This window comes from Microtus oregoni, unplaced genomic scaffold (genome assembly GCF_018167655.1).
Source record: "Microtus oregoni isolate MIOR12 unplaced genomic scaffold, Mior012 000012F_ref0000307, whole genome shotgun sequence".
In the NCBI taxonomy this organism is placed as follows: Eukaryota; Metazoa; Chordata; class Mammalia; order Rodentia; family Cricetidae; genus Microtus; species Microtus oregoni.
This window is the reverse complement of record NW_024543071.1, coordinates 49,842,846-50,063,237: the sequence shown is the minus strand read 5'-3', so window position 1 is coordinate 50,063,237 and position 220,392 is coordinate 49,842,846. Positions and strand designations below refer to the sequence as shown.

At 43.2% G+C, this 220,392-nt stretch overlaps 6 protein-coding genes and 1 pseudogene across 14 annotated transcripts; 4 read left to right on the top strand and 3 right to left on the bottom strand.

Annotated features, from left to right (window-relative positions):
* Positions 1 to 10,574: 10,574 nt before the first annotated feature.
* On the top strand, positions 10,575 to 56,012 carry Atl3 (atlastin GTPase 3). Of its 2 annotated transcripts, none has more exons than XM_041660783.1 (13): positions 10,575 to 10,752; positions 24,687 to 24,901; positions 25,106 to 25,249; positions 30,402 to 30,506; positions 31,634 to 31,684; positions 34,599 to 34,655; positions 35,229 to 35,321; positions 36,568 to 36,706; positions 45,484 to 45,611; positions 46,639 to 46,695; positions 47,721 to 47,792; positions 49,488 to 49,919; positions 51,261 to 56,012. In XM_041660783.1, the coding sequence occupies exons 1-13, from the start codon at positions 10,707 to 10,709 to the stop codon at positions 51,345 to 51,347; spliced, it is 1,626 nt and encodes a 541-aa protein (XP_041516717.1). In that variant the 5' UTR covers positions 10,575 to 10,706; the 3' UTR covers positions 51,348 to 56,012. The 2 variants fall into 2 exon arrangements, with proteins under 2 accessions (XP_041516717.1, XP_041516718.1); XM_041660784.1 differs by lacking the exon at positions 10,575 to 10,752 and adding an exon at positions 23,750 to 23,815.
* An 8,754-nt stretch (positions 56,013 to 64,766) lies between these two features.
* Positions 64,767 to 65,467, top strand: LOC121454770 (annotated as a pseudogene).
* Positions 65,468 to 69,267: 3,800 nt separating this feature from the next.
* LOC121454197 (phospholipase A and acyltransferase 3) lies at positions 69,268 to 96,852 on the top strand. Of its 5 annotated transcripts, none has more exons than XM_041661426.1 (5): positions 69,268 to 69,426; positions 69,804 to 69,868; positions 84,072 to 84,174; positions 89,214 to 89,482; positions 96,589 to 96,851. In XM_041661426.1, exons 2-5 carry the CDS (start codon positions 69,854 to 69,856, stop codon positions 96,688 to 96,690), a joined length of 489 nt encoding a protein of 162 aa, XP_041517360.1. In that variant the 5' UTR covers positions 69,268 to 69,426; positions 69,804 to 69,853; the 3' UTR covers positions 96,691 to 96,851. The 5 variants fall into 5 exon arrangements, with proteins under 5 accessions (XP_041517360.1, XP_041517363.1, XP_041517362.1 ...); XM_041661429.1 differs by lacking the exon at positions 69,268 to 69,426 and adding an exon at positions 69,456 to 69,508; XM_041661428.1 differs by lacking the exon at positions 69,268 to 69,426 and adding an exon at positions 69,503 to 69,608.
* A 13,369-nt stretch (positions 96,853 to 110,221) lies between these two features.
* Positions 110,222 to 138,031, bottom strand: Lgals12 (galectin 12). 4 transcript variants are annotated; one of them, XM_041661369.1, is made up of 10 exons: positions 137,985 to 138,031; positions 122,383 to 122,553; positions 119,749 to 119,837; positions 119,402 to 119,615; positions 116,751 to 116,870; positions 116,155 to 116,193; positions 115,401 to 115,427; positions 114,821 to 114,909; positions 113,192 to 113,342; positions 110,222 to 112,618 (listed from the first exon to the last, which is right to left on the bottom strand). In XM_041661369.1, the coding sequence occupies exons 2-10, from the start codon at positions 122,449 to 122,451 to the stop codon at positions 112,472 to 112,474; spliced, it is 945 nt and encodes a 314-aa protein (XP_041517303.1). In that variant the 5' UTR covers positions 122,452 to 122,553; positions 137,985 to 138,031; the 3' UTR covers positions 110,222 to 112,471. The 4 variants fall into 4 exon arrangements, with proteins under 4 accessions (XP_041517303.1, XP_041517304.1, XP_041517305.1 ...); XM_041661370.1 differs by lacking the exon at positions 137,985 to 138,031 and adding an exon at positions 122,755 to 122,879; XM_041661371.1 differs by lacking the exon at positions 137,985 to 138,031 and having other exon boundaries at positions 110,222 to 112,632; positions 122,383 to 122,878.
* On the top strand, positions 130,812 to 158,911 carry Plaat5 (phospholipase A and acyltransferase 5). Its single transcript, XM_041661373.1, has 7 exons — positions 130,812 to 131,089; positions 131,540 to 131,633; positions 132,627 to 132,735; positions 150,424 to 150,532; positions 154,058 to 154,320; positions 155,355 to 155,555; positions 157,874 to 158,911. Exons 1-6 carry the CDS (start codon positions 130,942 to 130,944, stop codon positions 155,445 to 155,447), a joined length of 816 nt encoding a protein of 271 aa, XP_041517307.1. The 5' UTR covers positions 130,812 to 130,941; the 3' UTR covers positions 155,448 to 155,555; positions 157,874 to 158,911.
* Positions 134,801 to 135,410, bottom strand: LOC121454155 (60S ribosomal protein L17). The gene has a single exon (XM_041661374.1). It carries the CDS (start codon positions 135,376 to 135,378, stop codon positions 134,824 to 134,826), a length of 555 nt encoding a protein of 184 aa, XP_041517308.1. The 5' UTR covers positions 135,379 to 135,410; the 3' UTR covers positions 134,801 to 134,823.
* A 10,313-nt stretch (positions 158,912 to 169,224) lies between the features above and the next one.
* LOC121454521 (solute carrier family 22 member 19-like) lies at positions 169,225 to 193,887 on the bottom strand. Its single transcript, XM_041661916.1, is given in 12 exon segments — positions 169,225 to 169,282; positions 170,181 to 170,384; positions 171,588 to 171,696; positions 173,338 to 173,552; positions 174,304 to 174,438; positions 177,002 to 177,044; positions 180,676 to 180,690; positions 181,017 to 181,040; positions 183,204 to 183,395; positions 183,497 to 183,651; positions 192,380 to 192,483; positions 193,486 to 193,887. Coding segments are annotated over 12 exon segments (1,656 nt in total).
* Positions 193,888 to 220,392: the final 26,505 nt, after the last annotated feature.

Here is a 220,392-nt window from a genome sequence, read left to right as displayed (position 1 = left end):
ACCAGTAGAAATCTAGAACAAACTGTGCAAACTGTGGACCTCATCTGTCCTACACAGTATTTTAAGGTCAAATAAATCCCATACAGCATCCTGGTTGTTGCAATGCTCTGAAAACCACCCAGAATATTTCCCAAAATAACTGTGGAAAATATTTTACTCGGGCACTCAACAACATCAGTTAATAATGCAGCAAACTGCCGGGCAGTGGTGGCTTACTCCTTTAATCTGAGCAGTCTGGAGATAGAGGCAGGAGGATCTCTGAGTTCGAAGCCAGTCCCCTAGTCTACAGAGAGAGTTCCAGGGCAGCCAGGACTACAGAAAAAAAGAAAAAAGAAAAGTAAAAGAAAATGTGTTCATAAGATCCTGCTGTAGGTAAGACTGTAGGGCATTTTCTTAACTAGTGATTGATGGGGGACCACTCATTGTGGGTGGGGCCATCCCTGCGTGGGAGGTCTTAAGTTCTATAAGAGTGCAGTCTGAGCAATATACGGGAGCAAGCCAATGAGCAGCATCTCTTCATAGTCTCTGTGTCAGTTCCTGCCACCAGGTTCCGACCCTGCTGGAGTTTCTGTCCTGACGTCCTTAGATGGTAAACATTGATAAGGAAGTATAAGCAGAATAAACCCTTTTCTCCTCAACTTGCTTTTTGGTCATGGTGTTTTTTTTCACAGCGATAGAAATCCTAAGACAAACTGGTACCAGTGTAGTGGGGTATTGCTGTGACAGCCCTGACCATATTTTTTGGGAGGACTGTTTAAGGACTTTGGAACTTTGGGCTAGAAAAGTCATTGAGTGTTGAGAGCTCAGTGGGCTCTTCTGAACGAGCTTGGAAGATAAGAATGTTGAAAGCAGTACAGATGATGGAGGCCTGGCTTGTGAAGTGTCAGACAGAAGCAAAGACTTAACCAGGCTTTGTGTGTGAAGAATCTGTGGTGTCAAGTCAGCTGGAGTTGAAGAATTGTCTGTGGTTAACGAGAGACCAGAATCACTAAAATATAACTTTGGCTTCGCTGGAACAATGGGTCAAAGTAATCAGATGTGATTAAGCATATCACTGAGGTGAAGCCTTCTGGGAAGTGTTTCCTTAGGATCAGCACACAGAAAGCTGTGCTCCAGAAACAGCCAAGGTTTGTACCTCAGGCTGGCAGCTGATCTTGGTAGTATGAGTCACCCAGGTGGTACTGATTTTGAAGGCATGAAGGGGTCATGGTGAGCAGCTGAGGCTTGGCACTGTGTGGAATGCTGGAGTCCCTGAAGAGAGAGAGCCCAGGAGAGGTTATTGGTGAAAGTTTAGCTTGGTTTCCGGAGAAGATTCCAGCATTTTGGAGACGCCAGTACCGTGGGATAGCCACCAAGAACAGCAGCAGGCAATTTGCCCTGGTTCTTCCCCTGATGAAGTATAAAAGTACTTATTTTTTATGTTACAGAAGCCCACATTGAGAGACTTAACATTTGTGAAATAGGAGATTTTGGAGTTTTACAGAGAATTTGGATTAAAAAAAAGACTGAATTTGTAAGGTTGTGGGATTTTTTTAAGTTAGTAAAATGTTTTCTACTATGATGTTTATTTCATTGTGTGACCTGGGGATAAACAAGAAAAGTTGTGACTTTACAGTGATTTGTTTATGTGTCAGGTTGATAAAGGGTCAATTGTGCTGGATAGTTTTATGTCCTAAAATACCGGGTGTGGTGGTGATATCTGCAATCCCAGCATTCTGTCTGCCATCCCAGCATTCTGGAGGTTAAAGTAGAGGTTAGGAAGGGAAATTGAGGCCTTATCTTTGGGCTAACAGGAATTCAGTAAAACTTTTAGGTGGGAAATGACTCAGAATAAATTATTACACACACACACACACACACTTTTTTTGAGACAAGGTTTCTCTAAGAAATGTTCTAGGGCTAGAGAGATGGCTCAGTGGTTAAGAGCACTGACTGTTCTTCCAGAGGACCCAGGTTCAATTCCCAGCACCCACATGGCAGCTCACAACTGTCTGAAGATCCAGTTGCAGGGGATCTGACTCCTTCACACCAATGCACATAAAATAAAGTTAAATAAACCATAAAAATATTTTTTAAAAAAGAAATGTTCTACCACAGAGCCATGTCTCAGCTTTGTTGTGAGCTAGGCCTTGCTATAAGGCTCAGGCTGGGCCTGAAGGCTCTGCGCTACTGTCTCTCTCCAGCTCCCAAGTAGTAGAATTACAGGCCCACACTATCTTGCCCAGCTCAGAGACCTAAATTTTTTTTCATGTGTATGTGTGTAGTTTTGTGAGTTCATGTGTAATGCCACATGCAGGCTGTAGCCTGTAGAGATCAGAGAAGGGAACTGGATCCTCTGAAAATTTGTAGTGGGTAGTTTTGAGCAAATGTGCTCTTAACCACTGAGCCATCCCCGCAGCCCAATAAAAAATTTTAAAGTGAGCATGCGGTATTTGTCTTTTCTGTGACTGATTTATTTTACTTAACATAATGACTGTCAGTTCCTAAATGTTGCTGCAAATCACAGGATTTCCTTCTTTATTCCAGAATTATATCTTATTGTACACATATATAACATTTTCTGTATCAATTCATTCACTGATAGACATGTTAGCTGTATCCTAGCTATTGTGTATAATGGAAAGCCAGGAGTGCTGACATACTCCTACAATCCCAGCACTCAAGAGGCTAAGACAGAGAATTTGAGGCCAGCCTCAACAATATCGTGAGACCCCATCTCAAACAATCAGAACAAACCAAAACACGGGCATCTTTTTCCATCAGATGGATAGCTTTCCAGCAGTTGTATAACCAATACTGGGGTTGCAGGATCATACTGTCGTTCTGCTTGGAGTATTTTGAAGTACTTCTTATTGTTTTACATATGGCTGCAAAAAGTTGTGCCTCTACTAAGAGAGTACAAGTTCCCCCTTCTCCTGATCTTCCCTTTTTGTTTCTTTCTGGTATTAGGGATTGATACCAGTGCCTCTCACATGCTAGACGGTTCCTCTACTAATACACTATTTCCACACCCCCTTTATTTTATTTAAATTTTTATTTTTCGAAGACAGGGTTCCTCTATGTAGTACTGGTTGTCCTGGAACTCAACTCTCTAGACTAGGCTGGCCTTGAACTCAGATATCTGCCTACCTCTGTCTCTCAAATCCTGGGTTTAAAGCCATGTGCCACCACTGCCCAGCTCCACAGTCCCCACTCCCACCCATTTTGCATTTTTTAAGACAGGATTTCTCTTTGTAGCCCTCTCTGGCTATACTGGAACTAGCTGTGTAGGCCAGGCTGGTTTCAAACTCAGAGATCTGCCTGCCTCTGCCTCCTGAGTGCTGGGATTAAAGGTGTGCACCACCCCTGCCCAAATACAACCCTTTTTGAATTTCAATTTTTTTGTGTGTTGAAACAAAGTCTTACTATGTTGCTTAAGTTGGCTTCAAATGTTTTGTTCTCCTGCCTCAGCCTCCTGAATAGCAGGAATTACAGGTCTGTGCCACCAGGCATGTTATAAACATCTACCTGTCATTCATATAAGCATATATATGTATATGAAAAACTATGAGCCAGGTGATAATCCCAGCACGTGGAGGCAGAGGCAGGTGACCCTCTAGGAGTTCAAGGCAAGCCTGATTTACATAGAGTTCCAGGACAGTCAAGGCTTCAAGACAGGGCTACAACCCTGTTTCTAATTCCTTCCTCCCCAAAACTGCCCCTCCAAAAACAAAAAAATAGAACTATGAATAGGCCTGAGTCCTGGAGTTGATTCCCAGAACTAAACACACACACACACACACACACACACACACACACACACACTCATGAGTTGTTTAAGGGTAGGGATGTGTTGAGAGAATGGCGTCATCAGGAAGTTTTACTCTTGTGGGAACACTGGAGAGTGTATTTTCAGAAAACTCAATGGGATGGTCCATGTGGGTCCTTATGACTCTGTGCAATCAAATGATTTCAGTGAACACAAGACATACAAAGCTGCTTCTGGTGTCACATGCACACTGCTTTCATTTTATAAGTAGGAGCAGGAAACTCTGAGATGTTAAATAAACTATAGTAAGTAGCATGATGCGTGCCATGAGCAGGCGTTATTAGTTACACTAGGATGTACAATCTCTTCTTGTGACTGACAGTTCAGTAGGGTTGCCCAGAATTAGCATAATCACATGAGAGGATATGTACTACAATGCCCAAATCACTAAATAACAGTTTTTTTTCTGCTGTCATTGATCAAAATGTCATTATGTGGTACATGACTATATTGTAATTTCTATTATTACTAACCTCGTCCACATTGCTACACACAGATAGGTAACCTTGGTTAAAAATCTTCTATTAAGCATCAATAAGTATGGCAACTCTATATCTACATCTACCTTTAAAAGAGAATTTTCTTTTTTCTTTGTTTTTTCTTTTCTTTTTTCTTTTTGCTCTTTTGGTTTAAATATGTAGACCAGGCTGGCCTCGAACTCACAGAAATCCTCCTGCCTCTGCCTCCCGAGTGCTGGGATTAAAGGTGTGTGCCATCACCGCCCAGTTGAGGCAGGATTACTCTCAACATTCCTCATCCTTTGCCAGCTACCAGCTACTCTGACCAGCTGCTCTATGAGCTTCTCCTATCTCTGACTCCCATAAACCCACAGAAGTGCTGGGATTACAGACATGAGCTACTGAATGCAATTTGTTTTATGTGAGTCCCTGGCTTTCATTTGAACTCAGGTGGTCAAACTCACCTACTTCTTTATAAAGAGATGCAGTCTTTCTCTTGACTGGCCTCAAATCATCTTCCTGCTTTAGCTTCCTCTGTATTTTTTTTTTTTTTTTATTTTTCGAGACAGGGTTTCTCTGTAGCTTTTGGTTCCTGTCCTGGAACTAGCTCTTTTAGACCAGGCTGGCCTCGAACTCACAGAGATCCGCCTGCCTCTGCCTCCCGAGTGCTGGGACTTCCTCTGTGTTTGTGACTAGAGTTTTTTTTTTCTTTTTCTTTTATTGCTGGGGCTAATTCAGCTTTAGAACACACCATGGAGTGGAGTTGACTATTGTAACCAGATCATCTCTCTATTTGTTTAGTTTTTGACACAAGGTCTCAGCCTTCATAGTCTTCTGGAACTCAGAGGTCCACCTGCCTCTGCCTCCTGAGTTCTGAGATTAAAGGCATATGCTACCTAATGTGCTGTGGAATAATCCTTCTGTACACTGTGTGAATATATGTTGCTCTGATTGGTTTAATAAACAAGCTGACTTGTCAATAGGAACAGGATAAAGTTAGACAGGAAAGCCAAATTGAAAAAGATGGGATGAGGAAGGGTAGAGTCAGAAGAGTCCCCAGCCAGTTGCAGAACGAGTCGGACACACAAAATGGGATAGAGGGAAAAGCCATGAGCCTTGGGGCAGCACGCAGATGAGTAGAAATGGGTTAAATTGTAAGGGTTAGTAACAAGCCTGAATCATCGGCTGAGCATTTATAATTGATGTAAGCCTCAGGGTGTTTATTTGGGAGCTACTGGCAGAACAGAAACTTCTACACTGTGCCCAACACTCATCAATCTATTTTATAAACAAGAAAATTAAGGTGCCAATATCTTATTTTGTGATGTTGGGAATCAAACCCAGGGCCTGCTACATGTTAAACATGTGCTCTACCACTAAGCTATCTCTTGAACCCAGATAGGCATTTTATTTTTGTGTTGATGGAATACAAACTAGGGCTTTGAGCATGCTAGGCAAGTGTTTTCCCACAGAGTTCCACCCCAAACCCAGGTGGGGATTTTAAATAATTTCCAGGCAGGCATTATTCTATCCTTTTGGAGTTGCTTAGCCATTGGTCCTGTAAGTGGGTGATAAGAGGCCAAATGGCGTCACTGTACCATCAGTAGGAAATGATGCTTAGCTGTTTACCCACAAGGCTGCGAGTCTGTGGAAGACAGGAATGTGTCTTATACAGCATTACTGCCTCTCACTGTGCCTAAAACATAACAAATGTACTATTTTGGGAAAGCTTTGGAATCTTGAGTCATAGTGGATGTTATTTTGGATAACAATTTTGCTATTTGTATGCTTAATAACATAAATGCCTTAAGTATTTATGACTTTGTTTGGCTTTTCCAGCACAAATATAATCACCAGTTCTGGACTAACCATATAGCAGTCATCAGGGACAAACACATCTCGTTTAATCTAAAACTCTGTGGGTATTAGAATTAGCTTGTAGCTGATGAAACAGATTCAGAGAGGTTGATTCACCCGAGTTTGCACAGCTAGTGAGTATTAGTGTTAAATTTTAATGCCAGTCAGTCTGGCCCCAGACCCAATGGCTTTAACCACTCAAAAGCTTAAGCACTCAAAAATGTCTATATATCACCTGTCACCTTCTAGAAAACCACAAGGAAAGGTCAACCTCCAGTCATAGTAGGTGATTCACTTCTAAAGGCAGGCTGCAATGAGATTCAATATTTGGTATTTTGAACTTGAGCTGCCCCCCCCCCCCCCCCCGTAGTTCTGGCTGTCCTGGAACTTGATATGTAGACAAGACTGGCCTTGAGTTCACATATATCCACCTGCCTCTGCTTCCCAAGTGCTTGGATTAAAGGCCTATACCACTAGGCCCAGCGATGTTTGTTTCAATGTTTTGTCTTTAATGTAAATTCCAAAAGGAGAATTTTGTTTGTTTTGAACAAAATAGCTACAACATTAGTACTTAAAACAGGTAGTAAGTAGAAACAGAAAAGATTGTATTAATGAATGAATAAAGAAGGTATGTTATACCACCTGCTCATAAACTTTCTTCTTCTTTTAATATTACATACCTAATTCTGCTATGGAACACAACACTCTGTTTGATTTTAACAGCTGCCAATAAAAATGCACTGAAATCCATCCTGTTGGGAAGTGAGCAATAAGTGCAGTGTCAGCTCTGCCCAAATGTGACTTCACTGAGGCCAACATGAGTACATCAGCTTTCCTCATATTTGGAAGGTTTTGACTTTTGAAACATGGTATAAATTGTAGACAGATTTCAGGATTCTAAGTCACATCTTAGAAACCAACTTCTACCAAGGGAAAGCATGTCTGATAGTGGTTTTCCCAGGACAGCCAGGGCTACACAGAGAAACCCTGTTCCAAAAAAACCAAGGGGAAGGGCTGGAGAGATGGCTCAGTGGTTATGAGCACTGCCTGCTTTTCCAAAGGTCCTGAGTTCAATTCCCAGCAACCACATGGTGGCTCACAATCATCTGTAATGAGATCTGGTGCCCTTTTCTGGCCTGCAGGTGTACATGCAGAGAGAATACTGTATGGATAATAAATAAATAAATCTTTAAAAAAAAACCCAAGGGGAACAAAAAGTAAACCACGAAGAAGGCACTGGTAGAAATGTAGTATAGGAGTTAGCAAGATGGCTTGGTAGTTAAAAGCACTTACTCTGTCTGCTGGGCAACTCAGCTTTGATCCCCAAACCCACATTAAAAAAAGCTATAGTGGCTTTCTCAGCATTCCTACAGCAAGAGGAGAGTTAAGCTAGGGCAGTCTTCTGGAAGCTTTCAGAGGCAGTGAGCTCCAGAAAGGAGAGACCCTCAGAAATAAGGTGGAGGCTGGAAAGACAGCTCAGCAGTTAGAGAGCATGCTGTTCTTGCAGAGGACCCAAGTTTGGTTCCCAGCACCCATGTCAGGTGGCTTACAAACACCTACAACTCCAACTCCAGGGTACCTGTTGGAAGAGGCCGCTTGTTGGTTCCCAGCTGCCCAGCCCCGAAAATAATCACACAGAAACTGTATTAATTAAATCACTGCTTGGCCCATTAGCTCTAGCTTCTTATTGGCTCTTACATATTAATTTAACCCATTTCTATTAATCTGTGTATCACCATAAGGCTGTGGCTTACCAAGAAAAGCTCCCGTGTCTATCTCTAGCAGGGCTACATGGCTTCTCTCTGACTCTGCCTCCTTTCTCCCAGCATTCAGTTCTGTCTTCTCTGCCTACCTAAGTTCCGTCCTATCAACAGGCCAAGGCAGTTTCTTTATTCATGAATGGTATTCACAGCATACAGAGGGGAATCCCACATCAGGTACCCAATACCTCTGGCCTCTATGGGCCCTCACACTCATGTGCACATACAGGCATATAATAATTACAAACAAATCTTAATGTAGGAGAGAATCAACTTCTGAAAAGTTGTCATCTGACTTACATGTGCACTGTAGCACATGTGTGCCTACAATTACACACATACACGATCATTAAAAGAAGACAGCTTAGGAAAGGTAAATGGAGAATGATAGCATGTGTGGATAATTTTATATTCTTTCACAATAATGCTTGCAATTTTGACCCAGTTATTGACCTCTGGCTCTTCTATCTGACATGTAACATAATGGATTTGTGTCATGTCCTGTAGGTCCTGTCTTCTGAACTAATCTCTTCCCCTGATGCAAGCTTGCTTCTACTTTCTTGCTGGCCCAGGTTGGCCTATGCTGTGTGACTTTTTTCTTGGGAGATGGAAAGAAAGGCCTATTCATCCTGAGGGGAGGGGCGCTGACAGACCAAGGAAAGAATTCCATCCAAGTTCAGCTTGGTGAACCATTGAGTTTATTGGGGCTACTTATAGGTGCATGGGTGACTGACTCAAAGGCAGTTACATCACCAGGAAGTCTCTTGGGCAATTTATGGGCAACTATATAAATTAAGAGTCTCATCTGTAGCATGGATGACTCACTAAGACCTGCACCATTGAGGAGCTCCTTGGGCCACTTATGGGCAGCTACAGTAAAGGAAGAGTCCCTCTTTCTGGTCAACTTTCCATCTCCTGTACAGCCTGGGGAGCAATGGGGTCTCTGAGGAGCTCATGAAGGCTCCTGAATATGTACCTCCCCGTCATGAGGGAATATTAATAGGCCTGGTCCCGCCGGGCGGTGGTGGCACACGCCTTTAATCCCAGCACTTGGGAGGCAGAGGCAGGCGGATCTCTATGAGTTCGAGGCCAGCCTGGTCTACAAGAGTTAGTTCCAGGACAGGAACCAAAAGCTACGGAGAAACCCTGTCTCGAAAATCAAAAATAATAATAATAATAATAATAATAGGCCTGGTCCCATGAGTCTCCTGTGGGTGATCACAGCTGCTGATTCAGGACAGCAATGGTCATGTCTGTCTTAGAAGAAACAACTACACAGCAGCCTAGAAGGCCTAATCTGGGTTTAAATCTAAAAGCTGGAAGGGAACATCCCAGTCTTGAGAGTTGGGGTGGGTGGGGGATCAAAAAGTACAGGGTAAAGAACTGTAAACGGGACTTCTTTAGGTAGGCTAAGGCAGACTTCATCACCTCTGGCTTAATTATATAGGAAGCGAAAATAGCCAACTATCTAGAGGTAGTTGGAGAGAAGTTCTGGGTAGGCAGAAGGAAGAAAGTAGAAATATTTGCTGAACAAAAGACAATGGTGAGGACAGGTGGTGGTGGCTGGGGAGAAGATGGACATCTACCTCCATCTGTTAGGATTTGTTAGAACTCAGAAAACAGTATTCTTCAATTGCAGCAGATTGTATTTTCCTTCCTTCCTTCCTTTCTTTCTGAGATGGGTTCTTTGTGTAACAGCTCTGGCTGTCCAGAAACTTGCTTTGTAGACCAGACTGATCTTGAACTCACAGAGATCCAGCTCCGCTACCTCCCGAGTGCTAGGATTACAGGCCACCACTGCCGGGCATAGGCAAATTGTATTTTCACAATCACAAGTCAAGCATGAATTAAAGCATTAAGCATTTTCCAACAAGATCGTTTTACAAAGCAACTTTGAAACAAGGTCCTATAAGCCTAAAGTTCATAAAAGGTGGGTCATGGCTTAGAACTGAGAAACTCTAGCAGACTTTCTAGCTAATTTTTTTTTTTTTTGAAAAAAATTCATTCCGTAGTCCTGGCAGGTACTTCATCCACCTCCCCTGATCTCCTGAGATCTGAGATTACCAGTGTGCCACACGGAGACTAATTTAGTAAGTCTTATTTCAGTATTGCTGATGATTCACTAAAGACTTGTCGAGGACAGGAACTGGGGGTGATGATGATACTGATAGTAATGAAGTCACGATGGTCTGTCCTTGTGAAGTCAAAATCATCAAAGACTCACGTCATCCCAGGTTGTGGCCTTCTTACACCACCAGTAGTCCTGGACAGCGAGGAACACCAAACCCCATCACACTGGCCGGGGTGAGGGCTCCCGGCGGGAACCGGGAGCCGAAGCCCGGCCCTGGTTTCCGCCTTAGCGGTAGGGTCTCCTGAGAGCCCTGCTCATGCCCCTCCATTTACAAGGCCTGCTGGGAGTTGTAGTTCAGCGGTAAGACGACCCGCTCGGCCCCGCCCCCTGCCCCGTTTCCTCGTCGCCCCATATGAGGGCGAAGACTCGGGACAGCGGGGCCGGGCCCAGAGAACTCCGGACTACAATTCCCGATGGACCCCAGATTCCAGTACGCTATCACAGGTACCCGCGTCGTGATCCGCGCACGGACGCATGCGCACCGAACTGTGGCGGGACTCGGCCGCGTGCGCTTTCCCGCCCTCGCCACGCCCTGCGCCGTCCGTCGGGCTTTTCTGCCCCAGCTGTAGGCTCTCGCTCCTCCCTCTCGTCGCTCCCGGAGTCCAGGCCCCGCCTGTTTCTCTCCCCCAGGGCCTCCTCCGTCCGCTCCCGTCCCTTGCGCCTTTGCTACTTCTGCTGAAGGCGGAGGCTCCATGTTGTCCCCTCAGCGAACGGCAGCGGCGTCGTCGAGAGGAGCAGGTGAGGCGTCCACTTTTCCCTGGACCCGCTCCGTGATCACCCACGCCGCCTCCCAGTGCTCCGGCTCCGAGGTGACAACCCGTCCCTGCCGCCGTCTTTCCTCGTGCGGCGACGGGGGCTGCTCCGCGGGGTGCCTCCGCTCCGAGTTCGGGGCGCGGGGCTCCTGGAGCGGGCGGTGGCCTCATGCGGGGCACCCCGGTGCTCTGGCCCGTCGAGCTCCGCCCTGTGCACGGCAGGGCGTGCCGGGCGGCGGCGTTCTCCGTTGCCGGGAAGCCCGAGCCCGGAGCCTGTCAGTCTTAACGGGCGGGGATCGGCGCCACGGTGGATGCTTTATTGTTCAGTCTTAAAGTTTTGGACTGCTGCAGTGTGGCCTTGGAGTTGAAACGTTCCCCCCCCCCCCCCTCGGAACGACCTTGAGGCCATGACAAGCATTAGTAAAGTTGGTTTTCCACCCGCGCTAATCTCCACGTTAGAACTGGCCTAAATTGGTTGTTTTGTTTTGCAAGTTTTTTGAGTTAAGTTTGGGTTTTCCTTTGGCTTTTCCGAAGACGTAAAACGAGGTAGTAAAAGTACTCAATGAAAGCCAGATAGTCTCACCAAAACTATAGGGATGCGATTTCGCCTGTCACTTTGCCTGGCACTATTCTTGTTTGATGGGTACACTCCTGAAATGATTGCAAGTTTCAATTGCGAAACCTAAGGGGGGGGGGGGATGTGTGTGGCAAGAGTCAATAGTTTTGTTTGCAGATTCTTTTAGCAAATCTCTTGTCTTCAAATTTGAACATGAAGTGGGATGTTTTGTGAAAGGTGAAGGAAAACTAACGGACTAAAAACGACATGGTTTGAAGTTTTGCTTTGGAGAAGTAGACTTCAAAACTCTGGACTTGTTATCAGTGCCAGGTATTTAGCCTCCTTACAAAGCGGAAAGTCAATTTTTGTACGGCTTTAACATGAGTGAAAGAACGTTTTATTTGCAGTGGTTAGAACAATAAGAAAACCAGGTAGGTTTAATTGTGTGGCAGAGTTAATTTTAGTGCTTAGTTATTAAGGTCTATTTTGTTTTGTGACACTAGGGATTGAACTCAGGTCCTTGCACTTTTGTGTTTTTTTGTGAGCTTAATCCTAGTTCCTAGTGCTGTTCAAAATGGGGTTTTAAAAATTGTTGGTTTTTTTGAGTTGGCATAATCCGTGCCTGTAAACCTAGCCCTTGAGAGTTGGAGGCAGACTGAGGAGTCAGCATCATGCTTGGCTACATAGTGAATTGAATTTGAAGGTCAGTCTGGGTTACACAAGACCTTTCCTCAAACTTCCACCCCCCCAAAAATAAAAATAATAAAACATGGTTTTCTAAATAAAAATTATAATTACTAATTCAAACAAAATAATGAAGCTGGTTCTGATGGTACATACCTATGATTTAACACTCTGGAGGTTGAGGCAGGAGAATTTCGAGTTGGAGGTTTTGTCTCAATCAATCAAACAAATAATAGAGAGTCATATGACAGAAATATGATGTTCAGCCCTGCCTGGGACCCATTCTGCTTGTACAAGGAGAGAACTGATTCTACATGTTGTTCTCTGACCTCCATATATGCACTGTACATGTGAACACACATTAAATAAGTAAATGAAATAATAAAAAAGAATTTAGCCGTAATAATCAGCATGTCTGTTAATCTTTTGTCGTTTATTTTGAGACAGTACCTCATGTAACCAGTTGAGGCTGACCTTAAACTTTTTTTTTTTTGAGACAGTTTCTCTGTGTAACAACTCTGGCTGACCTGGAACTTGCTTTGTAGACCAGGGTAGCCTCAAACTCACAGAGATCTGCCTGCTTCTGCCTCCTTGCTGGTATTCAAGGCATGTGCCGCTACCGCCTGGCAGCCGACCTTAAACTTTTTTTTTTTAACTTTTTTTTTATTGAGAAAAGGAGAAAAAAAAAAACAAGTTTCCTCCTCCTCCCAGCCTCCCATTTCCCTCCCCCTCCTCCCACCCTTCTTCCCCCCCACTCCTCTCCCCCTCCCTCTCCAGTCCAAAGAGCAGTCAGGGTTCCCTGCCCTGTGGTAAGTCCTAGGTCCTCCCCCCTCCATCCATTTCTAGGAAGGTGAACATCCAAACTGGCTAGGCTCCCACCCCAAGGCCAGCTGGACTGTTACTGAAAAAGCATGGGATAAAACTGGACTCTCTGAACATGGCGAACAATGAGGGATGATGAGAACCCAAGGACAATGGCACGAGGTTTTGAACCGACCTTAAACTTTCTGCTTCTACCTCATGTGATTTCAGACATGTCCCATTGCAACATTGTTAAAAGTTCTTTGTGGTCTCGTGTATTCATGTTCAGAAGTGGTAACACAACTGCAGTTTAAAATTTGAATTTTAACTTGGTGGTGGTGGCGTTTAATCCCAGCACTAGGGAGGCAGAGGCAGGCGGATCTCTGTGAATTTGAGGCCAGCCTGGTCTACAAGAGCTATTTCCAGGACAGGCTCCAAAGCTACAGAGAAACCCTGTCTTGAAAAACCAACCAACCAACCCACCAACTCACCAAACAAACAGATAAAAATCAAAGAAATAAATAAGGCTTTGAATTTTAAAAGTTTTCCTGGCTGTTTTAAAAACTCTAGGAGCATATTTAATGCTTAGGGAGGATAATTAATTTAAAACAAATACCAGTTGTTTTAGAATTGTGGTTTTATATTATCTAGAGACTTAAAGCCTGCATATGCTTGGGTTAAAGAGTTTGAGGCCAGCCTGGTCTACAGATCAAGTTCCAGGCCAGCCAGGGCTACACAGAGAAACTCTGTCTCTCAAAAAACCAAAATCAAAAATAAAAGGCAGAGGAAAACAACAAAAAGACCAAGCCAGACTAAAACAAAACAAGAAACATTATTTAACTATATTTTGATACTAATTAAAACCTTCAGGTTAAATTTCCTGTGTTTGGGAAAGAAGCAAGTATAATCACTATTGAATTAATCCTGTTAAGAAAGTTGTTTTTTCCCCTGGGGCTACAGAGATGATGGCTCAGTAGCTAAGAGGAATTACCACTTTTGCAGAGGACACATTTGGTTCCCAGCACCACATCCAGTCTGTATTCTTCACAACTGTTTGTACATTTTCCTTCAGGGCTTTGATCAATCACCACCTTCTTGTCTCCCTAGGTTCCTGCATGGATGTTCTGCCCATAAACTTGGGAAGGCACACATATATGCACATAAAACATTCTTAGCTGGGGTTTTTTTGAGAAAGATTTTTTTGTTGTTGGTTTTTTATTTTTATTTTATTTTATTTTATTTTTTGTAACAGCCCAGGCTGTCCTGGACTTGCTTTGTAGTCCAGGCTGGTCTCAAACTCAGAGATCTGCCTGCCTCTGCCTCCCAAGTGCTGTGATTAAAGGTGTGTACCACCTCCCGACTACCTGAATCTTTTTTTTTAATTAAAAATGATTATTATTATTATTGCATGTGTGTGCATGATGGATGTGTATGGGTGTTTTTGCCATGGCCTCTGTGTGGACGTCAGAGGACAACTTTGTACATTCAGTTCTCTTCTTCTGGGTTCCTGTGATGGAACTCAGGTCAGCAGACTTTTGAAGAATCAGCTTTACGTGCTGAGCCCTTTTGGCTGCCTAGTTTCTGAATCCTAAATGCTGGTTAGTTGTCATAAATCCATAAACACTGACTTTCCTGTCCATAGATAAAATAGTTTTGTTTAGCATCTTGTGCTGAAAGCACAAATATTATCTATAGTGAATGAATTGGAAAAAAATTTCCTCCTAAACCCTTTAATTAGAATATACATTTTCCCCAGTATTCTTCTTGCTTGATGTCTTAGTCAGGGTTTCTTTTGCTGCAACAAGACGTCTTGACCAAAGAACAAGCTGGGGAGGAAAGAGTTTATTTGACTTATACTTCAGCATTGCTGTTCATCACTGAAGGAAGTCAGTGATAGGACCTCAGACTGGGCAGGATCCTGAAGATAGGAGCTGATGCACAGGGCATGGGGGGGCGTTGCTTACTGGTTTGTTAGACGTGGCTTGCTCAGCTTGCTTTCTTATAGAACCCAGGACCACCAGCCCAGGGATGGCACTCCCCCATTGATCACTAATTGAGAAAATGCCTTACAGCTGGATCTTCTGGCGGTATTTCCTTAACTGAGACTCCTTCCCTAGCTTGTGCCAAGTTGACACACAACCAGCCAGCACAGTTGGGTTTGAGTAGTTTCACACAACCTTTTCTGTGTATCTGCTGGCACATTTACTGCCTTATGTTATAGTGCGTGGTAGAAGCACTGAAAGAACTGCGTCAAGTAGTTACAGAGTTAGGAGAGGGCTTTAAACTTAGCATACTTCCCTTGTCTGTGATGTTTTCTCTGCTTTGTGAGTCAGGAACTCTAAGGACTGCCAGCAAAGGCAAGGCGTGGAAATGGTATGCCTCCTTCAGTGTGTTGCTCTTCCCTTTAGAGAATGTTATTTCAGAAGAGGACTGGAAAACTCAGGTCATAACTCTACCATGAGTCATATAGTCTGCTCAGTAAAATGTGTCTGTAACTTTGGTTCCTGTGCTTTTCAGAAGTCTCTGTACAGTGAGGATGAGGACTGAGGATGGTTCTAGTCCAGTAGTTCTTTTATTTTCAGTTGTTTATTTTTTCTTAAAAATTTATTTATTAAGTATGCAGTATTCTGTCTGCAGGCCAGAAGAAACAACCTCATTGAATTACAGATGGCTATGAGCCACCATATGGTTGCTGGGAATTGAACTCAGGACCTCTGGAAGAACAGCCAGTGCTCTTAACCACTGAGCCATCTCTCCAGCCCTGTTTATTTACTTTTAAGTTTTTTTCTTCTTAAGATTTTGCCTGTATGTATGCATGTGCATCGTGTGCATGCCTGGTGCCTGCAGAGATGAGAAGAATGTGGGATTCCCCTCTGTATGCTGTAAATATCATTGGTTAATAAAGGAACTGCTTTGGGCCTATAGCAGAGGTATAGGGGAACAGAGCTAAGTACGGGCGCGACGGAGGAGGAGTTAGGGAGAAGCCATGTAAGCCACAGCCACATTGATACAGATTAATAGAAATGGGTTAAATTAATATGTAAGAGTTAGCCAATAAGAAGTTAGAGCTAATGGGACAAACAGCGACTTAAATAATATAGTTTCTGTGTGATTATTTTGGGGGCTAAGTGGCTGTGAACTATCTAGCGGTTTCCCTACAATGGAAGAAGGACTCAGATACCCTGGAAATGGAGTTATTGACAGTTGTGAGCTACTGTATGGGTCCTGGGAGCCAAACCACTGTCTTCTGCAAGATCAAAAAGGATCTTTTATGTTTTGTGTTATTTTTGTTTTTCAAGACAGGGTTTCTCTGTAATTTTGGAGCCTGTTTTGGAACTCAATCTAGACCTGACTGGCCTCAAACTCAACAGAGATCTACCTGCCTCTGCCTCCCAATTGCTGGGATTAAAGGCATGCGCCACCACTGCTGGCTCAGCAAGGGTCTTAACTGCTAAAGCCATTTTTCCAGTTCCTTAGTGGTTCTTAACAGAAGATGACTTTTTGCTACCGTGTGTCTTTTTGTTTGTTAGTTTGTTTGCTTGGTTTTTTGAGACAGGGTTTCTCTGTAGTTTTGGAACCAGTCCTCGAACTCTCTCTGTCTATCAGGCTGGCCTTGAACTCACCTGCCTGATTCTGCTACCCGAGTGCTGGTATTAAAGGTGTGCACCACCACGGCCCTGCTGTGTCCATGTATCTTTTTTTTTTTTTTTTTTTTTTTTTGGTTTTTCAAGACAGGGTTTCTCTGTGGCTTTGGAGCCTGTCCTGGAACTAGCTCTTGTAGACCAGGCTGGTCTCGAACTCACAGAGATCCGCCTGTCTCTGCCTCCCGAGTGCTGGGATTAAAGGCGTGCGCCACCACTGCCCGGCTCTCCATGTATCTTTTAAAAATGTCTATATGTCAATCCTTCTGGTACTACTGATACCATGAGTATGTAGTGGGTACAGACCAAGGATGCTGCTAAATATCACATAGTCCATAGAACCCCTTCCCTCTACAAATGGTTAACTGGTCACTAATGTCAGTAGTGCCAAGGTTGCCAAATCTTAATCTGTATTATTTAATTAATTCATTAAATTAAGATTTTTTTTGAAGTAGCAAACTGCTTTCTATTAACCAGTTTCATTGAATACATTACTATTCAGATGACGTTCTTTTTTTGTTGTTTGTTTTGTTTTTAGAGACAGAGTTTCTCTATGTAACAGTCCTGTCTGTCCTGGAACTCAGTTTGTAGACCAGGCCTCGAATTCAGAGATCCACCTGCCTTTGTCTCCCAAGTGCTGGGATTAAAGATGTGTGCCACCACTACCTGGCTTCAGGTATTAAGTATTTATGCTATTAAGTATTTGAGAATCACTTCAATTTACCTGCTATGGGGCTGAGCATGTACCATAGTTGGTAGAATTCTTGTCTAGCATGAATGGAGCCCTGATTTGTGTCCCAGAATCCCATAAAATTGGGCCAGTGACTCCAATATTCAGGAAGTGGATACAGGGGAATCAGAAGTTCAAGGTCAGCCTGGGCTACATTTTTTTTTCTTTTTTGTGGTTGGAGGGCTCACCACGTGAGGAACGATTTAAATTTATTTTATGTGCATTGGTGTCAGATACCCTGGAATTGAAGTTACAGACAGTTGTGAGTTGCCATGTGGGTGCTGGGAATTGAACTTAGGTCCTCTGGAAGTGCAGCTACTGCTCTTAACTTCTGAGTCATCTCTACAGTTCTGCTCCATGATATTCTGTCTCAGACAGACCAAAAAACCTTACTGGTTGTATGTGTGTATCTTCTGTGTATTTGTGGTGCTTGAGGTCAAATCCAGAGCCCTACTACTGAGCCTAGTCCTCCCAGTAATGTTCTTATAGTTGAGCTTACTAGGTTTTATGTATCCTTTTGTAAGATTGAAAAGCTAGCCATGATTAGTAATCAACCCATGTTATGCTTTTTAAACTGTGCCATACTGTTTGCTGTTGTTGTTTTAGAGACAAGGCTCTCTATTATGTACCTCTGGTTGTCCTGGAACTCGCTATGTAGACAGGCTGGCTTTGAGCTCACAGAGATCCACTTGAGGTGTTTGCCACTAGGCCCAGTGCCATATTTTTTTTTTTTTTTTTGTTGGTTTGGGTATTGAATCCAGGGCCTTGTTCATCCTAAGCGTGTGCTACAAAACTGAGCTACATTTCTTGGCTTCCCAGCCCTTCTACCCCATTTTGAAACAGGGTATTACTATGTAGTCTGGACTGGTCTGGAACTCGCTGTGTACTGGAACTTGCTGTGTAGATCAGGCTGACCTCAAATTCACAGAGATCCGCCTATTTCTGCCTCCCAAGTGCTTGAATTAAAGGCGTGAGCCACCACCCCCCTGGCTATTTAAATTACTTTTTCATTTAGTGTGAGTGGTTGTCATTTTAGTGCAGAGAATATATGAATGTGGTTTACTAGAGAGATTGTTTGAATAGGCCTATTAAACCTCTTGGTGAGTGTGGATTAGATGTATTGTGCCAAAAGTCAGTAGTTCATAAGTAATTAGGAAAAAGGTGGTAGTGTCCACATAAATTGTTAAACTGCTTTGTCATTACTCAAGATTTTCAGCGTGATAAATGACTGGTAGCTATCATGAGCAATTTGCAGCAGTAATTAGACAACACTGATAACTGTTTCTGTTGTCATGAAGCATATAGGTGATGTGAGCTCACTAAACCTCGATATATAGACTGAAGTCTTCTGTGGATATGGATATAACTATAGGTAGGCCAGATTTTTGTATATTTTAAAAGTCTCAGCCGGAAAGTGGTGGCGCATGCCTTTAATCCCAGCACTTGGGAGGCAGAGGCAGGCGGAGCTCTGTGAGTTTGAGGCCAGCCTGGTCTACAAGAGCTAGTTCCAGGCCAGCTCCAAAACTACAGAAAACCCTGTCTCGAAAAACTAAAAAAAAAATTCTCACATCTGTTGTCTACATTTGTGTAAGTGCTTATAATCTTACATTATATATTGTCTCAGTATGTAGATGTGTACTTTGTAAATAGCTGCTTCTTTAAAGGGAGAGGAGTTTATCCCTGAGATTAAATGTCATCACCAAGAATTTGAGATTCTTGAGAGGTAAGCCAGGTGTGGTGGCTCATGCCTATAGTCTCAACATGTAGGAGGCTAAAGCAGGAGGATTGCCATGAGTTCTTGGCTAGCTTGAGCTAAGGTGTGAGGCTCTTGTCTCTATACACACATTTACACACGCCCACGCGCCAAAAAAAAACCAAAAACCAAAAACAAAAAACAGTGGTTGGATTTTAGAGCTAAACAAGTAGTGCATATAGAGGTGTTGAAATGAAATGGTTTATTCATTGCAGAACCGGGGCCAAAATTCTAGTGCTTCCTTATTGTTATGGTAGGCTTTTCTTCTTTGCTCACTGCCTCATTAGAGTGACAACCTTTGCCTTTAATCCCAGCACTAATTCCAGCATTCTGGAGGCTGAAGCAGAAAGATTGAGAGTTTGAGGTGAGCCTGGACAAGACCCTGTAAAAATAAAAAGCTGAAATAAAAATACCTCCAAATAACCTTTGCTGAAGCAGAAACTTCAGTTTTAGAAAGGAGACTTGATACTATATTGCATATAGGGAGATAAAGCAGGGAAAATGCAGAGGACCTGGGGGAGAGATGGAGTAATTGAGAGGACCCATTTTGAAATACTAAGTGTAGATTTGTAAAATTACCATGGGGGATTTTGAAAGGAGACTGGAGGCAAACCTGCCAAATCACACAGGCTAAGTGGCAGAACTGGAATAAGGACTTGTCTCCTGACTTTTCAGGTCAGTGTGTTTCCACGTAACTGTTTTGTATGAGTTGAACATCTAGTGACTCTGTACTGAGCTTTTTGTACATGTCTCCTCAGTGTAGGCTAGAGAGTCGGGGAGTTAGAACGTCAAAATACAGGGTAGAAAAAGTTTAAAAATTGAGTATGGAGTTGAAATTATAAAATAAAGAACTCATTAAGCTGGCCACTTTGGTTGTCCTGTAAATGTAGTACTTGGGAGGCAGAGGGATTAGGAGTTCAAGGTCAACCTTGACTGCCTTGTGATTTTGAGACCTGTCCCTCTCAGAAAAGTTTGTTGAGAGAGTAAGAACCACAAGAAGTTACAGAAAAGCATTGATATAAATACAGTCACTAAGGGTGAGGAAAGAAAAGAACTTCTGCAGGGAGCTGCCAAAGGACCTGAGAGGGTACTAGGATGTGTCTTGAATAGAAGCTTTAATTTGCCTTTCTTTTTTACCCTCTACAAGAGAGGAGGGTGAGACAGGCTCTTAATATAGCCTAGGCTTGCCTCAAATTTTCAGTTCTCCCTTGTTCTAGGCAATAGTTCCCAATCTGGTTGCTGTATCTTTTATTTGTAAGGCTCTCGTGTTGTTCAGGGTACCTTTTGTCTTCCTTTGTTTTTGAAGTTGGCCTAACATGCTTGATTCCTTGCCTCTGTCTTTTGGGTTTTGGAATTTGCAGGTGTGTGTTAACCATCTCTTGGCTGGTAACTCTTAATTATAGTATGACAATATTGTAATGAATGGAGTAATACTTTGTGCATATCTCAATGGAAACAACAACGTGGGAAGGGAAACTGTTTATTGAGCACCTTATATTGAGCCTTTAGATTTTTTTTTTTAATTATTTTTTAAGACAGGGTTTCTCTGTATAACCCAGGATGTCCTGGGCTCTATAGACCAGCTGGCTTAGAACTCACAGAGATCTTCCTGCTTCTGCCCCAAAGGCAAACACTACCACTATCCAGAAGATTGTTTTGTTTTTGTTTTTGAGATAGCATCTCCCTATATAGGCCATACTGAATTTGAATTGTTACTGTAGCCTAGTTTGGGTTTGAATCCACAGTTCTTCTGACTCTTCCTCTGTTCAGCTAGGTATTAGGTTTACAAATGGAGACTGGAGTGGCTTTATGTTTTCTAGAGTTATATTGAGACAAAGTCATAGGTTTTGTTTATGCCACAGTTTTTTTTTTTGTTTGTTTGTTTTTTTCAAGACAGGGTTTCTCTGTAGTTTTGGAGCCTGTCCTGGAACTAGCTCTTGTAGACCAGGCTGGCCTCGAACTCACAGAGATCCTCCTGCCTTTGCCTCCCGAGTGCTGGGATTAAAGGCGTGCGCCACCACCACCTGGCTGTGCCACAATTTTTTGTTGGCTGCTGCTTGTGGGGTTTGATCTGAGAACTTGAAGGATATAGCATTGAACAAAATACAAAAATTCCTGCCTTCATAGAACTTATGTTTTGGAGTGGATAAAGCCAAAATTCATGCCTTGCTCTGTCTTGATGCTAAAGCCTAATTTTATTTATTTTATCATACTATGTAAAGAAGGGCAGGTAAGATCACTCTCAGGTGAAAGTGCTTGCTGCTAAGCCTGTTATCTTGAGTTAAGTCCTTGGGACCTACCTGGTGGAAAGAGAACTAAGCCTTACAAGTTTTCTTCTCACGTCTACACATGAACCCAAGCACCAGTGCAAGCACATATGTACATGCACACATACACACACAAATAATAAATGAAACAGAAAATTAAAACTACTCAAGAGGGTGGGGTGGCGATCCAGACAAGGTGAGGTGAGTGTTGAAGTCTGAGTAAAGAGCAAGAAGGATTTCAGGCCATGGGATAAATGGCTGCATAGGTCATCTACTTGAAATTGTGGGATTAAGGTAGGACAAGATAGGACTTGAGCCCGAGCTTCTTCCCTGTAGAAATACCAGTGAGAATAAATTTTTCAAGCAAGACAGTATGGGGAATAGTGGAAGGTTTTGACTTACAGGATGGAAACAGTTTTGAGCTGTCAGTCCATCGATGTTTGATTTTGTATTTTTGTGTTGCTAGGGTTGGAACACGGGGCTTTGTGCATACCAGGCAGGCCTCCGCACTGAGCTGCATCCTTATACCTTGCAATTTTGATAGTGTTTAAGGTGGCTGTCTTCATGACATATTCTCGTTCATATTCTCTCTCTCTCTCTCTCTCTCTCTCTCTCTCTCTCTCTCTCGCGCGCGCGCGCGTGCGCGTTCTTTTCAGGACAGGGTTTCTATGTGTAGCCAGGGTTTCTTTGTGTAACCTTGACTGTCCTAGAACTAGGTCTCTAGACCAGGCTGTCCTCAAACTCACAGAGACCTACCTGCCTCTGCCTTCTGAGTGCTGAAACTAAAGGCTTGCACCACCACTGCCTGGCTAGTTTTTGTTTTTTCAAAATAGGGTTTCTCTGTGTAGCCCTGATTGTCCTGGAACTCACTGGCCAGGCTGGTCTTGAATTTAGAGATATGATTGCTTCTTCCTCCTGAGTGCTGGGATTAAAGGTGTATGCCATTACTTCTGGCTATGATGTTCTTAATATGTAAAGAAGTACAGGAGTTGAGCCCCAAGGGATGAGGTAATGATGTAGTCAAAGGAGCAGTCAGAGACAAAGACTAGGCTAGGTTGAAAAGGGAAAAGACATGCTTGTAAGGGACAAGACCCTAAGGTTTCATGTTTTATTTTTTCCCAATGTCCTCTAGGAAACATTTTTTTTCTCTCTGTTCAGTGCTATACACCCTAAATTCCCTAGAGAAATATATACACCACTGCTGAGATACACCCAGACCCTAATGTTTTGCTTAAGGAGTCCAATATAAATCAGCAAAGACCCTTTATCTGGGATGAGTGAAAATGACGTTTTTGCTTGGGAAATCAGTAATAAACCCTCTTGTCTTTAGGGAAGCAGGATGATGATAGTATGGTAAAAAATAGTGTGCCTAATATGTAGAAATTTATTTGTTGGTGATGCATACATTTCAAAATAATTTTTTCATTTTTCATGGCCCAAATCAGACACTGTTAGTGAACAAGGTCCCTTTCAGCCAAGTTGTTTGTTAATGACTGCTTATATTCCTGATGAAGGGACATGCAGCATTACCCCAGCTCCCACACTAATATAACCTGTTTTCCTTTACTCTTGCTTAATGTGTTGTAGAAACCAAGAGAGGAACAGATGAGTAACAGCTTTCCTTTTCTTCCCTATGTCCTTACCCTACAGTGTCTAGCTATTCTTGAAGTGCAGTTCTTGTGATTAACCTTTTTGTCATTGGATTATTTCATCTTGCCTGTAGCCTGTACTTATCTTTTATGCCTTTTGGCTGATAGTCCCACCAGCATCCTTAGGATCACCGCTTTAGACTGTGTTATACTGCATACCATCCACTCATTTGAGAATTACTGTGTTTGCCATGTGTCATTCTCATTGTTCAATCAAGCTATAATAGAATAATAGATGAAAGTTCCAGTGTATATACTTAGTAATAAGATCTTGGGCCGGGCGATGGTGGCGCACGCCTTTAATCCCAGCACTTGGGAGGCAGAGGCAGGCGGATCTCTGTGAGTTCGAGGCCAGCCTGGACCACAAGAGCTAGTTCCAGGACAGGCTCCAAAACCACAGAGAAACCCTGTCTCGAAAAACCAAAAAAAAAAAAAAAAAAAAAAAGATCTTGGGAGACTCTTGTTTTGGTTACTTGGTTTGGTTGTATGTGAAAGTTGCTATGTTACTAAGTGAAACAAGATAGACATCTTTCTCTCCCATAAAAGTGAACTGGCAGGGCACTTCTGCATGAAGCTCAGCCCTGCCTCGCTTGTTGTGCCAGTGCTTTAGGGTGTTGCCTTCCTGTGACTCACTTCCATTTCTCCAGTCAGAAGGGGAAAATGCTTAATCTGAAAGTTGCTTGGTTTTTTTTTTTTCAGTCATAGTCTATTGATCAAAACTTTCATGTGTAACATGATCACAAATTGGTTTGGAAATGTGTTTCTTTTGGGTGGTTAATGTCCTGCTAAAACTTACATAGGGGAAGGGCATGAATTAGACAACAATGACACGTTAAAATTCCATCTCATAAACAGTCTCTGTCTACCCCTTTTCCTAGTTGCTCAAGCACAAACCAAGGCACAATTCTGTCAAAGTACATACACCCTGGGGAACCAGTGAGTTTTTTGGGCTTCCCCACAGAACACAGGTGAGGGATTTCTTACAGGGGTGTGAGCGCTCCTCCTTCTGATAGGTCATAACTGGAGAGCCTTTACCCAGAGTGTTAGTGCAAATTAGGCAGAATTGCATAATAGGTATCTTAGGGTTATTGTTTTTGTTGTTTTTAATAATTTATTGTTTTTATTTTATGTATATTGGTATTTTGCCTGTATGTATGTCTGTGTGAGGGTATTGGACCCCCTGAAACAGGAGTTATAGACAGTTGTGAACTACTATGTGGGTGCTGGGAACTGAACCTGGATCCTCTGGAAGAACAGCCAGTGCTGAGCCATCTCTCCAGCCGGTTATTGTTTCTATAATGAAACACTATGACCAAAGCAACTTAGGAGGAAAAGGTTTATTTGGCGTAAGCTTGCATGTCATAGCTTATCATCAAAGTCAGGGCAGAAACTCAAGCAGAGTAAGAACCTGGAGGCAGAGCTGATGCATTAACCATGGAGGAATACCCATGCTTGCTTCCTTGCTTGCTTGCTTCCTTTTCCTTTTTTTTTTTTTTTTTTTTTTTTTGTATTTCGAGACAGGGTTTCTTTGCAGCTTTGGAGCCTGACCTGGAACTAGCTCTTGTAGACCAGGCTGGCCTTGAACTCACAAAGATCTGCCTGCCTCTGCCTCCTGGGATTAAAGGTGTGTGCCACCACCTCCCAACTCTGGAACCTTTTAATTAAAAAAATGTTATATTCATTTGTGTGTGTGTATATTTATTAGTGTTAATGGAGTTCTATTAGTATCCCTGTATACTCCAGCTTCATGGTTATTATATATGTGTCTTGTTAAAGCTTTTGTTCTCTTCATGGTGTGTGTGTATAACTTAATTTCTTTTGGTCTCTAAATGAGCACAGGTGATGCCATGGAAAGTGGACAACCTGGTCCAGTGCAGGTTGTTTTGGTTCACAAAGAGCAACATTCCTTTGAGCTAGAAGAGAGAGCCTTGGCCAGCATCCTCCTGCAGGACCACATCCGAGATCTTGATGTGGTGGTAGTATCAGTGGCTGGTGCCTTTAGAAAGGGCAAATCCTTCATTCTGGACTTTATGCTACGATACCTGTATTCTCAGGTAAGAAAGAATTAGCTTATTTCAAAGTACAAAGTGAGCAAAATAAGCTCATGAGCTAAAATTGCTTAAGATTTGGTGAGGGGTCTGGGTATGTAGTCTAATGGTAAAGTGCTTGCCTAGCATGTGTGAGGAGGCCCTGTATTTTATCCCCAGTGCCTCAGAAAGCAAAACCAAAATGTGAAGAACATTTTGTTTTTCCTGTAGAAAGAAGGTGGTCATTCAAATTGGTTGGGTGACCCAGAAGAACCACTGACAGGATTTTCATGGCGAGGAGGCTCTGACCCAGAAACCACTGGGATTCAGATTTGGAGTGAAGTTTTCACAGTGGAGAAGCCAGGTGGGAAAAAGGTAAGGATGTTAAAAATAAAAAGGAGAGAAAGAAAGAAAGAAAGAAAGGAAGAAAGAAAGAAAAAGACTTAGATGTTAATAACAGAATAACCAGATGAGAACTTACGTTTATTTTTTCTTGAGATAGGATGTGGGTGCATACTGCCATGCTTGGTTGGCTCTAGATGAGAACTTTAACATTTTCTGTGTTAATCCAATTAGAGAATAATTTTGATCCTTTTATTGCTTTTCTATAGAGCTTTTGACAGTAGATCCTACAGTTTACTCATCTAGATCCTTTACTAAGTAGAAAGCTTGATTTAGGGAGGTGTCAGTATATATTTTATAATAAAAATGTTTGCTTTGTAAAACATTACTCACTCAAACCTCCTTTCCATCTTTAATTCCTTTAATGAGAAAGGCACTCTGCTGTTAAAAAAAAGTATTGAAAACAAAAGAAAACAGTGGTTAGAGCTGTATGTGCTATTGGTACCTATAGTCTCAGCACTGGGGGTAAGGTGGGATGGCAACCACTTAGAGGCCAGCCTGGGCTTCTTAAAATGTACATAAAAGAGCAAGGCATGGTGACTTATGCCATGCAGTGTAATCCCTACACTCGAGAGGCTGAGGTAGGAAGATTGGCACACATTTGAGGCTAATATGGGCTATAAAGTGTGGGACACACAAAAGCAACAAGAAAGTGATTTGGAAGTTTACTGTGCTTCTGTGTGCTGTGAGACCATTTCTCTCAGTTGATGAGTACACATGGAGCTTCTGTTCTTCAGAGAGCTTCCAATATGTCCCCTTCTTTCCTCTTTAGTCTCATTTTTCTAACTAGCAGACATGTGTGACAGTAAACTTTTGTTCAATTGGGATATCAAACTGATTCAGAATTCATCCTCATTCAGTAGTTTTTAGTGTATACATAAAGCTAAACAGTTATCAGCCCCATCTGACTCCAGAACATTTCATTACTTCAAAGGAGCCTCTGGTATTGGTAACAGTCACTCTCCATTTCCAACTCCTTCCAGCTCCTTGTCTCTACTAATTCACTATTGCCTGAGCTGTTAGGAAGCACAGCTGGATGGAGAACTAGGTGTGTTTGCATTCCACCTTCCTTTCTCTCCTTTTCTGTCTTCTCTCTTCCCTGCCTTCCTTTTCTGGTATTGGGGATTGAACATAGTGTTGTGTGTATGTCAGGCAAATGTTCTAGCTCCCAGTTACATCTCTAGCATCTCTATGAAGCTGTCTGTTCTGAGCATATGATACAAGTGAAATGATGTTTTTTGGGTCTGCCCTTATCCATTCAGCTTAATTCTCTTAGAGTATTCAATAGTTCTTTATTACCTTTCATGGCTGAACAATATTCCATTGTATGAAAATAGCATTCTTTTTTTAATTCATTGGTTGTGAATATTTGGGCTGCTTATACCTATTTATTTATTTATTTATTTATTATGCATACAATATTCTGTCTGTGTGTACGTCTGCAGGCCAGAAGAGGGCACCAGACCTCATTACAGATGGTTGTGAGCCACCATGTGGTTGCCGGGAATTGAACTCAGGACCTCTGGAAGAGCAGACACTGCTCTTAACCACTGAGCCATCTCTCCAGCCCCCGCTTATACCTTTTGTATATTATAAATAATGCTGCCTATACATGCCCGTAATCTTAGTACTTGGGAGGCTGAGACATGAGTTTCAGGGTAGCTTGGGTTACATTGTGAGATCCTATCTAGATTAACTTCTCCTCTCACAATAAACAAAATACCCAGAGTTGGAGAGTTGGCTCAGTGGCTCAAGAGCATTTGTTGCTGCTCTTTTAGAGGACCTGGGTTCAATTCCCAGCCCCCACATGGTATTTTACAATCGTCTGTAATTATAATCCCAATGCCTTCTTTCAACCTTAGTGGATACAACATATGTGGTGCACAGATATACATGCAAACAAAATAGTCATATACACAAAACAATAAAATAAACACATCTAAAAACTTATAAAAATACTACCTGCTGCCCGGCGGTGGTGGCGAACGCCTTTAATCCCTGCACTTGGGAGGCAGGGGCAGGCAGATCTCTGAGTTCGAGGCCAGCCTGGTCTACAAGAGCTAGCTCCAGGACAGGCTCCAAAGCTACAGAGAAACCCTGTCTCATATAAATAAATAAGTAAATAAATAAATAAAACCTACTTTAAACATCTATGTGCAAGTTTTTCTAAGATTGAAGCTCTTGTATATATCCATATGTTTGCTTTTTGTGTCTTTGACAAATACCTGAGATACACAACTTAAGGGAGGAAAGGTTTATTTTGGTCACAGCTTCAGAAATTGTAATCCTCAGCTGTTCATTGCTGTGGACCTGAGGCTAAGCTGAGCATGTCAGGAGGCTTGTGATGAGGCAGGGTTGACTATCATGGTGGGAAGCACGTGGAAGAGCAAAGCACACACGTGGACAGGAAGCTGGAGACAGACAGGAGGGGCCAGGACGAGCATTTGCCTCAGAGTTGTGTCCTGAGTCACCTACTTCCTCATTCAGTATGAACTCATCAGTGCGTCACCATTAATGGGGTGAGTGCCCTCACAGTGAAGTCACCTCTTAATGTTAGATTCAGCACCCGAGGACCAAGTCGTCAGCAAGAGCTTCTTGGGGAAAATGCTGTGTGTGTTTCAGTGTCACATGTCAACTCTGTGACTAACATGGTTATTTTTTAACTTACTTTATTATTTTTTTAATGTATTGATATTTCTGCATGCATTTATTTCTGTATACCATGTGCATGCAGTGCCTACAGGAGCCAGAAGAGGGCATTAGATCTCCTGAACCAGTGTTTTGGACAGTTGTGAGCCCTATATGTGGATGCTGGGAATATCAAACTCAGGTCCTCTGAAAGGGCAGCTAGTGCCCCTAACCACTGAACCACCTCCAATCCCTGTGACTAACTTTAAAAAAAGATGCCTAATAAACTTCTAACCAACCTGTGTGCATAACTAACAATACAGGAGGCGCTAGTTTCTATTTCTTTCCAGCCCCTGATACTAATTTTTCTTCCTTTTGCATGAGATCATATTTAGTCAAAACTGGCTTCCAATTTGATACCTTATCCTCCTGATTCCTGGGATTACAGGTGTGCACCAATATGCTTGGCTTATTTGTCCTTTATATGTGTAGTAACTTATTTGATGACCTTGTAACCCCCACTACCTTTGTCTTGAGACCTCTCTCTCTCTTTGTGTGTGTGTATTCCTGTGTTGGTGAATATATATTTATGTGTGTTTGTGTACAAACATATATTGAGGCCAGAGGAGAGCCTTAGCCTTTGGTGTCATCCTTAGGAATGTTATTTTTCTCTTCTGAGACAGTGTCTCATTGGCATGGAGTTTACCAATTAGGCTAGACTGTTGGCTAGTGGGCTGCAGGGATCCTGTCTCTTCTTCCCTAGTGTTGGAATTATAAGTGCACACCATGAAGTACAGGATTTTCATATGGGTTCTGAGGAGTATAAACTCATTTTACAAGATGAGCACTTAACTGACTGGAACCATCTCCTCTCTAGCTCCGCGCGCGCGTGTGCATATGTCTGTGTGTGTGTGTGTGTGTTTAATATCCAGAATAGTATGTATGAAGTAGTAAGTCATCGTGGTTTTGTATTACCTATTATAATTTGTATTTTACTAACGACTAATGGTATTGAACATTTTTCAGGTACTTAATAGCCATTTGTACTTCTTTGGAGTAATATCTATTCAAATCAAATCCAAAGTTTACAAAATTTTTTATTTTATGTGTGTGGGTGTTTTGCCCATGTGTATGTCTGTACCATGTATATAAATGATATTCATGAAGGTCAGAAGGGGACTGGAATTATAGACAGTTGTTAGCAACCATATCGAACCTGGGTCCTCTGGAAGAGTAGCAAGTGCGCTTGACTACTGAATCATCTCTCTAGTCCCTGATTTACTTATCATTATAAATTAGCTTACAAAGTAGTGGGTTTCCTTACCCTTCCACTTTCAAATCATGTGTTTTCTAGTAACCCCATCTTTCTCTCTCTTTCTCTGTGTTTTTTTTTAATTTTTATTTATTTATTTTTTTTTTTGACACAGGGTTTCTCTGTGTAACAGCCTTGGCTGTCCTGGAACTCTCTAGACCAGGCTGACCTTGAACTCAGAGATCTGCCAGCCTCTGCCTCTCAAGTGCTGGGATTAAAGGTATTCACCATCCACTCCTGGTTTAATCCCATCTCTATTAAAGCCTCCCTTTTTTCTTTTTGGCTTTTACACATTCATCCACATAAATAAGGCTTACCTAAAAAATTAGAAACTGGGATCTGCATATGAAAGAAAACATGGTGTTTGTTTTTCTGAGCCTGAGTCACCTTGCTTAAGATACTATTTTTCATTCCTATATATTTTATTGGGAGTTGCATTTTTCTTTAAGGCTGTAAAATTCTTTCATTTACATGTGCTGTATTTTTCATTTACTCATCTGGGGTGAATTTCTTACTGAGAAATGAATTGATTTCATTTTGTTACTGTGAATAGAGAAGCAATGGACATGAATTATCACACATCTGTGGTAGCATAGGCTTTTGGTATGATTGTGAGTAGTATTAGCTAGATCATATTTGTTTTATTTTTAATTTTTAAGCCACTGCTTTTCATAGTGGTTATTCCAGTTTACATTCCCAATAAACAAATATTTTATAATTTAATTAAAAATGTTAAAACATGAAATGCCTGGTGAATAGTGAGAAGTGGCTGGCTATGACACTGACATTTTTCTTTGGTGGGATAATTTTATCTTTATGTTGCTGCATGTACGTGTGTTTTGTAGCATTTCACCAGGTCAGAGCAGATACTGACACCTAGCAAGGCACCTAATTGCATTTTTCTGATAGAACCTACAAGCAGGGGTTGGGTAGCTCATGTAAATGTTACTTAAAAATTTTTTTCTTTTTGATTTTTTTAAGATGGTATCTCATTCTATAACCCATGCTGGCCTCTAACTCCTTATGTTGTCCAGACTGATCTTGAACATAATGACCATCCTCTTGTTTCAGCTTCTCAAGTGCTGGGATTATAGGGTGGGATATCAGGTAACTGTGTACTTTTATTCTTTGCATTCTCTTTTTCTTCATTTTAATTTTTTTTTTGCTTTTCCTTTCCTTTTCAAGGTTGCAGTTGTTCTGATGGATACCCAGGGGGCATTTGACAGCCAATCAACTGTGAAAGATTGTGCTACGATCTTTGCTCTAAGCACCATGACTAGTTCTGTTCAGGTAAGCTCCCCTCCTCTGCTCCCTTTCTTTGCCCATCTTCCCCTTTCCCTTCCGCCCTCCCTTCTTTTGGGGATTGAACCTAGGACCTTGACAATGCTGGGTCAACCTTGACAATACCTTGACTATTCTACACTAGCTCTCTAGTCTGTCAGTTATTTTCTCTTGACACAGTTCTTGTGGTTGTATATGAGAGTTCTTTTTAGATTGTGTTCTAGTTTGCTCTTCTGCGATTGTGATAAACCACTCTGATTAAAATCAACTTGGGGAAGAAAAGGTTTATTTGGGTTACACTTCTAGGTCACGATCCATCATTGAGAGAAGACAGCAGGAGCTCAAGGCAGGAATTTGGAGATCTGGAGACAGGATCTAAAGAGAATGCTGCTTATTGGCTTTTTCCTGCTCATGCTTAGCTAGTTTTATATGTATAATTTCAGACCTACCTAACTAGGAGTGGTACCACCTGCTGTGGGCTGGACCCTCCCATATGAGTCACTAATCAAGAGAATCCCTTCCTGGCTCAGCAGTTAAGAGCACTGGCTACTCCTCTAGAGGACCCAAGTTCAATTCCCAGCACCTACTTGGAAGCTCATAACTGTGTGTAACTCCAGTTCCAAGGGATCCATGGCACTAGGCATACATGTGGTGCATATACCTGTACAAAGTACCATACAAATTAAAAAATAAATCTCGAAAAGAAAGGAAGAAAATCTCTTCTAATCATGGCCATAGGACAGTCTGTTTGAGGAAGTTAATCAGTTGAGGTTTCTGATTTCTCAGGTGACTTCAGGATTGTGTCAAGTTGTTAAAATTTAAGCAACATAAGCTACATGCATAACTTAAACTTTTAAGCTCAAAATGAGTTTTTTATAAGTATATACAAAGCATTTCAAGAAAAATCTCAAACCTCTTAACCTGTTTTAAACTATAAAGAAGGAAGTTTTGGATTTTAGTCTTATATTCTTATTTTTCCTAAAAGACTGATAATACTGCTGTATATAAAAATAGCCCTCATATGCTTAAATGCAAATCTTGAGTTGTACAAAGCTCCATCCATCCAGTATTCTAAGCTAATTGGGGACTTGTTTGAAGTAAGCCAGTATGCTATCAATCTGGATTTTGTTTTCTAGATTTACAATTTGTCCCAGAACATTCAGGAAGATGATCTTCAGCAGCTACAGGTAATAAGAAAGGGTAATGGGAATAGTGGCTGAAAGATAAAGTATCAAGTGTTTTTTATCCTGTGGAATCTACACATGAAAGCAGAAGGGGGGACTGTCTGAAGACAGGAAAGAGACCAGGGAGGAGGAGGGATGTGAGAAAATAGCAGTGGGTGGGTGGGTGGTGCTGGAAAGAGGCTCAGTCACTGAAGCTCCTGCTGTGCAAGCATGAGGACCTGAGTTTGAAACCCCAGCACTCACATAAAATGAACAGCTTGGGGTGGTGGCTCATGCCTTTTATCACAGCACTCAAGAGGTAGAAGCAAGTGGATCTCTAAGCTTGAGGCCAGGCTGGTCTACACAGTGAGTTCCAGCATGGTGGTCTGCTAACCCCAGTGTTGGAGAGGGAGATAGGACAATATCTAGAGTTCACTGGCCAGTAGTCTAGACAACTGCGTAGTTCCAGGTTCTGTGAGAGATTGTGTTTCATAAACTAAGGTTGAATGGTATAGAAGAAACCTGACATCCTCTGGTCTCCCATACACATGCCCTAGCATGCATACACACCTCACAAACACACACGCATATATACACACATGAGCATGTACATATGCATATAACACACATATTATACACACAGCAAAAACATATACGTATAAAAACAGAAGAAACAAAAGCAAACGGCTGTATGTATTCCTCATAATTTTCTTTGTTTTTTGTTTTTTGAGTATTGTTTTTTGAGATAGAATTTCTCTATGTATCCCTGGCTGGCCTGGAACTCACAGAGATCCACCTGCCTAAACCTCCAAAAGAGCTGGGATTAAGGCCATGTGCCACTACAGCCACCCTTTAATATCATGATTATCATTTTAAAGAATTAAGAATAAGCTGGGCGGTGGTGGCATACGCCTTTAATTCCAGCACTCAAGAGGCAGAGGCAGGTGGATTTCTGATTTTGAGGCCAGCCTGGTCTACAGAGCAAGTTTTAGGGCAGCCAAGGCTGTTACACAGAGAAACTCTGTCACAAACAAACAAATGGATCTAGTGAGATCTGGTGAGATGACTCAGTAGAAGTGTTAAATCCCTAGAACCCACATGTTGGTAAGAGAAAACCAACTCCTTAAAGTTGTCCTCTACCTCTGCATGTGCGTGTGTGTGTGTGTGTGTGTGTGTGTGTGCACAAATAAATAAATACAAAAAAGTTAAATGTACCTGTCTTTCTTTGTCTTCCTTGTCTCGAGACTGGATGGTCTTGGACTTCTGATTTTCCTGCTTCTACCCTCCCAAGTGCTGTGATTAGAGTGGAACTAGCTCTTGTAGACCAGGCTGGCCTCGAACTCAGAGAGATCCACCTGTCTCTGCCTCCCAAATGCTGGGATTAAAGGCGTACGCCACCACCATCTGGCTACCTTCACAAGTCTGTGAGAGAGACATGAATGAACAGGCATAGTGGTTCATTCATTCTACTTTGAAGACTACTGTCAAAATACTCTGCAAACTCAATGGTATATTTTCTACAGAATTGCTAAAAATAAAAAGTGTTGAGTGGGGATGGGCCAGTGAGATGGTTCACTGGGTAAAGGTGCTTGCATGTAGGCCTGATGTCACAAGTTCAATCCCTGAATCCCACAGGGTAGAAACAGAGAACCAATTCTACAAAATTGTCCTTTGATCCACATAAAAGGGGTCACACACACACACACAAAATGAATACGTTAAATAAGGGAGGCTGGAGATGTAGTTAAGTGGAAAAACAACTGCGTATCATGTGTATACCTTAGGTCAATATCCAACAACACTCCATTACAAAGTTTGATGTTAAAGTCTAGATTTTAAAAAAATGTATGTATGTATGTGCATGTGTGTTTACATGCCATGGTACACACGTGTAACTTAATTTGGGAGTCCATATTCACGTTCCTCCTTGTTAAGACAGAATCTATCTTGTTATTTTTGCTGCTGTATCTTAAGCTAACTGGCCTGTGAGCTTTGAGTCTTTGTTCTGACTCTCCATCCCATTTTGCTGTACGAGTGCTGGGATTATAGATGCAAACTACCACATCTGACTTTTTGTGTGGGTTCTGGGGCTTGAATTTAGGTTAGAGTCCTCAGACTTTTACCCACTGAATGATTTTCTCGGACTAAACTTTTGTTAAGATTGCATACACTACTCTTGTATTTCTCTGGTAGAGGGTGGGACCCAGGGTCAGATTTCTAAACATTTCTTTAGTTGTCAGTCCCAGCTTTTCATTTCTCAGCTGTTTAAGAGTTCTGCTAAGAGAATGTTTTATTTCTTGGGCCTTTTTGCTTCCTCACATTTGTTAGCAGGACATGAAATGCTGGAACTGGACATTTGTTCTGTTTCTTTTTGCCCTTCGTGTTATGACAAGTTCTTTGTACTGTCACATTCTTTCATGTTCTCTTTGTCCTGTGAATTTGACAGTTAAGCTTCATTTTATTATACTTAACTGTGGCTTCTTGAAGAAACAGATAAATATATGCAGGAATCCTAATCTGCGTGAATTCATTGCCATTTTAATGGTGTAGATATTTACTATACTAACAGGACTTTTGCTGTTGGAGATAACAGTGCACAAAATGGTAATGCCCCTGCACTGTGGTCGGAGTGCTCATGGTGATTTAAGGCTAAATTAATATTTACAATTTTTTAGATTTATGTGTATAAGTGTTTTTGCCTACATGTATGAATGTGCCTGGTGCCCATGGAGGTCAGAAGAATGTTATATCCCCTGGAACTGGAGTTATAAATGATTGTGAGCCTCTATATGGGTGCTAGGAATCAAACCCAGGTCCTCTGAAAGAACAAGTGCTCTTAACTACTGAACCGTCTTACCAGCTCCCAAATATTTTTGCAAAAGAATACTATAAAACTATTTTAAAGTAGTTTCAAGCCACTAACTCTTCTTTTCTAAAGCTCTTCACAGAATATGGACGTCTGGCAATGGATGAAATTTTCCAAAAACCCTTCCAGGTAAAGCACTATAGAGTCACAGTTTAGTTCACAGTTCAGCAGATGTGCCTGTTTTTATTTTTTTTTTTTAGGGTTCTGGGTTGAGGTTTTATTTTTGCTTACTTTTGAGTCCTAAACGTTCATTCACAAGCTCAGTAGTACAGAGCTAGCCTAGATGTTCAAGGTCCTGCATTTGGTTACCAGTACCATAAGCAGGGGGAAAGTTCTTGGTTTAAGTTTCTGTTCACGAGTCCAGCAATGGTGGTGCACGCCTTTAATCCCAGCACTTGGAAGACAGAGGAACTATGAATTCAAGGACAGCCTGGTCTACAGAGTGAAGTCTAGGACAGTCAGGGATACACAGAGAAACCCAGACTCAAAAAAAGCCTGTTTTTAATATAACCTATAAACTACAGTTTGTTTTGCTGGTTTTTTTTTTTTTTTAAGACTGACTTAGCTAAGGCTGGTCTCCTTCAGCATGCCCTTTAAAGAAGATTCTGCTAATCTTTCTGCTAAAGTATTACAGTAATAACTAATTAATCTTGAATATGCACTTGTACAGGGTTATAATTCTGTTCTTTTCTGCCATAATAGACTCTGATGTTTTTGGTTCGAGACTGGAGTTTTCCTTATGAATATAGCTATGGACTGCAAGGAGGAATGGCATTTTTGGATAAGCGTTTACAGGTAAGTGGGAGATCTGAATAATTACCTAAAAGTAGTAACTTACTCATTTGCTTTTGACTGTTGGAGGGAGCGGGCCGCTTGTTTGTCCCGGCCACCCGGCTAGCTTACACTCAAAATAACCACACAGAAACTGTATTAATTAAAACACTGCTTGTCCATTAGCTCTAACTTCTTATTGGCTAACTCTTAAATATTAGTTTAACCCATTTCCATTAATCTGTGTATCGCTTCGTGCCAGTGGCTTACCAGAGATTCTAACTGGTGTCCATCTCAGGCAGAGGATCCATGACTTCTCGCACTCTATCCTTCTTCTCAGCATTCAGTTCTGCCTTCTCTGCCTACCTAAGTTCTGCCCTTTCAGGCCCAAAAATGCAGTTTCTTTATTCATTAACCAATGAAAACAACACATGAACAGAAGATCCCCTACACCATTTGACTATTATATTTAAAGCATATTATTGAAAGTGATACTCTGTAAAATGTTTATAGTTATTATAAGCCAGTATATATTTTGTTTAAAATTTTAAAATTGCATATATATATTTGTATGTGTGATAGAGAGGAGAGCACTGCAGTATTCATGTGAAGGTCAGAGGACAGCTTGTGGCAGTTAGTTCTCTCTTCACCTGTGGGTCTCAGGGACCAAGCTTAGGTCAGCAGACTTGGTGACAAGTACCTTTCCCTGCTGAGCCATCTTTCTGTCCCCAGTATTTTTTTCATGGTAAAGTTGAAGGGCCTGGGCATATGATATATAGGCACTGTAGAGGAACTCTGAGCAAAAGGCCATTATAATTATAATTTCCAGTTGTTATTTGGATCAGGTTCTATTTGTGCCTTTAGAATGTCATGTTTATAATTATAGTTCTGTTCTTATTCATTATTATTTGCTTTGGCATATGTACATATATATATAAACCAGCCTAGCCTGTTCCTAAAACCGAAGCACAGGAGACTTTTGTCAGTCACTGCTAGCTTATTGGATCCTCCTTCTGGCCAACAAGGCTTCTCTTCTTCTTGAATGTTGTGCAATGCCCTTTAAAATCAAGTCTTTAGTAACTGTTCTCTGTTAGCTATGGGAACAAAGTGCACGGTCATGCACTTACTGCTTTTGGGGTTCTGGCTCTTCCCATTAGTCACTCTGATCTGTCAGTCAGGAAGTTTTCTTTCCTTTGTCTTTATGCTAGTGGCTGCTAGTGACAAATACCAAATTATTTTTAGCTGGTAAACTGTTGATTTTCCTTGGCAGGTGAAGGAACATCAACATGAAGAAATTCAGAACGTTCGAAATCATATTCACTCATGTTTCTCGGATGTTACCTGTTTTCTCTTACCACATCCAGGGCTCCAGGTGGCCACAAGCCCTGACTTTGATGGGAAATTGAAAGGTGTGTTACATGCATTGTTACTGTACATATGATTTGATTTTTGGAATTCCATAATGAACAGTGTCAATTATAAATTAAGTCAAATGGATGGTTATGAGAACAAATGTGGTTTCATAGAGAGAGTAGCATTAGTCTAACTCAGATTTTGCTCCTGACTTACTGTGACCATCAGAAGGATTTTGCCTGTTTCACAAACTGGAAATAAGATGATGTTCTTCAGGGATCTTTCCAAGAGATATATTATGGTTCCCACCTTACAGGAGATCAAAGTGCTGAATAAAGGAAGACAAAGTCAAGACATCCAGTATTTTTCAGGTACAATTATCTTCCTCAGGAAAAGTACACGATAGACAGCTAGGTTACTGTTTTGTTTTTTTTTTTTTTTTTTTTTTTTTTTTTTTTTTTTTTTTTTTTTTTTTTTTTGGTTTTTCGAGACAGGGTTTCTCTGTGGTTTTGGAGCCTGTCCTGGAACTAGCTCTTGTAGACCAGGCTGGTCTCGAACTCACAGAGATCCGCCTGCCTCTGCCTCCCGAGTGCTGGGATTAAAGGCGTGCGCCACCACCGCCCGGCTAGGTTACTGTTTAAACTTACTTGTGTTTGTAGCAAAAGCTGATGCTGGGTCATGGGCTAACGTCAGAATTGCTGAGTTGTTGGGGGGTTAGAGAACCAGGATGCTTGGGTACCATTATCTTATTTTGTTCCTTATTCCTGGAGGCCTTGAGTCACCTGATGGCTGGCCCACAGTTTATACTTGCTAAGCAGTTTATTTATTGGCTGATCAGAGTCTCTTAATTTTCCCTAAAACTCTGATAATAGTAGCTGCCAGCTTTACAGTCCCTTTGTGTTCCCAGTGTTGTGCCAAGTGCTTTCAAACTAAGTTCACAGTAATTCCATGAAGTTACATCATTTCTTTTATCTCAAGCTGGTGAAAACAAGGAAAGTTAAGCAACTCACTCAAAGTTCTCAGCTAAAAGCAGTGGGGCAGAGGTTCACGTCCTGATTCTGGTGCCTTAAAGCCCGTACCATGGGAATAGTCGTTCATTGTTGTTTGAAGGAAGTCTTTAGAGAATATTTACTTGTTGAGTTACCAGGGCAACTTTCCTTTTAAAAGTAGTCTCAGTGTATATGAAATACATAGTTTTCATTTTTTTATTTAGTTAATTTAAGAAGAAGAATATATTTGTCTGTCAAAATGTACAGACATAAGGCTAAAGAGATGTCAGTAGTTTAGAGTGCTCTTTGGTTCTATCGTCTGTCCGTGTCCCCCCTACCCTGCATCAAATAGTTCACAACTGTCTGTAACTTCAGTTTCAGGGGATCTTCTGCCTTCTTCTGACCTGTCTGGGTACTGGCATGGACATAGTACACATAACATATGTACATGCAGCCACACACACATAAACTAAAAATGGATACTTAACATTTTTTCTTAGATTTATTCTGTGTGTATGAGTATTTTGCCTGCTTGTATGTTTGTGCACCATGTGTGTGTCTGATGCCTGCAGAGCTCAGAAAAGTGTTCTGGATCCTCTGGAACTGGAGTTATTGATTGTTGTGTGCCTCCATGTGGATTTTGAGACCTGAACCTGGATCCTCTGCAAGGGCAACAAGTATGCCTAACGACTAAGCCATTTCTCCAGCGTGCGTGCATGAGTGGTGATAACATATTTGTGTGTGTGTGTGTGTATGCACATGCAAATAGTGATAACATATATATTTTTTCCTCTTTATTTTTTGAAAGGGCAGGATCTCATGTAGCCCAGGCTGGTATCAAACTCGGTAGCCAAGAGTAACTTTGAACTTTTCTTCCTGCCTTTGCCTTCTGACTGCTGAGATTAAGATATACACCGCTGTGCCCAGCTGGAAATGTTCTTTCAGCGTTATGGTGCTTCATGGTTATCTGGATTTTTATAAAATCTAAGCTGTTGGATTTTTGTTTGTTGTTATTTAGCCCTGCCTTACCTGGGAGTTGATATGTAGACCACCCTAGCTTTGAACTTGGAGCAATTCCCCTGTTTCCACTCCTTGAATGGTGTGATTCCAGATGTGTTCTACCACACCTAGTTGAGGAGGATGGATCAGAGTGACTTTGTGCCTTGTCTCATGGGGAGCTCAGGTTACCAGGTAACATAGAAAAATAGGCATAGAAAAATGGCCTTTCCTATCTTAAGGCATTTTAATATTTCAAAGCCTTCAGTTTTGAAACTCAGTTTCATTTTAAAATTTTTATTTAGAAAGACCGTTTTTAAAAGTTGTGTGACTGTGACTTGAAGGTGTGTTGTTACTGGGATGCACAATGTTTGCATTCCTGTGCTTGCCTTTAACAAGGTACTACAAGCTGGGCCGCTCAAGACAACAGAGATGTGTTCCTTTACAGTTCAGGAAGCTAGACATGTGGAGTGGTGGCTGCTTCCTTGCAGGGGCTCTGAGGAGAACCTCTGCCATGCCTTTTTCCTGGCCCTTGGGAGGTGATGGCAATCCTTGGCACTCTTTGACAATGGTTGTGCCTCTGATTTTTTTGTTGTCGTATGGCTGTCTTCCTACCAGCCCATCAGTAAATTTAAGGCCCCCTCAGAGCCATATTAAGTCCTTATTTTAGTGAATCACATTTGCTGGGACACCTTCCAAGTAAGGTCACATTCTGAGATTACAGATGGATGTGTGTTTGGGGAGGAGGCACTGTTTTTTTTTTTTCATGCTTTCTTATTGTGTATATTCAATAAAACAACCAATACAAACACACTTATGGTTGTGTACAAATCCTTGCCAGTACATAAAGATAAACCAGAGTTTGTGTATATAAAATACACACAATAATCATGAAATTACTTGTATATTTGTGGAGTGCTAATTTAAACGATTAAACTATGAACTGTATTTATCAGATGGGTGAAGAGATTAAGGTTTTCAAATGATAATGCTGCTAGCACTTTTCTTACATGTTACATGTTTCTACCTAATATATTTGCTACTGGTGGAGAAGACATAACCTCACTTGGAGAGACCTATTTTTGTATAATGGTAGATTTGGACTTCACTGGGGTATTTTGTCAAGTACTGGACTAAAAATGACTTCATCTTCTCCATACTGTATTTGAACCTTCTTCATTTTTAACTAAGCCGCAGCTCAGCTATGGTACATAGCATTTTGTTACTCTTCTCTCTAATAAGGAGAACTTAAGATCCAAAAAGTGCTTTCTTTCTCAGGAGGGAGAGAAATGTTTACTCCATTGTCTACACATAGAGTTTGCTGATGGTTTAGTCACTAAACAGGAAGTATGTGGTTTCACACTGTTTATGTTTATGAAACAGGGAGCAAATTTAGTGTAAGCAATCAATCTCCAGTCTCATGACTAGGAACCATTTGGTTCCCTCATTCAAGATAGAACCATATTTTTAAAAATTATTTTTAGAGATAGGGTCTCACTTAGCTTTCCTCTGGAATTTACTGTGGTAGACCAGGCTGGTCATGTACTCACAGAGATATGCCTGTCTCTGTTTCTGAAATGCTGGAATTAAAGGTGTGCACCACCACAAATAGCCTCAAAATAGAATTATAAAATAAAATAGGGTTTAATTAATTAATTAATTAATTTTTTACATATGAGAAGGCAAGTCCAAGAAGGGCTAGAGGTATGTAGCTCACTTATAGGGTCCTCCCTGGCATGTATAAAGCACTGAGTGTGATCCTCAGCATAGAACAAAAACCAAAAAGCAACCAAACACAAAATTGAGACCAAACCCAGACACAGACCCTAATCTGCAAACTCCCAAACCTAAATTATTGACAATATGTGAGTCATTACAGCAATCAGAATAGCAGAAATATGTTAGCATGTTATAGTTTCTTTTTTTCTTTCCTCGAGACAGGGTTTCTCTGTAGACCAGGCAGGCCCTGAACTCACAAAGGTCTGCCTTTCTCTGCCTCCCACGTGCTGGGATTAAAGGTGTATACCACTACCACTTGACTGTGTTATAGTTTTAATGCATAGTAATTTGGTGATATCAAAATTTTAATTTTTTTTCTTGTCTCTAGTGTTCTGCTTTTAAGAGTTTATCCAAAGAAATTTTCCAAATGGGTAAAAATTGTGTTCAAAGATACATATTTGGTAGGGATAACTTCAAATCAAATGTGTACTTACAAGGAATTAGTTGATTTATGACATGTTATACACAGAGTATTTAAGTTTAGTCAAGTCCAGTCATTAGCCAGGTGTGTTTTGGTGGTGCACACCTGTAGTTCCAGCACCAGGAAGGCAGAGGTAGGAGCATCCAACTTGAGACCAACCTGGGATGCAAAGGGAGACCTTGTCTCAAAGCAGTTATTAAAAATAATGAGGTAGATATTTGGATCTATGTACATAAAGAGGAGTCGGGGATAAATTATTAAATGTAAGAAGATTAAAGAATAGCATATGAAATCTGATTCAAAAAATTAAGTTGTACTGTATTGGTTGACATAGGGTCTTGCTTGTTTTGTAGTCATTGCTAGCTTCAAACTGGCTATATAACTAACCTTGAACTGCTCTTCTCCTGTTTTATCCATCCCAGAGCTAGGATTACAGACTAGTATCATCTTACCTAGTTTACAAGTACTTTAAAAAATGAAAACACTTGCCAGGTGGTGGTGCACGCTGTTAATCCCAGCACTCGGAGAGGCAGAGACAGGAGGATCTCTGAGTTTGAGGCCAGCCTGCTCTACAGAGTGAGTTCCAGGATAGGCAGGGCTATACAGAGAAACCCTGTGTATCGTAAACACTTAAAAGTATAATTTTCCTTTTTTACCTCAATTTTAAAATTTGTTAATAGTTTGTGTCTGTTTAAAGAGCTACAGTGTAGTCAGATACTATATACCTTTTCACTCAGCAATGACCTTTGTACAAAATGGTCCCAGAGATTATAGAGCCCATGAGTGTCATGTCTGCCTGATACAGATTTGTACATATGCATTAGACAATGTTAGCACAGTGAGGAACTTACCTGATGACATAGTTCTTAGATTTTATCCCTGTTGCTAAGCAATACTATACTGTTAGATTAAGTGACTATACTTTAGATTTATAGGTGGATAGTTCGTAATTTTAGATAAGTCAGAGAATAGCTTTGTGGAGGTCTCTTCTACGCTTAGGTGGGATCCAGGGATTAAACTCAGGTCGTGAGACTTGCATAGCCAAAAGCCTTTTATTCACTGAGGCATGTTGTACCCATTTCTTGGAGACATTGTCTTACTATGTCCTTGGATGGCCTAGAACTGGTTATATAGCCCTAGCTGACCTTGAATTCAGTTGTTTACCTCAGCTTTCTAGTGCTGGGATTTCCAGCATATACCTCTAAGCCTGCCTTTATTGAGCAGCTTCTGTGAAGAATAAGTGCTAACCTGAAAAAAGATGACTTATAAATATTTGGCTAGGACTGACCTGAAAGTCACACAATTTTTAAAAATTTTTTGGAGACACAGAGTCCAAGCTGGCCTCTAACATTCTAGGTAGCCAGGGATGGCCTTACCTCCCAAGTTCTAGTGTTGTAGCTGTGTGCCGCCATATCTGGCACCACACGTGGTGGACTTCATTGTGATTGTAAGTAGAACCCATGTGGGGGTGACTCAGAAGGGAAAGGCACCTGCTGCCAAGTATCATGATTGTAGTAATCTCAGGTCAAATAGGAACTTAGCTGTGGTGTCATAGAAGCTAAGCTGCTGTGTCTTTTGGTAGAGGGTCAACTGCTATTTTGAGGCATTGTTTCATCATATGGAGGATGACTATGTCATTAGCATAAAGAAAACTATTCCCTGGAGCGGGGAGATCGCTACAGAAGCTATTTATGTATTTCCTTAACCAGACACTAGGGCTTAGTCTTTTTTGACATCATGAGTGACTGGACCGACTGTCTTGAGACAGTTCTTTTATGATTTGAAAGCTGTTATTTTGGAGTTGCCTTAATAGGCATAAGTAGTCTGAGATCTTTAAATCTTGGTGTCTGCATCCTTTTGGTTCCATGAAATAAGTAATCTTGGTTTTTGAAATAGTCCTTCAGTATAATGAAAGATGAAACCATAACATGGTTAAAAATAGATAATATGTTATCACGTTTAAAAAGAGGATCAGAGAGATAGCTCAGGAAATAAAGGCCTTCAAGCCTAGACTCATGGGGTAGAATGAGAATGACTACCACAAGTTGTCTTCTGACTTACACACAAACAGGTATGCACTTGTATGCACACACACATTTTTTAAAAAAAATTCCCCAAAGAATTAAAAGGTATTTAATGAAATGTCATTTTTTGTAAGGTTCTATAGTTTAACATATGTAAGCAAGTAAGTTTCTGTAGAACAGTATAGTGTGTCCACTGCTTTATACTTTTTTCAGAATAGGATTTCAAGTACAGATTTTTAGATTTTTTTTTTGATTTTTAGATTTTTTATTTTTACTTTTATGTGTTTACATGTTTTGCTTGCACATATGTCTGTGCATTATATGAGTGCAGTTCCTGCAGAGGCTAGAAGAGGATGTTGGATCCTCTGGAACTGGAGAAGAGGAGCCAGTTCTCTTAGCTGTTGAGCCCTCTCTAACCCCTTAAGTATGAGCTTAATGATTCATCCTACCTTTTTATTTCTTAAAACTTAATGGGTTTATTTTTCATATTGTAATTAGGTTTATTGATGTGGGGTGTCCTTCTCTGTATGTGTTGCTTTTATTGGTTGGTGAATAAAGCTGTTTTGGCTAATGGCTTAGCAGAGTAAAGCCAGGCTGAAAATCTGAACAGGATAGGGAGAGAAGGCAAAGTCGAGGAGACACCATGTAACTGCCGAAGGAGAAAGATGTGAGAACATTACCTGTAAGCCACAGCATGGTGGTGATACATAGATCAATAGAAATGTGTTAATTTAAGATGTAAGAGCTAGGAATACGCATGAGCCATTGGCCAAACAGTATTGTAATTAATATAGTTTTGTGTAATTATTTGGGTCTGGGTAGCTGGGAAACGAAAGTGCAGTCTCTGTCAACAATTTATGGAGTGCTGAATAGTATCTTGATAATGGGCAAAACTTTATTTTCATTTGACTGTTGGAACCTCATAAAGATATTAGATTATATAAATGATATTTCTGATAATTAATTCTCCTACATCTTCATAGTCAGATCTGTTTATTCTTACTTTGAGGAAAGGGCACCTCTGCTTGATAAATCCCCTGAACCTGCTTTGAGAACCTTGTGCAACCTACAAAGAGTCAGTTTTCTGACATAATAGCCTTTTTACATTAAGGTGGCCTGGGAGCTTCTGATGAGATACTTAGAAGTAAATAGCAGAAGGTGCTCTTTGAGTGTAGTTGTTTTTTTTTTTTTTTTTTTTTTTTTGAGATGGTGTTTCTCTGTGTAGCCCTGGTGGTCCTGGAACTAGCTCTATAGACCAGGTTGGCCTTGAACTCAGAGATCCACCTGCTTCTGCCACAGTAGTGCTGGGATTAAAGGCGTGTGCCACCACCATCCAGCAACTTTTTCGGGGGAGACAATTTATAGCTCATTTAAGTCTCATATTCATTATGTAGCCCAAGCTGGCCTTAAGCCCCCGATCCTCTTCCACCTGCTTCTGCTGGGATTCTAGGTGTGAGTCACAGCACAGGCAATAATAGCTGCATCTTTTAAGACAAAATCTTAGCAAAAATGAGGCAAAGGAATAAATAATGACTTCCTGTTTATTTTAAGGGATAGTGTGGGGTGCAGAAAGGGCATGGGGCAAATGTAGTATTTATTTTGTTTTTGAACCTTATTTAATTCTTTGTTTTGTTTTTGTTTTTTGATATAGGGTTTCTCTGTGTATCCCTGGCTGTTCTGGAACTCACTCTGTAGACCAGGCTGGCCTGGAATTCACAGAGCTCTGCCTGCCTCTGCCTCTTGTGTGCTGGGATTAAAGGTGTACAGCACCACCACCTGGTTCCTTTTTTAATTCTTTAAGAAGTTATGCTTTCTTGGGAGGCAAAAGCAAGAGGATTGCAGTTTGAAACCAGACTTCCTTGGTTCATAGTCAGGATTCTGTCCCTCAGGCCAAGAAATTTCTTAAAAATCGAGGGAATAGACCAAATATCCCAGAATTGAAACCCAAGATAAGGATTTTTTTTCTCTTATACCTTTGGCTGTCTTGAAACTCACTCTGTAAACCAGGCTGACCTTGAACTCACAAGTGTTGGGTTTAAAGGTATGCATCAGCATTGCCTGGCTAGATAAGGATATTCTCCTTTTTCTGTTCTGAACTGGAAAGGACTTACATGTGACAGGAAGAGAGAGCACAAAAGTAAGTGCACTAGGACAGTAGCCTGGCCCCAGCCAAGGATAGCAAACATAGTCTTCACCTGTAATGGAGGCTGCAATCACACAACACTGTTGACTAGTGGTCCAGGTGTATAGTAGCTCTTATATCTTAATCTTAATCATATATATATATATATATATATATATATATATATATATCTTATATCTTAAGTTAGCCCATTTCTATTAATCGATATATTGCCACGAGGCTGTGGCTTACAAGTAAGGTTTCTGGTGTCTTTCTCCTTTGGTGCTACATGGCTTCTGCCTGCGTTCAGTTTCATTTTTCTGCGTACCTATATTCTACCCTGCCATAATAGGTCAAAGCAGCTTCTTTATTAACCAATGGTAATAAAACATACTCATAGCATACAGAGGGGAATCCCACATTATTCACCCCCTTTCTGCAAGGGTTTTGTTTTGTACTCATTTTGGCTTCTTGTTTCTTTCTTTTATGATTTTGTATATAGATATTGCAAGTGAATTCAAAGAGCAGTTGCAGGCACTGATACCATATGTACTAAACCCATCTAAGTTAATGGAAAAGGAGATCAATGGCTCAAAAGTCACTTGCCGAGGACTGTTGGAATATTTTAAGGTAAATAGAAATTTTAGTTCTAAATTTAGGATTTTTTTGTTTTGTTTTGTAAAATTGATTTTGATATTAGTAGTTTTCTTGGGGAGATGGTCAGAGGCATTTTACTACGTTAGTGTCCTTCGAGGAGAGGGCCACTGGGTGGCAGTATGGGCATAAGAACCAAATGATATTCTTTTTTTTTTATTTAAAATTTTTTTTTATTGAGAAAAGAAAAAAAACATAAACAAAAAACAAGTTTCCACCTCCTCCCAGCCTCCCATTTCCCTCCCCCTCCTCCCACCCTTCTCCCCCTCCCCCCACTCCTCTCCCCCTCCCTCTCCTGTCCACAGAGCAGTCCGGGTTCTCTGCCCTGTGGTAAGTCCTAGGTCCTCCCCCCTCCGTCCATATCTAGGAAGGTGAACATCCAAACTGGCTAGGCTCCCACAAAGCCAGCACATTAAGTAGGATCAAAACCCCATGCCATTGTCCTTGGCGTCTCATCAGCCCTTATTGTTCGCCATGTTCAGAGAGTCCGGTTTTATCCCATGCTTTTTCGGTCACAGTCCAGCTGGCCTTGGTGAGCTCCCAGTAGATCAGCTCCACTGTCTCAGTGGGTGGGTGCACGCCTCATGGTCCCGACTTCTTTGCTCCCAAATGATATTCTTTGTACTCTCTTAGTCATTACTGTGTCTTCAAGGAAGATGGTGTGAACAGGAGGTGGTTAGGAGATTGCTGTGAGTAGGCGATGCATGTAAGTGGGATGCAGCTATCTCCAGGTGATGGTCTCTGCCCACAGGTCCTGGTGAGACCATTGTGCATGGGGGCCTGATTGGAATCCTGGCCTTGGTAGGCTTGTACTGCTTGAGAGAATTTTCAGATAACTAAAAATGCTAACATGCACTCAGAAGTGTGTCGTGCTTCTGCTAATTCTTGATTGTTGATCTAGGGGTTTTAGGAAAATGCAGTTGTGTGGTCTCACCATTTTAAAACATGAGCAAAATACTTTAGAATTGTGTTTTTGTGATTACTTCTATGTTTCTATTTTAAGGCATATATTAAAATTTACCAAGGAGAAGATCTGCCTCACCCCAAATCCATGCTTCAGGTAATAAATTCTTTGGTATACTAAATGACTTGTTTTAATTGCTGGAATTGACCCCGATAAGGCATAACTCAGTGTTGAAGACCAAAGTGAGACTACTCCTTTTCTTTTGTAGCCTGACCTTGACTTCTAAGAGCACATTTTGCAGCAAGTGTGGGTATCCTCTGCTTCAGCTGTGTTCTCTTTAGAGCAGTTAATGCATTTGGGGCTGCTCTCCTTTCATGGCAGACTTGGGGAACACTGCTTTGCTATACCCAGCTGAAGCATAGTTGCTGTGTTGGACAAGTAGCTTCAAGTCATTGGTGTTTTACTTTAGTAGAACTTCTGGCTTTTGTCCTTGGGATTCATTGGTCATTTGCTTAAAACAGAAATAGCTTCTTGCTCTGATACTGAATATGTGGGTATTTATTGTTAAATACTCATTTCTTTAGTAGGAAAATGGTTTCACCAAATTGTTGGACCTTGTGATTGATAGTCTAATGAAAAATTTCCCCTTGTGTGTTTTGGTTTTTTGAGACACGGTTTCTCTGTAGCTTTGGAGCCTGTCCTGGAGCTAGTTCTTGTAGACCAGGCTGGCCTCGAACTCACAGAGATCCACCTGCCTCTGCCTCCTGAGTGCTGGGATTAAAGGCTAGCACTACCGCCGCCTGGCTCCCTTGTTTTTTTAATCTCTTTTCGAGGCTCTTGGGATTAAACCCAGGTGCCTTATACCTTATAGGTTAGGTAAGTGCTCTACCACCGAGCTTCATCTCCAGTTCAAAGTATGCCACTGTTAGAAATTGAAGTAAAGGAAATGATATATTCTTGGGTTTTAGAGGTTTGGTTTATGCTAAAGATTGTCAGGATAGATGTTTTGGCACAAAAATTGACTAAAGTCTGTTATATGGAAAGTTGAGTTATATGGAAATGTAAATAATGACAGGTTGCTAAAAAAGGAAGAATGGGAATAGGAAGAGAGATGTTTTTGCTTTGTTTCTGGGAAAATGTTTCAAGAAGTATTTATAGTTCATACTTTTCTTTCTTAAAAGGCTACTGCTGAAGCCAATAATTTGGCAGCTGCAGCCTCTGCCAAAGACATTTATTACAGCAACATGGAGGAGGTATGTTGGTAACACCTTTTCCCCTGGAGTGTCTATCTCCTGAGCATGACTGTTAACCTCAGAGGCCCAAACTTTATCCTACTCAATGTATCCCTTTTGCTTGAGATAAGGTTTTATGTAATAGGCTGGCCTGAAAATCACTGTGTAGTGAAGGCTGCTTTAAATGTGTGATTGTACTGCCTTTACCTTACTAATGCTATGGCACAGCAATGTGCCTTAAAGGTTTGTCTTCACTTATGATCTTGTGAATGTATGCCACAAATGTGAGAGTATTCGTGGAAGATGGTGTTGGATCCTCTGAAGCTAAAGTTTCAGGTGGTTGTGAATGGCTTAACATAAGTGTTGGAAATGTAATCTGATTGTCTGGGAAAGCCCTCTTTTAACTACTGAGCTCTCTCTCCAGTCCCTGCCTAATGTGTCTTAAGATGTTGAGACACAAAGCTATTTTTCAGGTCATCCTGGTAATTGGGATGTTCTAATTATTACTTTTTTTAATTTAATTTTTCTTTTATTTTGAAATAGAAGAGTCTTTCTATGTAATTGGAATCTTCTAGTTATTTTTGTTTTTCTGAGATGGGTCTTGATATGTAGTTCAGGTTGGTCTCAAACTCATGACAATCCTCTCGTGACAAGACTCCTAAGGCTTGGATTGTAAATGTGTGCCATCACGATTGTTATTTCTTTTCTGTTAAGATTTATTATTTATTAATGTGTATGTTTGTATCTGTAGATAGCTGAGTAGGCCAGAGGTGGGTATTAGATCCCCTGAGCTCTAGTTATAGGTTGTGAGCTTTCTCATGTGAGTGCTGGGAACTGAACTCTTGATTGTATGCAAGAGCAGCAGGAGTTCTTAACTGCTGAGCCGTCTCTCCAGCCTCCCAGTGTCTGGTTATTAACCATTTCTGACCAAGCTTTCTCAAGAGTATCTTTGTTCTTTCTGATTAGTATTAACGCTGTTTTTGTTTTTGTTTTAAAATTGGCTATCATATTTTTATGCGAGGCTTGCTATGTATCTCTGGCCTGGAGTTTGTTATGTAGACCAGCTCCAGCTCCATCTCTTGCCTCTGCGTCCTGAGTGTTGGGATTATAAATGTATATTAGTATGTTTGGCTTTGGCCTTGGCTATTTGTCTTTTCTGACTTAAAAAAAATTTTGCATTGGTGTTTTTGCCTGCTTGTATGTTTGTGTGAGAGTGTTGGGTCCCCTGGAACTAGAGTTACAGACACTTACGAGCTGCCATGTGGGTGTAGGAATTGAACCTAGGTCCTCTGGAAGAGCAGTCAATGCTCTTAACCACTGAGCCATCTCTCCAGCCCCTTTTTTGACTTCTTATTGAAGGAGAATCTCGTGTAATCAAGGTGGGCCACAAGCTCTTTAGTAGCTGAGGATGACCTTGAACTTTCTGATCCTCCTGTAGCTACCTCTGGAGTGTTGGAATAATACATGTGCACCACCATACTGATATTTATGGTATTGAGATTGAACCCCCAGGGTCTGTGCATACAGATACTAGGCAAATACTCAAATACTCTACAATGTGATTTATGTCCTCAGTCTCCCTTGAATATTTTCTGAAGTTAACTTTCAAGCTTTTTTTTCTAAAGCCTTAAGAGCATTCTAGTCTTTACTGTGTCTTTTTACTTTTTTTATTTGGCATGTACAAGACTTTTCATCATGTGTTTTTGTCATTTTTAGGTTTGTGGGGGAGAGAAACCTTATTTGTCTCCAGACATTTTAGAAGAGAAGCACCAAGAATTCAAACAACTTGCTCTGGACCACTTTAAGAAGACCAAAAAGATGGGCGGGAAGGATTTCAGCTTCCGATACCAGCAGGAGCTTGAGGAGGAAATCAAGGAACTGTATGAGAATTTCTGCAAGCACAATGGCAGCAAGAACGTCTTCAGCACCTTCCGAACCCCTGCAGTTCTGTTCACAGGCATAGCAGCATTGTACATAGCCTCGGGCTTCACTGGCTTCATTGGGCTTGAGGTTGTGGCCCAGCTGTTCAACTGTATGGTTGGACTGCTGTTGATAGCACTCCTTACCTGGGGGTACATCAGGTATTCTGGTCAGTATCGTGAGCTGGGTGGAGCTATTGACTCTGGTGCAGCATATGTGTTAGAGCAGGTGAGTGATGCTGGCTGAAGCTGGGGGTCTGTGGTGATTGTTCTGATGTTGTAAAGTTTGGAAGAATTTCATAGTGAAAAAGGGTTAATCCCATTTTCTAATGGGTGGGCTTTATATTTAATTCTTTTTTAGTATATTAATATTTAGTCCTGATATTTTGTTTTAATGCCTAAAAATAACCCTTTAATGCAAAAAAAAGAGTCTTTGATCTACTTTGTTCCTCCTAGGGCAGTTTTATTTTTATTTTTAATTGTTTTGGTTAACATATAAAATAGTGGGGTTCTTTATGGCATCTTCATATATACCATCATTTATGTCTCCAAAATGCAAATATTTTGGGGGCCGGGTTTGAGACAGGGTTTTTTGTGTAACAGCTCTGGCTGTCTGTAGTGATCTACAGACTAGCCTTGAACTCACAGAGATCCACCTGCCTCTGCCTCCAGAGTGCTGGATTTAAAGGTGTGTGCCACCATTACTCAGCTGCAAATGGTTTTTGAGATTGATGTAATCTCTAGGGTTTTTTATTTTTAAAGTCTTTAAAGTTTATTTAAATTTGTTAATATTATGTGTGTTGTGTTGCATATGATATGTGAATGTGGGTGTATGAGACCCAGAGCACAGGATGTGGAGGTCAGAGGACAACTTTGCAGAGTCAATTTTTGCCATTCACCTTTATATGGGTTCTGGGAATTAACTCAGGTAGTTAAGGTTGAGCAGCAAGTATTTACCTGATGAGCCATCTTGCTAGTCCATTTAGGGTTTTGGTTTTTTGTTTGTTTGAGATAGTTTTATGTTGCCTAGGCTGGTTTCAGACTTCATAACGTAGAAGAGAATGAACTGATTCTGCACCTCTAAAGAGATCTTAAGTGCTACAACTGCTAAGGGTATATGCATATCCTATATGCTACACCTGGCCGAGCTCCAGTTTCCATACATTATTTTTGAGACAGGGTCTTTCCATAGTCTAGGCTGGCCTCGGGCTCCCTGTGTTATGCAGAATTGCCTAAAACATACACTTTCAACCTTGTGAGTGCTGAGATTGTGTTGCAGGTGTGCACCACTGCAGCCAGTCATTTTGTGTGTTTTTAGTACGGTTTGTTTCTTTCTTTGGCATAAACAGACCAGTTAGGTCAACAGTATTAAGCTGGGGAAGCCTCCGCCTCAGCAGAGGAGCAGATGCTCCACTGGCTCTTAGGATCAGCTGTGGCCATGTTTCCTCTCACCACTGCGGTCTCATTCACCGCTGTGAGGAAAGCTGTTAGAAGTTATCACCTAGGACTTAGTTTTTTATGCTGTGTTGTAGTTTATTAACTAATAGATTAACTAAATGGACTTTTGCAGGCTTCTTCTCATATTGGCAATTCTACTCAGGCTGCAGTGAGGGATGCCATCGTTGGGAGGCCACCTACAGATAAAAAAGCTCAATAGCAAGACCCAACAAGAGCCCAGTCAGCCGCTGGATTTCTGCTAATGCCACCATGGGTCCAGTTCCAGAGGAATGGCCGAACTGAGAGCATCCTGGAAGAGCTGAGACAGGGCACTGTAATAAATGAACCGACCTCTCCTGTGGTTTCCCGTTCCACTTGTCTTGGAAGCAGTTCTTTTTCTTGCTGTTACAAGCCCAAGGCTACTCTCTTCTCTGCTTTGTGCACTTTAAGGGGTGGGGGTGGGGGCGCAGCTTTTAAGTCTCTGATGTGCCACATAGTGCCTTTTAAGACAATGCCTCTGCAGCCGTGAAGACTGAGGAATGGAGGACAGCCTCAGGAAATGCGGTTTTGGATCGAGTTCTCTTTTGGATTTTAGTTTTGTACCTTTGAAAATTTATTTTTCAAATGTTTACAGAACTTGAAAAAGGCTCAGAACTAAAGGCCAACTGAAATAATACTTATTACACTTAAACAATTTCTCCCAGTACTGGTGATTGAACCTAGTGCCTGACATGCTAGACAATTGCCCTAGCCTGGAGCTGTCCCCTAGCCTGCTTGACTGTGTAGTTTCAGGTCTTTAAATTACTTTGTTTCCAGGTTGGCTGTGAGCTTCCCATCTTCTTCCTCCCTCTCTAGCTTTTTTGAGTAGCTTGAATATAGACCTGTGCTACCATCCATCCTTCAGAAACCTTATTTATATGAATTATCTTTGCTATGCAACATGGAAAAAATTAAATCATTTAATAATCTGTGTTGGAGAATATAAGGTCTTTTATATAGGCTGGCAGTTTTGTTGAACTTGCTTTTTTACTTTTATTCCTATAGCTTCTTCCTAGAAAAGAGGTAAACAGTCCTTTAAAAGCCAGTGGTTCATAATAAAAGGTATGAGTGAGATACTTCATGGTAAAATTGTAGTTTGAATTTGTCTTGGTCAGATTCACTGCATATTTATGTATGTATGTGTTACTTTTAAAAATAGTTGTTTTTAGTGGAGAAAAGACATTACCAAATATTACTTCTTTTAATTAATGTTCAGTTACATATTGCTTAGTGGTAATACCAAATAATCTGATCTAAAGTTTTTACTTTAGATCAAACTTTAGTTTAAAACTGTAGTCAAACTTTTTATTTTATTTTTTTGGTGGTGGAGGTGGTGTCTGACTGTGTTGCACTGACTGGCCTGGAGTTTTTAATACAGACCAGGCTAGCCTTGAACTCATAGAGATCCTTGTGCCTCTGTGTGCCACTGTGCTTGACCCCAAACTGCTTTTTATTCTGTGAACTCTCTAATGTTCATAATATCAAAGCTAAACTGTTAATGACTGACTTAAGGATAGTTGCTCAGACTCTAAAATTTCCTTTTTTACTTTTACCTCGATTATGTGATAAAGTTTTATCTTTTAGTTTTTTTCCCTTTGATTTTGTAGTGGTGAATTACTGTGGATTTAAGCCTTAAAACATGCCTACAGGTATAGAAATTGTAATTTTTTTTAAAGGTAATTTGAAAGTTTGTTTTGGGAAGGAGATAGAATGGTTTTGGCCAAAGCTAGTGTAAATTTATGTACATGAAATATGAATGGAAGGTAGAAAAAAAGGTAGAAAAAAAAGTCTTGTATTTAATTTCCATATCAGAATTTTCTTCTAAGTTTTCTAATCAAACATTTAACAAATCCTAAATTAATATTAAGCATTTTACATATTTTTCTATTATCTTGTCCTGAAGTTCATAGTAATTTTTCCTTTCGCTGTGCCATCTGGGAACAAGCTTGTTTTGAAACTGTTACTGCTTGTGAGTGATGGCTGACCTTGGAAGGGGTTGGAAGTTCAGTCCTGCAGCGTGCAGGGTTTTCAGGTAGTGTCCCCTGTGTGAAAGCTTGTACTGAGTGATGGGTTCCCAGTGCTGAGATTGGGTCTTGTTATATAGTCCAGGTTAGCCTATAACTTTCTTTGTAGTTTAGTCTGGCCTTGTACCTAAGGTCTGCTATCGCAGCTTTTCTGAGTACTGAGCTTATAGGCGTGTCCCCATGCCCATCTCTGTTCTACGCTTTTTGTTTGTTTTGATTTTTTTTTTTTTTTGAGACAGGATTGCTCTGTGTAGTTTTGGAGCCTGTCCCTGGAACTAGCTCTGGCCTCTAACTCACAGAGATCCACCTTCCTCTGCCTCCTGAGTGCAGGGATTAAAAGCGTGCACCACCACCACCCGGCTGCCCAGCTCTACTCTAAATGGTGAGAAAAGATGATATGAGAAAGATTTGCTGTAATACTTCTATATTACATCTGTGTATGAGTTTAAGGTGAATGTTCCGTTAATTAACTTACTCTGCTTCTGGAACATGTTTATGAAGTTTTCTTTGAGCCGGGCGGTGGTGGCACACGACTTTAATCCCAGCACGTGGGAGGCAGAGGGAGGTGGATCTCTGTGAGTCTGAGCAACCTGGTCTACAAGAGCTAGTTCCAGGACAGGCTCCAAAGCTACAGAGAAACCCTGTCTCAAAAACCAAAAAAAAAAAAAGTTTTCTTTGAGGGTTCTTAGCTGTTTTCCTTGGCCTCTTTTCTAACTTTAAATTGTTGACTTTCTATCACAGTTTTTCAATACAAAATGTCTTTAATGAATGGCTAGAAATAGTCCTGAGGATATTCATAACTGGTGAAGGATTCTGTTAGCACCTCCAGCCTTTTGTTTGTGGGTCAGGGACATGGTATAGGAATCAGACTAGTGTCCCCTGGTCAGACCATGCTTTCTGTGTGTGTGGTGTTAATTTCTGCACTCCTGTCAATATGTGGAACACATTCCTATGAACATAATGGAGATTTTCATTAAAAATAACTCACTTTAGAAGAAACTAAATGTTGCCAAGATATCCTTGGTTTTGTTTTGGGGGCCCCAGGGCTGTGTGTATGGCAGGCATTTGCTCTATCCACCGAGTCAAACACTTCAGTCTGCCTCTTACCATCAAATGGATAGAATCGCGCCTTTGATTCTTCTGCTGAGAAGTCTCTCTCATGATTTATCGCTTGCTGATAAATGTCATACATCCCTTTTGAAGAGTACCAAAAATCTGTTTCATGGATGCTTGTAACTTCTCTTTTATTTCTTTTCTTCTTCTCTCCCTCCACTCTTCTCTTTTCCTTTTTCTGTGCAGCTCCAGCCAGATGTTTATGTTTGATACTTGCTTTATCCTGGGTCAAGTTGCTGTGAATGTTTGTGTTTAATTTGCTTTCTCTCACTTGCTTAAGGCAGACAAGTGCATAGGCACAAGCGTTGTGTTTTCTTTGCAGTTTCTTTAGGAGGTCACACACTGGTACCTAGGATATGTAAATGAGATAAAAATTCGGTAGGTTAATTTCAGCCTAAACCCCCAACCCCAAAAAATTTCCCACCAAAAAATAACAGGGAAGTATCAAAAGATCTATTTTGTTGGTGCCTTTTTTTGAAATGTAATGATGAGTTGGTTTTTCCATCACGTGAATACTTTTTTTTTTGTCAGGAACAAGGCCATAAGCAAGCCTCATCTAGCAAAATATTCCCTGTCCAGTGTGGTTGGTTGTAGTGGGATACAGTTGTTTTCCTCAGGAACTGACTGTAGCTCTATCTTGGACACTGGTTTCATCTACCTTTTCATGCTTTAGATTAATCTGTGGGGTGTATTGAAAGAAGCAGACTCTGCTTTGTATCTAGGGATTGTTGCCGTGGTTTTGTCTGTACCCTGAGATCCATCTCTTACAAATACCAGTAAGTGACTGGTGGGTGGGGGGATAAATGAGGGAGAATAAACTGATCTAGGAATGGGAGTACCCAGACAGGAAGTGCCCTTTGCATTTCGAGCAGATGCCTGAGGTCTGCTGCCAGGTCTGCTCATCGAGAGTTTACTATGTTTAGAATGATCAGGGTGCCTTAATTAGAGGACTGTCCAAACTTTTTAAAGCTGTCATAGTGCCTTCTCTTATATACCTGCCCTCATGCGCTAACAGGTGATTAGGATTTTTTTAAACAAATGTTGATAGTATTCCCTCTCATACTCTGAAGAAGCCAAGTTGGGCACTGCAACTTGAATCCCTTAATTTTTTGTTGTTTTGTTTTGAGAAAGGGGCTCAATATATATCCCTGGTTGTTCTGGAACTTACTGTATAGACCAGGCTGGCCTTGAGCTCACAGAGATGAGTCTGTCTCCTTTCGAATCCTGAAATCTTTTATATACAGAAAACCCTGAGGTACTAATATCAGTAATGAACAAAGGATGGGATTGTAAGTATGAAAGTAGTCATTGTGCACCCCACAGCAGGAGCATCACAAGGTAGCCCTTATCAACAGACAGGCTTCCTATGGGAAAGAATTTCATGTGCCAGAGTGCAAGTTTAATGTTCAGACCAAGGGAAGGTCACATTGATGCCCAAACCTCTTTAGTTCAGGTCATCAAAGGTGTTATGGATGTAAGCCTTAAAAGAGTTTAATCTTGAACATACACAAGGTATCCTGAATTTTACTTTAAAAATGAATTGTTATAAGAACTTTTGCTAGATCCTTGCCTTTGAATGGCTTTAAAACAATACAGATTTCTGAAATGCAGTGGGAAGCAATGATGCTGTTCTGTGTTAAAGGCACATTTCCGTTTCTTTTCTGGGTTGTACATTCATTTAATGGATTAAAGAGCACAATGCCATGTTACCTGTGTTTGTTGTCACTATTCTTTCTTGTGGAAGACCCGTAGGACAGAAGGGGCTTGGCAAGGGGAATTGGTGACCTGGTCAGAGGTGGGGCGATGGCAGGTCAGCTCACTTAGCCCTCCCTCCACAGTGATTCTTAGTTAGCAGTGAGCTGGAAAGGCTATTTCAGCTGCTTGAAAATCAGCAGTGTGTAGTCTTGAGGTTTACAGTATCTTCTAGTTGGCTGCTTGGAGCCAGAGCCAACTGTAGTTAAATAGAATCTCACAGTGGGGTGGATAGAGGGAGATCTGTGTTGAAATATTTTCTCTCCACTGATGACCAGGGAGGCAGTGGGGAAGTAGTACTAAGTTTCTTCAGTCCTGAGAAAGGTCACTATGTAGCCGTGGCTGGTCTGGAGCTCAGTATGTAGTCTGGACTGGCTTTGAACTTACATATCCACCAGCCTCTGCCTTAAGTAAGACCTTAAGAGTGCTGGGATAAGAGTATGCCACTACACTGGACTCACCCCCCTTTCCAAGACAGGATTTCTCTGTGTAGCCCTGGCTGTCCTGGAATTCCCTCTGTAGACCAGGCTGTCCTCAAACTCACAAAGATCTGCCTGTCTCTGCCTCCTGAATGCTGAACTTAAAAAGTATGCTCCACCATCTCCTGGGTTTTCCCTCCCTCCCTCTGTTCCCTTTGAGACAAACTCTCATATTGCCTTTCAACATAGTCATAATACATGATGAACAATGCCTAGAGGAGGTGTGAGACGCCAGGAAAAAAGGCAGAGGACCCTTTACCTCAAATGCATTTTGTTCCCTGGATTGTTCTTAGGCATGATTTCATACTGCCTGTGACAAACATTTGCAATCAATTTTTAAGACATGTTTGTTCCTGTTGGATGGAACATAGCTGTGGAGCCCAGTCTGATGAAAGGATATGCTAAGTGCTGTCCTCAGTGTACCCTGAATCTGGATATGGCCTTCTACTTTGTTTTTGTGCTTTCCCACATGCCAGACAGTTGTTTTTAAATTGGTCTATCCTGAGAAGTTCTAGGAAAGGGCTACTCTGTTAATAGTATGTGCTTACTGGCGTTTATTTATTTACATGTTTTTCTGAACCCAAATGACTTCCTTGGATCACTGCTTTGTTATGTTCATGTACACTGAAATTGAAGTAGTCTGCAGTGTTAGACTGTAGTTCTCACCATTAAGGTACTCAAATCCTGGCTTTTGAAGACAGGTTGGCATAGGTCAATGAAGGTCAACAGTTACCCAGGTTGGCCTTAAATTTAATATGTTTCTGAGGATAAGCTTGATTCTGCTTTGACCTGCCTTGTGCTGGGAATTTGTGTTGGGAATGGAATGAGGATGTCAGATTTTCTAGAAGTGTACTATTGTAATAGAAGAAAAGACAGTACAGAGGTTCCTCCATCTTATATTTGTGGAATTCATTTTGTTTAGCTAGAATTTGAACTTGATAAAGAATCTATGGAAGATAACCCAACTTCATTCTAGGAATCTCAGGTCAAAATGCCCTAGCTAACTTAGCTTCTGGCAAATTGCCTGCTTGTGCAAAACCTCCCTGTTAGCTGCTAAGGGAGATGCCATGATGTGGTTTCTGCCTTTAAAAATCCCTAGCTCTAAATACTGCATTGGGTCCTTAATACTTGTGTAGTCCCTGCTGGCTGAAATAAAGACTTTCAATTTGATATAAACTTTGTCTGAGTGGTCATCTCTAATGGGCTCCTTATAACATGGAGTCCCCCAGCAAGATCTCCAGAGACTGGATCCTGACACTTTAGGGCCCTTGGGATCCCAAGATTGGTGAAGAGCACACCAGCTAGAGGGGACTCCTAGAGGGTGTGCAGCTTGAGATGTTCTAGGGCCCAGGAAAATCCTCTCTGACCATGTTTTGTTGCTGAGAAGAGACACCATCCATGGCAACTCTTATGAAACATTTAGTTGGGATGCCTTACAGTTACAGAGGTCCGCTACCATCATGGTGGTCTGCGGGCAGACATGGTGCTGGAGAAGGAACTGAGAGTTCTACATCTTGTTTCCTACCCCTGGCCCACAGAGTTTCTCTTTGTAACAGCCCTGGCTGTGGCTGACCTAGAATTTGTACTGTAGACCAGGCTGACTTCAAGCTCACAGAGGTCCATCTGCCTCTGCCTCCTAAGTGCTGGCATTAACGGTGTGCATGACTACCACCACCTGGCTGAGTTCTACATCTGGCAATAGGAAGTGATCTGTGTCCCTGGGCGTAACCTGAGCACAGGAGACCTCAAAGCCCACCCCCACAGTTACACACAAAGCCATACCTCCTAATAGTGACACTTCCTATATGGACAGAGATACCCAGGAGAGTCATGCTTACCTCTCCAACTCTGGGAAGCAGAACTAAGTAGCATGTAGCTGTGCCCTTAGGCCCGTGGCTGTGCTCTCAAGCCTACAGGCCATGGCTGGGAGAAACCTCTTTGTACCATGGCCCATGAGAGATCGTGGGATCCCGCGATGAAGTGTATGACTATGCTCTCAAGTCCAAAGGCAGCATGGAGGTCATATACCTATGTGCATCCTGCAGGTCATATACCTAGGCTACAACCTAGAGGAAAATAAACAGATGCTTTCCCATGACATTTCAGCCACCCTGCAAACCTCCACTCCCACACCAAAACAACAACAACAACAAAGTACAGGAATTCTGGGGGGCAGTTGAATACTGCCAGTTATGGAGAGTGGGATTTGGCCAACCTCTACTATGCCAACACTGGGAGCACGCAGACTTTGAACTGAGACTGAGGCCTAGAAAAAGGCTCTGGAGTCTGCTCTCTGGCCCTGGTCCTCCAAGACATTACTAAGCCATTCCACTTGTAAGTGCATTGCCTAGGGGGTCCTCACACAAACCCTGGGATCCTGGAAAAGGCTGGTGGCTTATCTCTCCAAGAAACTTGTCTATGTCTGTCACAGCCAGATGGCCATATAAGGGCCATAGCTGCTACTGCCCTGCAGGTAAAAGAAGCTGAGTAACTAGAGCAGGAAGTGTTACTGACAACCCCATACTCTGTTGAGACCCTCTTGAGGAGGGCACCCAAGAGATGGATGTCTAAAACCTGGGTGGCTCAATACCAAGCCTTGCTTCTGGATCAACTTTGTGTTTGGTCCCACAAGACATCAATCTTCAACCCTGCCAGACTTCTTTCAGACAACAACCCTATGGGTCCTCTACATGACTTTCTTGAGGTAACTGACCTGATCCAATCAATCAGGCCTAATTTGACTGATGGTGGTGATACCAGATGACGTATTCTTCACAGATGGTAGTAGTTTCACCCAAGATGGGATCAGTTATGCAGGGGGCAGAGGTGGTGACCTAAGATGAGACAATCTGGGCAGTCTGTATGCAGGAGAACTTCAGCTCAGCGAGATGCACTTTTATCTTTGAATCAAGCACTCCACTGGGGAAAGACAAGGCTATCACCATGTACATTGATAGCCAATATGCATTCGTCACAGCCTGTGTCCATGGGGCTCTATATAGGGAAAGAGGATTGCTAAACTCAGCAGGAAAATAAGTCAAATAAAGAATAAATCTTAGCCCTATTAGAAGCTATCTGGTTACCCAAGAGGATGGCCATTGGCTATTGCAAAGGGCCCTAAGAAGGGGATTCCCCAGAAGCGAGAGTTGACAGAGCAGCTGATTTGGCTACTTGGGAAGTGACCCTAGAACTCCCCAATTCTTTTTATTTTTTTCTTTTTGTTTTTTCTAGACAGGGTTTCTCTGTAGCTTTGTAACTTGTCCTTGAACTAGCTCTTGTAGACCAGGCTGGCCTCGAACTTACAGAGATCCGCCTGCCTCTGCCTCCCCAGTGCTGGGATTAAAGGCGTGTGCCACCACTGCCCAGCAGAACTCTCCAATTCTTGCTAGCCCTGCTAGAGTTCATCTTACTGGACAGCCTGAGACACCCCAGGTGAGATTGTGCAACCAAACTGGACACACAGATAAATAAGGATGGTGAATGTTGCTGGATGGCAGGCCCATCTTTCTCATGAGTCTCATGAGGCAACTGGTTACAGAGTTCCATTAAACCACCCATCTAGGAGCCACAAAAAGGACCGAATTTCTCAGACCTAGGTATTATGTTCCAAATTTGGAAAGCCCAAATTAAATGCATCACTTTTAGGTGTGCCAGCTGTGCTCAGTTAAACCCCAAAGATGGAAGAAAGATCCCACAGAGGATCCGAGTCTGGGGGACATTGGGAGTTGTGCTTTATTGAAATCAGGTCTACTGTTTGTGCTATAATCATTTGCTGGTGTTTATAGGCAACTCCTGAGGATGGGTGAAGGCCTATCTGACCAGAATAGAGAATGACCCAATAGTTACTAAGAAACTTTTCAGGAAATAATTCCTAGGTTTGGGCTGCCCCTAGCTTTGGGGTTTCACAATGGCCTGGCCTTCATGGCTAAAGTGTCTCAAAATCTGACAAAGGTATTAAATATTAACTGGAGATTGCATTGTGCATTTAGGTCACAGAGCTCAGGTCAGATAGAAAGAACAAATAGAGCTCGTAAGGAGTCTTTGATCAAATTGGTCCTGGAAACTGGTGAAAAAGTGGCTCAACCTCTTCCCTTTGCCCTGCTCAGGGACTGATGTGCTCCTTACAGGGAGGGGCTTACTCCTTTTGAAATGGTGTTTGGGAGATCATCTCCCATCCTCCCCAACACATTCCCTGGCAGAAATGCCTAATCACTCCGATTCCAAGTCCCTGCAAGCTTAGCAGGAATTTGACAGGCCATCGACCCAATGGTGAAGGGAATCCTGCCATCTCCCATCTCCAAACTAGTTCTAACCCGGAGACTAAATGAGCCTGCCCTACTCAAAACCACACCCCCATTCTATGTGTATTTGTCTGTGCTATATTCCAGGTAGATGCCTATAATGGGGATTAGAGGAGGGGCCATAGTGGTCTAGATTCAATGTTAACAAAGGTTGAACTTGCCCCTTTCTGGTTCCCAACCTAGTAGAGGCGGGATTAGTTGGTACAACTGCCATTGGCACCTCGACCTTGGTTGTCAGAAACCAAAACTTTAGAAACCTCAGTTTCCAGGTAGATTTAGGCCTAGGCCATTTGGAAAATTCTATTTCCAGGCTGGAGAGCCAAGCTGACTCCTTTGCAGAACTAAAGGGGGCAAGACATTTTTTATGAAACAAGAAAGACTCTGCATAGCTTAGGAGAAACTTCCTGTTTCTATGTCAACTAGTCAGTGGTAACTAGGGAATACCTTACCATGGTCAGGGAAAACCTTAAAGAAAGGGAAGAAAGGACACATAGAGCAAATAATTAGTATGAGTCTCTGCTTACCTGGTCCTCATGGCTGACCACCTTAATGTCAGCAATAGCCAACCATTGATTCTTATCCCGATCAGGCTAATGATGGGACTCTGCATCCTCAACTGCATGGCTAACTACATCAAACAGAGAATAAGCTCAGATAAACTACTGGTCCTTTGGACCAATTATGCCCTCCTAGAACAAGAGGAGTCAACTCCTTGACTCATGCCCATAAAACCAGTGACAATGTGACAGAGCAAGACAGTGAAAAGCTCCCTCCATCTTGCATTCTTGCTTAGGCCAATTTACGTTTAACTAGAATTTGGGCTCCTTGATGGAGAATGCCCTGAAAAAAATTACACAACTCTATTTTAGGAATCTGAGATCAGGATGCCCCAACTAACTTAGCTTCTGTTAGACTGTCCATTTCTGCACCTGCCCCCCACTAACCAATTAGCTTCTGTTAGACTGCTTGCTTGCATAAAACCTCCACCTGCAGCTATTAGATGTGGTAACCGATGTGGTTTTTGCCTTTAAAAACCACTTCCTCTAAATACTTGGTGGGTCTTGAATAACTGAGAGTAGTTCCAGCTGGAATAAAGACTTTCACTTGGTTGTATACTGTGTCTGAAAGGTCATCTTTGGAGGGCTCCCTGATAACACTCTACCAACTGAGCTATGATTTTTCTTTTAGAGGTTTATTTATTTAATGTATATGAGTGCTTTTTCTTCATGCCCATGTGCACACCAAAAGAGGGCATTGGATTCTGTTATAGACAGTTGTGAGCTGCTATGTGTGTGCTGGGAATTGAACTCAGGACTCCTGGATGAACAGCCAGTGTTTTTAACCACAGAGCCATCTCCATGATTTTTTTTTTTTTTTTTTGGTTTTTCGAGACAGGGTTTCTCTGTGGTTTTGGAGCCTGTCCTGGAACTAGCTCTTGTAGACCAGGCTGGTCTCGAACTCACAGAGATCCTCCTGCCTCTGCCTCCCGAGTGCTGGGATTAAAGGCGTGCGCCACCACCGCCCGGCTCCATGATTCTAGCCAAGAAAGATTTGTTCTATACTTTGGAGTCCACTGGGTGGGCTCAGCCCTCATTCTACCTTCCATCCCTGATTACTGATTGTGTCAGTGTTATTCTAGGAGGTTCTTCACAGGTTGGCGGGGGAGGAACAGAAAGGGGTGGAGTAAAAACAAAGATCCAATACTTGCAGGCTATTACTGTTGCCCTTATCATTAGGACCAATTTAAGGAGTGTGGGCCCAGTTGTGGCTTCTCTTCAATGCTGACACTTGCTTTAGCTTACCTGGTAGCTGCTTCTAAGACAAGTCCAGCTTCAATGGGTGCCCAAGTGTAAAACCCACACTAGGCACTGGGGAAAAACCTCCACAGGGCTCTTATCACTGTGCAACACATTATCTGCTGTGGCAGATGGTTTTTCCGTGTGCCTTTGGGGAGGCGAGCAGTCTCAAATGGCTCTAGCCTTATGTCATCCCACTTAAATGTCACCAGAGGAAAGAGTCTTTAATTTTTATTAAAACTCCTATCTATTAAAAACATGTTTATCTCCATTCCAGAGAAGGCTTTTGGATGGTATGGCTGGAATCATGCCCTTTGTAGTCAGCGCTGGCCCAGGGGCTAAGGCTCAGGAAAGTCAGACCTAGGTCACAGATGATAATCTGCAGGCTGCTCCTACCAGAGTCGCCAAAGGAAAGACTGTCGGCCAGCCCAATGCAAGAACCCACTTCACTCCCGAGTTACCCTCACTCAGCAGATTGAGACACTTAAGCCTGGTACACTGCCTAGGGGAAAGGTTCTGGAATGCTCTTTTGAGGGCAGAGATGTTTATGCTCCACATCGATGCAGGAGGTGTGCTTCAGGGCATTTCACCCAGGATTGATCCTCTGGTCTCTACAGCAGTACTTTGGGGGTCTCAGAAGGAGGGGGTTTGGAAGAACACTTCATTTCACTGTTGTCTTTCATGAAATCCTGACAAACTTAGAACTGGCATATTCACCAAGCGTTACCACAGCAACCTGGACACATGTGGTAACCCTGTATTCAGTTGGCTAAAGGATCCATTCCCTGGGGAGAAGGCCTGCTCTGGCTGGCTGTTAAGCAACATGTTCCCTTGTGTTATCCAGGAGCCTCTGCTCTCTGGTCCTTGTGTAGAGCAAATAGGCATCACAGCCAGCCCCTGCTTACCATTTAACTGCTAGCTCACCCCTGCGCCATCCTACAGTGGCCTCTTCTCCACCTGCTCAGTTCCTCATGGGGTCTGTGCATCCTCTTCAAAGCTTTCCTCTTTCCACTCAGGCATAGTGAAAAGACGGCAAATTCTTTAAAAGTAATTTTGCTACCCTCTTTTCCAGAAGCAGAATGGGTTTGTAGAAAAGACTGGAAACTGCAGGCAAGGGACATATTGAGTCTTGTCTACTTTGTCAGGCGCTACGGTTTAAATGTTCCCCAGAGTTTGTGTGCTGGAAACTGAGTTCCCAGTGCTAGACATCGACGGCATTTAAAAGATGGGACTGTTGGGAGATGACTGGGCAGAGCCCTCACGGATGGACCAAACCCTTTGTCATTAGTATGTAGTGGGAGGAGAGGCTCCATCAAGAAAGCATCCTGGTTCTGTGATCTATGCAGTGTAATGTTGTGCAGTGCTGTTATCATGTCTTGGTGCAGCTCAAGGACCTCACCAGATGCCAAGCAGTCTCCAGAGTTGTGAGCCAAATAGACCTTTCCCGTATTTGTTGCCCAGTTTCGACATGTTGAGGGCCATCTAGTGACAGTGACAGCACCAAATAACAGCGTCTTGCTGAATATTACAGAATGGGGTGAAAAGTAAAAATTCGAAGCTCTCTGACTAGACTATTGCCATTCAATTTGTTTTGTGTCTGGTACAGTATTAGGAAAGATGGGCACTGGAGATTACAGCTGGGCCCATGTAGAAGCAGAGCGTGAGGAAAAGCAGAAGCCAACAGGGGCTTCCAAAAATGCTCCTGAGTTGGGGAAAAAGCTCAGTGATAGGGCTATAGCTTGCCTAATGCTGCCTTCTACTCCCAGAACTACTACTGCACAAAGTATCTTCCATCTTTGGTTTATTTGTTTTATTTATTTTATTACAGCTGAGAGAGAGAGAGAGAGAGAGAGAGAGAGAGAGAGAGAGAGAGAGAGCACGCGCTAGCGTGAGCATGTGCATAAAAAAGAACTCACATGCCATGGTGCATATGTGCCGGTGAGAACTTGCAGGAGTTCACTTCTCCCTCACCGTCCGAGTCCTGGGATCTAACGCAGATTGAAACTAAGGTGGCAAATATTTTTTACCTGATGAGCCATCCTCTTACCAGCCACATCCTGGGTTAAGATGACCTTACGGTCACTAGCCCAATATGCTCAGCAGTGCGTTGGTTGAGGAACAGAGCACATAAAACAATGGCGTTTATTAATGCTGACTCTCCTTATCAAGAAGCCGGTGAGTATCCTGTGATGTGAATGATCGTGTGCCTCTCGTGTGACTCACACATCCTGATCGAGGACTTACCACGTGGCAGACAGTGCTCGGCAGGTTAATGAGCTCTTCCTTAAGAAATATATTCTTATACATTGCCTAATAGCATCAGCGACCGTTTTATAGATGAACAGAATGAGGCTCAGAGGGAGCTACACACTGCATTCTCTTAAAGTAGCAAGGGCAAGGCTAGGGTTTGGTCTGACGAGCCTCACTTCAAAGGCTCAGTTTTGGTGAGGCCCTCACTTCTTCCTGCGACTAGCACCACACCGACAGTCAGAAACATAATCTCCATCTCTGAGCTCACCTGTATCTATTCCACCCTCATCCTGTACAACCACGAGGTGACGGCCATGGAGGATAATATTAATGTCCTCATTAAAGCAGCTGGTACCAATGTTGAACCTTTCTGGTCTGGCTTGTTTACAAAGTCCCTGACCAATATCAACACTGGAGCCTCATCTGCAACATAGGGGCTGGTGGGCCTGCTCCAGCAGCTGGAGCCTCACCAGCAGGTCCTGCCCTCTCTATTGCTGCTGCCCCAGCCGAGGAGAAGGAAGGGGAAGCAGAGAAGGAAGAATCTGAGGAGTCTGATGACGACATGGGCTTTGGTCTTTTTGATTAAATCTCTTTTGTTAACATGTCCAATAAAAGGTTGAACCCGCTTAAAAAAGAAGAGTACATTTTACTTCTGTGGAGTCCAGGCCCATCACAGAGCAAGGGGCTCTGCTTGGCCATCCATTCACTCGTAAAATACTATGTGCCATTGGGAATATATATGCAGACATCTGGGAACACATGACTTAGAGTTAAATGTCTTTTCTGCTAGACCTACGATTTCTGTTGCCCCTGCCACTCCCATTTGTACTCTATGTTGACCAGGCTGGGCTGGAACTTTCAGGTTCTAGTGATCTTCTGCCTCAGGTTGCAGCTGTATGCTACCAAACCCTTGCCTTTGGCTGGCTTTAAGTTTCACATTGATCTGTAGGGAGAAGCAATGAAACAACTCTACTCTCTGGTCCTGGCTGGCTTTCAGAAATAAACGGGCATGAAATAAATGAACAGGAGAAAAGGCATATAGATTTCTCGGACTCAAGTTTTGTGTATCATAGGAGTTTGCATGGAGAAATGAAGGTTTATGGATTTGTGGAGTTTTGTGAATCATAGGAGTTTGTATGGAGAAATGAAGATTTATGGATTTGTGGAGTGTCCATGAGGCCTGAAGTATCACTCCCAGAAAGAAATAGGAAGTGTGAAGAAGAGGAGGAAGGAGAGGAGACAAGGACCTCAAGAAACATCTAGGGAAGACTCAGTTATTCCTATACTGTAGACAAAGAAATGCTTAAATTCAGTAGGAAGACTGAAAAGGCGAGTTATTACTATCTTTTGGGGTGGTGTTGGGAATGGAATCCAGGGCGTCTGGGTGATGGCTTCTTTCTGATACAGTGAGGGAAGCTGTCATATGGGAATTTCACTTCCTGCTTTGTTACTGTTTATTTTGTTTTTGAGACAAGGTCTCACTACGTGACCCTGACTGGCCTTGAACTCACAGAGAGTTCATACCTCTACCTCCTGAGTGCTGGATTTAAAGGCACTATCACTATCCGGGCCTCATCTTCTGCTTTTAAGAAACAGAAAAGAGCCGGGTGGTGGTGGCGCATGCCTTTAATCCCAGCACTCAGGAGGCAGAGGCAGGCGGATCTCTGTGAGTTCGAGGCCAGCCTGGTCTAGAAGAGCTAGTTCCAGGACAGGAACCAAAAGCTACAGAGAAACCCTGTCTCGAAAATCAAAAAAGAAAAGAAAAGAAAAGAAACAGAAAAGAGCATTATAAGAAGTTAACAGTCATATTGTGTAGCAGCAGGGACCTCTTGTTCATCCCAGCTGCTCAGCTGCTTAGCCCCAAAATAATCACACAGAAACTGTATTAATTAAATCACTGCTTGGCCAATTAGCTCTAACTTCGTATTGGCTAACTCTTACATCTTAATTTAACCCATTTCTATTAATCTGTGTGTCACCATGAGGTCGCAGCCTACCAGCAAAGTTCTAGCACATCTATCTCCCAACTCTGCCCTTCTTCCTCCCAGCATTCAGTTCCGTCTTCTCCACCTACCTAAGTTCTGTCTTATCAACTAGGCCAAGGCAGTTTCTTTATTCATTAATGCTAATCACAGCTCACAGAGGGGACTCCCACATCACCTTCCCTTTTCTGTTTAAATAAAAAGGAAGGCTTTAACTTGAACATAGTAAAATTACATATTACAAAACAGGTATCAAGCAAGAATTTCAGTTACAATATTTATATCTACTTTATCTTTTATCATAACTAAGAAAAGCTATAGCTGGGCTGGAGAGATGGCTCAAAGGTTAAGAGCACTGACTGCTCTTCCAGAGGTCTTGAGTTCAATTCCCAGCAACCACATGGTGGCTCACAGCCATCTATAATGAGATCTGGTGCCCTCTTCTGGCATGCAAGCAAACATGGAAGAAATGTTGTATACATAATAAATAAATCTTTAAAAAAAAAAGAAAAGCTATAGCTATAACTATAAATTCTTCAACTCCATCAAAGACTCCAGAAAGATATAATATTACCTAAGTAAACAGGAAGTACATTGTAAGCAACTTCCAAAACTCTAGAATTGACAGAGACATCTTGCTACCTGGACAGTCACCCAAGAGTTAGCCAATAAGAAGTTATAGCTAATGGGCTAAGCAGTGATTTAGTTAATACAGTTTCTGTGTGATTATTTCGGGGCTAAGCTAGCCAGGCGGCCAGGATGAACAAGCGGCCCCTCCTCCTACAATATTGGTCCAAAATGTTTATTTTGCTTTTTCATCTGTGCTAGGGTGATGCACTATATTAAACACTATGGTTTTATTCACATAGCTTTGATTACAGAAACTAATAAAGTATCTCTGAACACTGAAAAGGAAACCAAAAAGCTTACACATTTCAAGTTCCTCTATCAAAATGTCAGAGGGTGTACTTTTTTAATTTTAATTTTAAAAACTGTTTTAAGATTTATTTTTGTTTATTATTATTGTTAATAATAAACAAAATTTATTTTGTTTATTATTATTGTTAATAATAATCTTATTATTAAGATTTGTTTTAAGATTTATTTATTTATCCAAGACTTAGTAGGTTCCAAGACCTTAGCATAACTGAGAGAAGTGCTGTTCAGACTGCAAAACTGAGCAGGTAGACAGCACCACCTACCAAAACTACAACAAAGGCCCAGTTCATCGGAGCCCATAGTTCTGGGAAAGTCTCTAAATGCACTAACCTTGCTTTTTGGCTTCTGTAGTTCCGTTTCTGGCTAGCTGTTCTTGTTAACTGAGGTATGCCAACTCAGGACATGGTTTTTGTATTTAAAAGCTCACCCTGAGAAAGGCTTAGTGCTACACTGGGATCCTGAACACCCAACGTGATCACTGCCCAGCTAATAAAGACTTTTTATTGGCTTAAACCCATGTCTGAGCAGTTGTCTCTGGTGAATACCCCACAACAATGAGTATGTGTTTTGTATACATGTGTATCACGTGTGTGCCTGGTGCGCAATGATATCAGAAGAAGGTATCAAATGCCCTGGAACTGGAGTTATCTGTGGTTGTGAGCCACTATGTGGGTGCTGGGAACCAAACCCAGGACCTCTGCAAGAGCAGCAAGTGCCTTTAACCCCTGAGCTATCTCTTCAGCTCCATATTACTGATGTTGTTGTTGTTATTGTTGTTGTATTTTCAATATTTGAGGCAAGGTTTCTCTATGTTCCCCTTAGAACTCACTATGTAGAGCAGGCTAGTCTCCTGCACACAGAGACAGGCCTACCTCTGCTCCCTGAGTGCAGGAACCAAAGGCATGAACCACTAGGTCCAGTTATTTATTATTATTATTATTATTTTTAAATATTTTTATGCTTTATTTAACTTTATTTTATGTGCATTGGTGTGAAGGTGTCAGATCCCCTGCAACTGGATCTTCAGACAGTTGTGAGCTGCCATGTGGATGCTGGGAATTGAACCCGGGTCCTCTGGAAGAGCAGTCAGTGCTCTTAACCACTGAGCCATATCTCCAGCCTTATTATTATTATTATTACTATTATTATTATTATTATTTTGGAGACAAGGTCTCACTGTTGCCCAGGCTAACTTGGAACTCATGACAGTTCTCCTTCCTCGGCTTCCCAAATGCTAGGATTACAGACGTGTCCCACTCTCGAGTGGAAGACATAAATAACCCTTCTGTATGATTCGTGTACAAAGATAACAAGTAATGTGACATGTTCTTACATATTAGGCACGGATAGAGGAGTGTGTGAAGGCTGTTAGGGGCAGGGGGATCTGGGGCAGAGGAGCAGAGTGGCCAGGCATGAAGCAGGAGGGAGGCATTTAAGTGAACCCCAGAGGACGCAGCAGGCTGGCCCTTGGCGATGCTCTCATTAGCCTGTCACTGGAGGTGGGCGGGGAGACATGGCGGGGCCAGGACTCTGCAGCCATTAAACCGATCCTGATTGCGCTGGCCTCGCTTGCACGCTCGTGACCTGAGGAGGGTGGAGCGCTTCTTTTGGGACCTAAGCAAAGGTGAGAAAGCCCAGGTGCCTCTGCGGGTCCCCGCGAGCTGTCTGGGAGCAGGAGAACGGCTGCGCGGGCATAAACAAGTCAGGCGAGTAGCTGCCACCCACCTGGCACCCGCCGGGGCAGAGAAAAGCAGCCAGGGACGCGCGAATGCCCGGCCAGAACAAGTGCCAGAGTCCAGGGATCGGGTGAGCCGCCTGGCCTCTGGCGAGGGGTTTGTCCGTTCAAGGGCAAGTGCAGAGCAAAGCAGAGGTGGGCGAGAAAGTTGGAAGAGTTTGGGGGTTGTTCCTAGAGGGCCCTGCGAGAAGCCTCCTGCTCCTGAGGGCTTGGGGACCTTGCTTCTTGTTAGAGGCATAATAAGCTCTGCTCCCTCTGTGCCTTAGACATCCACACCGCTGCTGAGCTGAAGCTGAGCCCCACACCAGTGAAGAAGATGCCAACGCCCATAGTAAGTATGGGGGTGGAGGTGGGGGGTGGAGGGGGCGAGGGGGGGCAGGGATGAGGTAGTGTTTTTATAATGACTCTTGTCTTCTCGGGGTCTGATTTGCTGTTTTGAAGAGGATCTTTGTAGTGAAAGCCCCACTTCTCTCTGCTGCTGGGATCAGGTATCAGCTGTTGAGTGATGGCAGCAGTTGCTGAAGTGGGCAGGTTGGAGAGCCACCCTGCTTGAAACAGGCTCAATAGAAGGCAGAAGAGGTAGGCACGTTGGAGGTTTGGTCTTTCTATCAAATCAGGAACCGTGAGCAGATTCCTGGGCTGGAAAGTCCGGAGGCTAAACCCTCTTGGCAGTGGGCTTTTCTCTCCTCAGCTGACTCATTTCATGACCATCCCTGCCGCCAGCAGATTCCAGCTCTTGTTTCTCCTTCGTTCCCTTTTCCCTCCATTCCCCTTCCCCTTTCTTTCTGATTTTTTGTTTATTTATTTATTTTGTTTGTTGTTTATTTGTTGAGACAAGGCCTTAGGTAAGTCAAGCTGGTGTCAAACTTGTAGTGAGGACAAGCTTGGATTTCTGATTCCCCTGCCTCCGCTTCTTAAGTGCTGGAATTGTAGGTGTGTACCCCAAACTCGGTTTTTTGAAACTCTCCTGCATGCCAGGCAAGCTCTCTACCTACTGAGACCCATCCCAGCCCCAGCATCTTTCTTGAGATCTTTACTGGGCAAATGTCTTCTTCACTTTAACAAGGGCTTTACTGACTTGGTTCAGACTGTAGGTTTTTGAAGACAACCCAGTTGGGATTGTGTTCTAGTTCAGTACTTGTTGTGGATTTTAATCAAGCTCGAATTCATTCTGTTCCCTTGCGTGAAATATCATTTAAAAGTTAGTAGGTCCCAGAACAGTCACACGAGTCTGGTTCCAGGCTGCGCTTTCAGGTGTTAAGACCCAAGACCACAGCACCATAAACTACAGCTGAGACATTAGGAACGCACGTGTGCTTCTGTTGTGTGGGTTTGAGTTAACTTACGCACATACACAAACTGTTTTTAAACTTATGTGTTTTGGGGGCATGCATCGGCCTTGGCTAACGTGTGGAGGTCAGAGAACAGCTTGCAGGAATTAGTTTTCTTGTTCACTATTGGGGTCCTGGGATGTGGACTTAGGTCATCAGGCCTGGCAGCAATCTCCTTTCCTTGAGGAGCCATCTCACCGTCCCTGCATTTTTATTTAATTAAGAGAATAAGGAATAAATATTTACCAACTGGAGGCTTGCATAGAAGTTATTAAATCTTCCTGATGATCCTTCTCCTCTCAGGCTGAGCAGGGAAACTCATCATTCTTTTCCCTGCACTCAGCTCAATATTTGTAGTTATCCCATCAGCAGGGCTGTGAAGCCGGGCGTGGTGGCACACACCCACAATCCCACCACTTGGGAGCTTGATGCAAGAGGGTGCAGAGTTGGAGGCAAGCCTGGGCTATGTAGGGAGTCCTGACTCAAACAAAATAAGACAGGTCTCAGTGGTTAAGTGCACCGGGTGCTTTTCCAGAGGATGTGGATTCAATTCCCAGCGCACACACACGGTAGCCAGCCGCCGTCTGTAACTCCAGTACCATGTGGTCTGACACCCTTTGCTGGCATCTAAGAGCACTTGTACACATATGATGCATAGACAAATGTGCAGTCAAAGCACACATTTACATAAGATAAAAATAAAGGAAAAAAGTTTAAAAAACAAAACCCAAACCCGAACTAAAAATGCAGACTGTGGCTAGAGACCAAGGCAGCTACCTCGGCAGGGCTTGGGGGAAGAGGGCGGCATGAGGGTTCAGCCCAGGCCTCTCCCTGCCCTAAACTTTCTAGCCAGGTAGGAAGTTTGGATGAAAGATGCTTTCATCTTCTACCACTGTTTTGCTGAACTTTGGGTGTGTTTCCAGGAAGTGAGTACTCAAACGCAAACTGAAACCGAAGTCCTGTGATGTGAATGTACCTTCCAGTGCTGAGCCCAGAGCCCTGAACGGCCTGCTTCCTTTCTTATCTTGTTTTGCTTTTCTGAGACGGAGTATCTATGTAGTTCTGGCTGTCCCAGAATCCACTGTGTAGACCAGGATGATCTCAGAACTGAAAGAGATCCGCAGGTCTCTGCCTACCAGGCACTGGGAGTAAAGGCAAGGGCCACTAAGCTAGGCCTGACCCTTTTCTGATCTGAACTTGACATCTGGGGGAATCTGTGGAGTTAGGGTTAGGGTGCAAAGAAAGGGAGGGAAGAGGATGCTTCTCAAGTGTCGTGGGGGCTTCTGTTCCTGCAGAGTTGCATCTTCACCCCCGGAGTTGGGAGGGACTGGAGGAATAGACAGTGTCCCCTCCCCAGGCCATCAGCCTCTGATGAGACCCTGTAAGTGCCAGGCTGGATGCTGGTGGAGTAGATCCAGTCCTCACCCCTCAGCATGCTGGGCCGGTCTAGATAATAGGATACACTTGGAAACTGGTCACACATTCCCCTAGCTCAGCCGTTCATTACAGTCATTCTGTCTAAGAGAGCTAGCGAACTGGGCATGGTCACACACACACACACACACACACACACACACACACACACACTCTCGTAATTCTACCACTGGGGAGGTGGTATGTAGAGTTGGAGGCCAGGCTGGTCAATACAACAAGACCCCCCCCCATCTCAAAAATAAATAAAATCCACTACCACCAGCACTATCATCAACAACAAAAAAAAAAACAAACTACCACCAACAATGAGAAATCAAATCCAAAACCCGAACAGAAAAAAAAAAAGACTGGGCTGGGATCGTGGAGGAGGGAACAGCTTCTTCTGCAGGCTGTGAGGGAGGAGGCCCTGAGGTTTCCTCTGCTACCCACTTATCTAGTACTTGACCTTGAAGTTGGTTTCAGTTTAGAGGAGAGCTCCTACGCTCCTGTGGAAGCCGGGGCTCTACAATAAGAGAGACTGATAGGCCTTCCCCGTGGCCCCCGCCCCCAGCTCTTTTATGTTTTCATATCCTATTTTATCAATGGATACTTGAATCCAGGTAGATCTGTGGTAGAATCCTGCTATGGCTTCTGGACAGTCTCTGATGCCTTGGGTAAGTTCATTCCCAGCTTGGAAACTCTTTTTTTTCTCATCTATAAAATGAGGCCGCTACCTGGATTCCAGGTAACCTGTGAAGGCCCCAGTAGGGTTTGATGGGGGTGTATGAGTTGGGGGTAGGGCAGTTTGGAAGGCACAAAGGGGCCAGGTTTACCCTGGAGGAGAATAGGCCTGGGGTTTGGTGCTGGAGAGCCTGGGTGGGCAGGATGCTTGGGGCATTTGGGCTTCTGAGCCTGGACGCCTGCTGGAGTTGCCACTGGCACTCTCTGACTGACTAGGAGGCTTGGGCAGGGGCATGAGGGAAGGGTAACGTGTTAGGCCAGATCTGTCTTATCTACCTTTTTTCTGGACCCAAGGCTAGGAAGCCAGGGCTGCCAGGCTCTTCCTACTTCCTCTGCACCCCCTCCCCTCCCCCACCTAGCCTGTAGCACAGGCTCTCTAGCATTTTCCTTGTAGGTTTAAGTGGTTTTACGGCGTTCAGCCACTATCACAGTTATTTCTTACACAAGCAGTACTGGGTAGGTATTAACAGTCCTGGTTAACCAGAGAGTTCCCAGAGATTAAGTCCAGAAGTTTGAACGGTTTCTAAGGGTGCCTGGTGTTTTTCTGGGGTTCCAGTCATCTCAGATCAGCCCCCAGGTCTCACAGATTTTCTTTTCTCAAAACCTTTGTATGGAAACTCCCCCAACTTCTCATGAAAAGTCCATTCTTGGCAAGACTCAGGCTTTGTTTGTTTGTGTTCCACAAGCTCCCAGACCTTTAACTCGACATCAAAAGTGAAAGACACCGTCAGGTATTTTCACATTCACTGGGGCATGTGGTTTCCCGGAACAGGGAGAATTCTCTCAGGCTGGAGTTCACAAGAGCCACGGTGCCCTCGCTGTATCTGGATGAAAACAGATTAACAGCACCCACCCATTACAGCAGCAGAAGCTGCTGATTCCAGAACACTCCCTCTGTGCTGAGTCGTGATCATAAAACAGCGTGCATATGTTCATGTATGCTGCGTGCATCGGGAGGCAGAGGCCAGTCTTGGGTGCTGTCCCTCTTTCATTTTTAGTTTATTTTTTTACTTTATGTATATGGGTGTTCTGACTGCTTATATGTCTGCATGCTATGTGCATGCTATGTGCATGCAGTGCCCACAAAAGTCAGAGGAGAGCCCCTGATTCCCTGGGACTTGAGTTACAATGGTTGTGAGCCGCCATGTGGGTTCTGGGAATCAAACCCATGTCTTCTGAAAGAGCAACCAGTGCTCTTAATACTGAGGCATTTCTCTAGCCTCTATCTTTTTTGGGGGGAGGGGCAGATTTCTTGCTTGCCTGGAAATCCCAAGTAGGCTTTCCTGGCTGGCTATATGTTATAATTGCTTGCGTGGAGATCAGAGAAGTGCATTTAGGAATTAGTTCTCACTTTTGCCTTTTTGAGGCAGGGTCTCTCTTGGTTCTGCCACTATGCAGTGTAGCTGGGCCATGAGCTTCGGGCATGTTCTCCCTCTCTGCCCCCTCCTTGCTGCAGGAGTGCTGGGCTTCACTGTACGCCACCCTTTCTGGCTTTTTGGTTTCGAGGGACGACACCCAGGTGAACTTGGGTTATTTGTACAGCAAGTGCTTTTACTCATTCCAATGTGGCTTTCTGTTTCAGCAAGGTCTCTCTGTAGCTTTGGTTGGCCTGGAACTTACCCTGTAGACTAGACTTGAACTCAGAGGAGTGGCTCAAAGGTGTGTGCTGCCACCAAACCTGACACCTGGCCCCTGGCTTTTTTTTTTTTTTTTTTTTTTTATTAAACTGGGTTTTTGGAATCAAGCCAAACTTTGTATTTGTGCGGCAAACGCTTTTTCTATTGAGCTATTTCCTTCTCCACCCAGTGTTTTATAGTTACTGGCTTATTTAGTCTGAATCAGATGCCATATATAACTGTCTTCATTTTTTGGCCGAGGAGAGTAAGGCCCAGGGAGAGTTTGGATAAACTTGTCCAGTGCTCTACAGTAAGCATTTGAGCCATGGTTTGAAGCACAAAGTCCTAAGCATAATCACTGTGCCGTTCCTGAAAATTAAACTTAGCTTGAGTTAAACAGAGCCATCAGTAGTCAGGCATAGTGGGCCTCGCCCGTAATCTAGCACCCGGGAAGCTAAGGTTCTTAAATGCTGTGCACATTTAAATGGTCGTTGGTTGGTTGAGTGGGGAAAAATAAATGGAAGTGTGAGTAAATAACACAAAAGAATAAATGAATTGTTGGTGAAAACAATCCCTCCTGACAGTTTAAACCCAGTTGTTAGATATCCAGGAGGGTTTCCAGCTTTTCAATTTCTAAACAGTTCAAAGCAAGCAGTTTACTTCACATTGGTCCAGAAACGATGGTTTTTGTCCTTGGAACAGTATTGCTGATGTAGCCTTTTATTACACTGGCCACACTATAAGTAAATATTTAAAATCTTACATTTATTTTATCTCGCATCTCCCACCTCTCTCTGAGCCTGTGTGCTGTGGCACACGTGTGGAAACCAGACAACCTATGGGAGCTATTCTTTCCTTCTATAATGGGGTCTGGGGACTGAACTCAGGCCATCAGATTTGCATGGCAAGTGTTGTTGACTCATCTTTCCAGATTATAATCCACTGATTTTTGTCAAGTTTCAAGGTGGTATAATTGTAGCATCAAGAAGGTGAGGCAGGAGGATTACTATGAGTTTGAGGCTAGCCTGAGTTATATAGTAAATCTGTGATCATCTTGAACTACAAAGTGAGATCATGTCTCAACAAACAAAACAAAACAAAACAAAACAAAAAGATAGGGACTGGAGAGACTGTTGAGATGCTAAGAGCACTTGCTGTTCTTGCAGAAGACTCAGGTTCCAGCACCCATATAGAAGCTCACAATTGCCTGTAATTCCAGTTGAAGGGAATCCAATGCCCTCTTCTGGCATCTGAAATGTATACGGTACATAGGCAAAACGTGGATATCTATAAAAAATATAAAAAATAAAAATAAAGAAAAGCATTTAACCCTCCTATCAAACAAAACCAAAACCAAAACATAGGTACATATTTATTTAAACTTTTTTGTTTGTTTGTTTCAAGACAGGGTTTCTCTGTGTAGCCCTGGCTGCCTGGAATTCGCTCTGTAGACCAGGCTGGCTTTGAACTCACAGAGATCCACCTGCCTGCCTCTGCTTCCCAAGTGCTGGGATTAAAGGCATACAACATCACTACCCAACTATTAAAACAATTTTAAAAGCTAGAAAATCAATAAAAATTAATACTCCTAATTAAGACAATTTCATGAGGGTTTGGTAACAGACGGTGTCTCCATTTTCCAATTTAAAAAATGAATATTCAACATGTGAGCATTTCTTCTCACTTAAATTTTCTTTTTTAAATACTGGGATTGGAGATATGGCATAGTCAGCAAAGCTCTTGCTGTGTGTGCTGGACGTCTAAATTCAGATCCTCAGCATCCATATAAAAAGCGGGGCCCGTGGTACATGTTTGCAGTCCCAGCGCTAGGGGTGGGGTAGGGTGGGGAGAGAAGAACCTTTGGAGCTCAAGGGCCTGCCAGCCTAGCTATACCAGTGAGTTTCAGGGTCAGTGAGAGGCCTTGTCTCAAAATAAGGTGGATTTGCCTGAGGATGACTTCTGATGTTGGCATCTGGCCTTTGTATACACATGCAGACACACACACATATAGATACACACACCACACACAATACACCACACAGACACACATACACACATGAACACACACATGAACACACAGGCACATGAACACTCACAGACACACATGCAACACACACGTGTTTTCTCACACTCAACTCTTTAAAAATTTTATTTTTAAAATAATTCATAGTAAAAATATTCAAAGAATCAAGTAATAAAGTGTGAATCCCCAGATGTCTATCAGTCACTGTAGGGAGTAACCAATAGTTTGGCATATTTTCCCCAGATCATGCATAATATATAATGCATTTTAATTCCAGGTACATAAAAATGTACATTTAAGCAGTAATAGAATAGTAGTCTTTTAGTGGGAGGTGGTGCTTCTGGCAATCAAACCCAGGACTTTGGCATGCTAAGCAAGTGCCCTTCCCCTGAGTGGCATCCTCGACCCTGTCATATCTTCCAACTTATTTTTTGATGAGAGGGGCATTTTTGAGATTGGGTCTCATGAAGCCCAAGCTGGCCTCCGAATTTACTGAGGCTGATCTTAAACTTCTGTTCCTCTGGCCTTCCCTCCCAGATGCAGGGATTACAGGCAGGCACCACTGCACTGGGTTTTATGGGGTGCTGAGGAATGAACCCATGGCTTTGTACATGCCAGACTGGTGCCCTACCAGCTAAGCCACATCCCCAGCCTTCAACTTGCCTTTTAAAAAAATGTAGCTCTGGCTGTCCTAGAACTCAGTACATAGATCAGATTTGCCTCAAACTCACAGAGATCCACCTGCCTCTGCCTCCCAAATACTGGGATTAAAGGCGTGCACCATCGTGTCTGGCTTTGGCTTGCTTTTTTGAAAGAAATTTTTATTATTGTTTCTATACCTGTCTATGTAAATCTATATTGTTCTCTTCAGTGATCTGATGTACATATATATAGGATATGTTTAATTTGGTCCTTATACAGTAGTTGGGGTTGTTTTTCAAAATGAATTTCAGAGGCCAGAATTCCTCAATTCGCTGGCTAAGGAAAACGGCTGCTCTACAGCCCTCTTTTGTGGGAAATAAAAGTGCTTTGTTCTGAAATCCTGTGGGCGCATAGTCTCAGCTTTGTTACTGTCCCTGCCTGTGCTGTGCAGGGTGCTGTGATGGCTAAGGGTTTCCTGAGCCCCATTCTGGAAAAGGCAGCCTTGTTCCTGCATCTGAGAGGACTTTCTGATAATCCAATCCATGTTCCCTATGCAGAATACAACAGCATTCAGTTGGGCTCCTGGGATCCCTGTGGGTCCTTTTATAGCAGAGATTTGCTGATTCCACTGAGTGAAAATAAAAACCACAGTCCATTTGGTGGTCCAGTTATAGTTTTAAATTTCCCATGTAGTTCTCTGTTCTTCCATTTTCCTTTTATCAAGGGGTCTCAGGGGTTTCAGTAATACAGAAAGTGATGCTCCTAGGTCTACCAGAAGTTTACAGGTTGGTCCCCAATCGAGAAAGTTATCATAGGTTTCTGGGGGCCTAAATTGAAAGAGCTATGTCCCCACTCCCAGTTCTTCCAGAGTCAGGACTGTTTATCTATGGCTGAGGAGGCCAACCCATTTCCACCGAGGTCATTCATTTTTCCAGTGTCCCAATTCCTGGCAGGACTTTTGTAAGGGCACTTTCTTTTTCTTGTAGGTGGCTTATTCAGGGCTGGAAGTGCCAGGAGCCTGCAGTGCTGCCACAGTGGCACGATTCATTTTCACTAGAGAATCTTCCTTGTTGTCTCTATTGTCAAATACTTTTGGGGCTATTTGCAATGATTCTGACCAATTCTTTCCTACAAACCCATCCATCTTTTGCTTTTTTCTCATGTACATCTGAGGCCAACTGAATTACAAAGGTCAGGTTAATTGCCTTGAGGTTTCCTGAGTCCTCCCTACCTGGAGAAGTATATATAGTGGGCATGCCTCCAGATGCTTCTTCTAAGCCCTGTTTTATATCGACTTCTGTAGACAGACTAGTAGGTTTGTGAGCTGCCAACCTCAGGTCCTCCAGAGGAATCTGGTGGTACTCAGGGTGACCTCCTGTCTCCTTCTGTCCCATAATCCCAGTCTGGTCTCCGGAACAGAACTTTGTCAGTAGCTGCTGTTCTCAGATCATTATCAAGACTGCTTAATTGGTCAGCTCCTTAGCTGCTTCTGCTAGGTAGGATTTGCTCTCTCTCCCTTTGCGAAGAGAGTGCCGAGAATTTGTTGGCAGTCATTCATCCTAGGTGAGGAGATGGTTTTAAAAAAAACCAACACAGAATTAATCAGGGAAATCAGAGAATTAGGGTCTTTGCTGATAGGAGGATTCTGGTTTCCAGTTGTAAGGATCCGTTGTAGCAAATGAAATGGAACATATAGGTATCATCCTTCAGGTGCCTGGCAGAGAGGAAGGACAGGGACTGGAGTCCTTCTGTTTCACACACAGAAATGGAAACTGAAGTCACCTGTTGGCCAAGGGGAGGAAGCTGAATCTGGAGTTGCTTCTGCTTGGGGATAGGAGTGGAAACGAGCTGTAGGCTGGTCAGGGCCAGGAAACTGAATCTAGCTATCCATTGGGACCTCCCGGACAGATATGGGAGGGCAAAGGACCAAAGGTGGCTCCATGGAGCAGCTGGAACAGAGGGAGTAGATGAGTAGGGTGAGTGCTGGAGAGGCTGAGGTGAGGGAGAAGCAGGAGGAGGTAATAGGCTCAGGAGAGGTGGGGGCAGTAGAGATAAAGGGGAGGCATGGGGCAAGGACAGGGTCCTCCTGAGAGGCCTGTAGGACAGGATTTTTGGAGGGCTTTTTGTCCACAGACAGGGGTTTCTAGAGAGTCTTCTTTGCTATGACTAGGGCTTGGCCACTTTGCCCGTTCGGAACATACAAACCTTCGTCCATAGGGGCAGATTGGATGTTGCCTCTGCCCAGGGTAGACTATACATAATCTGGTCTGGGTGGCCAGGAACACTGCCCAAGCTACCTGGGAGCTGAAGGTGCTTCTGGGGGCCATCCAACACTGAAAGTGAGCAACGGCAGCTCACAGAAGGATCAGAGGCAGTCCTTGGTGATAGATAATCATAATCCTGCTTAGTTATAGGAGGGTACATTTTGTCAAAGTTCCTCAAAACTTTTTTCTTTTTTTGTCTTTTTGAGACAGAACTTTTAACTGTATAGTCCTAGCAATTGTAGACCAGGCTAGCCTTGAACTCACAGAGATCCGCCTGCCTCTGCCTCCCAAGTGCTGGAATTAAAGGCATTTGCAACCACTGCCCAGCCAGAACATCTTATCTTACCAGGCTAGAGTCTGTCTCTGAGGTGTGAGTCAAACTTCACAGGGTGGGGAGTATACCAAATTCCAGAAACAGGTTAAAAACATGGTTAACTTGAATTTTGCAGAAAACAGAAATGAACTTATTTTGACCTTATAACAAAATAGTCTTTTAACTTTAAGATGGAATCAAGCTGGTCCATCAGATTGGCGTTTTTTTCTTCTGTACAAGGTTAGAAAACAAACACTTTAGGTTATTTTTAAGAGATTTATTTCATTTTTAAGTGTGTCTGTGTGTGCATATATGTGTCTGTGTCTGTGTGTCTTTGTGGCAGGAGTGCAGATGCCTGAGGAGGCCAGGGTTACAGGTGACTGTGAACTGCCTGATTTGCATACTCGGAACCAAACTTGGGCGACCTGCAAGAACTCCTTACCAGTGCTGGGACTGTAAACACACATTGATGACCACGGCTGACTTTTCATGTGGATTCTAGAGAGGATCAAATGGATGTCAAACAAAGCAAGCACTTTGCTTACTGAGCTATCTTTCAGTCCACAACACTTTCAATTAGCAGGCCACCCTTTCTCTGTTGCGAGTCCTCTGTTGACGAAGCCTTCACAAAGCCTTCTGAAGTTGCAGGTCAGAGCCCAGAAGAGGGTCAGATCCTGGAGCTGGAGTTACAGGCACTTGGGAGCAGCCTTATGCGGGTGCTGCTCGCTGGAACTGGGTTGTTAGCAGGAGCAGTGGCTGCTCTTAACCACCCAGTCACTCTAGCTCTTTATTGCTTCCTCTGGCTTCAGTTTGCTTTTGGAACAGGGTCTCCCTCAGTAGACCAGGCTGACCTTGAACTCACAGAGGTCCTCCTGACTCTACTGTCCAAGTACTGGTATTAAAGGTGTGTGGCGCTACACTCAGCTAACTTTTACTTTTAAATTTAAAAATTAATGTGTAATTTAACCAGGAAATAATATGGGAAAGGTAATAACTTCAGCTAAAACAGAATGAAGAGGGCCAGCTGCAGTGATGCGCACCAGAAATTCTATCTCTTGGGAGGTGGGTGTAGGAAACCAATACAAGGTTGTCCTCTGCTACATAGCAAGTTCAGGCAAGCCTGGGCTAAGTGAGACCCTGCCTCAAAACCCCAAATTTATTATATAATTCACCTTTTAAAGTGTGTACCTCCATTTTGATAAGCACAAGTGAACCCTTGCTCTAATGGAAGACAGAGCAGATCCACTCACAGCCTTAAGTCAAGGAAGAAAGAGATGCAGAACTGGTCGAAGCGTGGAGGATAAGGACTGCTGGTGCTCAGTCCTAATGGGATAGCTACGTCCCTCACAGGACCAGGAAATACTGAGGCAGAGGGGTGGAAAGACAGAAAAAGCCAGAGGATGGGGAAGAGTGTTTCGGGGCACTGTCTTCTGAATAGGACTTGGCCACTGCATCATGCATGTCTTGATCATACAGTAGCTGTGAACCCTTGTATGGCACCTGCACAAAATGGAGACATGAAAATGGGAAATAACAGGGCTGCAGAGATGGCTCAGCCCTTAAGAGCACTGGCTGTTCTTCCAGAGGACCTGGGTTCAATTCCCAGCACCCACATGGCAGCTCACAATCTGATACTCCCCTCTGGTCTACAAGCATACACGCAGACAAAGCACCTTCATACATAAAAAATAAATCTAAAATAAATAAATTACATATATATCTATATAATAGGAAATGACTAGCTGGGGCTATAAAGGGGGTCCTCTGGGAAGAGGAGGGAGGGGACAAGAGAGGGTAGTGGGGGTGGGGAATGTGATTACACTACATTGTATACAAGGAAGAAACTAAAAAGGTCAGGAAACTGCAGAAGAGCACAGTTTAATAACCTAATATCCCCATGTTCCTTTCCTATGGTGCCTGTCCTCACCCAGCCCCTTAGGACTGCTGACCAGTTTCCTGTCCTATATTTATGCCTACTTTGGAATGTCATATAAAGAAATTTGTACAGTGTATAGTTTTGGAGATATGACCTTTAACTCATTATTTTGTAAATAACTGAATATTTTGCAGGCTGGACTGTTACATTTTAAATGCATTTTTGTTATTGCAGTAAGGTGTGGAGGGGAGTAGGGAGAGTGAAGAAGGAGGTTTGAGACAGAGTCTCATTATGTGGTCCAGGTTAGCTTAGAAGTCATTTAAAAACTATTTACTTATTTTACGTGTATGGGTATTTTTGGCTGCATGTATGTCTGTGTACCATGTGGGTGCCTGGTGCCTGAGAGAGGGCAGAAAAGGGTTTAGGTCTCCCTGGACTGGAGTTAGACAGTTGTAAGTCACCTTGTGGGTGCTGGGAATTTTATCTGGATCCTCTGGAAGAGCAGTCAGTGTTCTTAACTGCTGAGCCATTCCTTCACCCTAGTCTGGAATTCTTGATATTCTTGCCTTAACATTGCACCTTGAGCCGGAGTTCAGTAAGTAATATTTGTAGCAAGAGCACTAAGAAGACAAAGCTAATGAGAAGACCTTTTAGGTTCACAGTTTTTTTTTTTTATTTTTTTATTTTTCAAGATGGGGTTTCTCTATAGCTTTGGTGCCTGTCCTGGAACTAGCTCTTCTAGACCAGGCTGGCCTCAAACTCACAGAGATCCGCCTGCCTCTGCCTCCCAAGTCCTGGGATTAAAGGCGTGCGCCACCATCACCCGGCTTAGGTTTACAGTTATTAAAGAGTGTCTTTTTATTTGTTCTTTAATAATTAATTGCATACATGTACACAATGTATCTTGATCATAATCCGCCTCTGACTTCACCTGGCCATTCCAGCGTAACCCCTTCTCACCTTCATGTTCCTTCTCTCTGCCTCTTCTGTCTCTCTTCTCTGGTTTTGGTAACCCGCTGAATCCAACTAGTGTTACCTGCTGGAATACTGACTGGTCTGGTCTCTTGCTCTTGTGTAAGTCTCATACAGGTGACCATAGCTGCAGTGATCCTGGGTGCTACAGCCATGTCACGTCCAGAAGACATCAGCACTCTTCTCCATCCTCTGGTTCTTCTGCCAATTTTCCTGAACCTTGGGTGGGTCGGTCGGTGGTGACGTAGATGTCCCATCAGAGCTGAGCACTCAATAGCTGCTTATTCTCAGCACTTTGCCAAGTTATGAGTCTCTGCATTGACTTTTGCCTGCAGCAGAAGGAGCCTCTATGTGTATAAACACAAGTATTTGGAAGGAAGTTTGACGGTGTGTCTGTCCATTTATCAAAACAATGGTAGTGGATCCCCTACTAGAGCCTGTGACCTGAGCAATGTACTTTTGATCAGATTTCCAGTATCGTGCATATTATAGGTTTCTTTCTTAGATTTATTTTTATGTGTATTCGTGTTTTACATGGATGTATGTGTTGTAAGGAGAAGCCTGCTTGTTCATCCCAGCCTCCTGTCTAGCTTAGCCCCGAAATAACCACACAGAAATTGTATTCATTAAAATACTGCTTGGCCCATTAGCTCTAGTTTCTTATTGGCTAGTTTTTATATCTTAATTTAACCCATTTCTAGTAATCTATGTATCTACATGTGGCAGTGGCTTACCAGGTAAAATTCTAACCAGCATCCATCTCAGGCGGAGGATCCATGGCTTCTCTCCTTCACTCTGCTTTCTTCCTCCCAGCATTCAGTTCTGTTTTCCCCACCTACCTAAGTTCTGCCCTATCAAAAGGCCAAGGCAGTTTCTTTATTCATTTACCAATGAAAGCAATACACAAACAGAAGGACCTCCTACACCATGTATGCATGTGTAACACCTTCATCAGTATCTGTGGAGGTCAGAAGAGGACATAGTATACCCTGGCAACTGGAGTTACAGATGGTTGTGAGCCACCATGTGGGTACTGGGAACCTAACCCCGGGTCCTCTGCGAGAGCAGTAAGCACTCTTAACTGCCGAGACATCTCTCCAGCCCCCATTTTGCAGTTTTTAATCATGGCATATGTGGGTGGGTGTGGGGGATGGTATCTTTCCTGCAGGCCTGGATCATGGCCTTGTGAGGCAAGCCAGCATCATACTTGCAGGGCCTGCATCCACATGGGCCTGCCTACTGGAACTGATTGATGGGACATAGGGGCTGTACCTCCTTAACTGAGCCTGCCCTGCTCTCAAGGTTTCACGTCATCACTAATAGTCGTGTTCTTGGTTTTGCAGCCAGAACCAAAGCCTGGAGACCTGATTGAGATTTTCCGTCCTATATACAGCCATTGGGCCGTCTATGTCGGTGATGGATATGTGATCCACCTGGCTCCCCCAAGTAAGAACACCAGGGTCTTTATTGTGCTGGACCTAGGGACTGGGAAAGGATGTGTGGAGCTGTGGGTAACAGGTTGTTCCTGGGTGCTCCTTGATTAACCATTTGTTTCTAAGTTCATGTGAGGGCAATCTGATGTGTCAGGATGGGTTCTGAGCTTTTCCTTAGACCCCAGGGTGTCAGCCCCTCAAGGCCTGTGAATAGGCAGGCCCTGCCCCTGAGGACCTACAACTGCCAGGCTCTGCCCACAGAACACTCTAAGGGCTGTAAAAGCTGGAACCAGTGCCTCCGATGTAGGTTGCCAAGGTCAGCCCTACAGGGTAAAAAGCACAATCTCAGGACTGGAAATGTCTCCACCCTGACAACCTCCATCCCCGCAAAAAAGCCTTTATAAACCCTGTCTTCTGTTCAGTTCTCTGCTGCTTCTTGCAGGAGCAAAGCGGCCACCCTCCTGGGTTTTTCCTTCCCAATAAGTCTCTTGCATGAGGTTTGTTGTGCGTTGTGACTTTGTGGTATTCCTTGGCTTCTGACTGCCAGAATACTTTCCCCTCAGAGCTGTGACACTTCCACTGGGGAAGCCTTCTCCTCAGAGCTGTGACACTTCCACTGGGGAAGCCTTCTCCTCAGAGCTGTGACACTTCCACTGGGGAAGCCTTCTCCTCAGAGCTGTGATACTTCCACTGGGGGAGCCTCCTCCCTCAGAGCTGTAACACCTCCACTGGGGGAAATCTCCTCCCTCAGAGCTGTGATACTTCCACTGGGGAAGCCTTTCCCCTTTGGTGCTGTACCACACAGGGGTCTTTGTAGAGAGGCTGAGGTGTTTTCCTTCTTTATAATTTTTTATTGAATTTGTTCTTAGACAGTTTCATCATGTACAAAGTGCATCCTGACTAACACCCCACCCTCTCAGGCCCCATCCTCATCACTCTTCCCTACAAATCCCTTTCCCACATGTATGCCTTTTTTGTTGAGACCCATTGGTTTAACAGGGTCCTCTGTGTGACCCTGTAACATGAGGGGCTGCTTGTTGGGGTTTCTGTCCTGCTCAGTTCCTACAGACTGTAAATCCCAAAGAAAATCACACAGAGGTCTATATTAATGATAGACTGATTGGCCCATTTGCTCAGGCTTCATATTAGCTCTTTTAACATATATTAGCCCATTATTCTTATCTATATTAGCCACATGGTTTGGTACCTTTTTCAGCGGGGTAGGTCACATCTTCCTTCTTCCATGTCTGGGCAGCACTGGGGAGGAATGGGCTTCCTCCTTCCCAGAATACTCCTATTCTCATTGACCCACCTCTACTTCCTGTCTGGTTGTCCCACCTATACTTCCTGCCTGGCTACTGGCCAATCAGCATTTATTTAAAATGTAATTGACAGAATACAGAATTGTCCCACACCATGACCCTTGGTTTGGAACTATCTGATGGAGCCTGGTGGGTTTATCAGGTACACAACAGAATACAAGATGGCCCTGCCCCTAGATCCACCAATAGTCAATAGTTCAGCAGGGAGGGTAGAGACCTGTGAGTCCTTCCCCAATCCATGGGTGACTGTTGATAGGCCCAGTCTTATTTCAGATCTGCTGTAGACAGCTATACATAACTGTTTTCTAGTTTTTATTTTTTAAAGACAGGGTCTCATGGATGGGTGAGTGTAGTAGTGCACTCCTTTAATACCAGCCCTCAGGAGGCAGAGGCAGAGAGATCTCTGTTGGGGGATATTCAATCAGAGTTTGCATTTGCATTAAATAAAATTAATTTTGGGTCAGGAGGCTGAGTTAGCAACTAGTTGATAGAAAATGATCAGACAGCATCAGAGAGCATCTGGAAGAGATAGATGCACTGGAAGGAGTAGGGAGGGATTTGGAGTGGCATGACTGTTTTGTTTGGTGGAGCAGAATGTTGCACACTCTTTGGGAGACACCCACAGGAGAGAAGGTAAGCTGGTTGCCACTCAACCTTCTGAGCTAGCAGGTTTTCGCCCCAGCCTTTGAATCTCAAAACTTTTTAATAAATAGAATGATAGAGATTTAGTGAAAGCTACTGTTAGTGGCAGAGCTGGTGCCTACAGAAACAGAATTCCTGCCAGGCTGCAGTCTGAGCAACCAGGCCAGAGAAACGGGCCAGTAACTGTGGATTCACAATTGCTGGCTGAAATAGCAGTAGATTAAGGCACAGCTACTGTGGTGAAGTTAAAACAGCAGATCTCTGTGTATGAGTTCAAGGCCTGTTCTACATAGAGTGTTCCAGGACAGGTAGAGAGAGCTACATGGATCCTGTTTCAAAACAAAACAAAAGATAGGGTCTCACTGTGTCATCCTACATGGTCTAGAATTCCTTATGTTAATCCCTCCAAAGAGTAAAGATAATTACCCAAATTCTTTGATCAAATTAAGCAAATTTTGGGGGCTGGAGAGATGGCTCAGTGGTTAAGAGCATTGCCTGCTCTTCCAAAGGTCCTGAGTTCAATTCCCAGCAACCACATGGTGGCTCACAACCATCTGTAAAGAGGTCTGGTGCCCTCTTCTGGCCTTCAGGCATACAGACAGAATATTGTATACATAATAAATAAATAAATAAATAAATAAATAAATATTTAAAAAAAATTAAGCAAATTTTGTTTTCTGCCAGATAGGGTCATCGCCCTAAAGTTGGATTTGAGAAAATAGCATTGAACACAGGAGACAGTGGCGTTTATATAACCCCCAAAGCTGCAAGGCTTTTAAGGGTTGGGAGCTTTCAAGAGGGATTTGGTTATGAAAGAAGTTGACAGAACATTTTTAAAAAATTATTTTTATTTATTTATTTGTTTTTTCTAGACAGGGTTTCTCTTTAGCTTTGGAGCTTGTCCTGTGACTAGTTTTTTTAGAAATTGATTTTATTGAGCTCTACATTTTTCTCTGCTCCCCTCCCTGCCTCTCTCCTCCCTTTCAACCCTTCCCCATGGTCCCCATGCTCCCAATTTACTCAGGAGATCTTATCTTTTACTACTTCCAATGTGGATTAGATCCATATATGTCTTAGAGTCCTCATTGTTATCTAAGTTCTCTGGGGTTGAGATTTGTAGGCTGGTTTTCTTTGCTTTACGTTTAAAAACCACTTATGAGTGAGTACATATGATAATTCTCTTTCTGGGTCTGGGTTACCTCACTCAAAATGATGTTTTCTAGATCCATCCACTTTTGGCTGAACATTTTAATGTTATTTGGCAGAATATCTTATCTTCTTAGGATGGAGTCAGAATGTAGGGTGTAGACCATGTCAAATTCCAGAAAATGAATCAATACATGGTCAAACCCAAGTTTTACAGAAAACAGGAATGAACTTATTTTGACCTTGTACTAAAATGACTTCTGATCTTAAAATGGAGTTAGGCTGGTTCATCATGTATGTAAACGAGGCTGCCCTTGAACTCATAAAGGTCTGCCTGCCTGTCTCATAAGTTTTGGGTTCAAGGGAGTATCTCACCACGCCCAGTTCAAGTGTTTTATATATTGGAAGAGTTCAGCCTATTCTGTGGCTGAACTTCATGGAAGAAATATTACTTGGCCTCTGCTCTTTTCCTTTCTGCCATTGCTTGATGCTCTCCCAGTGTCTCATTTAAAGACTGGTCCTGTCCTGGTTACTGAGGTTCTGTTTCTTTACCCAGAGGGCCCTGTTCCTGACAGGGAACCAGTCTTGGGATGCTCCATGGGGTCCTGGATCTACTTCTTCAGGCTATAGCTCCTTTCCAGCCATCATACCCAGTGCATGCTCATTCCCCAGGGTATAGGCCATTGGGTTAAGAGACCCAGGCTCTGTGATATGTCAGCTGCCCCTGACTGCCTCAGCCTGGTTCTACAGAACCCAAGTTCCTCCTCTTCGAGTCACTCCATTATTGTCTCTTCTCACCTGTGGACTTTGGCTGCCACATCCTCTGGGTCTCTTTGGGGGAGCAGCTGGAGAGTTTTGGTCCCTTTTTTTCCTGGAAAGGTGGGAATCTAGAAGACCAATGGGATAGCAGTGACTGCGGATTTATTTCCTTGCCACTCAGGCCCAAATAACCACACAAAACTATATTAATTACAACACTGTTTGGCCTATTAATTCAGGCTTCTTTTTAACTAACTCTTACATCTTAAATTAACCCATTTCTATTAATTTGTGTATCACCACGAGGCTGTTGACTACTGATAAGGTTCTGGCCATGTCTTTCTCCTTCGGCAGCTACATGACATCTCTTTGATGCCTTCTCTCTCTATATATCTATCTCTGTTCAGATTTCTTTTTTTTTTTTTTTTTGGTTTTTCGAGACAGGGTTTCTCTGGGGCTTTGGAGCCTGTCCTGGAACTAGCTCTGTAGACCAGGCTGGTCTCAAACTCACAGAGATCCGCCTGCCTCTGCCTCCCGAGTGCTCTCTATTCAGATTTCCTGCCTGGTTTTACTCTGCTAAGCCATTGACCAAAACAGATTCTTTATTAACCAATGGTAATATTCACAGTATGCAGAGGGTAATCCCACATCAACCAACTTCTCTTCTTGAGGCCATGAGCCTGGTGAGGTCAAGGAATTGTAGCCCAGATGAAATCAATAGGTTATATGCTCTTTTCCCAGGAAGATGAGGAGGTCCTAGCACATTGTTGTAGAGTCAAGAACTGGTTACAATGCCAAGGACCAGCTTCTCTTGGCTAAAGAAACACTCCAGTAGCCAGGGTGATGATGATGCATGTCCATCATCCCAGTAGCCAGGGGTGATGGTATATGCCCATCATCCCAGCATATGGATTGCAGAGGAAGGAAGTTGTTGAGAGTTTGACACCAGGTTGGACTACATAACATGGTAGTTCCAGGTTAGACCAGCCTGGATTATAGAGTGAGCCATTATCTTATCCCTCAACTGACCACCACCCTTACTAGCCCTGTACCACTAAAGCATCACAGTAAATTGTGGCATAAATTGTGTCCATCCTGCTCATTCTTTGTGGATGGTGCTAAGCCTGGATGCCCATCTGCGGACTAGCACTGAATAACTCCTCTGTTCTTTGTGAATCCACAGGTGAAATTGCAGGAGCTGGGGCAGCCAGCATCATGTCTGCTTTGACTGACAAGGCCATAGTGAAGAAAGAACTGCTTTGTGATGTGGCCGGGAAGGACAAGTACCGGGTCAACAACAAACATGACGGTGAATATACCCCACTGCCTGCATACAAGATCGTTAAGCGTGCTGAGGAGCAGGTGGGACAGGAGGTGCTCTACAAGCTGACCAGTGAGAACTGTGAGCACTTTGTGAACGAACTCCGTTATGGAGTTTCCCGCAGTGACCAGGTACGTCCTTAGCCCCTGCACCTGACTTTAGGTACCACGTCGTTTCCCCAGATGACAGTGACTGGATGTGAGTGTAGGTGGAGACAGAGTTATAAACAAGACAAAAATAGCCCAGGTGTGGGCTGTGTTGGAGAGGTGGCTCAGCGGTTAAGAGCACTGGCTACTCTTTCAGAGGTCCTGAGTTCAATTCCCAGCAACCACGTGTTGGCTCATAATCATCTGTGATGAAATTTGGTGCCCTCTTCTGGTGTGCAGGGAGAACACTATGTACATAATAAATAAAAAAATTTTTTTGATTTTTTGAGACAGGGTTTCTCCGTAGCTTTTGGTTCCTGTCCTGGAACTAGCTCTTGTAGACCAGGCTAGCCTCGAACTCACAGAGATCCGCCTGCCTCTGCCTCCCGAGTGCTGGGATTAAAGGCGTGCGCCACCACTGCCCGGCATAAATAAATTTTAAAGAAAAAAATAGCCTACGTGTTATGTTTCCTGTCCCCGAGTGTCATGCGCAGGGTGGGGAGTCAGGCAGGCGAGATGGCAGTGCAGATCAGCACATAGGGTAGTGACGACCAGTCCACCCCTGTGATGATGCTCTTCAAGCCTTGGAGGCAGCTCTGTTAGCCCCATTTTGTAGATGAGGAAATAGAAGCGTCTAGAAAAAGTCATCTGGCTATGGCCATTCATTTCACCCAAAAAAATCTTTTTGAGTCTTCAGACTTGTGCTGTTTTCCCGGCAGTGTGATGCAGCTGTGTTGGTGAGGGGCAGAGAGAGTTGGTGTGTGGGCTCATCTAACCAGCCTCACTTAGCAGGCTATAACTGTCTTTATCCAAGAGGAGGCCCTTCCGTTTGTCCATTTTCTCTTTCAAGACTCCTGGCCTTGAACCCCTTAGCCTTCTCAATTTAGCTTGCCAGTGCTGGGATCCCAGGCAAGTGCTACCATGTTTGGCTTTGCATGGGTGAGAAATTAAGATCTGTGTTTCAAAGTCCTTTCTCTTTCTACTTGGCTAATGTGGTGATGGAGAGCAGGGACTCCTGTAGTCAAATAGACTTGAACCCTTCTTCCAGTGCTAGGGATTGAACCCAGGGGCTTGCCTATGACAGGTAGGCCCTCTATTATTGAGCTAACCACACCCTCTCTGGCTCTTTGGGCCCTGTCTTTTACTAGCTGTGTGATCTTGAATGACAGATTTAGTCAGGCTTCCCCCCCCCCCTTAATATAGAACCTATGAGAACTTATCTCAGAGGATTTCATGTGAATTAGAGAGGAGAATTTTTATGCTCCACACAGGGCTGACTCAGAAAAGGAAGCTGATACATTACAGTTGCAGAGACAGTCTGAAGCTTGCTCTTTCTTCTTGCTTGGCTCATCCAGGCCTTTGGTTGCTGGCCATTCTGGGCTACTGTGACTTGGATGGGGAAGCATTTGCTGACAGGGACAGTCTCGGCTTTCTCTCCTAATGCCTGTAGTGGTCGCTTGTATCATACTGTTTTCACACTTTCTCTTGTACTGCGTGTTCTGGTTGTTTGGTCTCTTGTCTACAGTGAGACATTAGGTATCGTCCAATGGGCAGCCTGAGTTCTTTCTTCAATTAGCTGATTATTCAGCAGCTACTTGATATATCCCTGCCAAGGGCGATTGACATAGAGGAGCTGCACATTATTGCTAAGTGAAGGAGGAAGGCGATATTGTCAGCATTTCCTGAGCACTCCCAAGGGTCTGAGTCACAGTCTGGCTTCATAGAACAGCCCCTCTGGGGCAGGAAGCAGGCAGGGATACAAGAGGAATGCCATTAGTTCTTGGGTGACTGCAATTGCAGTGGTGGCACACGTCTTTAATCCCAGCACTCAGGAGGCAGAGGCAGGTGGATCTCTGTGAGTTCAAGGCCAGCCTGATCGAGAGAGAGAGAGAGAGAGAGAGAGAGAGAGAGAGAGAGAGAGATAGTTAGTTTCAGGACAGCCAGGGCTACACAAAGAAACCTTGTCTCAAAAAACAAAACAAAATAAAGCATTAACAAAAAAGAAAACTAGAAAATGATGCCATGATAGAAGGGATCTGGGGAATAACAGTACCCAGTCTGTCTATTGGCATAAAGGTTAAAGACCCTGGGTTCAATAACCAGCAAAGCACACACACACACACACACACACACACACACACACACACTGCACATACGTAGACAAATACACATGGACAGATACACACACAGAGGGAAATACACACTGATATGCGCAGTAAGAAACATTCGTTGCTGACTCCTATTTATCCTGATGGTCATGAGCCACTGAGGAACCCTGGTGCTTCTCTCCCACACTAACTTTTATCTGTTAGAAGAAAGGAGATGAGTTCCTGGAAAGGAACTGACATAAAGCGATCCTTCAGAAAAGCTTTGTTAGGAGAGAGAACGAGAGCCTCCCAACCCCAGGCAGCCAATGATCAGGCTGAGATGTGAGAGCTTTAGGAGAGATGGGGCCATGTGCTGCTGACTGCACCATGGAGTTTCATGGAGTTTTGAAGGGAGAGTTTGCTAGAGCAGGGGTGCTAGAACAGCATGCAACCATGAGGGGCAGTAGTGGGGCTGAGAGGTCTGGGAGACTCGTATTGAACATGCTCATAGTCACTCCTGTTTGTGGTATGATACAACCTTGCATGTTCTACACTTGTAGACCTTCAAAGCTCTTGTTTTACTTGGTCCAGAGAACAAACATTCAGGTCTCTGCTAGGGTGAGGGAGGAGATCCAGGGAACTGGTGGAAATGTTCACTCCCAGAGGAACCTTGGCTTGTCTGTCTGACCCTTTCAGGAGTTTCTTTCTCCAAGTAGGTTTACTCCTCAGCTTCTCTGTCCTTGTTGAATTCTGCTTAAAACAAATGCCTCCAGGCCTAGGGATGGCTCTGCCACCAAGACTAGGCTCACAACTAGAAAGAAATGCCCCAAAATGGTGCTGGGGATTGAACTCAGTGTCTTTTCCTGGTAGGCTAGTGCTCTACCAGGCAGCTCTCTCCCACAGCTCCTGAACTGTTCCCTCCAGCTCCTGAGAGCAAAGGGAGCAAGCATCTTTGTCTTACAGGCTTTCAGGGGTGTGTGTGAAGCTCCACACCACGTGACCTACTTGACCTTGCCTGCATGCCAAGGGAACCAAGGCAGGCACTAGGAAAGACCATAAATTCATCCGACCCCTGCACTTTCAAGGGGTAGAGAGAGTTCGAGGCCATAGGAAGGCTCCTCACTAATTCTGTCTCAGAGCTGCAGGGGGTACGGCCTAATTCTGAGGGAAAGGAAGCAGGGCCTGGCTCTCACATCCTTAGCTTTCTTGGTTTGCTCCCTTTGGGTGGCATCCTTTCCACAATAACCACTTTAACTGCTTTTCTTACCACCAGCTGCACCTGAAGGAGGGAAGTTTGTTTTGGCTGAGGTGAAGGGCGACCACCATCACAGCGGGGCAGGTGTGACCGTGGGAGGCCACTGGTGGGACTTGGGCTGGTCCGGAAGCAGAGGAAAGGGGATGCTGGAGCTCAAGGTGCTTTCTTCAGGATTCCAGCGAATGCAAGGGTGCTCCTCACACTCAGCGCAATCGCCTCCATGTTAACTGTCTCTGGAAATGCCTTCAGAGTCACAGCCAGAGGTGCGCCTCATTAGTGCCCTAGGTATTCCTTGTTTACTAAGAAATGGTGCCTTTAAAAGTGTGAAAGGTTCACACGCGGCACTCCACACAAGAAGCAGCATTATGACTTCTGTTTATGCGGCCATCTGTTAGAGGCCTCTGAGCTCCTTAGTCATTAAAGGGAATTTAGTTAGGCATGTTTATGGGGATAGAAATTGCAGGAACAGAGAGCTTTGCAGCAAAAATAAGGTTCAAACATTTGGCAGATAGCAATAAAAACACAGGCAATGCAAATAACAATAACTTTGGTCTGTGAAAGCATTCTTTTAGCAAACAGAAACAGGACCTGCAGCACGATGTTGGCTGTGACACCTTAACCTTCAGGAAGTTTTGGATAAGTGTTAATTTTCTCAGATAAGGGAGGGATTTCTAACCAGCGGGAAGAACTCAGTCTACCTAAATAAAAGTTTAAATTACTCATATGTAACCTGTCCCAAACTATTATAACATGTTGTTAAGTACATATATAAAAGTGTATGTATGTATGTATGTATGTATGTATGTATGTATGTATGTGTGATTTGACTGTACCACTTTGTCATCCAGGTCTAACTAGATACTGTATTTATATACTGATCAGTGCCTTTGTGTACAAAGTGTTACCATGAACAGCGGGAGTCGTTGTTGTGTGTCTTGACAAAGTATCTTTTGTCCGAATCAGTGATATCAGCATTATTTTGTTATTGTTCTCGTACTCTGAGCTTCAGAAAAGAATGAGGTTCATGTTGCTCCTCCTCCATCAACAGCAGACCATTTTACCCCTGCTGATATAGAACAGCAAGGAAAACACTAGATAGGAATGTTGTGTGTGTGTGTGTGTGTGTGTGTAAAGGCAAATGGTCAACCTCCAGTGTCATTTCTTTCTTAGGCACTGTCCCTCTTTTAAAAAAAAAAATAAACAAATAAACAAACAAGGGAAAAGATAAGATTTCTCCCTGGCTTGGAATTTGTCACCTGGGCTGGGCTGACTGACCAGCAAGCCCCAGGGATCAGCTTGTCTCATCTCCCAGCACTGGGATTATAAATGTATGCCCCACACCTGGCTTTTTACAGGGTTCTGGAGAACAAACTTAGGTCCTTGTGTTTATAAGGTAAGCACGTTACCCACTGATCCATCTCCCCAGCTACATACTTAGCAAAGTAGCCCCATAACACCATGGTTCGAGGCTATTCAGCAGGCTAGCCAGCAAGCAGTCAGACCTCTGATTGATAGCGCCATTCAAACTTCCTTCCAAACTAGAAGGTCAGCAATGAGGGAAGACAGGGGATACAGAAGATAGGCACCAGGTAAGAAGCCAATGAATGGGGTTGAGGCCAGGGGCTCATTAACGTTGAGTTCGTTGTGCACTGCTTGAGAGTCCTCCGTACCCAAATCTTCCATTGTTTCTACTTGTCATGGTCAGATTCTCTGGAAACGTTTTCCAGGGTTGGTTGGAGGATGATATCCCGAGAGCAGCAAGAGAGGGTCTGGGAGACTCGTATTGAACATGCTCATAGTCACTCAATGTCCTGTTTGTGGTATGATACAACCTTGCATGTTCTACACTTGTAGACCTTCTAAGCTCTTGTTTTACTTGGTCCAGAGAACAAACATTCAGGTCTCTGCTAAGGTGAGGGAGGAGATCCAGGGAACTGGCAGAAGTGTTCTCTCCTGTTCACTCCCAGAGGAACCTTGGCTTGTCTGTCTGACCCTTTCAGGAGTTTCTTTCTCCAAGTAGGTTTACTCCTCAGCTTCTCTGTCCTTGTTGAATTCTGCTTAAAACAAAGGCCTCCAGGGCTAGGGATGGCTCTGCCACCAAGACTAGGCTCACAACTAGAAAGAAATGCCCCAAAAGGGCGCTGGGGATTGAACTCAGTGTCTTTCCCTGGTAGGCTAGTGCTCTACCGTGCATCCCTCTCCCACACAGGCAAACTCTTTTACTTCAGTTGGATTTGAGGAGAGTGAGAGTTGACAAACTTCCGCTTTCCCCGCACCTCCCTCTTTTGCAATGCTTTCCTTTCCTGCTCGACGGCAGCACGAGTCAGTTCTGCTCACACCTGCACGGTATCACTGCCATTCCTAGCGGAATTTAAGAACAGAGAATCAGGTTCTGTGGCTCACCCTTGTAACACATGGTTGGCGGAGGCAGGAGGACCAGGAGTTTTAGGTTATCCTTGGTGTGCTGGCTAGGTTTTATCAACTTGACACAAGCTTAGAGTCATTTTGGAATGAGGGAACTTCAACTGAGAAGATGCCCCCACTAGATTGTCCTGTTTGCAAATTCGTGGTGCATTTTCTTTATTGATAATTGATGGGGGAAGGCCTATTTCATTGTAGGTATTACCACCCCTGGGCTGGTGGTGCCAGGTGCTAAGAAAGGAGGCTAAGTAAGCCACGTGTGAGAAGCAAGCCCATAAGCAGCTTTCCTCCATGGCCTCTGCATAAGTTCCTGCCCTGCCTGTGTTTCCCGACTCCCCTCAATGGTGGAGTGTTACCTGGAAGTGTAGGATAAAATAAACGCTTTTCTCTACAAGGTGCTGTTGGTCAGGGTGTTTTATCACACAATAGAAACTCTAAGACACTTCACCATGTACTGAGCTCAAGTTTGAGGCCAGCCTGGGCTACACGAGACCTTTTCTTAAAATATAAAAGATGACAAAAAGGACTGTGGAATAGGGGCCACTCTGCTTTGACTCTGGTTGCTGGGCGGATCATGTGTCGTAGCTTCATGTCTTTAACCCTGGTGCTTAGGAGGCCAAGGCAGGAGGATCTTGAGTTCAGTGTTCTACATAGAAAGACCCTGATTCCAAAAGAAAAAACTAGCAGTCAGCAAAAGCAATAAAACCCCAACCCTTTAAAGGGAACACTCCATACCCGGTAGGCCCAGACACTGGAAACAGGGTGTGAAGGAGGTCTTTGTGTCATGGAGGTCAGACTTTTTTGATTTCTCAATTGCAATTTCTTCCTGACTTTGCACTCGCCATCGGTTGGCCAGGATCTTCAGCCCCTGCTGTCACCTCACTGCCCCTTCCATAGATGCCTTACAAAGACGTAAATAGTCCAGGGCTCAATTCAGGCTACCATTTTGGGTCTGGGTAAATTCCAGGCCAGCTGGTTCTGTCCATTCCTTTCCCTCCCGGTCCTCTTTTCCCATTGACCCTGGCAGTATTTGTTGGCTCTCGAGTTTGGTCACTGGAAGTGAAGGGAGCATATGAGGTGCCGTGAGCTGAGCGACCCTGCTCCCACATTCTTTTTTTTTTTTTTTTTTTTTTTGGTTTTTCGAGACAGGGTTTCTCTGTGGCTTTGGAGCCTGTCCTGGAACTAGCTCTGTAGACCAGGCTGGTCTCGAACTCACAGAGATCTGCCTGCCTCTGCCTCCCGAGTGCTGGGATTAAAGGCGTGTGCCACCACCGCCCGGCTCCCACATTCTTGACACAGAGCCTGACTCACCTCTTTCTCTGTTGCAGGTCACAGATGCCATCAAAGTGGCAGGCATCACTGGAGTGGGCTTGGCAGCCTTGGGCTTCATTGGAATCATGTGTTCCAGAAACAAGAAACAGAAGCAATGAGTTGAATGACTATCCAGCCTTACGGGCTCTTCTTTTGCTAGAGGGTTTGAAGTTTGATCCATAGATTCTACTGTTTTATAATTAGGCTTATTTTCACAACATACAATAAAGCACAAGCAGGGGATTTTACCGGAAGGATGCTGCAGTAGCTACCTGGTGTGACGTCTTTGGAGGGAAGCTCTGGGTTCTGTTCAGGGCAACATTCTTTCCTGCTTGTTTCGTCTCTTTGCTGTAGCACCCTTTGCATTGCAGAAAACAGAGTCTGACATGATTATCTCGTCAGATAGATGTGGTACGCCAAAGGAAACAGCCTGGACAGACAGAAATGGAAACCTCAGATAACCAGGGCTCCTGGCCTAGAACTTGATCCAACTTGGCACCTTGAGACTCAGGAGCTGGAGTCAATGGATATTCAGTGGAGTGTGAAAGATGGATCCTCTAGGTCTGGGACTGTAGCTCAGTGGCAGAGTGCTGTCCTGGGGTGCATGAGGTTTAAAGCTCAACCTCTAGTACAACCCCTTTCCGCATAGAAATTCAGGATATACTTCTTGGTTGGTCTTCCTAAAGCCTTCCAATGTCCCTCTGCATTCCAGGTGTGTTCTAGTTAGCTTTCTATTGCTGTGCTAAAGACCAGAGACAACTTGGGGAGGCGAGGGTTTATCGGCTTACACACCCCTGGTCACAGTCTGTTGAGAGAAGCTGAAACAAGCCGAAACCAGGGAGTGGTGTGCTGCTCCCTGGCTTGCTCTCCAGGGCTTTCTCGTAAATCCAGGACCACCTGCTGAGGGGTGGTACCACCCACAGTGGGAGGGGCCTTCCCTCCCACACCAATCACTGATCAAGAAAATGCACTACAGACTCGACTACAGCCAATCTCATGGAGGCATTTTCTCAAGGGAGGCTTCCTCTACCCAGATGACTCCAGCTTGTGTCACCTTGTGAAAAACCAACCAGCACAAGGTCCTTCGGCCTTGGCTCTTCCTCCTCCTCAGTGCTCACCACTGCTCCAGTATTTCCACCTGCCCTTCTCTTCCCACCTCATTTGGTATCACTTACATCAGCCCCGAATTCCCAAGAGAGAATGTGATTGGCTCAGTGCACTACAGAACTCAGCCTACACATGGGCTGCCTTTTGGTCAAGTGGTTTCTATTGAGTCAATTAACTGTGTCTAATGGCTCAGTCATGTGGTACTTGTGGTTTTGGGGTGACTAATAACTTAGTGCTCATCCCAGGACTGGGGCAAGGCATCCCCTTGCAATTGATTTTTTTAAATGTTACGTTATACGTGTTCACACATATGTATGTGCACTGTGTGTGCACAGTGCCTGTGGAGGTCAGCAGAGGCACTGGATACCCTGAGACTGGAGTTAGAGAGGGTTATTAGCTGCCCCATGGGATCTGGGAACTGGCCCCAGATCCTGTGCAATTGAAATATTTCATCCAACAGGGAAGCTCTTTAAGCAGAAAGTTCAACAATTTAAAATAGCTTCAGGGGTGCTGCAGACCAGCTGCCTGGAAGAGGTTTAGACCAACTCAGTCAGTCACTGGAAAGGACCCTTTCCAGCCTGTTGTATGATGTTTTACTCTTCTGGCTTTTTGAGAGGTCCATCACCCAGCTCCCACATAAATCACACACAGAGGCTTATTTTTAGTAATGAGTGCCCAGCCTTAGCTTGGCTTGTTTCTTGCCAGCTTTTCTTAACTTAAATTATCTGGACTACCTTTTGCTTTGGGGCTTTTGTCTTTCTTTATTTCTGTATACTTTTCTTAACTTCTTTCTCTGTGGTTTGCTGTGTAGCTGGGTTTCTGGCCCCTGGCATCCTCCTCCTCTTGTTCTCTTCTTCCTCATTTTTCTTTCTATTTATCCTGTCTACCTGTTAGCCCTGCCTATCCATGCTCCTGCTTTGCTATTGGCCGGTCAACTCTTTATTAGACCATCAGGTGTTTTAGACAGGGGAAAGAATCACAGCTTCACAGAGTTAAACAAATGCAGCATAAACAAAAGCAATACACCTTACAATAATATTCCCCAACACCAACCTGTTGAGCTGCCTGAGGCTGGGCAGTGTGCTCCAGGTGCCCATCTTTGTGAACTGCCACCCATTCTGGGGTGGGCCTTGGTCATTTCTGCTTAGGTAACCCCTCACCCATTCCTGTAACTTCAGTGGAACTCACTGGGTCACCAGGCTGGACTTTAGTAGTATCTGTACATTGGTCTCCCTATCTGGGGGGGAGTAGACACATGTGTAGTGTCTCTTCAAGAAAAATTTTGATACACATCAGGGACCTACACTGGAAGGAGAAAACTGACTCCCAAAAGTTGTCCTCTGACTTGTACCTGTGTGTCATAGCAACATACCTACAGATTGTCAGAATCCCTAGGACTGAAGTTACAGATGGTTGGGACACCTTCCCTAGCACACATGGGTGCTGGGAAGCAAACCCAGGCTCTCTGCAAGAACAGTAAGTGCTCTTAACCTCTGAAGTATTTCTCCACTCCACGTACGTGGCATTTTAAAAGGGGTTGAATTTGCGTTTCTTATGGGGCTAGCTCTTATGTGGGCCAGAGAAACAGGTCTTTTTTGTCTTTTTTTTTTTGATAGACTTACATATGGTCCAGGCTAGCCTCCAAACCACTATGTAGTGAGGATAAACTTTAATAACTTCTGAGCCTCCTACCTCCACCTCTCAAACACTGGGATTACAGGTATGTGTCATTATGCTTAGTTCTGGGGTCTTAGGGACAGAACCAGGTCTGCATACATACTAGGCAAACACCCTACTAACTGAGCAACATCCTTGATCCAGTAAAACTTGTTGTGGTAGCTTGAATGTAATTCGTTCCCATAAACTCATAAGGAGTGGCAATATTAGGAGGCGTGGCTTTGCTGGAGGAAGCGTGTCACTGTGAGGGGAAGGCTTTGAAGTTTCCTATGCTCAGGATACCACCCAGTGTCACAGTCTACTTCCTGTTGCCTTCTGATCAAGATGTAGCCAGCATCATGTCTGCTTGCATACTATGTCCCCTGCCATGATGATAATGGACTGAGCCTCTGAAACTGTGAGTGAGCCACCCCAATGAAACGTTTTCCTTATAAGAGTTGTTGTGGTCATGGTGTCTCTTCCCAGCAATAGAAACCCTAAAGCATTTGTTTTTAATCAAATGCACAAGACTCTGTCTTCTTCTTCTTCTTCTTCTTCTTCTTCTTCTTCTTCTTCTTCTTCTTCTTCCTCCTCCTCCTCCTCCTCCTCCTCCTCCTCCTCCTCCTCCTCTTCTTCTTCTTCCTTTTGAGACAGGGTTTCTTCGTGTAGACCTGGCTATCCTGGAACTTTCTCTGTAGACCAGGCTGGCCTTGAGCTCACAGAGATCCACCTGCTTTTGCCTTCTGAGTTCTGGGATTAAAGACATGAGCTATAGCACCTGCACTATGGGACGGTGTGTGAGCCGGGAAAGGGGCTGGAGATTTAAAAACACACGCACACAGACAGAGACACAGGGACACGGGTCATCCTTGAAACAAGAATGCCAACTTTATTGTGCTCCAGGGAAGCTTATATAGGGATCCTTAACTGATAGCCACCCCCCAGCTCTTGGGATTTCCAGCTGTAAACCCCACCAGAATTCACTCCCCTGCCATCAGGAACTCATGAGGTTCTCGTGCTCAAAGCAGCTGCAGACACAGGAAATCAAGTTGTTTCATTACAGCGAACAAAGGGTCTGAGGTGGGCAAAGAAAGCCAAGGGGCCAGGGGTCTGCAGCCCCCAGCAATGTGCCACTACCCCAGCTAGACTACTCTCTATATCCATGTAATTATTTATTTTAACATTTGTGTGTGTGTGTGTGTGTGTGTGTGTGTGTGTACAATGCCTTGGAGCCCCTGCATACAGAGGTTACAGGACAATTTTTGGGAGTTGCTTTTCTAACTCTGTTACTTATTTGTCTTGATACTGTGACCTGACAAAAGCCGCTAAGGAAGGGAATATTAGTTTACAGTTCTGGGGACTAAGTACACAATTGCTGAACGTTTGGCAGCAGGAGCAGGAGAGGACTGGTCCCATTGCATCAACAGTGAGATGTGGGGAGTGATAAGCTCCCTGCTTTAATTATGGTCTTGTTTTAATTTGGTCTGAGACCCTATCCATGGGATGGTGTCTGCTACATTTCGGGTTGGTTTTCTTACTTCACTTGACCTAATCTAAATAACCCCTCACACACAAACCCAGAGACTTGTTTTCATGCTGATTCTATATTCCATCAATCAAATGCCCCGATCAAGATTAACTACCGTGCCAACATAATACTGCTGTAGGCAGAATTCTCCTGAACCAACCACCTGCTCCCAAATAACTAATTCAGAGGCTTGATATTAATTATAAATGATCAGCTGATAGCTCAGGCTTATTACTACCTAACTCTTACATTTAAATTAACCCCTCTTTCTTATCTATGCTTTGCAACATGACTCATGGCTTTTTACCTCATTTTCTGCATGTGCTGTTTCCTCAGTGGCTGGCTGGCATCTCCTCTGACTCCATCTTTCTTCCTTCCAGCATTTTCCGTGTGATTGTGTCACCTAATTTTATCCTGTCTTGCTATAGGCCAATCAGCTTCTTTATTAACCAATGGGAGTAATACATATTTACAGTGTACAGAAAGATTATTCTGCAGCACACTGCTATTTATAAAATAAATGTTTGAATTCAAGTTCTTTACTTGTTTTTTGCCATGGTGCGGAGCCAACCCAGGGGCCAGCACATGCAAGGCAAGTGCTCTACCACTGAGCTATACCCCACAGCTATACCCTGCTGAGTTCCATGGCTCAAATGCTCATGTCATCAGAAGGCACCAGGAGTGAGGAGACAGAACCAAACCTGCCTCTCTGGCCAGACTTCCTCCTGCCTCCCAGACCTGCACAGGGCCTGCAGTGTGAAACAGAAAGAGAATCCCTGGAATTGCAGGACTGAATTTACCCTCTTCTGTGGCTAAGTAATCTGAGCAATCATAGAAACACCTCTTGGATTTCTGCTTGGTCATAATGATAGTTGTTGACATTTCTGAGTGAGTTCAACTTAGCTACCCCAGGTAGTAGGGGAAGCCCACTTCAGAGTCATTTCCAACACACACACAGAGAACCCATTAAATAAGTGATCCCACTGGGTCACAGGACTGGACATGGCACTGTGTTCTGGATGCAAATGAATTCCTTTTGGGTGTTGTACAAAAGGTTTGCTCAAGGTAGGATTCTATTGCTCACACATTAGCACCAGGCAACTTGAAATCCAACCAGAGGCTGGCTCTGTTAGAATCCAGACCAGCCAGCCCTTCTCCCCGGTCTCTGTCAGGTACCCTACCCAGGACACTGTCTGCGAGTCTGGTAGGCTGTCCATGGTGTGGATGAGTCTTCAGATAACTTTGCACTCTCAGCAGCCCATCTCAGTGTCCCCCTTGCACCTTGTATCTGAGTCTCATTCAAGTGAATTTGTAAAGACACCCACATACGTTCTGCCCCCTCAGCAGTGTGTTTCCTTATTCCCTTAGACAGAAAAGTCCTAGTTCACTGACTGCTGGATCCCCATCAAGCCCTGTGCTGGTAGAGGCTGGCCCTCATGGCAGTGGTACTGAATGCTGGAAATGGGTTTTCCTAGGAAAATTAAAGTCTTGATAATCTGCATAATTGGAGCCTTAAGAATGACCTCTCCTGGTGAAAGGCAAGCTACCCATGAAATGGGGATTGGCTAAAGTATTTTAGAGAGTCTTTTCACTGCTGAGGGGGCAGAACGTCATCCATCATGACTAAGTCGACTTCATTCCGGAGATGCAGGAATGGTTCAACATACAAAAATCCATCAATGTAATCTGTCATATAAACAAATGGAGAGAAATAAACCAACATGATCATCTCATTAGATGCTAAAAAGCTTTTGACAAAATCCAACACCGCTTCATGATAAAGGTCTTGGAGAGATCAGGGATACAATGAACGTTTTTTTTTTTTTTTTTTTTTTAAGTTTTTCGAGACAGGGTTTCTCTGTGGTTTTGGATCCTGTCCTGGAACTAGCTCTTGTAGACCAGGCTGGTCTCGAACTCACAGAGATCTGCCTGCCTCTGCCTCCCGAGTGCTGGGATTAAAGGCGTGCGCCACCACCGCCCGGCTACAATGAACGTTTTTAAACACAATAAAGGCAATATACTGCAAGCCAATAGTCAACATCAAACTAAATGGAGAGGAACACAAAGTGATTCCACTAAAATCAGGAATAAGACAAGACTGTCCACTCTCTCCATATTTATTCAATTTAGCACTTGAAATTCTAGCTAGAGCAGTAAGACAACAAAAGGAGATCAAGGGGATACAAATTGGAAAGGAAAAAGTAAAGCTTTGACTATTTGCTGATGATATGATAAGTATACAAAGTGATTCCAAAAATTCTACTAGGGAACTCCTACAGCTGATAAACACCTTCAGTAATGTGGCAGGAAACAAGATTAACGCAAACAAAAAAATTAGTAGCCCTCCTATATACAGATGATAAATGGGCTGAGAAAGAAATTGGAGAAATATCAGCCTTCACAATAGCCATAAACAACATAAACTATCTTGGAGTAACTCTAACCAAACAATTGAAAGACCTGTATGACAAGAACTTTAAGACCCTGAAGAATGAAATTGGAGAGGATATCAGAAAATGGAAAGATATCCCATGCTCATGGAAAGGTAGGATTAACATACTAAAAATAGTAATCTTACCAAAAGCAATCTACAGATTCAATGCAACACCCATCAAAATCTCAGGACAATTCTTCACAGACCTCCAAAGAACAATACTCAACTTCATATGGAAAAATAAAAAACCAAGAATCGCCAAAACAACCCTCCTTGTAATATAAAGGAACATCTGAAGGCAGCACCATACCTAACTTCAAACTCTATTATATAGCTACAGTAATGAAAACAGCTTGGTATTGGCATAAAAACAGACAGGTGAATCAATGGAATTGAATCGAAGACGGATATTAACCCACACACCTATGAACACCTGATATTTGACAAAGAAGCTAAAAATATAAAATAGAAAAAGGTAAGCATCTTCAACAAATGATGCTGGTATAACTGGATTTCGACATGTGTAAGAATGCAAGTAGATCCATGTCTGTTGCCATGAACAAAACTCATGTCCAAATGGATCAAAGACTTCAACATAAATCCAACCACAACACTGAACCTCATAGAAGAGAAAGTGGGAAGTCCCCTTAAATGCGATGGCATAGGGAACCACTTCCTAATATAACACGAGTAACACAGGGAGCAACAGTTAATAAATGGAACCTCCTGAAATTGAGAAGCTTCTGTAAAGCAAAGGACACAGTCAATAAGACAAACAGCAGCCTTCAGATTAAGAAAAGATCTTCACCAATCCCACATTGGACAGAGGACTGATTTCCAAAATATACAAAGAATTCAAGAAACTAGACATCAAAATACCAAATAATCCAATTTAAAAATGGGGTACAGCCGGGCGGTGGTGGTGCACGCCTTTAATCCCAGCACTCGGGAGGCAGAGGCAGGCGGATCTCTGTAAGTTCGAGGCCAGCCTGGTCTACAGAGCTAGTTCCAGGACAGGAACCAAAAAGCTACGGAGAAACCCTGTCTTGAAAATCTAAAAAAAAAAAAAAAAAAAAAAAAAAAAAAACAACAACAACAACAAAAAAAAAACGGGGTACAGCTCTAAACAGAGAATTCTCAACAAAAGAATCTCAAATGCCTGAAAGGCATGTAAGGAACTGCTCAACATCCTTAGCCATCAGAGAAATGCAAATCAAAACAACTCTGAGATACTATCTTACACTGATCAGAATGGCTAAGATCAAAAATACTGATGACATTTTATGCTGGAGAGGATGTGGAATAAGGGGAGCACTCCTCCATTGCTGGTGGGAGTGCAAACTTTTACTGCTTTTGTGGAAATAGTATGGCAATTTCTCAGAATATTAGGGATAAATCTAACTCAAAATCCAGCAATACCTTACCCTCTCTGAGGAGCAGAGGGGCAGATGGAGGTGGGGTGGGAGGAAGGTGGGTATAGCAAGAGGAAGGTGGGGATAGCCAGAGGAAGGGAGAAAGGGGGAACTGGAATTATTATGTAAAATAGATAAATAAATAAATCTTTCTTCTTTAAAAAAAGAAGAAATCATCTCATAATAAAATGCCCAGTGGAATGGGATAGTTCCAAAAGATTATTGTACTTCATTGAGGGCAGTGGGGATCTCCCCAAGTCCATTCACACCATGCCAGACACCAGAGAAAAATGGCAGCTCCAAACATGCAAAGACACATCACTAGCAAGAAACATTCTGGGGCCAAGGCTGGTAGGGCCTTGCCTGAGATTCACCCAGTAGGGTTTTGTTTCCTGGTGGGCTGATCTCCTGATGTCAATTGCCATTTGCTGCTCCTCTGACATGGGGACACTAGCAATTCTGTGCACTTATTAGAAAAAATATCTGGTGACTAGAGATAAAGATGATCTTTCTAGTAAGCACCTCGTTAGCACAAAGGCAGAGATCTACCCCTGAGTGTATTTCCCTTTGCAGGCAACTGGGAAGTTCTCAGGAGCTGTGTGTCGGGAGCAGGGGAATGTGCAGAGTGAAGGAGAGGGGTGTTTCTTCTGAGAAAGTCTTGAGGAAAGAGGCCAGCTGGGGATGCCCAGAGAACAAAGCAAACAGGGAGGGTGAAAATTGCTCTCTGCATACAAAACTAGAAAATTTAGGAGCTCAATTCCATAAATCAAATTCCATAAATCAAAATCTATATATTTTCCTCTTTTGTTGGCGTATAAACAATTTCCACCAGCACAAGCAACAACGGTAAAACATATCACTTGTTTACTCTTGCACACATGTGTGTTTTTGGTTTCAGTACTCTTTGTTTAGATATTTCTTAATTGAAACTCCTTTTGAAAGACTTGGATAAATCCAGACTCCTCTAGTAGAAAAAATAGAGCCAAAAATCTAAGCAGGGAGAGAAGAACCAAAAATATAGGTTAGCCGGTTCAGTGACTCTGTTTCAGGAACCAGCTGAAGATAAAGTTAGATTGTAATCTTAAAAATAATCTTAAAAAACAGGGAGTTACCCCCCCTTGTGATTATCACTGGTATTTTCAGAATTTTTCAATGATCACTGGTATTTTTGGAATTTTCCAATGATGCTTCCCCCCCCCCCCCCCGCCCCATCCCCTTTGGATTACTGGGTTGCGGTTTCTTCCCTTAAATACCCTTTCTCCCAGCTACTCAGAGTCAAATTACTCAGGTCTACTCCTGCGTGGGAAATGAGTTTCGGCTCCAGTGCACTGGCTCCTGTCCTGTCAATAAACCTCATGTGATTGTAGCAAGGACGGTCTCTCGTGAGTTCCTGGGGGGTTGTGTTATCCTGAGACTTGAGTGAGAGTCTCTCTGCTCCGGAAGTCTTTCATTTTGCAATTAGAAAAAGGACTAAATTATGTTTTATGTGGATGTGTGTGTGTGCCTGTGAGTTTATATACACCACACGTGTGCAGGTGTCTGTTGAGGCTAGAAGACACCAGATTCCCTAGAACAGGAGTTAGAGACAGCTGTGAGCTGCCTGATATGGGTTCTGGGAAGCAAACCCAGGTCATCTGGAGAAGCAGTACATGCTTTTAACATCTGAGCCAGCTCTCCAGTCCACCCTTTTCATTTTTTAAGGAAGAAACTCACCATTTTTGTCAGGATCCACCTTCTGGGGGTGACTTCTGCCAGGATTCTAGCTGTGGTGGGTTCGTGCATTCCAGGGTCGGAGTGGGAGGGTTAGAAATGTTAGGTAAGAAGGACACACAGAGACATTGGATGGTACCGGAAAGGCAACTCAGTGCCTCCAGCGTAGTGAGTTCACCTGCGTTTATTTTTCATACACTTTTATACCCCAATACAAAAAGGGGAAGAAGGCAGAAGACTGTTTTAACATGACACAAAGGACAACCAGAACAGTCATTTGCTCCAATACTTAGGACTTCAAGTCTTTAATTCTTGAGAAAAGTATTTGATGTTTGGGCAGTGAACCCACCCTAGATCAAATATCTTGCAGGCAGCCACTCCCTAGGTCAAGCCTCCTATTTCAAAGGGAGGAGCAGAAGCATGCTTGAATTCTCTGAACTTTGGTCAGGGTGGAGCAGATCTACCTCTACGGGGCCAAACAACCAAAACAACAAGTAACCAGGTTAGGACATCATGTTTTGTAGCCACACCTGTCAACAACTTTGAAAAAGCTGAAACGAAATTTCTGACCTCCTGACGATGTGGAACAGGTTCACATTTTTGGGTTCCCACATGTTTAGCAATCAGTACTGGGCTCTCAAAAAACATTACCAGGAACATATAGTTATCCTCTTGGCTAAGGGAAGTAGACAAAATTACCGGGGAGAAAATTGGAATCTTGGGGGTGGGGTGGGATGTGGGTAAGGGGAGATGGGGAGAGAAAAGTTAGAAGGGAAGGAGGGGGGGCCTTGGGGAAACAGGAGGATTGGGATAAAGGAAGGTTGGACAGGGGAGCACGGAACCACAATTCTTAGTTAAGGGAGCCACTGTAGGGTTGGCAAGAGACTTGAACCTAGAGTGGCTCCCAGGAGCCCAAGGCAATGTCCCCAGTTAGTTCCTTGGGCAGCTGAGGATAGGGAACCTGAAATGACCCTATCCTATATTAATACTGACGAATATCTTGCATATCACCATAGAACCTTCATCTGGTGATGGATGGAGATAGAGACAGAGACCCACACTGGAGCACTGGACTGAGCTCCCAAGGTCCCAATGAGGAGCAGAAGGAGGGAGAACATGAGCAAAGAAGTCGGGACCACGAGGGGAGCACCCACCCACTGAGACAGTGGAGCTGATCTACTGGGAGCTCACCAAGGCCAGCTGGACTGTGACTGAAAAAGCATGGGATAAAACTGGACTCTCTGAACATGGCGAACAATGAGGGCTGATGAGACGCAAAGGACAATGGCACGGGGTTTTGATCCTGCTTAATGTGCTGGCTTTGTGGGAGCATAGCCAGTTTGGATGTTCACCTTCCTAGATATGGACGGAGGGGGGAGGACCTAGGACTTACCACAGGGCAGAAAACCCTGACTGCTCTTTGGACTGGAGAGGGAGGGGGAAAGGAGTGGGGGGAGGGGGAGAAGGGTGGGAGGAGGGGGAGAAGGGTGGGAGGAGGGGGAGGGAAATGGGAGGCTGGGAGGAGGTGGAAACTTGTTTTTTTTTTTTCTCCTTTTCTCAATAAAAAAAAAAAATTAAAAAAAAAAGAGCCAAAAAAAAAAAAAACATTACCAGGCTTTTCATGCTCTGAAATGTCCTGCCCGTAGATGAGATCGTGTCTCATTGTCTGAGACAGTAGGTTCCCTGCACTGCTCTGGGCTAACCTTAGCGAATCCTTATCAGTGTCTTCCACCCAGTGTCCTGGCACAGCTGAGCACTGAAGGAGATTACTGAAGCACTATCAAGAGATGAGCCAAAGTCCATTCTGAGTCCAGCTGTTGCGGGGACTGAGCTGCCCCCTACTGAGTTCAGCCTGTTTGTCCTTGCCATGGAGGGGTTTCAGAGTTCAGATTGCTAACTCTACACTGCACTTTTATTTCCTAAAGATTTTTACATAATGTATATGTGTGCTTCTGTCGTTCTGTGTACATTTGTGCTTTTATTCATGGAAGCCAGAGGCATTGGATCCCCTGGGACTAGAGTTACAGGTGGCTGTGAGCTGCCCAACATGGATGTTGGGAACTAAGCTAGAATTCTCTGCAAGATTAGGAACCTCTTTTGACCACTGAACCATCATCTCTTCAGCCTTAGACAACACTTTTAATCATTTCGTATTACTTTTTTCTTTGAGATAGGGTCTTTCTCTGTAACCCTGCCTGCTCTGGAACACTCTGTAGACCAGGCTGGCTTTGAACTCACAGAGATCCACCTGCCTCTCCCACTATGACTGGCTTCTCTACACTTTTACTGGAGCACAAATGTGTTGAAGGAAATAGGAGAGAGCCAGGATTACAGAGCTGGGGCGGGGGAGGTTCCTCCCTTAGCTGAGTTTGAATATCCCATAGTTTACTACTATATGGAAATCCCCAAGCAGCTCTGCTACACCAGCACAGTGGTGAGCCTGACCCTGCAGGACTGGTACCTACACAGGCATCCTGGATCTCAAAGACCAGTCCAGCAGAGAATGTGGACTTTTCCACAGCAAGTGCCTTCTAAGGACAAACTCTGGAGTTAGGCATGCCTAAGGCATTTATAGAAGGGCACTGTCTGTGTGTTGCCGATGCTAACATGGAAAATTCCAGAGGATTTAATGCCTCCATCTGAAGGCAAGGTAGTATCTACCAGCTGCTATTCCTTTTGGGTCAACTTTTGAGTATTGATTTCAACTTCCTTCATACTGTTAGGCTATGTCTGGAAGATGAGTGAAGTGTGCTTCCCCATGTGTCTATGAGGCTTTACTAAGTGTGGAAGACCTCACCTGAATGCAGGCACCATGGTCTGATAGGCTGGGAGTCATAGAGGAAAAAGAAAACAGCAAGTGAGCTAGTGCGGGCGTATCCCACCCCACCCCATCTCACCCCTGGCTTCCGGGTCATGATGAGAGCAGCTGTCCCAAGTGCTCTCCACCATGATGAGTGGAAAACCCTAAAACTGTAGGCAGCGAAAATTCTTCTCTCCTTAAATTGTTTCTTAAATTGTCGCAGCAATGAAAGTCTAACACATGCATGATTTGGTGGTTTGAATGAGAATGTCCCCCATAGTCCAGATGCTTGAGGGTGGTGCTGTTTGGGGAGACTTGGGAGGTGTGGCCTTGTTGGAGGAAGCATGTCACTGGTGGGACGGTTTGGGAGTTTAAAGACTCCTGCCATTTTGAATTTGCTCTCTCTGCTTCCTGCTTGCATAGGTCAAGATGTGAGCTCTCATCTTGCTACTCAGCCATCATGCCTGCTCTTTCCTGCCATGACAAATTCCGAGAACCATAAGCCCAAATTAACCGTGTCTTTTAGAAGTCTCTTTGGTCTCAGTGTTTATCACTGCAACAGAAAGTCACCAATACATATGAATAAGTAAAATGACAGGCCAATTTAATTTATGAACATAATACAAAATAATACAAAGTAGTGAATAAATGCACGATGTATTTATTAAGATGTATTCATCTGCACCAAATAAATCTTACTCCAAGGTAAGGTAGTATATTAGATTTTTCTCAATATAGTTTATTTCTTTAGTAGATTAAATAAGTAAATATGATTATATCAATAATTGCTGCTGAGGTACTAGTGCAAATTATGAAATATATATGTGGGAACTGACAAGTTTATTTAAAAAATTTTTCTTTTCTTTGGTGGATTTTTGAGACAGGCTTCTCTGTGTATCCCTGGCTACCTGGAACTCATTCTGTAAAGCAGGCTGGCCTCGAACTCAGAGATCTGCCTGCCTCGGCCTCCTGAGTGCTAGGATTAAAGGTGTGCACTACTGCCACCACCTGGCTAATTTTTATTTGTTTACGTGGGTGTTTTGCCTGTGTATGTCTGTGTCACATTCATGTAGTGCCTGTGAAGGCCAGAAGAGGGCATCAGATCTTCTGGAACTGGAGGTACTGATGGGTATGGGTGGCCATGTGGAGGCTGGGAATTGTACCAGGGTTCTCTGGAGGAGCAGCAAGTGCTCTTAATTGCTGAACCATCTTTCAAGTCCTTAACAAGTTTATTTAAAAAGATTATTGTGGTATCTAATAATACCTAAATCTAAAAATATTGTGGTATCTGAGAAAAGTTGAGAAAAAGTTTTAAGGAGAATAAAGAATTTCTCTACATAGTTTTTGGGTTGGCTTTAAAGGTATAAGAAGACCATCAAGGTATGTAAGAGCAGACACAGGCTTTGCTCCTGGCTAAGTGGCCTGTCTCTCTTTTTGGCCCATATTCTTCCCAGAATCCGGAGCCTTGGTGTCTAGGGGTTGCCTCTCAGCCATCCTCTTCTCTGACATGTACTTTTCCTGGATTATAATAAAGGCATATTGGTAGTAAAAGTCACCCCCCCCCATATTTATTGAGGTTTTTTTTTTCATGATAGATGTATGATCGTTCTTGGTGAATGGATGAGGGAAGAAAATGACTCTCTGCTTAGAGTATAAAGTTATAAAATAGCGAATCCTCCATCAGCATCTTCCACCCAGTGACCTGTCACAGCCACGGGCATGTGGATGGTATCACAGAAACATTTCCAAGTGGTATAATCCGAAGTCCATTGTAAGGTGAGCCCAGATTCTACTTCCAGGAATAGAACAAATCAAACCATCTATAGTCTTCCTTATTTCATTCTGCTAAGCCATGTATCATTTTATGACAGGGAGAAATTCTGAGAAACTCATTTTTCAACCATTTTGCCACTGCGTGAACATTATACAAACATAGACAGCATAGCCGCTGACCCACCTAGATACTTTTTATAATTTTATCACTGTTGTTTACAAGGCTAGGTGACTAAAACGTGACCCCGTTATCACTGTGTTTTTCTGGGATGTGGCTATTTTCCTTTAGCCAAGACCATGCAAGCAACTGTGGTGGTTGTTACTTTGGGCAAAGCTTCACAAACTATTGAGCAATTGTAGATAAAATCTGAGTGGAAATGGAAATGTGAGGATAGATGGGATGTGTTGACCATAGGCCTGGGCCTATGTGGATAGATGGGATGTGTTGATCATAGGCCTGGGCCTATGAGGATAGATGGGATGTGTTGATCATAGGCCTGGGCCTGTGAGGATAGATGGGATGTGTTGATCATAGGCCTGGGCCTGTGAGGATAGATGGGATGTGTTGATCATAGGCCTGGGCCTGTGAGGATAGATGGGATGTGTTGATCATAGGCCTGGGCCTGTGAGGATAGATGGGATGTGTTGATCATAGGCCTGGGCCTATGTGGATAGATGGGATGTGTTGATCATAGGCCTGGGCCTATGTGGATAGATGGATGTGTTGATCATAGGCCTGGGCCTATGTGGATAGATGGATGTGTTGACCATAGGCCTGGGCCTATGTGGATAGATGGATGTGTTGACCATAGGCCTGGGCCTGTGAGGATAGATGGATGTGTTGACCATAGGCCTGGGCCTGTGAGGATAGATGGATGTGTTGACCATAGGCCTGGGCCTGTGAGGATAGATGGGATGTGTTGATCATAGGCCTGGGCCTATGAGGATAGATGGGATGTGTTGACCATAGGCCTGGGCCTGTGAGGATAGATGGGATGTGTTGATCATAGGCCTGGAGCTTTCTTTTCACACTCTATTCGCCTCCTCAGAGGCTGGGCCTGGATAGAGTTTCAGCCCCATGGCCCTATGGAGTGGTGGAAGGAGGACCAAGGTAGAGTTTGAATGCTGAAGATGAGTGCAGGGACACAACACTGACCTGGATCCTTGCTTTCAGAATTGATTAAAATGCAATAAATGTGTGGATGTCTTTGTGAGGTTATAAAGTTTGTTCCCCTTGAGTACAGTCTAGGAAAACAGAGCTACCAAGCTCCTGGTGGAAGAGGCACAGAGCTGTAAGCCTTCCCTAGTCGTGGGGCCCTGATGCCCTTGTAGAGGTAATCTTGTGACCTGATGTGAATAGGCCTGACGTGGCGATGACAGGTCAAGGGTCCAGTGAGGATGGCAGAATGAGGCTGTACTGTGGAGCCCTGGCTGCAGCTGCCCTTCCTCTTCTTTGATTGGGGTGCCCTTGGAGTCCTCCTTAGTAGTGGACGCAGTAGAGATGGACACTCCCACTGATCCTGAGCTCCCGCAGCTGCTCCAGGGCTTTCTGGTCCAGGCTGGTGGCCCCCAGCCCTTGCCCATTGAGTGCCAGCTTCAGCCCTCCCTCCTGGCACAGAAGCAGTACCTGGTAAGAAGAACCTGATTGGGTGGTGGGCTTCCAGACAAACCCTCCCTGGTGTACCACCAGAGAAATCCTCCTCTAATGAGGGGACACAGTGACCAGAGACAGTCAGGCCCGGGGGTTAAAGTTCACCATCTGCAATGTTGCTTTCCACTGGGAAATGTTCTCAATCCTGGTTACACACTGGAGCCCTAAAGGGAGCTCGAGATCAGGTCTCATGCAGCTCAGGCTGGCCTCAAGCTTTCTATGTAGCTGAGACTAGCCTTGAGCTCCTGCTCCTTCTGCCTCTACTTTCCAAGGCCTGGCATTACAGGTGTGCTCTATCTTAGGGCAGCTTTTCAAGACAGCAGATGCTTGGCCCCACCTGCATTCATTATGCCTGTGTTTCTGGGCCCAGTGTCTCTGGCATCAGTATAGAGTACTGAAGGCCAATGTCTGGACAGTCTCTCTGTGGGACTGGCTCTGCCTACCTAGCTCCAGGGTATTGGTCTGCTCATCCATACCCAGATGTAGCCCATAGTCTTCCAGATCACTATGGGAATGGGCTCCAGAAGAGATGTGACAGCTCAGACCTACCTCGAAGAATCGCTGGGGGTAAAAGAGGAAGGGGGCTGAGATCAGCTTCTTTCGTCCCCAGGAGGAGACCCAGGCCAGTGTTCTGTCTGTGAAGGAAACTCTGAGTGTCACAGGAACATGGGTGGCCCCATCCCTCAGGCTCAGGGTGAAACTACAGGAAGCAGGAGGAGAAGTGGATCAGTCTCTGTTGCCTTCAGGCTGTTGTATCTCTGAAGCAGAGGTTGGAGGCAGAGAACCACTGGAAGATTGGCTAGCTTCCGAGAATTAAGTTTCTGTGTCAGGCTGTGGGAGGGACACTTGGATACACAACAGCACAGAGGCATAGATAGCGCATGGATATCACACTTGAATCCCTGGCTGGAAGCCTATGGGGGCAGAGCTGGAGCCTCCATTCATTGCTCTGCAAGTGGGGAGAGCTGTGGTCACAGCAGCAGCTAACATTTACTGCTGTCAGGATGGGGCCTAACACATTGGCAAAGAGATTAGCAGTAAGGACCAGGCTGCAGGGGTTATGCTTTGTAGCTTCAGAGCTGCAGCCTGGACAAGTCTCTTAATCTCCGTGTGTTTCCTCGTCTGTAAATTAGGGAGGACAAGAGTGCTGTTCTCGTCTTGGGCTGTTGGAATTAAGTGAAAAAACATGTAAGTTGCTTGTGCAGAACAGCAGATGAGTATGAAAATGGTACTTTGCTTAGAGAGTTATTACAGAATACAGCACCTGTATCTTTTTAATTATTTGTGTTTGCTTGTGTGTATGTGTGTGTGTGTGTGTGTGTGTGTGTGTGTGTGTACACATGCCAGGACTAGAGGAGGGTGTCAGGTGTCCTCTATTTTTTTCTGCTATTTCTTTGAAATAGGCTCCCTCGCTGAGCTTCTCAGTGAGGCTAGAGGCCAGCAGGCCCCGGTGTTCTTCCTGTCTCTGTCTCCATGGGTGCTGGGGGTTATGAGTGTACCTGGCTTGTTCCATGGGTGCTGATGTCTGAACTCCAGCCCTCGACTTGTATTGGGAGAGTTCCTAGATACTAAGTCATCTCTCCTGCTCCAGAGTTTTAATGGGCATCTAGAGGGAATCTCTTACCAAGTCTAGGGCTCTGTTGAATGTGGTCAGGGTGACACTGGGGGACACTGAAGCCTCTGGTCTAAATGGATCAAAGCTACAGGTCGGGGTTTGAGTATCCACTGGAGGAGAAGCCAGGAAACATCCATTTTCTAGCCGCCTCTAGGTTCTGGCTCCCAAACACTTCCTTTCTAGGGTAACTTGTTTCCTAAACCAAGCATTGTGAAAAAGTAGGAGGCCATATCTCCTATCTGGGTCTCAACTGCAAAGGTTCCTTTCTGGGGCTTGTGATGTGAAGCTAGTTCACTCCACAGGGATGCACCACCCATGACTGGGGCTACCGTTCCCAGCCCCAACCCTGGTCATAATCTTTACAACCTGGGCTAACCTACTTCTCTTTGCTCTGCTGTAATAAGGGGCTAAATGGTGATGCTGGAAACTTAACCATAGGGTCCGCCCCTCCCTCCCTTTCTCCCTCCTTCCCTCCCTCCCTCCTTCCTTCTTTCTCTCCTTCCCTCCCTCCTTTTCTCCCTCTCTCCCTCCCTTCCTTCCTTTTTTAGAAATTAAATACTTACTCTTTTGGCTCTTGCAAGACCAGTCCTCGAACTACGATGACTTGCCCAGGCCAGAGACCCCGAGGAAGAGTGCGTGAGCAGGGCACCTCCTGACAGAGATGGAAAATGACTGAGATGGTGATCATAGGGGTGTCAGGGTCCCTCACCAGCAGGCTACCTTCAGGGACCCAGGGACACCAGGGTAGGTGAGTTTCTCCAGAGTCTTGCAGCTAGGAGACTCAGTCCTGCCCATATAGTAAGCACCTCCAGGTTGTGCTCAGTGTCCTGGTGCCTTCTACAGATGTGCTCTGAACCATATACAGCAGGCATGCGGTAGTTTGTCACTCTGTCACCTATGAGCAACTGGAGGTCTGGGACTGGATGGATGCTATAGCCTAGTGCTTGGCACTGAGCCAGTCACAGGGAAGTATTAAATACCCATTTGCAGAGTAAGTGAAGAGGGTAAGATGAACCTGGAGTTCAGCCTAGAGCTGCCTCACCCTCCCACTGATGTGGTGTTCTACAGAGAAACGGAGTCCGGGAAGTCAGGGAGCTGAAATGGGACTACACTCCAGGAGAAACCTAGAACAGGGCCACTTACCAGTCTGGGGCTATACAGCAGGAAGGGCTGAAGGAGAGAGAAAGAGGCAGGGGAGGCTGTTAGCATTTGTCTGGGCAAAGAGGTCTTCCTACTTTGCTTGCACTGGGGGGACACAGAGTTTGTGCCTCTCCTAGCAGCAGGTGAGTGACTGGGCTCCCAGTGGGGGATCCTTTGAATCTTAAGATACCCTCTCTGAGTGGTGGAAGAGGTGGAAGGAGGGTGGAGCTGCCATCCCACATCTCTAGCAAGGTCATGGCTCTCATCTCCCTCTTTTGTCCTGTGAGCCAACCTCAGTCATCTTGCAGGGTTGATCTGAGGAGCTAAAACTCCATAGAAAGTATTTTCCAATGGGCATCATGGGCCTCTGCAGGTAGCTAGATACCTTGGAGATAGGAGAGGAGAAGCAAATCCGGGCTTTCCAGGGACTGAAGGGAGCCAGGCATATTGCCGGTGTCCACAGCAGTGAGGGAAGGGTCAGTTGGGCCTTGTGCGACCATGTGCTGGAAGGACAGAGGCCAGCTGGCATCTAAGCATGACTGTCCAGCCTTGCTCCCCAAACTCAGATATCTGTGCTGGGGAGCCATCAAGCCTAACGACTGACTTCCTTCCCCGGACACATGTGGGGAAAGGAAACTCCTACAAATTGTCCTCTGACCTCCACACACACATGGTTTCCTCATCATACACACATGGACACATGTATTTACATAAACAAAATAAATAAATATAATAAAAAAAAACAGAAGAAACTCACATATCCAACTGGATACTCTCTGCTGCCTTCCACAAATGGCTGTTAAGAAAGAAAAAAGAGCCACAAGCCTTTGGGACCACTGTAAGCCCCTGTCTGCATCTCATGCCTTTTAAAGCTGCTGTGTTGAATATTTCTATTCCTGGCCCCACCTCAGGTTTACTGAACCAACCCGGGGCTGTTTTTGGCCTGAGGTTTGAACCTAGGGCCTTGTGTTTGCCAGGGCAGTGCTCTACCACTGAGCCACACATTTAGCTGTATTTTGAATAAGTTAATTGGGTAGACAGGGTCTATCTTTCAAACTGCAGCTTGCATGGACCCTGACGTGCCGAATCCTTTGACCCCTCAGTGACAAGCAGATTCCACCAACAGGAAAAATTCTTGTCTATGGCTCCAGGGCTTCCTTACTGAAGTCACTTTCTCTTCTTCCCACCCATTCATTTCTGACACCTTATGCACTTGTCTCTCTCAGTTATCTGGGGCATGTAAGCTCTCCCTCTGTCTCTCAGTCTGGGGTCAGTGAGCGAGCCCCAGACCTGTCCAGATCAGGGGAAGTCAGAAGCCACCACTGACCCACTCTTGGCTCCAAGAAAACTTACATTGATGTTCAAGAATCCAACAGCCTTCACCAAAATGTCACCATATATGCCCAGGGTGTCCACACGTGACAGTGGGAGCCGGTAGCGGTAGTGAAGAAAATGCTGTCCATTAACACTCACCTGGCGAAGCAGACAGAGCCCAGCTGAAGAGCGGCCCACTATTCACTGTTTGCATAATCTCTCCCAGGCCCTAGCAAGCCTCCCTAGACTCTACTGGCTTTTTTCCAAACTCTGCAAGACAGGTGCACTGTACAGATGAACTTCTGTTATCTGCCCAAGGTTGTAGAGCTGTAGGTGGCAGAGTCGATCCAGAGCACTGTCCACGCGCTGATGGAGCTCTCCCTTCCTAGCCAGAGCACTGTCCACGCGCTGACAGAGCTCTCCCTTCCTAGCCAGAGCACTGTCCACGCGCTGATGGAGCTCTCCCTTCCTAGCCAGAGCACTGCCCACGCACTGATGGAGCTCTCCCTTCCTAGCCAGAGCACTGCCCACGCGCTGATGGAGCTCTCCCTTCCTAGCCAGAGCACTGTCCACGCGCTGACAGAGCTCTCCCTTCCTAGCCAGAGCACTGCCCACGCGCTCTGAAAGAGCTCTCCCTTCCTAGCCAGAGCACTGTCCACGCGCTCTGACAGAGCTCTCCCTTCTCAGCCAGTGTGAGTTGTCATCATTATCATTGCCCCTGCCTGCTGGAGACCTGCTTTGGCAGGGTTCAGGTAGCAAAGAGGAAATATGGATCCCGGGGGTTGGGGTTGGGGTTGGGATTTGGGGATGGGGAGATGGACAAAATCTGAGGGTGAATCAGGATGGCTGCCATCGAGTTTATTGAAAACGGTTACATCTTTTGTGCTTAATTTAGCCACAGGCAAGAGTGAACTCAGGCTCACTGATTCAGGGGCAAAAGCGGCCGTTAGCTTCGTTACACCTTTTTCCTGAGACAAAGGTATTGAGTTCAGCAAGTATTTAAATGCCTACTGTGCTCAAAGGGTCAGTAACTCCACCAGTAGCCTCTTACACCAATGGGGCCGGCAAGTTGCTCCCGCTAGAGATAAGAATGACCGCTTTTAGCAAGTAGGAACTTTCCTCAAGTCCCTGAAGGAATGGAGGCCTTTAACCAAATGCATGACTTTGGGAAAAGGACTTTTTCTGGGGCCCAGACACTCCACTACAATTTAAGAGCAATTTTCACTCCTCTAGGTGTTGTTATTTCTATTACATCCGGGGTCCCACGGCCATCATCATTCAGGCAGAATGCTTAGTCACCCAGGCATTAGCATTTCTGGGTCCCATGGCTTCACATGCGCCATCAACGTTCATGCAAACTACTTAGTTACCCTAGGGCCTTATGCCCTAGGTAATCTATGGGCAGAGTGGTCACCGTAATCTCTGTGTGATGTGGCTACGTGAACCCCTATGCGCATACACTAAACAGCCTTTAACAAACAGACACGCCCACTCCACACTCTCCCACCACCCACTTTTTCCCTCTCCCTTCTCTTTGTTAATAAAACTCTTAAAGTGGGTTTCATCATATATCTTGTGATCTGTTCTCATGCACGGTAATATCACTAGGGGCAGGATGCAGCATTTGTGCCGAGCTGTCCCCTAATTGCTTCCCTTGTGTCTTGGTCTTACAATATGGGCCTGTTCCCCTCATACGCTCCTGGGAGAGAAGATCAAGATGTCTTTCTCTTTCCCCTTATTCCACTTTGATTTCTCTGTACTTATTAAATGAACTCTTGCCCTTAATGGCCTCAGGCCCTGGATCTGAACTGTAGGCATTTCATCCTTGGCGTCAAGTGTGTCCGTAGTAAATCTCCAACTTTCCTATTCTTGGTGTAATCACGAGGGCACAACAGGATTCCTGTGCGCAGAATCATCCGGCTATATGGTTCCACAGTGGAGGGAAGTTTTTCCTAGGAATTATTTTGCTTAAAGAGGCTGCTGTTTTACACATTTTCATCCTTCAAAGCCCGCATGGAATTTCCCAAAGGAAAAGACATAAGGGAACGCCCATAACACGTAGCGAGAATGAAAGTTAAGAGGTGCTGGAGAATTGCCTACAATGTTGAAATGCTGGAACTTTGTCAACAGCAATGGTCGCCATGCAGTTCAGGGCAACCTCCACCACCGTTATCACTGCCGTTATCCTTCTCCTCCTATCTACAGGAAGGAAACCAAGGCTCAGGAAGTTGGGGATAATTTGTATGCAGTAGGACTTCCCTCTACAGCAGCCTTGTCCTGTGGAGCCTTCGGAAGGTCTCATTATCTGTCTACTAAGCTCATATTGGAGGTCAAAGTCTGGGCATTAAGTACTCCTCCTGTCTCCTGCTGCCTCAGCTGTAAGGGGATTGTGATAGTATCCACCTCAGACCTTGTGGGGAGGACTTAATGGGCACATTCTCGTAAAGGGTTTAGGACAGTGCCTGGCACCCAGCAGAAGCCCTCCAAGTGCTTGCCCTGACCGTGAAGTGGATTCCTCTGTCAGCTAGACCCAGGGGCCTTAGTGCTTTCTTACTGCTGTGTGGGCCCAGAGCAGCCTTAGCCCCCTCTCCACAGCGCTGTTTATCACAGGGCTACGGAAAGTTGGACAAGAGAAGGAATGGTGTAGGGTGCCAGGCCTGGGCTGCTTGATACGTCTCCTTTATACTCACCTTCACCTCTTCGTTCTCAAAGAGAAAGAGGACGAGGAAGCTAGCACCTCTCTGCAGGGTGACACCAGGCCACCGGACCTCTTTCTGCCAGACTCCACCTTGGAGGGTGTTGCAGATGACATGGGGTTTGACAGTGTAGAAGCGAGGGTTGAAGTGGAAGGCAATATCTGGCCGAGGGTGCAGGCTGCACCCACACTGGAAGTCCACCTGAAACCTGGTGGCGGCGTTGTGTGACTTTTGAGACGCCCTTCTGATCAGAGACCCACAGACATTCTGAAGATAGAGAGGAACCCCAGGTTGATGCCCCTGAATCTGGGCTCTACCAAGTCCTAGACAGTCCCTCTTACCTTCGTGCATGTAGAGGGACCACACCCTGCAGCAAGATCATCTTGCCCGCATACAGGCCACCGAAAATTGTTGTGGTATAGGGAACCACCTGAACAGGGAAGAGAAACGGGGTGAGCCGACTTAGAGGCGGAACCAGGGACTCCTGTGTGTAGGGGTGGGTGTGGTGGAGAGGAAAGACCAGGAAACTTAGCTTCCCCACTATGAAGTTAATCTCGACTCTTAGCTTGATGAAATTTACAGATACTGCAGAAACACACTCTGGGGAACATTTGTGAGGGGTTTTCTAGGTAAGGATAATTGAAGTGGGAAGACCCACCCTAAATGGGGACAATACCTTTTCGTAGGCTGCTCCTAGACCAAATAAAAAGGCAAAGGCCAGTGGTGTTCAAGCCTCCATGGCCTTCAATTCTTGACACTTGAGTTATGAGAGTGGTACCTCCTACCACCTTCCCTGCATGTGGACACATCTCCTATGGCTGGGGGCCAGAACAAACCTTTCCTGCCTTAAATTGCTTCTGCTAAGTTTTTTTTTTTTCTTCACAGCAATAAGACAAAGTAACTAATAAGCCCTCAAGAGAAAGTGTCCTTGTGGGGAAGACCAGTTTTCTCTCTGATATTCCAGGGTAAGTTACTTCCTTCATGGCTCTAACAAGATCCCTAACAAGAGCAGCTGAAGGAAGGGAGGGTTTCTTCTGCCTCACAGTTCCAGGGGACAGTCCATCATGGCAGGAAGTCATGGCAATAGGAGTGTGAAGCAGCTGGTCACATTGTATCCAGTCAGGATTCAGGCCACCATGAAAGCTGCTGCTTATCCTGATGCACACTTTTTATTTAGACCAGGATTCAGCCCCCAGAATGGTGCCACCCCACACTGAGGGTGACTCTCATTACCTTGATTAATGGAGTCTAGATAATACCTCACAGGCTTGTCTAGAGATTTGTTTCCATGGCAATTCTAAATCCCATCAAGTGGTTAGTCCAATGAACCATCACAGGTCTTCTCAAAGCTCTCCTGTCTTGGGCAGAGATGTTAAAACCACAATGCCCGGGGTGGGGGGGAGCCTGATATAGCTTCACCGCCCTGTTAGAGCACCAACAGGCTACTGTGACCCCACTGAGGAGTTCACCCACTGGATGCCACCCGGGCAGGAAACGTCTGAGGACTGGTGAGTGTCCAGAGTTTAGGAGCTGAGAGGAGGAAAGAATGGAGAAGTTGGGAGCAAGCTGACCCTGCTGTGAACTCTCGGAGATACCCAGCAGTGGTCAGTCACCCCCAGGGCCCATCTTTTCTCACACAGAGGGTGCCTGGCTGCAGTGGCATTTCATTTGTATTTTAATAAATAAAGCTTGCCTGAGGATCAGAAAAGTAAAACAGCCACACTGGCCAGACATACAGACCAGGCAGCAATGACACACACCTTTAATTCCAGTAGCCACACATAGAAACCAGGTGGTAGTGGTGCACGTCCTTAATCCCAGAACTAGAGAGGATGATAAAATGGGAGGAGACAGCTCTCAGGCTCAGTCTCATTCTGAGGCTTCCTGGAGGCAAGATCAACATTTTGGACTGAGGTCGAGGTAAGAACCAGTGGCTGGCTGTTTTGCTTTTCTGGTCTTCAGGTTGAACCCCAATTTCTGCCTCTGAGTTTCTATTAATCGTGCTACACCTGACCTTCCTAAAGTACGCATACACTTTTCACCTCGTTTTCTGGGCCTGTTCCCTCTCACCCTTTTTTCTCTCTCTCCATCTGGACACCGTTTTGCTTTTCCTCTCCCGAGTTCTCAGAGCACTTAGCTCACCATACTAGCTTGGCCCTCGGCTCCCTAGTATAGAGGCACTGGCTAGATGTTTTCCCATTAAGACCATAGCCCCTTATAACTGGAGCCTCATTGCCTTTCCCTTCAACAGACTCAGCAACTATCTGAGCACTGTGGGAGCTCTGCAAAAGGCTTGCCAACAGGCCAGCAGGTGAACCCCGTGGCAGGGTCACAGCGTCAGCCTTCATGTATTTCTTGTCAACACCCAGTGGTAATCAGAGAACCCAGACCACCCCAGGGAGGCCCTCCAGGGGGTGGTTCTTAGCCTGTGAAGAGGCGATGGGCGCCCAGGAGATTTCCGGTACTTCAGCCCATTACGCAGGCGCCTGGGGAGACGCCAGAGGCCAGGCTCTCCACATGGCATGGTACCCACAGCTTTGCAGGACCCAGCAGCACAGTGGCTTCCAGTTCCCAGGCTCTTGGCAGAATGCGTTAATTAACTGAGTGATGGAGTCCTCTAGGGACAAGACGACCAAGCCGGGCAAGGTAAAAACCCGTGCTCATTAGTGGCGGTGTCTGCTGGGAGCTGGGCCTTCTGTAGAGCATTGCTGGGCTGCAGTCTCCTGGGCACTGAACGGGAGGAAGGAGAGAGGGATTTCCACTTCTCCTGATTGGGAGCGGTCCCAGGCCCTTCCTTCCAGCTCGGAGAAGCAGCTACCCTTAGTCGTTAGCGTCTCTCTCAACAATCCCACCTCCATTCTTCTGGCCACCCCGCTCAGAAGAGACAAACTGAAGAGGCAAAGACCCTGGGAGCCCAGTCACTCCCATGCAAGCTGGAATTCAGCTGATTCCTCAACTGAGTTAAGACTACTCACCGGGTGGAAGACCGGCGGCTGCAGGATGAAGCTGTCAGGAATCGGGTCCAGGTGTTCAGCCGCGGACATGGGAGCAGGCGGCGCAACTCCAACTCAACAGCCAATCCTGATTCCAGCAGCGCCGTCCCCCACCGAATCTTTTCCAGGCAGGGTCTTCAGCCTCTGCAACAGCTGTTCAAGCTGTTAGTTCCCTATGGAGTCCTAATGCTTTTTGGAGCAGACCTGGGAAGGTCAGTGGTCCACTCTAGGACCCATACCAGCCCCCGCTCCGCCCCCAGCCGTGGTACACAGCAGCAGCTTTGAATGCTGCTAGCAGAAACGCCGTGTCTTGGGGCTGGTAGCTGGCTTTCAGTCCCGGGCCGGTTAACTAACCCATCTGTGTCTGAAGCACTCCGCCATCTCAAAGGGAAGCCTGGGGTTGGCTCCTTTCAGCGAGGGCCTTTCACCTGGGCCTTCAGCGGGTCAGAGGAAGGGATGGTGGTGGTACACGTGTGCAGGTTCCTCGAGAGGCCCCGCCCCCAGCTTCCTGGCTCCTCCTGCCCTCATTCCCTTGCCTCTTTCCCTACTCCCTTTTCTCCCAGTTGTACAGTCCCTTGAGACCATTTCAGCGTTAGCTGCAAATGCCAGGGACTAGCTGGGGTCACAAGAAAGTGGGGCGGAGTAAAGGGAAAGGAGGGTTCACTTGGGCTCAGACAGAGCAGCCTGGGCTGGTGGGAACACAGCCTCTGCTCTTGGGTGTTGTATCTTCCCATTTCTTCTCTCTGAACAGTCAGTTCACCTGTGGGTCAAGAGGGTGACCATGGCTGGGTGTTGAGTTTGAGCCTGGGCCTAGAGAGCTGTGTTTTAGGAGAGGCCTCCAGGCCTGGTACAGATTCCAGTAAAGCTTCTCCTTTAAAAATAGCATAACTTCTCAACTTTAGCCTAACTTGTCTTTAGTCTAGTTAGTCTAACCGCGGGGTCAGACTTGACAGCAGGGAATTCCTGGCAGGACCAGGGGAGACAGAATGCCAAGTGAGCCGGGTGCAGAATAGGAAAATCGTTCCTGGGACAGAGGAGAGCAAGTGAGGGGCCTGGGCTGAGGGATCTGGCTGGGCTACTTCACCTGATCTCCTCAGCTAGACATTTGCCAGAGAGGTGAATTGTGGGGCCTCCACCCCAGGCCTACTGAAGAGGGCATTTTAGGGGTGAAGTTCAAGAACTGGCCCTGAGTGTCTGAGAAACCCCGACTTAGCTTGTAACGGAGAGCACAAGCCAGGGAGTTTGTCTAGCTCCTGCTGGGTAGGTGGAGCAGCCGAGCCAAAGGCACTTCTGTGGGAAATCCAGTCCCTGCCATGTTCAGGATAAATAAATGCTATGTACAGTGGGGAGGAGAAACTCCAGGTGGAGAGACCAGTTGAGCCAGGGTACAACGCCCTGCTCTGTAGTCAGCTCTGGGTCCCCAGGGCCAGTGGCGCCCTTCCCCCCACTCCACACTCGGTTCGGCTAGGAAATGAGGGAGGCTGTACTCATTCACTTGGGTTGCCACAACAGAACACAACAGACTGGGGTGGGGTTGTAGACGACAGAATTCTGTTTTGTCTCTTCTGGAGGTTGGAGTTGAAGATCAGGTGTTGACAGGTTGGGTTTCTCCTGGGGTCTCTATCCTGGGGTGGCACCCGGCTTCTTCTTGTTCTCAAACAGTTGGTTGTCTCTGCTCTCTGGAGCTGGGTTCTACTTTCCCTTTTATGCGAGGCTGCAATCATATTGGACTAGGGTACACCAACAAGACCTCATTTTTATCTTAATTATTCCTTCAAAGGCTGTGTCTATAAACACAGTCACATTTCTGAGGTTCTGGGGGTCAGGATTCAGCATACAGTTTTTAGAGGTCACAACTGGGCCTGAATTAGAGCAGTGGTCTGTGCTCTCCTCCTCAAACTCCAAGGTCCAGTGGTGAGGGGTGTGGCCAATGAGGGCCTTCTGGGGCAGTAAAGGAAGAAGGGTGGCATGAAGTCTCTCTCTCTAGGTCACCTAGGATTTGAACATCTGGGAGGGACCTGGGCAAGCTCCCCAAGAATCCATTCTCCAGAATAAGAAAGGGGTCCTTAGTCAGTTCACAGCACCTGGGAACTAGATGGGATAATCAGAGGGTGTGAGCAGTAGGAGGAAAACTAGTCAGGAAGAGGGGACAGATCTTGGCAGCTGGCCCCTCCCCCATTTAACCTAGCTGGAATTATTTCTGTGTATTTGGGAATTGGGGGTCCAGCTTCATTTTTCTCAACATGAAATGAACATTCTTTCCTTTCCCAGTGATGAACAAGTCCCCTGTGTCTTGTGTTGGGTTCATCCCATTGCTCTTGTGGTATTCATTTATTTATTATTTTTATTTATGTTTAGTGTATGCCTGTATATGCCATTTGAGCGCAAATGCCCACAACGGCATCAGATCCCCTGTAGCTGGCACACTGGCAGTTGTGAGCTGCCCAGTGAGGGCAGTGTGGGTTTCTATGATTCTGCTTCATTCCCCGTTCCTAGACTGTTCCCATTAACTCCTGTTACGATCTATTTATTAAAATTTCTCCTAGACCCTTGTGGTTAAAATCATTCTCTTCAGAACACAAATAATTTGTAATATTGTTATGAATGTCTGTGACTCTTTCAGGCTAGTCACAAGGTGCACTGGAAAGGCAACATCCTGTTCTTGAGAAGCCTGAATTCATGGTCACACTTGAAACATCAAAGGCTTTAGGGGCTGAATCGGGTCCAGTGTTTATTTTTAACAACATCCTCCCTGGCTCACCCAGAGGAAAACCAGGGTGAAGTTTCCTTGAAGTAATAACTATTTTATCCCACAGCTCTGAGAAAGTAAAGCTAGAAGCAGCCAGCAATATGGTTTGTATAAAGAGAGCGAGAAGAGCAGGTAGCATGTTTGTTCCTGGGGTCATGCCCAAAGTTATGCCGTGAACTATCCATCGGCCTTGCTAAAAATGGGTCAGATTCTCCAGGGCCTTGTCACAAGGACAACTTGTGTGTGCTGTTCTCAGGTCTTGTCCCCCGAAGAAGTCACACGGCTCCTGACATTAATCACTGATGAAAATGTAAACCAATAAGACCTCTAACATATTCCTGGTAGAAGTGAAATTGGTATTGTCAGTTAGAAAAAGGTAGTTTTTTTTAAAGCTTATATTTCATATGTATCCTTGGGTATCAAGCCTTAATAACTCTCTTGCATGTATATACCAAGACACAATTCGGGTTCCTTTCCAATTGCTTCAGTTAAGGAGAAAGGCAAACAATCACAGCTATCCACCCAACTTTATCACCGGATCAATAAATCAAGGTATGAAGACACAGCGGACTATTTTACAGTCTCTACAGTAATATGAATGTGTGTACGTGTCTCTGTGATCACAATGGCCAGCAGAGTAACAGTCCTTGGGAGGCCAGAAGGGAGTTCAATGCAGCATGACTAAGTAGCTAGTGTTGCTTCAACTTTGTAAGTCTGACTCCAAATAATTTATTTTTGGCATATTTAAGCACAGTACAATTTGGTAAAACTTTCCTGGTGATAATAACTCAATCCCGTGTGCACAATAAAGCACAAAGTAAGCTAAACAAAGATTGGGCATGACTACACAGAAACTCCTTGTGAAGTACATGTGACCCCCTGGTGGGTGCTATAGATTGACTGGAAAAACAAGTTCACAATAAGGATCCAGTACGGCCTCAGTCACGGTGCAAAAACCACCAGGCTATTAACCATGGCGGATAACAGGTTATCTCAATCTCCTCCTTTGAAGGAACAACCCTGTGTGTGTCATATTAATGGTTCCCTAGTATCTATCTGTCAGCACAAGGACCTCCTTGCCTCCGACGTGTGAGTAAGTCATAGAAACAGCCCTGGGAGAAGGAAGTCGCCAAAGAGAACACAGAGCGTGATAGCAGCATTTGTGTCTCTCCTTTTGCTAAATATACCAGTTGCTTTTTTTTTTCCGTGCTGTGATAAAAACCATGACCATGGCAGTTTATAGAAAGGAGAGTTTATTCAGGTTTATGTTCCAGAGAGATATAAGTTCATGAGGATGAGGATGTGTCTTAGGGTTTCTGCTATTGTGAAGAGACACATGTCCACTGCAACTCTTATAAGGAAACTATTTAACAGTGGTGGCTTGCTTACAGTCTCAGAGGTTCAGTCCTGCATCACCATGGTCAGGAGCATGGTGGCAGACATGGTACTGGCTACATCTTGATCAGAAGGCAACAGGAGTGGACCGAGCGTCACACTGAAGGAAGCCAAAGAAGACCTCCAAGCCTGACTCCACAGTGACACACTTCCTCCAACAAGACCACACCTACTCCAACAAAGTTATACTTCCTAATAGTGCCATCCCCTACAAACTTATGGGGGCCAATCATATTAAACTACCCCAAGAAGCATGGCAGCAAGCGGCAGGCATGGTGTCAGGATCGGCAAGCTGCGAGCTCATCCCTCAACCATGAGCACAGAGCAGAACGGAAGTAGTACATGGCTTTTTTCTCCAAAAGCCCACCACCTCCAGCAAAGCCACACCTCCTAAACCTTTCTATATTATCAGGGTTCTCTATGGGAACAGAACTGATAGAATGAATATATATATTATTAATATATAATATTATAAAATTATATATCATGGATAGTCCAACAATGGCTGTCTCATGAGGGAAAGGCTAAGAATTCAGCAGGCAGTTAGTCCTCCAGACTATGTTTCTGGGTCCTGATCTGGTGCTGGAGCCTGGAAGGCGTCCTAGAGGGCTGCTGGTTCTTAGTCTATGCTGGACCAAAGAAGCAGGCTCTAACACTGCTGAGGGGATGCCTGGCAGCAGGCTAGATAAACTTGCAGACAGTGAGGGCAAGTCTCAGAAAGCAGGATTTCTTCTGGGGTCTTTCATGTGAGCTGCTAGCAGAAGGTCTGGCTCAGAGTTAGGGAGGGTCTTCCATCTCAAATAACCTCACAGGCATGCTCCGCTGCTTGGGTTTTTAGCTGATTCCAGATGTAGTCAAGTTGACAATCAAAATTAGCTATCACACACCCCAAGCAAGACCATGGACTGGGAACTAAGTGTTCAAAGATCTGACCCTATGGGCTATTCACTCAAGTCATTATGGCATGCCATAATAAAGACCCCTGTAGATAACAGAAATGTCTCAAAATTCACTAACCTAGGAGGTTCAGGACCTGCTCTAGCAGGTTCAGTGTCTGGTGAGACCCTGTTTTCAGAGTCATAGATGGCAATTGGGGAGGGGCTTCTAGCTCTCCAGGGGTCTCTTTTAAAGACACAGGTCCCACTCATGAGGAGTTTGCTGACAGGGTCTATGTTCTTCTCAAAATCTTTCACCTAGTCCATTTACTTAGGGGTTAGGATTTCAGTATATGGATTTTTAGAGAACACAGATATCCAGGCCAGTCATCATTCTAAAAATAAAGCTTCAAGCATGAAAACAAAACAAGGTATTAGGGATGCAAAAGGATGTGGGAAAAAAACTAGTTAAAGGATAAGGAGAAATCAGTGGATGAGTGGATAAAGAAAACATAGTTTTATTAAACTACAAAGAACGACTTTTCACTGTTTGCAGGAAAATGGAAGTGTAAGATACAACGTGATGGGGCTGGAGAGATGGCTCAGTGGTTAACAGAGCATTGCCTGCTCTTCCAAAGGTCCTGAGTTCAATTCCCAGCAACCACATGGTGGCTCACAACCATCTGTAATGAGGTCTGGTGCCCTCTTCTGGCTTTCAGGCATACACACAGACAGAACATTGTATACATAATAAATAAATAAATAAATAAATAAATAAATATTTTTAAAAAAGATACAGCATGAGAGGGGCCCAAACCGTGGTGGGTGACAAAGAACGCCATGCAGAGAGAGCTTGAGTATGAAGTTTTATTAAAAGGGAGGGAAGAGAAAATGAGAAAGGGGAGAGAGACAGAGAGAGGAGAGCTAGAGAGGAGAGGGGAGAGGAGAGGCTGAGGCTGGCTTCGGGTGGGGGGTGGGGGAGAGCAGGAGCTTGTCTCTCTTTCTCTTTCTTTAATTTATTAGATTTTTTTTTTAAAAAAAATACCAATCCAAATTCCCACTCCTTCCCCTCCTCCCATTCCCTCCACACACCCTCCCACCCCACCCCCATCTAATCCTAAGAGAGGGGTAAGGCATTTTGCTCTGGGGAAGGTCCAAGGTCCTCTCTACTACATCTAGGCTGAGAAAGGTGTACATCCAAAGAGAACAGGATCCCAAAAAGCCAGTACACGCAATAGAGATAAATCCCAGTGCCACTGCCAGTGGCCCCTCAGTCTGCCCCAGCTGTCAACCACATTCAGAGGGACTAGTTTGGTCCTATGCTTGTTTCTTCCCAGTTCATCTGGAGTTGGTGAGCTCCCATTAGCTCATGTAAACTGTTTCAGTGGATGAACTCTTCATGGTCATATATAGACCCACCTGGAAACTGGAAACAGACAAGATCGCCTGACAAAATTGGGAGCATGGTGGGGGGGAGGTAAAAGGAAGGGTAGAAGGGAAAGAGGAGGGGGAGAAGGGGAGGGTTGAGGAGAACTTGAAGGAATGGGATAGTCGAGATAGAGGAAGGACAGATATGAGAGCAAGGAAAGAGATATCTTGATTGAGGGAGCCATTATGGGGTTAGCAAGAAACCTGGCTCTAGAGAAATTCCCAGGAATCTACAAGGATGACCTCAGTTAAGACCCTAAGCAATAGAGGAGAGGGTGCCCAAACTGGCCTTGCCCTGTAGTCAGACTGATGATTATCTTAAATATCACCATAGAACCTTTGTCCAACAACAGATGGAAAGAGACCACATCGGAGCACTGGACTGAGCTCCCAAGGTCCAGTTGAAGAGTAGAAGGAGTGAGAATCTGAGCAAAAAGGAGCTTGTCTCTTAAAGGAACCTCTGCACTGCACACAGTGGAACTGCTTGCCATAAGATGAGAGGTGACTGTGCCCAAGGGGCAGGGCCAAGGTGTGTCTGGATACTAACAGGAAGAAACTGGTGATCCTTTTAAGCCAAATAAGCCAGACTCAGAAAGACAAGTATCATGCATGTTCTATGTGCGGACTTTAGGAATAATAAGGACATGAATGAAAAAGGGGGCCTATGAAGGATGTGGAAATTAAGGCGAGGTGATAGTGAGGGAAGCATAGTTTAAAGCTGAGTTGACCAAAGCACATCAAACACATGTTTGCACACGTTTTTTTTTTTTTTTTTTTTTTTTTTTCTAGACAGGGTTTCTCTGTACCTTTGGAGCCTGTCCTGGAACTAGCTCTTGTAGACCAGGCTGGACTCAAACTCACAGAGATCCTCCTGCCTCCACCTCCCTAGTGCTGGGATTAAAGGCGTGTGCTACCACCACCTGGCTAACACATGGTTTAATAGAGGGAAAGGCCCAGTGGGTAGAGTCACCGAGGCTGAAAAAAAAGGATCGTTTGAGCCCAGGAGCCCTGACTGCTTAAAAGAGCAAGGTCTCATGGTAAAAAACTAAACAAAAACAGAAAGCAAGGGCACCTTAGATACAAAACTCAGGATGGAGGGGCCGAGAAGTGGAAAGCAGGGGATGTAAGTGGAGCTTGTATATTGGGTGTGTTAGTTCTGAGGTCTGTCTGTCTATCTATCTATCTATCTATCTATCTATCTATCTATCTATCTATCTATTTTAGAGACAGGATTTCTTTGTATATAACTCTGACTTCCTGGAACTCACTTTGTAGACAAGGCTGGCCTTGAACTCACCGAGATCCGTCAGCCTCTGTCTCCTGGGGATTAAAGGTGTGCGCCACCCGGTACTATTTAGCTTTCATTTTTAAAAGGTTTATTTGATGTATATACCTGTTTGTGGCTGCACATTTGTGTACCATGTGCCTGCATGCCTGGTGCTGGCAAAGGCCAGAAGAAGGTGTCAGATCCCTAGGAACTGGAGTTATAGACTGTTGTGAGCCACCTCGTGAGTGCTGGGAACTGAACTCGGATCCTCTGCAGGAGCAATAGGTTCTCTTAACCCAAGCCATCAGTCCAGCTCCCATATTTAGCGTTTGTGTCTCACTCTAGCGCAGGCTTGCCTGGATCTCACCGAGTAGTGAAACTGAAGCATGCTTCCCAGGCTTCATAATCTGGTCTCAAAGCCTTCGGTGTGGCTGGTTAGTAACTGTGGACTTCTCCAGCGGTCTCAGGTGCTACCTCTGACTCTGCGACCTCACGGCTCTGCGTGACCCACGAATGACCCAGCTCCAGTGTGCAGCGCCTGCCTTTCCTCAGGGTGTGGCTCCTTCCTTCCAGCCAGTGACCACGGATGAGTTTACTGCACAGGCGCAGCGTCTGCACCCACCCTCGCGCGCGTCCCCGTTCCGCGCGTCCCGCCCCGCGCGCCCTCACCGCCGTTTGCCGGGCTCCCCCTGGCGGCGCCGCACCACCTCGTCACCCCTGGTTCTAGCCCCGCCGGACCAGGCGCCCATGATCCCGGAGCTCCGCGGACCCCGGGCCGCGTCATCTGCGAGCTCTCCAGGCGCTTGGTCCCCGCTGGCCACAGCGGGATGGGCCTGAGTCCGACCGCCGGCGGGGAGTACGGGATCCGCCTCTCCAGGGTCCCATGGCCGCGCCCCAAGTCCATCCTGAGAACCTCCAGTGCCGGCTCAAGTGACACCCAATCTGCAACTGGACAGTTAGCCGTACCCCACTCAGGTCTGCCCCGAAAATGGGGTCTTTCCCTCGAAGCCTTTCTGGGTGGTTCTTGCCCCAGCGAGTTGCCCCCTGTCAGAAATGGTTTGGCAGTTATCTTGCCTCTAGACAGCCCGCACCCTTTGTCCCCTCCAAGTTTTATGGAGGGCAAAGCAGGAGCCGGGCACAGTTCTAATTCTTTTTTTACTGTATTTTTTGGAGACAAGGTCTTTCTTGCTATGCAGCCCTGGATGGCCTGGAATTCAGGCTGGCCTGGAACTCACAGTGATGTGCCTACCTGGGACTGCAGAGTGTTGGGATTAGAGGCATTCACCACCACACCTGGCTTTAGGCACCATTCTAAAGCAAAACACCCAGTCCACTTTTGGCTTGAGTTGGTCTTTCATGGGGTTCACTTCTTCCCGCACAGAAGGCAGTTGTGTATTAAATCACACCCCTTCCCTCCTGAATTAGAGTCAGCGAGATCTCAAGCACTATTGGTCCAGCTCCTGCCGAAGCGGCTCAGGCAAAGCTTCAAGTTAGAACAGGCCAGAAGCTGGCCGTGCGGGTAAGATTTTTTTTTTTTTTTTTTTTTTGAGACGTTGGTTTTAGATGTTAGTTCTGTAGAACAAATACTCCCCCAGGTGGTTTCTGCTTGAATCAGCCTATAAAAAACCAACGAGTAGCGCCGGGTAAAATTGAACTAGGTTGCAGACCTGATGATGGCTGTTGTCATACCGTGTTGAAGTTTTATCCACAAGGCCACTCTGCAGACTCTTGGAACTTGAGTGGGTTTGTAGGTGCACAAACGAACGAAAAATTCAGGAGGCTTGTGCTAGGGCATTAGGTTGGGGTGAGAAGAGGAGGTGTGAGACTTTTTACACTGTATCCTAATCTCTTACTGTCTTTCCTTCTATGAAAATCGGTGTGCAAGTATCACTTGCTGATAAACGTTTGAATGAACAAGCTGATCGGAGGGGAGGGAGAATGAAGAATTTATCTGGGAATAAGTGCAAAGTACAGTGCACAAGGTGGAAACCGAGAGTGTGTTCCAAGGGCACGGGCTAGCAGCATGCAGAGCTGAAAAGAGGAGAATGGAAATTGCTGAGAATTGATCGTCTTTGGCCTCAGATTTAATAAGTAATAGCGGTGTTTAGGGACCAGCAGGAAGGGTGGGTAGGGCCAGTCCAGACTGAACCATTGCTGGGCTGGTGTCCCTGAGAAGCTCTCTTTGTGGAATTTCTCAGGATAGCTCATGCCAGCAGTTCATGGCAGCACTCCCTCCTGCTACATTTTGTCTGAATTTGAGACCAGGGACGCTGAGGGTGACACCTCTCACCTACACATTCAGTCTCTAACAACTGTCAGAAAAGCAGCGGTTGTACTGCACGAAAGCAAATGTCTTCAGGGAGTCAAGTTTGCAGGTGCGTGAGGGATGTCTCTTTCAGTGACAAAGCTGGAATGTGTCTTAAAAGCACAGATCTGAAGTGATTGGTCACACAGACTTTCCAACGGCTGTGGAATAACGTTGTTGACGATGTGATTGCAAAATCGTTTCTAGAGAGAAGTCGGTAATTAACGTGGAGATCACACCCAGCAAGAAGAGAACAGAGTTGGTTCCAAAGCCCAAGTTGGAGATCGAAGGCAAGCTGAAACATCCAGCAGCCGAGGTGTGTATCCCAAGAACTGACGGCATGAGTGTTTTACTCTCTTGGTGACTGCGTATTGTAATTTACTCTAGCTGTGTCTAATAAATATCTACACTGACTTGGCATATTGTTATGCATGTTCAAATAGCTTTCCTGAGGTATATTTAGCCATATTTAATTTCTAGATGTTTAAAATATGCAGCTAGACACTTCTTGATATTGTTAGAGCTGAAAAGAAAAGAGAAAAAAATGACAGTTCCGGGGAAGGAGCCGATATGAGATTATTCCTCAGAAGACCTTTATTAGGAGAGGGAGTTTCACAGCACGGGAGGGGGCAGCATCGGGCCTTGTAGTGGGAGAGCCTCAGAGGAGACTGAGTGTCTTAGCAGCATGGTGGGGCCTTGGAGGCAGAGGGAGTGTTAGCTCTTAGCTCTTCAAATTCTGAGACCAATGGGGGCTTTCTGATAGGTTTTAGAAGTATGTGTGTGTGCTTGTAGCGGGCAGGCTTCATATCATTTGATCTGTCCTGGCCTTGTCACTGTACCCAAGGGCATGGTGGCAGGCATCAGGTAAAAGCATGGCTTTATTCTGCAGCTCCAGAGGATGGGGTTGGTGGAGGGCTTCAAGGCCACAGAGCGGCATGCTTTCTTATCAACTCTGTATCAGAAAGGGAGAGTTGGAGGGGGAGCATGGTCTGGCAGAGAGAGAGAGAAAGGAAGGAAAGAGAGAGAGAGAGAGTGAAGGAAGGAGAGAGCAAGAAAAAAGAGGAGAGAGATAGAAGGAGGGAGAGAGAGTAAAAAGAGAAGCAGAGAGGGAGAAAATGGGGGTGGAGAGAGAGAGAGAGAGAGAGAGAGAGAGAGAGAGAACTCACATGCACCAGCAAGGGAGTCTGTGATCTCACAAATACATGTATACAGTGTGAAGCTCTTGTCACAATTGAGACAGCATGTCCATCAAACATGATTTAAAAAAAAATGCCCGTTTGTAATCCCTTCCCGTCACCAGCATGCCTCTATCTCCGAGCAGCAGCCAGTTTGCCTTCTGCCAGCTATAGATGAGTCTGCATTTTCTAGAGACTTGGCAATACGGTCATAGTGCATATACTTAATTTTAAACATTTTATTACATGTATGTATGTATGTATTAATTTATTGTGTGTGGGGATACGGACTTCTGTGGGGGCCAGAGGACAACTTGAAGAAGCTGGTTCTGTCCTTCTGCCATGTGGATTCCAGATCAAACTCAGCTTGTCAGGCTTTGTGGCGCCGTCCTTTACCCACTGAGTGATTTTTCTAGTTCTCTAGCAGTGGTTAGTGAGATGTTCAGGGTCTGCTGGAGACTCCAGCTGTAACAGTTACTACTGGCTTTCACAATGACCTTGTAATCTTGTTCACTTAAATGATCCCTTTAGCAGAAGAGTAATCCTAATAACCACAGGTTTTACTTTCTCATTACATAACAGAAAGTGTCTGTTGAGTCTGTAGATCAGTTTTTTTTTTTTTTTTTTTTTTTTTTGATTTTTCGAGACAGGGTTTCTCTGTAGCTTTGGAGCCTGTCCTGGCACTAGCTCTTCTAGACCAGGCTGGCCTCGAACTCACAGAGATCCACCTGCCTCTGCCTCCCAAGTGCTGGGATTAAAGGCGTGCGCCACCACCGCCCGGCTTGTAGATCAGTTATTTAGGGCTATAGAAATGTCAGCCAATCTTTCATTTTCACAGGACTAATGCCTGTGTCTTTAGTGTTACAACCAAAGAGAATTCCAGGCTCTCCTTAAAGGTTCTTCTCAGAGGGCACTGAAAACAGTTCTGTCAGGTGCTTCCAAGGACTGAAGTATAGAGAACGGGATGAGTTGGTAATCGTTATGAATCTTCTTCATGCCTTCGTATTGCACAAGACAAACGTTCTCAGCTGAGCACTTAACATCAGCTTTGTTTTTCAGTAAGTTTTATGGGACAGAAAGTTGGTGCCGCCTCTGTAGCTGCAGGGTAGTCATTGCTTTTAAACTTACAATTCCCCTGGAAAAGTTACCAGGACGTGTACTTTGTTTTTTTTTTTTTTTTTTTTTTTTTTTTTTTTTTTACTTTTATCTGCATTTATTTCATGTTGAATTTATTCCCGTGCCATAAGTTTTTGTTTCTTCAGTTTCTTCTGGGATATCTTTTTCTTCTGTGCAACCTCCTCTTCTGGCTTTGGAACAATCTGTTCCTTTTCAGTGAGGATCATCTCGATGTGGCAGGGGGAGCTCATGTATGGGTTGATCCGGCCATGAGCTCTGTAAGTTCGTCGGCGCATCTTAGGTGCTTTGTTCACCTGGATGTGCTCAATGACCAGAGAGTCCACATCTAAACCCTTCAGTTCAGCATTGCTCTCTGCATTCTTCAGCATGTGCAGCAAAAATTCTGCACTCTTTTTTGGCCACCGACCCTGTGTCCAGCCCCACTGTTTGGCCTGGGCGCACCTACCAACTCCACCATTGTACCGTCGGAATGGCACACACTGCTTCTTCAAAGTGACATCTTTCAGATACTTGGTGGCTTTTCGGATATGCATACCCTTGATGGCCTGGGCCGTTTCACGGGTGTTCTTAAAGTGAACCCGAAGGTTTGATCCTCTCGATTTGCATGATTTTGTAGGGTTTTCTGGGTCAAGAGAGTAGCGAACCATCTTCACGGGTCACCTCTGGCCGCTTACAGGAAGAGCCAGGACGTGTACTTTGAAGGCGAGTTCCAGTATTTGAGGTGACGACAGGAACAAATGTCAGGACCTTGTAATTCCTTATGACCAGCAAACTGAGATCAGAGTAGAGGAAAGCTAGGCGGCACTGGGCAGCGTGGCAAGGAGTCCACGGCCTGGCTTCTCTGTCGTGCGTTGCCCAACAACAGAACAGGAAGGAAAACAAAGCCTACGACCACTACATAAGCTGTATGGCCATCAGCTCCGCACACAGGCCTTGTATGACGTTCACACACAGTTTCTCTCAGGTTCCTGTGTCTAGAGAGTTGTGACAGAGACTGCTGTGACTTATCACTTCAAACCCCGTTTTCATCTGACCATGAGTCTGTGTCCCCAAGGTGTCTTTGATGGGATGCTTGTCACCTGTTCCCAGTGTCACTTAACCCTTCCAGGTCATTGTGTCTCCATCCTTTCCCAGGTCACCCATCAATTAAATCTGAGTTCTGTGGCTTTTACCGTGCTGGCTTACCTATTGCTTATACAGCAGGGGTGAATTAATGCCCAGAGAGAAGAGGAAATAAATGCATCTCGGTGTCCTAGCATGTGAGGTACACCAGCTTCTTTGCTTTTTCTTTTTAAAAATTTATCTCTACTCTTTGAGAATTTAATACATGTATACAATGTCTTTTGGTAATACCCATTTTTTTTTTTTAAAGCACTGAATCCAGTTAGTACTACTGGTCTGTGCACATGTATAGATCCATCCACTGAAGCATGGGCAACCTGCTGGGGGCCACACTCCTGACTGATGCTTGCTGGGGGGAAGGCTAACCAGCTCTTTTCCCAAAATGAAGTCTTGAGATTTGCTGGATGTAGATGTAGTCCCGCCTCTACCCCGATCTTTTCATTTCCTGTTTCCGTGTATCTGCTCCCTGTTTATCCCCTGCTCACTCTGTGTTACTGTTTCCTTATATCTGCTCCCTGTTTATCCCCTGCTCACTCTGTGTTACTGTTTCCGTGTATCTATCTGCTCCCTGTTTATCCCCTGCTCACTCTGTGTTACTGTTTCCGTGTATCTGCTCCCTGTTTATCCCCTGCTCACTCTGTGCAGTTCTCTGTAGAGTCCTCCAGCGAACCTAAGTTTTTTGTTTCCTTAGGGCTTTTGTCATAGATTTCCAGGACTGTCCCTCTCTGCTCTTGTAAACATAGCGTACCTGTGCTCCTAGAGTAAAGATGTGTGCATCCCCCCAACATTCACACATTGAAGTCCTAATCCTCAGTGTGGTTGTTAAAGAGGGTTAAGGTTAAATGAGGTCATGGGGTAAGGTTCTGAGCTGCCATAATTGGTGGGTTTTTTTTTTTTTTTTGAGAAATCCCAGGGAGCCTTCTTTCTCTTTACCCTCACCCCCATCCTCTGTGAGAGCGCACATAAGGAAAGTCACATGGGCACAGGTGAAGTGGTAGCCACCGTAAGCTGAGAAAGGGATCTCAGAATGACACCTGCCTTGCTGCACCTTGAGTGTGGACTCATGGTCTGGAGAACTCTGAAGAAGTTAACATGTGCTAAGGCATTCTGCCAGTGGAGTTGGGTCATGTCAGCTTGAGCAGACAAATGCAAAGCACACACACAGCTCTTTCCTTGAGATAGACCCTCGTCGCTCCGTCTGGAGTCAGGGCACTGGCCTAGCCCAGTGAGCTCCCCAGAACGTCACCCTTCCACATTGTCCCCACACTCCCGGGCCTAGCTTGATGAGTGTACCTTGCACAGCAGCCCAGGCTGCTCCAGCCAAAGCTTTCTTGGTTACGACTGAGTTAGAATCACTTCTGTCCCTCCAATCAAAACTCAGCGCTGAGTGTCTGAAGGACTGACCTACCAACATCTCATACTTGATCTGAAATCAACTGAACTCCCACCCAACAGAGGCAGGCTTGACTCTTATCAGACACACAACTAACAAAAGAAGCCCACAAGTCCAGGTCACATGAGAAACAGTATGAAAGGCCAAGACAATGTGCCCTCTCCTGCCCACATCCTCTACTCCTGTAGAAATGCACCCCCCCCCCCCAGTGAGAATTACTGAGATGAACCCCAGGGCACAGAATTTAAAAGAGCAGTCAGGAGCGTGATCAAAGAAGTCAAGGAGTTTAAAGAAGACACCAACACCTCTGTGAACTTGAAGATCATAGCATTAAACTCCCGAGTAATGCCCAGGAAAAAAAAATACACAAACTCATGACTGAATGAAACAAAGACAACTCAGGATCTAAAAAGCGAATTCATAAAGAGAGAAACATACCAAAGAGAACTCAAGCTGAAATGAAGATTTGATGGAAAAGCTGAAGGCCCTACCCCCTCTCGCTGTGCTTTTGATTTCAAACCCTCCTGCTAGCATGTCCAGGACCCCTTGGCTGGTGACTGACTTTCTCTGTTGTCTTCATCTCTCTGCCAGAGCCTCACAGCCAGATCTTTTATACATGCTGCTGTCTTTCCTTCTGGGAAAGGCCCTCTTGAGTCCCTTGCCTTGTCTGCCCACCACTCTGTCTCTGGTTCCTTACTTTCCATCTCCTGTATAAGAAAGGTCTTCACCTTCACCCACCTGCTGAAGTGATCTTCCAGATTGTCCCACAACTTTCTTCTTCTTGCCTTTGAGATCTCAATCCGCATCTTGTAGAAGATTGCTCCTGACTGAACATGTGACCCAGAATAGCTCGCTGGTCACTGTCTGCTGTATCACTCTGTCAGTGGGATTGCAAAAGCTTTTTATGATTGCTATTACGTAAACACCGAGGAGGATTCATCATAGGAGCTGGGCGGCTCTGCACTCTTTGACGTATATGTGTGTGCTATTCGTGCTTGCTTGTGTACACAGGAACACCGTCTTGCTCCAAGGACGGTGTCACTGCCGGCACTATACAGAAGTTCCTGTTCATGCTTTTTCCTACCAGGTTACTAACAGGAGGGCAGCCTATACACACAGGTATGTGGGCAAGGGTGACTTGTGTCCCAGCTGGGGTAGAACAAGGAGGTACAAGATTTCATCGTAGACCTCAGAATAAAAGAAATGCAGAGTTTAGAAGTTGTTTGTTTCTAGCATTTTCCCCCATTTAATATTTTGGGACCACAGTGGATGGCTATAGATAGTTGAAACCGCAGAAGGTAACGTGAGGACAAGAGAGGACTTCTCATATGCAAATTCCTTTGTGTCCCGTCAATGCTTCAGCCTCCAGGTTTTATTACTGAGGTGTCAACTTGGTTAGGGGGAGGGTGTGGAGCATCTTCCCATCATTCCCATAAATACACATGCACAAGTTTGGCCTCAGAGGGAATAAGAGGTTTTTCTGGAGTCAAGTATGTGATATCCTGGTATGGAAACACAGACTCAGGTTCCTCAAACACTGTGTTCTACTGAAGGAGGAAGAGCTTACATGAGGTTTTATTATTTGCCAAACAAAGAAAAGAATACATTTCCCAGATAGTGGTAGGGCCCTTGGGCAAGCAGTTACAGCAAAGCTGGGAACACTCTCCAACAGGTTTCAGATGCTATCTGGTGACAGTCTCAGCATTTGGATTGGGGAAGGCTAGTGTTCTATTAAGAGTACATCGTGAGATTTTGATAAAAGGATGTTCGGTCAGACACAGCGCTGGGCAGTGGATAGCTTTCAAAGGAACTGAAAATATCCCGAGATAATTTGACTCTAATTTACATTCTAAGGCCCCATAACCATGAAGTTTCCTCATTTGGCTTTACAGAATCCTTAACACAGATGCAACTTCCCTCCTCTCTCCCACACTCCCGCCCACATCCTCCATCTCTCTGTCTGTCTCTTTTGGAAGCTTCCTCTCACAGTCCTAAGTGATGATTTTCTTCTCTCAGGCACCCATAGCTGCTCTGGTGTCTGGTCACAGACCACTGAAGAGTCGGCGTGCCTTGCATTTGGCTCCTCTACAGTCGAAAGTGACACTCCTACTTTGTGGTCTGGCTCTCACCACCTGCCCCAGGCAGGGACAAACTTTCCACCTACATCCTTGCTCTATGCCTACTTGATTTATGGTGCTTTCAGGGTCTGGGCACCATACAGATGACTGATTTTTCTCTTTGGGTGCCTGTTTCTGGGAGAAGGGCCAGATCTGGGCTGCATCCTATAAAGGAAATAAACAGCAGATGGCTGAAGGGGCTTGAAAGTACAGTGGATTCCTGAGAGGGGTGGAGTCAAAGTCAGGGTAAGAAACTGAACACTGGAGTGTTGGTTGGTGTTGGAGGCTGCTGGAAGGTAGATGTGAGTTCCTGCTTTTCACAAAAAACTGGGGAATGAGAGAATACAGAGAGGGGATGATGGGACCTTGCATTCAGCGTGAATAACTCCAGATGACTCTCAAGTCTGTGTGAATGCCATTTAGTTTTCTACTTTGCTAGACTGTCCAGCGACAAATATGCAAATGAAAGCATCTCCCCCAAGCTCAAGCAAACTTCTTATTGGTTGATGGGCATGAGGGCTTCCTTGCCTGTATCTTATGTGTGCCACACGCATGCAGTGCCTGTCTAGGCCAGAGGAGTATGTTAGACACCGTGAACTGGAGCTGCAGGTAGTTGTAAGCTGCCACGGGAATGCTGGGAACCAAGCCTGGGTCTTCTGGAAGGATAGGGAGTGCGCTGAACCACCAAACTGTGCTCTTGACATCTGGGCATCTGTTCCAGGAAAGGTCTTTTGGGATCCTTACTGCTTGCTGCCATGGTATTATGTCACCAATGCAAATGCAACAGTCTGGTTGCCTGGAAAGTTGTGGTGTTTTTGTCGGCAGGGAAGTGGGTTCCTAGAGAGAGCATCTGTGGCACCCACTGGCTCAATAGTCTGGATAAAGGAGAGGGGAAGTGTCATTGGGCGGGACTCTCAGATCCTCAGGTCTGCTTGGGTATAGTGATACTGAGCCGGTGGGTGGTTCAGAGGTGATACCATAGCTTACCTGGGGAGGTGCTGTGGACAGACTCAGAAAAACCTGCCCCACACCACCGTCATCAGCCTCCTACCTGATCAGGGCCAGAGACAGCAGAGGTTGATTGTGTTGGCCTCCCATGCCTGTCTTTATGTATGTGCTCGTTCCTCATCTGTTGGTGACATGGTGGCCTCTTCCCTCTGTTCTCCTTTTGTTACTCCCTCCTCTCCCATCCCCTTCTTCCACTTCTTCCCCTTCTCCTTCCTCTTTCCTGTACAGTGCCAAGACTTAGATTTAATGGCCTTTAGGCTGTGTTATCAATGAAAATGGGCTCAAAGTGTCTTCTGTATTACACACACACACACACACACACACACACACACACACACAAACACACGGGCATGGCCTTAGCTTAGTATATATATATATATGTCCACTCAAGTACATTGCATCCAATAAGTTCTCCTCTTATTTATGTGTAAAGCGAAAAATAGAAAATCCATGAGTTAAAATCTTGTATAGGATTAAAAGCAATTCAACTCTTCACCTGCATATGTATGTGAAAGTTTTGAACTTGTGTTGATTTTTTTTAAAGATGAATATACAAATATTAGAAATCTATACTCCTTACTTACATTTAAAAACACCGTAGACTGGGCTGGAAAGATGGCTCAGGGGTTGAGAACACTTGCTCTTATAGAGGACCCAGGTTCATTTTCCAGAGCCCATACTAGGTGACTCACAACTGCCTGTAACACTCTAGTTGCGGGAGACCCAGATCCCTCTTCTGGCCTCTCCACAACTCCGGATCATCTTGTACATGCTGTTCTCACAGCCCGTCACTCTTATTCACTCCTCATGCTCCTCACTTCATGCCCCCTTGCTCCCTTTGTATACCACACCCTCCTGAGCTTTAGGAAGGGCTTACATCTGCACATCTCTCTTTCTGTCCTAGAACCAAGGAAAATGAAATCCATTTATGTGTGCGGTTTATTATATTTTTTATTTTTGAGATTATAATATCATCGCATCATTTCCTCCTTCTCTTTCCTCCCTTAAGCTCTTCCATGTACTGCTCCTGCTCTTTCAAACTCATGGCCTCTTTTTCTTTAATTCTTGTTATAGAGATGTATAGATATTCATTCATAAATATATAAACACAATCTGCTTAGTCTGTATAATGTTACTGGTATGTACGTTTTCAGGGCTGACCATTTGGTACTGCATAGCGAATTCTCTTGGGTGCTCTTCCCTGGGGAAGATGTGTTCTCTCTGTCGCCACATTCCTCAGTTGCTGTAGTTCTTTGTCTGGGCTGAGGTTTCCGCATTAGTTTGTCTGTTGCTGCCCTCTTTGCTCAGGTACTGTTTAAGCAGCCGTGTTGGTGAGACTTTATGATTTGTAGATTTGTCTGTTGGGACAGGACTCTACAGCTCTACATTTCAATCAGTTGTGGTTTCCTTCTGTTGAAAAGATAACTTTCCTCAGTGAGGGATGAGAACACTTATCTGTGGGTATAATTATATTTAGAATGTGGTTAGTGATTATACTGGTTTAGCAAATTGGCAGTTGTAGGGTGCATTGAAGATTTGACTTGAAAGCCTCCTCCCTGAAAAGGATTGTTTTTTATGGTCCCAGAAGGCACCACACAAGCTTTTAAATGAGGGAAGCCACCAGCAGTCCTAATCAGCTGTGATGCCTATGAGCCATGGTAATGTGCATCATATGATAATCCTAGGGGTCTAATAGTGGCTGGCACACATACCTTAGAGGTAACTATCAACTCTTGTTGTAGGAAGAGGCAGCTTGTTTGTTCCCGGCTGCTCAGCCCCAAAATCACCACACAGAAACTGTATTAATTAAATCACTGCTTGGCCCATTAGCTCTAGCTTCTTATTGGTTAACTCTTACATCTTAATTTAACCCATTTCTAGTAATCTGTGAATTGCCACGTGGCTATCGCTAACTGGGTAAAGTTCCATCCGGCTCCAGTGGGGCTACACAACTTCTCTCTGGCTCTGCCTCCTTTATCCCAGCATTCAGTTTAGTTTTCCCTGCCTAGCTCTGCTCTACCCTATCACAGGTCCAAAACAACTTCGTTATTAACTAATGGTATTCACAGTATACAGAGGGGAATCCCACATCAAACTCTGTAATTGGACTTAAGGGGAGGTCATGGATCTTGAAATCCATTTTTATGGGATCTTTTTAAAAATTTTTCCCCTTTTATTAAAAATAGATTCTTTTCTCATATACTCTATTCTGATTACAATTTTCCTTCCCTCTGCTCCTCCCAGTTCCTTTCCACCTTCCCTCCCATCTGGATCCACTCCCTTTTGGTCTCTCATTAGAAAAGAACAGTCTTCTAAGGGATAATAACAAAATATAACAGAATAAAATATAGTAAGATAAAACAAATCCCCCAAACCTATCACATGGAAAGTTGGACAAGTCAAACCAACAAAAGGAAAACAACTGCAAGAGAAGGCACGGAAGCAGAGACCCATTTTTTCCCACACTCAGGAGGCCAATAAAAACACTAAACCGAAAGCAATAATACACACGCAGAGGAAGAACCTGTTCCGCATGCTGGAATGTGGAATGTTCCAGCCTTGATGCAGGGGAGGAGCTTGGTCCTGCCTCAGCTTGGTGTGCCATGCTTTGTAGATACCCATGGGAGGACTGCCTTTCTGAACACACACACACACACACACACACACACACACACACACACACACACACACACACACACGACCTGGTTGGTGCAGGCCTGTTTGTTGTTGGCCCTGTGCTGGCTGCTTCAGTCTCTGAGTTCATATGATCTTTGCTCAGCTGATTTAGAGGGCCTTGTTTTCCTGTTGTCTTCCATACCCTCTGGCTCTTACCTGCTTTCTAACTCTTTCACGAGGTTCCCTGAGCTCGGAGGGGAGGAATTTGATGGAGACCTTGAAATCCATTTTTAAGTTTACTACCGAGTCGGCTTTCTGGATTTGAAGCCTGGTTCGGGCCGCCCTCTAGTGGCCAGTCACTTGTCATAGCGTTTCCTCTTCAGTCAGAAAAGGAGAGCTGGCTCTGTTAGGAACTGTAGCACGATTAATAAAAACCCAGAGACAGATATTGGGGTTCAGCCTGAAGGTCAGAAAAGCAAGTCATCCAGCCACCCACTGGCTCTTTCCTCTACCACAGAATGAGACTGTGTCCTAGAGCTTTTTCCTTTCGTCTTATGTTCCTCTCTAGGGCTGGGATTAAAGGCCTGTACCACTACCTCCCACCTCCCACCGTGTCTCTGGCAAACTAGTGTGGCCACTGGGATTAAAGGTGTGTGTTACCACTGCCTGGTCTATAGGCCAGCTTTAGTTACTAAAATACAAATGAAATATCCTTTTAAGGAACTGACTGGCATAGACTGTCTGGGACTTGCTAGCTCTTTGTATTCTTTGGCTTCCGTTCCTTTGGTGAAGTATTGTGGTATAGCCCGTGTGCCTTGTGCTGGAAAAAGGAATTCTTCCAGTGAGTGGGGTTTGTGGGACAGATGCCCAGGTCTCGGCTCATCCTCTTCCTACAAAGCCAAAGCTTGGAGGAACTGCCCAGATGGTGTGTTAAAGGCCCTGAAAATCTGACTGAAAGCTTGCAACACACTGTGGGCATTTCTTTTTAATGAAAAAAGTCATTGATTTTATTTTATGTGTATGGTTGTTTTGCCTGCTTGTAAGTCTATGTACCTTCCTGGTATTTGAGGTCAGAAGAGGGCACTGGATCTCCTGAAACTGGAGTTATGGATGGTCGTGAGTATCTGTGTGGGTGCTGGGAGTTGAAGCTGGGTTCTCCGCAAGCACAAGTGCTCTTACTGCTGAGAATCTCTCCAGCCCTGTGAACAAAGTATATTTAATAAAAGATGTTATTTTTATGTATATGATTGTCTGCATGTGTGTCTATGCCCTCGTAAGTGCTTCATGCCCAGGGATGCCAGAAGAGGGAGCTGGAGTTATAGACAGTTGTGGGCCACCATGTGGATGCTGGGAACTGAACCTGGATCTTTGGAAGAGCACTGAGTGCTCTTAATTGCTGAGCCATCTCTCCAGCTCTCACACTGAGGAATATGAAAATTCAGGATGGACTCTGGATCTTGGACCCTCTGAAAGGACAATGAAGTCTGTTGTGCTTCAGAGTGCCCTGGCTGGCTGGGGTCACTAGAGGGTCTGTTGACCGTGGCAGCAGAGGGAGCACAATGTGGGCGATTCTGTTGCCAGTGGTGCTGCCGAAGGCAATGGTTATTTCAGTGGCACAGAAGCACGGCCCAGGGTTACAGTACTGACTGGGGTAAGCAGTAGCCAAACTAACCAACCAGAACTGTACTGTGAGGGATAGCTGAAGAGGACCTTGAGAAGGCCACATCTCAGCTGCCCTGGAAGGTGTGTGCAAGGCTGGCCACGCATTCGGGGGGACCCAGGACCCTGGTGAGTCTGTTGCTGCTGAGTAAACAGAGTACAGAAGGCAGAAGCTGACATAGACTTAAGCACTTCTGTAACTTTGAGTGAATTCTCCAAGTCATGCGGAGACACATCCAGAAGACAAAGCTTTTCTGGCTTAAGGTGTGGCCACAGCCATGGGTGGACCATTGGGTGATGCTGAGCTCAGAAGTCAGGCCTAACAGAAACAAGATGCTGGGGAGAAGAAGCCTTAAGTAGATACAGAAATGGTCTGTGTGGGTCACTAGACAATCAGTAACAGCCTATAGCCCTAGGTGAGGAGGAGAATCAGAATCCAGAAAAGGGAAAATGGGTGTCACTAAAAATCATCGTGTGAAGTGAAACAAGCCAGACTTAGAAAGATGAATCCTGTACCACATTTCATGTGCAAAACCTAGATTTAAAACTCTGTGTGAGTGTGTTTGTGTGTGCATGCACGCGCACGTGTAAGAGATCTTAAGAGGAGACGAGGACAATAAATACATGCATGAAAAAGCAGAAGTTGGGACTGACTTAGTGGAAGGAAGAGACCCAGCCTGGGGGCAGGAGAGGACTGGGCAAAAGGGACAAATGAGAATAGATGTATGAAGTGTCAGATACCCTGGAATCGGGGTTGCAGTTGGGAGTCACCTGATGTGGGTGCTGGGAACCAAATCCAGGTCCTCTGCTAGAGCAGATGGCTGAGCATCTTTCCAGCACCTCTGTCTGAATTCTTGTTCTGTTAAAGCAGTGGTTGAGAAACTTATATATTTGTGATAAGGAGCATGTTGAATTATTGTGGGTTGATAAATACCAGGCTAGCTGCAAGATAGACCAATTATATTTTCCTTTATTATATGGGGTGAACTCACGAAACAGGAATGAGAAGTCCAAGCTCAGCTGTGTAGCGTGGGAACCACAGAGAGAGACACAGAGAGTGAACCCTGGGTTGCCAGGTGCTTTTCTTCAGGTCCCAGAAAGCCACACCCTAACTTGGTCCCACCCCTTAAAGTTCATTGGCTGACAGAGATTTCCCATCACCTTTCCCTTTTGTCTAAATAAGAGAGTTCCAAACCCAACACAAAACTATATACATTAGGAACAGATATCAAGTATAAAATTAGGGTTACAGCCAACATAAACAATATTAAGCAAGGAACATATGCTAAATGTTTAATAAACATTCTATTCTAAAGAGTCTAAGTCTTGTAGGAAATGGCTTGGCTAAATCATAAGAGGAAGGTAACTAGGACTATTTAATCTCCAACCCCATTGAAGGCCTGGGAAGGGATATAGTATTACTTGAGTAAGCAGGAAGTGCAATCAAGCAGCTTTCAAAGTAAGCAATAGATGACAGAGACAACTGGCTACCTGAGCAATCACCCAAAGTCTCGTTTGCAATGTTGAAGCAACCAACTTTGGCTAGGGCCTAGTGTAACTGACAGACCATTTTCAGAGGCAGAAAAATTTTCAGAACCGTCTTACCCTGTCTTGGAAAGGTTTGGCAGTCCTTTTCCTTTGTCCTGCTTGTCCAGTCCGGACACCATGTACTTTGTCAGTGATTGATGCATGGGCAGTTCCCTGCCCAAAGGCCAATTGTGCCAAGAGGAAAACAGATTCCAAGTGGAGTGTCTTCGGTGCTCAATATTCTCTCGGGAATATTTCGGGGCTGAGCAGCTGGGAACAAACAGGCAGCCTCCTACAACAGGAGCTCTGTAATGCAAGGTGGACAGGAACATCTGGTAGCTCACACCTCTCTTGACTCTGACTAGGAACATCCGGGAGCTCACACCTCTCTTGACTCTGACTAGGAACATCCAGGAGTTCACACCTCTCTTGACTCTGACTTCCTATCTGGGCAGCAGTGAGCAAGCCCCTCTCCCAGGACCACTCCCTGATACACTTAGGGGATAGGGAGGCCGTCCAGGAAAAAGAGCTTAGGTTAGAAATCTTGTGTTGAAGTAGACATCAATCTGCTTACAGGGAAGGGCAGTTCAGGCACCCTCTCCACTATTGCTCAGATTCTTAGCTGCGCTCATCCTGATGGATTCCTGGGGATTTCCCGGGTGCCAAGTTTCTTGCTAACCCCATAATGGCTCCCTCTATCAAGATATCTCTTTCCTTGCTCCCCCTCTCTGTCCTTCCCCCAACTCGACCTTCCTGATCCCTCATATTCTCTCCTTTCCTCCTCCCCTTCTTTTTTCTGTTCCCCCTCCCCCCATGTTCCCAGTTTACTCAGGGGATCTTGTCTATTTCTCCTTTCTAGGGGGATCCATATATGTATCTCTTAGGGTCCCTGTTTCCTGGCTTCTCTGGGGTTGTGGACTGTAGGCTGGTTACCTGTCATCATAGAACCTTCATCCAATAACTCATGGAAGCAGATGCAGAGATCCATAGCTAAGCACTGGGCCAAGCTCCTAGAGTTCAGTCACAGAGAGCGAGGAGCGATATTATGAGCAAAGGTGTCAAGATCATGATGGGGAAACCCACAGAAACAGATGTCCCGAGCTCACTGACTCTGGACTGAAGGCTGGGGAGCCTGCTTGGGACTGAATTAGGCCCTCTGAATGTTTTGTGACAGTTGTGTGACTTGGGAAGTTTGTGGGGCCTCTGGTCGTGGAACCAACATTTATCCCTAGTGTTCAAACTGGCTTTTCAGAGCCCATTCCCTATGGAGGGATACCTTGCTCAGCCTAGATACAGAGAGGAGGGCCTTGGTCCTTCCTCAAGTGACTTTGTTGCCATAGGAGGCCTTACCCTCTCTGAGGAATGGATGGGAGTAGGGTAGGAAGAAGGTGGAGGGAGCGGGAGGAGGGGAGAGAGAGGAAACTGGGATTGATATGTAAAATAAAAAAGATTGTTTCTTTAAAAGAAATCTTATGTTTAAGAGCTTGTTACTGGAATAGAAAGGATAAAGGAATTTTGGTGATTGCAGGAAATCAATTACTGGGGAAGCTTACTGGGCACACATTGGGGTACATGTGTGTTATGTATACATGGAACCGCAGGTATTTGTGTAATGTCAGCAGGCACACATATGCTGCATGCATGTGTGCATATACGCACGCACACATGTACATACACACGCGCGTGCACACACACTCGTATTCACTCATCTGCCCAATTGCCCTTCACTTTCCTTTGCACATTTCCCCAGACACACCAGTGAACATCCTTAATATTTCTCTGCCTCCACTGTAATGAACTGTTCCAGACTGATCTGCATCCTTAATGCCCAGCACAACAATAGTTGGCATGGATTAAGTGACCAATACATATTTTTACTTCTATTATTAATTTTTTTGATATTCTGAGATGGTCTCTCTATGTAACCCCAGCTATCCTGGAATTTACTATGCCAGTACTTCTCAACTTTCCTAATGCTTCAAACCTTAATATAGAACCTCATGTTGTAGTGACCCCAACCATAAAATTATTTCTGTTGGTATTTCATAACTTTAATTTTGCTATGGTTATGAATTGCAATGTAAATATCTGATATGCAGAGGGTCTTAGGTAACCCCTGTGAAAGGATCGTTTGACCCCCAAAGGGTCACGACCCACAGGTTGATAACAACTGAACTCCATACACCAGGCTGGCCTTGAACTCACAGGGTTCCACCTGCCTTTGCCTTCTGAGTGCTGGGATTAAAGACATGTGCCACCACACCCAACTTGTATTATTTTTAATACAAGTTTATTTGCTGTGTGTTCATGTGTATGCGTGTGTATATGTTCATGTGCACGTGTGTGTGTGTCTGTATGCCACAGTGCTTATGTGAAGATCAGAGGACAAACGTGTGGGAGTTTGTTCTCTCCTTTCACTGTATGTGTTCTGGGGATTGAGATCGGGTCACGTGACTTGGGGACAAGTGCCTTAACTCGATGAGCCACCTCACTGGCCTCTAATAAATAATTTTTAATGACCTGGATGCTCCTCATGGTTTTTTTATTTTTGATACAGGGTTTCTTTGCATTGCCTTGGATGTCCTAGAACTAGCTCTAGACCTAGACCAGGCTGGCCCCAGACTCACAGAGATCCGCCTGCCTCTGCTTTCTGAATGCTGGGATGAAAGGCGTGTGCCACCACTGCTCCTTATATTTGTAATGTTGTACTTATGATTCATGGATATGTTCATTCTCTTCCCACATGCACCCACATTTATACACACTCCCAATCCCAGTTGGCCTCCAATGATTTCACATGCTCATACATACACTCACAATTCACACACATACACATACACCACTCCACCCCCTATAGTTGTACACTCACAATCCCAGTTGGCCTCCAATGATTTCACATGCTCATGCATACACTCACAATTTACACACACACACATACACCACTCCACCCCCTATAGTTGCACACTCACAGCTCACACGTATTCACCCTCACACCCACTCACACACATATAGATACCCAGACACACTCACACATATACACATTCACACACAAATACACACAGAAGCACATACAGACCTTGTCAGGTGAGCATTCTTTCTCCTCTGGGCCTCTTTGAGAGACAGTGCATCAGCAGGCAGGAGCCACACTGTAGGTTGAACTGGAGGAGTTTTAAGTATTATGAAACTGATGAAAGTTTTGTCTGTGAAGTGTGAGGACTATAGGGCCTCTCAGGACTGAGGGAACGTCCTCAGGGAAGGACACACTTTTGGGAGAGGTTCAGACTTTGTTGGAGAGTTGTGATTGTTGTATTAAGGCTGCTTGTTTGTTCCCGGCCGCTCAGCCCCGAAATAACCACACAGAAACTGTACTAATTAAATCACTGCTTGGCCCATTAGCTCTAGCTTCTTATTGGCTAAGTCTTACCTATTAATTTAACCCATCTTCATTATTTTATACTTGACCACGAGGCTCATGGCCTACTGGCAAGGTTTCAGCATGTCTGTCTCTGGCAACAGCTCCATTACTTCTCCTCTGACTCTGCCTTCCTTCTCTCAGCATTCAGTTTAGTTTTCCCCACCTAGCTCTGTTCTACCCTATCAGGCAAAGCCAGTTTCTTTATTAACCAATGGTATTCACAGTATACAGAGGGGAATCCCACACCATGTGATTGAAGTCATCTGATAACAGGTTCCCTGCTAGTGAGTCACCTAGGGGACTTGCAGAGGGAGTCAGACTGTCAGTAAGGGTGGCAGGCCTTTAGACACTGGTCATGACATCAGGCATGCTGCAGAGAGCTCTGGCCCAGGCCAGGACTGCAAGGTGGATGGTGCTGAGGACTCTGAGCCAAGGCAGAACTTTACGCACCCCAGTAGTGACCAGCATCCTGCCTGTCCACCCCTAACGCTGCACAAGGCTCCTTCCTCTTGCAGTAATTCTCCAGCACCCATTACTTTGAAAGCCTAATATGCTCGCTCCCAAGGAGAAGAGTTAGGAGTTACAGCATGTGCCACAGGGACTGCAGGGAATGCGTTGGTGCATTCAAAGCTGAGAGTCCACACACTGATCACCAACTCAGACAACCTGGTATCATGTCAGGGAAGGGGACATCTTGGTCTTCTGGTGAAGAGGGTTCAAGTTGGATTTCTGTCAAGCGATGGGCCACAGTGAGGTGACCTACATACAGGCTGAGCTGTGACTCTGGAGTTCCTTGGATACGTTCAGTTTATCTCTCTCTTTCTTCCTATCATAGGACAAACCAAGACCCAGACCCGGAGACCTCATTGAGATTTTTCGAATTGGCTATGAACATTGGGCCATCTACGTAGAAGATGATTGTGTGGTCCACCTGGCTCCCCCAAGTAAGAGTGGACACGCTATTGAGATACTGCTATGGACGTTAGCAAAATCAACAGAAGGCCAGTCAATCACCGTGGTACTCAGTTGTTGCCTTTTAGCACCAAGCATTCCTGGACATTTATTTATTAGTAAACACACGTGTCCAGCGGTAAGAATGACAGGGGTGTAGAGTGTCCCTAAAGTCCCTTCGACCTCTGTTTCTGATGTCAATCATTTAGCATCCTTCATCGTGTTTCTAAAGACACCACGGAGGGCAGAAGCTCCCATGTTGCTTGTTTCCTACTTTTCCTAACTGCCGCTTCCCGCTTCCTTGCCATCTTTTGTCACCTTCCTGCCTTTGTCTTCCTGCTGTTCCAGTGTGCTCTAGGCTGCCTTACCTAAATGTTCACCTGGTCCTTATTTCATGTCCTATGGTTTTGACTGGGCGTGGGGCTCATTAAAGTGAAGTGGAGATTTGGCGAGGGACCAGATGGTGAAAACAGGGGGAGATTGCAGAGGAATGTGAAATAACTTACAATTGAACGTGGTCTGGAACCATTGTTCACAGTAGCCGTCTTGCTCTTGCTGGCTCAAAATGGAATCACAGAAGGGCACTGCCAAGGTCTTTGATTTTCAGCTTTGATTCCTGTGAGCTTTCCCTTGGGCTCCAACCCTGACCTTGGCAGGACCTTCCTGCAGAGCAGGGTCCTTTTCTTCTTCTCTTTTCAACCCCATCCACTTCCTGTCTCCATTCTCTGTCTAGGAGCCTAATCAAAGAGGCGAGGGGAAGGATCTGGGAGGAGCCGAGGGAGGAGAAAGAAGATGATCCAAATACATTGTATGAAATCTTCAAAGGATAAGTAAAAACACTAAAGCATAGTATAAAAAAGCCATCTCCACCTTTTCCTGCAGCCTGTGTCCAGACACCCTGCTTGTATAGCTAAAGAGATGGTTAGCAGTGGCTCCCTCCCCCACTAGCTCCTTCTCTAAGGTAGATTCTGTCATCGCTGTGCCTGTTTATGCTGACAGTGGTCCCATAACGCTCCTTCTCTGAGGTAGATTCTGTCATCTCTGTGCCTGTTCATGCCGACAGTGGTCCCATAACGCTCCTTCTCTAAGGTAGATTCTGTCATCTCTGTGCCTGTTCATGCTGACAGTGGTCCCATAACGCTCCTTCTCTAAGGTAAATTCTGTCATCTCTGTGCCTGTTCATGCCGACAGTGATCCCATAACGCTCCTTCCTCTGTGGTCACTGCAGGGGCAAAATAGGGCTGTTAATAATTTGTGTGAAATCAGTAGATTTTCTTGGGACACATAGGAATAGAATAAGGGACTTTTTAATTTTTTTAAATTATTTTATTGTTTTTGCTCTTGGAAATCTTAGAGACACATGTATTGTGTGCAACCATCCAGGTGGCTCCAGTGGAGAAATAGCCTTTTAAAATGTTCTGTCCTTAATTGATACAATAATGGTAGATGTTTGTGAGATACAGTATGATTCAGAGTGCTTTGCGATGTGCAATGACCACACACAGGTGGTTAGCATATCCATCTCATCTAATGTTTTTTTCTTTGTATGTGTAAGTGCATATAATGGTCTCTGTGTGTATGCATGTTTTCTTGCACTCACATGTGGAGGCCTGAAATGTCATCATTGTAAATATAGGTAGAGTTTTTCTTTTGTCCTGATTGTCCGATCCCAAATAAACACATAGAAGCTTATATTAATTACAAAATGCTTGACCAATAGCTCAATCTTATTACAAACTAGCTCTTATATTTAAATTAACCCATTTCTATTAATCTATATATTTCCATGTGGCTCATGGCTTTACCTGTCCTCTAGTGTAGGCAGAAGTTGCTTGTTTGTTTCCTGGCTGTCCAGGCCTAAAATAATTACACAGAAACTGTATTAATTGCAACACTGCTTGGCCAATAGCTTATGTATATTTCTAGCTAACTCTTATATCTTAAATTAACCCATTTCTATTAATTAGTGTATTGCCATGTGGTTGTGGCCTAACGGTAATGTTCCGTCTGTCTCCTGAGGTGGCTACATGGCATCTTGTTGACTCCGCCTACTCTCTCTCTACATCTCTGTTTGGATTTTCTGCTTGGCTTTACTCCGTTAAGCCATTGGCCAAAAGCTACTCCTTTATTAATCAATGACAATAAAACATAATCACAGCGTACAGAGGGGAACCCACATTACTCTAACATCTTGCTTCTTGGGCAGCTCACTGGCATCTCTCTCAACTCTGCCCTCCTCATCCCAGTCCTCAGTTTGTCCACATAACTTTATCCTGCCTTGCTATAGGCCAAACAGCTTTATTATTAACCAGTGAGAGTAACACATATTCACAGCATAAGAAGGATTACCCTACAGCACACCATGCCAATAGACACCTTGATATCAGGTGTCTTTCTTGATCACTCTCTAGCTGGACCTTACAGCTTACCAATTTTGGATTCTTCATTTCTCCCTCCCAAGGATTGGGGTTACAGATGGCCTCCATTCTTGCCAGGCTTTCCCATGTATTCTGAGGATATGAACTTTTTCTCCATGCTTGTGGGCAAATGTTCTATCCACTAAGCAGCCCCCAGCCCTCTCATTTCTTTTTGATGAGAATACTGAAAATCATCTCTTGTAGGTGGTACTTAATGTCTACCCATATGGCCTCAGACAGGTTCCTGACCCTCTTGGAGTTTCTGTATTCTAAGCACTGAGTGTGAGAGAATGTAGCAGCTTTAAATGTTTTTTTTTTTTTTTTCCCCAAAGCTCCTGAGTCCCTCCTTGGTGGTAACAAACGCCACTGGCTCTGAGTGGATGGTGGTAGAGCAGGCACCAGAGATCCACATACGTGACTTCACTATTCCCTTGCAGAGGAAGGCATGTTATGGAACCACTGTTATCATGCACATGACAGAGCCTTACCCAGGGGTGACACAGAGGGTGGAGATTACTGACATCTGCTTGGGAAACAAGACTCAGCTTCTAAGAAAGGCTAGGCCAGTGCAGTCTAGTCCAGGGCTGTGTGATAAAGCATTTTCAGAGTTACTAACGAGATTCTTCTGTAGGTGAACAGAGCGTGTAACTCAGGACAGATGATTTCTTGGGTGGGGCCTGCCTCAGTTTCTGAGTTTCTGAGTACAGATCCCCAGCACTCATGAAAAATATGTGTTTGGCAGAGACAGGTGATTCCCAGAGCCCATTGGCCAGCCTGTCTAGCCAACAGGTGAGCTCTTGGAGAGCTGGAGAGTGATTAAGGAAGATAATTGGCCCTGACTTCTGGCCTCCACACAGGCATCCACACCAGCATACGTGTGCACACCCTCCCACCCACATGTGCATCCCCTCCAGTCATCCCCAAGAAAAGCATCTCTCAGGAAATTTGGTCCTCTATGGTACATTTAATCCAATTTCTTCTCCTCTGCCATGCTTTAAATTGGTGATTTGATTAAGAACTTCATGGGAAGTGGCTTACGAAAGGTCTTGCGTATCCCGACCCCTTACTCCTCGGGGCTTTCCTTTTGTCCTTGCTCCCCAGGTGAGGAGTTTGAGGTGGGCAGCATCACTTCTATCTTCAGCAACCGTGCTGTGGTGAAGTATAGCCGACTGGAGGACGTGCTGCATGGCTGCTCTTGGAAGATCAACAACAAGCTGGATGGGACATACCTGCCCCTCCCCGTGGACAAGATCATCCAGCGCACAAAAAACATGATCAACAAGATAGTGCAGTATAGCCTGATTGAGGGGAACTGTGAGCACTTTGTTAACGACCTTAGATACGGTGTGCCCAGGAGCCAACAGGTGCGTTCCGAGTGCCCCCAGTGGCTCCTCACTGTGCTTTGTTGGGCTTTGTTGGACCACCTTTGGTGCTAGGCATAGGTGTGCCATCTTCCAGCTCTTGTCTTATTACCTGCCTAGCTCAGACAGGCCAGTGATAACATACGACATACAACACATGTGAGAGAGCCCGGAAGCCCAAATATCTGTAACAATTTAAGCTGCTCTCACTAATAGTTGACCTTTACTATATGAGCAGAGGGAATGTGCAGATCCTTTTAGATATGTAAAATAATTAAAAAAAAAACCCCAAGGGTTAAAGGTGGGACATCATTTTCTGGTTTTTGCCTTGCCTGTGATTTTTATCTTCCCTGCACAGAGTGGGGTCAAATCTTCCTGTTATTTACCTCTTAGAGCATGCTCCCTTCTCTCTGTCTACTTTGTTTTCCTGCATCCTCCTCTCCACTCTGTATCCTTGACTTGCCTGGGCTCTGTTCTTGTGAGACTTTGTGCTAGAAGCTTGGTGGGCTGTAGTATGAAGGATCTCCCATCCCATGAGCAGATGCCTGCAAATACAGGGCACACTAAGAGGTCCTCTGAAGACCTGTGTGCCCAGGAGCCACAGGATTGAGCTAAGTGTGAATACCGATTCACATGCAGTTGTGCCCAGGTGAGTTTCCCTCCCTGGCTTTCAGAGTCCCTTTTTTGAATGAGGGCCTCAGTGGCTTCAGCCTCTCCTATGGAGAGACCCTTGCATCATGCACTCCTCTGGAGGCCGATCCTATGTCGAATGGCTCCTGGGGAAGAAAAAGGCCAGAGGGTCCATGGCCAGGGGAAAGGGAGCCTGCCTTGCCTTGGGTTCCTGTCTTCGGATGCCTCCTTTGCTGTCTCTGGAAACTTTAGGGATGTTGGAGATGCAGGATAGTATAGGTGGTCCCCTCCTAGAGGAAAAGACTCTAGGACAGCTGGGTCCTGAAGGAGATGGCAGGGGTAGGAGCAGAGGTGGGGGCCAGCCTGAGATTGGTACCCACTGTCCCATGAACCACTGTGCTTTTCAGGTGGAGCATGCCCTGGTGGAGGGAGCGAAGGCTGCAGGTGCTGTCATCTCTGCAGTGGTGGATAGCATAAGACCCAAGTCTATAACTGCTTGAAGCTGCTGCGGATTCCGAGCGCAGGAAGGGCCACTGACAGCGGCAGAGCAAACGTGCGCCTTTCTTCCCGTTCGCCTTCCTCGCTCAGTGGCCCTGTTTAAGAAGACTGTGAGTGTCTGGGAGACCCTCCGACATCTGTCCACTACAGCTGGTGTAGACCCTCACATGCTCAGCAGGGGAGGAACTGATAACGGGTTGTGAATCTTGTTATGTGCCAGGCACTGTTGGGGCTATTTCATGCACTTGTTTAATCTTATGCCCTTGTTTCTAAGACCAAGTTCATTCTGTGGCAGTGGGAAATCATCAGAAACATTCTGGAAACTCCTTTCGAACATTTTCAGAAATGAAGACCTCTCCCCAGGGGTTCTTTCTAGTGTCCTCAGATGTCTCTACCATCTTCTGCTTATCCCAGTCCTGGAATAAGTGTCAGAGCCATTGTGCCGTTTGGGGGAGGGAAAGGGACATCAAGGAAAGATATTGCCCAATATTTAGAGCCAACTGTGCCTTAATCTGACTGGAGAGGTGACTCAGTGGTTAAGTGCACTTGCTACTCCTGTAGAGGTCCTCAGTTTGGTTCCCAGCACCATGGTGATGGCTCACAACAGCTTCTAACTCTAACATTGTCCTCTGGCCTCTGTGTGCACCAGCACATACCCACACACAGACAAATTTATTCACATGCTTAAAAATTAAAAGAATTAATTATATATTATATATCATTTCTTTAACAACCTCAGCTACCTTCTCAGCACCATCCTGGACACTCTCCTGTCTGAACATGCCCTCTGTCAAACAAACTAGTCCATAATGTTTCAGTTCATCTTCACTAAGGTTCTCAGGATGTGGGCAGGATGAAGCCAGATCCTTGTCCCAAATATGACACAAATGGTCCTCAGCTCAGTTCCTGACAGAGTCCTTGGAGCCGGCATTTAATTAATTAATTAATTATAAATAATACCATTCAAAATTTCCACCTCCTCCCCTCCTCCCATTTCCCTTCCACTCCCCCACTCACCCTCCCTTCTCCCCCTCCAGTCCTAAGAGAGGGCAGGGTACCCTGCCCTGTGGGAAGTCCAAGGCCCTTCCACCTCCATCCAGGCCTAGGAAGGTGAGCATCCAACTAGACTAGGATCCCCAAAAGCCAGTACATGCAGTAGAATCAAATCCCAGTGCCATTATCATTGGCTTCTCAGTCAGCCCCCATTGTTAGTCACGTTCAGAGAGACCGGTTTGATCCCATGCTTTTTCAGTCCCAGTCCAGCCAGCCTTGGTGAGCTCCCATTAGATCAGTCACACAGTCTCAGTGGGTGGACCAACCCCTTGCGGTCCTGACTTCCTTGCTCATCTTCTCCCTCCTTCTGCTCTTCAACTGGACCTTGGGACTCAGTCCAGTGCTCTGATGTGGGTCTCTGTCTCTATCTCCATCCACTGCCAGATGAAGTTTCAATGGTGATATTCAAGATATCCATCAATGTGGCTATGGGACAAGGTCAGTTCAGGAACCCTCTCCCTTACTGCCCAAGGACCTAGCTGGGGACATCCCCATGGACACCTGGGAACCCCTCTAGAGCCAAATCTCTTGCCAACCCTAAAATGGCTCCTTTAATTAAGATATCTTCTTCTCGGCTCCCATATCCACCTTCCTCCATCTCAACCATCCCACTCCCCCAAGCTCTCCCCAATCCTCCCCTTCTCCCTTCTCTCTCCCCCTCCTCCCACCCCACCCCCATGCTCCCAACTTTTGCTGGAGCTAGGCATTTTTTTCTCAGCATTCTCCTCTTCTATGATCCCATCAGAACTGATCATTAAGCTCTGCTTCCAGCCTCTAAGGATTTTCTAACCCCAAATTCCAACTCCCATATTCTAGCTGTAAAACACTTCAAAAGATGGGAAGAACCACATGGCGGGGTTTATCACAGCAGGGAGCCCACTCTTGGTACCGATTTCTGTCTTAGAGTCTGTTCTTGTTGCTTTGCTAAAATACTCAGACAAGAACAACTCAACAAAAGCGATTGTGAACTTAATTATTTGACAGTCCCAGGTCCCTATCCTCCAGGGCAAGGAAGCACCTGTGAGGAACTTGAGGGAGCCGGGCACGTTATGTCTGCAGTCAGAATAGAAGAACAGTGAATGGGTGCACGGCTGCTGCTCAGTCCCCCTTCATTTGTCCAGCCCAGAGCTAGCCTGTAGAATGGTGCTGGCCTCATTCAGGATGGATCGTCCTGAACTCAGTGAAGAGCATCCCTTCCAGCCATGCTCAGAGACTCATCTCTAGGTGATTCTAGATTTTGTCAAGTTGTCAGTTGACCCTGACCATTCCTCACAATTTAAAAATCTTCAGTTTAAAGCATAACCAATGATACTATTAAAAACTTATAATTAATAATTGCCAGAAAAATTGAAATTTCCATTCTGACTGATTTCAGATGAATATTCGAAACATGTAAGTCCACTGATCTCCACTGTGTGAATGAAATAGTGATTTTGATGGAAGATCTGAAATTGTTCCTGTGGATTTTACTCTGTGGAGAGCTGAAGTCACCCAGAAAAGCTGGAGATGGTTTCTCCCATGGCTCTGGAAGTGCCTGGAAAATATGGAGGACTTGGACAGCATGCATCCGCAAGACGGAGCTCTCAGTGCGTTCCAGAGAGCTTTCTGGCTGCTTGCTCAGGGGCCTTTCTCCTGTTGGAAGGGAACAGACACAATGGAACACTTTGGTGTTTGTCCTCCATCCCTTTCTCAGCAACCCAAACTTGATACCTCAGGAGCCCGGGCTTGTTTCTTTCCCATCAGCCTGTGTCCTGTACATGGCCACCGTGGATACTTGTAGTCAGGCAAGCCCGTACTTCCGCGCATCATGACCAGCAAGAAGCCAGTCCCCATGCTTCCCTAACACCTGGAAGATCAGCTGGGCTCCCAGTAGTTCTCCTTTTAGTCTCTTACTCATGGTAGTATCTGTGTTGGGACTTCCTTTGAAACAGGAGCTAAGCACCAGGCCTCTGCAGGCACACCGCCTTTAGCTTTAAACACGGTCACGTTTTAGTGGACTCCTTAACAATGCTGAACTCTTGGACCACATTGATGTCTGATAAGCAAACAGGGATTTCGTCAATTTAAAAACAGCTCTCCTACCATAAAGTGTTTAGTGACTCTAATAAGTGAACTCGCCCACCTCTTGCTCACTGCTCTGGCTCTCTGGTGTGAACTCCACGGGCAAAGCACATCATCAATTATGTTCCCTCATCTATTAAAAAGAACACATTTTGAGAGTGTGCCAAATTCCACGTGCTAGCTACTTTTGTATTTGTCAGCCTATAAGCACCCGGGTGCCAGACCACTGACATTCTGAGTCGGGAGGATGAAGACACATGGGGCCATAGACCACTTTCTGGACAGCAGTCCCTTCTACTTCCAAGCTGTCTGTAAGGCCATGAGCTCTGGGATTCACACTTCACACCTTCAAGACGGGGAGGTGAGACTTTATTAAAGCTTTTTGTAAGAAACAAAAAAACTTGTAGCAGTTTTTGCATTGTAGACTAGAAATTGAAATCCCTGCTTTGACGAGACCTGTCATGTTGCCGCTCTGAGTGGGAATGTGTCCCCTGTTGGTGGTAGGAGGGCAAGGGAAGGGGGAGAGAGAAGGGGAGGCCTGAGGGAAAGTGACATGAATGGAAATGTTTCTAAGATCCAACATTGGAAGGTGAGGTGGGCCCAGTGGAGGGGCTGGTTCACCTGGCATGTCCCGTGACAAGTCACAGACGTGGGATACGCACTCGTGGTTAGGGAGGAGCAGTATCAGTGACGCATGAGTCAGCAGATGCTGCAATCTGAATGTTTTACCTGTTGATAGCCTGACTTCAGGATGTCGCAGAGCTATATAGTCATGGGGAGATGTGGGAGAATGGTAGTGAAGAACATGTCAGCCATGCATGTGTGCATGCGTGTGTGTGTGTGTGTGTGTGTGTGTGTGTGGAGGCCGGAGGAGGACTTTGAGTGTCCTACTTTATCACTTTGTCTTAAGAGTCTTGCTGAACCTGGAGCTGGGCTGGCAGCAAGCTGGCCTCAGAAAGTCGCCTGTCTCCACCGTTAGCATCCAGTGATGGGATTGTAGGTGCTTGAGCCCACACCCTACTTTTTATATGGGTGCTGGGGATTTGATCTCAGATCCTCATGCTAGGATGGCAAGCACTCTTCCCCACTGAGCCCTCTCCTTAGTCTCAGACCCAATCACCATGGGTCTAGCTAGGGGCACATGTCAGAGACTTCAGGGGAAGGGGCCAGAGAGGACCCTTTCGTGAACTAGGAACAGAGGCAGGCTGTCTCCTGTTCTCAGCTCAGAGTTATTTCTCTCACAACCACTCTTTGGCATCGTAAAGCTTTATTATCAGCCTGACTTGGGGAATAATGGAAAGAGTCAAGATCCATAGTTCATAGACACCAAGGAAGTTGTAGCCATGGAGAAAAGCCTCAAGGTGTTGGCAGAGACCGCTCCTTCGTTTCATGGCTGCCCAGACTCAAAATACAGACACAGAAACTGTATTAATTAAATCAGGGCTGTGGTGGTGGAAACGGGAATCCCAGAAGCTCACTTGCCAGCTAGTCAAGGCTAGCTAGTAAGCGTCCAGTCAACGAGAGACCCTGCTTCAAGGGAAGTGGATGGCTCCTGAAGATGACATCTGAGGCTGTCCTCTGGCCCTCATCCACACATGCACACATATGTGTGCACAACCCTTCCACACATGTATACTCATGCACTAAACATGAAAAATGTGTGGCTAACAATACATGACATTGTTGACCTGTCAATCTTTAAATATGGGAAGAAGTCAGAGTGGACCAGTCTTAGGACTCTTGGAGTTGCTCAGAAAACTTAACAAAATAGCTTAATCAACATGAGGAATTTACTGGCTTAAGTGACTGTCAAATCCTGGAAGACAGTATATCTTGGATTAGGGAATCATGGCATCAGCTTTAAAATAACACACCATGTTGGTGATTATGTGATCATTCTCTCTCTCTCTCTCTCTCTCTCTCTCTCTCTCTCTCTCTTTCTCTTTCCCACACCCACACCCACACGCTGGTTCTAAGTTCAGTGTGTAAATGCACATCTTCGTGTCTTTGGTGGGGTGAGTGGGTCTGTGCTGGATGACCGGGTACCTTCCATGATTGAAGTCCATTATTACTCCATCCTTTCTTCCTTAGCAAGGATGACTATAAATGAGACATTTTAGTAAGTTAATACCTGAACAATTTGACAGGATAATCGTTACAATCTGAAGGAAAGCACTCTCAGAAGTGAGAGAGGACATTGGCACAGTTAAGCCCAGGTCACAGGAACAAATCAGATCCACTTGGGGCAAACCAGGATGAGTGACAGCAGTGCAGAAGTAAAGGAATTAAGGGAGAGAATGTGTATGCACCCGAGAGAGACAGAGATAGACAGACAGAGACACATACACAGAGAATTTGGGGATGGAAAAGAGATAACATGTATCAGTTAATATTAAAAAAATCATCTTACTCCATATAATTAAGATATAGCAACACTACATAATTTCCCAGATCTTTTATTTGTCAATGACATGGGTTTTAATGTAGTTTAAAAAAATACTGTTTTAACATTCTGGGTATCACATTATGACTTATTTTTATTTTATATACATTGGTGTTTTGCCTGCATATATGTCACTGTGAGGGTATTGGACCTCCTGGAACTGGAGTTACAGATAGCTGTGAGCTGTTATGTAGGTGCTGGGAATTGAACCTGGGTCCTCTGGAAGAGCAGCAGTGCTCTCAACCACTAAGCCATCCCTCCAGCCTGGGTTCACTTTAAATTATGCTCTCTCTTTCAGAAAACTTCTAATTAGCTTTAATTATCTTAAATTTTAATTATTTATTGATTTTTACACTATTTTTAAATTTTTTATTGTTTTTTATTGAGCTATATATTTTTCTCTGCTCCCCTCCCTTTCTCTCCCTTCCCCTTCTACCCTCTCCCATGGTCCCCATGCTCCCAATTTACTCAAGAGATCTTGTCTTTCTCTACATTCCATGTAGTTTAGATCCATGTATGTTTCTCTTAGGGTTCTCGTTATTGTCTAGGTTCTCTGGGATTATCAATTGTAGGCTTTTTTTTCTTTATTTCTAAAAGCCACTTATGGTGTAGGAGGCTCTTCTGTTCATGTGTTGCTTTCATTGATTAATGAATAAAGAAACTGCTTTGGGCCTGATAGGGCAGAACTTAGGTAGGTGGAGAAGAAAGAACTGAATGCTGGGAGGAAGAAGGGCAGAGTCAGAGAGACCCCATGAATCTTCTGCCTCCAACGAACGCTGGTTAGAATCTTGCCAGTAAGCCTCAGTCATGTGGCGATACACAGATTGATGGAAATGGGTTAAACTAATATGTAAGAGTTAGCTAATAAGAAACTAGAGCTAGGGGCTGGAGAGAAGGTTTAGAGGTTAAAAACACTGCCTGTTCTTCCAGAGGACCTAAGTTCAATTCCCAGCAACACATGGTAGCTCACAACCATCTGTAATAAGATCTGGTGCCCTCTTTTGACTGTATGTACACAGAACACTGTATACATAATTGAATAAATCTTTAAAAAATAATAAAAAAAGAAGTTAGAGCTAATAGCCAAACAGTGTTTTAATTAATACAGTTTCTGTGTGGTATTTCGGGTGTAAGCTAGCCGGGTGGCTGGGACAAAACAAGCAGGTCCTCTTTCCTTGCCACACACTTATGAGTGAGTACATATATTTGTCTTTCTGGGTCGGGTTACCTCACTCAATATGATGTTTTCTAGATACATCCATTTACCCATGAATTTCAAGATGTAACATTTAAAATATCTCATTTATGTAATTAATTTATTTATAGTGCTAGAATAAAGTCCAGAGTCTCAGATGTACTGAACAAGCACTCCACTACTGATCTAAATACCTATACAGTAAGGCCAATAATAGACTTTAAATATTTTTTTTTTAAAGATTTATTTATTATATCTACAACATTGTGCCTCGATGTATGCCCGCATGCCAGAAGAGGGCGCCAGATCTCATTACAGATAATTGTGAGCCACCATGTGGTTGCTGGGAATTGAACTCAGGACCTCTGGAAGAGCAGCCAGTGCTCTTAACCTCTGAGCCATCTCTCCAGCCCGACTTTAAATAATTTTACATAACAAATATATTTATCCTAAAAAGTGCTCAAAGACTGAGACAAATCAATAGTTATACTTGTTACTTTAAAAAGGAATTATCATTTTTAAAATAAGGTGTCTCTTTTTAAAAATCATTTGATTTTTAACTAGAAGGAAAACTCCAACCCACAGAAGTTAGCTACATTCACAAAAACACAGACAATAGATGATCTCACAGCAGCAAATCCCAAAGAAAGGAAAAACTCACACAATAGTACCACCAACAATGAAAACTAAAATAACAGGAACTAGCAATCACTGTCCATTAATATTCCTTAATATAAATGGACTCAACTCACCTATAAAAAGACAGAGGCTTACAAATTGAGTATGAAAACAGAATCTATTCTTCTGCTGCATACAAGAAACACACCTCAACCTCAAAGACAGACATTGCCTCAGAGAAAAGAGTTGGGAAAAATTTTCTAATCAAATGGACCTAAGAAACAAGCTGGTATAGCTATCCTAATATCTAACAAAATAGACTTCAAACTAAGATCAATCAAAAGAGACAAAGAAGGACATTTCATATTAATCACAGGAAAAAATTTATCGAGAGGAAATCTCAATACTGAGCATCTGTGCCCCAAATACAAGGGCACCCGCATATGTAAAAGAAACACTACTAAAGCTTAAATTACACATTAAATCCCACACAATAATAGTGGGAGTCTTTAAAACTCCACTCTCAGCACTGGACAGGTCTGCCAGACAGAAACTTAACATCGAAATAAGAGAACTAAGAGATATTATGACTTAAATGGACTTAACAGACAGCTATAGAATATACTATCCAAACATAAAAGAATATACGTTCTTCTCGGCACCCCATGGAATCTTCTCAAAAAGTGACCACATACTAGGTAACAAAGCAAACCTCCACAGATACAAAAAATTGGAATAACTCCATGTATTTTATCAGATCACCATGGCTTAAAATTAGAATTCAACACTATTTTCAGAGAGCCCACAAACACATGGAAATTAAACAGTGTTCTCCTGAATCACCAATGTGTCAAGAAAGAATTAAAGAAAAAAAAAACTAAAGACTTCCTAAAATTCAACAAAAATGACTACACAACATACCCAAATTTATGGAACACAAAGTAGTGTTAAGAGAAAAGTTCATAGCACTAAATGCCTACATGAAGAAGCTGGAAAATCCCACCCTAATGAGTTAAGAGAGCACCTGAAAACTAGAAGAAAAAGAAGCAAACTAACCCAGGAGGAGTAGAAGACAGGAAATAATCAAATTGAGAGCTGAAATCAACAAAATAGAAATAAAGAAAATAATACAAATAACCAATGAGACCAAGAGTTGGTTCTTTGAGAAAATCAATAAAATAGACAAACCTTTATTCAAACTAATCAAAATGCAGAGAGGGAAAATCCAAATTAACAAAATCAGAAATGAAAAGGTAGATATAACAACAGACATGGAGGAAATCCAGAGGATCGTTAGGTCATGTGTCAAAAACCTGTACCCCACAAAATTAGAAAACTTAAAGGAAATCAGCAATTTTCTGGACTTACCAAAATTAAATTAAATCAAGACCAGATAATCTATAATTGACCTATAACTGCTAAAGAAATAGAAACAGTCATCAAAAATCTCCCATCTCATAAAAGCCAAGGACCAGATGGTTTTCAATGCAGGTTCTACAAGATTTTCAAAGAGCTAATACTAACACTCCTCAAATTGTCCCACACAATAGAAACAGAAGGAACATTGCCAAACTCTTTTTATGAGGCTACCATTACCCTGATACTCAAACCACATAAAGACATGACTAAGAAAGAGTTACAGACAAATCTCATGAACACTGATGCAAAAATACTAAATAAAATACTGGCAAACTGAATCCAAGAACACATCAGAAAAATTATCCACTCTGACCAAGTAGGCTTCATCCCTACTGGGATGAAGGGATAATTAAACATACTAAAATCTGTCACTGTAATCTACCATATAAACAAACTGAAAAAAAACCCCACATGATCTTTTGAGAAAGTCTTTGACAAAATACAACACTCCTTCATGATAAAGGTCTTAGAAAGAGTAGGGATACAAGGAATATACCTAAACATAATAAAGGCAGCACACAGCAAGTCAACAGCCAACATCAAACTAACTGGAGAAAAACTCAAAGTGATCCCACTGCAACCAGGAACAAGACAAGGTTGTCCACTCTCTCCATATCTACTCAATATAGTGCTTGAAGTTCTAGCTAGAATAATAAGACAACAAAAGGCGTTCAAGAGAATACAAATCAGAAAAGAAGTCAAACTCTCACTATTTGCTGATCATATGCTTGTTTACATAAGTGACCTCAAAAATTCTGCCAAGGAAGTTCTACCTTTAGTAATGTAATTACCTTTAGTAATGTAGCAGGGTACAAGATTAACTCAAAAAAATCAGTTGCCCTCCTTTACACAGTTGATAAATGGACTGAGAAAGAAATCAAAGAAGCATTATCCTTCACAATAGCCAGCCATACATAACCTAAAATATATCAGGGCAATTCTAACCAAACAAGTGGAAGACCTGTATGACAAGAACTTTAAGTCTTTGAAAAAATACAGTGAAGAAGACACCAGAAAGTGGAAAGATCTTCCATGCCCTTGGGGAGGCAGAGTTAACATAATAAAAATGGCAATCTTATCAAAAGCAATCTACAGATTCAATGCAATGCCCATCAAAATCCAAGCAAAATTCTTCACAGACCTTGAAAGAATGGTACTCAACTTCACATGGAAAATCAAAAAACCCAGGTTAGCCAAAACAATTCTGTACAATAAAGGAACTTGCGAAGGAATCACAATTTCTGACTTCAAACTTTAGTGAGAACAGCCTGGTATTGGCATAAAAACAGACAGGAGTACCAATGGAACTGAATCGAGGACCTGGATTTCAATCCACATACCTATAAACACCTGATTTTTGACAAAGAAGCAAAAAATATAAAATGGAAAAAAGAACATATTCAATAAATGGTGCTGGCATAACTGGATATCAACATTTAGAAGAATGAAAATAGATCCATATTAATCACAATGCACAAAACTCAAGTCCAAATGGATCAAAGACTTCAACATAAAACTAACCACACTGAACTTCATAGAAAAGAAAGTGGGGAGTACACTTGAATGCATTGACACAGGAGACCACTTCCTAAATATAACCCCAGTAGCACAGACACTGAGAGAATCAATTGATAAGTGGGACCTCCTGAAATTGAGAAGCTTCTGTAAAGCAAAGGACAGGTCAACAAGACAAAATGACAGCCTACAGAATGGGAAAAGATCTTCATTAACCCCACATCCCCACATCAAGCAGAAGGTTGATCTCCAAAATATACAAAGAACTCAACAAATTGATTATCAAAAGAACAAACAATCCAATAAAAATAATGGAGCATAGGCCTAAACAGAGAACTCTCAACAGAGGAAGCTAAAATGCTGAAAGACACTTAAGGAAATGTTCAACATCCTTAGTCATCAGAGAAATGCAAATCAAAACAACTCTGAGATTCCATCTTACACCTGTAAGAATGGCCAAGTAAAAAAACACTGATAACAATTTATGATGGAGAGGATGTGGGGTAAAGGAAACATTCCTCCATTGCTGGTGGGAGTACAGACTGGTACAGCTGCTTTGGAAATCAGTATGGCGATTTCTCAGAAAATTAGGCAACAACCTTCCTCAAGACCCAGCAACACTACTTTTGGGAATATACCCAAAGGATGCTCAATCATACCACATGTGCTCAACTATGTTTATAGCAGCATTATTTGTTATAGTCAGAACCTGAAACAACCTAAATGCCCCTCAACTAAAGAATAGATAAGGAAGATGTGCTACATTTACACAATGAAGTATTACATAGTGGAAAAAAATGAACATTTTGAAATTTGCGGGAAAATGGATGTATCTAGAAAACATCATATTGTGTGAGGTAACCCGGACCCAGAAAGACAAATACAATATATGCTTATTCATAAGTGACTTTTAGACATAAAGTATAGAAAAACCAGTCTACAATTCACATTCCCAGAGAACGCAGACAACAAAATGGACTCTAAGAGAGACATGCATGGGTCTAATCTACATGGAAAATATAAAAAGACAAGATCTCCTGAGTAAATTGGACGCTTGGGGACCATGGGAGAGGGCAGAAGGGGAGGGGGAGGAAGAGAGGGGAGTGGAGAAAAATACATAGCTCAATATAAGCAATAAAAATAATAATTGTAATAAAACTGTACCTTTTTGACTGTTTTAGAACACTTTGAGATTCACAATAAACTTGAGCCGAAAGCACAGTTGTCTTCATTTGCCCCTGGCTCTCATGCATGCACGTCTTTGTCATTACCAATATCCCCCAAAGCGTGGGCATCTGTTACAGTACACAGTACACGACATACACCACAGCTCACGCTTTCTATTTTTATTTTATTTATTTTATTTTTCTTTTAAAGCATTCTTTTCTCATTTTACATACCAATCCCAGTTCCCACTCCCTCCCCTCCTCCTGTTTCCCCCACTTTCCCTCCCCCCACACCCTATCCACTCTTCAGAGAGGGTAAGGATTCCCATGGGGAGTCAACAATGTCACATCACTGTGAGGCAGGACCAAGGCCCTCCCTGCTGTGTCTAGGCTGAGCAAAGTATCCCTCTGCAGAGAATGGGCTCCAGTGTTTCTCAGTTTTGGGCACCATTAGTCCTGTACTGACAGAAGGATGACTTCTCTCTTCCCTGTGTAATTCTGGTGAATAAAACAGGCCTTCATAGTTCAGCCTTTGTTCAACAAAATGGGGAGAAACTTAGAAACCTATTCTCTATAAGTAGTTAAACCGACAGAGCTAACTAGTTAGACTGAGAGTCTCTGTGTACGGGTGGCAAGTTAGACTTTCTCAAGGACAGAGATGCGAATGTCTGGTTTGTTTAATCGAAATCTTTTAGACATAGAGGGGCCTAAACCACTTGCAGCTTCTGTTGTCAGGTCCAGTTGCTAACTCACAGACTGGCGGAACTGTGGAGACTCCCTAAGCAATTAACACTCTGCAAGAACCTCTAACCTAAGTCTATGGCACAGAATCCCAGGCTCAGCTAACTGTTTATGTTTTAGTCCTGGAGTTTCTGTGAATAGCAGGAAAAAGCAATTAACCAATTAGCTAATTAACCAACCCTGGAGGGAAATGGCTTTACGCCAGTCTCTGTGGGAAAGGTTGCACAGACAGCCAGGGCTATGAAGGGTGGCCTGGCCTTACAGCCAAAGTTACAAGATCCCTCCTTGTGTTCTGAGATTACACGCAGGATAGAAAATGTATCTTTAGATTTGAGATGCTCCTCAATGCCCGTCTCTCTTGCCATGTCTGGCTAATAAAGACTTACTCCCTGCACAAATTCCTCAGCAACTTGTCTCTCTAGGCACTATGCTCCTGCCTCAGGTCACAGCCCGTACTCCGGGAACCTTGAAGCCAGGCATTGAGACTCCCCTCAGGTGTAGGGTTTGTAATCTTTTTAGTTAAAGAAGTTTGTTGTTGAAAACACACACACACACACACACACACACACACACACACACACACGAGGTGAACAAAGAGGCTAGCGAAAATTGAAACATGAAAATTAAAGCTAGAGAATTGGAACAGGAGAACAAGAGCTGGAAGTAAAGAACAGGACCCTGCAAATGGATGGAAATAGAAAACACTATCCTGAGTGAGGTAAGCCAGACCCAAAAAGAGGAACATGGGATGTATTCACTCATATTTGGTTTCTAGCCACAAATAAAGGACATTGAGCCTATAATTAGTGATCCTAGAGAAGCTAAATAAGAAGGTGAACCCAAAGAAAAACATATAGGCATCCTCCTGAATATTAGCCTTCATCAGGCGATGAAAGGAGACAGAGACAGAGACCCACACTGGAGCACCGGACTGAAATCTCAAGGTCCAAATCAGGAGCAGAAGGAGAGATAGCACGAGCAAGGAACTCAGGACCACGAGGGGTGCACCCACACACTGAGACAATGGGGATGTTCTATCGGGAACTCACCAAGGTCAGCTGGCCTGGGTCTGAAAAAACATGGGATAAAACCAGACTTGCTGAACATAGCGGACAATGAGGACTACTGAGAACTCAAGAATAATGGCACTGGGTTTTTGATCCTACTGCACGTACTGGCTTTGTGGGAGCCTAGGCAGTTTGGATGCTTACCTTACTAGACCTGGATGGAGGTGGGTGGTCCTTGGACTTACCACAGGGCAGGGAACCCTGATTGCTCTTTGGGCTGACGAGGGAGGGGGACTTAACTGGGGGAGGGGGAGGGAAATGGGAGGCGGTGGCGGGGAAGAGACAGAAATCTTTAATAACTAAATAAATTAATTAAAAAAATAAATTTCTTGCTGTGATTTATTATAGTTACTTTATATATGGTAAACTGCTATAATTTTAATTTAGTTCACTATTTATACATATGTTTTATAGGGAAAAATTTTGCTAACATTTAAGAACAATCCTGAATGACATTTTCTTTGTTTTTCTTCTTGATCAGAGGTCAGTTGTAGAAATTCTTTAAAATGGTATCACTTTGGTGACAGCATCCTTCTTTGCCTCTCTTGAGCTTTTCCTCCTGGAACAAATACAACAAACACCATAAACAAAAACAATGGGAAAGGGCACAGAGAAGAGGGATATCCCTGTGTTCTTTAGAGCAGCTTCATCCTTTGCCCATCAGTGTTGGGAAAAGCTATGGTTCTTCACAAAATATTGGAATAAATCTTGTGAATAGAAGACTGAACTCCCTGGGAACCTCTGTGAGGCAGCTCTGACTCCTCCTACTTTGGTTAGCATGGTATTCTCAGATGAGTTTTAGGAGAACACATGGGAATTGCATCAAAGTTTTTAAATCCCTCCCTCTTCTTTTTGTAATCTTTGTATTGACTATTCCATTTTTCTCTGACATGAACATTTTATTCCCAGTGGAACAAATATTTTCTGAATCTCATAGCAAACACAAGTGTCCTTCCCTCAGATACATTGGGTGGCAGATTCTTCAGTTTGAGTATAGACTGTAGGTTAAGTAGTGACTGTCATATCCTAAGTCCATAGAGACTTAGTTTTAGAAAGCTTACCAGCATTCACTGGTCTTTATATTTGTGTGTGACTGTGAAATATCTTCAAGGATATGTGCTTTATAATGGGGCAAAGTAGACAGAAAGTACATGAACTTGTCAAGATACGTGTTTCATAATGGGTCAGAGTAAAACAGAGGACACATGAACTTGTCCTATTTATCATTAATCTAGCACTGCCTGGTCAGAGTTGGTTCTTGTGATGCAGAGTTTCCAGGCACATATGAGATCCCTATAAAAAGGGATGCACAAAGGGACCCTATGCCAATGACCATATGTGAAAAAACCTAGTTGTCAGCTCGCCAGGGAGAGACTGATCCTGCATTCCCATTCATCTTCCTCATCACGGACCACGGACACACAAGTCCCCTAAGGGGAAGTAGAGGTGTTACTCACTCTTTTTCCACATCTTGGATGGAGTCAGGCAGAGGCTGATTCTTGGTCTCAGGAAGGAGAAGGGCAACAAGGCCACCGAGGATGGAGAGGACTCCATAGATGATCCAGGGCAAGTTGGCAGAGTACACCGTGAGAATCATAAACAGGGGAGACAGGGCTGCTCCAGCACTACCAGCAATTCCAACGACTCCCAGAGCAGTTGCCCTTGGGGTAGAAAGTGTAAATCAGAAATAATCTAGATACTCTACACACAGAATTTGTGGGTTTGCATCTCACATTAATTACCAGTCAATACACAGCATAATTGATTTAAGGATGATGGTAACTTATTCTTGACTTTCAAATTTCTGTTTCATTTGGTGTTATCTTTTTGTCAAGGCCAGAGTATTAAGATATTTGTCTACCATTTACAATAAAACATGCTATAGAAGATAAAAAGTACATGTTTTCTGTCATAGTTGTATACTACGCTTTTCATGTATGCATACATATGGGTGGTGAAGGCGTAAGTCACAAACAATGCCACACCAGTTTGGAATTATGATTAATAGGGTGGTATTTATTTAAAGGGGAAAAAAACTTACAGATCACTGTCCCAACCAACAGCCCTCTACGCAACCAGGAAGGGAGTCTAGTCGCTGGCGGAGCAGGAAGTGAAGAGAGAGAGAGGAGAGGGAAGTGGCCGCTTTTTTAAAGGGAGAGAGACCACGCCCCAATGGGCTGTTATCTCAGCAGCTATAGGCTGGAGGAGTGGGAGGACCTCCCGCAACAGGGTGGGGTCTGGGTATAGACTTTGAAACTAGAGAAAGTGATTGTAAGAGGGTAGGAGAAGGTCTTAGTGGAGAGAGGGAGTTATAGTAATGTATGTGACGTGAAAGGAAAGGGGTACTGAGGCATGGGTGGGAATGTAAGTGGGCACGGAGGGGCAGAGGAGTTAGATGGATAAAAACATAGATCTGAAAATTTTATATTGAAGCACAAATTTTTTATGCTAGTTAAAAGACATGCAGCTTAATAAAACAGACATTGAGTATAGGAGGTAGATCAGTGTGGAAGGAGTTAGCAAGAGTGGGCAGAGATAAGAGAAGGAAGATAATGGGGAGTGAGTGTCATCATACCTGCATGAAATCATAAAAATATAAAAATGCACGCAATGAAAAATAAAATATTAAAAAGTTGTATTTCTCTTGGTAGCTGCCTTTTTCTATGTGATTCCAAGTTGTACAGGAGATGCTGGTTAGTGTTACATTGTACTTGAATCTATCTGCCAAAAAGTAACCTTTGAGGACACTGTGGCCATTCCTGTTGTCATCACAATTGATTGCTTAACTACCCAGCAGTTTTTCTGTTTCTTGTTCTTAGTGAATGAACTGAGAAAAATCTGCTCTGCCCATGCTTGAGTCATACCTGATTACAGTGGGGACAAGCTCATTTGCATGCACAAGAGTACTTGTTACAGAGGCAGAAGAAATTGCTCCTCCAAATGTTGCCAAAACTGTACGCAGGGTCTACATTTCTGGATAGAGGAAGACCAGTGACAGTCAAGTGAGACACAGATAAATTGGAATGCACGAATCTGTAGCTCCCAACTCTAAATGGAATATAATTTTGTTGGAAGCTTGTCATAGATCTAAAATATAGTTGAGGGAGAGGTATAAATTGTCAGGAGCTACAAGCTATAAGATGACATATCCGCATATATTGATTTATAATGAAGAAAAGCTTCTGAAAAAATTAGATGTTGTATCTCTGATATTCGGATAAGAAACGGAGAGCAGCAGGGCGGTGGTGGTGCATAGGCCTTTAATCCCAGCTCTCGGGAGGCAGAGGCAGACAGAGAGTTTGAGGCCAGCCTGGTCTATGAAGCAAGTTCCAGGAAAGGCTCCAAAATACAGAGAAACACTGTGTTGAACAACAACAACAACAACAGAAGTAGAGAGCATGGCAGATGCAGAAAATCACATCCGCCCTTTCTTTCTTGGGTTTCAGCAATCCTTCATGCAGGATGCAGGACTGTCACGGAGAAAATTATGGAAAACTATCAACTCATTCAGAAACACACAGTATTTAAATCTATGACCTGTGTGCAATATTACAGAAGAGTGGAAAGACAGAAAGTCTACAGTGATGTGCAAGTTGGGGACTGGCTTGATTTGGAATAGTGTCTGAGTACTCATAAGTACTCTTGCTAGGAAAACCGTCAAAGTTGAAAAACCATTCATAGGGTCAATTGGCACTCAATTTAAAAAGTCTCATGAGGGTTTGATTCCCAGTACCCACATGGTATCTTACAACTATCTGTGTTTAGTTTCCAGTGGTTCTGATGCCCTCTTCTGGCCTCTGTGGACACCAGGCACATGAGGAGCATATACAGGCATGCAGGCAAAACACTCATACACATAAAATAAAATAACTAAATTTTGAAAAAGGCTCATGGAAGCTTTACATGTTGGAGTATTTCTCGAGGTAAGGCAGAAAACTGACATCACTGGTGACATTCAGGCATCAACACTGCTGTTTTGGAATTTTATGAAACATGCCATAGTCCTGGATTTCAGCAAAGTTTGGTGACCACCTGGTCATTTCCTTCTTACATACATTCATTTAACTCAATGAAGTGAATTTTAACAGTCTTGTGATTTAGTCCATTACTACTTCTTTGCCCTTCTTTTGAGCTTCAGTGCAAATGATATGCCTCTTTTCTAGAGACAACTCTCCGACCTAGGTTTGGGTTCATGGTGATATTATGTGAAAGTTAAGAGTAGACATACACCATTCAGGAAATAAATTGTCACTGAAACAAAAGTAATGAGATCCTGTGGGACAGACGAAGTTACAGTGTGCTTTGGTCAAAATTACATAATTTCTATGAAAATTAAAATTCACCAATGACTGATCCATTGTTGACCTAAACACATTTGGGTATATATGTATCAGATGCTTTTTCCATGCAACAAAGACAAATATATGAACCAAATTTTACTGAAATTTTAGCTGTTATCCCAATATCTTAATAGAATAATGTGTTCTAAAGGCCTGGACTGCCTACAGCAAATCTATAGAGTGCTTTCTCCCCAACTTCTTACAGGTAGGATATGACAAATCCTGAGAAAAGGATGAATGTATTTTCTTTGCTCATCCTGTGCTCTTTTCTCACCTTGAGGCAAAAACATGATGGTCAAAATGGAGATTCCCATCAGAGACATGAAAATCATTTGGGTTATTCTGCGGCCCATGTGGTTCGCTGAAAAATTCCCAAGCACATTGGCTGGGATGGATACTACACCATAGAGACACTGCAGTAGGAACACATTACTGCTTAGGTATTAGAAGTGGATAAGCAGACCCAAAACAGGGATCAATGACACAAATCTGTAGAGAACAAAGAAGAAAGTCACATCATAAGGTTTGGAGTGGTTGCTCAACACATTATAGTTATCTCAGGCAGCTCATTTTAGTTGCTAAATTATTGAGGCAGCTGTTTTCTGGAAACTTTGCATGTGGGAGATAATGTTGTGATCACAAAAACATTCTATGATGGAGGAAACATATCATCATTCTTCAACTTTTTAAGATGTTAGGGTATTCTTGGGATACAAGCTGGGTTCATTCAGGGTTTTAGAGTTTTCTTACATCTTGATCTGAATGAACGTTATAGCTTCATATCTGTAGATACCCATTAATGTGGATACAGTTATGTAGTTGAGCTTTGAAGTTTTATCTCCTTTGAAATGGGAACAAACCAATGAGGAAGCTTAGATTTCAAGTTTCTCCATGACTGGAATTCTCAGCAATGGTTTCTGATAATGAGTTTGTGACAGTGATTGGATAAACACTCCTCACAGCACAGTTGACTCTGTGTTAGTATAGTCCAAACCCTTTGGATTCCCTCAGCTGTAGAAGTTCCTCAACACTTATCTCCAAGTCTGTTAATAAGAAGATTAATGTCTACACTGTTTTTGAGACAGGGTCTCAATACATAGCCTTGGCTGGCCTTGAACTCTCTATATAGACCAGGCTGGCTTCAAACTCATAGAGATCCACCTATATCTGCCTCCTGAGTATGGAGTTAAAAGCGTGAGCCACCACCACATCATTTTCAGAGTATCTGTGTGACACCCACCTCACAAAGCACAGGAGACAGACCCGCTTACGTAGGTTGGGTGTACGGAACAAGTCCAACAGGGAATGTTTTGTCTGTGCTGCCTCCAGTTCATCTTTCATGGTGTTTCTCACAACCTTCAACAACATCAACAAACTGTTGTCATGAAATGATAAACATTGTGAGGCATGCTGGTAACCTACAGAAGATCAATACTTATTGTTCCTGTCTAGTGAACAATATATAGACATCAAAAAACAATGACAGGCATAGAAAGAAGTGGTGAGAAGTGTGAGCCCAGTAGTGAAAGGAAACTCAGGCATTTCTACAGGGAGAACATGTTAAGTAGGAGACTATAGTTGGATGTAGGTAACAGAAAGGGAGTTATAGCTTAGAGACACAGATTAGGGAGGAAAACAAGTGAAAAGTTATTTAGAATATGGTCCCACATTCCACATATAGCATATGATTTTGCATGGCATGGCATCTGGTACTTTAAAAGCTTTTTGAAAGAAAAATATAATTACATAATTTCACTCTTTCCTTTCCCCCCTCCATCCCATCCTATGCAACCTACCCTGCTCTGTCTCAAATATGTGGCTTCTATTTCTTTAATTACACACACACACACACACACACACACACACACACACACACACACACCTACCTAAATATATGAATACAATCTGCTCAGTCTTTATAATGTTATTTATGTATGTATGATTTCACAGATGACCGCTTGTCATTAGATAACCAATTTGGGCCACTTCCCAAGGAACTCTCTTGCTCACAGATTCCTGAGTTGCTGAAATTCTCTGTGGTTGAGGTTCCTTGGAATTTCCCCTTCCCATTAGTAGAAAGGTTGTAAAAGCAAGAGAAACAGAAAGTTTTCTGTGAGATTTTTGTCTTCTAGATATGTCAGAGAAACTACATGAAGTCTCATCAACGTGGCTGCTTTAACAAAATATGAACAAGGGCGACACCAGTAAGCATGCTAACACAAAAGGGGGAAATCCACTTGATTTTAATGACCGAACAAAATAGTCTCAGGCTGGGCACTGTTGCTTACTCCTTTAACCACGGAACTCGGGAGGCAGAGGCAGAAGGGTAAATAGTGTGTCTCTGACTAAACCCACACCTCAAACCCCTTCAAAAGAAAAAAAAATAGTCTCAGGAGAATTAATTCTTTGTAGGGAGTATATATTTTATTTTGGGTTCGTTATATTTTGAAGCATATCACAACACGCTGTACCTCAAGTAGCATGACTAAAATTAAGTTGGAGGATGATATTATAAGTTGTTTGTTGGAGGGATGTGGAAGAGTGTTGACACAGGTAAAGAGACACTAGAATGCTGTAAGCAGAACTCAATGGATGATGCTGGTGGAAGTTCTGGAGATTAGAATCCTGGTAAAAACGTGAATAGTGAAGGCCTGGCTCATGAGATTTTATAAGATTCCACTGAATATGATGAGTTCTTTTGTTCCTGCTGAGATGTGGGCCTTGCCTACCCCAAATCCAGATAGAATGATCTAGAAAATCATTCTGTGTGGTTCTCTGACTCTTGTGAACTTCCTAACCCCTACCATTAACTTGTCCTGTGCAGTTCTTCTGATCTCTGTGTAGTCTTTGTACCCCCATAAAATAGGCTCAAGCCCAGTAAGCAATCCCAACTAAGCACCAGCTCCGCTTTTGGCACTGTTCTCCTGAGCCATCTTCAAAAGTCAGCCTAACAACTCTTCTTGACATTTAAGCTGAAATATCCAAAACCAAAAGAACCTAACAGACATCTGAGGAGCTTTCCACTTAAACACCAATGACTATCTATTCTCCACAACAGCTCTTGGAGTCTTGTCCAAAATAGGCAACATGCTAGAGTCCAAAGTAAGCTGCAGCAAACATAGTAATATTGAAGTAATACCCTGTGTTCTAACTGACCACAATGGAATAAAGCTAAAAATCAGTAGCAAGAAACAGCACAGAAGACATACTAATTCATAGAGATTAAATAACACACCGTTGAATGACAAGTGAGTCACTGACGACATTAAGAAAGAAATAAAGGGTTCCTAGAATTGAACAAAAATGAACATAGAACTTACCAAATCTATGGGGCATCATAAAGACAGACTTGAGAAGAAAGTTTATAGCCTGAGATACCCATAATGTTTTTTTGATAAATCTCAGATAGAGTTTAAAGCCTTGGTAAAAAAAAAAAAAGAACAATACAAACCCCAAATTAATAGATGGGGAGAAGTAACTAATATCAGAGCAGAAATTAATGAATAATATTAAAATAATAGTACAAAGAATCAGTGAAGCTAAATGTTGGTTCTTTGAGAAGATAAATAAGACTGATGAGCTCCTAGTCATGTTAATGAAAAGAGTTAATTAAACAATTAATAAAGCTAGAGATAAAAAGGGAAACACTAAACAAATGCTAATAAAACGCAGAAAATCATAATGACATAACACAAAGCCAATATATTACCAAATTATAGAATCTAAAAAATGGGTGAAATTATAGATGAATATGGCCTACCAAAATTAAAATAAGATAAAATGAATAACTTAAACAGATATATAAACTTCAAGATTCACTTGGGTTCACTGTAGAATACCCAACATTCAAAGAAATCTAACACCAACATTGTTCAAATTATTCCACAAAATAGAAGAGAAAAGAAGGCTTACCATCTTTTTTATGAATCTAGTATGGCCCTGATGTCAAAACCTTATCAACAAAACAAAACGATTTTAATTCTGGCCAACAGAATTAAAAAAATTCATTATGTTATGCCACAAGGACATGTGCTCAACTATGTTCATAGCAGCATTGCTTGTCATAGCCAGAACCTGGAAACAACCTAAATGCTCCTCAACCGAAGAACAGATGAGGAAAATGTGGTACATTTACACAATGGAGTACTACACAGCAGAAAAAAAAGAACATCTTGAATTTTGCAGGAAAATGGGTGGAGCTAGAAAACATCATTTTGAGTGAGGTAACCCAGACCTAGAAAGACAATTATCATATGCACTCACTCAAGTGTTCAGACACATGAACATATAGTGGACATTTTTCCCTCATTCACTTGCTCACTTTATTTATTTATTATTTTAAAACAGTCTTCCCTCATTTTAAATATAAAACAAAGAAAACCAGCCCAAAAATCACAATCCCAGAGAACCTAGACAACAATGAGGACCCTAAGAGAGACATACATAGATCTAATCTACATGGGTAGCAGAAAAAGACAAGATCTCCTGAGTAAATTGGGAGCATGGGGACCTTGGAGGAGGGTTGAAAAGGAGGAGAGAGTCAGGGAGGGGAGCAGAGAAAAATGTGGAGCTCAATAAAAATCAATAAAAAAATAAAATAAAAATCATTATGATTAAGTTGGCTTCAGAGATTCAGGGAAGTTTCAACACAGATAAATTAATAAATGTGATTATGTAAATGGACTCAAGACAGAAATTACATAATTATCTTAAAAGATGCAGAAAAAATATTCAGCAAACTCCACTATCCCTTTAGGATCAAAGTCATGGAGAGGCTACGAATGGATGGACCATGTCTCAACACTGTAAAGGCCACACATCACAAACCTATGATGACTCTGTTGGTTTCTTTTCTGTCATTATGACAAATACCCTGCTAACTCAAGAGAGGTTTATTTTATATTACAGTTCCATTTTATATTACAGTGTGTCAGAGACCATCATGGTAAGGAAGACATGGCATAAGGCAGGGAAGACAAGGAGGCATGAGCAGGAAATTGGGGGAGCACACTGCACCTGCACACAGGAAACAAAGAGAGATCAGCAAGTGGGACCAATCAATAAAGTCTAAAGCCGGTGTCTTACTTCCCTCAGGAAAGTCCACCTAAATGTCCTATCCTTCATGAATATTGGTAACAGCTGGGGATCAAGTGTTCAGACACATGAACATATAGGGGACATTTTCCCCGCATTCACTTGTTCATTTAATTTATTTATTTTAAAACAGTCTTCCCTCATTTTAGATACCAATCTCAGATCCCACTCCCTCCTTCTCCTACTTCTCTGAGAGGGTAAGGTTTCCTACTGGAACTCAACAAAGTCTGGCACATCACTTTGAGGCAGGACCAAGGCCCTCCCCCCATATCTAGGCTGAACAAGGTACCCCTCTAAAGAAAATGGGTTTTAAAAAGCTAGTTCAAGCACTAGGGCTAAGTCCTGGTCCCACTGCCAGTAGCCCTAGAGACTACCCCAGCCACACAAACGTCACCCACATTCAGAGGGCCTAGCTTGTTTTGAAACCACAACATGGCCCTTGTCTCTATAAGCTCATGACAAAATACATTTGCTACTTCAAAAATCCGCCTAGCTTTTAACATTCCCAACATTCATCCAAAGTTTAGGGCTTCTTCTGTGACTCAAGGCGATCTCTTACTGTGACCCCTTGCAGAAACGAAAACATTACATATAAGCACAATAGCACACAGTATACATTCCCATTGCAAAAGATAAGAATGGGGGCATAGTGAGGAAATAATTGACCAAAGCAAGACCAAAAGCCAGCAGGAAAACATCAAATCCTATAACTCCATGTCCAATGTCTGGGACTTTAGTTTTAAAGGGGTTAGATGGTGCCATATCTCCAGCTGTATATTGTTTATAATAAATTTATATTAATTTCTATCTTAAGTTTGTTGGCAGTCTTCCCATCATTCAGATACAACATCTTTGCATCTATGTTTCAGTTTAGTTTCACCTCCACAAATTCATGCAATGACCTGTCAAAGTCACATTGCTGTGACTCCACCTCTGCCACACAATTGTCTGACTTTCTCTGTTATCCACAAATGTGGAGCAAAACACCATAGACTATTCTATCTTGCATCCTTAATATCTGCAAAGACACCGCTACATGGGTCATGCTGCCAAGTACTGTTACTAGCTAAGGATGGAGTCGAACCTTCTTGGACTGCAGTTGTTTCTGCTTCCATACGTTCATCCTGGGGAAATAGCTTACTAGGCAGTCGCATTGGGGAACAGAGAATCCTATCAACTGTGTTATCGGGTCAAGAATTGTGCTTTGTAATAAGTTTGAATTTTCGCAAGTGGGAGTCTGTATGTAGGGTTTCGACCTTAGGATATGTTTCCCCCTGTTCCAGATACAACAGGATGCTATTTAACAATTTCAGCTTCTCTTTTCAGAACATGCATGTGTTTCAAAGTTTAAATTTCTTGATTTCTTTGCTTCTTGACAAATTGCTCAACCTTTCTTTTGTTCCACTTCAGACTTGTATAATGCAGTAAAAACTAGGCATACAATAGTCTGGAATGGTCACCTGTTATAAAATTTTCTCCATCAAACATACTTATTCATATTTTTAAGTTTCACTTTATGCAAATTCTCAGGATATGGGCAGAATGAAGCCATCTCACGAAGGGCACCTATCCTCCTTCTGGATACAGTCCCTATTTACTTCTGAAACCTCGTGAGTCTCTCCAGTGTTCGTATGTGTTTCAGCTTTCTTGCTTTCCCAGGTCCCACCAGAATGCCTGTTGATCTCTTGGTACTATTTTCTGTAAGACTTACTTTTCCTGATGCTCTGATAAGATATTCTGACAAAAGAAACATAAGACACATAAAAGAAGGGTTTATCTTGGATCATAGTTTGAGAGTGTAGTCTTTTATGATGGGAAAATCATGGCAGCAGGAAATTGACGGGGTATCTGATCATACTGCATTTGCATATGTGATAGATTCCTCCTTTTAATGTAATTGAGGACCTAAACCAAAGAAATGTTGCTGTCAGTTTTTGGATGTTAGTTAACCTAATTAATTCAGTTAAGATAATCCCAAGATCAATTATTCCAAGAGGCTAACCTAATCAAATTTGTCAAACACAGGAATCTTTCAGAACTTATCTCGTAGGACAGTCTAGATATTTTCACATTTATAATTAATAGTAACAATCATACAGCTTCATTTACATTTCCCAACAGAGCTAATGCCAAGGACCTGTTACTAGGTACACTGTGTGCTTTGGTTGCAGGACATAGAGGAATTCAAGCTAGAAGAGATTTGGAAACTTCCTCCCTGCTGGCTAGCTTCCAAAGTGTCAGAAGCCTCTATGTGCCCTGCCCTGGAGAATTGTCATTGTAACTGTGCTCAGCTGTGGATGTTTGTGCTGACTGACCATTCATTGGCAAGTTGTAATCACAGCACATCAGTGATTTTACTGTTGTGTGGTAACCAGTATTTGAAGATTGCTGACAAGAAGGAATTTACATGGGCACTTTAACCCCTGTCAAAAGCCCACGACTGTCAATATCACAGACCTTCGTGGGCAAACTTCTATGGGTATTTTGCCAAATAGAGATGGTATCCCAACTGAAGCACCTTCCAGATATTTTTGTTAATTTCTGTAGATTAATGGTTTGGTCAGAAAAGCTCCTTTTCCTGCAGTTTGTGGCAGTCACTGCAGGGTCGTAACTGGTCAATGTGCTGAGAATACGCTACTGTTCATAATTTAGCCATACATGGGATATGTCTGTCTGTCTGTCTGTCTGTCTGTCTGTCTGTCTGTCATGAGTTCCAAAATTCAGGGAACACTGTGAAAGTGGGGAAGAGAGAAGGTAAAAGGCAATTGAAAGGGTAGAGTGATGTGTAGCATCGTCTTCTTGTCTTGACATGGCCAGTGAGTTTTAGCCACAAGGGAGTGGCCCATCAAATTCCATTATGGGGAGTAGAGGAGTAGAGAAGCCCTGCCTCTCCTTAAGGATTTACAGGAAGTTGGCTAATTAGGAAAGGCTCACAAATCCCTCGTGAGGATGTATCGGGAGTTCATCAGTTAATGGTTGCTGGGAGGAGACACATTTTCTTCAGTGGCATAGTCAGGTGTTAAGGTGCTCAAGCCATTGTAGTTAAATCATATCAATTCACAATGTTTCTGTAAGAAACTTAAATTAAAATTACTTGTTCAGAGAGAAAGATGAGAGAGAGAGAGAGAGAGAGAGAGAGAGAGAGAAGTAGAAGTAGGACTTATTGGGAAGAGGAAGGCCTCAGTGGAAATGTGAGGGGAAGAAAACAGAGTTGGCATGAAAATGATGAAAAGTGATAAAAATATACTACGTACATGTGAGAAGCTGTCACAATGAAAACTAATACAACATATGACCAATACATTGCAATAAAAAGTGAAAGAAAATGAAATCCCATAGAGAATTTCTAAAAATTGAATTTGCTCTGGTTTGCTTTTTGTTGCTGTAATAAACACCCTGATCAAAAGCAACTGGGAAGGAAAGGGTTTATTTCATCTTACAGCTTATGGTATACCAGGCAGCAAGTCAGGGGAGGAGCTTGAGGCTGCAACTTGAAAAAGAAAAGACGCCAGGTGATGGTGGCGCACGCCTTTAATCCCAGCACTCAGGAGGCAGAGGCAGGTGGATCTCTGTGATTTTGGGGCCAGCCTGGTCTACAAGAGCTAGTTCCAGAACAGGTTCCAAAGCTACAGAGAAACCTGGTCCTAAAAAAGAAAAACCAAAAGCCAAACCAAACCAGCCAAAAAAAAAAAAAAAAAAAAAAAAAAAAAAAAAAAGGCCATGAGGATTGCTACTTACTGGGTCACTCTCTTTGGTTCTCTCTGCTTGCTTTCTTATATAACACAGAACTGCCTGCTCAGGGGCGCCACCATGCACAGGGGTCTAGGCCCTCCCACATCAATCATTGATCAACTAATGCTTTCTGGTCGCAAAAGCAAGTTAACACTGCCTTCATTTCTAATCTATAAAATGGATACAGCATCATCATAACTGTCTTCTGTTTTAATTTGGGGGTGGGCAGGGCTTCTCTGTGTAGCCTTGGCGGTCCTGGACCTCATTTTGTAGACCAGGCTGGCCTTGAACGAAGAGTTTTGTCTACCTTGCCTCCTAAGGGCTAGGATTAAATAAATATGTGCACCACCACTGCCTGGCTACAGCAGCATCACAGTTGTGTTGGCCATGCTATGAGGATAAAGGATGTGGAAGAGCCTGAAAGAGGATTCTCCTTCTTTTCTGTATGGACTTTTCCCACTGTATCAACCTAAAAATAGTGAGTGGTCTTTCCTGACCGTTGAGCCTCCTCTGTTGATGGCATCATATCACTTCTTAATTCTTCTTTTTAGTGGAAAGCAAAGGAATCCAAAGAGCCAGTGAGAGAAGTGGGCCATTCTGCCTACAGCTTAAAACTGGAGAAGCCATGATTTTCCTTCATTGAACAGCTGTGAAGATAAACTTGCCTTACAAGCTTTTTATTAAAAATTTACCATAATTTTCAACATATTTTTTTGTTTGCAAAACCACTCATAGAAATACAAACTGTAACAGAGGCAATATGATCTTGAAATGTTTATTCTATTACTGCCTGGATAATTTAGACTTAGTAGCAGAGACAGACAGAAAGGCCAAGAACATTCTGGTAAGGGTTCATGATAATTTCTGCTTTTGGGTGTGTTTTTTCTCTAGTAAATAAAATAACAGTACATATATATACTGTTAATATACCATATCCATTACTTTTGAAATACTAACACTGAAAGTGTTTATTATTTTTAAGTAATATGAATACCCTGAAATGTCATGTATTTTCTCCAGTTATTAAACAAAGCACAGAACTAACAGGTAAATAGAACTTTCAAATAAAGAATGAGTACATGTCAGGAAATGCAGGTCTTTTACCATATGTATGTATGATTATGAGTTTATAAAACAACCTATCGCTTATCTTAGATTTAAGTTAGTTAAGCCTTCTCAGTTTTATCTGAAGAGCTGCGTGTCCTCATGCCACAGAAATACAAAGAGGAGTACACACTGTCTTTTGTAGACCAAGCACAAATGCATTCCCTATGTCCTGATTCCCTGTACATTGCCATCCCTGGACTCCATAACAGAAGAGGAAAGAAATCTCATACCTTGTGAGAATAAGGAAGAAGAACATTGGTACAGACATTGCCAGCTGGAGGTGGTGCCAGTTTCGGATAGCAAAAGCCAGGCCTCCCAATAATAGCTGTCCAATCCCCCCAGCACAAAATGCCAGTGCCATTACCAAAGCTTGGAATTTAGGGCTTGTCCATTCTAAAACTGAAAGAAAATAAAATGAAGTTTGACTTCTAAGAAATCTTGACAGGACATCCAGGTCAAACCCAGAGCTTGGTCAATGTCTATCAAAAGCGTTGACTTACTGAGCAAAACACCGTTTGTCCTCATGGATGAGGAGGACATCCCTGCCAGGAAGCGAACTGTGCAGTAGATGAGGAAGGTGGGAGCCACAGCTGCACAGGTTTCACTCATGGCCATCAGCAGTAAAGCACCCGTGAAAACAAACTTCCTCCCAAACCTGAGGAAAAGGAAGGATTTGATTAAGGGGACAGTAAGAGTCTGCATAAACAGTAAAGACAGGAAACACTTTGAAATGATAAACAATCAGGAAATTAAAAAGGACAGACATCCTTCAGAGCAAGACTTCTTTCTGACCTCTTTCTGTTTTAAGTGGACTCTTACTCTGTAGTACTTGCTGGCCTGGAATTACTATGATGCCAAGCCTAGCTTCACATTCTCAGAGATCTGCCTGCCTTCCAAGCACTGGGATTTAATGTGTGTACCTCCCCATATGCTCTTCCCAGTTTCTTTCTTTTCTTTCTTTTTCTTCTTTGTCTTTTCAAAGCAGGGTTTCTCTGTGTTGCCCTGACTGTCCTGGAGCTCTCTGTAGACCAGGCTGGCCTTGAGTTCCCAGAGATCCACCTGCCTCGGCCTTCCAAGTGCTGTGATTAAAGGTGTGCGTCACCACTGCCTTGCTCTTCTTGATTTCTTATCACTAGTTTTCCATATGAGTTAAGCCATATATGACAGACTACACATCTGGAATTTTAACACAAGTGTGTCATACTAAATTGTACACATAACATATCTATTAGCTATTAGCTATTTATTTAATCATGGTGTCAAACTATCTGACAGAAACTACTTAGGGGAAATATTTATTTGGGCTCACAACTTCTGAGGGTCATGAGAATCCATGGTTTCAGGAGCAGGTGACAGAGTTCCTCCCTTTGAGTCTAAACCAGTTAGAATTCACACAGAAACCGAAGTGGGTATCTCCTTCAACATTAACCTCAAAGCAACCCATTTCTGCCAATCAAGTCCCACATCCCAAAGTCTTATAACCTTCCAAGCTTGTCCTCCAGTTAGGGAACAAAGTATTCAAATACTTGAACTTATTATGAACTTTGGTGTCAAAAGATTTAATTTCAAATGAGTAAATCTGAAATAAGAGTCTGGGACATAAAAGGGAGTAGGGAAGAACCAGAACCTTCTGCAGGTCTGGGTGTGAGTCTGGGACCTCTGAGGGAGTAGATCAGAGCTAGCGACATTTGAAGGACCAACCCCAAGCCAGGGACCTCTGCAGGAGTGGATTCAGACCAGGGTTTACAGAAACAGGTATGAGCAGGCCTGAGTTAACAAACTCCACAGGAGCAAGTCTGAGCTAGTGACCCCGGGCCAGAAAGGACCTGAGGCAATAAATTCCACAGAAGTAGGAATAAGCCAGTGACCTAGGCTAGAGCAGGCCTGAGACAATGAACTCCACAGGAGTAGGACTGAGCTAGTGACTTGGGCCAGAGCATGCCTGAGGCAGTGAACTCCATAGGAGCAAGACTGAGCCAGCAACCTAGGCCAAAGCAGATCTGTGGCAGCGAATTCCAAAGGGGCCGGACCGAGTCAGTGACCTGGTCCTGAGTGGGCCTGGGACAGTGAAATCCATGAGAGCAGGAGTGGATCCAGACCAGGGTCATTTGCAGAAACAGGACTGGGCCAGCGGCATAGGTCAGAGCAGGCCTGAGGTGGTGAGCTCCATGGGAGCAGGACTGAGACAGCTACATAGGCCGGAGCAGGCCTGAGAAAGTGAGCTCCATTAGAGCAGGAGTGGATTCAGATCAGGGACATTTGTGGAATCAGGACTGAGCCAGTGACCTGGGCCAGAGCAGACCTGAGACAGCGAACTCCACAGGAGCAGGTACAGAGGAGCAAACGTTAACTGAGTGGGCCAGAGCCAGAGACTGCTGTGGGTCTGGGTGTAAAACTAGGACCTTTGAGGGAGTAGACCTGAGCCATGACCCCTGTGGGTCAGGACATGAATCTAAGACCTCTGAGGGAGTAGGCAGGAGCCAGAGATCTCTGCATGTTCAGCCATGAGTCTGGGACATCTGAGGGAGTAGGCCTGAGCCAGGTTCTCTGCAGGTCTGAGTGTACCTGAGTCTGGGACCTCCAAGGGAGTAGATCAGAGCCAGAGACCTTTACAGGACTAACCCCAGGCCTGGGACCTCTGCAGAAGTAGATCTAGACTGGAGACATTCACAGAAAGAGGTCTGAGCCAACAACCTAGGCTAGAGCAGGCTTGAGATAGCAAACTCCATGGGAGTGCAGCAAACCCCACTTTCTCTTCTATAAGGTTCAGGACGACTGGCTTTATTTTGAGGTCTTTGATCCATTTGGACATGAGTTTTGTGAATGGTGATAGATATGGGTCTATTTTCATTGTTTTACATGTTGATACCCAGTTATGCCAAAACCATTTGTTAAATATACTTTCTATTTTTCATTTGATAATTTTTGCTTCTTTGTCAAAAATCAGGTGTTAGAAGGTATGTGGATTAATATCCAGGTCTTCTATTCAGTTCCATTGGTCCTCTTGTCTGTTCTTATGCCAGTACCAGGCTGTTTCCAGTACTGTAGCTCTGTAGTAGAATTTGAAGTCAGGGATTGTGATGCCTCCAGAAGTTCTTTTGTTATACAGGATTGTTTTGGCTATCCTGGGTTTTTTGCTTTTCCATATGAAGTTGAGTACCATTCTTTCAAGGTCTGTGAAGAATTTTGCTTGGATTTTGATGGGCATTGCATTGAATCTGTAGATTGCTTTTGGTAAGATTGCCATTTTTACTATGTTAATTCTGCCTCCCCAAGGGCATGGAAGATCTTTCCACTTTCTGGTGTCTTCTTCATTTTCTTTCTTCAAATACTTAAAGTTCTTGTCATACAAGTCTTCCACTTGTTTGGTTAGAGTTACTCTGAGATATTTCATGTTATTTGTGGCTATTGTGAATTGTGTTATTTCTCTGAATTTTCTTCCCATCCCTTTTATCATCTGTGTACAGGAGGGCTACTGACTTTTTTGAGTTAATCTTGTATCCTGCTACATTACTGAAAATGTTTATGAGTTGTAGAAATTCCTTGGTAGAATTTTAGGGATTTCTTATGTAAACAATTTTATCATCAGCAAACAGTAAGAGTTCAACTTCTTCTTTTCCAATTTGTATCCCCTTGATCTCCTTTTGGTGTCTAATTGCTCTAGTTAGGACCCCAAGAACTATATTGAGTTGATATGGAGAGAGTGGACAACCTTGTCTTGATCCTGATTTCAGTGGAATCGCTGGGAATTTCTCTTCATTTAGTTTGATATTGGCTGTTAGCTTGCTGTATATTGCCTTTATTATGTTTAGGTATGTTCCTCTCCAAGACCTTTATCATGAAGGGATGCTGTATTTTGTCAAAAACTTTTTCAGTATCTAATGAGATGATCATGTGGTTTTTATTTTTCAGTTTGTTTAAATGGCGGGTTATGTTGACAGATTTTTCATATGTTGAACCATCCCTGCATCTCTGGGATGAAGCTGACTTGATCATGGTTGATGGTTCTGATGTGTTTTTGGATTTGTTTTGTCAGTGTTTTATTTAGTATTTTTGCATCAATGTTCATGAGTGAGATTGGTCTGTAATTCTCTTTCTTTGTAATGTCTTTCTGTGGTTTGGGTAATTGTTGCCTCATCAAAAGAGTTTGGCAATGTTCCTGCTATTTCTATTGTGTGGAATAATTCGAGGAGAATATAGTTCTTTGAAGGTTTTGTAGAATTCTGAGCTGAAACCATCTGGTCTTGGGCTTTTTTTGGTTGGGAGACTTTTGATGACTATTTCTATTTCTTTAGCAGTTATATGTCTGTTTAATTTGCTTATCTGGTCTTGATTTAATTTTGGTAAGTGATATTTATCCAAGAAAGTCCTTAAGTTTTCCAATTTTGTGAAGAACAGATTTTTGAAATATGACCTGATGATTCTCTGTATTTCCTCCATGTCTCTTGTTATATCCCCCTTTTCATTTCTGATTTTGTTAATTTGGATATTCTCTCTCTGCCTTTTGGTTAGTTTCAGTAAAATTTTGTCTGTTTTCTCAAAGAACCAACTCTTTGTCTCGTTGATTCTCTGTATTGTTTTCTTGTTTCTTTTTTTGTTGATTTCAGCTCTGAACTTTGATTATTTCCAGTCTTGTAGTTCTCTTAGGTGAGTTTGCTTCTTTTGTTGTAAAGTTCTCAAATTTTCTGTTAATACACTAGTGTGGGATTTTTCCAGATTCATTATGTAGGCATTTAGTACTATGAACTTTCCTATTAATACTGCTTTCATTGTGTCCCATAAACTTGGGTATGTTGTGTGGTCATTTTCATTGAATTTTAGGAAGTGGAATTATTAGAAAGTGTAGCTATGGTCTTGTTGGGGTAAGTGTGTCACTGTGGAGGCAGGCTTTGAGAGTTGATATATGCTCAAGCTATGCCTAGTATTCAGAACATTTCCTGTTTACAAATCAATATGTAAAACTCTCAGCTCCTTCTTCTGCACCATTTCTGTCGGCATGCTGCCATGTCCCATCACGTTGATAATGGACTGAACCCTTGACCTGTAAGCCACGCCATTAAATATTTTCTTTATATGAAAGAAAAGACACAATAGCTCCTATTTTTGGTGATAGATTGCCATTTGGAAGAACACTATTTGAAGATGAAACCAATCTTGCAGCCGGGCGATGGTGGCACATGCCTTTAATCCCAGCACTCGGGAGGCAGAGGCAGGCGGATCTCTGTGAGTTCGAGACCAGCCTGGTCTACAAAAGCTAGTTCCAGGACAGGCTCCAAAGCCACAGAGAAACCCTGTCTCGAAAAACAAAAAAAAAAAAAAAAAAAAAGAAAGAAACCAATCTTGCTCTAATAGTAGAGCTAGTTTGATATATAAACTTAAGATCTCCATGTTCTTTGAGGATGTGTGCCATCTATAGTTATAGGATAATGCCTATATTCACACACATTTCTGTTAAAAAAATAGAAAAAAATGAAAATATAGAGTAAATGCAACCATGTTTGAAAAATAGCCAATGTGAAAAGGGTAAAAACTTCAATGAAATATAGAAATAATGAGAATGAATTAAAGATAAAGACCTAGATGTGAACTAGTTCTTTGAATAGGTGAAATAATGTTGTCGATTAACATATCCTATTCAAGAAAGAGATGGTTGAAGAGGCTATATTCATATTGAACAGAAATATATTTTAGAAGAACTATTTATCCAAGTGCAGTAGTATCCACCTATAATTCCATAACTTGGTAAATTGAGGCACCCCGATCATGATTTAAATGCTACTCTAGCACACAAAGAATTTGAGGCCAGTGTGAATTATACAGAAAGACAATAGTAGGAGTTTTGTTTGCAGAAGTCTTATTTCTTATGCTACCAAGGCATAGGAATTCACACCAGTCCAGGCCATCAGTTCATATTTTGTTTTCAATCAGTCATAGTTTTTTTTTTTTAAATCAGAAGAGTGAGCAAGAACACAAAGTCTACTCATTAGTGGACAGCTAAATATGCCAAGTGACAACAATAAAGCTTTCCTCTAATATCTGAGTTTTTAAGTCTGAGTCTACTAGATATCTTCCCCTTGTTACTTTCTAGAATGGTCTGGGGTGTTCTCTTCCTTGGAAGAGGAGGAGGTGACTTAGAAGCTGTTTTTAACCCTCAATTCAGACTGATATATTAGATACAAAAAGTCACATGAATATTTATGAAGGTAGAAGTGCCCTTGGACTTGAAAAGTTTATTAGGGTAAAGTTGATTTGGGCATGCTCCCCAGAGACGGTCTCTGTGGGTGCCAGCCAAAGCCTGTTGGGAGCAGCTTTATTTTTCACAGAGTGCTGTCTTTCCTTTTGTCTATGTAGTGTTCTCTCTCATGCCCAGCTGCTTGCCTTTTGATTTATTTTGCCATATGTTCCTAAACTTTCTGTTTCGAACTTAATTTCTGCTTCAACCCTTATGGTGGAATATTAATTTGTGTTGCATTCACTTATACTGTGGAATAATTGTTTAATGATACAAAGATGTGTTGCATTCTTTTATATTGAATTTATTTAATTCTGTGAAGCTGTGTTACTTTGAATGCCAAAAACGCTTGATTGATTTAATAAAGAATTGAACAGCCTATAACCACCCAGAGAGGAATAGGTGTAGATCCCAGGCAGAGAGAATAAATAGAAGGAATGAATGAGAAGAAAGAGGAGCAAGAAAAGGAGAAGGAGAGAAGATGCCAGGATCTAGGCACACAGTCACAAGGCCAGACATGAAATAAGAAGGAAAGAAAAGATATACAGAAATAGAGAATGGTAAAATACCAGAATCAAAAGAAGTTGGGATAATTTAAGTTAAAAAAGCTAGCTAGAAATAACCCAAGCTAAGGCTAGGTATTCATAAGAAAGAATAATTCTCCATGTGGTTATTTGGGAGCTGGATAGCAGGCTTCCCAAGAGCAAAGAGTAAAAAAAAAAAGAAAACCAAGAATAAACGCTAATAATCCTAATGCTTGGTAGAGGCAAGAGGATTGTGATTTCAACACTACCTTGAGATACACGTAGAACCAACATATGCTACATAGTGCTACATAATGAGACCCTGTCTTTAAAAAGGAAATAATAAATATATAAAGTAATTAAGTAATTAATACTTTAATGGGTGTTCATTGATATATGGAAGGACATATTATGCTAAAATATCAATTTTAAACTTATATAAATATAATATTTTCAACACACAGAAAATGAAAACAAAAAATAAAGGAAAAGTGGGTCACAGAGTGACAGATTTTACCATCACTACCTCAGTAATCAAAACAGTAGGTAGTGAGTAACCACAAGATCCAAGGTGTAAGGATGGATCCTTCCTATCAACATTAGCTTATTGGTATAGACACCATCCTGTTCCCATGAAAGGGAGAGGACACATTTGCTGTGATCTGAATGTGTTCCTCCAGGATTTACACTTTGAAACTTATGGGCCAGAATGATAGTACTAAGAAATTGGATCTTTGAGACTCCAATTATTTATGAGGGTGGTACCTTCATATATGGGATTGGTGACCTTATGATAAAGGAACAAAGGAACTGTATGCACTGTGTACTGTGTGAGGGTCCCATGTTGGCTTCTTATACTGTGTGAGAATGTAGCCACTTATCTGTCAGAAATAGGTTTCTATTAAAAAGACATGTTTTCAGGTACAGAATCCAAATTCTTATACCACAAATTGTGACGACTATTGTTGTAGACGGATTACTTTGCATGGCTGGAAGTGTGATTTTTAGAAATCTGTTTTGGGACTACTTAGCTTTTCCACCCCACCCTCTCAGCCTTTCCTCTCAGTCTATCTCTATTCTCTTCTGTCATCCACCAACCCTCAGAAATACTCTCTATCAGGGACCCCACAGCTGCCATACTTGCCTAGCTTCCATAGAGGGCTACTGCAACCAAAGAACAAAAAGCCACCCAACAAAGACAAGACCGAATGTCTACACTAGGAATTTAATATAGAGGGGGAGGGAAATGGGAAGCGGTTGTGGGGAGGAGGCAGAAATCCTTAATAAATAAATAAATTAAAAAAAATAAAATTAGGACAAACTAAAATAAAAAAATATAGAGACCCACAACTGGACATTGTGCTAAGAGTGAAAGACTTTGGAGCACTCAATCATAAATGGAATATTGCCATCAGACTCCCACCCTCTGGGGTCAGGGAACTATGTGAAAAAGGTGGAAAGACTTAAGATCCAGAGGGGAAGGATGTCTCCAAGGAAGCAAATTGTTTTCTAAACACAAAAGGATGGATGCACACATGAACTCAGAGACTGTGGCAGCATGCACAGCACATGGACAGACTCACACTGACGAGATCTCAGCACTGAGAAGGGGAAGTGTACACAGGCTCCCAGTTCTAATCAAGAAGCTCTCTGAAATATAAACTCACTGGAGAACAAAAAGTAAGTTTTTGTTAATGGGGTCTCATTGGGTGGATTAGAAACACTTCAGAGTAGGTCTCAGGCCCAGGAGTAGTTGACCAATACAAAATTAACTCAATGGTATCTTTGCAGACTTATGATCTTATTTTGCTTTGTTTGGGCATTTGTTGGGGTCTCATTGGTCTTTTCCTTGTTTCTTTTTTGATTTCCATTTTCCTGCTTTTTGAGTTTTGTTTGTATACATGTTTCTTGTTTTTTATTTTTGTATTATTTGTTTTAAATAGAGAGAGACAGAGAGAGAGACAGAGACAGAGAGAGATAACTTAAAGTTGGATTGGTAGGGAGCATCTGGTAGGGATGGGGGGACAAACCTGATAAAAATATTGCATGAAAAAAATTTCTTTTCAATTAAAAAATAAGAATTCCCTGTGGCAGAAACAAAAACGGGAACAACAGGCATGGATTCTCAGCACATGCATTGTATATTTCCCTGTGGGCCACCTGAATCAAAGGATATTCCTGTGTCATGCTTGAGCAATTAAAGCATAATTCATATTCTGTTGTCATCATGACTATTTAGGGCAATGTCTGAGAAGTATGGGGCCTAGTGACCCAGACCAAGAGTGACAATGGTGTTTTCCACTAAATATTTCATATAAATATTCAAATAGGGTGAATTCTATATGGTGAAGCCAATTTGTCTCATTCTCATAGTTAACTCTTTATCTTTCTAACTCATATTGCTTTGCCTCTTCTCTAAACCATATCTTGCATAGCTACTTTTGTGTCCACACAGTACATGGACTTTTAATGTTTAACATTTCCATTTGTGTTCAGTGATCTCTAGACTCAAAGGTACACATAGAGAAATATAATCTACAATGACTACTTCTTAATGAATGAACAACTCACAGATGATACAAATACCCACAAGCAGAGAGAGCTAGCTGCAGAGCTCAGCGACTCACCGGTCTGATAAACGGCCACCTATGATATGTCCTGTAAAAAGGCCCATCATGAATAAAAATTTAGCCACTAAATTCAGTGCCTGAGATCCACATACCAGGTCCCACTGAAAGAGAAGAAAAGCAGCATGATAACCTGTCATGTAATTTGTTCAGATTCTTCAACATGAGCTTCTGGTACCTGCCCCATCTTCCCCTCCAGCTCCCATTTCATCATCACCTGACTTCCACCATCTAGTGTCAGCATAAACAAACCTATTTCTGGGAATCGTCCTGCAATTCTGTTATATTAATGACTTGTAACTTGAGCTAAGAAGTTCTCAAATGGCGAGGCAATGATGGAACATGCCTTTGATTCCAACATTTGGGAGGCAGAGGCAGGCAGATCTCTGAGTTTGACCCCAGCTTGGTATGTAGAGTGAGTTTCAAGACAGTCAGCGCTACACAGAGAAACCCTGTCTTGAATCCCTCCCTCCCATAAAAGAGTTTCTCAAATATGGAAATATCATGCAGTGAGTTTAGACAAAGAATTGCTGGGTCTTGTGTGTCAGTGCACAGTCTCTCATCTGACTACTTCAAGTGTGGAGACTGTCACCGACTTCACTTGTCTATCTATCTATTGGTGATGAACATTTGGGAAGTGTGCTAGCCATTAGCCATACTTTAATCCATAAAGAATGTAACATAAGTCTTTTTTTGGGGGGGGGTAGTGTTAGGGTTTGAATCCTTGACCTCACACATGCTACACAATCACTATAGCATTGAGCCACATTCCAGGTCAGCCTCTGTAGTTTTGTGTGGTCTTCAAGATATCTTAAGTTTGAAATTAAAGATAATGATTACCGACTTGTTATGCTTATGAGGTTTCACGTGAAGTATTTGCTTAACCTGACTTGACATAAAAATTACTTCTTAAACAACGGCCATCACTATAATAAAAGGACAAGGAGAATAAATTATTACCATTTTCAAAGCCACCTCTAGATGCATTAAATATGTTTTATAATAAATAGAGAAATTATTACAATGACTAAAAATTAAGGCTATTCTCAAAATGTGTATTTTTAAGGCTTTTAATAAAGTTCTATCATGAAAAGGGACTGACTGACCTGGGTCACAGTGGTGGAGAGGAAGGTGCTTTGGTCATACACCCAACCATCCACACAGGGCTCTGTGTCTGGCTCTGTCATACTGGAGAAGCTGCCATTTGGATGAAGGAGATGCCATTGTAGTTGGACAAAGTGACGGCACTTTTCTGGCCTCAGATTGGAGTCCAGGGGAATTGAGATCCTCAGGAGGTCATCTTGACTCAGGATCCCACTATCATTGACAGAGACAGTGCCATTGTCAAGAATGGGGACCCAGCAGCGATGACTAGGAATGGCTGCAGTAAAGTTCTCCAAAAGAGAGTGGGGAAGCACCATGCCAATGCAGATCAGAAGGAAAGCCATCTGAAAGATCTGGAACCTCCCTAGGCTGCCAATGTGAATAAGAAGGTCCTGAAAGGCCATCTAGGCTGAATCCCTATCTCCAGTGGGAGGCAAAAATGAATATATTTAGGTTTCTAAAACTTCTTTTTCACTAAGACACACTAAAAGGGTTTATTCCAAGCTCTTTTTCATGTGCCCCTCTTCTGAGTCAGGGTTAGGTAGGGAGCTGATTGCTTTGGAGCCACCAAGAGAAACAGTCGGATGATTTGCTTTCTGTAATGGAATCTGTTAATGATCTGCTTTGTGAGAAATTTTGTCAGTGCACTGCCCCATGTCTGCTCTGGACATTGATCTTCAAAGTTTCTGAGAATAGTCAAGTTAACTTATTATTTCAGGCAATCATTTATAGAATTTGCAATCTCCCGGAATTGAAGTAAAGTGGTTTTCATTTTTCTGCTTCATGGAAGTTAGTATTTTGCTTAGTATTGAATTTGTGTGAAAGAGTTAATGAAAACCATCAGAACTTGGAAGTAAAATGTGGTTGTCCGTGTTTTTACCACATCCAGGGTCTGTGTTGATGTTGTAGCTCCTGTTACCACGGGGGGTGTGTGAATGCAGGGAGTCTGGTTAGCCATCTGAGTCCATGGCATATGAGAGCTGACCCTCCCTCACCTGAAGAGACTGTCCCAGAATTCCAGACTGAAAAGCTCAGCTACTATCAAGATCCACATCCTGGGCCTTAGGTTTGCAAACCCTAGCATCTCTCACTTCTATGACCTTCTGGAGCATATGAAGGAGTGGTCCTGCAGAATCATAGCCACAGGATCTTCATAATTTGGGGGCAACAAAAGGAGGAGTTTTGGTGAGGGTCCAGTGATGATGGTGTGCCAGAGCCTTGATCAAGACCAATGACTCATTGCAATGAACGTTTGTGGGTGGGGCTGACTGGACAACAAGGTGGGGCTGACTGGACAAATCCTGTGAGTCTCAGGATTTCTATTGCTGTGAAGAGATACCATGACCAAGGCAACTCTTATAAAAGGAAACATTTAATTGGGGAGAGCTTACATTTTCAGAGGTTTAATCCATTAAAATCATGATGTGACATGGTGGCATGTAGGAAGAGCTGGTGTTGCAGGAGCTGTTACATCTTGATATGCAGGGAGAAGGAAGCCGACTGAGACATTGGACAATACCTTGAGCACATATGAGACTTCAAAGCTTGCCTCCACAGTGACGTACTTCCTCCAACAAGATTATATCTACACCAACAGGGCCACACCTCCTAATAGTGCCATTCCCTTTGGGGGGGGGCATTCCTTTCAAGCTACCACATTGTATGACACACCACAGTTCCAAATGACACTAGGATGGATGAAAAAGTGTTAGAGAGAAAGATGGAGGGGTGTGGTAATTATTGTTTTTAATTAATTTTGGGGGGATTTCTTTAGCAGGGATGCTTCAGGGTGAGGAACAGATATGGAGGGACTGGAAGGTGAGCAGGATTGGGGTACAAGATGTGAAGTTCCCAAAGAATCAATAAAGAATTATGTAATTAAATTTTTTTCTCCCAAAGCTTTGGGCAAGACTATGGAGGTTTGCTCACAAAAAAAAGGATGTACTCTTTCAAAGGCAGTCTGGGTCAAGGTTACAACAACCCTGGTGCACTCCAATCAGTTCCCTTATATTGATAAATGGTTGGAAATTTGTTCAAAACTCATTAGCTAGGCTTATGATTTGCACTTTTAGGGATTATCCTACTGTTTGGGTTTCTAAAACCTCCCTATCACTCACCTCTTGCCACCTGTCCTGCCACTTTGGAAGTCTAGGGCTATCTGTTGGCTTCTCTTGCCTTTCCCTAAAACCTACGTTCACGTCTCTCATCCTCAGGCTAATCGTCTCCAGTTTCATTCTCCTCTTTCCAACCTCAGACCCCTCCATCCTTTCCCACTAAACTCTATACACTTCTGCCCTCCACTCCATCCCTACTACCCCCACTCCCTCCCCTGGATCTATACCACTATCTCCTTCCAATCTCCCTCTGTCACCATCATAATCCCATCTGTTGGGGACATCCCATTTCCTCACACCACCCACACTTCCTTGGCCACTTTTGGTTCTGGTTGAGCACCTACCATGCTCTGGACTCAGAGTCAGTCCTGGCCTCTGTCTTTCTCTGTGAGAGACCCCACACCATCCTGGAAGTGGAGTAGGCATATACTTAGGGGTAGGGATCTACCCTTTTCTAATCTGTGCCCCCTTTTCTATTTCAGATCTGTATGACTGGAATGCCCTTTCCTCTTTTCTGACAAACTCAAACTCTTAACTTTCCTCTGGCATCTGTCCTCTGCACCTATAGCCTGACCTGGGATGATTGCCAGTAACTCCTTCTGGCTCTGTTTTCCTCAGGGGAAAAGAAACATATTAGGACAGAGTCAGTGGAGGTCTTTATTGCCTTAACTGCTGATACAGATACTGTTGTGGTTTGAAAGAAAATGGCCCCCAAAGGGAGTGGCATTATAAGAAAGCGTGGCTTTATTTGAGGAAGTGTGTCACTGTGGGGGTGGTCTTTGAGGTCTTTTTTCTGACTTAACTCAGTGTGACATTCAGTTGACTTCCTGTTGCCTGCAAGATCTGGCACTCTCAGCTTCAACACCAAGCCTGCTTGTACACCTCCATGCTCCCCATGATGATGATAATGGGCTGAACCCCTAACAGTGTAAACACGCCACCCAATAAAAGCACAACCAAGCAGAGGTTGGTACCAGGGACTGGGGGTATTGCTGTGATAGGCCTGATGTCTTTGCTTCTTCTTCTTCTTCTTCTTCTTCTTCTTCTTCTTCTTCTTCTTCTTCTTCTTCTTCTTCTTCTTCTTCTTCTTTTTGGAGTAATATGGACTTCTGTTAAGAAAGTAGTGGAATTATTTAAGCACTGCTTAATGGACCATACTAGTAGGAGTAAGGAAGAAAATGGTGCTGCTGCTGTTTGGAAATGTTGTGAGCTGACTTAAGAGGTTTCAGAGACGAATTTGAGTGTGTTGCTTAAAAATCATTCTTGTAATGTTTTGGTGAAGCAAGTGACTGTCTCTTGCCCTTGTCTGAAGAATCTGTCTGATGCTAGATTGAAGATTTTTGGATTAATTCCATTTGCAATAGAAATCTCAAAATATTCTAGTACAGTCTCTGTCATGACAAGATCCCCAAACCATGTGGTCAAAGCTGCCAAGTTCTGCTGCATATGGGAGCTGGGACATGCTCGCCCCCATTCAATTACATCTTTACTAGCTTTCTATCTTTTATTGCCTATGCCTGACTGACCTGAAACAGGATTTCTAGACCAGGATGACCTCAAACTCAGAGACCTACCAGCCTCTGTATTCCCAATGCTGGTATTAAAGACGTGCACCACCTCATGTATTTCTAAGTTTTTCTTTAATTCCTTTTCACAAATTGGAATCTTAGCTGGGTGGGATTTTGCCCGGATGTTACTACTCCGTTCATTCAATGTTTAGTCCGTTTATCTCCTTGAACACAGATTCAGCTCTATTCCACTTTCTGGTACCCCCTTTCTCCTCGAGTATTTTTCCTTGCTCAGTTTGCTCCTTTTATTTCTTTTTTTTTTTTTAAAGAAAACAAACTATCTTTTCCATTTCATATACCGATCCCAGTTCCTACTCTCTCCCCTCCTTCCATTCTCTCCACCTTTCCATCCACTGAAGGTACATTGATTTGAGGAAGGACCAAGGCCCTCCCTACTATATCTATGCTGAGCAAGGTAACCCTCAAGAGATAATGGGTTCCAAAAAGCCACGACAAGCAGTAGGGATAAATCCTGGTGCCACTTCCAGTGGCCCCTCGTCTGCCCTAGCCATACAACTGTTACCCACATTGTCTTATTGACTGTGTCCTTTGCTTTACAGAAGCTTCTCCAGTTCGGGGAGGTCCCATTTATTTATTGTTGACCAGGAGTCTCACTGGTTCTCTTTGGTCTCCATCTCATCTCCAGGCTCATTAGTAAAATCCTTAGAATGGGAAAAGTATGAGTCCAAATATCTAATACCCTTCTCTGGCTTCTGCATACATAAATATGTTACATATGTATAATGATAACAATATACTTCATGTGTTTTGCATAAAGGCAACAAATCTCCTAGTGCATCCTAGTAGAGCTGATCTTTGTGTCTAGAGAAATACAAGCAGATTTGAATCTACCTTATGAAGGGATATAGGAAAGACTCCTATGCCAAGCTCAGTGACCAAATGGGAAAAAGCCTAGATGTCTGACTGCTATTTTGCTTTTGCCACCATAGACCATTGATACACAAGTCCCCGTAGGTGGGAGGTAGAGTGGTTACTCACTCATTTTCCACAAGCAGAGACTGATTCTTGGACTCAGGAAGGAGAAGAGAGACAGGGCCACCAAGGAAGGAGAAGTCTCCAAAGATGATCCAGGGTAGGAAGGCAGAGGATCATCGTGAGGATCATAACGAGGGGAGACAAGGCTGCCCCAACATTATTAGCAATTCCAATGACTCCCGGATCACTTTGACCAGGGCAGGCACCGTTTCTCGGGAATGTTTGTGACTTTGCTGGGCTGCATTCACCCCCTTAGTTAGGTCCTGTCTAAAATGGAGTTCTTTCTCTAAATGGAGTTTGTTCTGTTCCTTCAACAGTTCTCAGACACAGTCTCATTCTGAGGATTCCTGGAGGCAGTATCACCATTTTTGGACTGAGGTAGAGGTAAGAGCCAGTGGCTAGCTGTTTTGTTTTTCTGACCTTCACATTGAACCCCAATATCTGTCTTTGGATTTTTATTAATTATGCTACATTTGGTGCCCAATGCTTGAGGTATGAATTCACACACACACAAAAAAAAAACCATTTGCCTGAGGCTTTTTGTTGTTACTGGCATAGGCCAGAGCTTGATCCAAACCTAGCCCCCTGTGTTCAGGAGAAAAACTAGAGCTCCCAGTTCCCATTTACCCCAGCTTAGTTTTCTCTCCTGCCCTGCCCATACACCCGTGGCTTCCTGTGGCACCTTGACTTGCTGTCACCCCGCACAGCATCCACATAGCTGCTTGTGGCCCCCTAGAAGCTTCCTGTGGCTCCCTCAGTGCCTGTGGGTTGCTGCCAACTCCATGTGTGACTCGCAGGCAGCTACCACAGCTTCCTGTGACTCCCATGGCCTGTCCTGTGTACCTGCTGCACAGCTGCCCTGACTGGTATCTCTTTAACAAAAATCCGTTCAGTTTGGTTTTGATTTCTGCTAAAAAAAAAATCCACAAGTTAGTAACACTGGGACCAGAGTTCCAGTGTCTCTGGGCTGCTCTCTTAGTGGTATAACTATGACACCTGCTGGCCCGTATTGTTTTCAGCCTTAAAATTCTCATCTGAACCAGAATTTTAATGGAAGTGAGTCATCTGATAATGGCAGACAATATCACCATTCAGGAATTAAAAACCTTTTCATTTCTACTATGGAGGAAATTCTAGAAGAGGTACATTACCTCCCTGGGACATATACATTCTTAGCCATAGCTGTTATTAGATTGTAATTTCATATTATGTACTTAAATAAGTGGTTTGATAACAGAGTTAAGAGTGATAAACTTGGGCTGGAGAGATGGCTCAGCGGTTAAGAGCATTGCCTCCTCTTCCAAAGGTCCTGAGTTCAATTCCCGGCAACCACATGGTGGCTCACAACCACCTGTAATGAGGTCTGGTGCTCTCTTCTGGCCTGCAGACATACACAGACAGAATATTGTGTACATAATAAATAAATATTTAAAAAAAAGAATAAAAATTCTTTGCTTTAAAAAAAAAAGAATGATAAACTTTTAGAAATGATACAGACTTTTCAGACTAGTAATGAGAAGTTGGCTGAAAGGATTCATACCATTGAAAATGATAACCATAATTATCAAAATTCACTCCATGACAATAGGTTATTAAACCTTACAGAATGGTACTGAAAGTTATAATAAGTTAGCAGATAAAACATTACTCCTGGAAGGCAATCTACATGCCATCCAAATAATCTCTAAGGATGAGATGATATCATTAATGGAAAAACTTAAAGACTTGGAATCATATGTACATGATGAAAATCAGAAGTTAATTTATTGATGAAATTGTTAGAAATATTCACAGATCAAGAAATTCACACTCTACAAAAGACAGTGATATGCAGATTTGAAACCACTGAAGAACTTTCTAGAACTGATAAGCAAGGAAACAACTGAAGACAAGAGTAAAGACATAACATCACCAGTATCTCTCAAAGTCAGAGATGACTTACCAAGAGTTTTAGTTACTTATCCTATTATGTTTTCTGAAAAGCCAACAAATAGTAAAAGGACATACAGAATATAAATGGTAACCTATATGTATGAAAGGTCCAAAAGATACTAAGGAAGCAATAGCATCTTATGGCCTGCATCCACTATATGTGAGGCAATTGGTAAAGACATGGGCTTCAAGAAATAAGGTTACTCCACATGATTGGCTTCAATTAGTCTCAGCTGTATTAGACCATGTTCCATAGCTACAGTGGGAATGCTATTGGAGAGAAGAAGCTAAAGCACTTGAACACCAAGGTAGAGTCAGAGGTTTTGAGGCCTCCCAAGGTCAAATTCTTGGTGAAGGATGTTGTGTTCATTTGGATAGTGAAGCTATATACAATGAACATAGCTTGTCCATATGTTGTATAGCAACCTTGACTGCTTGCGACAAGAGTCAAGAACTAGGAAAAAGAATTGAATCATATACTAAGTTTATACAAAGCCTAAGAGAACCATTTAGTGCATTTTTGCAAAGATTAAATAAATCTGTACAAACAGGGGTAGCAGATCCAGAAACTAGATGAGTACTCATTGAAATTCTGACTTTGAAAATGCAAATTTAGAATGCAAAAAGATATTTGGATCCTTAAAGCTCAGATAATTTCCAATGGACGAATGGATCCTACACACAGTCCATGTTGAGTCCTTTGACTATAACACTGAGGCCTGGGTAGAAGAAATGATTTCCAAAGGTATGAAGAGACATTAAAATACCAAATGTCTTAATTATGGTAGAATAGAGCATCTGAAAAGGTATTGTAGACAGGACATTCCTAGAAATAACATTTCTTCTGGGAATGACACAAATAGAAGGCCCCAACCTTCTAGATAATGCAGAAGATGCAGCAAAGGCCAACATTTGACCAATAAATGTAGTTCAAAAAGAGACCAAAAGGTAACACATTACCATTGGAAAACTCCTTTGGGGGGGCCTCTCACAGACCCCCCAGGTTGAAAGTGGTCTAGTCATTCCCACTCAATATGGAAGACATGCCTCCCCAGGAAAATTAGAAAATCCAGTGCCTATTGTAAAAATCCATACTGATCTGCATGATAGAATAACCATGGGGGATGAATCAAAAATTCCAATAGAAAATGTATATTTTGTCAGATGTTTATAAATGATCAAAGACCAAAATAGAGAGAATAAATAAATAATATTACAATTGAAGGATTGCTAGACACATGTGCAGATGTAACTATTATTACTCCAGAATCTTGCCATCTGAATTGGCCTGTCCAGGAGGCAGATGTTCATTTCCTAGGAATTGGAACCCTACCTCTGGTAAAACAAAGAAAGAGATGGGTTGAATGCATAGTGACAGAGAAGGACAGAAATGAAGGCTGAGGGCATATGTGGTTAAAATAGCAGTGCATATATGGGGTTGTGATATATTACAACAAGGGGATATACAGATTAACAATCCTGAAGGCTCAGAAACAGGCCATAAACCAATTCATGTTTCTGGGAAGGATATCATAAGGTATTATAAAAAAACTCACCTGATGTGGATTTCCCTTCTGTATGCTATGAATACAATTGGTGAATAAAGAAACTGCCCTGTTGATAGGGCAAAACTTAGGTAGGCAGAGAAAGCTAAACTGAATGCTGGGAGAAAGAAGGCAGAGTTTAGGAGAAGCCATGTAGCCTTGACTGGAGACAGATGCAAGAACTTCACCCAGTAAGCCACTGCCATGTGGTGATATACAGATTACTAGAAATGGGTTAAATTAAGATGTAAGAGTTAGTCAATATGAAGTTAGAGCTAATGGATCAAGCAGTGATTTAATTAATACAGTTTCTGTGTGGTTATTTTGGGAGTCTGGGAAGCCAGGAAACAAACAAGCAGCCTCCTTACAACAGTCACCAACCATTCAGGCTATACAAACACACACACACACACACACACACACACACACACACACACACACACAAAACAACTGCAAAACTCTCAGAGGTAACAATGGCCCTATCCTTAAATGGTTAATTAAAAAGCCTATATCAGTCAATCAATGTCCTTTAACACATGAAAAACTGCTGACTTAGAACATCTGGTACAGGAGCATCTAGATGCTCAATATATTAGAGAATCTACCATCCCTTGGAATTCTTCAAGTCAGTATTATATGCTATTCTAATGGTACTAAGAGATTTTAAGTAACCTCTCAACATAGTTGCTGATTCACAATATGTTTTAAATATTGAAACAACTTAATTTATAGCAGATGATATATAATTGACTTTATTATTTATTCAGGTATAAGATATAATCAGAAATTGGCATTACCATATATATATATATATATATATATATATATATATATATATATATATATATATCTCATCCCATATGTGTCTGCCATATCTACCAGCACAAGGTAATGCAGAAATCAATCAATCAATTATCTATTGAAAATGTGCTGAAGGCCTCAGAACTTCATAAAAAGTAATATCAACAACAAAGGTTTAAAAAAGGACTTTTCCATTACATGACAACAAATGAAGGAAATTATAAGGAGATGTCTGACTTGTTATTTGTACAACCAAACACCACTACCTGCAGGAAGTAACCCAAAGGGTACTCAAAGGAATGAAATCTGGCAGATTTCTAAAAAACTAAAATATGTACACCACACCATTGATTCAGGTTTTTGCTTTCTTTTTCTTTTTGTTTTTTTATATGCTATTTTTTCATATTTTTATTTCATTAAAAAATCTCTCTTTTTTATTTTACACACCAATCCCAGTTCTCTCTCCCTTCCCTCCTCCCATTTCCTACACCTTCCCCCCTCCACCCCCATCTACTCCTCAGAGAGGGTAAGGCACATTGCTTTGAGGAAGAACCAAAGCCCTCTCTACTATATGTAAGCTGAGCAAGGTATCCCCCCAAAGAAAATGAGTTACAAAAAGTCAGAACAAGCGGTAGAGATAAATCCTGGTCCCACTGCCAGTGGCCTCTAAGTGTGCTCCAGCTATACACTTGCCACCCATATTCTAAGGGCCTAGATTGGTCCTATACTGGTTCCTTACCTGCCCTGCCAGAGTTTGTTAGATCAGGTAAGCTGTTTTAGTGGGTATCCTCATCACAGTCTTGACCTCTTCGCTCATATTCTCACTCCTTTCACTCTTTGACTGGACTTTGGGAGCCCAACCCAATGAGCTGTAGTGATTCTCTGTCTCTGCTTCCATCAGTTTCTGGATGAAGGTTCTATGGTAACATTTAAGATAGTCATCAATCTCACTACAGGGCAAGGCCAGTTCCGGCGTTATTGCTTAGAGTCTTAGCTGGGGTCATCTTTGTGGAGTCATGGGAAATTCTCTAGTGCCAGGTTTCTATTTTTTAAGTTAAATTTATTTCAATTTTTTATTCTTTATTGAGCCCTACATTTTTCTCTGCTCCCCTCTCTGCATCTCCCTCCCTTCAATTCTCCCACAAGGTCCCCATGCTCCCAATTTACTCAGGAGATCTTGTCTTTTTCTACTTCCCATGTAGATTAGATCTATGTAAGTCTCTCTTATTGTCCTCATTGTTGTCTAAGTTCTCTGAAATTGTGGTTTGTAGGTTGGTTTTCTTTGCTTTTATGTTTAAAAACCACCTATGAGTGAGTACATGTGATAATTGTCTTTCTGTGTCTGGGTTACCTCACTCAAAATAATGTTTTCTAGATCTATCCATTTTCATGCAAAATTCAAGATGTCATTTTTTTCTGCTGTGTAATACTCCATTGTGTAAATGTTTCTTATCCATTCTTCAGTCAAGGAGCATTTAGGTTGTTTCCAGGTTCTGACTATGACAAACAATGCTGCTATGAACATAGTTGAGCACATGTTCTTGTGGCACAATTGAGCATCCTTTGGATATATACCCAAAAGTGGTATTTCTGGGTCTTGAGGAAGGTTGCTTCCTAAATTTCTGAAAAATTGCCACACCAACATCCAAAGGGGTTGTGACAGCTTGCATTCCCACCAGCAATGCAGAAGTGTTCCCTTTCTCCCCATAACCTCTCCAGCATAAGTTGTCAGTGTTTTTTTTTTTTATCTTGGCCATTTTTACAGGCGTAAGATGGAATCTCAGAGTTCTTTTGATTTGCATTTCTCTGATGACTAAGGATGTTGAACATTTCCTTAAGTGTCTTTTAGACATTTTAGATTCCTCTGTTGAGAGTTCTCTGTTTAGGTCTGTACTCCATTTTTTAAATTGGATTATTTGTTCTTTTGATGACCAATTTCTTGAGTTCTTTGTATATTTTTAGAGATCAGACCTCTGTCTGATGTGGGGTTAGTGAAGATCTTTTCCCATTCTGTAGGCTGTCGTTTTGTCTTGTTGACCATGTCCTTTGCTTTTCAGTTTCAGTAAGTCCCATTTATTAATTGTTTCTCTCAGTGTCTGTGCTGCTGGGGTTATATTTAGGAAGTGATCTCCTGTGCAAATGCATTCAAATGTACTTCCCACTTTCTCTTCTATAAGGTTCAGTGTATCTGGTTTTATGTTGAGGTCTTTGATCCATTTGGACTTGAGTTTTGTGCATGGTGATAGAGATCGGTCTATTTTCATTTTTCTACATGTTGATTTTCATTTATGCCAACACTATTTGTTAAATATGCAATCTTTTTTCTATTTGAGATTTTTTTGCTTCTTCTTCAAAAGTCAGGTGTTCAAAGGTGTGTGGATTAACATCTGGGTCTTCAATTCAGTTCCATTAGTCCTCCTGTCTGTTCTTATGCCAATACCAGGCTGTCTTCAGTACTGTAGCTCAGTAGTAGAGTTTCAAGTCAGGGGTTGTGATGCCACCAGATGTTCTTTTATTGTACAGGATTATTTTGGCTATCCTGGATTTTTTGTTTTTCCATATGAAGTTGAGTACCATTTTTTTGAGGTCTGTGAAGAATTTTGCTGGGATTTTGATGGGCATTGCATTGAATCTGTAGATTGCTTTTGGTAAGATTTCCATTTTTACGATGATAATTCTGCCTACCCAAGAGCATGGAAGATCTTTCTACTTTCTGGTGTCTTCTTCAATTTCTTTCTTCAAAGATTTAAAGTTCTTGTCATACAAGTCTTCCACTTGTTTGGTTAGAGTTACTTTGAGATATCTTTTGCTATTTGTGCCTATGGTGAAGGGTGTTGTTACTCTGATTTTTCCCCCAGCCTTTTTATCATCTGTGTACTGAAGGGCTACTAATTTTTTTAGTTAATCTTGCATCCTGCTACATTACTGAAAGTGTTTATGAGTTGTAGAATTTCCTTGGTAGAATTTTTGGGATCACTTATGTAAACTATCATATTATCAGCAAACAGTGAGAGTCTGACTTCTTCTCTTCCAATTTTTAACCCTTTGATCTCCTTTTGGTGTCTTATTGCTCGAGCTAAGACCTCAAGAACTATATTTAGTTCTTATTGGACAATTAGCTCAGGCTTCTTATTAACTCTTATAACTTATATTAGCCCATTATACTAGAATATGTTAGCCACATGGCTTGGTACCTTTTTCAATGAAGCAGGTCACATCCTGCTTCTTCAGTATCTGGACAGGACTGGGGAGGAATGGGCTTCCTCCTTCCTAGAATTCTCCTATTCTCCTTGTCCCACCTCTACTTCCTGTCTGGTTGTCCTGCCTATACTTTCTGCATGGCTACTGGCCAATAAGGATTTATTTAAATTATAATTGACAGAAAACAGACAATTCTCCTGTACCATTTCCCCCTCTTTTTTTTAAACAAAGGAAAATATCCAGAGTCCATTATTTGGCAATGTGATGTAGTATTCCAGGCTACTTTCTGCTGGTTGGGGGTGCTGATAATCTTATGGGGACCTAGAGAAAATTTCTAATTATGATCAAGTCCTGACTGGAGTATCCTGTGAGTCTTGAGACATCCGGGCCATCTGTTCCTACCAGAGATTTCTCAGGTGGTCTTCCTTGATCAAACCTGATTTTTCTTAACTCAGAATGAATCCACAGCCTCTCATTTCCTGTGGAAACAAAAGCAAAATCTCCTCTCCAAAGTAACATACCTCTTGACTTCAACTTTGAAGTCAAGGTATTTTCAAAATACCTATCTTGGATTGACTCAGCAGCATTTATAAGCAAATATCTTTTAACAGCTGTTGCTCCTTCCTCAGCATTCAAACAATTCAAAGAGAGCACAATAGCATACAGTATCCAGATTCCCTGTGAGTTTTCCATCTCCATGTGGCTTTATTTTAAATGCTATTTCTTTTATTTTTAATTTTTGGCTTTTTGAGATGAGGTTTCTGTGTATCTTTGTCCTGGAACTCATTCTGTAGACCAGGCTGTCCTTGAACTCACAGAGACCTGTCTGCCTCTGCCTTCCCAGTGCTGGGATAAAAGGTATGCACCACAACACCCAACTACTCTCTTTCTTTTTTAAGGACTTTAACCTTTTTCTTTTCTCTCCCAAACCTGCTTTTATTTTTAACACACAGTAAACCATTTAGAGGTCTTTTTATCTTTGAATCTCTCTTTACTGTATATCTCTCTCTCTTTCTGACCACATGAGTCTTTAATTTGCTAAGCCATGTTTATTGTCACAACTCTATGGTGTTTCAAGGTCCCTGCCAGCAAGCAAGCTGCAGCAGTATGCTCACAAATCACACTCAGATGCTTCATAGTCGGACCACCTGCCTGAAAGAGTCAGAGTTTGCCCTGGAAGGACAGCCCAGAAAGCTGGCACAGCTTTTTTTCCTGCTATGGCTAAAAACTGAAAAGCATGTATTCAGCTTTTTATCAACACTATTTAAGTGTTCTTGGCAGGACCTCTTAAAAGAGCTGCAAGGCTTTACAGCTAAAGCTGAGTCAGGAAGCTCCTCTTAGATGAGAGCACTTGCTTGCCTCTAGCAAACAGAGAAGACCCAAGAAATTGCTGCTACCAAGAAGCCATGCTTTACTCTATTCTTTTCTGTCTAGAATTTCTTCCCAAGCTCTGTCAGGTTTATGTGGATACAGCTGTCCATGTGGGCGACATTCTGTAACATTGGGGCGTGGTCTCTTATACTTTAAAAAGCAGGTAGAACCATGCACTCTCTTTCTCTTGCTTCCAGATCCTGTTCTGGCTGCTAGACTCTCTGTTTTCTGTTTGTGACAAGAGGACTGTTGTTTGGGATGGTGATCTGTAAGTTTTTCCCCTCAAATAAATAATCTTTTTTATTATCCATTCTTTTGAACTTTTGTGAGATTGTTTTACAGCTTCATCTGGCACCCATCGTTTGGTTTTAGAACCCCCAGTTCTACTGCTCGCCACCCAGAGTGCACCCAGCTCAGCATGAGCCCTCCCTCAGTAGGCCATGGCCTGTGGAAGGAGTCAGCAGTACATATAGAATCTCATGCAGCAGCTTTTCTACGGATTAGCCTCAGTTCATTTCTCTTTTACATGCCTCAGATTGGCTTCAAGTACCCACGCACCCTACGATTTACCTCCCATCCAGGCACATTCCAGACATTTCCATGAGATGCAGGCTTCCCCTGTCTGAGCCAGCTGATCTGCAGCATTCTAACGGTTGTTTGCATTTGCCTATTCCATTGCTCTAGACATCAACAGAGCACACAGTCTGTGGTTTATCTCTTAACATTCTGATCTAAAATCATATTTCAGACCGGTCACAGGTGAATTTACATGCACCACTATGCCCCGCTGGATTAGTTTTATAGGTGGCCCATAACACCTACTGGTAGGTTATGGTTATTGCACCTAATCCAGCTTATTGAACCACACGTAAGATTTAATATCCTAAATATAGAGCATAAGTTGCTAGTTTAAAGGGGCAATATGTCAGACAATCTAACCATCCAAGGTTTCAACAGCCTCTTTGCTTACACCATTTGTGAGGTTTACAAGACTTATATGATGTCCCTTCTACATCACTATTTTTGTTTCTGGGGATTAGTCTTCTACACAATATTTTTTTCTTTAAAATATGGTTTGACAATAGGGCCAGGAATGCGGCATTTTTAGAAATGGTACAGTCTTTTCAGAATGAAACCACACTTCTCAGGAAAGAGGTTGGAAATCTGAAGAGATATACGGCCAATTTAACTAACAACACTCAGTCAACTGAGAAACTTTTGAAATGGTACAGACTGATAATAATTTATTTAAAGGAAGATTCAGCACTCTAGAGAAGGAAAAGGGTGATTTGGCACATAAAGCCCAATCAATGACAATGGGTACTGAAACATCGTTTGAGAGAATTCACTGTTAAATGTCTTAATCAGACTCTGTCAAAAGGGTATGACAGATTGATTGATAGAATGTCTCTCCAGGAAGGTAATATGCATGCTATAAAGATTATGTCCAAGGATGAGACATTATCTCTACTGGACAGACTTCATACCTTGGAATCCTCAATGAGGGCACTAAAACAGAACACTGGACAGGAAATCCAGACATTACAAAAGGCAGAAAAGGAACTGACAATGTTTGAGGAAAAATTACAGGAGGCACATGTGGATAGGGTGAATTCAAATCTTAATTGTATTCTAGTCATATTGCCTTCCAAGATTTCTCCTATCAGAATTTTAATGCAAAGGGATGATATTATCTTAGAATAGGTCTTTTTATCACATAAACCAAGTAAAAAATTAAAAACTTATGTGAAAAAAGTCTTTGAATTGATTATAAAAGGGAAATTGAGACTTCATCAATTAGCAAGTATAAACCCAGCATAGATTATGGTGCCTTTTACTGTTGATGAATTTAAAAAGTTATGGGATGACAATGAACCCTGGCAAAGGGTGTGTGCTATTTTTTGGGAAAAATTAATAGCAATTATCCCAAAAGTGATAGACTTAACCTTATAAAGAGAACTTCTTGGGTTCTTCCCCAAATTGTACATGATACACCAATAACTAGAGCCTGTACATTATATACAGATGCAAATAAATCAGGGAAGGTGGGTTACAAATCAGAAGAATTAAATAATGTGGAACAAAGCCCTTATAATTCTGTCCATAAGGCAGAATTATATGTTACTCTTATGATACTAAGGGATTTTAAAGAACCTCTCAATATAGTTACTGATTCAGAATATGCTAAAAGAGTTGTCTTACATATTGAAACTGCTGGCTTTATACCAGATTATACAGAATTGACTTCATTGTTCATCCAGGTGCAAGACATTATCAGGAATAGGCTTTGTCCTATATACATAATACACACCTGATCCCATATAGGTCAGCCAGGTCCTCTAGCACAAGGTAATGCAGAAATTAATCAATTGTTGATTGGAAGCATGTTGCAGTTCTCTGAATTTCATAAAAAACATCATGTCAATAGCAAAGGTTTAAAGAAAGAGTTTTCTATTACATGGCAAAAAGCTAAGAAGATTATAAAAAGGTGTCCTACTTGTTCTTTTTATAATCAAACACCATTGCCTGCAGGGAGTAGCCCAAAGGGTACTCAGAGGAATGAGATCTGGCAGATGAATGTGTTCCACTTTACGGGATTTGGTAAGTTAAATATGTACACAACACCATAGGTTTTCAATGGGAAAACACCTTGAGCTCAGAAAAGGCTGATTCAGTAAACACACATTTATTAGAAATTATGACCATCACGGGCACTCCTGCACAAATAAAGACAGACAATCATCCACCATATGTATCTAAGAAAATGAAATGGTTTTTTTGCTTATAACATAAAAGCACATTACGGGTATACCAAATAATTCTTCAGGACAGGCAGTTATAGAAAGGTTAAATTGCACTATAAAGGATATTCTGAACAAATAGAAAGGGATGGAAAATACCCCCAAAAATCGATTGCATAATTCTTTATTAACCTTGAATTTTCTTAGTGCTAATGAGAAAGGGACAACAACAGCAGAGAGACATTGGATAATAGAGAAGTCTTCTGAATTAAATCAACTGGTTTATTCCAAGGATGTGCTGACCTCACAATGGAAACCAGGAGATGTGCTACATTAGGGAAGGGGTTTTGCTCTTGTTTCCACAGGAGAAGAAAAATTATGGATACCATCAAAATTAATAAAGATTTGTTTTGAAAAGATGAAGCCTATTGAAATAGAGGAATGACAGCTCATCCACAAAGTTGGCAATCATACAGGAAAGTCATATAGGGTTGGTGCAGTGTTCTGCTCTTATCTTTGCAGGAAAATTACACGTCATCAAAAATTCAAGAGACCCTGGACATTTGAATGATGACAGAACAAGAATTAACTATCCACTAAAGATCATCTAGAAAATAGAATATGGATTATGTATAAAGGTACTGGTTATACTTACATTTATACACACACACATACACACACACACATACACACACACATGTGGAGTTGGACAATGGCTCTGTACTTCTCTAAATCCAAGCTTGTTGTTAAAAGGAACATTCAGAGTTTCTGTCTCATATCGGAAGCCATCTGGTATGGGACAGAAGGAAGATTTTAGGAAAAAAAAATCACTTTCTCCATGCCTATTTTGTCTACATCATATTCTTCATTGTATATATGTTTATATGAATGATGTTTAAGTTTCCCATGATGAACAATAGATTTTCCTACAGATCCTTTTCCTGCAGTAATCTTTGAATTTTCCTGGAAGAAGATGGGGCCCCTCAGCAACCACTCCACCTAGTTGAGCTGACATCACTACTATAAGACCATTTTAGGTACCAGCTGATGAAATGCTGCATATTCTGGCCAGAACTCCAAATGAGAACTTTGGAGAAAAAAAAAAACCTATTGATTGATCAGAATTTGTTTGCAACTATACTAGACAATAATTTTGGAACTTAACCACCACTTAATTTTTGCAAGATCCCATTAAGAGAACATTATCCCCATGACAGCAGGAAACAATTCTAGAAGACTACGCCCCCTATCCCAAAAAATGTTTGTCCATAGGATTGGGAGCACTGTTTAGGGGTTGTTGATTATTACTTGTACTAGATAGAGGGTTGGGGTGAAAATTATGTTTGTTCAAAAAAAGGGGGAGAGAGTAATAGTGGGTTATAGAGTGAATACTTGTGAACTATTATTTATGGATAATTTACATTGGTATAGTTTTTGTATATTGATACAAGTTCAAATTATATTTGTTGTTGTAGGAGCTGTGGTCTGCATTCCTGCTGCCCCAGCTCCTAGCCGCCTGGCTAGCTTATGCTCCAAAACAACAACACACAAACTGTATTCTTTTAAACACTGCTTGGCCCATTATATCTAGCCTCTTCTCGGCTAACTCTCGCACCTGGACTAGCCCATTTCTAATAATGTGTGTAGCACCCCAAGGTGCACTTACCAGGAAGATTCTAGCCTACGTCCATCCTGGGTCGGAGCTTCATCATATTTGCCTCAGAGAGCAGAGCTAAGGTGCATGAGCTCACCTCCTCTTCTTCCCAGCATCCTGTTCTGTTTACTCCACCCATCTATGTTTTAACCTATCAGGGCCAAGCAGTTTCTTTATTATTTAACCGATGACCTTCCTCCATCAATTTGTTACTTTTGTTTACATTATTTGTACATATATACAAAGTTATTTTGTCAGATTGTATATATGCATGTTTCTACTTCGATTTAGGACATTTTGTATATTGATACAACTTTTAGGGTATATTTTCATATTATTATAGGTCAATAGTTGTTTATGTTTATTGTACATACAGTTAGATCAATTAGGTTCATTTGATACATAGAGATTGTATTCTGTCTAAATAGGTATTCTTCAGCTACATCAAGGATCTGTGGGACATGGCATTTAAATAATTTAGGGTTCTGTTGACGTAAGACATGATTGCTCCTGATAGCACCGATCTATCCCCAAGAGAACATTGAGCACTGAAGACACTCTACTTGGAGCTTGTTTTTTTCTTGGCAAAACTGGCCTTTGGGCAAGGAACTGACAATGCCTAACCACTGACAAGTTACATGGTATCTGGAAATGGATAAGTAAGACTGTCAAATGGTTTTGAAAATTTTCCTGCCACTGAAAATGGTCTGTCAGTTACACTAGGCCTTAGCCAAAGTTGGTTGCTTCAATGTTGCAAAATGAGACTTTGGGTGATTGCTCAGGTAGCTAATTGTCTCGGTAATATATTAATCATTTTAGAAGCTACATGATTATACTTCCTGCCTGCTCAAGTAATATTATCTCCCTTCTCAGGCCTTTGATGGGGTTGAAGATTAGATAGTCCTAGTTATTGTACTCTTATGATCTAGCCAAGCCATTTCCTATACAAGACTTAGACTCCACGGGATAAAATGTTTATTAAAACATTTAGCATATGTTCCTTGCTTAATATCGTTTATGCTGGATGTAATTATACTTGATAACTGTTTATAGTATATATAGTTTTGTGTTGGGTTTAGAATTCTCTTATTTAGCCGGGCGATGGTGGCGCACGCCTTTAATCCCAGCACTCGGGAGGCAGAGGCAGGCAGATCTCTGTGAGTTCGAGACCAGCCTGGTCTACAGAGCTAGTTCCAGGACAGGCTCCAAAGCCACAGAGAAACCCTGTCTCACAAAACCAAAAATAAATAAATAAATAAATAAATTAAATAAATAATTCCCTTATTTAAACAAAAAGAGGAGGTGCTGCAAGAGCACATTCTGCTTCTTCAGCCAATAATCTTTAAGATACCAGCGCACTGGGGCATGATCTCTTATACTTTAAAAAGCAGCGGGAACCATGTGCTCTCTCTCTCTCTCTCTCTCTCTCTCTCTCTTTCTTCCTTCTAGTTCTCATTCCAGCTGCTAGACTCTCTGTTCCCTGTTTTCTATGAGAGGACTAATGTTTGGGATGGCAATCTGTAAGTTTTTCCCCTCAAATAAATAACCTTTTTTATTATCCATTCTTCTGACCTGGTGTGGGATTGTTTTATGTCTTCACTTAAGCATTTCTGGCCATCCAGCAGGGTGTGTTCCTGCTACTGGGATTTTTTTACCCCATCCCACCTTGCTCCCAAGCCTACCATTTCATCTGTGAGGTCCTTGGAATCCCCAACACTGCATGATTCAGGGATGAGGGGACCAGAGAGCCAGAAGGGAGTGTTCCTGCTTCTGAGACTTTTCCCTCCCATTTCACCTTGCCACAAAGCCTGCCTTTTCATCTTTGAGATCCCTGGAACCCTGCAAAAGACCCTGTAACTCTACTGATAGAATCAGACAGGTGAATCAGTGGCCATATAGCCGGACAGCTGAAAATGCCACTCTCTGGGACCTCCCAGGGGGACAGAATCCAGACCCCCCAATTCCCTAAGCTTTTCTGGCCATCCAGCTGGGTGTGTTCCTGCTGCTGGGATTCCTTTACCCCAGCACACCCTGCCCCCAAGCCCACCTTTTCATCTGCAAGGTCCTTGGAACCCTGCAACAGACCCTGCTCCAGTGTTAAGGAGACCAGAGAGGTGAGTCAGGGCCCACAAGCCTGGACAGCTAGATGCCCCACTCTCCAGGACCTTACCAGTGGGCCAAAACATAGGGCCCCTCCACAACTCCCTAGCTTTTCTGGCCAGCCAGCTGGGAATGTCCTTGTTGCTGGACTTTCCCCAACCCACCCTGCCCCCAAGCCCTCCTTTCGCCTGTGAGGTCCTTGACATACTCAAACACAACCTGTTCCAGTGATGAGGGGAATCTAAGAGAGGGCAGACCAAGAGAAACTCCTAAGTACTCAGTCAGCCACAGAAAAGGATGAACAAAGATGACAAGGCTTTGCTGGCCTCATTTGAAGGAAGAAATGAGTAGGTGCCAATGCAAGAATTCCTCCAATATCCTGAAAAGCAACATGGTAACACCAGAATCTAGCAAACATGAAACAGGAAGACTTGAACATCATAACCCAGACAAAGTAGAAGAAAATGACTTTAAATGTAACCTTATGAAAATGATGGAGACCTATAAAGAGGAAGTTAAAAACTCCCTTAAAGAAATGGAAGAGAAGACAAACAAAAAGAAGAAATTAATAAATCCCTCAAAGATACCCAAGAAAACCAAGAAAAAAATAATCAAACAGGTAAAGGAAACAGTTCAAGATTTGAAAATCGAAATGGAGGTAATGAAGAAAACACAAATTGAGAGATGGCTGGATATGAAAAATCTGGGTAAAAGAATAGGAACTACAGAGACAGGTATAATGAACAGAATACAAGAGATAGAAGAAAGAATTTGGGGCACTGAGGATACAATAGAGGAAATAAATTCATTGATCAAAGAAAACAGCAAATACAACAAATTCTTAACTCAAAACATCCAGGAATTCTGGGATACAATTAAAAGGCCAAACCTAAGAATAATAGGGGTAGAAGAAGAGGAAAAACTCCAGCTCAAAGGCCCAGAAAATATTCATCAGTCTGACTACAAGGCAAGGCCAGTTCAGGCTCTTTCTCCTCTATTGCTTAGGGTCTTGGCTGGTGTCATTCTTGTGGATTCCTGGTAATTTCTCTAGAGCCAGTCTTCTTGCCAGCCCCATCATGACTCTCTCAATCAAGATATCCCTTTCCTTGCTCTCATCTCTGTCCTTCCTCCATCTTGACTCTCCCCATCCCTCAAGTTCTCCTCACCTCTCCCCTTTTCTACCCCTCTTCTCTTTCACCTTCCATTCTCTCCCCACCCTCATGCCCCCAATTTTTTCAAGCTATCTTGTGTATTTTGACTTTCCAGGTGAATCTATATATGTATTTCTTAGGGTTCACCTTATTACTTAGCTTCTCTATGATTATGAACAAAAGGCTAAATATCCTTTGTTTAGAGCTAGTATCCACTTATGAGTGAGTACATACCATATTCATCTATTTGGCTCTGGGTTACCTCACTTAGGATAGTGTTTTCTAATTCCATCCATTTGCATGTAAAATTCAATATGTTAATATCTTTTACCACAGAGTATTACTCTAATGTGTAAATGTGCCACATTTTCTTTATCCATTCTTCAATTAAGTGGTATCTAGTTTGTTTACAGGTTTGGCTATTACAAATAATGCTGATATGAATATAGTTGAACAAATATCTTTGTAGTATGATTGAGTATCTCTTGGGTATATGCCCAAGAATGGTATTGCTAGATCCTGTGGTAAGTTGATTCCCAATTTTCTGAGAAACTGCTATACTGATTTCCAAGTTTCAAAAGTTTGACTTCTTCCTTTCCAATTTGAATACCCTTTATCTCCTTTTGTTTTCTTATTGCTGTAGCATTTATAATCGAATGTCTTTTAGAAGCTGTTGCTCCTTCCTCAGCAGTCAAACAATTCAAAGACAACACAATAGTATTCAGTGTTCACATTTTCTGCTCATTTTTCTTCTTTACATGCCTAAGCCAGGGCAGACGGCAGGTGTGAGTGCTAGTTTTTCTCCTTAACCCAGTTGACTAGGTTTGGGTCTGGCTCCTAGAGCTGGAAGTCCAGTCCCAAATCTGACCTAAGCTGGTGGCTAAAAAAACTCAGGCAAATAGTATTTTTGTGAATTTGTACCCTAAAATGTTGGACTCCAAATGAAACATGATAATAAAAGGTCAGGTTCAGAAATTGTGGTTCAACCTAAAGACCTAAAAAGAAAAACAGTCAGTCACTGACTCTTACCTCAACCTTAGTCTGAAATGGCAATCCTGCTTCCAGAAATCTCAAAATGAGATTGTGTTTCTGAGACCTGTCTCCCCCATCTTATAGTCCTCTCTAGGGCTGGGATTAAAAGTGTGTACCATAGGAAATAAAGGTGCATAATATTGTGGCTACTGGAATAAAAGGTGCATGGCATCATGGCTACTGGGATTAAAGTTGCACATCATTGTGCCTACTGGTCTATAAGGCTGACCCATGGGACTGTTTTACTCTCAGATCTTTAGGCAGTCTTTATTTATTAAAATAAAATTGAAATGTCACCACAAAAAATAACATATAGAAAGTCAACATCAAATTAAATGGAGAGGAACTTCAAGTGATTACACTAAAATCAGAAAGGTGACAAGGTTATCCATTCTCTTCATATCTATTCAACATACTTCTTGAAGTTCTGGCTAGAGCAATAAGAAAACAAAAGGAGATCAAGGGGATTGAAATTGGAAAGGAAGAAGTCAAGTTTTTGCTATTTGCAGATGATATGATAATATACAGAAGGGACCCCAAAAACTCTACCAGGGAACTCCTACAACTGATAAATACCTTCAGTAATGTGGCAGGATAAAGGGTAAACTCAAAAAATTAGTAGTCCTCCTATATACAAATGATAAAGAAACTGAGAAAAAAAAAAGAGAAACATCACCCTTCACAATATCCACAAATAATATAAAATATCTGGGGGTAACATTAGCCAAAATAATGAAAGAACTGTACAACAAGAATTTGAAGTCTTTGAAGAAAGAATTTGAAGAAGTTACCAAAAATGGAAAGATCTCCCATGCTCTTGGATATGTATGACCAACATAATAAAAATCACAATCCTATGCAAAGCAATCTATAGATTCATTGCAATCCCCATCAAAATCCCAACACAATTCTTCACAGATTTTGAAAGAACAATAATCAACTTCATATAGAAAAACAAAAAAACCCAGGATAACCAAAACAATACTGTACAATAAAGGAGCTTACAAAGGGATCACCATTCCTGACATCAAGCTCTATCTATGATAGAGCCGGGCGGTGGTGGCGCACGCCTTTAATCCTAGCACTCGGGAGGCAGAGGCAGGCGAATCTCTGTGAGTTCGAGACCAGCCTGGTCTACAAGAGCTAGTTCCAGGACAGGCTCCAAAACCACAGAGAAACCCTGTCTTGAAAAACCACAAAAAAAAAAAAAAAGCTCTATGATAGAGCTACAGTAAAGAAAACAGCTTGGTATTGGCATAAAAACAGAGAAGTTGACCAATGGAATCAAATTGAAGACCAGGATATTAATTCAAACATCTATGAATACCTGGTTTTTGACAAAGAAGCTAAAATTATACAATGAAAAAAAAGAAAGCATCTTCAACAAATGGTGCTGGCATAACTGGATTTCAACATGTCGTAGAATACAAATAGATAAATATCTATTCCCATGTACAAAACTCAGGTCCAAATGGATTAAACACCCCAATATAAATGTGACTACACTGAGCCTTATAGAAGAGAAAGTGGAAATAACCCTTGAATGCATGGGCACAGGAGACCACTTCCTAAATATAACACCAGAAGCACAGTAGCATAGATACTGAGAGAAACAATAAATAAATGGGACCCCCTGAAACTGAAAAGCTTCTTAATGCAAAGGACACAGACAGTAAGACAAAAAGACAACCTACTAAATGTGAAAAGATCTTCACCAAGCCCACATCAGACAGAGGCCTGATCTCCAAAATATGTAAAAAAAAAACCCTCAAGAAATTAGACATCAAAATTCCTAATAATCCAATTTAAAATTGGGTACAGAGCTAAACAGAAAATTCTCAACAGAATTTGAGAAGAATCTCAAATGCTTGGAAGACACTTAAGGAAATGTTCAACATCTTTAGCCATCAGGGAAATGCAAATGCAAATCAAAACAACTCTGAGATACCATCCTACGTCTGTCAGAATGGTTAAGATCAAACACATCAATGATGGCTTATGCTGGAGAGAATGTGGAGCAAGAGGAACATTAATCCTTTGCTGGTAGGAATGAAAACTTATACAATCATTCTGGAGATTAGTATGGTGGTTCCTCAGACTCTAGAGGGGCTCGCAGGTGTCCAGAGAGATGTCCCCAGATAGTACCTTGGGCAGCTGAGGATAGGGAACCTGAAATGACCCTATCTTATAGCCGTACTGATGAATATCTTGCATATCACCTTAGAACCTTCATCTGGCGATGGATCGAGATAGAGACAGAGACCCAAATTGGAGCACCGGACTGAGCTCCTATGGTCCAAATGAGGAGCAGAAGGAGGGAGAACATGAGCAAGGAAGTCAGGACCACGAGGGGTGCACCCACCCACTGTGACAGTGGAACTCACCAAGTGGAACTCACTATTGGGAGCTCACCAAGGCCAGCAGGACTGGGACTGAATAAGCATGGGATGAGACCGGACTCTCTGAACATGGCAGAAAATGAAGGCTGATGAGAAGCCAAGGACAATGGCACTAGGTTTCGATCCTAATGCATGAACTGGCTTTGTGGGAGCCTAGCCTGTTTGGATGCTCACCTTCCTGGACCTGGATAGAAGTGGGAGTACTTGGACTTCCCGCAGGGCAGGGAATCTGGACTGCTCTTCAGTCTCGAGAGGGAGGGGGAATGGAGTGGGGGGAGGGGGAGGGGAGGGGCGATGTGTGGGAGGAGGGGAGGGAAATGGGAAATGGGGAGGAGGCAGAAATTTTTTCAACAACTAAAAAAAAAATAAACAAAAAAACCCCAAAAACTAATGTGTAAAGAAATAAACTTAAATGTGCAGAAAATAAAATAAAATAAAAACTAAATAAAAAACCAAACAAACAGAATCAATCTAACTCAGGACCCAGCAATAGCACTCTCAGGCATATACCCAAAAATATTTGTTCAACTATGTTCATAGCAGCATTATTTATAATATCCAGAACCTGTTTATAAACTAGATGCCCCTCAACTGAGGAATGGATAGACAAAATGTGGTGCATTTACACAAATGGAGTACTACTCACTGGTAAAAAACAATGACATCTTGAAATTTGCATGCAAGTGGAAGGAACAAAAAACCCATCCTGAGTGAGGTAACCCAGACTCAGGAAGATGAACATGGTATATACTCACTCATAAGCTCACTCATAAGTGGATACTAGCTGTAAAGCAAAAACAAACAAAAAATGAAAAACAAAACCAAACAAACATAAAAACAAGCCTATTGTTCACGACCCTAGAGAAGCTAAATAATAAGGTGAACCCTAAGAAAAACATACATAGATCCACCTGGGAAGGGGAAATAGACAGGAATTGTCTGACAAAATTGGGAACATGGTGGTATTGGGAGAAAGGAGGGTGGAAGGAGAAACAGAGGGGAAAAGGGGGAGGGTGAGGAGAACTTGAGGGAATGGGATAGGTGAGATAGATAAAGGAGGGACATAGATGGAGAGCAAGGAAAGAGATATTTTGGTTGAGGGAGCCATTATGGGGCTGGCAAGAAACCTGGCACTAGAAAAATTCCCAAGAATCCAGAAAGATGACCCCAGCTAAGACCCTAAGCAACAAAGGAGAGGGTGCCCAAACTGTCCTTGCCCTGTAGTCAGATTGAGGAATACCTAAGATGTAACCATAGAACTTTCATCCAGCAACTGATGGAAACAGAGGCAGAGACCTGCATCAGAGCACTGGACTGAGCTCCCAAAGTCCAGTTGAAGAGTGGGAGGAATGAGAATATGAGCAAAGAGGTGAAGACCATGATGGGCACACCCACTAAACAGTTTACCTGAGTTCATGGGAGTTCACCAACTCCAGCTGGACAGGGAAGGAACCAGCATAGGACAAATTGGATCCTCTAAATATGAGTAACAGTTGTATGGCTGGGGCAGACTGCAGGGTCACTGGCAGTGGCACCAGGATTTATCCCTACTGCTTATACTGGGTTTTTGAGAACCCTTTCTCTTTGGATGTATACTTTGATCAGCCTAGATATAGTAGGGAGGGCCTGGACTTTCCCCAGAGCACTGTCCCTTACTCTCTCTGAGGAGTGGAAGGAGGTGAGATTTGGGAAGAGGTGGAAGGGATGGGAGAAGAAGAGGGATTGGGAACTGTGATTGGTATGTAAAATGAAAAAAAGAAAGTTTTTTTTAAAAAAGAAATTATAAAAAGTTAAAATAAAAAATAATTTTTGGACATATTTTTTATCCATCACAGAATGCTCTCTTTCCAATAACTAATATATATATTTCTTCTACATGTAAACTCCTGATCACACTCAAAATAACCAAATTTTCACATTATTATAACAGAAGGTGAATGAACAGAATGTATTCCTGTATATTACATCAAGGTGCTAGTCACATATTAGGGTTTGGTATTGTAACGACGTAAACGAATGCAGACAGCATTGATCTTAGGTACCCTGAAACCTTTTGTTATGAATATTTAATCTCAAGCTAGTCATTTAATATGCAAAGGATGGGACAAAAAAATGTCATAAGCAGATTACAAAGGTAGGCCTTTGAAAATCCTATGCCATCTCTTTGCTCCAATCTATGTTTTCTGAAATGACAGATTTTTTTATTGATTTTATTAAGGCTCCTCTAATGCATGTTAAATGTTTGAAAAACCTCATCAATCTTTTCTTGAATGATCAGTTAAAAAACTACTGTCACGTAAGAGTT

Excerpts from the sequence above, each read along its gene's own strand:
- Atl3 (XM_041660783.1), top strand. The coding sequence starts at position 10,707 with ATGTTGTCCCCTCAGCGAACGGCAGCGGCGTCGTCGAGAGGAGCAG. Across the intron at positions 10,753-24,686 it reads GGCGTCGTCGAGAGGAGCAG|GTGATGCCATGGAAAGTGGA; the intron begins GTGAGGCGTCCA and ends AAATGAGCACAG. Across the intron at positions 35,322-36,567 it reads TTTTGGATAAGCGTTTACAG|GTGAAGGAACATCAACATGA; the intron begins GTAAGTGGGAGA and ends TTTCCTTGGCAG.
- LOC121454197 (XM_041661425.1), top strand. The coding sequence starts at position 72,926 with ATGGCTTCTGGACAGTCTCTGATGCCTTGG. Across the intron at positions 72,956-84,071 it reads GACAGTCTCTGATGCCTTGG|CCAGAACCAAAGCCTGGAGA; the intron begins GTAAGTTCATTC and ends TTGGTTTTGCAG. Across the intron at positions 89,483-96,588 it reads GAGTTTCCCGCAGTGACCAG|GTCACAGATGCCATCAAAGT; the intron begins GTACGTCCTTAG and ends TCTCTGTTGCAG.
- Lgals12 (XM_041661369.1), bottom strand. The coding sequence starts at position 122,451 with ATGTCCGCGGCTGAACACCTGGACCCGATTCCTGACAGCTTCATCCTG. Across the intron at positions 119,616-119,748 it reads GTCCCTCTACATGCACGAAG|GTTTCAGGTGGACTTCCAGT; the intron begins GTAAGAGGGACT and ends CGCCGCCACCAG. Across the intron at positions 113,343-114,820 it reads GTCTTGCAAGAGCCAAAAGA|TTTCACCCTGAGCCTGAGGG; the intron begins GTAAGTATTTAA and ends TGCTTCCTGTAG.
- Plaat5 (XM_041661373.1), top strand. The coding sequence starts at position 130,942 with ATGGGCCTGAGTCCGACCGCCGGCGGGGAGTACGGGATCCGCCTCTCC. Across the intron at positions 131,090-131,539 it reads GTTAGCCGTACCCCACTCAG|AGTCAGCGAGATCTCAAGCA; the intron begins GTCTGCCCCGAA and ends CTCCTGAATTAG. Across the intron at positions 132,736-150,423 it reads TGAAACATCCAGCAGCCGAG|GACAAACCAAGACCCAGACC; the intron begins GTGTGTATCCCA and ends TTCCTATCATAG.
- LOC121454155 (XM_041661374.1), bottom strand. The coding sequence starts at position 135,378 with ATGGTTCGCTACTCTCTTGACCCAGAAAACCCTACAAAATCATGCAAA.